At 39.2% G+C, this 257,238-nt stretch overlaps 1 protein-coding gene and 2 long non-coding RNA genes across 7 annotated transcripts; 2 read left to right on the top strand and 1 right to left on the bottom strand.

Annotated features, from left to right (window-relative positions):
* Positions 1 to 30,663: 30,663 nt before the first annotated feature.
* CALCR (calcitonin receptor) lies at positions 30,664 to 203,864 on the bottom strand. Of its 5 annotated transcripts, none has more exons than XR_011807009.1 (14): positions 203,522 to 203,864; positions 110,983 to 111,070; positions 100,975 to 101,128; positions 97,187 to 97,297; positions 89,369 to 89,481; positions 85,299 to 85,390; positions 76,796 to 76,922; positions 62,220 to 62,373; positions 57,005 to 57,065; positions 56,838 to 56,904; positions 54,460 to 54,678; positions 48,185 to 48,226; positions 38,911 to 40,064; positions 30,664 to 31,600 (listed from the first exon to the last, which is right to left on the bottom strand). XR_011807009.1 is itself a non-coding variant. In XM_072033631.1 (14 exons), the coding sequence occupies exons 3-14, from the start codon at positions 111,028 to 111,030 to the stop codon at positions 39,843 to 39,845; spliced, it is 1,410 nt and encodes a 469-aa protein (XP_071889732.1). In that variant the 5' UTR covers positions 111,031 to 111,070; positions 120,390 to 120,517; positions 203,522 to 203,864; the 3' UTR covers positions 34,909 to 39,842. The 5 variants fall into 5 exon arrangements, 4 of the variants coding, with proteins under 4 accessions (XP_071889732.1, XP_027306590.2, XP_027306591.2 ...); XM_072033631.1 differs by lacking the exon at positions 30,664 to 31,600 and adding an exon at positions 120,390 to 120,517 and having other exon boundaries at positions 34,909 to 40,064; XM_027450789.3 differs by lacking the exon at positions 30,664 to 31,600 and having other exon boundaries at positions 34,909 to 40,064.
* LOC110354697 (uncharacterized) lies at positions 58,410 to 60,647 on the top strand. Its single transcript, XR_002406919.4, has 2 exons — positions 58,410 to 59,300; positions 59,468 to 60,647. It is a non-coding gene; the product is annotated as an uncharacterized lncRNA (long non-coding RNA).
* Positions 101,654 to 104,635, top strand: LOC113842654 (uncharacterized). Its single transcript, XR_003495211.3, has 2 exons — positions 101,654 to 101,786; positions 103,431 to 104,635. It is a non-coding gene; the product is annotated as an uncharacterized lncRNA (long non-coding RNA).
* Positions 203,865 to 257,238: the final 53,374 nt, after the last annotated feature.

Raw genomic sequence — 257,238 nt, 5'->3', positions numbered from 1 at the left:
GCAGTGTAGGGAAATGTCGTTGATGTAAATGAGTTTGACCAGGAGCAGCTTCCTGGCCCTGAACTGCCAACATCTGTCTCCTCGGGAGCTGATAGAATATTTAAGCAGCCAAATGATCCGACCAGCTGAGCGTTCAGGGCTGTTGTATAATGCACTACATTTCAACTAGACAAAATTGGTGCCGTGAATAGTAATGCCTCATAGCTATGGTGCCATTAGCCCTTTTTTCCCCCCTTGCTCCACAATCTGAAGTTTTGCTGGTGTGTTTGTGCTGTTCGACAGGGTGCTTGCTTCAGAGAGGCTGCAGAGCCTTCGTCCTGGAAATGAGAGACCTGCTTGGGTTTAGTGAGATGTTCACTGCTGCTTTCTATCCCTCAAAATCTCTGCAGCAGGACGCAGGGCTCTGGGTCTTTTTGCCTGTTTGCACTAAGGGAACTTGTGCTGTTCAGGGCAGCCCTGGCCCAGCAGGAAGAGGTCCCACTGCGTTGCACAGTGGGTAACTTTTAGGGATGCTGCGTGCCCCAATGGCCAGGTCATGGAGCCACCCAGGCTGTGAGTTACATTCTGCTCCGTCTTGATGCCTGGAATAGGAAAGTTTGTTTTGTCCTCCTGGACCTTATTCCTCTAGCTACAAACCAAATGCTGTTATCTACCACTTTTTATGAAGTGCTATAAGGCCGGGGTTATGTATGTGAGAGCTGTTCGCTCCAACAGGGATCAGTGACTTAACCCCAGAGAAGCTGAACCATGACGTCTCCGTGGAGAAGAAAACACACAAGGAAACTGCCTTCCCTCTGCCTCAGGCTTTGTAGGTACTGCTTCCCTTACAGCTCCTGCACGTTCCTTCTTCTGAGTTGGCTTCTGGGTAGTGAGGGGCCCTGCTATGAACTGGAAAACATTGATGGAGCTACGGACAGGGCTCTTCTAAGACATACTTGTTCAATGCAGTAATCTGCTCCTGCCAGAGGTAACAACCAGGTGGCCAGGGGAGATTAGATCAGCAAGACTGAGAGACTGTGGATAAAGTGAGACAATACAGATGAGAATTAAGGAATTAAGCCTTTTTTTTTTTTCCCTACAGGAAAACTTTTTTTTCTGGTATTTTATTTTCTTTGCAAATAGTTTTGTTTCATTGCATTTTGAAACACAAATCTGAGACTGATCCTAATAAAATACTCAGCGACCAGGGAAGATTTCTGCCCAATGCCTACCCATACCTTTTTAAACCTACAATAGCTAATGCTGTTGATCTCCTGGGTAAGTGTGCAGGAACTGTCCTATAGCTCAACCCAGCGATAAACCCAGTCTAATCTTATTGGAAGCAGTGCCAACTGTATTGGAAAAAAATCAGGAAATGTCATTGGGAAATTATTGGATAATATCAGTAGCTAAGTGTGATTTTTTTTTTTTTCTAGGCATTGAATTATTTGATTAGCTTTAGCTGCCTGGGGTGGGTGATGAGACTCCAGGCTGGCAGGCTCTGTTTAGCATTCTGGGCAATTAATTGCCATGAACTTGCGTGCTCTTATTTCATGTCTTTAGGTTGAGCCTAATTTCTGTATTAAATTTTTGATTTCTGCATTTTAAAGGAGTGAATTGTATGAATAATTAAACCACATTTTTCAGCCTCTAATGAATGGCCAGCGAGGCTGGGAATTAGACTGAGTGACATGCATGCAGAAAGTTACAAAGCCTTGCAGGAATTAGAAAAATTCTTGAATTCGATGAAGTGAATTTTTCTGGAGGTCAGTATGAGCCTGGATCACAACTTGAAAAGTACAAGTGCAATCTTCCTAGGTTTAGCTGGAACTTCGTGATGAGTCTGCTCATCTCATCTCATTCGTGATCTGCTCTCACTATTCCATGAGGTCAGCAAAGAATTTTCAGGTTGAGTTCTTTTTTACATTGTACCTTCACATGGTTTCCTGAAAGTGGACTCGTGTTCATACTTGTTATACTTACAAACCTTGATTTCTTAGAAAAAGCAAATTTTAAAAATTGCAGAAGGCAGTGGGTTTCTCTAAATATTTTATTAGTGTGTTCAAATTGCTTTACTTTTACAGTGGGGAGTAGAAGGAGCAGAATAGATTTTAATGCATTAGTGGCTTTTACATACAGCTGGCAGTTTATTTTTATTTGTCTTTCTTTTTTTTTTTTTTTTTTTTTTTTTTTTCCTGTATTGTATTCTACAGCACGCTGTGTAAGCAGAAATAACAACTTAACCATCAATGCCAGTTTATGCGGAGAATCCCATCCATTGGCATTGCATCTAATTTGTATATATTGCAACAACATTTGGGTACTCCAGCCATGGACCACAACATCACCTTGCAGGGCTCTTGGTGAAAAATATGGAATAAGTGGTTTAAGTTGTCTCAGTAGGGCTTGAATATAAGAGTAGCATAGGCAGAAGCCAGACAGTGCTTGGCTAATCTCCTTTGGCTTGTACATATTCACAGCAGGGAGTGAGCAAGGCTTCACTCCTCCCTCCCATCCACCTTTCCAGGGCAACTCAGGAGCCTGGCTTGGGTATGTGGAGCTGCCTCATTTACTCTTTGTTTACTGCACGAGTCTGAAGAGACAAACATCTGAGCTGCTATTGCATGGCGTGATGTCCTTCTGCCAAAATGTCAGCTCCAGCACTGGTAAGGATGAAAGCATCAGCCCCTGGAGCAGGGAGCAGGATCCAGACCAGGGGCCGGCAGGCTGATGAGCCTTGCCTCCATGGTATCATTGTGACCCTCTGCATTGGGCCAACTGCTCTAAAATTAAATGGAAATACTTTGCAGAATTTTAGGATTTATGAGAACTGCCTGCCAATGGAAGGCATTTCCCGGTTTGTTTTACTTCCTGCCCCACGCTGTTGAAGCCAGGGAGTATCCTGAGGGCACTGTCAGCCGTCCTGCCCCTTGCTCTCGGTCATATACTCTTTGCCACAGTGTCTTGGGGGATATCCCTCCTAACAAGACCACCAGCTGGTCTCTGCTGCTTGATTTTTGCATTAGTGGAGTTTAAATGAGGCTCTGAAATGCCAGCCTCTCCTTGTTAGTGACAGATGAGGGGATGCAAGTGTAATCAAAGGAGCAAATTAATCCAGTGTGGTTCATCTAAACTTGGCACAAATGAAATGCTACCAGGAGGCATCAGGGACTTGTTCTTTAGCATGCGCTAGAACTTGGGCTGTGGCTGCAAAAATATTCATGACAGCTTTGGAGCAAGGCTGATGGAAGGCTGGGCTCTAGGACACAATATAAGGAGAGCAGGAGGCCTGTTGGGAAAAGTGGCTTTTTGCTCATGTGCAAAATGAGAGGGAGTGATAATGCTGATTCCTCTCTTTCACTCTGGTAAATCAGCCTAATTCCTCGTTTGAGGTATTCATCTCAAATCATTATTCCTTGTTCAAATCTATATAAATGGAAATGAAGAGTACTTTGAGTAGTTTCTTCTGGAAGGTAGAGAAAACATTATGTTTATATAAGCCATAATTCTCCACTGTACGTATATACCCACCCATCTGGTGATCAGTTGAAAATCATTTGCGGAATAGGTCTTTGTGTATTTTCTGTTGTTTATAATGCCTATTTTCGAGGAAACTATAGTTGTCCAAATAATTAGGTCTAATGGAGAGGAAGTATATCAATACCACAAAGTGGAAAAGGCTGAATTTGCTCTGCAAGAAGACTTGGGGTTTCATTAGTCCAATTGCAGTCTCTAAGAGCAAGATAACCTGAAAAAGAAAGGAACTACTTTGACAAATCACCTTTATTTTGTTTCCTACAATAACTCACAGACAAAAGATGGGTTCATTTTTTGATGCATTGTGTCAGATAATTCCCTCCTTTGACTCAGCCACCATCCCTCAGCAACTGACACAGCAATCTGATTGTACACCTATACAACCACTGGTCTCTGCAAATACTTACCAGCTCTGTGCCTCAAGGTTCATTACAGCACCATCACCTATATTTTCCCTGTGAAAAATCAAGGTCCCAAATGGTTTTGAGTATACAGAAGAAGAGGTAGGATCAGGCAGGTGTCACTGCCCTTGCAAACAGCAGCAATCAGGCCACTGCAAATATTCCCTCATGGTTTGATCTTGTGACTTTAACTGAAAGTCACAAGACTTTAACTTAGGAGGAACCTGGATAAGGTCTAACAGGTCCTTGGGATGTTCTGTACACTGGGGCGTTTAATCTAATACAGAAGTGCACAGTACTGGCTGGGAGCTGAAATCAGTCAGTCATCTTAGAAGAGAACTCCCATTGTAGGCGTCAGGATGGCCAACACATGGAGAAGAGACCAGAGGTGGTGGTGAGGGTCTCTTTCCTGAAACCTTGCAAACAAAGTCATCGGTTCAGTTTCCTTAAAGAGTCTTGCAGCTTTAACCAGCTCTTAAAGAACTCAGCAGAGTCTTGTATGGATGCAATGGTGGGGCCAGTATTATGCAGGATGCCAGACTAAATGATAGCAATAACTGTGAAATACAATGTGGGAGGGTTTTTTTGTTTGTTTGTTCTGTTTTGTTTTTTAACACTGGTATTTTTGGCAATATGTGGAAAGTTTAAAAATATCTATGGCAAATGAGATGAGAAGGAAATTTGAAGATAACATCAAATAATAGGAAATAGAGTAATACAATGAAGGACTAAAAATAACTGCTGCTGTGATAAAGCTTCAATGTCATCACTGTGTTGTTTTGGGCCAGAAAGGAACATGACTGAAACTTTCACAGTTTCTCAAAGTTAACTTTGAAGGTATGAAGAAATAAATCCCAAAGTACATAGTAGAGAGTCATGACTGAGGTAAAGAAGACTAAAGAGGTGAAGGTCCAGAGCTGCTTTTCAAAACCACTGACAGACCAGAGGCTGAGTGGAAAGGTGACAGAGCCCAGCTTCAACCAGCACAAAGTAAGTGAGGAAAAAAAAAAAAAAAAAAAAAAAAAAAGCTTTGAAAGGAAGGATTTGGAGGAAAAAAATGAGCAAGATATTGGCTTCCAGCCTTCCCTCAAAATAAGCCTTGAAATAATAGATCTAGCAAATAAATTCCAATTACACACAAGAGACTCTGAAACAAGTCCTTAAGATGAAAACTACAGGAAGGAAGGAAGGAAGGAAGGAAGGAAGGAAGGAAGGAAGGAAGGAAGGAAGGAGGGAAGGAAGGAAGGAAGGAGGGAAGGAAGGAGGGAAGGAGGGAAGGAAGGAGGGAAGGAAGGAAGGAAGGAGGGAAGGAAGGAAGGAAGGAAGGAAGGAAGGAAGGAAGGAAGGAAGGAAGGAAGGAAGGAAGGAAGGAAGGAGGGAAGGAAGGAAGGAGGGAAGGAAGGAAGGAGGGAAGGAAGGAAGGAAGGAGGGAAGGAGGGAAGGAGGGAAGGAAGGAGGGAAGGAAGGAGGGAAGGAAGGAAGGAAGGAAGGAGGGAAGGAAGGAAGGAAGGAAGGAAGGAGGGAAGGAAGGAAGGAGGGAAGGAAGGAAGGAAGGAGGGAAGGAAGGAAGGAAGGAGGGAAGGAAGGAAGGAAGGAGGGAAGGAAGGAAGGAAGGAAGGAGGGAAGGAAGGAAGGAAGGAAGGAAGGAAGGAAGGAAGGAAGGAGGGAAGGAAGGAAGGAAGGAAGGAAGGAAGGAAGGAAGGAAGGAAGGAAGGAAGGAAGGAAGGAAGGAGGGAAGGAGGGAAGGAGGGAAGGAAGGAAGGAAGGAAGGAAGGAAGGAAGGAAGGAAGGAAGGAAGGAAGGAAGGAAGGAAGGAAGGAAGGAAGGAGGGAAGGAAGGAAGGAAGGAAGGAGGGAAGGAAGGAAGGAAGGAGGGAAGGAGGGAAGGAAGGAAGGAAGGAAGGAAGGAAGGAAGGAAGGAAGGAAGGAAGGAAGGAAAGAAGGAAGGAAGGAAGGAAGGAAGGAAGGAAGGAAGGAAGGAAGGAAGGAAGGAAGGAGTTTTCCTCCATAGAAAGTCAAATGTAGTATTCACTCCATAGAGACCTGCCTGTACTCAGGGTCAGTGCTGTATGTGAACTCTGTCTGAAAGATATTGTTTCTCAGTTCCTAATCCATTCCAAAAATTGAGTCAGTAAAGTACTGGACAATTAACCTCAGGTCATTAATTTTGAATACACTCTCAAGTCTCTTTACTTTTTCTTTGATTTTTTCTTTCCTTCAATTTGTGTGATGGACTGTGGGGATGATTAAAAAGTTGCTTGGATCCTTCGCCTTCAAAAAATCTTTCCTTAATGCACCAATATCAGGGCTCAGACTACCACTGTGCTTTGAGCTGCTGAAGACATTTCTGCGCCTTTACTTTTAGTCCCTATCTACACTTACCCAGCTGAGATGTTCAGTTGTGTACATGAGTTGCACTGTGAGGAACTTCACACTGTGCAGTCCCTGAGGAAGGTCAAGCGTAGACTCCACTGACATGAGAGCTGCCCTGGAGAGATGCAGTAGGGAGTAGGGACAGGCGCTGAGGGCAGACACAGGTCTTCTGCAGGGCTGAGTTGTAGGTGATGCCACCGGCAATACCACAAACTTTTGATGGCAACAGGAGGTCACTTCTGTCATCAGTTTCAATGAGCCAGGAAAGCTTGTTGGAAAGACTTGGAAAACTTTTTGCTGTAGAGGGAAAATTACTCATCCTTAGAGAGCAATGGCTGCAGAGGGCAGGAATTCAGGCTTGGAGCATCATGCTGCAAAGCCATTGAGGTGTGTAGTTACACTCCCTCAGTTTAAGTTGAAATGAAGCTAGGGCGTTGTGGGGAGGAACTTGAGGAGGGGGTGAAGAGCTGAAAGAAGCAGTGAGGTGGATTTACGCAGTGGTAAAAGTGTCTACAACAATACTCACACATCCGCCTGAAGGTGAAGAAAAGCTTTCTGCATTGCTGAGGCCAAATCTTGGTGTCTTTTGAAAGGGGAAAATTCATTATTACCATGTGGAGGAACAAAAATGAAACACAAATGTTTGAAAAGAAAATAGGTCTCCTGTGGCTGGAGTCTCCTCCAGCTCCTTTTACGTGACAAAAGGGACTCATGAATCTCATATGCTCCATGTCAACACCTGCAATCATTTATTTAATAAAGTAATTAATGTAAATGTAGTCTAAATGCAATGTAAATGGTTGATCATAGCCAAAGAAAATATTTCTGCTCTGTGATTCAGGCCTTTCCAACAGCTGAAGTGATAATATGTGCTTTACGCTCTGTAGTGATGATGATGGTGATGATCATAGTTCTTACATACCACAGTGATCTGCCCTGGAGTTCTGCTTTAGAGAAGTTGTATTTGAGATAGCAAAGACCCCTGTACACCATCAGATTAGAACAGGGCTGGGCTGACTGTGCTGCAGCAGGTCCTTGCCCCAGATGTACCTCTGTACCCTTAGGCACACCCCATCACACACAGGTTTAGTCTCTGTGACACCCCAATCTATCCAGGTCCTGCTGTTGTCTGTGTTACTGCCAGGAATATTGCCACTCAGTGAATTGCAATACCAGCCTCACCGTGGTTCCTGGCTTCTAAGCCCCCTGCTTTGGGATCCCAGTGCAGACCACAAGATGCAAGCAGGCACCTGGCTGGAGCGTGCCTCTGCAATGCGCTGAGGTTTCCTATAGTGCCAACGCACAGCAGGAGGTAGGGTGTAAGCAGAGGTTAGTTACTGTGCTAGCAAGCTGCCAGTCTTGCTTCTGCTTATAAAGGGATGATTGCAAGCACGAGTCGGAGGGGCTTCTTGAAGGTGTTGGACTTAGCATGCACAAGCTTTCTAAACCATGCATGTGTCTGCACAGGATCACCTGCAATCCTGCATAAATCAAAGTGACAAATTAAGCTTCAGTTACTCTGCCATGAACATGGAAGATGTCTGGCTCAGACCTGTCATCCATGCACATGCATTTTCTGAAACAACCAGTGAAACTTCCGGATAGCCAAGAGTGCAGAGTTGTTCCCAAATGGATTTATATTAATGCTAAACAATGTCCAAAATGGATCTGACATTTGATTTAGGAGCTTGAAATGCCGTTTCTCAGAAACACATCTTTCTTAGATCCTGTAATGTCTTACTGTCCGGGAGTGGAAGGATTTCTACTTGTGATATTTCATGGAATTGCAGCGTGTGTAATTCCATACTTACAGCAGGAGCCATAGCATGTTATCTCTGTTAAAAATCTGTTCGATCAGTTCCAAGTAAAATTAGTCTGTCAACTTTTGATTTTTTTTTTTAAATAACTTCTGTACTTTTGAAAACAACAACAACAACAACAAAAGCCAAACTTCTATGCATTTTTCTGTACTTCCTGTTTATAATTCAAAAACTTAACTTTTATGGTAGACCTTTTGCATTTTTATTAATATTAATTCATATTATTTAGTTTTCAGTTGCTTGGTAACTATTGACAGGCTTATGCTTGTCATATCCGTAAAGACTGTAGGAGAATATATAACACAAGCATGAGTCAGTTTTACTGCTGTCTACTCAAAATGTGTTATCCAAAGCTATTCTTCAAGCTGTTCTAGAGCTTACTTTTCTATTTTGCTTTATTCTATGCCCTTTTCTGGAATCTACTTGCATGCTTCTGCTCCTCTCCCCTTTCTTCCTTGCTCTCCATAGCTTTCTTCAGGAAAAAACCTGAAATTTCCAAGCAGTTCTATTACACTCCAGTCCTATGTATGTAATGACTAATTCTTAACTCTGCCTTTTATTCCAGTGTGTCAAAAGCTCCACTTGCCCTGTGACTGGCAACAAACACCTTTGGCTTTTCATGAGGCATTTGCTACGCAAGGCAATGAATCATTCTCTGCAATGCATTGGCATTTGAGAGCCTGAGACAAGACAAAATTGATTCAAGCTAATGACAGAGCAACTATTCATAAAGGATATGATAGAATTGATCTGGAAGGAAGATCAGCCGGGCAGGCAGCTGGGTGGCCAGGAGGGGAGCACTCAGGAGGACATTGCTTTGCACCCAAAATCTTTTCATGGGTGAAAAGGAGAACACACCTTATACGTGAAAACAAGCATCAGTTTTGGATTAGCGAAACGTTTTTAGAGGGGATTATTAATACAAATTATTAGTCTCGTTACAATACTATGTAGTCATAATCCCATGGAGGGGTTTATGCAGCTCCCTGAAGTGATCACTGTGACCTCAGGTTCACTGGCCTTGAGGCAGGCCACAGTAAATAGGCTGACTAGTTTTTACAGCTTTTTTAATCGTACATGTCACAATGAAGAATGATTAGCAGCCAGCTAGATGAGCACTACATGCACTGGAGTCTCTGTGCAAACATCTCCGCACTCATTTGTCTGCCATGGTAAGCAGTCCCTTGTAGCGAAGAAATGCAATCAGTTGCAGGCAAATGAATCAAAGAAACTTGTGATTTTCCTTTTACCTTCTAAATTATCATAAAAATGGTGTTGTGTTTTTGCTAACCTTTATCAGCAGGTAGATAGACGAATGATATCCTCTACTCATGTTCACTATCCGTAGTGTCTTCTGAGTGAAATAGCAATTATTTAGTATTTAGGCTATTCTTTTCACATCAACATCAAGTTTTAACAAAGAACTGGCTTTGAATGTAGAACTGATTAGGACTGGGTGAAGAAAGAGTATCAAGTATCTCAGTTTTTACATCTTTTGCTGATTTCACAGCAAGGGGATGGTATGGGCCATCTTTTTTTATGGACAAATCTTTCACAAATGAGCTTTTATGTGTGTAAGATGAATATTAACTATTTCACAGAATAACAGAATGGTTTGGGTTGGAAGGGACCTAAAAGATTATCTAGTTCCAGCCCTAGGTTGGAACAACAGGTTTAATCCCTTAAGTATGCAATATAAATACAATTTCTGTCTCTTGAGTTGTAAACAATCATTTGCTGAATGCTTGGTCCAAAATGGGCTGAGTCAACAGAGAGATCCACAACAAATCTTAAATCCTTAAATCTCACAGTCTTTATCTTTGACTCTAGGAGTCAGGTTCTACCCACTGCTTCACTAATGGGAGTAATATGGATTATTAAAACAGCAACAGCCCCAGATCAAGCTCTTGTGAATACTGCAGTCTTGCAAGTGGTTCTTATTTCCCTCTCTACAATCCAAATTGATGCTGTAAAGCAGTTTGATTCATTTTCTACACAAAAAGGGATGCTTATCTTTCCCTTACCCTGACATGTTGTTTGGGTGTTTCATGTATGTTCACCAAGAGTAAAGAAGTTGGGAGCAGGTGGTCCATAATAAGTTTTATGTTTCTGCTAGCGATGCAGCTCTTGCTGGGGTTCAGATTGGAACTTTCCATGGAGTCCCAGAGAGAAACCAACCCTGGGAGCCCAAGCATGGCAAAGACATCTAACAGAAAAAAACAAAGCAGCAGATTTGCGGGGATATAAATCCCCCAGAAACCTTCCTTATACTAAGGTCTAATATAGCTTCATATATCTGCTTATTTCTCAATTAAAAATATAGTCCCTTGTGAGACAAACATCCAAAAGTATAAATTATTTCCAAACTTTTTTGACACTGTGTATGAAAGTGCTCCCAAGATATACATTTGAAAAAAAAAAAAAAAAAAAAAAAAAGAATATTTAATATTATGCTAATTCTCTCATTATAAGATATCACTACAGGTTTATATTTTCCCTCCATTTCCATTTAACTTATAAAAAAATCTCCAGTGTGAAAAGAAGTAGCTCCAATGTCCACCAGCATAGAAGGAGCACTTGCGAAACTCATTTGCACTTAACCACAAAGAGCTGAAGTGTATGCTTCAAATCTTTTGACTGTGCAGAAAGAAATGGAACTGTTCAAGCAATTAACTTCAGATGTTTATTTAGGTACTTTGCTGAATCAGGGTGTAGCTGAAGTGAGAAAATGCTATCTAATGATTGATCTTCAAAACCCTTCACTGCAAAATGTGTTGGCAGTATAAGACACTACTGCATTAGCACAGGTAAATCAGTGAAGTAGCATGAGCCAGGAGGTAAAACTGAGCAAAAACAGAGACAGTGGTCCAGGTTGGACTCGATGATCTTGAGGTCTCTTCCAACCTAGAAATTCTGTGATTCTGTGATCTCAGGCACTGCTGGGCAGAGCAGCTTCCCTGGTTGCGTATTATAGGTTTTATCCATGTAGTGTCCCATAGTGCTTACAGGAACACTCAAAGCCCCACAGGTCTAGAACAGTCAGGAGTGAAATGTCCCATCAAAGATGTTAAACCCTGGGGCCACTTGTTCTGCCTTCTGCTTCTTATTGTTGTGGACCTCTCCTGGAGTGACATACAGAATCCCAGTTTTCCCATTCATGATGAAAAAGTGCAATGTTGCATGTATTAGAGTATTTGGAAATAAATATGCATTGTATAGAGAAGCATACAGTTATTTATCAGAGACCAACCCTTACAGAACAGACAGAAGCTCCTTGGGCAGGTGAGAACATGTCCCCATTCAACCTTCTTCAAACCAAGGATTCAAATGTGCATGTTCTGCTACTGATGCCTTGCTCTCAGGCCATTAGACATCCTAAAAAAAACTAGAGAAGAAAGGCCAAGTGATGTGGAAATAAGGGTTAGGTACTGTGAGACACACACACACAACCCCACAAGCTGAAGCTTATCAACTGCAAGATAGTGCCCATGACCTATGTAAGACACTAACAAGGGTCTATGGGGTTAGGAAACACATAAGAGGTGGTCTGAAGAACTTTGGTGGTGACAAATGGCAGCCTTATTTTATGCATCCTTCTGGGAGTCTGGACCTGTGCAAAGATCTATGTTTCAATGAAAATGGGCTGTGCTAGGGAAGAGCAATTTTACAGAAATATGTGCAAGTCTAATACTAAAGGAGGTAGGCTGTTACTGTTTTATGATATGGATAAAAATGGCAAGAGAGTTCCTAATACAGTAGGAAGACGTAGACAGGTGGCAAAGACCTGATCGAAGTCATTGCAAATAAAAATCAGGTGGAGATCCTTATAAAGCCAAAATGAAAGCAAGCAGCATCAGAGTCAGGCCCTCTGACTCTGACAGTCTTTCCACTGTCCTCTAATAGTAGCTTTCATTAAATTGCTTATGATGGGAAATGGACCCACACACTGCATTTTGAAAACAATTTTTCTAAGGTCACTTCCCAGATGTAGAAATGTAACCTTCTTCGATTTAGCCTGAAGTCAGAGAGCTAATTTCTGCAAAACAGGGCAATTTCTCATCTCATACTGCATAACAAATGCATCTTTCCCCTTTGCTTTATGCTGGTCATTGTCATTTACAGCTTGCCAGTCACAGACACAGTTAAAAGCTTTTCATTTCACATCTGAAGCTGATGTAGTCTTAAAACTTTCCTCATTTATTTATTTATTTATTTTCCAGGCAACAAGTAAAATGAGACCCTGGTGTCTCAGGGTGCAATTATGTGTGAGATTAGCCCAGCAAATGAAACACCTGCCTGTCCCGGTCTGTAAACAAGCACTGCTGGTGTATGGCAACTTGGATCAGAATTTCTGTGATTTTTTTTTTTTATTATTATTTTGCATCAGTTATTATATTAGCAGTCAATTTATTGCTTTACTCTGAAAACCTGTATTTGCCAGAAGTTTCCTCACTTTCTTTGCACTTGTAGTCATTTTACTGTGGTTCTTTCTTTGCTCTTTACCTTATCCTCCTTCATTGTGAATTGAACAAATATCCACAGCCTTTATTTCCAGTAAAAGGTGAGCAAAAAAGGTCCAGAACATTTTTTTCTGTCCCTTTTTTCAGGAGGTTACACAGGGATAAGCTTGGTTTTGTAGAACTGTGGCTGTTGTTGATTTGAGAAGTGCAAGGCAACACCATCACAATGGGGAACGTGAATGCAAATGCAACTTGTGTGTAATGGAGATGTGTCCCACTGCTGACAGAGGAGGACAGGAAAGCAAAAAGGTGTCTGATGGCCTTTTTAAAGATAGGTCTGCACCTGGGTGGAAAAGATGCATAAAAGAGAAGGATAATCAGGAGATGTAATTTCGATAATGGACCTACTGTTGTCTATCTAACTGGAGTTTGTTTTGTTTTGTGGTGCATTGCAAGTCCTTATTTCCAAAGAGATTTTGGAATGCTGATTTATAGGTGTCTCTAGTATCAGGTTGAATGTTTTTCACTCAGTTTTGCTCAAATAACAGCAGTCAGATTACAGACCAAACAAAGAGACATTAAATACATTTAACATAAAGCCAATGCTAAATGACATCATTCTGAACTATCTAAATATAGAAAAATCCATCTACTTCTGCAGTATGAATTACAGGCTCAGCACAAAAGTAAAGCCAACTTGCTTAAAAGAGTCAGACAGAGTTAGCCCATAATCCATGTTCTGGAATGGCTGAAGGTGCATGAATAAGGACGAGGTCCAAAGTGTGAATAAATCAACAGGAGTTTTTCCTCTGGCTTTGATGGGCTTCAAATCTGGTGTTCTTGGTTTTCTTCTGTACCTGCTAAAATCAGCATCTGAAATGGTTGATGTCAGTGACACAACAGCTAGTGGCAGAGGTCCTATTTCAAAGTTAGACACAAAAATTGTGTCATTTCAATTGGAATAACATATCCAGAGCTAGATGGACAACAGGGATGTAAGATCATGACCACAGCCTTTAACTTTTAGAGGTCTTTTTGCCCTGTATGATTCATAGCTCCAAGGCATGCAGAAAGTTTGGTGTTCTAGCTACTGGGTTACTGTGCACATAAATACTGGAGGAAATTTAAGCTCTTAAGTCATTTACTGACAAAAATACAGCACCTAGTCATGATGTATCTCCAGGTTTACATGTTCTGTACTTTGAACTTAGATACTTAAAGTGGAGATCAAAGAATATTTGCATGTTTTATAATCAATGTTTGTTTTTACTACTCACACTAATAATGTTGTTATATTTCTTACTTATTTCATATTTTATTATGCCTGAAGAAATTCTAATGTATTGTCATTTAAAGAAAAAACAAGATGTATTTAACTACAACAGTACATTGCTCACAGTTTAGCAGATACTGTTGTAAATAGAAATGCTTCTGTCAGTGTATCAACTATTACATTTTAAATACTGTAATAAAAATAATAGACAATTTTTATGAGTCATAACATTCATAGTTTCTATAAATGTTAATGAAAAACTGGAGTGAAGAAACTGCATGAGTGATAATAGTCACAACTAACATCAAACTTAATTTATGTATTCATTATAAACTCGAACTTTTACAAATCCACAGATTTTGTCTGCTCTGTTTCAACATGTTTGTTTTTTTTTTTTGCAAATGTTAGCAATACTGAAGCACATAAAAAAATCCTACTCCAAGCACTAAGATAGCCATTGTAGGGCCATTCTTTGTTGGCATAAATGATTTTGGCCCTGTTCTGAAGATGTTAACGAAATTAGAAACAGAGCTTGTTCTACTGGGGCTGAGGCTTTCCTTAGGGTGAACACTGCATAAAGATTTCTGTATCTTTGAAGCCTGTCTAGTGCCATGATTATGCAATATTAACCAGTGAGGAATGGAAGATGAAGCATCTTGACAATGCAGTCAAATTTTGAGTCACACCAGTGTCAAGACCTCCTTGAGAGCACTGGTGGGCATTGATCTTTCTCAATGTGGAGCTGAGAAGAACAGAGAAAACAAATGGTACTTTTTTCCGGTACTTTTCAATATTTTTATAAACCGGTACTTTTCAATATTTTTATAAACGATCTGGATGTAGGAATAGAAGGTATTTTGAGCAAGTTTGCTGATGACACCAAACTTGGAGGAGTTGTGGACTCGAATGAGGGTGGAAAGGCCTTGCAGAGGGATCTGGATAGGTTGGAGAGCTGGGCGATCACCAACCGCATGAAGTTCAATAAGAGCAAGTGCCGGGTCCTGCACCTGGGACGGGGAAACCCTGGCTGCACGTACAGACTGGGCGATGAGACGCTGGAGAGCAGCCTAGAAGAGAGGGATCTGGGGGTCGTGGTAGACAGCAAGTTGAATATGAGCCAGCAGTGTGCCCTGGCAGCCAGGAGGGCCAACCGTGTCCTGGGGTGCATCAAGCACGGCATCGCTAGTAGGTCGAGGGAGGTGATTGTCCCGCTCTACTCTGCGCTGGTGCGGCCTCACCTCGAGTACTGTGTGCAGTTCTGTGCACCACAGTATAAAAAGGACATGAAACTGTTGGAGAGTGTCCAGAGGAGGGCTACGAAGATGGTGAAAGGCCTGGAGGGGAAGACGTACGAGGAACGGCTGAGGGCACTGGGCCTGTTCAGCCTGGAGAAGAGGAGGATGAGGGGAGACCTCATCGCAGTCTACAACTTCCTCGTAAGGGGGTGTCGAGAGGCAGGAGACCTTTTCTCCATTAACACCAGCGACAGGACCCACGGGAACGGGGTTAAGCTGAGGCAGGGGAAGTTTAGGCTTGACGTCAGGAGGGGGTTCTTCACAGAGAGGGTGGTTGCACACTGGAACAGGCTCCCCAGGGAAGTGGTCACTGCACCGAGCCTGTCTGAATTTAAGAACAGATTGGACTGTGCACTTAGTCACATGGTCTGAACTTTTGGGTAGACCTGTGCGGTGTCAAGAGTTGGACTTGATGATCCTTAAGGGTCCCTTCCAACTCAGGATATTCTATGATTCTATGATTCTATGAAATGAAATTTCTTGGTGAGCTGGCCTAAGATGTGTCTGTTTTTTTTTTTTTTTTTTTTTTTTTTTTCTGGAACACTTCCACAGTAACTCTGTAGTTGTTTTCCATGCCCAGGAGCTGTTAAAAGAAAAAAATCAAAAAAAAAAAAAAAAAAAAAAAAAAGGCACACCACCTGAAGTAAAAATCAAATATAGTCATTGTTTTCTTGATGCAGAATGAAGGTATTCATACATACTTCTACAGTACAATTGACACTGACTCTATTTCTGAGAAGAATGAGTACCACTAGCTCTGCAGGAAGACAGGTTTCCCTATGTGAATGTGAGAATGTGAGATAATGTTAATGGATTTAATATTTCTTTGAAAGTAACTTAACAACAGCTACCAAAACCCTGATAAACTATTATCTCTATAAATCCACAACTCTTTCTTTGCTTTTTATTTTTTTTTCTCATTATAGCAAGAAGTCCCAACATTTTCATTAAATAAGTGTGAGAAGTATGCTCTTATACAAGTTTGAACATGCTGCCTTTTGATTTCTTGGCTCTTAATCTTCAGACAAGAATGGAAGGCCTGATTAACTTTTTCTGCTGCTCAACATTTTCAATATTTTTATCAGGTATCTTCCCAGTGATCCCCTTTCCAACACAAGCATTTCCAGCCTGTCTTTCTGCGAAGGGGGACTTAATTCTCGTTCTCTCAGTTCCAGTGAGAAAGCTCAGGTCTTTAGGGTTCTTCTTGCGAAAGGCAAAGCGAGGCCCAACTTCAGGACAGCCACCCTGTTTATGTCAGGTCTACGTTCAGACTAGATCCCAAATGGGGAGCACCACATAGAATCACAGAATCATTAAGGCTGGAAAACTTTTCCCAGATCATCTGGTCCAGCCATCCCCCTAGCACCAGTGTCACCCACTAAACCATGTTCCTAAGCACCACGTCCAACCTCTCCTTGGACACCTCCAAGGATGGTGACTCCACCACCTCCCTGGGCAACCCATCCCAGTGCCTGACTGCTCTTTCTGAGAAGAAATGTCTCCTCATTTCCAACCTAAACCTCCACTGGTTCACCTTGAGGCCATTCCCTTTAGTCCTATCACAGGCTAAAGTGCCTGTGATTTCTCAGTCAGGACTGTGCCCACTGCTGCCTGATGCCCAAATTTATTTTCCTGTATGCTCTTTTAGAGACTCCTCCCTCTCTCTGTTGGTGTTATTGGCACTCTGAATGACTTTGTAAGCACTTTGTGCCTCCTTTTAACTCTGGCAATTCCTAACTTTAGTGGCTAATGTGGGCATTTTAATTCTCTCTCTTTAATACTTTGGCTCCTTAAGAATTCTTGGTGCTGTACTGATTTCTCTGAGGAATGTACGGAAGAGGAGTAGACCAAATAGGAATATCTATATGTTAGAAAATAATTTATCTTCTCAGCAATATTCCATGAAATGTCTCCACAGATTCCTCCATCGTTATGTATCCAGCAGAGATGCATCACTCCTTCAGTGTTCATACTTGCTATTGTTTGCTCAGCAAAATCATTTCTAGCTATTCTCATTTCCTTTTAACATATTTCTTGTTAGAATTTATTTATTTATTTAGTAGAATTTGTAACACCTTCCCCCCATCTAAATCTGCTCTCCCAGAGGCACAAAAAACATCACTCCCTGGCTCAGCTCTGTCCAGCAGTGGGTCCCTTTGGAGCCAGCTGAAACCAGCTTTTATCTAACATGGGACAGCTTCTGGACTGTTCTCACAGAAGCCACCCCTTCAGCCTCCCACTACCAAAACCTTGCTGTATAAACCCAATACACAAGTCCCTAAAGCAATCTGTTCAATCATCTTCCTGAGCCCCTATTTAAACCTTAATGAAGCGAAGTTTCAGGTGTTGGCTTCCCTTTTTACAGCTGTTGCTAGACAAGAAGCATGTAATGGTTCCATCGTATGCCCTGGAAATAATTTGCCCCATCCAGCAACTTTAGTTAAGTGATTTAAAAGATTAAGCTACAACAATATAGTAATATATTGTTTAAAACTAAAAAATAAAATATATAAAAAAAATCTCAACAAAATGGAAGAAAGAGAGAAATTTTAAAAGTGACAGTGAGCATATGTTGAATTTTAACTGAGCATATGGTACATCTATAGGCTGCTATGTTTGGTATCATATGCGTTTAGTTCAGTTAAAATCACAACACCCTAAAACTGCATTTTAATGTTGGCATATGAAAACTGCAATTGTCAAAGATGACAATAATTTACAGATACTGATGGATTAAGAAACCTCATTGCCAAAGCAATTTCACAGAAAGCACTGTATTTCCTGTAAAACTTCCTGTTTGCCTAAAGCCCCAAACTGATGTCTAGAAAAAGAGAGCAGGTCTATTGCTCATTGCAGAAGACATATCTAATGCTAAGTTTGATGCTCTGGTACACCCTTGCCACCTGTTGCCCCTCCAGAAAGGCATGGATTTTCTGTAGATCCTGTGTCCCCTCCGCCAGCCCCACTGGCAGAGGGGACATATATAACATATATGTTATGTATTGCATGCATGATGATAAAAGAACAGCCTTGCCAGATCACCCCTCTACCTAACCTCACCCTTATGGAAGGTAGCAAACTGCATTTAATTTAATATACTGAGCCAACAGCTTAAGATTCAGCTGATAAGAAGACTTGCCTCTGAAAGCAAAGCATAATAACTGTGGGATTCAAATTTTAGGAGTGTCTACTTACAAAAATGCTTGCATGAGGTGCTAAAGTGTGAGATCTACAGACAGAAATTAAGTCTGTAGCAAAGGGACTGTGCACAAAGAGTGAACTAAGTCAACAAGTCTCCATTGTGGGTTCATAGGAATGATTTGCAGTGCTGACAGTATGTCCATGTGTATTTCAGATTCAAAACCTGTGACTGGTAAGGCCAACAAATAGGCTTCCTTTTCCAATTCACTGTGGTGAACCAAGGAAACAGAGTTTATACTTCAGCAACAGTGATCAACATGGTGTAACTCAGGGATAGCCATCATTAAGTGGTTTAAGCCACCTTAATGAGTCCTGCCTTTCTTCTCCTTCCCACCCCCTTTTCTCCAGTTGTTAACATAAGAGTATGTTTTAAAAGCAAAGTTGATATCCTATAGCTTTAGCCATGTGAAGTCAGAGGTCATAAGAAACCTCTAGAAACATCTTTTCACTTTCTCTCATCACTAACTGTGAATGAAATTTAGGTGATTATCTTAGGCTAGATACAAAACAAATTGAACAGGGAGTTGAAGTGAGGTGAAGATGAATCTCACCTCTGTCTTTCACATATCTTGAAGGATGATGTAAATCGATAAGATCCTCCGAGTGGAGAGGTTTTATTCACTGCAGCAAGGGCTGATGGATTCTTGTTCTGCATAAAGAATGATCTCTTTGAATGGCTTTTTTTTTTTTTTTTCCGACTTTCACTGCTGCATTTGAGATGTAAATATATATAAAGAAATCCATCAGACTAGACACTGACTGCTCTGCATTGCCACACTTTGTCTGGTTTCTGAGAGGAAAGAATGAGTGAAAAATGAGCAGTGACAGTAAATCAGCAGGCTGTCTTCACCGTTTGTGAAAACATGCTTAGGAAAATGAATTTTAAAGAGTTGGTGGCCATCAGACTGTATATACTGTAAAATGACAAGGACAAAATTAGGCAATGACTTGTTGCTGTCTATTTGCTGTTTGCACTGTTTTGACAGCTGTGGTAAGAGCTACAAAAAAAGTGAGTGTTGTGCTTGCCTAGGATTTGTGGGGTACAGAGTGAGTTGGATGATGATGATTTATGAGCCATGACTGGCACTTTTGCTGCCATTAAAGACTTGCCTGAATTGCATATTAGTGAAAGCAGGTCTGGCTTTGGGGGATTTACAAGCCAACATTTTTATTTGACTGTACATTAAAATACTGATAAAATACCCAATCATGTTGTTGCTGCTGAGAGGAGCATGGGTCTTATTGTGAAAAAGGGCACAAAATTTAATTTTATAGCCAAGGCTGTTGTGTGGGTAGGGCATCTTGTATCAGCACTGACAGGTAGGGAATAATGTAGACAGCTTCTTACGTGCGAACACATGAATGAGCTTGCTGTGTTAGAGAAGTCCAGCCTAGAGGGTGTCCTGTCAAACTGCTGCATTCAGGAGGAAGTTATAAGCAAATAATTATCATCTTTGTGATGTTCCCAGTTTAACTGATAGAACTGAAGAGAGGAAGGCAGAACTAATGAAAAATAGAAAATGCATTAATTGGCTCAGAGATGGAGGGGACAGTGAAAAATTTCTTCCAACAAAGTAGAGCCACATGAAATTCCTTTTCCCCTATATTTTTAAATGATTTATTCCTTCTAAGCATTTGAAAATATGGTGAGAAAATGAAATTTGTAAATATTGCCTTCTACACCAATTTTCAACCTTTCAACCTATTTTTATAAGAAAAATATAAATGCTAGAGTAAGCAGTTCTGGAAGACTATTGCATGTGTTATTTTTCCTTATTGCTATACAGAATTTCTGCTCTGCAAACGTCAGGTAGGTAAAGTAAAGTTGTCTCATTTCACAGAGTAGATTGTGACAACAGGATGATGAAAAAATGTACTTCACAACATTATGATCACTATCAAAAACTCTAAATAAGCTGTATTTTTAGACGAGTCTCTCAAGATTTCTCAGAGGAATCTTTGGACAATCCCAGAGGTTCTTTGTCTGCTCATTTCAAATCTAGTGAATGTTTATCTGAACAAATCAATTTTATTTTAATACCTTTTAAATGAATACCTTCGTTTTTATAACCAGATCAGATTTCAAACCTGAAACTTCAGGCATACTGAATGAAGAACTGAGTGGGGTGGGTATTGAAAGGAAAAAATCATGTTGTTGGAGTCTTTTTCATTAGTTACTTTTTCTTTAGGCATATAAAATAAAAACAGCCAGCAAACAGATTTGTTTCTTCCCTTATGCTCTTTCACATCTCAGCCTCAGATCTCCTTTAGCAGCAAGGTCCCGCTTCTGAATTCACTGCATATGGTACACAGAGGGATACCACTGCACTGGGGCATCCTAGATTACCTCTATGTCTCTGAACATTGGATTGTATACTGGCTTCCTCTTTAGAGCCTTGCATGGTTTCTGAGCAACCCTCCAGAGATGCCAAGCCTCCACTGATTTACAAAGCCCCAAAGCAGAGGGACTTAAGCTGATTTGGAGGACGGAAACACAAGTGCCTGGAGTGTCTGTGAAGGTGAAATCCTACACCTCCCCATTGCAAAGTATAATGAGAATGTCCATGAACATTATTTGTGGGCTTGTATGCAATTAGGTGTTGAATGCAGGTAACAACCTGTAGGACCTGTAGGGTGCAATCTGAGTGTTACACAATGTACCCAATTTATGTCAGTTGTTCACTGTCTTCTGCTATAATTCCTTACATGTTATTTAAATATCATATTTGTCACCTTTTGCCTTACAGTGAGTCTCGCTGCACCAAGGGATCTGCCATTACAGGGGAAGCTGGAAAGTGCCCAGGGGTGCTGTTGGTTTCTTAAGCCATTCGTCCTGGTCACAGCTGGCAAATATGCCAGGTCTTTGTACCACAGTCTGCAATAATATCCTTCACTGACTGAGTAACATCATAGCCATTTGGGAAAATTTCTCAGAGGCAAAATCGACAGCTTTTTCCCTCACCCCATTAATTAAAATTGCCTGTCAATACATTCTTTGAAGGCAGTGGAAAAATGGAAAGCTGATTGCCTAAGGACATATTAGATCCAAAAGCATCTGCAGAGTTATTTCAGTTCTAAGGTTCTGTCCACGTGGCTGACTGCAGAGTCAGAAAGCTGAAACTGTTTTCCGCCACCTTGTCATCGAGTTTATCTATAAATGATCCAAAGACAGTAAACTTTCCCTAGCCTCAGTAACTTTGGTGAAGTGTATCAAATTTGAAATGCCTTAAGAAAACTTTAACCGTCCTTAAAACGCCCTTCAGTTTTTGTTTATCCTGTTGGTTACAGAATGGTTATTAAGGTTTTTATCCTGGTGTGATATGCTCCTTGCATAAGCACTGCAAGATACGTTATCCTATCCTGTAAGCTATAAAAGAATAGGAAAGAAATGGGCCATTGAATAGGAAGCTGAAGAAAAAAAGGAACTTTATGGGAGTCCTCTGAATAAATACAAATGTAAATTAATTAGCAAAACAAAAATTCTGTATCCCCAAACCCAGACTGAGTGAGACTGTGAGAAACTGCCTGCAGTCAACTCCATTTCAATGCCATCTGCTTTATGTTCTAATTCTCCTACTAATGTTACGATCTCTGCAGAATTGCCCCATGCTCTTCATGAACCTGCAAAGCTGCCTAAAGATTCCTTGGAAAAAAACAAGAGTGTGAAAGTACTGGCATGAGCAGGGGACACAGCAGTTGAAATGGGGTCTCACTGGTGGTGAGCCCTGTGGTGATGGATGTTGCAGTTACAGTCACTGGTATCGGGAAAGAGGGGCAGGAATGGCAAAGCATCATTCTTAAGCCCTCTCGGTGCCTGGCCAAATGAAACCTTCAACAGTGTATGTTTCTCTTTGCCTAGTCATCTATTTTCATCACATCCATCACAAAGGATTCCTTGTTCATCTTTCTTAGAGACGGGGATAAAATAGGCAAGGGTTTCTTAAGAATAATTGATCTCTCAAAGTAATGTTAAAGTAACCTCAGGAAAAAAAACAACAACAACAACAAAAAACAAACATACTGGTGCAGTGGTGCTGCCTCTCTTTGACAAAAAGAAAATTAGATGGTTATAAAAGCAGATGTAAACCTGTTCTGCTGAAGACAGGGTAGTTTATCCTCTACAGCAGCATCCAAATGTGGGTGTTCTTGTCATGACTGAAACAGAAAAACCTGTGCTGACAGTTTGATCACCTTATTCATCTGGTTTTCTACTCACACTTTTATATCTAATGTACTCTGTGTCACTGGCTCCAAGAATGCTGCAAAGCTTCTGAGGAGGTATTCGTCCCAGGTGGACCCAAGAGATCCCTGGAGATTTCAGCAAACACCTCTAGGATTCTGTGGGATCTTGTACCTCACAGATTTCTCATATCTGCTGTCAGATGACAGATGTTACATATTTATTTTAATAAAAAAGCTGCAAGAGCAGAATGAGATTTTATGTATTAAGCACTGCTTAGTTAATCCAGAGAACTCATTGCCTTTATGACCTAATTCTTCAAGCTTTAGCTTTAAGCACTCTTGCCCATCTTCTAAACCCCCCCAGCTTTCCAGCAGGAAGCTTTGGATGGCTTCACACCACACGGAGAAGGGGGATAAGCTCTTTCCTCTGTTTCTCCCAGTGCAGCAGCCCTGGAGCAGGAGGCCTGGTCGCCCATGCAGGTTGTATCAGGGCCAGGCAGATGCTGCCAGGCTCACTGTTGTCCCCACAGGGCTCAGCTTACCCACCAGCAGCTGCCAAATGGCCAAGGGCTGCAGTGAGCTGAAGGCTACTGCAGGTTACTTCACGGGCCTGTGTATTGTGGTGTGGCTCAGCTGCAGGAGGCACAGCTCTGGATCTGAGCAAAGACCTCCTGCCTTGCTTTTCCCTTCCCTTCTCATTTGTCGCACTGAGTTTTAGAGATTCCCACTTTTACCCCCCTAGGACGACTTTCTGCTAGCTGTCTGCCGTACCCTGTGTGAGGCTGTGCAAACCAGTCTGGCCATCATCCAGCTAGTGCTTCTCCCTGCTCTAACACGTTTGAATGAAGTCTGAGATTCCCCCTAAAGAAGGAAATCTTCCCTTTGAAGAAGGGAATCTGCTTGCTCTGTTTTACTGAAGCTTTGAGCTCCCATGAGACATGACTTTCACCTCAAGAGCAGTGCTGCTGTCGGAGCCATTTTTTTTCCTTTCTCTCTCTTATTTTTTTTTTTTCCTAACTGTACTCAGCAGACTGCAGTGCAGATGTAGAGCTTGGACCCTAATCTAACCATCTCCAGCATGCAGAATATTCCCTTACCACGTCCTTGCTTGGTTCATTAGGAAATTCATCTCCAAAGGCCCAGGTAGGTATGAGCAAAGGGAAGAAGGCTTGGAAGCAAGCTCCTGTTCATGTGTTTGAAGTGGATTTCTTTGCTATGAGCAATTTATCCCAGATTGTTTTAGAACACGTCTGCTTCCTGCTCTGCTGACTTGCCGCTTTGAGGCTGTGCCCATGAAATAAAAGACGTTAATTTTTATGTGTGTTTTTATTTCCTTGCAAGAGCTGCAGTATGGATTTTTCTCCCACGAGCTCAGTTGTATTACTGGTGCTTTTCCCTGAGGGCGGCCAAAAGTGTTGCATAAGGTGGCAAAGCCCTCCAGGGTTCAGCAACCAGACCACAGGGCTCTTGCCTCTTCCAGCCTGCTCAGGAACAAGGCAGGAACACATGCCCCAGATGTAGCAAAGCAAGGTTTCAAGCTGCTGCCACTATTGTCATCTGTTTTTTGTGGGCTTAATGGGAAGCGAGGCTTGTAGGAATGAGGCTCAGCCCTGTTTTTCCTGGTTTAGGAGTTCCTGAGCTTCTGATGCAGATTTTGGTGGTTGAACAGTCCCAGACATGGTTCCTCTCCCAGGGTAGTGCAACCGGTGAGCACTGCCATTCTCTTATTTAACTTACCCTAGCTCCCTCTTTGTATATCCTTCTCCAAATTCTTCCTGGAATCTGGTGAGGGCTGTTTCCACTCCATTTGCAAGATACTTGGCCAAAATTATTAAAAAGAGACAGGCAGTCCTGGTGGCTTCCTTGAGACAGCCATCAGAGCAGACATACTCCACCCAGATTTTCTGCAGGATTTGACCAAGGAAAATCATAACTCTTTTAAGGTAAATCCAGATCTGGCCATCCTAATTGCAGTTATCCAAAGTCACTAATAACTTCTGGGAAAAAAAAAAAATAATAAAATCCTGTTCTTCATACAACCTACACAAATAATTCTTCTGTATTCCCTCAAGGCAATCATACAAGCATTTTTATTTGTTGTTTATTTTCATATTAAGCACATTTTCATGGTGGATATGGTATGACTTAGAACTAGACATAAAACAATATTTATTGGCTTCCATTGCAATATTTCTGAATAAAAGTAGATGATAGTATATATATATATATATATATATATTATTATTATTTTTTCTTCATGGAATTATTAGAGTTTTTCCCATTGCAATAACTTTGGAGAGCTTTGGAACATATACCCAAAATATTTTTATTAGCTTTTTTGTGTTGGATTAAGAGTTTTTGAATTTGGTAAATTGATTGACAATATGTCAACATAACATCATTTTCTGTTACCATTTTAAGATGTCATCATATAGCAAAGTAGGGTGATTTTTGCTTCTAATTTTACTTATTTCATTCTATGTTATTTGTACATATGGCGAAATGACTCAATGAAACATACTAGTATACATAGTTTCAGTTTCTTTTTACCTCATTTGACAGAATATTCATGAAGTACTCATTTATTCCCAGTATCATTTAAAACACTGATAATTGTCTGGGTGGCTGAAGGATGTTGTCACCCATGAGAAACAGTAGAATTGCTTGCAGCTTAGCCTGTGACCTGAAATTGATATTGGTTTGATTTAATTCTGACAAAATCAATTGATCAATCAATCAATCAAAAAATATATATACATATATTGCTGTACTGGCTGTGGGGGCAGTAACATCTGGCAGAAGGAGGGGTATGTAACACAGATCTAATAATAATAATTAGAGGTCTTCCAGCAATATCCTTGATTTCAGTGCTTGGGGGCTGACCTAATTTTGGCCTTATCTGTCTGTTTGACTCTTCAGTGAATTTATAAGACACCTGTTACAGTGCAACATGTTTCACTTAATGTCAGAGAGTGTTTTAAACCCACCTAGAATTTAATATTGAAGTGCCTGAAAATGGAAACAGTAGCAAACGTTATATAGCCAATTAATGGAATAGATAACTAAGAGGGTCAATCTATCAGATAGAGCCTCAACCTCTCAGTCCTGATAAATCCTGATTATTTCAATGACCAGCTGCAAATGATGTGGAAGTCCCTCCTGTGCCTCAGTGTTGTAGAAGCTATATAGTTATGTTTATTCATTTATGAGTCCTATTTTTCAGATTGGCAGCTGTAATTGCTTTGAACCATAGGTCTAAAGACCTAAACAAAACATCTGCCATTAGTACAACTGATGAAGTTTCCATATCATAATGAAATTCTGGAGATCACCTTTTGCAGTGAATGGTGGAAGACAAGTTATGCATGAACCTAGACAGTTCCCATAATTCATGTTAATGGAAAATGAAGAATGAGTGGTTTGTTGGGGCCTTCAACTGGGGGAAAAAAATAAAAATAAATAAATCAATAAATAGAAAAGAGGCTTTGAGAAAAGAAAGGAAATTCACAATTTATTTTTGTGGAGAAAAAACATGTTTCCAAGTCCCTGATGCTACATTTCTATCCATAGCTTCCAGGTGGTCATATATCACATATTATTTTTGCTATATGGCATTTTAACGCTGAGAGCGTGTGAAACCCTCCCTTTACAGAGCAACACATATGCTTAGATTGTAAAATATCTTCAAAAGCTGAGGTTGAGGATTAGACTACTAAGCACCCAGAGAGGACCTCAACAGAAGGAGAGGTGTCAGTTCACCCTGCACTTTTCCCGACTCTCAACTTCTGCCAGTCCATCTCACTTCCATGGGTGATAATTAGTCCTTCTCTTGCTGCCAAGCAAAAGAAGTATGAAGTGCATATTTCTCTTCCAACACATTAACTGAGGAGGGATATTCACGAGTTTGTCCTTCAGGATGAAGAAAAGTCAACTGAAGAAGTGGATCCATATTTCATTTTTTTCGGTAAGAAAAGCAAAAGCCAGTTCCTTTCCTTTTTCTCTCCTTTCACACGCTGCAGTTCACCATTTCCTTACTGCACTGATATAATTGTTCACAGGGTTGTGCCCAACATAGTCAGGTAGCTGAGACAGAGGAAGGGAAAAACAAACAACAAACAACAAACACACTTTTGGGCCTATTTGTAGCTATTTTTTATTTATAGAGAAGGACCAAGATGCTACAATTCAGACAGATCACATGGAAATGGCTATTGAACTGTGAGAGCAAGGAGAGGAAAACTTAAGGTATGTGTATAAATTATCATTAGTCAGGTTGGTGGCAATTGCTGTCCTTCTTGGATAAGCAGTCTGGCCTAAGAGGGGGGTGGCATATATTAACATACATCAGAAAGAAATAGTCTATATACCTGTAGCTCTAAGATGAAAATATGATGTGTTTTAATTTATTAAACATTATACTTCCCTGGCTGAGGCACTGAAAAAAAAAAGTCAGAGGAATTAATTAGGAAGTGACAGATCTTAGAAAATAAAAAATGTTTCTTTAAAGAAGAAGTGAAATTTGTTAATGAAGTGTTAACCTCTGCTGGCACTTTCATAAAACAAGGCACATCAGGCAGAAAAACACCAAGCTGCAGGGTGGGGTGGAGAGCAGCTGCAAGCAAAGCTGCAGAGGCTGAGAGCCTCTTGAAACTAAGGTGGGAGCCAATTAAGAACAGACCAAATGAAACTAAACTAAAAAAACAAAAAGAAAAAACACCCCAACTAGCAGTGGCTAGACCATTATTTTTAATGGAAAAAAGCTTCATTACATCAAACTATAATTTTAGTCAACCCAAACCTTCTGTTCATTCAGAGTGGACTTGGCTGCATAGAGGCCTAAGTTGTCTCCAGTTCACTTTGCCTGAAAATTGAATCTCTGTGTGCAGGATGTGAGGTCTTGAGGGAGCAGGATCTCCTGTTGTTTTTGCCTTTTTGTACCTGGGTAACAGTACTCCTAGTTATTGTGTAGGATCTCTTGACAATGGAAATATCTAAATAAAAAATAATCATAATAGAGACTATGATTGCCTCAGTCAGAGGTTTCCTAGCAAGGTGGTTGATGCACCAGGCCTGTCAGTGTGCAAGAGACATTTGGACAATGCCCTCAATAACACGCTTTGACTTTTGGTTAGGCTTCTTTGTAATCCCACTTGTTTCTTAGTACCAATCATAACAAAGTATTTCTCTTATTGTAGTTTCCATCCTGGAAATCAGGGTTTAATATTTCAGCTGCTTTTAATTTGACCACACTGAAACTTGGCTTTACTATTTACTAAGACAAATACATTTCCCAAGGAATCAAGTGAGTTGTGCTTTTTGAAGTACAATAAAAATAGCAAACCTCCGTTGATTTCAGTTATGTTTTCCAAGGTGCTACATCCAACACAGCTTGGTTTTGAGAAAATAGAAATGTACAGGAAAAATGTGCAGGTCCTTGCCTATTCTGGATAACTACCAGCTAACACACCAATGGTGTAGATGGCCTCCAAACCCAAAGAAAGATGATGGAGATTAGCAAGGACTTTTACTGCCATATGTCTTGCCAGTGAAGGAAAAACAGCACTTTTAATGTCAAGCAGAATGTCCCTGGTTAAATCAGCCTGAGAAAGGCAAAAGGATGGAGGCTCTCCAGTTTGAAGCAGTGGGAATTTTTGAAGACTTTCATGACAGGAAAGAGTTTGGGCTTTGAAGAGAATTGAAGCAGATATTTGGGGACAGGAGGAAAAAGATGTAGTCACAAAAGAGTCTGTGGATTTGTTATGAATCCATCTTGCTATAATGGATTATTTGGTGGGTTACTTTAAAATTAGCCTGAAAAAATATTTAGTGCTTTGTTGAGGATCATGGTCTTGCTTTGGAGATAATTGCTTTACAGTAATATTGACGGCCTCTTTCTTGGTGTGTCACATGTCATTAGGAAAATAAGGTAGTGTTCAGGAGCGATAAGAGTACTGACATTTGACCTAATAAGGTCAGTGGGACTATTTTCTAAGCTACACCCAGTCCTCAATTGAAATTTGGAAATTCATAGTACCAAAACACTTTGGAAGAGCTAGGCTTTCTCTGTTGTTGCATGATGCAAAAGATTTCATGCAAATTTTACATGTGTCTGCCAAACAGACTGAACACAAACCATTCCTCACATATTACCTTCAAATCCAAATGTGTAATAATTTTTGGTGGTTTATGCTCAAGTGCCATTTTTGAAAGTCACTAACGTCTCACGGGATAGAAGAATCTCAGAAAGATACCTGAAAACAATAAAAAAAATCATAATTCTGTGTGGAGCAGAGTGCATTTAAGTTTGAAAATGGAGCAATCGTCTTTGCCTGTTGTTTCCAAATTGTGTCCACACAAGCAATTATTCTGTATTTATAATCAGAGCTACCAGTAGTATTATGAAAAATATGAACGCTTTGCTACTGGGAGAAACACAAAAGAACACTCCAAATGTTGAATAGATGTTTGAGGCTTGGAAGGGAATTCCCTCATTAAAAATGGGATATTAGTAGCTAGTAATTATTTATTATCACAGTACTACTAAAGACAACAGTTAGGTCCATCTCTATCAGTTCAGATTTTGCTTGCCTAACCTGCCCATAACATAACTCTCCAAGATATGCAGCAACCTCTAGGGCCCCTCTGTTCCCCAGATGACAAAAGACTTCCCAGTTCCAAGACTGAAAATGCGTAACTCTTAATTGAAGCCTGTTAATCTTTTCATTGTTCCAGAGGATATGAAAAAAGGATTTTCTCTTATTTCTTTGCATATATTCTCTAGATGTAGAAGACTTCATTAAATAAGTGAAATATGTATCTGATGCCAAAAAAAGCATTTATCTTTGAGGCACATTTGCCAGCCCAGGGAACCTGACGGGTAGCAATACTCCAGCCTCCCCCAAGCAGCTTCATAATTCCCTGAGCAGAATATCAAATGCAGCTGTATTCAGGAGGTGCCACCTGACTAGCTGAAAATAATCTTAGGATACATTTGACCACCACTATGTCACATGTGTGTGTAGTTGCCTAATGTTATTTGTGTATATTACTCACTGGTGATAGTTCATCTAATGTGAAACATTTCTTAATAACAGAAATTGTTCTGGGCCAGGACATATTTTTCTCTTCCAATGTCTTCCTACGCTAGCTGACTTCTGCAGCTCAGCTGGATTGCTTCAGAAACAGATCTCTTTTGGAGGACTGACAAACACTTTTGCCAAAATTAATTCTGCAGAATTGGTATCTTTAAATGTTGGAAAACCAGTCTGGGAAAGGGCTTTTGAGTTTTGCCTCTCTGAGGACTGCTGACATTCACACATTATGTAGGGATATGTTGCCTATGTCTATTTTGTTCTGCCAATAGAGGTGTGTTCATTGAGTTATTGGGACACTAAGGAGATTTTAACATTCTTGGTGACTCTGTCACTGATAGTACCCACAGTGATTTTCAGTGTTGCCTTGGTGCCCCAAAAGAGGCAGTTAGCCTTGAGTTGCATTAGCTCACGGCTGATAAGGACAATTGCAAGGAAGTAGATCTTGGTATAAAATTCCCATCGGATAGCAGAAGGTCCAGTCAGCCACTCTGGATAATGAGTAGGTATCATATGAAGTACTGCAAACATATGAGGTATTGGGTCAAAGGGACAGTTTTACCTGCTGGCTTTTGTGGGAATTTTGGCTTAAGCCACCCATTACATACTTGGCACATTTGTTCACCCAGGAAGATTTGAACAATATATTTTTTCCAGTGTAACTTAGAGGCAGCTTTAGATGTGTCTACAGTAAAATGATTTGACAAGTTAGAGTTTTTACCAATGAAAACATGCTTAGGGGAAAAGTCTAAATTTTGAGTGTAGGAACCTAAATCTTTCAGTGGTAGTTTCAGTGGATTCAGTGAGGCTAGCATTTGTTTACAATAATTTTCTCAGGGCCACACAGTAAGACTGTGGCAGGGACATGGGCCAAATGTAGGTCTGCTGAGCCCATGGAGTCCAGTGTCTTAACCACAGATTTTTGCTTGATTTTTAATAGATATTTCTGTGACCGTTAGTGCTATTGTGATACTAGCTTATTTATTTGTTTATTTATATCTGATTACCTTGCCCTTGCTGGAGCCTTAAGAGAAGAAGAGATTCCATGGGTTTTAAAATGAGTCTGACTTTTCTTTTATTGAAAAAATATAAGCCTCTCACAAAGCCAAAATATTGCGAATGCTCAGTTCTACATCAAAGAAATTGCAAGTAAAACACTCTCATGCAACACTTGAAATAAATGAAGAGATAGATGGCAGTGGACTGGTGCCCAGCTCAGGACAGAACCCACTGATCCTGGGACTAGAGAACAGGCATTGCAGGGCACCCAAAACCCCTCCAGGGCTCTGTTCTCATGTATCTGCTGTGATGGGAGATGTTGTTACAGCAAGGCTGAACTTCTGTGATGTTTCCTGCAATGCTGCTCTCTGAGCAGGAAAAAAATGCCAGCAGCCCCCATGCATGTGAAGTGGGAGGCAGCATCAAACTCTTCTCTGATCTGTCTGTAGCCATTATCATTTATCAATCATTTATCATTTTTTATCAAACATGAGCTGGAGAGAGTGAAATTCTGGTTTCCATAGAACAAAATAAGCTGTTGCTGTTGATTTCAGTAAGTTCGAGATTTTGTTCACATCTTCAGTCAGTATTTCTTTGTAAGAAGGTTTTCAACATATGGAGAAATATTTACAGCCAGGTTCAGCTTATGTACAGCACATGACGCAGCAGAACATTTGGTTTATAATCAGAAATACACATTTTGTGGTGTAGAAAATCATCAGTGTATTCGTAAGACATAAAACACATTATGCAGTAAATGTTAAAGTAGACATAAAATTCTTGGTGCGTATAAAAACAAAAGGATAATTCAATTAGAGCTGAGTTTTCATTTATATCAGACATAAGTAGACCATTCCTCAGATTTGCCAACACAGAAAGTCTTGCTACATTTTCAAGCCTCTTCAGTTTCATGAACCATGCATTTCAAGCATAATCCAATAAATCTTGATTGCAGAAAACTTTCCTGTCACACAGTGATATTTTATCTAGCTAAAAAAAATAAAAAAAAAGTATAATCCAGAAAGCTTTTCATATACACAGGGAATCATTTAAAATATATCCAGATTTTATTTTATATGTTTTGACTTCTGAAGGTCTATTACTGATATACAAAGATTGTGTGTGCCAAGAATAAAATATATGTATAATGTTCCTTTGTCCTGAGTGCCTTCATTTCTTCTGCTGAAGTGCTTTGTTAGTAACTGATGCACCTTCCTGCACTGAAGAATTTTAGTACTTGTGTAATATAGTACCAATGGACTTTATGGATGAGAAACAGAGACCTTGGTTTACAATATTCTTATAGAAAGAGCAATTGTTACCACGTAACTCCTGTAGCTAGGAGGGGAAAATGCTCTGATTCTTTTATGGCATCTTCCCAAACCTGACAAGTCATGACAAACAGTTCATCGTGTGTGTGGTAGTGGCTGTGTATGTGATGGCACATCTGGAGGGACCTGCTATCCTTCCACATCCTTACTAACTCTGATTTCCAAGGGATCTTTTGTCAGGGAAAAAATGTACATCAGAGGAATAAAATGAAAAATCCTTGCACTCCTTCCCTTTGAAAGTGAAGGCCGCACTTTGGATCATTCCTACTTGTGTGTGTGTGTGCTGGACATACTCGTACTATAATTCTTGTGAATGCTCTGAATTGCTGCCCGTTCAAAGCTAGTCTGCCAGAGGCACCTCCCTCCTTGTTGGAGAGCCAATTGTGAGCATGGTGGCAAAGTCCTTGGGAGTTAAATACTTGCTATACATCCAAAGACAATGACAGAGCTTGTAAAATAAAATAATAATAAAAAACCTTGTAGTACAATATAATTCAAAAAGCAAAATATTTTCTTCAGCTATTTTCTCTTTGTTTATTGTGGGCCTGAACTCAATAGATCTGCCCACACAATCCAAAAGAAGCAGAATGTGGGTTCTGACCATAAAGCAAAATTCATTATAGGAAGATAGCCTATAGCTATTGTAAACAACAATTTGTTATTTGTAAACAACATATTTTCCCCGTGGAAGCCTACGCTGGCAATGCAACTTCTAAACCCAGAGATATGGCCACTTTCTTCACAGGTCGTATTTCACAGATTGGACAAACTGCACAGAACTTGCTCAGGTCCTTCTCAGAAGGGACGTTAATCATGGTGGTATTCATAAAGGGCTTACATATTAAAATCACACACATGCTGGGAGAAGTTCATCCCCTTGCAGTGGGATTGTGGGAAGAGCTGTACACCTCCCTCCACACCAGCCACATGTCAGGACCTCCTATCAGTGCTACATCCTGGTGATCAGCCCAGTGCCTCTCACAGGGTTTTCCATGGGGTCAGCATGGACACGGGAAGGCCTTTTTTGTTCTTTTTATTTTGATTGTCCATAAGCCGTTGTTTGCTAAACCTTTAATGTAAAACAACTGGTTGTCTCTTTATAAATACAACACTGAAAAATATATATTAATAGTCTTGTAACTTATGAATTCTTGTGTAGGATATAAACATGGCATAGAGATCAAGTATTTCACTACTGAAAACCACAGAAATGTAAAATTAGTGTCTTGTTACATTAAGAAGTCTGTATGTAGCACAATAGTGATGATTAAGATCTTTCATGTTAAATATGAAGGTGACAGTGTATTTCTCTGTGTTTTCAATGTCTGCTAAATATTTGACCTCTAAAACCAAAACCGATGAAAGCCTGTCCTGAGATACACTGCTGACGTCGGTGAGAATTTCTTCTGTGTTACACAGGGTACAGTGAAATAAGAGGTTTTCTGTGTCAGGTAAGTGTCTGATCTTAGGTTAGTCTTCTCCACGACAGAAGGGTCATATGCTGGTGACATTAATGAGGTTACCTGTTGGACAGCAGACATACGGCTGGGAAAGAGATCATTTCTGCTTGTCTCCTGACTAGCCCCTGTCATGAGCTCAGTGTTGTTTTAACAAGCGTGGCCAGCATTTCTTGGCCCAGTCATCCCCATCATCAACCAGCCTGGTGCTGGAGCGGGCAGATGGCTCACCCCAGTTGCCTGTGCTCAGTACATGGTCCCTGGAAAGCATGAAGGTACTTGGTGGCAATGTACCTTCTGGGCCCCACAGTGTCTGCCATTCATCACGTATGGTTCTTGCATTCTGGGGCCACTAAGGGGTCATATTCTACATGAACAGAGGTTCTTATATACATCCATATATTCATATATCACATATACCCATATATATAATATATATGTATGTATGCTGCCTATAATTTCCAGATGTTTGCTTTTTTATTGCGCCTTTTTTTCTAATGTTCAGCATCTCAAGAGCTGTTATATGTTGCTTTTTCAGGTTATGTGATTACATTCTGTTAAAAAGATAAAGTTGATTTTATTGTGGTTCTAAAGATACTTGATCTATGTGTTCAGAATTTTAGCCCTAATTTAGTTTTAAATCTGCACTTTCAATTTCTATAATTTCACTTTTTTTTTTTTTTTTTCACAAGCACCTGAAAGCTATGACTTGGTTTGGATTACAATGCACACTTTCCAGTCTGTCAGTCTGGATCAACAGCAAGTCAACATAAAGTGCAAACATTACAGGCAAAATGTTCCTCCTGAAAATTTGTAGGATGCACAGATTGGAGAGTTAACACTTCTTGTACTGATGGAGAGAAATGCAGATGAGGGAACACATTTATGCAAACTAAGATCAGCACTTGGAAAAGGAGGGGTTGCATCTAGTCACACTGCTGCCCATCACACAAAGTAACCTCCAGCAGTCACTTCTCAAAGTTGCTTTTACTTGCAATGACAGGAAAGAAATAGGATTCTTAAAGTCAGTGTAGAGATCTGATACCCTTTAGACTCAATATTGTTTTTTTTTCTTTTAAAGATAGGTTTGTGAGATCTTAAAACTGGATTGGGAAGAAAATCTCAGCATAAAAGGAGAGTTAAGCACCTTCCTGCCCCAACAAGAGCACAGTGCCCACCTCTGCTGTAATGAAATCATGGAAAATACATCTTGACAGGATATTGGCAGGTCATCCCTCTGCCAAAGCAGGATGATCGAGGCCTAAATCATCCCTAACACTATCTGTGCCTATCTATGCTTCACGACAGTCATATCCAATACCCCAGTTAGTCATCTTGCTGTGATGCTTTCTTTTTCTGCATCGGTGTGACATGCTCAGTAATGACAACCTCCTCACCACTTAATTTTACTGGATAAAAGAGCTGTCCAGAGAGGAATGGAACTAAGAGGAACATAGTGGTCTATGTTGGAGACTCTGAGAAATACTTTTTTTTTTTTTCCTCAGTGATTCTCTGAGTGCTCAATAAAGGGGTGCTTAAATATAGATTTGTGAATCATCTGGAAGTATCTGCAAAATACTGCACAGAACGATACACAGCTCACAAAAACAATAATTTAAACCTTACAAGTGCCATAATTGCCACAGATGCCAAAGAATGGGAGTTGTCAAAGCAGCATAACTCTGGCACCTTCCTATGTCACAGAGTGGGCCAGGCACTTAGATTTCACTCGTTGACTAAGGAATTAATCATGCGCTTCCTCCCAAGGCTGTGCTGTGAGCTGGAGGTCTGACATTCCCTCACTGCTGCCCAACAACATTTGCAGTGGAGGATTCATGCCTGCCTTTTGCCAAGTCCTTCTGAAGGCCATTCCTCAGTCCCTCTGAAGCGGGTGCTCCTGGAACACACAAAATGGCAGAAACCCAGCTGCCCCAGGAACATAAAATTCCCAGTTTGCCATTACCGTGAGTTGCAAAAATCTCTCCCCCCCCCCCCCTTTTTTTTTTCTTCATTTGGCTTAGACTGAGTCCAAAGAGCATGTGGCTTCCATGCATGTCTCCTTGCTGCCAGAGGGCAGAGTGGGTATGCTCACACCCTGAGTAGAGTCTTGTTGGCATGGGATCAACTGCTGTTTCAATGCAAATGAGTTTTAGGTTACAAATGCTTATATTTTTGAGCAGTAATCAAATAGCTATACATATGTAGCTTCAAAAAGATGCATCTGACTTTTAAATTCAAAGCCCTGGAAATGCAGATCCCTCCACATAGTGTTTAGAATTCGCATCTTGAAAAATATCTCAGATTTTGTTTATTAAGGTTGGCAAAGGATGGAGCTGGATTCATAAAAACAGGATAGAAATTCACCCCATTTGTGTGGTTGGTTTCATCCCAAAACAACGCTATGTTGCTGTGTTATAAACACATGAGCACTTTGTCATGGAAATACTGGCAGACTTTTAATTAAGGTTGCATTATTACTAAGAATTTTAATATAGAGAAAGTTGTCTTTTCTACCTTTGTTGCTCTATTATTTCAGCTAAAACTTATTTATTAAGTAAATCAAATAATAAAAAAAGGTTTTCTTTCAGCATCCCATGCCAAATTAAGTCTTTCCTTTGTGCTGTTTCTGTACCTAATAAAGGATACCATCCAGAATCCCTCATAGATTCAGTTGTTCAAACACAGCAACTGCATGAAGCTTTCTGCCAGAGCAACTGTTCACTAAACTGAGTTTTCATGCACTGGGTCTGGTGTTTGAGAGGAAATACTGCAGTGTTACTTAACATAAGGCTGGTTTCCTATGAAAATATACCTTGAATCCACTGATCCAAGCATTGGATCCTTTCCTTCTTTTTGATACACTGATACATTAACTATGCATTTATGCCATTCCTGTGAAATGTGTTAAAGATAGAGCTCCTTACTGCCATGACAATGTAATTATTAAGGTCAAACCAGCATTCCCAATATTATTGTCACTGGTGTATGATGCTATTTATAAAGCACAGAAGTGAAATTCACCTTATATGCACAATGACAACATTTCAAGCCATTCTTAGATGAAGAAAGGTAGCATTTCCCATTGGAAAAAGATGTTGGATTAGAAATTATTGAGTAAGTATCTTTAAAACAAAGCCTTTCCTGCAGACTCTGGGGCGATGGCAACACTAAACTCAGTATGCATTTTACACCAAATTTTCAGTGGCTGCGAGTCATTGCCACACCACTGAAACCAAAGCTGCCAAAAAGACTGACACAACTATGTAGCATTTCCAACACCTGAAGCTAAAAACGAGATCCCCAAACCAATATCCCAAAACCAAGATTCCAAATTTGGCATTTCAGAGCACTGTACTGAACAGAATGAGGAAAAAAAAAAGACTAGTGAATGAAGAAAACAATCAGTATAATGGTAAAGCATTTCAATTTTGTACATCCACATGAACATAACAGGCTGTAAAACAACTTGTACTTAAGTGTGCATGATCATCATTAAACTCTCTGTTATGCACACTTCTTTTACAATCAGCTCATCTGTGTCTTTAGAAACAAAGAGTACTTTCTGGAGCTCTCCTGGGAAGCACAGTGTGCCTCAAAATTATTTAGAAATACAGAATTCATACAGAGACACCTCGCCTTTTTAATCCCCTACTTCCCATTGTTCACTGGTAAATGCAGAAATATCAATATGCAGAATACTGTTAAAAAAATAACTTCCTTTGCATTCCTTGAACTCTGAAGAAAAACTGAATGAATACACGGGTTTGCATTTTCCTGTAGATATTCCATGAGATAAACAAAGCAATGAATTGCAGTGTTGGTGGACAGTTACTTCTTGTTCCCCTATTCCTCTCTTGTTCTGTGGTGGCAACATCAGCAGCTCCTCACTGCTCACTGGGGAGGAAGCTTTGGTGGTGTGCAATGGCTGCGTGTGTGCCTGTTGCACAAATGGAGCACACCCCTCTCCTGCAAGGCATTGCCTCATGCCTGTGTGATGAGGATTTGGTCCTGTCTCGTAGCACTGGAATTGCACATACCCCTCATTTACTCATTCCTGGTAGGGACTGTTCCAGCGAGATGGTGTCTCATGTAGGTAGACATGTTCAGCATATCTCCACTTGAAATTTTCAATGAATAGTAAAGTTTATTGTCATAGTCTAGCTGTGTCAGTGAAAGGAAAACAGCCCAGCTGAATACTATTTAAAAATGGTTCCAAATCACTAGAAATGAATTTCTCTGTTTGTTGATGTCTATGCCAAACTGTATTATGTAAGTCATATCTAAATGATAAATAGAGTTGTTCACCACTCATCTAAATCAGCAGGGATTTTCCTGTTAATCTCAATAGAATCTGAATTAGATTATGAAGGTTCATGTCAGGATTTACCTCTGACCTCTTCCCATGGGACTCTCTAGAATGCACTTTGTGGCATGCAGACTGTCCTGCAGCCCTTCCTTGGCACAGCATGACCTGAAGGTTTAGGGACTTTGTGACCTCTAAAATTACAAATGAATTGACATTTAGTTCAAGCACTTTATTGCAGTTTTTTCTTTTCTCCTTTACTATCTGACAAGACCTGGATTAAAAACTATTCTAACCCATAATATTTTAAGTACCTTATGCAGTACTAAGGAGAAAAAATCATTATGGATGGAATTACAGAAAGCAAGTGAAGGAAAGAAAGAAATTTTACACCAGTGAAAGAAGTCCCACATGAATACAGCTGCAGTTTAAAAGATGCTATCCCAGCTTTTCCTATTCATCTGCCACTTACGGCAGCATTTTTACAGCTCCCATGTCAGGGATGGCATTTAGACATTTGAGCAAGTACCACCACTGGCGCTTTTAGCAGCCTCCTCCTCTGACCATGTCTTCCTGAGCAGGCTGGGTTTGAAGCATCATATGCAAGTGTATTAGCAGGGAAAACAAAGGAGGACTGATAACTTCACAACTTCATTGAAGCTAAAGACTCTGATTAGTACCCTGAAGATGTTAGCATTTGAAATATCCCATGCACATCTAAACAAAAGGCAAAGGTGTGGGGAGAAAGATATCTGCAGGACAGTATTTCAAAGATGCAGGAAGGAATGGCATTATATTCATGAAACATTTTATGCACAAAATTTCAGAGCATTCATATACTTGCAAAACTTCCTTGGCACTGTTTTTGCTGCTTGCAGATTATTTTTGTTTCACTTTATGTGGGAAATTCACCTATTTTATTTCTTCTGTGGGTTACAGAACTTTTGCAGTGACAGTACTGTATCTTCCAATTGCAAATCAGCTTCTCCCTGACCTGATTTCTGTCTCAGTAATCACATAGAGACTCTAATGATGCTTTGAATGTGTGATAGAAGGTGCTTATTACTCACAAAACTATATGTTCATCTTGTTTTCCTGGTGACAGACTCACACATGAAATTGTCACCTTCAACAGTGAAGGACTCAGAACAGCAAACATTCTAAAAATAGATGTTTCCTGTGCTATGACATTAGTTTCTCATTTCTTACCTGGTGCCCCTTACTGCCATGATCATAATTTTATCAGAGAAGTAAGCATTCATTTAGCATTCATCTCAGAGTGGCTATTAAAGAAAATCATTATTTCCAAACAAATTTCACAGTTTATTCAAAATGAAAGAATTGTGCCTTAATGATGAGTTTCTGGGTAGAGTAATAGGGTGACAATTTTTTCCTATAAATAAATACTCTTGAATTACCAGTATTGTTGAACAGCAATTATTTTCAGATGCCTTCAGGAGGAGTGTGAGACAGCCTAAAGACCTGGTTGGTTCCTCTGAGGTTGTCTGAGATCTTGTTATACAACTACTGTTTTACCTTCCCTTGTTTTATGCACCTGCTAATGGGATGGATATATTTTGGGGTATCCATTGAAGATCATCAATGTTTGAATACTTTCTAATTACTCTTTTTCTGTTCATCTTTTTGATTTGTCTCGCAATGTGCAAAATCTTTTAAGAAGTCACCAAGTTCCTTAAAAGGGGAAAAGTAAAGGACTCCAAGCCAGTCACATCATGTGAAAGTTGATATTTAAGATCTTGTGTTAAAGAAAAGTATTGAAAGCAAAAAGTGCTGAAAGTTTCCCATTGCTACATGCTGGTTCTTTCCTATTTGCAGTGGGCTCCCTGGCACCATTGCTTCTGCCAAATTGTCACTTCATATGGCCAGTGTCAGGAGGTGTGGGAATTATGTAGCCTGGTGGGCAAGTCCATGCTCAATAGGAATAAATGCCATTCCCACCTCTGCGTCAGACTCTCTCTAGGCCATCGCTGCCAGAGGCCAATGTGGTTTGGATATGACGTGTCCATTCACCTGGTCTTGCGTTCTCCCCCAGTGGCTTGGGCTCCTGCGCTCCCACCCTTTCCCTCTCTTTGTTCACAAGCAGGACGTGAAATGGTGTGTTTGCAGTGGCTGCTGCTGAGCTAGGCAGACGTCTCTCCGGATTTCAATGCAACAAGTTCAGAGTCATCTATGTATCTTCCATTTAGCTGTTCATTGTTGGAGTCATGATGGTACAGGTACACGGGGACCTCTGTGATTGACGTTGCAGTGTAAGAGGTAGATCGGGTGGAACAGTGTTCTCGGCGCCTTTGGCCCCACTGGGTTTTGTACTGCGTCCATTGCCTTTTCAAAGCTCCTTGAACCTGTTAAAGACATGTGTAGTTAGGGTGAGGCATGACCTAGACTCCTAAAATTGTAACAATTTTAAAATTTGCTGCAGGAAATAGGGACAAAAAAAAAAAAAAGGAAACAGCACCAGGTCTAATTCTATCAGGTTGTCTGCCTCTCTCCTTCCCTCTCCTCACAGCTCCAGGAGCAGAAGCAGTTGCTCGAGTCCTGGCCTTAGGTCCCTTCCTGCATACCCTTGGCAACAATTACAGTTTCTGCAATGGTCATTGCTTGTGATGAGAAGATAGGTGCTAGCTCTTCCCATAAGAGGTCAATGTGCAGACTGCTGCATGGGAGCACAGTAGGATGCTGTGGTAGAAGAGGGAAGAAGAGGAAGAGATGAATATTACAGCCCATCTGATGCTGCACCCAGATCCATGCCGTTGGAATGGCAAATGCCAAATGATCATCTTGCTTGAAGGAATTTAACCTGGAGTAAAACTGGCCATGAATGGCATAATATAAGGACACTTCAAGAGCTTACCAGGGCTAATTTTTTACAGAAAGAGCTGGCAGATTAGTACAGGTTAACTGAGATCTTGTTATGGTAACTAAAGAACACTTGCTGCACTGGCAAAAAAAAAATAGCACTGGCCATAGCCCTCTGCATACCAGAGAATTTCAGCTTTTAGACATTCATCTTCTAGGAGAAAAACATTTGATTCAACATTTACGTTCAGAGTGATGTTATACACTGCATTAGGATATGACTTAAACTGTTGAGTTCTGCCAGGGAATAAGAAGCCCTTCTCCGGTTGCACATTCGGGTGTGCTGGCACTGGCTTCCCAAAGGAAGTGCTGAGACATGAGCAGAGGGTGGGCAAACCCTGGCTCTGTTCATTCAGTTCAGCTATTCCAGCCAGCCAAATGTGAGAACAGGAGCAGTTTGCCAGAACGATGTGCTGTCAGTTACCACCCCTCTGGAGGCAGGAGGATGCAGGTGATGTGCTGAGACTTGGAAGAGTCCTGGAGCTCCTGTGCACCTGTTGTGGTGGGCACTGTGTGTCATTCCTGCTCAGGGAGTTGTCTGAGGTCCCTCCCTAGGCTCTGTGCAAAACAGCACCTTTGATTCATGTAAATGAGTCTGAACAACTTTAATATTTCCTATGTCTTCACAATCCTAATCACTCCATTAATATGTATATAGTAAAATGCTATCTACTCCCCGCCCACAGCTGCCTGCCAGAAAGCTGCTTCATGTCACATAAGGACAAGGCTTCATAAGGAATTGCTGTGAATCCGAGATGCTTACTGAGTGTACAGCGGGACTATGTAGCATGCCAAGAATGGATATTTCAATTGCTTCGGCTTTTTATTTTTAAGCCAAGGCACAAACCAAGGCACGAGAATTGATGTTATAAATCTTTACACATGTAAATAGTTGCACTGAATTTGGAATACTACTTTCATGAGTAAACAAACATTGCTGGACCAGTTCTTTAAAAATAACAGAAAATTATATCAAAGACAATTTTCCAATACTAGATCTTTTTTTTTGCTATCACTTAACCCATGGCAAAGTAGTTTAGAGTTTTTATCATCTAAAGAAATACATTCCTGTTTACCTTCATCTAACACATAAAGAAAACAAATGGTCAATGCAGATTAATTAGATATTAAGCATAGAAAAGGCATATAGTTACAAAGAACTTTAGATACCAGGGCTGTGAACAGAGCTTATTCAGGCCTTGAAATAGGTTGCCCAGGGAGGTGGTGGAGTCCCCGTCCCTGGTTCAAGGAAAGGTTGGACATGGTTTAGTGGGTGATGGTGGTAGTGGGACGGTTGGACCAGATGATCCTGGAAGTCTTTTCCAACCTTTATGATTCTATGATTATTTTATCTAATATCAAAATTTAAGAAATTGGATGCATGCATGTATGTTTTATATCACACCCTTGCTAAAATGTATCAGTGAGAAAGAATTAACTGCATGAAAGAGTAATGCAGTTGTAGCACATGATAAGGAGGTTAAACCTGTACAGATTTTGTATGCTTCAAAATTGTCTTCTTAACATTGCAGTGCTCCATATGAATATTGTGGATTGGTCATTCTAGAAGCTGTGGGGAGGGACTGGCAGAAGAAATAAGAAGGATTAAGTCAATGGATTTTCCTGGTATCATAAAGGAGCTGGTTGCAGGTGGCAAACCTGTGCACTTACAGCCCTCCTGTTCTTCCCCCAGTTCCCCTTCCCCTGCACCCTGCACAGACCCCAGGATCAATGGAAAGGCTTTCATTGCTTTTGCATAGGGAGAAGAGAAACTGTGGGAGTGATGAGCTCCTGCTGAGCTCTCAAACTGCTTGAATTAAAAAGGCTCCATGGAGCAGTGAGAGCACCAGGTCAAAGCAGCTGTGTTTTTATTCTCCACTGCAGTTCTGGCCCATACCAGAGCCTGGCTGAAAATGGCTAGCAGGCTGTATGAGCTGCTGCACTTGAATAAAACAATGTGTTAATCTAGATTTCAGCCCCAGTTCCAAAGATCTCAGATGATCAGAGTCCAGCGCCAACTAAAACTGTTCATGCATGGATTTAAAATATGTAAGCAGTATTACTGAAAATCACATGCACAGCCATAATGTGTTAATGACCACAGAGTCTCCTGCCATGCTTTCCTCTGTAATTGCAGATGAAGGGAAGAGAAGCCTAGAGAAATGAGAAGTCTGATTTTCTTTTTCTCTGCTCTTCAATACTTTAAAAGTTTTCCTGTTCTCTATTACCCATTCATGCCTCTTTGGCACATGGCTGTTTTTTTTCCAAACAGACTTTCCATTTTGTTGGCCAGCCGTGCAGTCTAGAAGTAGTCTCAGGCCTGGAAATATGGTCTGGTGAACAGACTGTTGAAGAGACCTTGTATCATCTGCACAAAACTGTTGTTATTGGACTGAGAAACTACCTTGCTGCTGGACACTGAGATTTTATATGAAAATGCATGAGAAGATCTATCATTTAAGTCCTGGGGAAGTCCACTGTTTATGTGTTCTTCCACATGCATGCAGGCATTGGTTCAATTTCTCATTAGTATTTTTACATTTCTTTCTATAGATAGGCTTATGGTAATAAAGTGAGACTGGTGATGTAGCAAGCAACAAATGCAATATAAAACACTGTCAGGTGGTACTGAGTTTAGCACTGTTTGTCCTGGCAAATTTTGTATATTTCAGCCTTGAAGTTAAATATTCCACTAAAAAAAAGGCAAATCACTGAGTATCCAGTCTCCTGTGGTATTAAAATTAATCACAGTATCACAGAATAGCTGAGGTTGTAAGAGATCTCCAGAGATCATCTGGTCCAGCCCCCTGGTCAAGCAGGGTCCCCTACAGCATATTACCCAGGATTGTGTCCAGACGGCTTTTGAATATCTCAAGGGAAGGAGATTCCACAGCCTGTTCCAGTGCTCTCTATATCTGCACCTCATCTGTCTGCAGGAATAAATGGACTTGGAAGAAAGGGGTCATAATCTTTTCATTCCCTTTTCTGGCACAGCCCAACACAGCTACTCTAGTATATGATTGCTTGATATTTATTGATAATGTGGTGATGCAAGTAGCACCAAACTGTCTGAAGCTATATGAGAGAGGTGTCAGCGTTGGCTCTCTGCCCACCTTAATGGGAAATTCTAAAAAAGCTTCCCCTGAATGGTGAATAACATTTCCTATAAGAAAGTAATGCGAGGCTTTCCCAACATCTCTGTCGATGGCCATGTTAGACAGCCTGCATGTCTGCAGCAGATGCAACAACTTTGAAAATTGGAGTAGCGGTGAAAAAAACTCAGACACCACCACAGTCAGTATGTCTGGGAAACCTAAACCGCCTGGGCTGTTTGTTCTTACTGCCTGACCCTGATGAACATTTCTGATCAGCCACTCCATCGAGGAGTCATTAATCCTCCACACAGTCTGAAGCCATTTCTTTTTTCTTCCCATTTTGGGCTCTGTCCTTTCCAGATGTGTCCCCTCAGTGATGCCTCACTGACGATCAGAAGTGGATGTTCAGATCATGGCCTTTCACAGGGAAGAGTTTTGTTGTTTGTGTGTGAGTGTATGGACCACTGTATGTGTCAAAATGGCTTTTGGAGGTGATTAGGGTTTTGGTGAATATTCACCAAAATTTGGTGTTATTCAGGATTTACATTCAGACTGTGTTATACAGACTGTGCATCATCGGTCTGTATAAGGACCACAGGCTGTTATTGCAGCTTACTAACAGGAGCTCAATTAAAGCAGAAGTCCGTAGAGTGCAGTGTTTCTGAGGTTGGATAACTGAATATCATATATGAATACGGTGTATTTACATAATCCAAATATATGTATTATGAATTCTAAATTAAATGTAATATACTACTTAATAAACAAAGGAGACCCATGCATGTATTTTACACTGCTTCATTACTGGAATGTGGCATTTAGTTTTCTGCTTAATACTCTATAGGTTAGTTCACATGATAGGCAAACTCCTTTGTACCCTGAAATCAGATTTTGAATTAATTGATATGCATGTCTACCATGATGTTGGCAAGCAGATGCTCCAGTTATATTTATTATTGGGTAACTTGAAGATTGTATTACTGAAGTTATAAAGGTGGATATGTTTTTCTATCATTGTGGCTTTGCTAACAGTACTTTGCAATTAGATATGTGATTAAAAATATCTAAGAAACAAACAGTCTTTAAGATATGTTATGTTTTCTGTTCATTTTCTTGTTGCTTTTCTTCATTTTAGCACTGCTACAGCTTTCTAGGCACAAATCCATATGTTTTCATTAGAGTCGGAGAATTACAGAGTAATTGACCTTTCACCCTAAAGCTATAAAATATAAAGCAAGTATTTTTTGCAAAATCTGATCTGAAAAAGTTGAAGGTGACCCTGGAGGGAATGAAGGAGAAAGAAAGCAACGCTGAAGACCAGGATGTTGGGGTAACACATTGTTTGGAGGCAAGTGAGGACATACTGGAACACCGCCTGTATGTAGCTCTGCAGCCATTCCTACAGGGAGATGATGTTTCAGAAATTGCCTGGCTGTTCCTTTGCTTCTTCATGCCAGTTCCTCCCTACTAGAGGGAACCAAAAGTCTTTCTGTATTTGCAGGGCACAGAGACTGGACTTTGACAGAAAGTGATGACAGTGAGGGAGGAGGAGAAAGGTGGTGGCAGCCTGCAGATTCTGGGGACAGATATTTGGTATGGAAAAAGAGTTGAACATCTCCAACTTTGCTTAATTGGACCCATCTCTGAAATGAAAGTGCACCTTTCTGTAACACGATCTTTAAAGCTATCAATTCATTTTGGGTTTTGGTGTCGTTAACTACTCATGTTTTACTAATTCCTTATTATTCCTTATTATGTTGCCTGAGAAGCCATGGTACAGAATTTCAGCAGGACGTTTCTACTGTTTCATTTTTCTGTACGTTTATGCAGCAAGTCAGCCAGAAGCAATGCATAGTGATGTCAACACGAGATGGCAGAATTTAATATTCACTGCCATCCCAAAAGTTAGCAAACCAGCTGGTAGCACCTTATCAATAAGATAACTTGCTTCAAGTCACCATCAAAACATCACTGTGGTCACATCATTTCTGGAAATTTGCTACTTGCTAATAACACACAGGGATAAACAAAAGCATAAGTATCTCTTTAGGGTGACATACTGAGTGTCAGCACCACAGATCTTGCTTTGTGTCTAATTTATCTACTCTGGATTCAAAATTAACTTTTTAAAGGACTTTAAAGCTTTTCTAAGCTAATGTGGGAGCTTATTTCAATATAGCTAAATGATCCTGGTGTAGTGAAAAAACATTTTTATTTTCAATATGTTTTGGAAATGGCTTACTGCAGGAATTTAAATCATAGAATCATAGAGTGCTTTCGACTGGAAGGGACTTTAAAGGCCATCTAATTGTCATGGGCAGGGACACATCCCACTACACCAGGTTGCTCAAAGTCTCATTCAACCTGGCCTTGAACACCTCTAGGGATGGGGCATCCACAGCTTCTCTGGGCAACCTGTGCCACTGTCTCACCACCTTCAGAGTGAAGAATTTCTTCCCTATATCTAATTGAGATCTACCCTCTTTTAGTTCAAAGCCATTCTCCCTTGTGCTATCCCTACACCCCCTGACACAGAGCACCTCCCCAGCTTTCCTGTAAGCTCCCTTTAGGCACTGGAAGGCTGCTGTAAGGTCTCCTAGTAGACTTCCCCAGGCTAAACAACTCCAACTCCCTCAGCCTGTCTTCACAGCAGAGGTGCTCCAGCCCTCTGGTCAGCTTTGTGTCCCTCCTCTGGACTCATTCTGATACTTCCATGTCTTTTTGTGCTGGGGGCCCCAGAGATTAACGCAGTGCACCAGGTGGGGTCTCACAAGAACAGATGAGGAGAATCACTTCCTTTGTCCTGCTGGCCACATTTCTTTTAATGCAGCCCAGGATACAGTTGGCTTTCTGGGCTGCAAGCGTATATTGCTGGCTCATGTTGAGCTTCTCAACAAACAAGACCCCCAGGTCCTTCTCCTCAGGGCTGCTCCCAATCCATCCTCCAGCCAGTCTGTATTTGTGCTTGGGATTGTCCCAGCCCAGGTACAGGACCTTGCACTTGGCCTTCTTCAACTTCATGAGGTTCTCACAGGCCCACCTCTCAGGCCTCTCCAGGTCCCTCTGGATGGCATGCCTTCCCTCCAGCATGTTGACCTCACCATACAGTCTGGTGTCATCAGCAAACTTGCTGAGGGTGCATTTGATCCCACTGTCCATGTCATCAACAAAGATGTTAAACAGCGCCAGCCCCAATACTGACCCCTGAAGAACACCACTCATCACTGATCTCCACCTGGGCACTGAGCCATTGATCACAACTCTTTGAGTGCCACCTTCCAGCCAATTCCTTACCCACCGAGTGGTTCAAATCCATATCTCTCCAATTTAGAGACAAGAATGTCATGTGGGGCAGTGCAAAATGTTTTGTGCAAGTCCAGGCAGATGATGTCAGTTGCTCTTCCTCTACCCACTAGTCCTGTAACCCAGCACTGTAAGGCCACCAGGTTTGTCAGGCACGATCTGCCCTGAGTGAAGCCATGTTGGCTGTCACCAATCACCTCCTTATCTTCCACGTGCCTTACCAGAGTTTCCAGGAGGATCTGCTCCATGGTCTTGCTGGGCATAGAGGTAAGACTGACTGGCCTGTAGTTCCCTGGGTCTTCCTTTTTCCCTTTACAAAAATGGGGGTTATATTTCCCTTCTTCCAGTCAGTGGGAACTTCACCAGACTGCTATAACTTTGCAATTATGATGGACAATGGCTTGGCAACTACATCAGCCAGTTCCCTCAGGACCTGTGGATATATCTTGTCACCTCCCATGGACTTGAGCAGCTTTAGGTTTCTTAGATGGTCTCAAACCTGATCTTCTCTTACAGTGGGCAACTGGCTATTGACATGTTTTAAACAAATATTTTTACATAAAACAACAACAACAAAATCAACAACTCCATAACATAGTGAAGTGAACCTAAAACCACTTGTAAGTATACAAAACATTGATTCAGCTGGAGGAGAAGGGGAGACATTTTTGACTCAACGCCTTTTTATTTCTTAATCACAACTTGAGAAACACTGACCTTAAAAAGGTCAGTGCTAATCCTCAGAGGAGGGAAGGGAGTTGGCAGCCCTGCAGGCTCCTCTGCTCTGCAGTGCTATCGGAGACAGTACCTTTGTAATATTAAATATAGAATAGGAGAGGAAGTGCAGTGTTTTAATCTTTCTCATTGACCTCTACCTTGTGTGATATTGCAGATAGTTGGGGGAAAGTCCCATATCTGTGCTGCATTTGGTGCCATTGGCTTTGTAATGGTAACTCTGCTGACTCAGAGACATTCAGGTCACACTCCACACAGAGCTTTGAAAAATGCAGTGCTTCTTGTATACAAGACTGAAAAATGACTTTCTGTGCTTTCAAAGTTTGTACCTCTACACACTTCATTTTGGTACCAATAAACATCAAAGTGACTATTTTTCAAGTTTTTTTTTTCACTCTGTTCAATTTCACATATTTCTCTGTGAAATATGTGTGAAATTTCTGTGGGAAATACACTCTCCATACTTCACTTACCTCACCATTGAAGAAGCAGAATATAGTCGCCACAAGTAAGCCCTAAAAGAAAAGAATTTAGAGATCAGAACATACATATATATACTTCTGCTTTGTTAGGAAGTTTGGACTTGAGGGATGAAAGAAAAAACCTTTAGTTTACTTCCTCTGCATTGTGGACATTTCACCTAACCTGCTCCTTAGTTATGTTATTACATTGATTTTTGTCTTTTCTTATCAACACATTTCACCATTTTCTTCCATATTACTGACATTTCTAGATGATCTATTCCAGCTATAAAGTTATTTTTGTATGAGAGGTCTGGAGAAGGAAGACGTCTTGCTTACAATGGAGTAATCCCCTGATTCTGGCTTTGCTGAAGAGAAGGCAGAGGAGTTGTCCTACATGCTGACACTCATTTGTGAGAGTGCAGTTACCCAGTTAAAAGACAAGGGAAACCCCACTGTGCTGCGAAGGCTTTAAATTGAAGCGTATGTTAGGATAAGTGGACTTCTATACTTGCAGCATCGGTATGGATGGTGAGGATGTGAAAAGAGGTATTAGTGGTCAGAAAAGGGAAAAAACAAAACAAAACAAAACCAAAATCAAACAAACAAAACCAAAAACAAACAAAAAAGAAAAACAAACCAAAGCCAAAATAGCAATAATAAGAAAAAAACAACCAACCAACACAAAACCAGGTGAATTAGAAGGTAAGGGGGAGGGGAAAAAAAGGAAAAGGGAGATTGCAGATCCTAGCTTGGACCTAAACTGCTTTAAATTAATTTAATTATTGCCATGGTCATTCAGGTATTTCATTACCTCTATAAGATTAAACAAGGCTAAGCCAAGAACATGAGATGAAGAAGTATAAAATAGGTAAGAGAGAAAATTATTGTGCATAGGGCCTGCCATTCAAAATCACACAATTACACTTAGTTTTCTAAGCAGCACTAGCTTTTATTAAAATAGCAATACATAGCAACACTGGGAGCCAAATGTCTTTGTATTAGATTACTTAAAGCAGTTATTATAAACTAAACTTACAGCAGTTTGTGAAATTGAGGGAAAAAACTATCCAGTACAATAGCTTGTTTTCCCAGAGGTTGCTTTTAAGAGCTTTACAGCTGTACCTTTTTTTATAAATCCTCTTTTAACTGATTATCAGTTAAATTGTAGCTAACATTTTGTAAAATGTCTTGGACTCTCAAGTGAATATTATGGATCGTGAACTTAGGGCAAAATAAATGTTGTAACAAAATGCTTATATATCTGGAACACACAGAGGCTGGTTCAAAGAGGTGCTGATCACCTGAATTTCTGCAAAAATTTCTGCGCTTACTCTAATAAATTTTCTTCAGTATGTAATGTCTAATTTGGCATGACTTCAAATGTAAAGACAGAGGAAGAGGAAGGATAGTTGGAGTGATGAAAAGAAAGAGTCTCTTCATGTTTTGGAAAAATTGTATATTCAGAAAACTCAAATCCCAGAACACAGTTTTTCCCTAACCTCTGGTTTGAGAAACACCACAAAGTCAGCCAAACCTTATGCCTCTGCAGCAGAACTTTGGCAGACCACAGATAGCAAAATCTGAAATTTATGCAAGGGGAGCAAACCTTGGACTTTCCTGTAGTGATTATGCTCCTGCACTGTGTGTGCTACATTAATTTGCACTGTATTGCAAAATATCTGCTGTTCAACTGCATGGTATATGGTCACATCAGGGGTTTCACCATTCTGCTAGAATGCGTCTATATGAACAGCAGCCAGCCACAATGGGAAATGAGATGGATTTTGATGTACTCTGGGATTAGAGAAGCTTGATGGATATCTCATATCCACACAGGGCACAGCAGACATGAAAGACATCAGAATGAGAGAAAGAAGCAAAGTAACTTTTCTACTTTTGTTCTTCAACCAAATTGTTGCCCTTTTATTCAAAGAATTCTCTGTCAAAACCCAAAACCCAAATAAATATTGTGAGGAACAGAAATGGACTGATCACTATGCAGGGCTGGTAAGATAACCTTTCTTGAAGTTGGATAAGGTTTCATGGCAGATGGGAGTCTAATGATTCTGAAGGAGAATAATGGATAACCTATATGGCATCTGCGCATTTACAGATAGAAAACTATGGGATCTGTCAGCCTTCTGTGCAAACACAGAAGCAATGTTCACACAACTGGTGAAAACTATTAACATGAGACCAAAAGAAAACATGCAGCAAAGATCTGGAAGATTAAAAGTGCAAGTAAACTGCTTGTTGCTTTTAATTAGAGTAAATACTAAAATGGTCCTGTGCCTTTCCAGAATTTTAAGCAGTATCTCAAGACAGTAGGATGCTTAGCCTCACTAAGAGTTGCCACCTTGCTGTGTTTTATGAAATACATATATCACAGCTACAACGTGAAGCTCTGGCACTAATAGATTCTTCAAGCCTACTCATTTCTATCGTGCCTTTATTCTAACATCCAACAACACTAGAGTCCAAAAATGCTGTTACATGAACAATTATTTCTATTTATTTGCATTTGTATTTGTATTTCTATTTGTATTTCTATTTCTTCTGATTTCTATATATTTTTCTCATAGTTCAGAGTACTGTGCTTTGATTACACTTAATGTAATAGAAAAAAATCTTTTATTTGCCAATAACAAGGCCATTATACTGAATAGCATTGTCATTTCTCATTAGAGACAGAATTGCCTGTTTATGGCCATAGTCAGCAAGGTGTTGAGAACATAAGTAACCTGATCTCATCCCTGGAAGTGTTCAAGGCCAGGCTGGATGGGGCTTTGAACAGCCTTTTCTGGTGGAAGATGTCCCTGCCCATGGCAGTGGGTTGGAACTGGGTGGTCTTTAAGGTCCCTCCCAAAACATTCTGTGTTTCTATGGTTAAGCACTTGCACGTTGCTGCTATTTGTGGGCTTTTTCTCTATCACATCAAGAAGAACTCCATTTCTAGGTCTTCTTTGGCCTAGTGACAGTGCCATGTTAGTCTCTACAAACCCAACTACAAGGCTCTGGAGAGAGGGTTTAGTAAGAGGGGACAGTTGGTGGAATGAGCCTGCAGCCATGAGTGTGTCAAATCATGGGCTCGTTGGAGAGCATTTGGCAAGAGGGGGCCATGCATGGGACTAACTGATATATCATCTTCCTACTGCTCCTTCTTTCTTGTGAGGCCTCTGTTATGGACCAACATTGGGAAAGAGAGATAACGGGATGTGCTCACTGATAGCAGGCCTACTTGCAGGAGCTGAGCATCCCTGCCTCTGTGTACCTGGGACTCTCAAACCTGGTGGGCCTGCCTGGTGGTTCTTGGGGCTGGGGGAGAAACTTGTGTGCAGTTACACACAGGGAACAGGGCTGCTGCTTCATCCCTCCACAGCAGGCACCTTGCTTGCCCAGGTGCACTATTTCATCTTTGCGGGGCAGCATGATGGGATTTTTCTGGCTTTTGAGCAATTAATGTGTTTTCACATCAGAGGTGTGCAAGAAGCCAGAGCACCTCATACCGTAATGTTTTATACTCCAAGGAAGATTGCGTCTTTCATATGCCTTCTGCATCATCTAACAGGCTTTTGAAAACCAGGTCCTCTAGGGAAAGTCTGCAACTCACTGTTCTGGAGTGCAAATGTTTGCTTGGTGGTGCCTACTTTAGGGGCCCTGTTTAATTAGCTGCTGTGTGCACCTACAGCTTGCCTGTCAGTGCATAATTTATTCCACTTAATGGCTGAAATATCTTTCTTTTGCCTGGTATGATCTTCATTTCACCACAGTCTGGAGGCTGAAGAGCCTATACTGGTGATAGTGAGGAGAGTTAATAATTGCTACTTTTATAGCATCCACAAGGGGCTGGCTGGATGTGCTGCAAAAGTACACACATTTATATTTGCAGCACAACAGCCAGGTTTTGATTTTTATCACTTGTTATGCATCTACTCTACAGATCTGCTAAGAGGATTCTGGTCTGTGTAGTGAAAGATACACACTGAGCAAGGTAGGGTAGATATATAGCATCTGTGAATTGCTCATAGAGCCATATTTGAAAAAAATACTTTGGCTGAAAATGGCATTAATGATAATCCTGCAAAAAGTGAAGGACAATTCAAAACCAGACAGGCTCCTGTTATTCAAAAATTACTTTAGCAGAGGAAACCTAGTGTGTAACACCTATTGTTATTGTATTGTTTTTCAGCTGGGAAACATGTTTGCTGAAAGAAACCCTATTACATAGTTTCTTGTGTGAATAAATTCTCTCTCATTCATCATCTTCAATCATCTGAATTGTAAAACAGACTGCAGTGCTAGCTTGCACCATTTCTGTGTTCATGAAGATGTATTTTAGAGGCCAAACTACTGTGGTCACTTACGGCAGTGATGCACTGTTGAAAATCTGTCTCTCTGTTCTAGAAAAAGATAAAATATCATCCTTTAGCCAGTGTAAAGATGGAGAGTGTATTATATTTTCCAACAAACAAACAAACAAACAAAAAAAAACCATGATGCCTGCTTGTGTATGACTGACATACCACTGGATGCAGACAATAATGGCTACCGCTAGTTTATGGAGAGACAAGCAGTAGTTTATGAGAGTGCAATAGCTAACAGGGAAATATAGCCACTACACAAGCTAATACAACACCTGCTAATTACATAATCAGTCCTATAAGAAAATGAGCACCGGAGGAGCTCATATATAGCTGGCTGTCTTAAATATGCATCCAAGAAATGCCTGGGAAAGGATTAAGGAGGTTTATTTCAGAACACAATTAAAAATCCACTCTAGGTAGAAAAGGGAGCACCACTGTTAGCTGCAGTTGTCAGCCCAACCTCACACCTCTCCTGAAATGCCAAATTTTACCTGCTTCTGGATGCACACTGGTATTACCCTATGGAGTTTCAAGAGCTCTTCTGCAGGGTCAGGCACTATGTCTACACCAGCATGCCCCAGCCAAGGCTCTGCATCGTTGCCTTGGCTGTTCATGATATTTTGCTTTTGTTGCTGGGTGCCTTTTAACCAAAGTTTGGTGACTTTGTATTGCAAAATGATCATCATTAGGACAATTAACATTTATTTTGTAGTTTTCTGACAATCTTGCAGGAGTTGGAAGATATTTTAAGAGTGAATTTATTATTGTTACACTCTCTCTTATCTTAATGTGCTAAAAGCGTTAGCAACTTGTCACCAGAAAACTTTTTTGGAGATATTCTGTTGTAGCTGTTGAGATCCCTGAAATGACAATGCATAGTACAGGTAACAAAACAAGAAAGAGATTCTCATTGCTGTTAATCAGAACTGTAAAATAAGATGGCATATGGTGCAAAAACAGACAGACCTATCACTTCAACGATTCTATGCATGCAGCATCACGCACACCCACAGTTTTGGAGGGATAAAGGTGATATGCAGAAAATAGACTCAGATGACAGGATGCATAGATTTTGGTAGCATCTTTTATCACCTCTTTTAAGGAAAAAACACCACGGAATTTTTAGAGTTGTTTACTTACTACAACAGTAAAATAACTTCTGCATTTAGCTTCTGCATGAAAGGAAACAAGAAACGGGTAAGTGTGATCACCCATGTTGTCCACTACTCACAAATGCATTACAAATCTGTCTTTGCCGGTCAATATAGGACTGCATGTTACAGAGGGTAAACCAGATGACCAAGCGTTTGAAGTCCTTTAGTTTTTTTTTTTTTTTTTTTTTTTTTTTTGTGGTTTTGTTGTTGTATTTTGTTTAATAAAAACAAGAACAAGCCAGCCCTATTGAATGATGATGTATTTTCAAAGCATTTATGAATTCAAAATGTCAGTGTTACATTTTAATTTAAACTATTTAATAATGTAATTTTAACTCCTGAATGAAGCTTCATTGTCTCCACCTTTTATTCCGTGTATTGGCATTCCTTCTGCACGATGATTTGCATACACAGCTTATTTTAATATTAACCTCACAACACCAGTTTCAATCAGTTTCAGCACTTCAGCAGAAACAGTTCTTTGAACATAAAAGCCCTCTGTGATCTCAGTTCTCTCTACTTTGTTCAGAAATAGTGCCATTTGATCCTTTTTGTTTCATTGTTCATTGTTTCCTCTTTCTCCTGATTCTTCCCTATACTTGTGCTGAGGCAGATAATCCAGCAATGTGAAAGTGGTTGGAAAAGAAATGCAAAACCACAGTCACTCTTAGTTTCACTGCAAAACAACTGGCATCAGCAGCTTTGGCTAAATTAGCTTAACAGCAAGCACCTCACCAACAGCTGAAGTTGCTATTATATAACGTACCTGGTAATGCATTAATATATGCATGATGTAATCATATATTTCTCCAGCAAGCCGGTTTTCTGGTCTCCAGGGAATAATAACAAATTGAATTCCTAGTAAGGGCACCAGGATTAGTGTGGCTCTGACAGCTTTCATATACATGTTGGACTCAGCACGGTGGGTATCTCTTAGCTTTGTCACCAAAACTCGGACAATGTTAAGCAAAAAGAAAAAATTGACCTGTAAAGCAAAGCCATTATAGGTGAAAGCATTCAATTAAACAGGCATTCAACCTGAAAATACAGGACACATAAATGGCTTTAAAATTCAACTTTCTAGCTTCATCATTGCTCATAATAGGTACCCTCTTAGGAGTCAGGCCTTGCAAAGTACCTGAATATCTTCAGAAAATAGATGTTAAGCTGCTCTATGTGCTTTCCTGGGGACCTGCCTGAATGGATGCTTAGGGCAGGCAGGTTGTTTTAACGTTGATGTGGTCAAATTCAGGATTTCTAAGAAACAAAACATCTCGTATATACGTCTCAAGGTTTAGTAGGGTGGATGAATTGCCCCCAGAGTAACCAATTCTCTCTTCTTACTGGGGAGGTCCTCAAGGTATCTTGCTTTGGCCTGCTCTGAAGATGTCTACAGGCAGGTGAGACAAAAATCTCCAGGGCATCCCTGGAGATATGGAGCCTGCAAGCTCAGGTATATTCTCTGAGGAACATGCTCTGGCTTACCACGGAATTGTAGGGATCCCACAGTACAATACCCACAGGTAAAACTTAAAATGAGCTGGATCACAGAAGAAATACCAAATAACTGAGAGAGTTTTGCCTGTGACCATTTTGGTCAGCTGTTCTGAGTAGCTCAATATTTCATTTCCTGAGTTACTCCAGCTGTGGGTGCTAAGCACACGTACATATGCTCTTGGCCCTAGCTTCACAGCTCCTTGTGGGATGTGCTGGGAGCCTGTGAAGTAAGAGAGATGGAGATGTGGGCCAGTAATGAGCCACAGTAAATACCACAGGTATCGCAGACTTTTTCTCCAGTATAACCAGTTCACTTTGTCCCACTCTGTTACAATATTATCAGGCACCTGTCCTTCTGAATATTAATAGAGTTTTCTCCAAATGATTTTTTTTTTTAAATAAGTATCTTCTTACTGCATAACTAACAGTTATTTTAATAGCCCCAAATCCATAAATAAATGAGAAATCTCACTTAGATCTTTCAGAACAATAAACCATGAATCAGTAAGTCTCAGTAAAGCATTTCATAACTTCTTAGCTACTGAGAGACCTTTCAACTATTTTACATTTGTGCTCTGCTGGAAAAAGGGAATAATGAATGACTTCTGAGGTCCCATTCAGCATTAAATCTAAACCTTATTCTCCATCTTCCTCTGACTTCACTCACTCTGCTTAACCCTCAGTTTTACAATTTCTTGAAGTAACTGTGAAAGGTGGAAAAAAGACTCGGCAAAGGTGAAATTCCTCAGCTCTTCTGAGTCAGGCTGTCACTATGAGATCCTTGTGCCCAATCAAGCAGGACATTCTGTGAACACTGACATCTTTTACAGAAAAATAAAACTGGAAATGGCAGAATAACAAGCCAGCAATTATAATGCCTTATTATTAAAACAGTTAAAGATTATTCTTTTTCCATAAAAGCAGCCCCTCCTCTCTTCTTTGTAGCTAAGATGTACATATTTGCAACTTGGTGACCACAGAATCATTGAATCATTAGGGTTGGAAAAGACCTCCAAGATCATCTGGGTGACACATTGAGATGAGTTTGGGACTTCGGTTGAAAAAACCCTTTCTGCACCTTTCAGAAATGTCATTGTTACAATGCCAACCATCACCACTGGCACAGAACGTGCTATATGTGTACATGTTGCTGAGTTGCACCTTGAATCTCATCCTGTGTTGCTTCTGCTCAGACAGCCCACTTCAGTCCCTTTCCTGGCCCTACCACTGGACCATACCTGTGCAGAAACCAGTAAAACTAGCACTGAATGACCAGCTTGCGCTCTACTCAGCCCAGCAAAGGCATTGATGTCTCATTGATGTCACCTAAATGCAGTACATTTGTCACAAAAGAATTACAATGCATTCGAGTGACCACCCGGAATTTCTAAAGCAAGCAATGGTTCAGTTTGCTTTAAAATCTGATTATTTTGGGGAGGTCTTTTTACAGGTCTGATTTATGAGAATTATTAAGAACCTGTCCTGAATAGAGAAAATCACTAACTACTTTGACATTTTGACCAGAATACTTAAAGCTCAGAAATTTATACTCTCTGTAGAATTAGCAGAATTAGCATATATTCTCTGCAGCATTAGCATCATTTCTAAAATAATTATTAAACTGTTGACAGCAAATAATATTCTTACCAGTAAAGCTGCCATTACAGGTCCATGAACAATATAAAGCAAGTAAGTGTCAACACTCATCCAGCAGCTGGAAGGGAAATACACCATTAGAGCATTATTTACTCAAATAAAGTGGGTTACAGAACGAAATAATGGTAAATTCCTTCAAAATCAGACATGCGACTCACTTGTCATTGAAGTATTTGGCTCTTGCAACTGCATGAATAGATGCTGGCACTAAAGGGAACCCTGAAACAATTAAAGGTATAGGTCAGACTTGGTGCTTTTGGTTTCAATTTCATATGTCACTTCCACTAACAGCATCTCTTGCCCATAAAACATATATGTGAAATCCCAGTTTTCACAACTGTAATCCTATTACACTCAGAACCCTAGCATGGCGTGATGCTTCAGGCAGGCCAACAGAAGAAGCCAAGTCCACAGGATATGCTCTCCTGGGGCTTCACAAAGCTCCTGCCAGGCTCCCCTGTGCTATGGTGGCTCGTGCAAGAGGGAGTGTGAGCAAGCAGTGTGAGATGGAGGCAGAGACAATTTGGTTCTCAGTGTAGCATTCCCTTGGGAAATCAGGGATTCTTGTTATAATCATGTAAATCGGGATTGAGAAAGAGAGAGGCGCATTAACTCACATGCCAGATTATGGAGCAATAAACAACACATGAGGAGCTGCTTTTTGGAGGCCCATGGCCAGAGAAAATGTGTGGAGCCAGGACATTCATAGGAGTGGGGATTTGGGATAGCTTCTGCAGATTCCCATCCCCTGTGCCATCAAGCACATCCCATGCAGGTTTATCTCAGCAAGGAGGGGAGCTGGGGATAACTCCACAACTCCTGCTTTATCTGTGAAGCCCAGCTGATGCCTCAGGGGAAGTCACTGTGTTGACAGGGAGCTGAAGAGGGCAAATTTGCATGAGGCCAAAGGCTTGGGAACATGCCGTGCTGTACTGAACATCTCAAGTAATAGAATCCCAGAATTATAGAACCATAGAATCACAGAAGGGACCCACAAGGGTCATAGACTCCAACTCCTGGCTACACACAGGACCACCCAAAAAACAAACCATACATCTGAGAGCATTGTCCCAATGCTTCTTGAACTCCAACAGGCTCAGTGCCATTACCACTGCCCTGGGCAGCCTGTCCCAGTGCCCAACCACCCTCTCAGTGAAGAACCTTTTCCTAACACCCAGCCTGACCCTCTCCTGTCACAGCTTCATGCCATAAAATGCCTGTTTCCACCCCGACATTATAAGAGTGGCAATGTGGTCCACTCTTCTTGATCTTCCTTCAGCTTGCTTGTATGCAGTCTCCCTTTCCAATAGGCTAGAAACCTGTAATAGGGGAACCCATGCTAAAATACTGACCCCACCTTGTATAATCCTACATACGCAGACAGCTGGAGTCATCATCTACTGCATTGTCTGTCCTTTGCAAAGGGCTTTGTGGACATCTTTGGTATTACTGCTGCCTGCTCCCTATAAATCATGCATGTTTGTTCTGACGAGTGGATATTCTGTAGTTATAAGAAACACATGTGAAAATGTCCTGCTGATACAGTGATTAGTCACAGAGGGAGGAACATGGCTCCTTGTTTCTTCAGGTGTTAGTGATTTCATAAACACTTTTAGATGAGGCAGAGAATCCTTAGCCAAATTCTCCAGTATTCTTACTGCAGAGCACAGGCCAGACAATGCTGGAGAGAGACTGAGGTCAAAAAAATATATAAATAGGACATTCTGTGGTATCCAGGTATCTCTAAGCAACAACTTGTTGCTCTACTGCCAAAATAAGTTCTTACTGCAGTTGTACTTGAGAGGACAATGCAGCTGTGGGAGAACAAAGCGGATTGCCTTCTCTTTTGTATATTGTTAGAAAATGATTACTGAGCTGCTGGCTGCAGAATGACTTTTTAGAGTGATGATGCATCGTAGAAAAGCATAAAGCTCAGAACAAAAAGAAAGGATTTTCCAACCTCAGGGTGACCTTATGGGATTGACTGCTTAAGAAAATCCTTTTGCTTTGGAAATGAATCAAGTCTGAGCCAGTTTTGTTGATGGACAACATAGACTGAAATGCATTTTTAAGGGACCAGTCTGTAATGTAATAGCAAATAGTCTTCATCTGAAAGCTCTGGCCTGGAGTATTGTGAGTAGAGTGCATGACATGATGCCACGGGACCTTCTTCTTCTGTTAAATGCATTAGCCTAGAATATTTGGCTCAACAAATTCGCATGCAAATCTGAGGAACGCGACGGAAAGTTTTCATTTATCAGTTGCAGGGTAAGAAACTCTTGACCATCTATGGCTCAAATGAGCAGTAAGCAATGTGCAGTAAGAAGGGGAGCGCCAAGAAGGCCTGTTGGGTCTTGGTGGCCCAACGTGTACCATATCACTCCAGGGGTCCCAGCTATAACATGAACAGTGAGCAATGTAGAAAAGGTTCCACCCCAGCCACCACAAGAAAAGGTATGATATACCCCTTGAGGTCATGCAAAGTTCTCTATATAGAATAAATAAATAAATAAATAAATAAAATCTGGCAATTATGCTTAATTGTATTTATGGTTGAACTGACAATCTGCATCAGCTCTGTCCGAATAAATTATTCTCTTTTCACTTTTATGTGGATGAAGCTGCCTGAAGCACCCAGAGTAGACTGTAGCTGGATGCACCCATCTTGCTCTGCATAAGGGTGACTTCCTGACCTGCTGAAACAATAACAAACGAAAAGGACATTCCCAGCAACAGCAGTTGCCAGAGAGGACATCACCTGAAGACATAATTCTTGAAATACATCTGTCCATGTCAGATTCCATTCAATCATCTAATCATCTGCAACCTTTTATGGAAGTGTTTTATATTTTCTCTTTTTTTTTAAATTTTTTTTTTATAAAGCCATTTTACAAATGTCATTAGTGATTTTTCCAAATAATACAGATCTTCTTGCATAGGGATTAGTTATAACAATGAATAATCAGTATATTCATCTCATGTTGTACATTTACCTTGATCTTTTGAATTATAATTCAGAGCACAACCTGCTCTGGTTACTCTGCATTGCCCTTTGGAGAAATGTATTTCTCTCCATTGATTAACTAGCTAGATGCTTAAAGTTAGACCTAATGTGAGTACTGTTTCTGGAAAGAGTGGAATTACACTGATTTATGCAAATTTAAGGGGTGGCCAGATAGCCCTAATTAGATCTTATTGCTAATAATGACTTCTACTTTAGTTACAAGGTGTACTTTTGTGTGGCAGTATCCATTTAGTTTCATTAATAAGGCTACAGGCTTCATAGTCAGAGTTGTGTCCTTTTTTATTAACCTTTTCTCTCTCAAGATATGCTATTCCCACAGCCACCACCCTGTTTACTTTTAGGGCAGCGCTGCAGATACTGACAAGCATCTTATCAGTTATCAGTTATCAGTTAATCTGAGTTACCCACCATGATGCTCTCAACAATATTTCAGCTAGCTCATAAACTTTAACGGCAGGCCATCTGGCCCAGTTGCATTAAATTGCACTGTCTAAAGTGAATGTCACTTAAAAAAATACATTTATGTCCATTTTTCTCCTGCATAATTCGATATAGAATGATTCCAGAAGGCTTACGCTGCAAGAGATGAAAATAGAAAAAGTTTAATCTGGAAGGAAGTGTTTAAAATTACTCTTCAGGTAGGGCTTCCATTTCAGAAGTAGAGCACTACCAGACTTTGTATATTCAGATTTTCTGAACTATGAAAACTTTCCGATAGCACAGTTGCTTGCTCCATAAGGGCTCAGTTATTTGGATTGACAGAAAAAGTCTAGAAACTTTAACTCAATTTATGGTTCTTGAGGAAGGTTTTAACAGCTGGTGATGTTCCATAGAATTTTTCATTCCAAGAGCATGACAGCTCCCTCTCTTCTCAGAAAAGATGCCATTCTCAAAAAAATACAATAAATTCTTACATGCTTGGATACTGTTCTCTGGCACTATACTCCATATAAACTAGAAAATTGTGCTTAATTTTCTAGGTATTTAATGCAGGTATCCAGGGAGTACTAAGTCTTGTGCTAGAAGAGGAAAATAAGTTACCAGGCTTTTAAATGAAAAATTCAAATAAGCGGGGAACAACTTTCTATTTTGCTGTTACCACCTATATAAGACCTGGTATTGGACGCCCAACTAGCAGCTGATGTCAGGGTTTTAAAGTTCTTCAGAACATTCAGCACCAGGTCATTTTCCTCTGTCTAAGCAGAAGGACTGTTTTTTATTTTCCTGCTGGAAATGAAATAATGTTGAACAGGCAAAACATTTACAAAGAGGATGGAAAATATAGAGTAAATTCTACATGCTTCAGTCTGGAATTGCAAGAGATAAATGCCAGTGAACGTCCCTAAATTCTGTGGGACAATGAACAAAGATCCATCACTGCTGCTTGGCTGTACCAGTGGGTTTTGAGATATGGGGCCTGGCTCACCAGAAATTGGAACGAGGCCAGAAATTCAGTTCCCAAACTGGGAAAAACCTATTAGTAATGATTTTCTGTCAACACTGATGTGTCTGGATTTACAATAGTGATTTAAATGCAAAAGAGATTGCACTGCACTCTAATATACTGGTTGTATTTATGTGGCCTTTTACTGGGCCAGGCAGACCAAAGGATAGATACCTATTGCTTCTAACAGGTAGCAAGGCAAAACATGGTTTGCTTTTGTTGAAAGACAAAACATGATTTCTTGGGCAGAATGCATGCAACTACATATAGTTTGAATAGTGTGTGGATTTTTAACCTCTCATAGAATGTCATTGACACTTGCTTAAATTATGACTGCATGGTTCTCTGAAATGCTTTAGACATCACTGTTTTTAGACGAAATAAAAGTAGAGACATTATCTACTCCTGTGTGGGTAAATTTCATCTGTCAAAGCATATCCGATATTGGATTCAGTTCCAGAGAAGTTCTGGTTCCTCCTTTACATACCTTGTGTATTACTTCGTGAGACACAGATACTGATTTTCCTTTTTTCATTCCAGTACACTTTTATAAAAGTTGCAGTTTAATATTTTTGCATGTAAAGCAATAAAACTAGACAAGTTTTGTTCAGAGAAAAGATGTGCTTGAATAAAAATCTATTTCTTTCCCAAAGTTTTGCTTAACAAAACTTAAGCATTTCCTTCAGCGAATTCCAAGAGGCAGAAAATAACAGATACTAACTCCTGATGATTTTCATGAGTGTCTGGCCCTATCTAAATAAATACACTCAAATTTAGGACTGAAAAATTCAACCCTAGGCGATGATCTACTAGTGTAAATAAAACAATTCAGGTGTGTAAGTGCTGGAAGAATTCAAACATCTGAAAGAATTCACTAGTTTGCTATGCATCATGCCATACATACCCCAGCCCAAGAGGTAATACCAGTGCAAACGCTGCTCCTCAGCAAACACTGCCACCACAATTAACGTGTGAAGGTAAATCCCTTCGCAGAGCATCCAGAAGTAGTTACAGCCTAGCATGTACTGGTGGAAGAATTGCAGCACTTTGCAGCTTACCTGTGAGACGAATGAGAAAATGTGAACACTTGACCAGCATTTTGCATCTAAGCAGGCAACGTTAATTCTAACATTTGAAACTTAAGAATGCTAACATAAGAAAACAAAGAGAAACAAAAATGCCCAGTTCTTGGGTTTCTTCAGCATCTCAGTGACAAGGATTTTAAACTTTTGAAAATGAGATGAATGGAACAAACAACCTTCACAGAATTGTAAAAAATGTATCAGCACTCCAAAAACTACTATGAAAAAACAAACAAACAACAACAACAAAAACAACAACAACAAAAAACACTTTCAAAAGCTGTCTGTCTGGCGATTTCAAGAAGTGAAACAGGCAACTTGATCTAGGACAAGAAAAAACAGTAACTTGGAGCTCCAGTTTGGATTACTTATTTTGCTTTTAATCAAACTTTTCTAAGGCTTGCTCAGCTCTCCCAATTGCTCACTCTTTAAGTGACACCCAGCTTTGAACTCACTCTTTTGGGAAGGATAAGTGCCGTGAGCAACAGAGGTATTTTTGGTAGGGTATGCAGGTTACTGGCCTGGCCTCTTTGTGATAATATAGGTTTACTTTATTTTGTCCAAATAATGAAAATATACATACATGTAGAGCTAAATGGAGCCAGTGAAGCTGGCAAGTGATTCCCACTTGCAGTTCAGATAAGCTTGCAGACATACAGTGAGAGATTGTGGCTTTGAGTTGCTGGTGGAGAGAAACATTCTGTGTCCATTTGCCAGCTGGTGTGGGACAACACCATTCCTGTTCTGAAAGGATCTGATGTCCATCTACTTCCACTGTGTCCCCAGCAACCAGGTGGCCCAGGAGGAGCAGGAGGGTGATGCTGTGCCCGCAGAGAGCTCCTCAGGGACCAGCAGCAGCTACGCAGAAATCTGAGGTCATTGCAGTGATGGCAAAGTGTCAGTTGTTATCTGTGGCCACAGGAAAATATTCCTTCCCCTTCGCTTCAGCAGATTTTCCCAAGCTAATTACCTGGACTGTAAGAAAAGTTTTTAGGACTGACTTGCCTCTCTGAAGTTGACATTTCATCCATTCAGCAAGGAGAGGACTGTGCACTCTGTGTCTGTCTGAGGAACTCAGGGTGCTCCTCTGGACCAGAAAAGTGTGTTTGAGAGCCATACGATGCACCATCTTCTATTGCTGAAAAACATTCCCAAGCCAACTGCCAGAACGTGGGCCTTTAGTCCTGTAGTTCTGTTTCAATTTTACAGTTCAGTTTGGTGCTCATGAAAATACAGAAATATTGATAGGATAGGTTAAAGGATTCTGACAGGAATAACTTGAAGGACAGTTTGTATTGTTTTGTTTTTGCCATTTCATTTTTTTCTGCTCATCACACAGGGCAAAGCAGCCATATTTTTTTTTCCACGCTGTGTCAGAACAGTTTCTACAGAACATGCTGAAAAAAGGTTGTACAGTGGTCTAAGAAGGTTAAAAAAAAAAAAGGATTAAGAAGGATTTGCTCTTTTCTGATGGCAGATGTGTTCATTAAGGTTCTTTAATCATGTTTGGACTGTTTTTCACACAGCTGGGTCAATGTTTCTTACCTGGCTCCCTTGCATAGGCATGATGCAACCCCTCAGCTGGCCTCTGGCCTCCCTCCATTTCCCACATCAATCACCAGTTTTTGCAAGGACTGCCCTGCCTGGCAGAAGCTTCCCAAAGCCTGGCCATGCTCAGGTGGCCCTCTCCCTGACAAAAGTCAGCTCTTTCAGTCTGCAAAAAATCAGTGAACTTTATGAGCAATGACAGCTGTTCCCCAGACAGTTCTGATAAGATTGGCTATGCCTCGGGATGGACGTCCACGTGGTTCCCTGTGGTTGCCTGTGGGCTTCTCCTTGGAGGAGCTGCTCTGAGCACTTCTTTCTTTCCTGTGCCCTCCACATGAACTATCACTTGTGGCTTTAAAAATAAAATGAAGTACCTATTTTTTAGAGTAATGGCTATGCAGACAGCTCATGACTCTTTTAGTAATGTAATCACTTGCTATGCAGTAAGTTACAGACTACCGTTGGCAAGACATGAAGGATGTGCATGATTAGTACTTGGATCCACATCACATTAATTTTAGAATGAATCTGAAAAAGTTAACACAAATAGTTTAAGCACAGCAATGCACTGACATGAATTATGTTAAATTTCTATTAATCAAACTACAGTGAAAATTAATCTTCACTTTGGATGAGCTAAGAAACGCAGCAGGCCTCAGCTGTGGCTAAGTTCAGCAGTAGAAATATTTTCCTACAATGAAAAGAGAGTGTTTTTCTTAGATCAGAGCATGTAAATGAAAAGAACCTGTTACTGATGAGAACTGGATTCATACATGGTGTGAACAAAACATGACAGATGTAATTGCACATCTCAGCATACATCAGCCTTAGCCAGGAAAATTGCAGAACTAGTAGGTTTTATGAAATGTTTATTCTTACAGAAACGAGTAAAATGAAACTGGAAGATGACACAGGAGCAAATCTTCCATCACCTCCATGCTCAATAACTTTGATTTATTTTTTATTTTTTTTTAAAGATCTAGGTATTTTGTCTTCTGTTGAAATCAAACATGTTTTGTTGGTAAGCTCTTTGAGGCAGAGGGTCTGCACTTATGTCTCATACAATGTGCAGCATGTTCAGATCCAGGACTCAAAGAATTATCACAACACCAATACTACTAGTTCTACTGCTACTGCTACTACGAGCACTCATGATGGAGAGAGTAAGATGTCATCATCTCTTGGTGTGTGGGTGTGCAAATGACTTAAGCTACTGGTGTTTAATTCACAAGCAGGGCAGGCTGAAAGGAAATAGCTGGTCCTTTCTCATGCAGCTCTGTAAATTTGCTGCTTTGGCTGGTGTGCCTGTACCCTCAGCAAAGGAACAGAGAAATGCTTCTCCCGTAAAGAGCGTGGAGACAGACAGCATTATGCTGCACAAGATGGTGGTTGTGCAGCAAAGGAAAGTGGGATACAATTATCAGGAAATCCCCCAAACCAGGTAACCAGCTCAGAAAGCAGCTCCTATGTTTCTGGGAGGACAGGCAAAAATAAGACACTATTTTTGGCAGAATGCTGCCTGGCAAGAGACAGGTTATGTGAACAGGGAGGCGGCCTACTGCTATTTGTTCTCATGGCACTGATGAACACAAATGTTCAAGAAAGTTCTTCATAGATCTGCAGGACAGCACCCAAGATGTCCTTTATTGTTTATTTTCTGTCCCCATGAAAACAATCTGCAGTGGCCCTAAATAGGCTTGAATTGGCCATCTGGGCTGGCAGTCCCAAGCACAAATAGAGGCTGGGGGTGTTGGTTGAAGAGAAGCTCAACGTGAGCCAGCAACGTGCTCTTGCAGCCCAGAAAGCCAACCATATCCTGAGCTGCATCAAAAGCAGCGTGGCCAGCAGAGCAAGGGAGGTGATTCTCCCCCTCTACTCTTGTGAGACCCCACCTGGAGCACTGAGTTCAGCTCTGGGGCTCCCAGCACATGAAGGGCATGGAAGTCTTAGAAGTTAACATGGAAGTTAAGAGGAGGGCCACAAAACTGATAAGAGGGCTGGAGCACCTCTCCTGTGAAGACTGGCTGAGGGGGGTTGTTCAGACTGGAGAAGAGAAGGCTCCAGGGAGACCTTACAGCGGCCTTCCAGTACTTAAAGGGGGCCTACAGGAAAGCTGGAGAGGGACTTTGTCAGGGAGTGTGCTGACAGGACAAGGAATAACAGCTTTAAACTAAAAGAGGGTAGGTTTTAAATTAGATTTTAGGAAGAAATTCTTTACTCAGAGGGTGGTGAGACACTGGCACAGGTTGCCCAGGGAAGCTGTGGATGCCTCATCACTGGCAGTGCTCAAGACCAGGCTGGATGAGGCTTTGGGCAACCTGGTCTGGTGGGAGGTGTCTCTGCCCATGGCAGGGGGTTGGAGCTAGGTGTTCTTTAAGGTCCCTTCCAACCCAAACCATTCTGTGATTCTGTGGTTGATGAATTCTGGCTAACTGCTCAGTGGGAAAGGGGGCCAATAAGAATATGGTCAGGCATATTTTCCTGTCTTGCAAATATTCCTAAGATTTCTATAACTCTTATGAACACCTCAGCTGCAGAATGAGCTAAGGAAAGAACTTCAAAAAGATGCTGAAACAATTTAATGGGGAAGAAAGAAAAAACAAAAACAAAAATATTCCTCTTTTACAATAAGGAGATAGAACTGATTTTTTTCAGGTTTTATTAGTGTATTATAAATTCTGTTAATATTGCAAACCTGTCAGGGGAATCCCAAAGTTCCGTCTGCCGATGCAGGACCCTGCAATGGCACTGCAGTGTAATTGGCATGACATGCTCCTTGGTTAAGTTAACAGCCCGTTATCACAATGCACATGTACGTACATGTCATTTCTCTGTTAGGGCTCTCCCTGGTTATTGGTTGACAGTTTATGGACAGAAAGCATCAGCATTAATCACCATCGTTACCCATTAGGGCAAATCAAACCAAAACACTCAGACCACATAAAGGACAGAATACCGCTTTCAACAGTAATAACAAAATGTAACATAAAATTAACTGCTAATTGTTTTTGAGTAGGTCTGCCTAGTAATTCAGTCTGAATAAAAATGCTAAGATTTAACATAAGAAAGGAAACTTGTACAGAGTCCTGTGCGTCCATGCTCCTGCAATGGGTGAGGGGACTGAGGCTGGCATGCTGGGAGGTCTGTGTTTCACACCAGTCCTTGCCAACTCTGCAGAGCCTGGCCTATGAAAAATGAGGGCAAGATAGCCTGATAGTGTGCATAATGAAGCCTCTCTTCTCAGTTGGTCTCCATCTATTGAAATGCCCCAGGCTGACATTTGAAAGAAATAAATTGGTAAGAATAGGCCAAATAAGGTTATTAATTTTCAACCAAGCCAGCTACATGGGCCATCACTAGAGCTGTGCATTTCTTTGTTTAAAGGGAAATAAGCATATTCACCCTTTCTGAAAATCAGTTAGTGAGGTTCCTCTTCACTTTTGCAAAACACCCCAGCGCACAGCAGCTCTTCTCTGTTCATGCTGCTCGCCACAGAGGCCAGACATGATTTATTCCAATTCAGTCTGAAGGCAATAAAATGCATTCGCAGACATTCTTAACTTAGCATATTGAAGGAGTAATACGAAGTTTGGTTATTGACCTGCCTTACACATTATTTTTGTGGTTATTAGAACACAATTCTATGAAAATGTTCTTTAATTCCCAGTATCCATATGTTACACAAATAAGCAATAAAAGGACTTTCCAAAGCAAGATGCTAACTATTGTAGCTGTAAATCACCAACTATCAGAACGTCATACCATTATACAATATATCTACTATGAGTCATCTGTTAAATTGTGTTCCAGTCAGAAACCTGGCACACAGGGGCTCAGGCTAAGATTAATGTTTTAATATACTTTTAAACCATTTACAGAACAAAATGTACACAATTGCTCAGAGGGATCCTAGATTGTGTTACAAGAAAACAAAATATGGAATTAAGCAACGAGGGATATTTTTAACAGCATCCCTGTCCATGCCTACACTCCAGAAAGGCAGCCAGCCCAGAATTAGGCATCCTGCACAGTGATTAATCCAGCCTTATCCATGCATCCTGCCATAGTGATTGCTCTCCTGGGGCTGTAGCTTTGAATCCTGCAGGACAGGCTGGGCTCCTGTGGGGTCCATGTGGTGCTCCCAGCAGTGCTGGTGTGCAAGGGCCACTGGCACCGCAGGAAGCAGGGTGTGAGGCAGGACAAAGGGCAGCCTCTTCGTGCTCAATTGGTTTTATTAGCTTGGTCTCTGAGCGGGCACTGGGGTTGTCAGAGGCAGGCAGCTTTTCAGGAAGGAATCTTGAATAGGAAGTGGACTGACCGAGGCAGTCAGGGTAGCCTAACAAATAGTAGAGGAAACACTTGACCCACTCTTCATTTGGACTGGAAAGGAGTCAAAGCACTCACAAGATCCGCTGCCATCTTCTCACAACGATGGGAGGTTATCCTTAATAAGGTGTAAGAGCTTGCATTATTCCAGGCACCTCTCCTCCACTGTCACACCTGAGCACAAGTCACTGGACAAAGGAGGCTGGGACATGGAAGAAGCTACTATCCAAAAGTGCTGATGCAGTACCTTGGGTTGGTTTTACAGCCATATCAAAATTCTGTCTGCTCTGGACATGCTGTTGTCATGTGTTGTAAGCCTGAGCCAGTCCAGTTTAATGCTGCATGGAGTACCTCTAGCAACCTATATAATTATACTTATGCTTAGGTTTGAGGTGTAAGATGTAGGTCTACATTTCCTGGGGACTAGATCATAGAATCATAGAATCATAGAATATCCCGAGTTGGAAGGGACCCACAAGGATCATCGATATGCATATAGCCTTGATGACATGGCTATAACCACTCCATGATCCCATTAAATGCTCCAGGGATTTTCTAATGCTACAGCTAGGATCTGTGAGATGAAGTACAGATACCTAAGTGATCTCTCCTGTAGTCAAAAGATGCCGGCTTAGTACAGCTGATGGAGATTAGAACAAAAATTATCTCATCCTAAATGAGATATCTAAAATAAGTGAGGTAGATTGTTCCTTGAGTGTGCTTATGTCTACCTTTGGCTAAAAGGAGCATGGGGTGAGTAGCTCAGCTGTACACAACTACACTACAGGTGTCCAACTGTGAGTAAGCCATACCTGAACTTAAACACTTACGGATGTTTAACTCTCTGGATACATTCAGACTCTGCTCCAGTGTCTTTTCTGGGGTGACCTGCTGCCAGGGGTTGATGTTGGAAATCAGTCAAGCACAACTCCACACCATGAAGTACCAACAGTCTTCCAGGGACTACCACTGTTCACTTCTCAGGGTAAAATACACACATCTTTCTTGTACAGATGTTCTGAGTGAACGTCATGAATTTGAGCACAAATCTATAGAAGATCCACTCATCCTGCACATACAGCCAGAAAGTATTTTGCTATGACAAGCTCACATGAAAACTCTGGTGGCTGCTCATGGCCACTGTGGCCAGACAGGAGAACTGCTGGGTCAGCTGGGAACAGCAAGGAGAGGTGGCTTTCTTTTCTGCATACTAGACAGAGCTGCTAAACATGCAGCATGTTAGGAAGGAAATCTAACAAAAGGTGTTACACAGCAAGGCTGGGCATGCAGAGACTTTGCTGATGTTGGCGACATTTTTTTTGAGGGGTGCCCACTTCTCACTGCCACAGTGGCAGCACCTTCAGGGTCCACAGACAGTGCAGGTGTATAAAGACTTGGCAGACCGACAGGTTAAATCAGACTTTACACAGGGACATTTAAATCTGCAGTGTGGTCTCCATCCACACTGAGCACGAGGGTCTTCCTTACCTAAGCAGAAAAGATGCAACCCAAAGACCTGGGAACAAACCCCAGCATCTGATGCCTTCAGCTTCAGGACCGTGATGGATTTTTGCAGTACAAGAGCCCTTCTGGAATCACATTTCTGGAGGAAATATCAGTCAGCCTTCTAAATGAGTGGTCACATGTAGAGAAAACACTGCAGAAATACCATCCAAAGGGCCTGATGGAATCTGGGTTATTTTGATATGAAATACCTTGGGGCTGGTCTACATGAAAGCTACCATCCCTTCTTCCATGATGCTATAACAGTTTTGATACCTGAGCCTACTGCTTTAAAAGAAGGGAAAACAACTGCAGTGTAGACAGAATAATTATTGAGGAAAGCAAGATGAGGAAATCTGTCCCAAAATAAATACTTATTCTTAGTCTCTTAAACCTTTTTTTTTTCCCTTCCTGATGCCAGCTGTTAATTTGATGGTGCTTTCCCATTGAGAAAGCAACCATAATAACTTTGTTGAGAAAGCTCAGATCCTTCTCAGAGATTGTGGCTGGCTGACTTCTTTTCAGCCCAGATATAGTTGTTCCATACAAACCACAAGTGTTCTTCACAGAATTGTAGTTTCTGAGTGCTGTGAATGTCCTTTAATCATCCATACTTCATATTCTGGGCATGACATGGCACATCCCATCCGTGAATCTGACACCACCAGGATTACATGGTACTTTGTTTCCTCCATTACTCTGGGAGTTTTGAGCAAATAAACAAGAATATAAAGACCTTGGGAAAAAATGATGGGAATTACTGCTCTGTTTCATGCCATTTACACCCTGACAGCTCTGTCTTAAAATGAATGCAGATATTATTCCAGCCTGAAAATTTGTCAGAGTTCTTTTGAATATTGGCTGCTTCTGAATTCACACACCCCTTATTCTGCATTAATCTAATTGAACTTCATAGAGGTGAGAAGACTTCATCTTCCTGAGGATGGAAGAAGAAATTTGGATTTACATTTGAATTACCGCAGCATTATGCTAGTATTACTCATCCTCTTGAAGGTGAATATACATTTTTGAACCAAAGCCACAGCCATTCCCTGCCTCTGAGGAGGGTTACTCTCCCTTGGAGGAAACCTGCCTTTGCTCACAGGCACAGGACAGCAGCAGCAGATCTCCATCAGGAGCTGGAGAGCAGGAGATCCTGTCCCTGCATATCCTGCATGGTACCGCTCCATTTTCTTCACCTCTGTGTCTTAGGGCTGGGCAGGATTGGTGAGGGAGAGACAGTGAATGCTGTGAATTATACCCTGAGAAATGCAGTTCTGCTGATGCTAGAGAAATGCAGTGGTAGCAGGATGGTTGCCTCCTGAAGGACAGTGATAGTGAATGATGTTCCTCTTATCTAGACACATGCACATCAGGGACTGTGCCTGTCTGCACCTCTCATGAGCTCAGCCACTGCACTGATGAACCTCAGAAATGTGACAGTGCTTTGTGGTACAATTTGGAAATGGTCCTTAGCTCCTGATCACCCTCTCTTTCTAATGATTTCCCATGTAATTACCTGTGACACTTTTTTTTTTTCTTAAAAAAATATGTGTGTATATATATACATGTATATATATATACACACATTATTTATATATTTATATATATATTATATATATATATATATATATATATATATATATATTATTTATATTATTTATATATATATATAAAGATGCTAGGGACTACACTGGTTCCTGTTTCAAAAGATAGTTTGTGACTCTTCTATCTATGGAATAGCATTTACTGTGTCAGAAAAGACCTTGTACCAGCCAAATACCTGCATTTCTCTACTTTCCTGGCAAAAGACAATTACAAGACAAGCAGCTGTCACTGGGGAAATGGGAGGGATGGGATACCTGAATTCTGAATGCACCAGCTTGAATGCTGGTGTTCATGTACCAGCCCAGGGAAAGGAAAATGGATGGGATTTGGGTACTTATTTGAAATGTCAAAAAATATTATTTTGGGGCACCTGCAGAGTCCTAAGCACAGCCTCAGTCCTTTGCTTGTAATTGATGGATTAAAGCATTTGGTTCACTTGCCCACACAGGCACTTGTGCTCACTTGGGAGCAGAACAAAAGGTACCAGAATTTCATCATTGAACACAGCTTGGTGAGACACACAACTGGAGGAAACCCTTTGAGTTCAACAGAGGTTACAACAGGTATAACTGGAGGCCAACTGTGTCCCTCTTTGACTTACACAAAAGCAAGTAATACATTTTATTCTCCCCAGGCCAACCTTGCTGAGCCAATTTGTACTAGTGAAGTTAATACACAAATATAATTTTCAAATGCACAACATCTATACAAATTTGTACATATTCACATGTATATTCATATATAGCCTTCATTAGGTGAAAGGCTCCTAGGGAAGATAACTACAGCTTTCACAAGAACACTGACCCTCTCCTAGTGCAGAAGATATACTGGAAGACTCAGGCGACATGACCACTAGGCACTAGCCAGTAATCCTCTGCTTCCAGTTTGGTCTTTGTTCTCTTTTGCATGTATACAATACTCTAGAATAGATTTCTGTCATCTCTTTGGGGCTACACTGGCTGCAGAGGCCCCTGTATGCAATCTACCTAGAAAAAGGATGGAGAAAAAAGATGTACTAAGATGAAAGCCTCTGGAGATGCTTTGAGAGTGACTGGAAAGCTCTCGAAATAGTTACTGTAATAAAGAATCAATTTAATTTAACGAGAATGGAGCCTCCTGAAGCTTTACCCCAAGCATAGCACGTGAAACAGCTCAGAGGATCAAAGTGCCCTTCTCCTTTGTGGAGCTCTACCCTAATGTTTCCCTTAGGGACTGCTGGGACTACTGAGGCAAACACAGTCACACAGACCAGCATTTTTCCATTTGTCTTCCTTGATATCAGCCATGGACTTCTCATTTAAGAAACACACATTTTAAAAGCCCCAAGGCTCTGCCAGTCTACATCAGAAAAATTGAAAACAAGATACAAAATGAGTCTGTAATACTGAGGAAGATAACACTTATATGGTACAAAGACCTAAAATTAACACTGTTCCTGAAATGCTGTGAATCTCCTTTGTCTTCTTGGCTCTCACTCCCTGCTTATTCCTTTGAGAATAGGGAAAGTCAACAGTGTTGAAACCCCACAAATCACAGTAACTACATTTTATACACTCCATCTTTCCACACAACTCAGCTTTTTTATTTCCACTGTTTTACCCTGATAGGGAGGAAAGCCTAATATGATTGGGCAGTCATAATTTTCAGTTTAATTAGTAACTGGTGAGATTATTTACAGTGCTTTAGTGTCCATAAGAATACTAATTTTTTAAAAATTACTACTACTGTGGCTTTGCTTTATAGATGGAAATGCTAATGGGAAATGCTTGGAAAGGGGAAGGGACTGCATGCTGCTGGTCCTGTTAGAGGGAGGAAGAACACACTGCTTCATCAGGTAGAGTGGTAAACTTGCTCAGGATATTTACAGTGTATATATACATGGAGGCAAGAACAGGCATCAGCATTTCATACTCCATGTCCAGGGCATTTTCCACCTCAGCAAGAGCTGAGCCCACACAGGGCTCCCAGGAGCTCCCAGGGGAGCACTGCTCCTTGATATTGACTCTGTAAAACTGCAGTTGAATTTGAAACTTTCACACCACACAATGCCAGAAGCAAGGGGAAAACTAATACACAAAAGATGAAGCACCTACAGAACTGCCTTGAGAAAGAAGAGAACAGGTATTCTTTCCATTAGAACAACAGAGGGATAAAAATACAATAAGATCTCTTAAAGCTCTTTCTTAAGCATTTCTAAATACTGACTTGTGGTGCCTGTGCAACTGATCAATTATTCAGATTCTTATTAGCTGAGCTATCTCTCCAGTCATTAGCTGCATCTTCCTTTATCTCCATCAGTATTCAGTATTAAAATTACTAGTCTGCGGAATAAGAAAAATGACAAATACAGATCTGATATACGAGGCTGTATTAAAAGATTAGGCAGCAAGATTTTTATTTATATTTCCAGACTTTTTAATAGAGAACATAATGTGTTGTTCACAGATCACCCTTCTTCAGTATGTCATTCCCAAAAAAGAAGACACACCTCCCTATAAAATCTGTTCCAGTAACAGTACAATTAATGCAATTGCTAATTCAGATACAAGATGCACAAAATCAGCTCACACAATGGTTTTCAATATATTGATACAAGTGTTCATGTATGTGTTCCTGTTTCTTTTTGTTCAAGTGCCCCTGAACCTTTTTCTTTGCTTCTTGTACAGCCATTTGGGCTCACATCTTCAATCTCTTCCATAATTTCAGATCCAGAAAAATCTGAGGGAGAGAGAATTACTTAACCAGAAAGCAGGAAAAATGAGGAAAAAATAAAATTAGGATGTATTGAGAAAGTTGTTTGACTTACCAATTTATATGAGAAGAATAATTGTAACAATCTTTGCAGCAAGTATGTAAGGATGCAATATGACCTCTCCTCATGTAAATGATTCTTTGGATTGCGTCACATCTTTTGTATCTAGATCCAGGGAGAATGTGAGTGTCTTGGTGATGCAGATGGTTTTCCTCTTTTCCTGTCTTTTCTCTTGGTTATTTAACAGAACCTTCTTTCTTCTTTGCAAAGGATATGGATATGTTGATATCCTTGTAAGTACATATTCACTGTAATTTTTTCCCCATGACATTGCATATTTAAAATCCATTGTGAAACTTTAGGCAGGAAAAAGAAGCAGGAAATATTGGGGTGGAAACACATTTATTATTTTGCTGACTAAATACCATCAACTTCATCTTTGTAGATGGCCATAAATAAGTGGTATCTGTGACTCTTTGAAATTCCTTCTACAGACTTCAGTATTTCTGTATATATTTGAGGTAGGAGCCACACACACAGAGGTCTGTCAAGCTCAGAAGACACACAGGAGGAAAGTGGATAAATTCAGCAAACTACAGAAAGTCACAGGTAATTGTCTTAAAATGGACTTAATAAAGCAGAGGATGTAGCAGTCACGGAGAAATACAAACTATAAAGCCTTCATTTGCTCTGTTAATCAGCTTTAAAATAAAAATGCTATGGTAATCTATCTGATGGAATCATTTTTTTTTTTTCAACATAAATTTAAGTCTTCAAATACTCATATTGAGACTATATGTGTTTTCACCACATATTAAAGTCACCCCCGACAGTTCATTTTCTTTTCCCAGTCATGTATTTACAAGTCCACTAAAATAGCAGAATACTGCTAGTCCTGCTGGTGGACACGTTGGGCTGGTTTGAGCACATGTTGGTTTGAACACATTAGCAAGTGAGGTAAGACCAAGCAGTGAGTGTACTCTCATCCCATACCTGACTGCAGAACCAAAAGAGTAGACACCAAGCCCTCTTTCCCCCAGTTTTGTATCTCACCTCTAGACAGCAATTCTCTGCTGGGCCAAACACATGAAAATTGTGTTTGGAAGAAGAAAGTGCAAAATAAAGCCTTTTTGTTCATCAAAGCAATTAAGCATGTGCCTAGCTGAACAGCCAAGTCCAGGTTTGCTAACCCAACATCAGTGAAAGGCACTCACTTGATTGATTTCCATCTGTTGATTTCTTTGGGATCTGAGCAGCCTGGGCCCTCTCTGTAGTCTGGGCCATGACCTGAAAGCTGACTGCATGCATCAACCTCTGCACTGCTCTGGGGTTGCTCTGGCTCCAAAGACAATCACTTCTGTAATCCTATAGTGCCCACTGCCATAGCAATGGAAGTGGGGGTTTTTCATCGGGTGATGTTCAGCGCCCCATCATCTGTCCTGTGCCTACGTGGCTTTAACAAAGCCTCTGAGAGCTTTTTGTCATTGACTTCACTGGGCACCAGAATTCACTCTAAAGAAGGCTGTAGCCCCAAGGTACTGGATACAGATTTTTAATGAAATCTTACAGGACAGGAGTCCTTGCTGCGACCTCAGCTTTTAATTGAACCACTTCAGATTATTTACTTCTACTGTCAGGAAGTATCATTCTTAACCCTGAGGTAAAGATCTTCAATTTAGGTGCCCGATACTATGTGCCAGCCTTGTATCTTCAAATATCAACTGTGTTTTCACTTCATCATTTGCAGAGGACATGCACAGATGATGCTATGCATTAAGGGGAAACAAAATGTGTGATATCTTAATTATTCTTTTGCTGTTTTATTTTTTAATCTCCATATGGTCCCTGGAACTGGTGATCTTTTCTTTAGTCTATATATTTCCTGCTTTAATTAGCTTACTTAACTGGTAGCACACGTCTGAGAGACATACACGTGATCAGATAATATCAGGTGCCAATCTTTAATTGCTTTCATAAAATTAGAAGCAGATAAATGGTTGAGCCATAATTGAATGATCTTATTAGAAGACGAGCTGATCAGTGTTGTGACATAACTTGAGAGATTCCCAGGCTCGCATTAATTTCTCATCAGCCAGGGCTGTGAGCACCAAGCAGTGGCTCTGTTAGAGAGCAAGATCAGAGCTGGGTGACTGAGATCGTCCATGAATATTTATCAGCTGAGGGTTGGCTCTGTTTGTACTGCTATCTAAGAGGAAGGAACAGAGCTACTGCTCTGATTTAAGAAAAAAATGCAGTGAACAGCCTTTGAGGGGGGGTTGAAGAAAGCCATATCCCTCTCCAACCCTGCCATGTGTGCCTGTGAGAAAGGTCAGTCGGCCAGCCCAAGCATCTATCCTTGGGGGGGCTTTGCTGGGAAATGTCAGGTGGCTGCTGATGAGAGCAGTGGGGATCTGACACAAAATTATATGAACAAGCAGGCTGGAGCAAGTCTGAGGCTTTTTCCTGTTGTACCAAATTCAAAATTTTTATTACTGGGTGAAAGACCTGAGGAAGGTTGAGTGAGATTCTCAGAATCTGGACCTTCTGTGCCTCTTTTACCAGATGGCTATCATTAACTGGTGAATGAGTATGCTTGGTTTTGTGGCCATAGTAATTTTATTTGGGGGTTAAAAGGTTAAGAAGGAGTCATGCAGTACTTACTGGATCCCTCTTTACAAGGCCTGGGTTAGGAACAACAGCGATGAGGTGGGCAATTGTAAACACGGAGTTCAGCACGTAAGAAAAAAACAAATTCTTATGCAGCGTTATCCTTTGACAGCTGAGGCTCCTGAAAAAATATGTAGCACACATTGTAAATTAGTATTTTTCCTCTGAAGTCACTTTAACAAGCTCTTTCTGGCACCAGTTTCTCAAGAATGCCTTTTGGCAAGTCGTAATTGGAAAATACATGCCTTGCATTGCAGCCATAACCTCTGACAAAATTCTTTTGTTTTTGTTTTTACACCTGTTTAGTACCACATGCTTTTTAGACCATGGTGTAAAGAGTCATCCGGCTACTTTCTCAGCCCTTGATGCCCTTCTTTATTTCATGGTAATCAAGATATTAAGTGGTGAAGCAGAACCCTGAGAATTATTAGATGCACATGATGCAAGCAATGATCATCAGGAATACTGCTTGATACGTAACTGTTCCCTGGAGACTTGATTTCTCAAATATTCAGATGAAAATTATTTGCTACTTTAGGAATTAGTGGCGAGGCAGGATGGGGAAACTTGTGCTTGAATCCCCTTAAATTTCAGGGGGATTTGGGATAGTATACTGCATGTTTCAGATGCCAGCTGAGATTCAAAGCCAAAAGAGGTTGTTTTCCAGCTCAGAGAGAGCAGCAATCGGGGGTGGAGGGATTCCTGCTATTGTGGGTAGCAGAATTTCACAAGTTCACAAAATTGTTGTGCAACCAAATCATGACTGCAGTTTCAGACTTGAACCCTCTTGCCTTTCTAATTCCTACCCAAATCCTCACACCAGCTCCTCGGCTACCCCTGAGCAGAGAACAACGCCTCTGCAGCACTTCACGCCTGGGAGCTCAGCCCAGGTCTGGCAGGAGGTGATTGCAGAAAGAAAGTCATGGAGTTTTTAGATAATGCTGTGATGTCTGCCTTCAGTGATCACTGAGACTAAGCAGGCAAAGCCCGTAGGTAAAAGAACAGCTAAGAAGAGCAAATATCGCTTCTCAGTGAGGCAAGCCTCACCCTTGGTGCTAGCAGCAGTCAGCCTTTTACGATCTGGATCTGTACACTGGTTGTGACTTTCAGCTGCTCTGTGTGTGGAGGCTAATGCAGAATGCACTTTTTCTAAAATCAGAGAGCTCGTCTAACAAACTGAACTCCTTTTTTACTTGTCTTTTTTTTAATTTTTACTTTTTATTTATTTATTTTTATTTTCCTTTTTCTTCTTCTCCTCAGTCAGCTGCCATTTATCCTCACTTTTCTTTGTCTTTGGAATCACGGGATGGAATTCTTCCTTTAGCCTGAGATTGTCTTGCTGGCTATGGTCATCATCATCCTGCAGTGCTCATCAATTTTATTGTTTTCCTTATTCACCAAGAACCTCTTGGATTCAGGATGTCCAGGAGATGGAGGCTTCTGGGGCTGAGAAGAAGAGTAACTCTTTACGTTTGCCTTGATTTTATATTCCTTCAGCATCATCTAGTGTGAGCTAAGATATGGGGCTAAGTGCACCTTTAGTTTGACCAACTGTAGGACAGGATGTTGGGTAAAACAGACAGTTCTTTGGACTGACCTTTCCTACAGTGTGTTATTGTGCTTGTTCCACCTGTATTTGCCCCCATTGCAAATCTAGCCTAATTTTCCTTTTCTGCTTCTTGGCTCTGCTAGCATTTGTCTAGTCCTAGTTCTTCCTTTCTTCCCATTCCCCATCACCATGTTTTATCACCATTCTCCATCACTGGTGCCACTTGTCTTGAGACACTACCATGTACACTTTACCCTCTCTCTTTCTCTTGCAGTCCTGGTAACCCCCAACCTGTCCCCAGTAAAATAAAATTTCCCTATTATTTAGAGCAGCCTCTTCAGCTACTGGCCACAAAGATGCAGACCCTTGTCTGTCCAGCTGCCTCTCTGTGTGGCCATTGATACAGAGGGAAAGTCTTTTGTGGTAATTTCTGCCATGTACGTAGGCCTTCATTCCCATTCCGGTCATTTCTCACTGCTCCTCTTGGCTTTTCCCAGTCTTATCCTCTATGAAAATTGGACTGTCCTTCCATATACATTGCCTTCATCTGTTGTCCAAGCTCCTTTCCCTGCCTGCTTTCCTCTCCTAGTTTTACTCCTGCAGTGTCCTTATCCTTTCCTCACAGTCTCCCCACTTTTCTTCCTTGATTCCAGCTTGCATGTTAATGATACATCTGGATCATTAAGCTTGTATTTCCCTAAGCTCATTTTTTTATTGACTCTTAGGTTCTCCATCAACATGGCAACAGCACCCTCCTGACATGGTCTACACTGAGAGGAGAACTCCCTTTGCTCTGTCCTGCCTGCTGCAGGGTTTTCTCCCTCCAGCTGGCTAGTTTCCTCCTGAATCATACTTGTCACTCATTTGCCCTTCCCGGTTCATCAGTTGCTCTCAGTCTCATCTTCCTGAGATATTTCGTTGCTGATTTTCTGCCTGCTTTATTTTGATCTTGTCTTTTTCCTCACTTCAATGTCCATCCTGCCAGCTCCCATGCCACTATGCCCCAATACTTCTGCTTCTGCTCTGCCTGTGCAATTTTCTCATGGAATGTCTGCTGTGAGCCTGAATTTGGCCTAAAAAACCATTCTCTTTCCCCTCATTTTCACCATCCCCGAGGTAAATGCTTCTTTAACCTCTTTATCTTCTGCCCAAATGATCTGTTCATCTAGTTTTATTTCTCAGTCCCTCTTTTTCCTCTACCTTTCTATCTCTGCACAGGATTGCACTCTCCCTACCCCAGAAACTGGAAACTGGTTGCAAATATGGGATACCCTCTATCCACTCTCATTTTCTATACTTCCCATTTACTTCTATAAGCCCATCTCATCCAGTGCCCTTCAAAACATTAATATTCTCTATAACATCTCTTTCTCTTTTCTCAGCTTCTCCCCTTACAAAGGAAAGTTTGTCTTTTCTAATTTTCAGTTGCACCTGTGGTCTAACTTGTCTTACCAATTGTAGTGAGTAACTACCGTCTATAATTTAATCTCCTTTCTCCTATTTATCTCTTATCTCATTGAAACAAACAAACAAACAAACAAACAAACAAAAACACACACATGCACACAAATACCAGCAATTCCTGTCTGGAAATCATCTTTTTCAGTTCCAGCCTTTCACATCTACCCGTCTTGTCTTGCCCATGAAACTGTTCTCAGCAAAGTTTGTAATATTCGTAATACTATCTTCCTAGTAAAACCAAGCTCATCCTCTCTGCTGGTTTTGACAATCATATGTAATATTCTACTTCTCTGACCTCTCTTAGCTCAGACTTTCAGTGTCTCCTTCAGTTTTACATGTTTCTCCTGTGTTTCCTTATTTTGAGTTTCTGTCTCCACTTCTCTATTGCATTTATGATATTGACCTCCAAGGGCTTTTGACATTATTTTCTTTATAGATCTGCTCTGTGAATCTGTCATCAGTTCTCATTCATTAATATTGAGAACACTAATTTTCACCCCCAGCCAGTTATTTCCATCTTCTAGACACATGTTTAGTTTTCAAACAATTATTTTCATGCTTTCTACTATGTTGTCCCTGGGGGTAAACTCCCAGCAAACTACTACAAATTATTCTTACATACATTATTTTTCTTCAACTTCCTTTAAAAGCCACAGCAATAATTAAAACTGCAAGTGCATTCACAACACATCATCTATTGTTCTGGCAAATCTAAACTTACTGTACTCCCAAGCTATCTCTACAAAAAATGTATTTGTTTTAGTAATTCAATTGGAAGTGATTTGGAGCCAGGAGTCCCTTTTTGCTTTTGCATTTTATTGTGTAAGACAACGGGGTGTCAGTCTGCAACTATAAAAATATTGCAACACTGTTATGATGCATGTGACTGTTAGGCAATCCACTTCATGAATACTCTGTCCCCTGTTATAAGTGAGTACTGCTTAGCAATGCTTATCACTACTGATTCAGTATTCCCTTCCAAAAGTACTGCAATGTGTATGATGCCAGATCATTTTGATTCTAGATATCCCAAACTGAAATGAAAATAAATTTCTGCCAGGAAAGACTTATATGTGGGAAGAATTTTCTCTCACATTTTGAAACAGCAACCTCTGCACGCTATTCATTGCTGCCTCTGCAGTCAAAGGCTACTGTACAGTTCTGAAACCATCTCTTGGTATTTGATCAACCATCTGATTGGCAGCTTGCCTTCTACTGAAGGTCAAATAATCTATCGATGCCATATCCAGATGAGAAAAAATAGGTGAAGGTAATGAGAAGCCTGCTCCCGTGCAGCTTTACTCTCACTTTCTTATGATCTTAGTTTGGTTTCCTCTTTGTCCTCCCATTTTGCAGTGCTTTGTTTTAATTCCCTTTTCTACTTCTTCCTGTAATCTTTGTGTCATAGATTAGTCATTAAAAGCAAAGGATAAGTAGGAGGAGGAGGAGAGAGGAGGTGTGCTGCTGTCAGGAAGGTGGTTGCAAGATGAGTCTTTGAGCATGGCTTGGGAATGGTCAGGATTGAGTCCATGACTCAGAGCTCAGACTGAGTCAGCCTGACCTTGCTTTGCTCACTGCAAGGTCTCTGAAGAATGGAATCACCTTTCTGGACCGTTCTGGACCGTTTAAACCAGATCCTGTCCTTACTGCCCCAAACAACTCTGGATCCAGGGTAAAAGACTTCCAATCAGATTAAATTTCATTATTTATTTATTTATTTAATCTCAGTTTTCTCAAAGTATTACTGAGCCTGTGGTTTTGTGCTCCATTGGGAAAGGAATTCATCCATTCATTAGGCAGTGTCTAGCTATCTTTATATCCCATTAAAACACATTATCACAGACACTCATCAAAGTACTCCTCTAGAAATTAGCAGAATTCATGACCTGTGTTTTTGATTCACCTCTTTGAGCTTGTAGTCTTACAGACTCTTCTTATAGCCTATGCAGAGTCAAGCTATTGCATTTTCCTATTTTTCACAGGCCTCTCGATTTACTAAGCATACTATTTTCCAGCATGTAGGGACACCCTCATCTATGGTGTACCTTTTCAGGGACAAGAAGCAGGTGAACTAATCAGGTCGAGGCTTATACTACTAAGACAATGACTGTTAGAAAGCACATAACCTGAACGTATCCATATATCCAACCAAGATATAAAAAACTATCCTACCACACTTCTGCAGTGACCCAGTCAGTAAACTTATTTGGAGTTTGATTGAATTTGTTCAGAATATCCAGGTCCCCTTGACCCCCGATTTGTGGCTTTTCGCTGAGTAATAGGGCATCTCAACCTCTCTTCTGAAAATATCCTCCTTCAGTATTGGTTGGTTTTATACCTTTTCTCATTAATTTTTTTTCTCTTCTGTCTCAAGCCATTGTTTTCTGTTTCACTTATTCCCTCTTTGCTCTTTGCATTTTCATGTGTATGTACCATTTCTTTACTATCTCAAAGAGGAAATAAATCCTCTGCAAAAAGATGTAAAAGATCCAGATATATTTGGCACCATTAAGCTCTAACAATTGGCCTGTTTAGAGATACATTTCCCAGATTTGCACTTGGATCTATCATAATAGAAATGCAATGGAAATTTCAAAAGACAGCCATGGTAAATATAGATCAAAGTAGGTACCAGAAATAGGATAAGGTCCTTCATGTAAGATTTAGATTATAATACAGGAACTATCTTGCTACAATTGAAAACAATTACAATTAAATTACAATTTAAGCACTGTAACAGGTATCTTGTGGAGCACCTTTCGTTGTAGATTTTTAAAGCCAGACAACCATCCCTTGTGCTCTCGATATAGGGGTTCTGCAAGGGGACTTTTTATCCACAAATTTTTGCTATTGCTATGCACATGTAAGCTGGAATTTTGTGTTTGCTCTGTGATAAAGATTCCACAAATCTTCATATATGTATTTCTGGCCTAAAAAACATTTCAGAAGTTCAGCTAATGAAATTGATGGTATCTCACAATCTAGCATGTAAAGTTTGTCATATTGTATGCAGCAACACATTAAATCTACCAATTCCAAGACATTTAACGTATCGAGACATATAAAAACTTTTCACTACAAGAGTGATAGGAAATGTTTTTAACTAAATGGTCACAAAAGAATATATACTACATGTACTTCATAATGATTACTTGGCTTTACTGGTGTCAAGAAGTTGAATGATTACTGAAATACCCTTTGTTTTCAGTTAAAGCTACATGATAAAATTATAAAAAAAAATAAAAATAAAATGCCAATTCTTCCCTTTACAGACTTGGAAATTTCAATATGTGAAAAACTGCTTTGGAAAATAAAGATCCTATGGAGAATGTATCCTCTTTTTGAAAACAAGGCATATATAGATTCATGATTTGGCACGAGTGGGAAGGTGTTAATTTAGAACCTGTTCATAATTCACAGTTACTATTTTCATCACTAAGATCTGAAAAAAATGTATTTGATTTATTTATTGTATTTGAGTTCCAAGTTGACAGATTGGAGACTTTTTTTTGTTTTGTTTTTTAATTTTTCTAGAAACATCAACCAAATAAAAACAAATAATGAATTATGGCCTGTATATAAAACTCATGCTCTTTATATATCTGCTGGGAAATAAAGTATCTTTAGAAGTATTCTACACTTTTAGATTGCAAATATGTCTCTGAGTTTTTGAAATAGATTGATGGGTACAAAACCAATATCATTTATCTTTCTGTGAGAATGATGACAAATAAAAAACTGGATTTTGAATGCTCATCAAGGACTCAGCTCTGTTGACACTTGTGTAAAAAAAGCTTAATGCTACTCTCACACAGGCCAGCATAATCAACAAGCTTAGGTTTAAATAATTTCTTGCAGCCTAAATTGCAATCTCTAAACAATACATTCTTATAATGACAACAGTGATGGACTTTAATTACTGTGGGCTGCCATTATTGTGCAACTATTTGTTTTTAATCCCTATAAAGAAGATTGTGGAATAAAAAAATAAGTGTTCCTTTTGCCTTGTATTGGGATTTTTCTATATTCTTGAATGATATAATCTTGTTGGCAATAAAGTTCCATCAGTTTACAAGCCTGTTTATTTATTCAGAAGCAGTTGCATTTGTTTCTTACATTACTCTTGCCTTGTTTCCCAACATGCAATATCCTATCAACTTGGAAAACTTTACCTGGCCATTTAGACTACATTGCAGTTATCTCCAGATATATTGTGCACCTGGTGGGTGCTTACCTATCTCTGGTCATGAAGTAATGATCTCTCTCTCTTACTGTAAGTAACAGATGCACCTTGGCTGAAATCAGTAAAATCATACAATCCCACCTGGGCCATTTTATTGAATATGTCATTCTATTGCACCAAAGTATTTATGAATGAACATCACAATCCCATTTTCTGGAAGTCTGGAGTTTACAGTAATGTTACAGTAAGGTAATGACATATCTTAAATAATTTGCTTAAAAGCTAGGGAAGAATATACCTTACTCACGTCATTGTAGCCCTGAATGCACGGTAGTTCATGGCTTGTCCAGTGTTTATTCTCTAGTATTTTCCCCACAGTAATCCCCCAGTGCCATCTAACATACACGTTTGCAGTGACTGGCACTGAGAAATCCTCTTTAGCTAGTGTGGTTTAGCTATGTCTAGATACTTCAACATTTCATGTGATTTGAAAACAAAGAAACAATTGGAGACTTTAATCTGCTACAAATGTGGTGCCTTTGGTGTCTTCCACTGTGCTTACCATCTCAGAAAACAGATAGCCCCTCATTACTGATAGTGACTGAAGCTGTGACTATATGTCTGAGGGCAAATCTGAGCTCCCTCCGCTCCTTCGCTGCTATAATAAATAGTGTGCAGACAGGTTCACTAAATGACATGACTGAAATGCTTGAGTTCCCATACAGTAGTTGCAATACTTTCAGCAAATATCAGTTTAGTCTCCTTTAAAGTTCTTGATTTAGCAAATTACTATGTGTCCTTTGAATGACAATGAGAGGCTACACGTTAGTACCAGATTCATTCTTAGTGATGAGTCCTTGTAATTGCTTTCCCAAGTCAACAGATCAGTTCCTGAGCAACAGATGAGGGTATTCCTGTCCTTTGGGAGCTGGGGGCTTAAAGCTACTGCTCTGTGAAGTCACTGTAACTTCCAGGGGCTGGGCTGGACATGCCCTCCAAGGAGCAATAGGGAAATATTAAATGAGGGGCCTTCCCACGTCCACAGTTATGCCATTTCCCCATGGGTTGCACTTCTACACGATTCTTGATAAATCTAACATCATGATTTTGGCTACGTATCACTGGGAGATGTCACAGTGGTGAGAGAACACTGTGCTGAGTTTGTTTATTTATTTATTTAATTATAGTAAGGATTATATAAAAAGGCACTCAAAAGAGCTGGCCATGTCCCCTTCCAAGCTTTTCTTTGGTTACCACATGAGATCCCTCAAGAAAAGAAGAGAGTGTTTGTAAGAAACACTTACTTGAAATAGAAGAAAATTGCCAGGGAAATCAACAGGGATGTTATAGACAAAGCATGGCCAACGATCGCCATATAATAAAGTATGAACGCCATCTGCAATTTAAAAAAAGAAATGTAAAACATGAGCAACTTGCAGGCACTCATTTTTTTCTTGTTAAGGAGGAATCTACAAAATCAACATCCTATTTTGTATTTCTTTTATGTAAAAAGTTCTTTTGCAATATTCTTTTAATAGCAGCAATACATTAAATGGTATGACTCAAGGTCTAAAGAAGAGATAAGTGTTTCTTACATAATTTGATGTGTTTCTGCTGCACTGAAATCACTGGCAAGATCCTTGCTCACATTATGCGTCACTAACTTTCCTGAGCTCTAGGGGAGCACAGCAGACATAATACACTTGGGTTTTCAAACGCCCATGACAAGTTTCCACACCAAAAAAATATTAAGGAAAATACAGGTTGCCACAGTATTGGAAGAAAGGTTTTATCATCTGAAAGCTGCTTAAACAGCAGGGAGTAAAAGTTTAATGGCCACTTTTGGATGGAGATGAGTCAGTTAGGTGACTTCAGGACTGGTATCGGGGCTGGCTTTTTGTTCAATGGATTCATTGATGACCTGGGGATGGGAGGATGTAGAAAAATCTTTAAGTTCCCAAATGATACTTAGCTCTTCTAGATAATAGTAATGGACTCCAGAAGGGCCTCAGATAACTAAGCAAGGAGACAAGAAGATACCATTTGAACTTCAACATAGATAAAATTAGGGATAAGCAATCTAAACCCTGCTTAAACAATGCTAAACTCGGAACTGGCAACTAAAGTCAGGAACAAGATCTTGAAGTCATCCGGCCAGTTCTCTGAATCATTGTCTCAATCTGTAGTGACAGCCAAAGAGCAAACAAAATGTCAGCTATGATCAGGAAAGGCACTGAGGATAGAACATCATTTTGTCTCTTTTTAAAACTTATATCCCACATCTCAAACCTGTGACTCTGGCCTCCTCACTCTAAGAAGGACACGTCACAGCTGGAAAACATGCAAAAAACTCTACTAAAATAACTGAGGAGGTAGAGTAGTTGTGTTATGACAAGTGGGTGCAAATGCCAGATTCTCCCTAATGGAGAGTACAATTCCAGTGACTCCTGGAGCTTATGACTAAGGTCTGTGAAGTCATGAAAGCAGTAGATGAACTGAAAACAATTTAGCAGCTCCAACACGACATTAGAACATGACATCCAGTGACAATTCTGGTTTTGACACTAATGTGAACCTCGCCATTGGGCAACTCACTAGTCTTGTATTGCTGGAAAAAAAACACACAAGCAACAAGTAATCAAGCTTTCACTTTGACTAATATCACTGAAATCTAAGATAGGCCTATGCATATTTTGTATGCCAACAGTGAAGCAAAATCACAGGACAGCGCCTTGGCTGCAGAATGCTGTGGTATTTAAATGTCATACTTTGGTCTCAGCCAAGCTCTTAAGCATCATCCAGCTGTCAGAATACTGCAGGAGGCTAATGGCATGCCAAGATCCACCAGTCCCTTTTTTTTTTTCTGAAAGCACTAGTATACTATCAGCCTGTCCTGAAAAAAAAGACTAGATAGAAGGTTCCTCTCTTGGATTTATCTTCTATTTCATTAATTTTTCTTTTGTTATGCAAGAGTGATTTTCCTTTTTCAATGATTAGATGATTTTTTTAAGATCACCCTCCTCCATGAAAAGTTTGCAAGTACTAGTGCAGCATTTTGCACATTGTTTCTTTATTACTCCCTCTCTGCATCTTTTGTGTGTTTTTGGCAAAAGGAGAAGAACAAAGCGATAAGGAATGTTTCATACAACTCTTTTATTTCAGGCATACTCAGTTAATATCTGGCAAGCTTCTAATTGATTTCTGTAGTCCTAAGTTTTGCTGATGGCTTTTTTTTTTTCCAAGTCAGCTTAAAGTTGCAGTTGAAAACAGATACGAATAAAATTCAGAAAACAAAGCTATTCTACTTAGCATAAGTGCACATTTTATCTAGCTTATTCTTCAGCCATTGCACAACTGGAATAAGCTCCTGCTTTCATTAACCTAAGTGATATGGTGGCCTAGTTCTTATTTACAACAAAGTATCACTCACCAAGATTTATGGGAATCCATGCATATTAACTGAAAAAGCTCTAAGTCTCCTACTTTCCCTCCACAATGACTAACCACAACATTGCTAGTGACCACAAAACCCCAGAGAAGGCAGATTGGAGAGCAGAGATGAGACAGATTTCTGAATACAGAGTAGTGGGAGAGGTTTTTACCTGTGTGCATGTGACGTTTCTTCCACTGCATACTAAGTGGTCACTATACGATATTAGATTGATACAATTTTAAAGCCTGAATTCAATTTACAGAACTGTTCATAAAAGTTTTGTTTTATTTCTGCCTCTGTAATCCATCTCAAAAGCATAGCATGTTGGTATTTTCAGTTAACTTCAAACAAGCAACTATTTGATTAACCTCTACACTCCTCGAAATGGCAACCTTTGATGTTCTTTCTGATATATAGGACTTACACTGATTCACCAAATTTTTAGTTTATGCACCTTCATCCCAGGCTTAGAATACTTGAAATTGAAACACGTAATTGATTTTCCCCCTGTCTCTCTAGAGTTCTTGTATTGAGGAAAGAGAATTCTCTGATAGAAATACCTCATACTCAGTTAATTAAACTGTCTATAAGTTCATGAAAATACTTTAGAAATGAAGCATACTCCTGGTTTTTGAAGACTTGGACTAAAGGTCATAATCCAACTTGGCATTTCTGTAAAGATAGATTCTTTCTGCATTTTCCATTATTTTATTTTACTTTATTTTTTTTTTGTTTGTTTCAGAAGAATCTCAAGGTACATATAATTTTCCTTTGTGCTCTATCTGCACTTCACTTGAATGATATTCAAAATTCTTCTTCTGGAAGGCATGGATAATAGGCAACAGAACTACATTTTTTTGCCTCCTTACATGGGCCAACATCTGGAAAAATGATATTTTTTATGGTGCTTCCATTTAATGCTTCTGTGAGCTGAGATTTTTACTAATACTCTGTCTGACACATAGGTGAGCCCCATTTTACCAAGATGATTCCTCATGCTGTAAAATCTTTTAGAATTCACCTCCTGCCTAGTCCAGTAGACTTTTCCAAGGCCCTTTATGCTGGATCATTACTAAATATAACCACATACTGATTTTTGGCTGCATAAAAAAAGATTCTCCAAGACAAACCCCAAATCAAATCACTTTCTGACTCTTTTCCTTCCACAATTCCAAATAGTCACAAATTATTCTGTCACAAATCTGTAATCAGATTTTCCTGGAGCTCCACTCACATTTGAGAAATATGTTTATTTTCATGAGTTTCTCTAACTTATTTTTTTTAAAGCTTTTCTCAGATTTCTCTCTCTCTGTTTCTTTTGGTGCTTTTAGATTTTGTTCTCCCTTTTCAGCTTAGCAACTCAATTTTGGAAATATTGATGTAAATGCTTAGTTTATTAGTGTAAATAGTCACATTGACTTCAGTCAAACTATGAATGTGTAAAATGTGTTCAGACTTGTAGGATTTTCTGGCATGATGGTACCTTCATAAATATTTCTTTTCAAAGGGAGTGAATACAGAGTGATGCTATTTGGTTATGAAAAATAATTTTAACATATCAGGATTTCCAGCCTTGCAAAGATGATATCTACAGCTTGGAAGATACTTTTTACAGAAAGCAAAACTGAAATTTTAAAGGATCATTTTACAGCTGTTGGGAAATCAGGAAAAAAATCACAGGAATTAAAAAATGCATTTGAAAAATACAGCAAAACTGATCACGTGAATTGCTACTAAATTATCCAGCCTGTAGCAAACCTATACTGAGAATTCATCAGATAATTTTAATAGGTTAAAATCAGGAGGACATTGCTATTCAATTCTTGTGCAACAAATAAAGCTAAACAATTAAGACAATCCTGACCTATTCATATGTGCCTTGCTGCTAGCCCAGCCTAAATCCATTCCCAGACAATCACTGTGTTTTTAACTGTAGCATACCTTCAATTTCTCAGAGGTGAAAGAGTTGCACAGGGTGTAGTTGGACCAAGTGCGGTTGCTCTCAGGATGGCGGAACCAGTTTCCAGTTTCATCACAATATTTTGAAGCTCTTTCTGATAATAAAGCACAATTATAGTTATTTTAGCATGTTATACATTTTAAAAAACATTAAAAAGAATTAATGTTTAGAAATAAAGTGCCTGTGTAATGAAATCCAAAGGGTTTTCAAGTTATGGAATTAATATACTTTTTTTTGTTTAATTTTTTTCTCTTGGAGATTTATCTGACACAAAATTTGTCATTTATCTGTCTCCTGTTGTCTTGAATGAATGCTCTAGACTATATATATCCAACCTTAATTCGGATGCAATTATTTCTGTGTTAATAATTCATTTAAAGAAGCTGTTGAAAACTGTTCAAACCTGACACTCTCAATGAGATGCTGGTATCCTTACACAGACACTAACAGACTGAGTCCTGCAGCAGGGTTTCACGTATTAAGGGGAATAATTGAATAATTAGTTAAAGAAAATGTGTAGTACAGATGGTGATAGCCCTGACACCAGCGGTGCGTTTGCACAGACGGGTGGAAGTGTGCTACCGAAGCTCCATGCCAGTGGTGAGCAGGAACCTTGCTTATTTCCCTTTGAGGCTGCAGAGAGAGAAGCAGGCTCTCTGTTTAAATAATCTGATGTGCATTTGGCTCCTCTACATGTGTCTCTGCCCCATAGGTGGCTCTGACATCCTCGCCAACGTTCAACAGCTTCATGCTTCTTTGCACGCATCCTTTTTTTTGTGATCGCAGAACCATCAGGATAGCTCAGAGGGATGTCTGGAACCACAGATGTGTGCCGTGCAGGCATCCTCCTGTCCACATTTGCATTTCTGTCTGGGAAATCCTGGATGCAGAGCCACAAACAGTCACTTCTAATCACCTGTCAAGTCTTGGACTAATTCCTCTGGCCTTCCCTCAAGCACTGGCCATGGGGGAGTCAGTGGAAAACTTGTCTGAGTAACAAAAGTGGGAAATGGATAAGATCATAAATGTAAATTATTTGATGTTCTTGTAGATAGTGACACAACTGTTTATTTATGAAAAGCACAGTGTTTCAAGTCTGACTTTTTGACATTCTAAAAATTCTATCTTGACAAACATTTGTCTACTGTAGTTTTATAGATATTGGCCCTATATATAGGTTCTCAGCATTTCCAGTCGATTTACTTTTAAAGAGCCTACTACCATCTGAACTTACTCATTTTCACTGTTTGTGTCCAACATCTGCATTTATTTTTCTTAATCAGTTCTGATAATTAATGGTCCTAGTAGTTTGGAAGATTCATATTCCCTCTTTACATGCTAAGAAAAGCATTTGATCATACTAGCAAGGCAAGGATCATACAGAACAAGCTATCTTCCTCTGACTAGAAATACACTTTGCATAGTACCATTGCAAAAAGAAGACAATCCTCCAGAACACAGCATACTTCTGAAATTACTGTGAGTTTCAAATCATTGTTTTGGGGGACCTGCTGAAAATCAATACGTGCATCAACAATACAAAGAAGAACAGTACATGCTATCTCAGCCTTCCATCACTGCAGCTTGGAGATAATCTCAGACTGCCTGCGTAGCAATGTTCCCGTTGTACTCTTTGCCAGATATTATCTAAAGCTGGAAAAAGTTTTCAGTCATAGATAAAAGATTAATCGTTACTCTGCCATGGAACACGGTGTACAAACATCATGCCTACTATCCCATACACTGTGCAGAATACGTGGCTTTTGTTAATATGCTATAGAGCGTAATGGTAATACCATCTATCATCTCTGTACTTTAATGCCTAGGTAGGCACTGTGCCTAAGTATAATGTGACCTTTGTAAGCCAGAGGCAAATCTGTTGCCTCATGCTTTTCCTTGAAGCCAGACAAACACAATTGATCTTAGTCTGGAAGTTGCTATGGCCCACTGATTTCTTGCTGTGATGTCAGAAAAGGGGACTGGGGGATCAGAATTTCTGATCCTAGAATATGGGGTTCTGTTGTCAGGATATGCAACTGTGATACACATAAATATGGCATGTCTTTTTAAAATATTTAATTATAAGATGCTAGTTAGATTGGAAAAATGGTGTGGGCTAAAGTTTAGGATACAAGGGACAATTTTTTATTTTACTGTTCTCTGTTCTTGGTAGATCATAAATAAAGAGATCTGTTTATGTACCTGGGTGTCCATCACCTGTGGTGCCCCTGAAGTGCAATGGGTTGTCAACAGACTGGCTTTTGAAGAAGTTTCATGTGTTTCTCTTGTGATAAAATAGACACTTGGCCTTGTGCACTGTAAGCCTCTGTACTGTCCAATCCAGTGACTCACACTGGTAGAACATTTCTTCTAAATCTAGGGCTTTATAGAGAAACGAAGCAGTATATAACTCAACCACTGTTCTACTGCAAGTCCTTCTACGGTGGCAGGTTTGTGATTAGGAACCTTGGCACATGTTTTTTATGCTAACCAGAACCATCTGTAAGAAGCTCTGAAGAAATACCCAAGAGTGTAAGGATAGGTAAGATAATACTAGTAAGGCAAAAATGAAGTATGTGCTTTAAAATTACTGAAATACTCTTTAAATAAAAACTTTTGGGCTCTGTCTGTATCCTGTCAGCCTGGATAGCGTACTACCAGGATATCAATTGTTCCGAGTGGAAGAATGGTGGCATTGTGCAGGACTAATTTAACCTAACTTTAGCTACCTTAACGTTATACTCAAAGGTAGTTTTACAGACTCACTGTAGTTAACTGAGAAAGACAGACACTTCAGGAGTCATCTGGGAAAACTGGATGAGAGAAACCTTACCCACAATAGAAGTTTCACTGGAGTAGTGAGGTGTCTAAAAAGGTTAACCCCTAGTAATGGTTTTGTATATGCTATTGCTTGTGTTACCAACGATGCTTTTATGAATCTTATTTTTTTCTCATAAAAACAAATCAGTCTTTTATATGTAACATATATCTTAACCCTGTAACTTTGGAACAAACATGAGTACTCGCTATCATTCTTTTGTTTGTTTGTTTACAATTAGCCAAAGTCTATGGCTAGTAGATGTTAAAAGGGTCAGTACCATTTATTTATTTATTTATTTATTGCTGAGTTATATGCTGGAAGTAAAAAGTTTTCCTCTGTTGCAGTGCATGCTCAGCACATACCAGACATTGGATTCTTTGCCATTGTTTGGATTGACCTGTACAGTACTTAGTTTTGCAGATGAGAAAATAGCTGATACTTCTGTAACACAGCTGATTTACTTCCTCAGTGAAATATTTTAGAAGATTTTTTTTTCAGAAATGAAAAAATCATCTGATATAATACAACAGAGACCCTAGAAACATTCAGTTCCAGCGTCCTAGTAAGTGAAGAATCAAAATGCCTTATTCTGCAAAACCGGAGAATAAAGTCTAGTTGTGCACTGAGGGGATAAGAAATGATATTTAAAATGTAGCTGTTGAGATTTCTATGGAGCATGACAGAAATACACAGAAGAGTAGGGAGCAAAAGAAGCAGACACAGAATTCAGATTTGTTTTATCTATCTCTGTCTATATCACTTCAAGACAAAAAACAGGGCCAGCAGAAATCCAGAGCTGCCTTTTTAGGCGGAGTCAACAAAATGAGATTTAGTGGCAGCAGGAGAAGGTCTCTCCCCTCCCTATGCCTCTCAGGGTGCTTGGACAGCTCCTGGGGACTCCTGCTGCTGCTCCTTGCTCCCAGGGACATCACCACACTGAGGCATGCCACCTGGTGGTGACGGGCACATGATGGGTTGCGCACTAAGAAGGGGAGACTGGGGTTGGGAAGCTGCTTGAATTATGGGCTGCCCGAAGAAGTGGCCTCCCTGCCTGCTTGGAGATGCAGCAGCTGTTGAAATCCAGAATGTCTCTTTCTCTCTCTGCTTTATGGAAGGCCATGGTTTCTCATCTGTAATGAGAATCTGCAGTCTCATCAGGAGCCGACTGCTCCCGTCGGCTTGGCGGCCTACTCAGCTGAATGCTTTGTGCATTTTGCCTGCTGTGAGCACAATGTGCCTGTGCCCATAAGTCCAGTCCCCTGTGGTCATAGGGTAAGGCTGTCACAATACAACTTGTACGTTTGGCTGCATTGCTGTGCGTGGCTGTGCCAAATTCACCCTGACCAAGTGCAGGACGGTGGCAAGCCCCACAGGCTGTACTCAGCACAGGGCAATGGTCTGCCCCTCACAGCAGCCCAGTCCACCTGCCATGACGGAAGGCCATTTCCCTTCTATTTTACTAGCAAGAGTATTACCAGCATGAATTACATACTGTATATTTCTATCAAATTCAATTCCTATCAATTTCAGCATGACCTGGAACCATTTCAAAAGCATTATACAAGAGATTCACTTGAATAAAACATGAATATAAATACAATTCAAGGGAAACTGTGCACGTTGCCTGAATATGGGAGTACAGAACTCAGCCTTTCTCAGAGCCTCAGTCAGGAGCAGATGAGACAATGAATTTCCTGCTGTCACTGGAGTTAAACCAGTAGATCTCAGTATGCTTTCTCCCCCAAATTGATTTGTTTTTATGCATTTCCACATTGCACACAATGCTCGTTGTGAGACAGAGATTGCTGCAAGATGCAAGTTGTTTATTGAAAAGGACACAGTTGTCACAGCTTGTAGAGAGAGATTTCCGTTTGTTAGCTTTAATATACTCTAACAAGATAGAGCTTCATTGGGTGGGAAAATAAATGTAGGAAGCCCCAGCTAATGGAACAGTCTAGGTTATCATGGTGGTCTTTCTCACCTCAACACACTGATTTCTACCTATTATGAATGGATGTAAATTCAATGAAATAAGTAGAATTACATTTGATTGACTTAGTTAAGCACTGAGCATGTTGGTTCTCTCTTTCCCCGTCATCGTGCTTCTGAGTCATTTTCTCCAGAATATGATTTCCCCTGATTTATTTTCTAGCAGACTTTAATACACAGTCTTGGCCTGGATGCTGACTGTTGAGGGTTCACATGCAATGAGTTGTTATACAGCACCCACAGGTGCAGATGGGAGGAAGATGTGATCCTATGTTGCCAGTTATTTTTTTTTTTTTTCCAGTATGAATGATCCAAGATTCAAAGTGCAAAAAGAAAGCTGAGTGATATTTTATTCCAGGACTCGAAGCTCTACCTGGACCCAAACAGAAGTAGACATCAGGGAGCTGATAGGCAGTGGAGTGGTTCTGCAGGTCTCAGTGCAGCCCAAAGCAGTGTGGTGTAAAGTACTTGTTTTGAAAGTCCATGGCTTTACTTGCATACCTAAAATACATGCTGAGGTGGTTTGATATTATAGGGCCTTAATGAGAAGGAAGCCTGATAGGCACTGAGGTTTTTGACTTGTAAAATCATTGTTTCTTAGGGTGAATTTTCTGTTTCTCAGCAGAAAATCTAGCTGTATTATGTTTAACACACAGAGGTTACTGAACGAAATAATGACTTGTGACACAAACTTGGTATACTTTTCTCAGGACAGTTGAACCTGCACTTTAGGACACTTCCAAGTGGCAGCCACTTCCATTAGCAGCTGAAAGATTTCTCATCACCCCCATAGTTTCTCGTGTCCCTCTTGCTTTATTAAGCCCTGGTGTGACAATCAGCCACCTGTATAGCAAAGGCAGGTTCCATGCTGGTTTATGCTGCAGCTGTTTCCTGGGGTACTCAAAAGATATTCCAGGAAAGCAGCTCTGGCTGAACAAGGAGCTGTGTCTGAGACACAGAAACACCAACCAAGAGACAGACAGAGGTGCCACAGAGGAGCAGAGGAAAGTGTGTGTGTGTGGGAAACATTGAGTGTGGGAGACCACAGGTATTGCTCCTACGCAGGACAGCAGTGAGAACAGGAGGAAATTGCTGGACGAGGCTTTTTATCCCCTGTGGCTTCATACAGATAACAGGAACACTTAAAAAATAAAATAAAGAAAAAATCTGCAAACTTTAAAGCACAGCAGAAGGAAAAAACACAGTATGTACCTGTTGTCATGGGCAAGACTGCATCACACATTTATACACTGAGGAGCCATTTGCAATCAGGCCAACAAGTCACAGATTTCAACATAAATAAACATTAATGACTGAGAGAGGTGCTTCTCCATGGATGGCTTAAGTGTTACTTTGAAGAGTGCTGTGGGAATGGAGTGATTAGTTTGGAACAAGTCGCTGGAGACAAGTGGGCAACCGGAAAAGCCGTGAATAAGTGGTTTGGGCACCAGCTGGTGAGTGGCTCCATAATCACTCCCTCTTATGGTGGGATGAGGACCTGGGAGTGGTGAGGAGACTTCTGTGATTACAGAGCTGTCCACCACCTGCTTTTGCAGGAACATATGGAGCGTACATAAACCAGTGCTGTTGTTTTTTTTTTTTTTTTTTTTTTTTTTCCTAAGGAAAACATGGAAGGAGGGAAAGCAGAAAACTTGTAGTAAATTGTTGTTTATCAAAGCTAGTAGCCACTTGTGGAGGGTATCATAAACAAAAAGGGGGCTGAAACAGAAAGTACATCTGAGAGGCACCCCTGCCCTGAATGTAGGAAAAAGCATGTGTAACCTCAGAATCCAGAGCCTTGAGCTCTCTGAATGTTGTCACTTATTTTTGAGAACTGAACCAAGTTTGGTCAGTTCCTTTACAATGCTCTTCTGGTACCTTTAATACAAATTGCCTAATTGTTGAAGCAGTTGTCCACTGGAAAGAGGGAGGTTCCTTCATCCAAATTAGGATGCAGGTTTGAATCCTCTCAATCTGGGGCTGATATTGGAAGTTTCCCACTTGCAGGGTGAATTTTCTAACTGTGGATAGCTTAATTTAGAAAGACCAGGAATATCAATAAGTCTGTTTGTTATTGCAAATAGGATTTAGTGAGATACATGTACATACTGATCCTACCTGGAAACTCCTCTGTTTCTAAATAGGTAATCTCAACAAAAATAGTTTTAGCTAATGGTACTTGGTAATTTACAGCTATGCAACAGTATGTTCTTTACTTTCCAATTCAGCACATAAATTTTGTTTCAACCTTGTTGAAAATGTTTAGTTTCATATTTTTAACTGCAGTTGGTGTGCTGTGTTTACAGATGATTGAGGACATTGTGGCATCAACCACTGCCTATAAGCAATATATCCTGAGAATGGAACACACAACTGTGTTTTTCTTCAAGCAATAACCTCCCTGGAGTTTTACTTCCATCTTAAATTTCCTCATATCTGTTCAGCAATATTTGTCTTTTTTTTTTTTTTTCCTTTCATTTGTCTTTTTAAAGATTCTTGATTTACTTCTTTTTTTAGTCTACATGGCTGCTAGTATTTGTATGAAGAATTCAATGAACAACTGAAACTTTGAGAGTGAAAGAACATCACTTCTGCTTATCTTCTTTTATAAAATGATATTTTACAATAAAAAAAGATTCTGATAGATGTTTCATGCCTATAAGTATGTACTTTCAGCATCTTCTATTTATTAGAAAAAATCAGAGGTGTTAAAAATGTTTTGAGATCATAAATAAGTAGTTAATACTTTCATATTTTAACAAAATGGGTTCCATGTGTACAGCAGTCAAAATTACATACATAGAAATGCATATAAAATATTGTAAAATAAAACTATATAAATTAGGCAACCCAAAGATCTAATGTATTTTCATTTCAGTCAAACACCTTGGAATTTCACAATGATGCAAAAATGCCACTGGAAACATGCTTCCACTCAATGGCATGAATGTTCCTCTGAAAGATAAGATAATAAAAAGAAATACTGTACCAGTTGGGTCAAAGTCTGGAAAGTAATCTGGACAGTTCTGAGCAGTGATTCTGCCAGCAGGTGTGTCGTCCCAGCACAGCCAACCATCCCAGGTTCGGTTGCAGAACAGACCTGGACATTTAAAGGAATTCAGTAGTCAATTAAACAGATTTGTTCCTTATCCCATTCTGTTCTAGCCTCCCAAGGAATATTGCCATCTGCAGACAATAGAGAGTTTTTGCAGAAAAAACCCTTGCTATTGCTATGCTTTGAATGGCATTTAGGTGCTAAAGTGTTCTTGTTTTTGCTAAAGCCAGTTGAACAGAACTTTGAGCATAGGATCTCAACTACATATTCCTGTTACTGATTCTCAACATTTGCAACAGACAGATACCTGTAAATTCCCTTCTGTAAAAGTAGTGTTGTTGGGGCTGTGTCCCCTAGAAGAATTGACCCAGAAAAGGCAAAGTGGGTGAGAAAAAAAGTCTTTCCTGCCAAATTAGGGAGGCAGAACACTGCTCACTCTTGATTCCCATTATGTAAATGTTACGTGGTCCACAGAAATTGCCCTATGAGACTGCTTGCAGTAATATGATTTCCTCACTTGTTGTGGATTTATTCAAGTAACGTGTTAAAACAAACAAACAAAACCACCACCACCAACAACAAAAAGTGGTTATTTTATATTTAAAATCAGTTTGTGTTGCAGAAAAGGTATGGAAATACAGTGAGAAGACACTGACAGTGAGGTAATTACTGTTTTCAGTCAAAATAGCTGTGGATTAAAAATGGAAAACATAAATCATTCCAAATTAATTCTTTCCAGATTAGATGCATGGCAAAAAGCATATTTTTATGAGAACTTCTACATTAGCTAAGATTTTATGCACAGATATTTTGCCATTGTCAAGTTAGATGTGCTAAACACTACTTGTTCACCTCATTAATAAACCATTGTATCAACAATTTGTTATCTTTCAGGCACTCCCACGTTCTTCTCTGTCTTTGAGATAAACTTGAAAGACTTTTAGGACTCATTTTATAACATCAAAGAAAAAGAAGGGTAGAAAATGTTTGAAACTTGAGCTTGTTTCTGAAAGACAGTGCAGGAGGGGGTTGGTAGGGATTTCAAGCTTTACTTTTCAATCCTTTGGCTTGCCTTATAAGACAAAAAATCACTGACGTTGATCTATACAGTGTGGAATCTCTCTTTCAAGGTCAGAAACAGGATATACATGTATATGAAATATATATATATATATATATGCATGCATCCATCCATAAGTAGGCACACACAAATATATGGATTAAAAACACATAACATATATGTGCTTTTGAACTTGTGCAGGAAATTAAATGGTCTAAGTCATAAACCAGGAAAGGTAGAGTTGAACATCATGTTGTTGAGTCACTGGCTGAAACTATTGTGTTTTTGGATGAACAGTGAGCATGGGAATGCTGTGCTGACCCAGAGGGATGGTTAGGCAATTCTGTGTGCCTGAGCTGCACATTTCATTACTTCATTGTTGTTTAAGGTAATCAATTCTACTTTGAATTGGGCAAGATAAATGTGTGCACATGATTCGTGACGTTGGCTTTGCTGACACAAGGCCACAGCAATGCTGCCACAGCTCACCTGTAGTACACCATCTCCCGGGCTTCTGGGGATGGGATACTATGCAGCTCCTGGCAGTTCATTGCCACCAACTTTGAACCCCAGGATTAAGAAGCATTTAAACTACATTTGTGTAGGTCTACAGATTAGCTACATTGGGGACTGCAGATGTGACAGAAAAGTTAGCCATGTCTGGGCTGTCTTTCTAAAGTTGTGCCAGATCCTGGGCTTTCCTGGACATTTCAGTATGAGACTCCACAACTGCTTGTGATGAAAACGCATACCCAGTGTATGCTTTCAACTCATATATTGGGCTTTTCTTCTCAGGAGACACCCCTACAGTTGCCCTTTGCATTAAGGGAATTACCCATCTCATACTGTGCTCCCTTTCAAATTTACAGCCTTATTCACCTCCAACCCTTTATGAGATATAGATGTTGGAGGGCTGAGGGCCCTGTAACTCAGTCATGACTCATAGAGGCAAGTCAACAGTGAAAACACAACTTCAGTAGTGTTGACATCATTCCCTATTCACCTATTATCTTCACTCTGAGTTATATATGAATTAAGTGCATGTTCCTATAATCACAACAGTCCCCAGTGGCATCACTTAAATCCAGCTCACAGTCAAAGGAGTGCAGGAGCTGCTGGGCTGTCTCAGATAGGTGCTGCTCTGCTATTGCTGACCTCCTACTCTGTGCCAGAGAAAAACACATAGAAGTCATATATAGCAAGATTTTCTTCATGTTGGACAGATGCTCCAGTCCTTTGCAACTGATCGTGTGAGTGAGGGGCAAAATAAAATTAAAAAAATCAACAACAACAAAAACAAAATAAAGCAAAAAGCAAACAAACAAAACAGGAGTAGAGTGGAATTACCGATACAAAATTTTATATTTTGCGTACAAAAACAAAATACTTATATAAATATATAAATTATATATAAACATATACATTTATGACATTATATAGAAATATATAAACTATTATATAAATTATATATTTATATATTTTTATATAATATATGAATTATATATGATAATTATGTATTTATAGACCTGGAGAGTAAAAGAGTAATCTGTGCAGACAGCAGGTACGCCCACCTCAAGCCCACCAGGAAAAGGCTTGCTTATATCTGAAACATGACAGTTTCTATCTCATAACCCTGTTTAAATACTGGCAGGGTTGTTTTCTTTTTTCATGTTTGCTTGTTGTTTCTTTTATCAGCCCAAATAAAAACCCATTTGAAGCAACAGAAATTTCTATTTTCATTCCAAAGCATTTCTGCATCAAGAGCTGAGTATCTTAATAGCTAATCATTCTTTGAGTCTTACAGAGATCAATAAAATCTTTGCAGTAAAGGGTTGTAGAAGTGTCTTTGGTCTTGCATTAAAAAAAACCATACATTATCCTATTTATTATGTGATTATTTTTTTTTCTTATAATATCTTCTTTTTAAACAGTGCCCTCAGCTTCTCTGTTCTTTACTTGCCTCCATTGCCACAATGCCTCCAGTATTTTTTCTCTGTCCTCCTCATATCTTTATTTCTATGATACTAGGTGATCAGAAGAGAACCCTCAGTCCTAGCCTGAAATGCTTCTTTTTTCATGGCATGCCATCATATCACCACTATTTGTCACTTTCCTTTTTCTTGACCTTAATATGTGCATCGTGTTACTGTTGAATATGGAAGACTTGGAACATCTGTGCTAGTACAGAACATGGCAGCTATCAGTCAGTACACAACTGACGGAAAAGTGAAACAGTGAACGAAGCAAACAAACTGAAATTTATATCATTATTATTTAAGAGATTGTTGTTCACAGCCAGGCCTTCACGTTAAGTGTGCTAGAAGGTACTGCACTGACCGTTCTGGAGAGTGGTACTCCCTGAGCAGGAACACAGAAATTCAATCAGCAAAACACTGAGACAGAGATGCACTTCACCTACACAATGGAGGTATCGTCTGCATGGGAAGGAAGGAAAAGGTGTTCATTCCCTGGGCTCATTCTAACCTTTTTTCTTTCTTAGCATCTAAGAGGATGGAAAGTTAGCGTGGAGTTGACAGCTGAGTGCTGGAAGGCAACTGAACCCCGATGAAAACTATGGGTTAATATACAGAGCAAAGGGCTCCTTTATATTGATAAAAGCAAACATGGCAATATACAAACAGAAATTTAAAATCTTTTTTACCTTTTTTCCTATATGGAGGCGCTCTGTTCATCCTCTCATAGCATTTGAACTGTGAATCTATTATCTTCTGTCGTATGACTGAATTTTCAGTTACTACAGGCTCTAATGTAGGATCAGTATAATTTACAGTAGCAGTAAGACTTGGAACCATTCTCTGTACAGAAAGGAAAAACAGTTAGTACAGTGAATAAACCAGTAGAATACAATAAAAAAAAATAGGATCAGAAATCTCTATTATGCATTCTTCAAAGACATATTTACACATGTGTTTAGTATTATGTTAGACCTTCTAATGCTTGCAAAGTAAATGTTGAATTTTAACTAAGTTCACCTCATTGTAAACTCAGGATTTTAACCAAGCCCTTTTTCCTGGCAAAAGGGAGGACCACTAAATTCTTGATAAAGTCTTTAAAATCTTTTCATTTAGCTTAGTGATCTGCAAAAAATCTTTGCGTGAATCTGCCCAAAGTTACACCCATGTATTTCCTCTCACTGGTGCTGATTTCTCTCTAGACTACTCAGACAAAAATACCTCAGTGCCACAGTCTAGAAACTAGCTGATTTTTTTTTTTTTTTCTTTTCATATTTTCTGTCATTTGCTTTGAGCTCCTTCAGCTGTTAAGGTCAGGGCAGAGTTTAACCCTCACAGCCTGAGCTCAGTTCTTAATTAAGCACCTAATCAAAGTGTTCCTAAATTTGAGAGCCTGAATGACAGTTCTCTTTGTTCAAGCGGCCTCTTCTGGATGTTTCCACTCTGAGCTGCCTGGAGGGCATAGAGAAGGACCTCTAAGGCAAAGATCTCAGGTAGAGAGGTCAGTTATCTTTTCTCCATCTGTCCCTCTGTTGCACAGACCAGGTCTGTGAGCCAGGTTGGAAATGAGAGCGTGGAGCTCTCGTTAATGCTCTTCTGCCTTAATCCTGTATAAGGACACTTCTCTGCATGAAGGTGATAGGAAAGGATTAGTTCCTCTGCTTTCCCAAGCAAGATCAATGCTTCTGTGGCACTTCCCCTGTATGACCCTTTACTTTTTTACTGCAAAGCTATACTTAAGTCACTGCAAACAGATACAGAGTCGTTTACAGCCTGCCTCAAAGCTTAAAACTCCTGTAAGCATGCAGGCTTGGAGATCTTGGGAATATTTCTTATTCAAATCCTGCAATTCCCTACACAAGCCATGCAAGTAATGTAACTAAATGTTTTTAATGATATTTTCTCCATATGAACAGGTGTGTTGAGGACTTTAGGAGCATGCTTCAGACTATATCGATCACCCTCCATATACATTTGAGTCTGTGAGATTCATATTAACGCCAAATGCTGTTACAGAGATCTTTAAGTAGGCATTTACAGTTCAAACAAAAAAAAAAAAACAACAGGTTTTTAAAGTTCAATCATCACCCTACTTCTTAAATTGTTGCTTCCCTTCTTTTATTTCACATACAAAGCAATTGTATCTCATTAATACATTAATTTATTTTCCATTAACACAGCTAAAACACCTTTGTAAAATACATAGCAAAACACAGTATGTTTGATTTTAGGTGAAAAAAAAAAGAAAGTCATTACTTTATACAGATATTTTTGTGCCAAACCATCTCAGTTTAATATTTTTAGGCTCTTTTATCTAACCAATTGCTTTTTTCTTAGTTTAATCCAATCTCTTTTGATAATGTTATTTTAATTTTGACCTGTATACAGCTACTATGTGAAGACTGGAAGACACTGATGGTAGCTTATCTCATTGTTCTCAAATAGGAACTTGAAATAAAAGTGGGGGAAAAGGAAGGAAGATATTTCCTGGTAGATACAATTTTATAGCAATTTAATGTGTACTTATGTGTGTGTATATATGCATGTACAGATAAATTTAAACAGTGAAGCCACTTGAAGCATTTCATCTGGCCATTCAAGTGAAAATATGAAGAATCTAGAAAGCCAGAACAGAAAATAGAGAAGCAAAGCCAAACATATCTGGTAACCCTCATTTATGGAAAGATTAAAGAGGCTAGCAGGTGTCCATGAGTTTTATTTGAAAAAACAACCAGGCAATGTCCCAGATCCAGCAAGCAGTGCAGGAAAGAACAGATGACATTCTTCCTCAGGTCTGCCTTTGTGACCACGTATCACCACAGGCTTCAGTGCTTCCCTGAAGTGATTCATAGATACTCCATGCTTATTTATTTATTATTATTTTTTGCATTCTTATTTTGAATATTGCCTCAGTTCCAAACAGTTTGTACTTGAGTAACGCTGTAACGAATAATGCTATAGTCAAAGAAAGCTAGAGGGACTCTCATGTCACTGTCTTTGTTCTTGATGATTCCTCTGCTATTGGGGTTTAGTCTGGGAAGGCACCCCTGTTTTGAAAGCATAACCATACGATTATGCTTGGAAAACACTGCCAATTTTCTTTCCCCTGAAGCAATATTTTTATTTGATTTTTGTTTCCTTCTAGGAAGGAAATGATCTGTTCTTCAGGTCTGCTGGACCAAACAAGATCAATTCACACTGACAAAGTGACCAGAAAGACTGGGGTTGCTGATCATAAATACTGTTGCAGTTTCTCTTGTTTTATCTGTACAGAATAAAGAACAACACAACTATGAAATAACTGGCAAACTTCAGCCACAGATAGAAATTATAAGTACTTTCAAAGTGCTTTGGAACACCTTTCCCTCCTTTTAACTTGTTTTGGATCTTTTTTTACCCACCATTTTCAGAAGGACAGACTTTTCCCAGAAGATTGCACAGTACAGAAGCATATCAATTTGAATCAAACGTAAAATGTCATCAGAAAAGGAATGTTATATTTGTATCTTTTAACTGGTGAAGGTGACATAGTTCGCAATGAGGGGTGATAATTTGGTGGGGTGAAACACAATACAGAATGAAGACACCTTACTCTTCAAAGTCAGTTTCATAACTTGCTGTATGTAAGGGACTAATTCAATTCCTGAAGAAGTCTGGGTATAGATTAATGAGAATACTTTAATATTTGGAGGCAGAGAGTTCCTGTGGTGGTGGATAGGATAAAACTTTTGGAGAATGCCAAAATTATTTAAAATGCTCAACCATGTAACCATCCTTCTACCTCTGAGCAAAGCAGTCGTGGCCCATGTTAAATTGCCAGCAAAACTCCTATTGCTTACATTTGGGTCAGGAAATCACTCAGACAGATTAAAAAGATAGATGAGAATATGCCACTAAAACTCAATGGAAATTACTTCATCGGGGGAATCACTTAATGGCCTGCAGTAAATCTAAAGCAACTTAGGTAAAGAATGAAATATTACTGTTAGATTAGAGCTGTCTTTTAAATTATCTCATTTTTTTTCCTTATTATCATACACAAAGAATACGATTTTCAAAGTTAGTTGTGCACATATTTCCAGAAAACTTTGATGTAATTGTATAACTTGTGTGTGGTGTGTGAAATCAAAGTACAGGGTTATATGTATTTTACTTGTATTGTTCATCTGTGATATGCCCTCCAAATGTACTCTTCCACTTGATTGTTATCACTCATTTCTGTTTGCCTGGACTTGAAAAGCTGGCTGTGGAAGTTTGAACAATATTTAATTCTACCTTAAAACAATATGACCATTTCAGTTGACTAACACAAAATAAATCTGCTGGCTTGCTGGAGGGTGAGCAATCACACTTCTGTTTGCAATATTAGTGTTTTCTACCATGCACAAGAGAATTGTGTGTCTACCACCACTCTGGTGCTTGGGGCCTAATGCCTGACCTCCCTGAAGCCAGGGGCAGTCTTCTCACTTGGCTCAGTGGGCTGATGATCCAGCCAGGATCCTTCCTGGGGCTCAGTCAGACAAAGATGTTAGTACAGTCCTGATTTGTTTTATTCTTCTGGCACTCCTTACCTTAAGGGTGAGTAAAGGGCAAGTGGGGCAGAAAAAAATATCTGGGTCAATATTCTCTTATCAGAGATAGAAGAAGCCTGGGCATGGCTACATATGGGGAAAACTTCATGTGTAGCATGCTAATGGGAGAGACTGGAAATGTCCCATGAGACTCAGTGTATATATATCATATCTGACATTACTTTTTTTGATTATATATAGTTACATTGGGAATTAAGTTTTAAAACATGTATTTTTACCATTAAAATCCAAGATCAAATCATTTCCACCTGTTTAGTACCTATAGTATAGACAAATTTTGAATATTCAGCCTTCATTACTGCAAGTTAAAAACCTTTCCCATCCATCCACTGGTTACTTCAGATGGAAGTGTAAATTGTGTTGATACAATAAAAGAATGCCTCACTCATTTATAAATATTCTTTATTAAAGAGAAATAAGTAACTCACAACTTAATAATCAGGATGTGGTGTTCAGAGCCTGAAAATGATTGGTGTGATTTCTTCAGATGAAAACTGTTTAAGTGATGTCCCATGCAGCAGTTTAGCAGCCGTACATATGATGTCACTCCTAGAAGTCCAAGTAAATGACGTCATACATACGACCACCAAGCCACCACCTGACAAGTGACTGTTATAAGAAAGTGAATTATCATGACAAAGAGAAACAACAGGCTGCTAGCAATGCTGAAGGTCTCTTTATACGTAGAATTGGTAGAAAAAAGCAATTTGGAATCATTTTAAACTATGCAGAAAATACCAAATAGTGCCCCATTTCTATAAGACAGACACCTGCTATTAACATATGCTAGATTATGTCCATTTCTGCAAAAGAAAATCCAGATAAAGCAAGCATAAAATTAACTTTTTTTTTTTTTCAATCCACAAATATTTTTCTTCCACCATCAAGGAGCTTGAACTGTTGACTATATATGACATGACAGAAAAGAAGGTATTTGCAGCTTTCCCTTCTCTCCCCCCCCCCCCTTCCATTAAATGCAGCAATTTTGCAATATTTACTGTTGAGCTCAGTCAAAATATATTTCAGATTCTGGATACTACAACTGTTTGTTATTGATTTTGATAGCTCAAAAATATACTTAGCACATTTTTCTTAAAACTGCTATGTTTAGTCACCACTTTGTGGTCACCACTAAACCCCTGTCCTTCAATATATCACATCTCTAAGTGAGAGCTCAGTGTGACTCAGCCTACTTGCAGAGCCCCCGTTGTACCTTGATTGTGTTTGAAACACTTTTCACAGCTACGAGTGTCAGGACAGAGAAGAAAACCACTGTGATACCTTAGGAAGGTCATTAGCAGAAGGTACTGAGTAAACATAGCAATGATTTCTTATTCATTATAAATGTGCCTAGAAACAGCAGACAATTTCTTTGAGGAAATACCTCGACATGACGTGTTTTGCTTAACCTCTGAATTTTACATTTTTTTCCTCCTCAGTTGCTGTTGAAGCAAGATGGAAACATATAGTTAGATCCCATACAATTTATATTGCTGATTTTGGCAGCCATGTAAACAAGCAAGAGATTATCATCCACAGTAGATGAAGACAAGGCACTTTTAATGAAAAGCAGCTCCCTGACTCTCTGACAGTTTTTTTCCATTGCTGCAGTCAGTACTGCTCACACAAGGAAGCTTTACTCTCAAGACAGCCTGATGCAAACTGTGGGCTTAAAGGCAGGCTGCAGAATGCTTCACAGATTTTGTCTTCAGCTCTAATTGTTTTCTTTCAAGAGACCTCTTTAGGGCAACCAGCTGCATTCTTATTTTATTAAAAAACAAAGAGAGAGACAAAAAGGTCCAGCTCACCCCAGAACCTCAGGTGAACAGAACAGAGCAGGGCAGTCCTCTCCCTCCTGGAAAATTGTGTGCAGCCTGTGTCTGAAATTCTCAAAATAATTCTCATCAACTTTATATCATCAGCAAAGTACTTTCCCAAATCGTCCTTGCATGAGAAGAGCTCTGGAATTTGCAAGTCCACTTTCTTACAGCTTGAAAGCAAGCCATAGCAACATAGGAAAATATGCACTTCTTCAGCACCTCTCCTGCCCTCTGAAGGGTAGCACCTGTTCTGGACCAGATGCTGGAAGAGTGTTTAAGCAGGAAGAGTCTTATGTGTACAGTATCTGCACAGACACGGCTTTTAGAGACCTGTGGTGAAACCTGGACAGCAGCAGGAGCTCAGGGAAGGACATGGACATGCCACCTCATTGCTGAATATATCGCACTGGTAGCTGTGAGGGGTCAGACACATGCACCATGAGCTCACTCACTGTGGCAAATGTTTTACTAATTGGCTTCTGGAGACTCCAACCTACTAAAGCCGTGCTCCGAAATAAGCCAGTTTTTGCAGTTACCTAAAATTACATTTAGGCTTTCATGTAATTAATGTTATGTGTTTTACGAATTGAAATTATTCACAAGCCTTTTAGGATCTGACACAATGCACTAGCCTGTGTATAGTTTAGTGACTGAGGCTTGGTAACAATTTAACAGGTTTGGACTTCATGAAGCTGTACAATTTGTTTTTTACTCAAAATGATTTTATTTTAAAATACAATCTTGATCAAATTGATTTAATTGAATAATGGAGTGGTCTTAAGCTACAGCATTCATTTGGTCCTTACTGACCACTTTGTGGTTGGCTCAGGACAACAAAATTGCAATATGTAAGAAAAACTACTGCATCCATCCTCATTTACAGGGCAAGACCAAACTACCATCTGTAGAGATGGAATTCTCACTAGATGAGAATTCTTACTTGACAAAATGAGGTAGAAAATGTAATTCCCTTTTCTCAATGTCCTGCAAAATTGATCAGTCACACAGGAAAAAGACCCAGGCTTGTTTTCTCCTCTTTCTCATTCTCTGCAGTTTGATGCCCCTGGATACACCGTGCCGATGTTCTGTCTTTCTCTTGGAGAGGAATGTGCACCTAGGAGATGAACTAATTCCTCCAGCATAGAGGGGTTTGATGAAACATATCTCAGTCACATTTTTTGTCTCTCAATAATTACTGAAAAAATAGTATCAGGGATAAAGTGAGCTAAGTAATATTCCCTGAGAAGAACAGTTAAAATTTCCAATAGAATTTACTTTGAATTACAGAGAACTATCTGGTGATGGTGGAAGCATTGTCATTACTGTACATCCAAAAGCAAGAGAAGCCATCAGAGAAAATAAAAAAATCTTCATTTTTAACAAGTGAGTTTTGGAGCAACCAATGTTTTAATTTTTTTTTTTTTTTTGTTGTTGTTTGGCAAAGGACAATTATTATCGACCTCTTCATAGAAGAATAAAGTTCTACCCATTCTGTGTAAAAATTACATATGTAAGAGAGACGGTTTCTATCAAAAGGTACCAAAACCACCTGAGGACTGGTCTAAACGCTGGAGACTATGGGAAGGGGAACCTATGGACACCTTGTAACTAGGGTCTAGGACAAAACATGCAAGGAGAGATACAGGACTGGAACTTACACCAGAACAAACAGCATAATCAGAGAGTTTGCAGCCCAGAGGAAAAGCTAGGACGACATTAGGCTGTGTTACGTTGGAAGAATTTGCATTCATCAGTGCACTGGGAGTGCAGGACACAGACAATAGGACAACAGTAAACCATCAGTGCCAACAAAATAGAAAGATCTGGAGAATGGTTTGTGGGGTGGGTAGAGGAAGGGGTGATCACCCATGTCACAAATCACTTTGATTGCTACATCTTCCTCAACCTCAGGCAGTGGCTAACATGGAACTCCCATGGCTCATGGTTCTGGGAACCAAAATGTGATTAGAAGATCCACAAGATCAGGAGCAGTCTTTTTGGGAGAGAAAAAGAGACACCTTTTTCTTATTACAGACCACAAAAAAAAAAAAAAAAAAAGTAAAAATTGAATGCCTTCTACAAGCTACAGATGAAGAAACTTTTTGGAAAGATGGCTGCTGCCAAATATTTTTCATATTTGATTTAACAGCACTGTTCTGACAAGTGCTATCAAGAAAACAGTTTGCTCATGGTCTCCTTCTACGACTGTAGTTTATCCCTTACCAGAAGATAAATTGATCTAAGAGGTGTCTAACTAGATCACAGTATGGCCACTGCAGTGGGAAAGGATGGAATATTGAGATGGGAACAGTGAAAATGTAAATAAATTTGTGCTTAAGTTATTCAGACTGGCCCTCTGGAGCAAAAATGTCTAAAAGGAAGGGGATGCAGATCTCACCGCAGAGTTTCTTAAAGAAGCCCTAGCCTCAGAACACTGCATTAAGGAGCACAGAACCAATACTACATGTGTGATACCATGGGTAAGAGATTTAAAAGTTTGTGGATAACAGGGGAAGAATCAGCCCAATCCTTCAGGGCTGACCTATAAATCCATGCTGTAGGTCAGAACACCTCGCTCAGTAAGATCTGTTGACAATTCTTTTTATCAGAATATTTACAGTCCTGTCACTTGTCTGAGGAAGAAAAATAACCTGGAATTGTTCCTTCAGTTGGCTTCACTTTGTTATAGGAAGAATTGCAGTTCTTTGCCAAGGCTCCTGTTATGCTATGCAGACCAGCCAGGACTATTCACATACAGAAGGAAGCTGATGTCTGTTGGGCTCTCTGGCTTAGAGAGATCTCTGAACATGCATGATGTCCCAGCCAGAGCATTGCTACGTGCATCCCTTGCAGGGCTATGTGTAACAGCCACAAAATGCCACAAAAAACAGACTACTCTGATACACATCAAGGGAGAAGATTTTTGCCAATCACAAGGATGATTCTTCAGATCATAACTAATTTTGTGTTAGTTACTTTTGAGACCAAGTTAACAGAAATACGTTAACTCTCATCTGTCCTTCCTCCTGCTCTCTAGTTCTTCTTTGGTTGAAGGTCCTAATCCTGAACTATGAATTTAGTATTTTACTAATGTGAGGTGTTATTTGCTGTTGTCCTGGTTTCTCCATGATCTCATTTATCTGTTTTATTCCATTGTTCTCTTACTGTTCTCTGTTTCCCTAACCTACATTTTTTTCACATAAATACAAGTCGTGAACAGCACTGTGGGGAAGTTATACTAGTCTGAAAGAGAAGGAGGGACACAATCCAATAAATAAATTAGGTAGAGCAGTCCCTACTGCTCCCCAGTGTGTCTTATAGCCCCATTTCTACAATTTATGCCCAGAAAGCGTGTGAGCTGATGGGGAGACACACAAAAATGTTTCACATTCAGCTGCTGGAAGAGTAGTTGAAAAGCAGAGGGGCATTAGGAGCTTGCCAACAAAACACAATCAAGAAGAATAAGACTCAAAGCTTTCTTCAGGAACACAGAAACAAACAACAGGGGAAAAAAGTGACATCAGGCATCCAAGTAACTCAAACAACACTCAGGCAGAGAGATGCTTATTCCCAGTAACATCATTCAGACATGTATCAACTGCTCTCTAGCTCAGGATCTGAGTAGTGTCCTCATTTCTGACTACCTGAAATGTCTTTGATTTTATAATAATTGTGAACCATTTGAGGTTTCACAAGCAGAAGTTGGAGAAACCATTCCACTTACACGAGAGGTATTTAGTCAAGTAAAATCAAATTTGCTACATATTTAGAATAATAATTACCTGACCATATTGTATATATTGGAGTAACAGAAATATTGAGATTAAACAGTTGAAAGTAGTGTTTGAACCAAATAACTAAACTTTACACTGTAATTTGCCATTTCTATTGCTTTCCTAAGAGCAGAGTAACCATAAACAGTAAAAGTTCACAATTAAGTCAGTAAAATTCTCACACAACAATGTTAAGGAAGTTTTCAAACACTTAAGTTTCCAAGTCACTGATATGTTGTAGTCTGTAAAATAAGAAAATGAAAAATCACATGCATTACCTTCTTCAGACTTGCAGTTCTGATTCACCAAGGAACAGTAGTTTCAATTTCAAGCTTTTATGAGGTATCTTGGTTAGAAACTTTATAAACCTTACTTCAAAATTTATCAGCAAAGGAACACATTCCTTCTCCTGTATTCTAACAAATATAATCCAGTACTCCTTATTTTTCTGAACATTGCCACAGGTTTAAATTTGGCAGGTGTCAAAAGCAGTTCATTTTTCTCGTACTTACAATAAGAAGGATAATCAGTAAGAAGCAACCGTGGGTTGTTTTTTTCATTGTGGAGTCTTCCTGGAGAGACACGTTGTAGCTGACCCTTCTGGGAATTAAAGAGCAAAAACAAAACCAGCATTAGTCTTTATTTGTTATAATAAATACCTGTAGGCAAATAGTGGGTTTTCACACTACCCAGTGCAGTTAGCTCAGCTGGACTGTGGGCAGATACATGGCAGAGTAACCCTCCAACATCAAAAATGACTGCTTCAGCCACACGAAGTACTGGAGAAATAGAGCATGGCCAGGACTCCGCAGGCTTGGAGGGAACGTGTTCAGCAACCTTCTGCTATTCTTTTTCTTTAATATATCAGCATCCATCTCTCCTTTCTAGGAAAACTATCCATGGGTCACCTTATCATACTGCATAGCAGTTGTGTGAATTCAGGTGAGTAGAACTCTTTGCATTAACGCTTCCTTTGCACTTTTATAAAAAACAGAACTTCCGCATTAGAGAAACATGGCTTTTGTGAAGACACTGTGCCTACTAATGTTGTAGGGACTGCTTGGAGTGTGTGGACCACAGGTGAGAAACATGTCTATAGGTGACTTTCTGTCACAGTAAGAAAGGGCTCTGTCTACCATACCCTTACTCTTGAGGCATCTCAGAAATTAAGAGTTAGGTGCTTTCTACCCAAGCAAACAATGTAGAGAGTAACCTACATGTCCAAATGGGAAAAAGGCACACCAACATGGATGCTTAGTCTACTTTACACGTAGTGAGCAACACAATCACTTGTATAACATTTGTTTCTGCCACAGAACTGTAACAGCTTTTTTCATCTTGAAATGGTCTGGAATGTCACCCATTTCCAGAGAGAATTAAAATATGAGACAACCATCCTCATTTAAAGAAATACACAATCTCAAAATGTAATAAAGGCGTGTCACTTCCCCTGCAATCCAATACAGCTGGATGTAATCTCCTACCAGTGGGAGTGCTGCAGTCATGTGTCACTGAGATTACATAAACACAAAATGATGGAAAAGAGGGTTCAGAGGATTTGCCTCTGAACAGAAGTAGTCTTGTTACTGTCTGAGCCTTGCCAGAACCATTCTGGTGTGCCAGAGGTAATGGGACAGGCAAATAACACAGAAATAATACATAATTATGCTGTCAGACATATATTCGTATTTGATCTTCAATGACAGACAACTCAACTGAAACAAAAATTGGACAGCTAGATCTGTGGAAAACACCTGGAATTGTCTCCATCTTCTGTATACTATTTCCTGCATTGTATATTGGTTAAAAACTGCCAAAAAATTCATGGGCATATAAACAGTGGGCCTTGGTCAGCTGCCCAATGAGCAGACACATATGCATAAATATGTGTATCCATACAATTACACACTATAGTTTAAAGCATTCTGTAATGTGGTGTAAAGCCAGTCTTGCAGGTGCCCCTATTCTTCTTGCTAGCCTTGATACTTCTGCTGCACCTACAGGGATGTACTAAAGAGTACAAAGGTAAAGGGAGGACTTTGCCCTACAACCAGTTGACGTTTTTAAAACACAGACCACTCGCTATAAATGGCACAGAGATGAACACAATATTGTGATTTAGAAAGCATAAGCCAAATCAATATCAGCTGAAATTAACCTGTGATACATCTACTTTTCCTGCTCTTAATGCTGGAAGTGCTTGCAGCACTATATTGGATTACAGCTGTAGCTGCAGGTAAATTTTAGCCTGGTGAGATTTTGTGAACATTTGTAACAATATACTGAAGAAGCTATTTAAAATACTTCTTGCTCCCATACCATCTAATTAAAAATAAAAAAATAAAAAATCTGTAAAATATTTAACGCATTATTTTTCCCCCCTGTCAACTGTGATGACTATGCCATTATGATACTACATGCAAGTAAATGAGTAAGAATTATTTCCCACACAAAATCTTATATAGTCTTGGTATTTCTAGTCTTCTTTGAGCCAGCTCTAACCACAGGAATGGCCAACATGCTACTTAAAATCCAGTACCTCTTTTTTCTTCCTTTTTCAGAGGAGTCTTTTCCAGTGACAACAATTTCAACAGGCTAGATTTTAACAATGCTAGTATAAAGTTCCTGACTCAGAAGTAGCTTTTCTCTACTCTGACGATACGAATGGGCCATAGCACTACTCACGCTTGGGTTAGCATCAATATTGGATGAAGGATAATGAGCACATTGAAATGAAAAGGCAGCTACAGGGGAAAAAGTGCTGACATATAGGCAGGGCAAAAACAGTGTGGCGGCAGAAAGATTCACAGAAATGGGAGCCCCAAGAGATGGATTCTGTCAGACTCTGGACAGAAGGGTGGACCACCTTTGCCACAGCTCTGCCCCATCACCAGAGATCCAGGCTCAGGGGTGACATGACAGGTAAACTCAGGTGTGCAAAACGGCACACTCAAGTGCCTTGAGTTTGAGACTCCTGTGCAAAAAGTATGGCGCACTTACACCTATTCCTGCTTCTGCTGCCATGGGCAGCCTCCTTGCAGCTGAAGGAGGCTGGGAAGCCCAAAGCAGCCTTAAGCAGGGCATAGCTGCACTGGATCTGTGCTACCATGAACACAAAAGAAGAAATCAGAAACCAGCCTGGTTCTTAGCACATACTCATGTCACAACTCTACCACATTCTGGCTTTGGTATCTGTCTTTCCTTTGTCTTCTTCTGGCTGCTTATTGCCACCTAACTTGTGCTACCCCCACAGCCACTTCATAGGACCATGCAGTGAAGTAGGTCAGGAAATTATTTTTAAAGTACACTTTAAAAAGTGTAAGTTTTAAACGTGTTTGTTTGTTTCTTTGTTATTTGTATAGAGAGGGAGGAAAAATAAATTCTAAAATTTTAAGCTGTTTTATGCATAGGTATTTTAGATGATTCTTCACTGTAGATGTTTCAAGGTATTCCTGAGGATTTCCTGAGATGATTCTTACTGCAACAAACATCTTGATTTTTAGAAAATATAGTGATAGCTATTGGGATCACTGGAGCTAACATGAGAATGGTTATTACGTGGATCAAACACACCAAATTTTGTTTCATTTGCTGAAGTTTTCAAGCAGGTTTTAGGTGCTGCCCCAATTCATGTTTCTCTACAGTTTATCTTTTTTTCTCATGTCAAGCAATATCCTTGCTTGAAGTTAAGATAATATAATGTGCTTCATACATTTAAGGTTCAGAACCTCCATATTTAGTGATTAATCATAGGGACACTGTTAAAGCCCAGTACATTTCCATGATTATATTAATTCTTCATCCTTTGTTGCTTATAATAGCTATGTATGAAATCCCAGTCTATTTTTAAAACTAGAATATTGTTCTCTATTTCTTTGTTAATGTAGCATAGCTCATCATGTGTTAAAATATTCCTCCTGCTTCAGCTATTATAGTAATACCATGGACATCTTGGGATTAGACCTGAAGCTCATCTAAGGACCAGCACAATATCCCATTTGGTAATGGCACTTCTTTTGGCCTTGTCCTGATTTTCTCAGCTGTAATATTAAACTGAAAAGGGCTTTAATTACAATTATAATCTGTTTACCTAAAAGGGTAACAACACTACCACCTCAGTCATTTGCACAAGTGGCCTGAGATGGCCAACAAGGAGGGTCAAATTTAGTCAGAAATGGTGTAAGGGGGAAGATTCAAGAGGGGGCAGCAGATCAACATTTATTTGCTGAGGTCTGAAGAGAAAGTAAGAACGAAAGGCTTTTTGAAGGATGAACTGGAAAAAAAACTCATTTAATTATTCTGCTCTGATAATTCTGCAAAGCCATATTTCACAACACCTTTGGAAGAAGAAAAGATTTTAATAGCGCAAAACAGGACTTGGAGGATTTGTGACAAAGTACAGAAGAGTGACATGACAATATCGCTTTTTCTGTGATTGTGTTACCCTTGAAGATTCTGTAAATTCACTTTCTACCTCCTTACTTGGCCTGCATGTTTTTTGATGGCTTCCATACCACTGCTGAGAAGTTTTCTCATGCTGAATAGCTGTGTAGCCACCTCCCACTCCAAGGTCTCTAGGATTTCATAACTAGCACAGAGGCTTGTAGATCCTCTTGGGGAGAATCTTGCCACCCAGTGCAGGAGGACACCAGCCTGCTCTGCCTGCATCAGTGCTGGAGTAGGAAAAAAAAGGGAGAAGCTACTCAAGAAGACACAGGCAAGATAGCAGCCCCTGTTGATGAACATTTAGGGAATTTGGATCCTAGGAGGAGGTTGCTGGTCCATTTCTTAGAATTATAGAATTGGCTTGGAAGGGATCTTTAAATTCACCTAGTTACAAATTTTAGTTTCATGGGTAGGGACACCTCTCACTGGACCAAGTTGCTCAGAGCCCCATCCAGCCTGGCCTTGAACACCTCCATGGATGAGGCATCCACAGCTTCTCTGGGCAACCTGTGCCAGTGCCTCGCCACCCTCATCATGATGAATTTTTTCCCTATAACTAAGCTTTGGACCAAGAGTCAGCTGTGCAATCACACTTCTATAACCCCAGGTCGTATGCAGACCAGCACCGCAGCACAGTAGTTACAGCCCCTTCAGGAAGAGGAAATACCATGAGTGAGATCCCAGCTGTGAGAAAGAGAGAAAATTCCCTCCTATTTTTCCAACCACATTCTCCAACCATTAGCCTGCAATGATCTACCAGTAGTTTAACTGGCACCATGATCTTCTGACAGGCCATATTTCTGAAAATGGTAAGCTTTGCTCGGTTCTTCCTAACATGCCAGAAAGCTGGTGACCATTGGTCCCAGGTTGAGAAATGAGGCTCCTTACAATGTTTAGTCAAGCGTCTATGAAACCGAGGCAAGGCTGAAGGTGTATTGGCTATCTTTACACAGCTCTTTGATCAGTATTTTTATCTAATCCTCCTGAAGTTTTCATATGAAAGCCTTAGAAATATAGGTTCCATATTCCCAATTTTTGGTGTTGGACACCTAAAGGTATTGCTACATGAAAACTGAAGACATCTAGGTCACTTGCTGGATCTTATCTCATTTCTTTGGTAGGCTTGAAGATAATTTCATTATCAGGGAGCCAAATGACGATTGGTTTGATGATTATCCAGTTGTTACTCAGGCCATTAATTTCCATTATCTTGCTTGTTGGGGAGGGTGAACTGCATCTGTAGAGCTGAGTGGGTGCTATGTTAACAAGTGGAAACTATTAGCTATGGCAAATAGGCAATTTCAGAGCTGCACAGATCAAGTGACCAAATAAATCTACTTTATTGATTCATTTGGATTACATGGGAGTTGCAATGTTTGAGGCTTCATTTTCCTACTGAAACATAGTGAACAGGAAGGGTCTGTTTTACCTTAGGCTTCTCTTTAACCAAATCCTTGACAATAAATTGAACAAACAGAGGAAGAAAGAGAAAGTAGCTGCAAACTTGGCTGTACTTACTTTTGGGGTAATCACAAGTTTTGAAAAGCCCACACACTACATATCTGGGCGGTCAAGGTGATCATACACACTACACAAAATGAGGAAGATGGCTCTTATTAGACTAGATGACAGACAACTGTATTTTGAAAGAACAAAAAATACAAGAAATGTGCTTTGAATGAGAATTATATACTGTGCTTTTGTATCCTCTAATGGCTGATGCAAAGGGACAGGATTCGTATCACAAAATAGTAACCAAGAAAACTACTACTTTTTTAGTACTTAGGAAGCTATCCCTCATCCCCCTCCTGGCTGTTGGTCAAGAGATTTTATGAGGCTTAAAAGAAAGTGGAAGGAATGAAAATTTCACAAAGTACTTTGGCGGATTTCTTGGTACACAAGGTTTGCAGTACTTACAAAGACTGAATTCTGACATTTCTTTCAAGTGTACTCTGGGAATGTGTAAAACATGACATATTTTATCCCAGGACATATTTTAGCCCCCCATTAACAGGAGTATTTGAAGCACTTCTTGAGATTAGCCTCCACAGGACTCCCTGTCCCTTGTTGTACTTTCAGTTCTCTGAAGTTGGTAAAATCATTCTGTTTTACATATGAATGGGTGTAGGAACAATGTATAAAATCCTATTTTGTAATCATAGTAATGGATCTCTGGTTTTGGCTGGACATGAAGCTATAGCTATCCCAGGGAAGAGCCATCCTTGTTTTTTAAGACAGAAACAAAAAGAAGGAAAAAAAAAAAAAAAAGAATGGAATAGAATAGAACAGGACAGGACAGGATAGGATAGGATGGGATATTGTAGAATTGATCTTTAAATATAAATGATAGACATTTACAGCTGCAATAAATATCAGAACCTATTGCTTTGGGGGTTACTGTGCCTCAGCCACATGTCCCTAGCTCTTCTTTGTGCTGGTGTTGTGAACACACGTCCCACACAGCTACTCCAGTAGAACTCTGGAGTGCTCTGGAGTGAGTGATGTTTTCTGCCTCTGCAGCACTCTGGACTTCCCACAGGCTCCAGTGATCCAAGCACTGGTAAAAGGAAGGATGCAGAAAGACATTGTTGGCAGGAGAGGGAGAGGAACAGGAGCACGGATGCCCTGCTACAGGTCAGTGTGAAATAGAAATAGAAATTAAAAGAAAAAAAGCTCTGGTACTTTTGCAGTGTAAGGACCAACAACATGTGCAATTACACTTGCATACACAAGCCATAATGGAATACAGGCAGTGGATCACACTGTCTCTGGAAAATGAGCTCATCCTCTTCAGTCTGTACTCAAAGGGTACACTCCTAAAATAATCTCACTGTAACAAAGCCGTGATAGTTCATGCAAGAATTAATTCAGATTCTCAGCAACTTTGTTCATAGTTGCTGAGATGCCGAGGCCCCTGTTTGTTTTTACAATCAGATTTCTATTGCTAATGTTAAATAAAATCCTTAAATATCTCAAGTATGACATCATTTTAGTAGCTCTTTTTCCAGTAGTGGATAATAAGATAAAAATATTTTAAAGAAACTTTTAAAAAAAAAAATATTAAAAAAAAAAAAAACAAACTACTATGTGCCAGTAAATGTTGTCATGTTAAAGTCAAATATTTTCCAACTATAGAACAAAGAAGCAGAAAGATGTGAAACAAAGCATATGAATAAGGTCTATAGAGTAGCTTTTCTGCTATTCTGTGAGTGCATAAATACTGGGATTAAATGAAGTAGCTTTGGCTAGTGGTCTGCCACATGATGGATGAAAGCAACAGCACTGCACAAATGTCAAGTTCATCACTAAACATTCCTCAAGGCAGAATATCTCCTTGCAATTTTGTTATGCTGTGAAGCCATCGATGGTTTGTCATCTCACACAGTAGCATAGAACAATCTTTGTCTTTTAGGCACAGTAAGAAGAGGTGTTTTTGAAAGTGCTTGCAGTTTTTTGGAGATATCTACAGCAGTGTTTGCACAAAGAGCAGGTATGCTATAATATAATCTTGGTGACACTGCAGCTTGCACGCCTCCGGTAGCTTGGGATGAATATTACCCTGCAGCAGAGCAGTGACTTCAGTGGAGTTGCATACATTTAAGTCAGATTATAATCTTTTGCATATCCTGAAAAATTAAATCATATCGTTGGAACGAATCCCTATCTATCATTCTCTTAGAGTTTTTAAAGTACTTACCATCTGCAAAATAGTATTTGGGGCTAACATTAATAATATTAGTATAATTTACAATGATAATTTTGAGGGTAGAGCTAAATAAGCATTGTTAAATAAACTGAAGTATATTACAACAGGTTAAGTCAAAACTCTGTGAGTGAGTTAAGGCAAAAACCACCTACTTGGTTGTCCCGTGATTCTCCCAGACCTGCATCATGACTGTACTGTACATGAGAACTAAGCTGTATGTACAGCACAGTCCATGCCAGTCAATGCATTTAGAAATATCTTAACAAGTTCAGTGGAATAAGAATATCATGACAAGGCAGTCCTAGATGCACTTCGGAAGTACATGTGAAGAATTTAAGAGAAGCAAGAAAAACTGCACGATAAGGGTTGAACTTTTTCCAGTTCCCAGATTCTTTCTGTGTCACATTAGCAGAATCTTTTATGTGGATGAATACAACTAAACATGTGACATTCTTCCTTCTAGGATCAATATTTTTTTGGATCAATACATTTTTTTTCCATCTATTGAAAATTTGTTAAAAGTTTTCTTTCAGCTTTAGCATATACTTGAAAGAAAAACAGCTATTTAATATTCAGTTGTGGCCAATTCTTTTTCAATTTTCCATTCAGTCCTTCCCCAGGCAAACTCCCACTGGTCCTTTTTTTCATAACCATACATTCCTATAGATTATTTGAAGTAAGTGAATATTTTATGGGGTGGGCAAAATAGCAAGAAAAATATTATACTTTCTTATTATGTCACTGTTTTTATATAAATCATATGAAGTGTGAAAAATCATGTGAGTGGATTGTTATAAATCAAATGCACATGACACACATTTAGAGCATTTTGTTCCCATTTTGGCATAGCCTGTAACAGCTGGATGTAGGTTTCCTTTCTATCCTGACAAAAAATGAGCCTGTGTTGAAACACTAACACTTTTTTCTCAAGTCTGGTTCTAATTTTACAGCAGCTCTACTAATAATGATTAGAAATCCTGAATATGATCTAAGTCAGAATGTGTTACCATTGATCTGGAAGGGCTGTTTCTAACAAGGTGTTTTAGAAGACCTAACAGAGACAAAGAAATTCAGGGCATGCAAGTCTTGTGACAGTATCTGAAAAAAGCTTTGCATGTTTGAGGCTTTGGACAACATTTACAGACACACCAATTGACCTGCTTGGAGAGATATTACCTCTGATGGTAAAACTTACCTTACCTATGCTCTTAAACTATTGCATCTACTGCAGCACTGACATTTCTGTTACCATACCTAAACTACAATAAATAGATGTCACCTAAAGCTGTTATTACATTTACACTATTTTTACAAACAGTGTAATGACAGATGAAGATATAATAATGTACACAATGATTCACATAGAAGAAAACATGGTCATGACTTTTACAAGTCAGTAAAAACAAAATTATCTCCATCAATTACTAGGGAATCATTAAATACCACAGCTGTGGTGCTTGACTACTGTGCTGTCCCTTCCAGGAACTGCAGCACTGCTACTGTAAAGCTTTAGATTGAATATTAGCAGTCTAAATTCCTAGTTTTGATTAGGAAAAAACCTGCATATTTTTCACTATGGCATTATGCATTCATTACAAAAGCTTAACAGAGCAATTTACATATGATAAATTAGTATGAACTGCTATTTTACCAAGAGGTAGCTATTAGCCATTTAAATTAAAATTCTGTGAAGAATTCCAGACTAACACACACAAAAAGTCTTTCTTTCCATGATAAATATGCAGGCAAGTTTCATAGTGTACACACCTGCTTGGGTTAGAATAAGGGGAGGAATGGGTCTTTTCATAGAGTTGCAGTAAGATCAGTGTTTTCTTTACAGCTTGTTTTTTCTTCTGTAAAGTAGCAAGGAAAAGAGACAAGGGAATGGGAATTACCTGCAGAGTGAGAGATGCCATTATTTGTGTAAGTCACTTACATATTCCTGGAAAATTTTATAAGACTTGATTCTCTGTCCCAAACATCCTTCCAGGCCTGTACCCAAGGCATGCATACATCAGCTCTGGCAACCTCTTATAAAAAACTCTTAAACTTCTTCTGCTCTTAAATATTTATAAGCAGGAAAATCAACTATCCACCTGTGGGGTTCAGAGTCTCAGCAAAGACCTTGCAAAGATCTGCACACACTGGGCTATCAGTGGCCAACCACCTCTCAGAGAAGCTTTACTGGTCCCCAGATATTCAGGTCTTTGGAAGTTACTTTATTTTTCTGGTATGCCAGAAAATACAGGTGGATGTAATATTCCTAAAAAAATAAATACATCACTAAGTAGGAGCTACCCAACTCAGCAGAGAAATAAGCCCTTTCACAACTAGACAGATGGGGATAATGCTGGACCCTGTGATGGGCAGACTGCAGGTATTAGAATTGTAGATGTTTGACTGCACCTTTCTACTAGGATGAGCCACCACAAATGAGTTGTTGAGTGAAGGTTTGCTTACATTAAACTGTTCTTAAGAACTTCTATCCTACAATCTGAGGACAACAGGAGCTCAGAGTTACAATGAGAATTTGGGCAGCTTCTCAGACTGCAGATAGACATTTTGCTTTTGCTGCCCACTATGTTGGGGGCTGTCTCAGTGCTGGATCCTCTAGAATATGAAGGTTTTCACCATCTTCAAGAAAACCTGCAACATAGATGCAAGCCAGCAGGACTGCTTTTCTGTGAGTCCGGGGTTTTCCTTCTTCCATTATACTTGTTAAATGGTGCACTGGGACAGCTATGGGAAGCTAACCTACTCAGTTTTAAAAGGAAAATGGCATGGCAGAACTTGGAAATGATTTGCTGTTGTCAATATTGGCAAAAGTGGCGCCTCAAAACCCGTTACATGTAATGCAGATCATTTTATTGGCCTCTTGGCACTGTCACTGTCCCACTTACTGTGGCTATTCAAATTCATTTTCTGATTTTCCTTTCATGCAGTGGTTATGTACATGAGATTCTAATTAGACAGAAAATGTATAGCCTAATCTTGTTTTAGGGCATGGGTAGGGAGCAAGGCCTGCTCTGAAGCATCTAGTGAGCCACAGCCAATGAGACATACGGTGGTGGGTAAAGAAGCATCTCGTCAGGCTTGTACCTGCTCCACTGCTAGGACTGGAAGCCTGCAGGGCCATTGCAATTCTCAAGCAAATCAGACAAAGCCCATTTATGATCACTTCCAACATAATGTATTTTTTAAGGCTGCCAAAACTAACTCTGAATGCTTCCCGGTGCCAAGGTTTGCTTTTGGTAAAATCTTGATACACATTGGCTAATGCCTGCGTTTAGCAGGGATTTATTTTGCTGGGGCTGTTAAAATGAATTTCTGGCTCCATTAGGCAAGGAACTCAGAAGCAAATCCAAAATGTCAGCTGAAGTCACTAATGAGGATTAGCTTCCAAGTTTTGAGTCAGCTGAAAATACAGAGGCAATTTTGCTTTTCTGAGCACAGCCTGGACACATGCAGGTGCCATGGGGCTGTTCTTCAGTTTAGCCTATAGAGCACTTACACACTTTTGGACAGCTAGGATTAGGGTTGCCCCAAATATTCCTATCAAATCCAGCTGCTGAGATAAAGGATAATCTGGACTACAAATGATAGATTCAAATAGGAAAAGAAATGCCTCCAATATAGCAGCCAATTTGTAAAGCTTTTCAAAATAAAAACCTGGAAGTAGTCTGTAATTCTCAGCAAGATTTTTCCTGTTAAACCATGGGTTGCCAATGTTAGCATTTATTTCACTGGCAACGAGTAAAAAGACCTGAAACTTTAGCCTCTCAGTGCTGTTAATAACTTCAAATATCCATCCATGATCAAAAGCTTCATGTGGAAAAATAATAGATGGTCTCTTCCATAAATTACATTGCCAGATAAAGTGCCTTCATATGGAAAGTACTTTATATAGCAGACAGAGGACAAAAGGGAAGCTTATTTGGATGAGCACTAAGATCCAGAAAAGATTTCTGATGGCTTTGGAAAGAAGTCAGCACAGTCTATTCAACAGCAGCTAGGGCTGACCTTGCTTGACACCCCGACTGTCTCGTTGAATCCATGTGTGTGTGTATGCTTCTGCAGAGCTGTATAAAAACTCAAGATACAGGGAATTTAAAACAGCTTAGCTTTTATGGGGTCTGCAGAGTTTGTGTCCTGGGGCTTTTTACCCTCTTTCCAGTGTTGATTTGGCCTACTGGTGATGCAGAGTTCAGGTTTTATTTGCTTATAAGCAGCTTGTAGCTTTTGCCTAAAGCTTGCTGTGCATTCATCCTGATGAGGCACTTCACCTTCCTATGCAGTGTCTTTCAGACAACACCAGTTTGAAAAGCACCTAAAACGTTATTTTTGATGAGCCATCCTCACCAAGGTAGTGAGAGGCTCAGCTCTCTTTGGGTTCTTGGAGTAAGATGAGTTAAGATCTAGTCCTACGTATGGTTGCTCAAACATTGCACATGCACAAGCAAAAAGCAATGTAAAATCCACATATTACTATATGTGGATTGCAAACAGCATCTGGATGTTTTTTTTCTTTTATTCCTTTACTGAGATAAATTTTTTCCACACATTTTTTTGTTTGTTTGTTTGTTTTGCTTAACTCACTTGATTTCAGCATGAGCAGAGTAATACCACTTTTGTAGCCTCATATGTTAATCCTATTTGAGCAGGTATTTCACAGAGGTACAAGACAAAGATGTCACTAAAACGACAAATGAACTCAGGAGTGGAGTTAGCACTCAAATAAGAGGTTCTATGTTTGAATAGCTCTGCTGCCTGGATCTGACAGGGAATGGGTGGTCTTGTTTGGGAAGCAAGGCATGAAAGGGTCTACAAAAGCAATCTCTTTGTAGAATGAGTTTCACATGAGAAGCTGATATTTCAGCTGTGGAAAAACATCTCAACTATTCATATTTAAGAGCACAGCTCACAGCAAAGAAGCAAGCAGCAGAACTTTTTTTTCATTGTTTTATGTCCTAAAATCTCTTCTTTCAGCCCTCGTAGTCATAGTACCCTTCCTTAAATTTTGCACTTTCCCTGTACCCTTTATTTTCTTTTCCAGCTATTCTTTCCAGGAGATGCTATTCACACCTCTTTTAAATATATTCATACTGCAAGCCCATACTAACACCACAGAGGTCCATAACATATGAGGCTGGAAAATCTTGTGCAACATTATAACGATTTATTTTGTTGTCAGTGAATATTGTGCTAATTGCTTTCCATATCTATTTAGTAAAACACCTGTCTGAAATTTATCTCAGAAGTTTAACAGCATATATAAATGGCTGTATTGTGTGTCTGCAAATTCCTCAGCCTTTTGCTACAAAATTAGGCTAGGCTTATTGAGCTCTGGTTATAGATTTCTACTCCAGGAATCACATCATGCTTAAATCATTTGACTTCTGCCCTTAATGAATGGAGTCAATAAGCCAGATTGAGTTGCAGTCACTGAGGAATCCCACATTTTTTTTGAAAACAAAACAAAACGATACTAATAGCAGAGCATCTGAACAATCCTGCTGTTCCTATGATGTGACAAATGAGGGTTGCTTCTTGAAATTTTAAGTAGAACTGGTGCCCAACCATTTGTCTATATTGAGCAATTATAGTAGGGTAGATTCCTTATTCGACATTTGAGTTGAAACAATGGTCCTAAATAAAATAATCTACTCATTTGAAACCATAACATGGTTTCATACCATACCTTTCTTGAATAACATAGTCTACGTTCAGTAAAACTATCTTTTGGTATGGCATTGCCAATGTCAGTCTAGCTAATGAAAACATCTGTAATCCTGCTCTTTTTAGTTCATTAGTGTTAGACTGTGCAACAGAAAACAGATGTTGGCTCAAAAGTAGTGATAACTGTGACTGTCTCATCAACTTGTTTTTTTGATAATGAACAACACAAACAAGAATTTATTTTCGTGAAAGAATTTATGACCTGAATTCTGCAAGGAAAAGCCAAAAATGCTTGGGCAAAAGCCTATACAGGAAATGAACCACAGACATCAACTTTGTCTTTAAAGTAAGCATAGGACACATTAAGATAATATACTTCTGACATTAATATGGTTTATTATAATAATACAGATTTTTTCTGGGGTTGATATCTGGTAAAAAATACAATGAATAGGGCAGATTGTTCACCGTGACCTACTTTCAAACCTAGCCAATGACAATTATAAACTCACATGCCTACAACATATTTAGGTCCGACTATTAGCTTCCATTCAGGGAAAACAATATAGTACAATTGCAAGAGAGAAGGCTAATGCAGTGAAAAGATTTGTCAGAGCAATTTTATTTATGTCATGTCACTGAAAAAAAGTCTTACTGTGTACTAGAAAAGCTCCACAGGAGGTATTTGGGATTGCTCTTTACCAATATAGTTTTATCACAGGCAAAGAAAATGCACATTGTTCTTACTAGTGCTGTATTCAGTTTTGTTTGCAGGAAACAGTGTTCCTTTGTGTGACTGGATTTCACCTGAGCAGAGGTACTTTCTCTTCAAGCTACTTTTTCTCTTCAACTACAGAACAGAGCAGAAATACTACTGAAAATGTCTGCAGAACGTTTCTGCAATACCACAAGAGAGAGTGTACACACATATTCTGTGCTTAGAATGCAATTCAACGGAGGCCAAAAACTGTGGGCAACTGCCTACAAGACTTCAGACAGATAGCAATGCCTACAGTCTAACATTAATTAGTACAAATGCTCATTGTTTTCCAATAGTAACTACAGGGTTTTATCGTGCTTTCAAATCAATGGGTATGTACAGAACATGGCACCATCAAAGAAGTATCATTGAAATTTATAATTGCACTTATAAATATGAAGTAAATATGATACAAAAAACTACTGTAGTGGACCAAGCTGTTAACCTGTCTTCTGGCAATATTTCTACAGAGATCACTGAACCACGTCTGCTCCCTTTTCTGCCATAAATCTGGAGGCTTATTTAAATGTAAAAAGCTCTATTAAATGCAACAACACTCTTTCATGATTCCTTTGGTACCAGTAATGGGTGAAATTTGAGTGCTCTGGAAAACTGGAGAGCATATCCTAATTGGACTTTTAATTGAATGAGATAAATAGCATATGTCACTTCATATACAGCAAGTTCTGTAAGCTCAAAATAAATCAAAATACACACAAGTTGAAGTAAAAGATGTCATTATTTTTTATTTATTTATTGCTATTGACCCATATGTGAAAATTCTGAACTTTGACCTTGAGATATAGGTGCACTATTAAGCCAAATGTGTCTGACTTTTCATTGCAATGTTCACATGTTCACCATGAAACACTAGTCAATGGAGTTAAATTGCTTTTTTTTTTTTTTTTTTTTCCTCTACATCTGTCACCTTTGTATTGTACACTCACAAGTAGTGGACTCTGGCTGACAAACTACAAAAGTCAGGAGAGGCTTTTCTTGCATAAATGAGAATCCATAGCAAGAGCTGCTTTTGCATAATGAGGAAGATTAGGCTGAAACCAAATAGCGTCACACCAGACTTCCACAGGGAAATTCAGGTGCATAAGTCATGGAAGATAACGATAGAAAGACAGATGCTTGGAGCTCTCACAATAGGTCCCAGACACTACCAGGGCATCTAGTAACAGATACTGAACTACCTCCTTAGGCTGATGGCCTAAAGGATGCATTATAGGTTGGTATCCTGATACTGCCAATGTTCCTGTATTTAAGAGGAATGTACAGCATTAACGTACATCACACCAGTTTGCTATGGTCATATTTCAGGAGATGTAAGCATATGCACCTGGCTGTTGTATTGTACGTTAGTGAAGTGAATGGGCCCTAGTCCACCAAGCACCACATTGTAAGTGCTATCCCTTTCTGCTTAGGCAGCCATAGACCTTACATGGACAGCAGAAGAGCATCTGAAAAGCACCCACACCCTGGTTTCTTCACATGAAGGTGTTGTGGTTTCTGATGACATCTGAAGTCTCCTGCCCAAGGTCAAAAGAATACTGCCTGATTGTGGGTAAGTTGCATGATGTTTACTACTACTATTGGGAGGACTTCCGTACTGAAACTCTTTCCTCACTAAGGGATCAGAGCTGGGTGGACAGTGGTCACCTGCCTGTATACCAGGATGGTAGAACTTTGGTACAGCAGGATGTTTAATCTAAGGTGCTCCATTGCATATTAAATAAATCATCTGTGTTTTGTCTTGATGTAGAAAGCAAAGTGGTACAATTAGTGGTACTGCTTTTTCAAAAGAGCTCTTGCTGATACCCCAAGTACATTAGAACAGTATGTGTCAAAGCTCTGAATATGAACCCTATGCAATTGCATTTTCCGACCCTGATTTGTCAGAGGAGTATTAGTCTTTAATGAGATTCATTACATAATTAATGATGTATCTATATTTCCATTTTATTTATTTTAATCTATTTATTTAAGCTACCACTTAAGTTGTAAATACCATATATACCAAGTAAATTTTGAATAACACCACCTATCTAAAAGAGTAGAAAATTTCTCTTTTTATGTGATCAAGTGTTGTTGATTAAAACAAAAGACATAAAGGAAAGCTTGTATGAAAGCAGAGATTCAGCTTGGAAGATTAGGATGGTTTCAATCTCTTTTGAAAAAGAGTAATGATGTTTTTTTTGTTTTTTTTTTTTTGTTTTTTTTTTCTGTGAAATATAGAGCAAGACAAATACTTGGTTCAGCTGAGATTTTTATACTCTGAACTTACAGGCATTGCAATTCCTAGGCTTTTGGCCCTAGGATTTGATAAAAATGACTGTGTGTAATTTTTCAGATATATGCCTATCATGAAAATACCCAATTCTTACAAATGTAAACAAATGCTAAACACAAAAATGTGAAACAGAATTTAGAGACCATTAAAGACTAGCTTTAATTTTTTTCTTGTTCCTGTACTGAAGCTTGTGCATTATTCAGTAACTTTTAAGTAATACACATCTGAATCTTTTTATTTTTCAGATAGACATAGCTGAATTCCTTCACTTTGAAACTAGAGGAATATGTTTCCCTTTGATTTCAGTAAGCACAAGTCTCAGACTTTACAGAATAGCATTCCTGCACAACCAAGGCCTTATATTATTATTATTATTATTATTATTATTATTATTATTATTATTATTATTATTATTATTATTATTATTATTATTATTTTAGCACATGGATAGGATTGAATATAATATCAGGCTACATGTGATCAAACAGTCCTTCATTATACCTGTGAGTAGAAACAATGTGAGAAAGACATTTCAGGAACAGACTCATTTAAGTGTTTATGTTCATCAACTCAAACCAAATACTTACTGAATTAGTATTAGTAAATTAGTAAAATTAGTAAATCAGATTTACTCTGGGATAGTTAAGGATTTACCGGCAGATAGACAAAAGTGAGTTAATAAGTCCTTTTGCATGTTAAGGGGTCTTGATTTTCTTCTGTAAAACTTCTGTTTAGGTTTTTAATAATCCGTGATGTATACTTACTGCTGTGATTTTAACTGCCATTAAATTGCACTTCCAGTTTTATTTTCAAAGGAAAGATAATGACTAACAGTCCCTCACACATGATGGTGCTATTTTGGAGCTGCTCTGTGTGCTGGATACTCAGAAATACAGAGCTCCTTCTTAGCAGAACTCCTGAGTGTTTTATCTTTATAAAGAGTCTCTTTTATCTTTATACTGAGTCCCTTTTACAATAGGTGCAGTGACAGCTCTTTGGAAAAACTGCTTAACTGGTAGGACTCATTTCTGGGGGAGCAGGACTGTTTTTTTTTTTTTTTCAGGCAACAAGTCTGCATCTTTCTGTTTGAACAGGAGTTATTAACCATTGCAAGATAAGTGATATTGGCAGCGTAATGTACATTGGGGTCTTACTGGGAGTTTTTGTGCCTGGATAGGGAGCAGTGGTTCAAGCAGACATTTATCATAAATATTTCATATGACATTTAAATTATAGAAATAACATCTTTGGATGAAATTATTCGACAACTTCATTTTTAATATTAAATTCTTCAAGCTGATCTCAGTTTGGGAATGGAAATTGTACAGCAGCATTAATAATGGTTGGACACTACCTCTGTCTGCTGAACTTCTGAATTTGTGAAGGTGGAACAATGATTGAAAGACATGCAAAATATCTGAAATATGGCCAATTTTCTGGGATAAGCTTATGCTCTATTTATTTCCATATCAATGAATATGTGCACTTAATTGAACTGATCTTTAAGTGAAAAATATTTTGAAGCAGATTCATTTCTGAATTCTGTTTCAGGACTTAATTCCAGGTCTTAGTCCTTAATTATATTACATACTACTAATTAAACAGTAATAAAATTTTGGCCCATAAAATGTAAATGAAATGAAACAACTTTTTAATTGATATCAATTTTAAATTTGTAAAAAGTATTTTTTTTTCTGATTTAACTTCAGCCTTACTTTTGGCCAATGGTGCCATTCAAACGAAGTCAACATTTGGTATTGATTTCAGTGAAAAGTAGTTTGGAGCAGACAGCAAAAAAGAAGAATGCTGCAAAGAAAGGCCGGTCTCCTGCAGTGAGCAAAGCTGACAAAAAGACAAACACTTTTACTCTTTCTGAAAACGTTTCCCTTATAATTGCATTTCTAAGCTGGGGCACACAACACTGCCCACACAACTATGCTTTGCTTGAACCACAGTTAATAATGAGGGCTTGGAAGAAAGCTAACTATCCTGTTTAATTGAGGTCTTACAAACTTTAACAAGATCTCCATACTGACTTCCTACAAGAAGCTGGTCTGCAAGAACTTTGTTTTCTCCCTCCAAATTCTTTCCACACATTGTATGAGCTAAAGCCAAAACAGAGGTTAGTTCCTGCAGTGTGCTAATAGCATGGGATAAGTTATTTCTGGGGATACAAGTTTCTTATACAGATAGATGAGTCTGTGTGAATCCCAGTTTTCTTTTAGAAATTGGCTTTCAGAAGCCAAACTTGTGTATTGGCAGCTTGCCAAAGTTTGATGTCAGCCATGGAAATAATCTTTCTTATTCTGAGAGATAGGATGAGAAAGCTTGTAGATTATTACAGTGTAGTATCAAAAAGAACAGTTATGATTTCTAATCCCACCACTGATGATAAGCTGTTTCTTTTTGCCTGGCTACAAATAAAGGATTTTTTCCAGTTTACTATCTATGACTTGAACAGGATGTTGCACCTGACTTCAAGATAAGTCAGTAAAAAATAATGGAAAACCTCCCCAGTGAGCTCAGAGACGGAAAACAAAGTCTAAAATGGGGATGAGGTAGCACTGTGAAATTTATGCAAGTCTCTACTGATATGGTTACATCAGATAGTAATGTTAAACACTCTATCAATACTGGTAGTTACATTCTTCTGAATTTATATAACTGCTTTCTAAATTCATATGTGCAGACTGTCATTCCTGCCTTGACATTTGTTTTTTAATAAAGTCATGTTAAATATAAATATAAATATAAATAAATAATTGTTTTCAGCACTCAGGAAAGACCTATATGGGATAACTGTATGCCTCTTCAAGGACAGCAAATGTCTTTGACCGGCACCACAGCAGAATTACCAGTCCAACATTAGGTTTCCATTTATTTTATGTATGAAGGAAAATGGTTCAGGGAAATGGAAAATTCCTTTTTAGTGTATAGGGAACTGAAGCAAGTTTTATCTTGCTCCATAAGGTAAAACTTGCTTCAGTTCCCTATACACTAAAATTCGTTTCTCTATGCCCTCCCCCTGTATAAAAGACCAGAGCCACAGCTTTCTGTGCTATGTAGAGAGGTGTGTTCACTCATTTTTCTTACAAAAACAAGAGTATCTCCTTCATTACTCAAAGCCTTGAGGAAAGAAGAGAGCAATTTGAAGGGTTGGCACTGAGGATGTAAAATACTGCTCGTAAAAGTTGCAGAAAAACCACCAGACTAAAGGAAACAGAGCTGAGCTAGAGCAACAAATTCTGAATTACGAATCTTGACTAAAAACTGTTTTGTCTCCAATAGGTGGAATATACGAGAAAGACTTAATTTCTAAGATGTAGTCAGTCCTACTGCTGGCAAAATAGAAGTCCAGGTCAACTATTTTTTTATATATAGAGGGAAAGAGATGTGTATCATGAGGAGCCTCAGTGACAAGATGATCCAGTTCTTCTCCTCATCTAGAAAATTTACCTCCTGCTCTGGTTTCTTCCTGAACCACATAGTAGAGAAGACTAGGACCATCATCTAAAGAATGCATATCTATGTATGTATAGGTTCATGCCTATATGGAGGCAACTGATCAGTCCTCTATCCCATATCAAGCAGTCCCAGGAAAGAGATGCATAAGGGGAGTGAAGGAGCACAACCCATGCCGTGGAGGTGAATGCCAACAGTGAGGCCACCCTGCATTGCCCACCATTTGGCACAGCACCACCATACTGCAGCAGGATGGAGAGCCTCCCACTAGCAGGGGACCCGAAGCAGGAGAGGATTTCCTTCTGGCAACAGATCAAAGAGAGCTGAAGAGTCCCTCAAGGCATTTATTTCGTATTAGATTGTTAAATAAATTTACTTTCGTTTTCATTAACATTTCTTTCTAATTCATCTGTTTGAGGTCTCAAGATCAGATTGTTTATAAACGTAGCTATACAGTTATAAAGTGGGTAACTATTTTTTCTTGTATATCCAGGCTAAAGTGAACCGCCAGTACAGAAATCTTGCTTCAGTGGGTTTATGAAATGGGCTGACACACTTTATTCAATTTCCTGCCAGTATATCTGTCCAACCAAATTGCACTGTTCAGAAGTGATCACAGTTCAATGCCAAATCCTGTAAAGAAATAAAAAAGAAATCAATGCTACAAGCTTTAAAAAAAAAAGTACCAGTCTTGCAGTCCCACACGGAACCTTTGCCTTGGAGACATACGTGTAGGTATGAACAATCTGAAAAGTAATGGGACAGACACTCATCCATTATCTCAGATAAATGGGAGTTAATCCCATCCACGACAGTACTACCACTGCATGCATAGATACAATTTTTAATCTGAAGAGAAAAACAGCTAGGCTAAAGCACGCAACCTTGAGTGCTTGATCCCTTAATTAAACCCTAGCTATATCTAAGAATATGCGTGTCCAGATCAGTGAAAGCATGACGAACAGTTCTCATGATGAACCTTCCTTGGAGATTAAGTGTGAAAGGCCCTGTACATGGGGACTGCTGTTCCACAGCCTAATTTCTTCCCCACTGAAATGTTAAGCATGTTTTAATCCATTCATTATACAGTGGAGGATTTTCCCAGCCAAGAGAATGAAATGTCTTAAATATATCTGCATTTTTCCCAGAATAAAATATAAAGTGTGCCAGACAACCATCTTGGTTACATAGCCACAATATGTATCTTATCCTAAACCCTTTTAATTCAAAATCCCTTGGAATTCACCTAATTATGACACGTGTGACTTTATGTTATTGCTTATTACTATGTCGCACAGGAGACAGATATACTTGGCAGAGGAAGTCAGTGCATTGGTTTCAAAACAAGCAAAATCTTGCCAAACAGAATAGCCTAGAAATGTATAATACCAATGACATGCAAATTAGTGTCAAAAGTTGGCAATCACAGCAGGCATCATTATCTCAGTGGTAGGAAAACCTCTGTGACAGTAATTGATTTTGGCAGAAATGTGACGGCCTAATGTTACAAAGATTTGATATCCCTTCCTCTTTTAACTATAGTTTCTTTTGCTCACATTTTTAATGATACCTGTGAAGTCCTACATCTTTGACTTTAGTAACGCTTGTAATGCTGGTACATCCTTCTTAGACACAAGCAGAAAAAAATAAAATCAAAACCCTTCCTTCTTTAAGGAGATGAATATGGAAGTTGGAGACTTGGCTTCAGCACTTCAGTGGACCAGCAGCACTGTCCTGACCAAGATGAGGAAAAAAAACCACAGAACTTGCAAGAAGTATCTTCTCAAGAAAAAAAAAAAAAAAAAAAAAAAAGGCTGACAGGAACAGATAATCCAAATCACCATTGCATCCCAAAGCTTCTCCTCTCTATTGTGAGACATCTGTGACAGTGTCTTTATCCAGAGATAAGTGTGCAGGCTTAATCTAATGCTTAATGAAGATGATTAATCAACATAATAGAACTTATCTGCAGTCTGAACTGTGACACAGTGACTCATGCTAAATAGCCTTTTACTTCCCAAGCAGACACATCGATTTCAATGTCAACTTTCAAGGCATAAAGATCATCTCAGCATGAGCAAAGGTTAGTGGGATCTGGCCAGCATTTCTTTTGTGGTGGTACTGCAGACCTATCCAGAATAATCAGATATTAGAAGAAGCAAAATCACCTTCAAAAACACTTCTTCCCAGAACCAGACTGACATCACTAGTTATACAAATAACAGTAGTAACAAATAGATAAAGCTGTATTATATTGCTTTATGCTTTACCAAAACTGCAGGTGGGAAAATGTCTCTTTCTCTATGAGGAAAAGTAGAGCATCATACAAAAAAGAAATGCTACTTCTCCTGTAGCTGTTATTTTCTAGCATGTAACATTTCTGAGCAATTTAAAATTTAGAGAAAAAAGTGAATATGAATATGCATTATGCCTGATCTTTTAGGAATATCTTACTTATAAAAGCATATTTTACCCCCCTTCCCTAGCATGTCCTATTCTGTTCTCTCTGAAGGCAGTCTCAAAGGGTGCCTGAAGTTAAGAGATGGACCCAGGAATATAAAATTGTCTTCTCTGAAAGATGCTTGTAAAATCTTAAAACTTGGTGCTTGGTATTATTACTTTTGTTTTATTTTATTTTTTTATTTTATTTTATTTTATTTTATTTTATTTTATTTTATTTTATTTTATTTTATTTTATTTTATTTTATTTTATTTATTATTTTTAAGGGGAATTTTAAAAGCACTACAACTTCGCAGGGAGATGGCTGTATCTAAGCTATGCACCTATCAATCAGTTCACAATCAGTTGAGACAAACAGGTATTTGCAGAACATGATTCATTCACGTTCTATTTTCAATGTTTATTTTAGGTGATACAAATTGTTACCTTTAAATGTCTATATCTACCTCATCTACAAATTTCCACATCGATCACATGAACACTAGCCCATAGCTCTGATGAAACTGTGAAAGAGCATCTTCTCAGGAACATCAGGAACATCTATGCAAGTATTGCCCTTGCTTGGTGCCGGGAAGAAATTCTTCATGATGAGGGTGGTAAGGCACTGATGCGGGCTGCCCAGAGAAGCTGTGGATGCCCCATCCCTGGAGGTGTTCAAGGCCAGGCTGGATGGGGCTTTGAGCAACCTGGTCTGGTGGGAGGTGTCCCTGCCCATGGCAGGGGGTTGGAACTGGGTGATCCTTAAGGTCCCTTCCAACCCAACCATTTTACAATGCTATGATTCTATGGGAATTATCACAGAAGTGTTAAGATCAGTTGATGGAGAATGGGAATATCTGGGGTTGGAAGCATTGGAAGGAACAATTGACAGAAAAAAGGCTATGGGAATGGATTGTGCTGATGGCACATATATTAACAGGTCACCAAGATGCCAGCACATCTACATGTGTCTTCTCAGGGCAACCAGCACCAAGGCAACAAAGGACAGACTGAAAGAACATCCTAACACAAAGGCAGCCTACATGCAGAGTAAAGCAAAGACTCGGAGATGACAGTGAACAGAGTGGGAGCCATAAGACACCAATATAAGGTGATGAAAGTTGGTGTACAAACCTGGATTATTCACAGAGGTGGGACAAGTCAGTGATGAAAAGTCAAAATTGCTGTTCACTCCTAAAGGGTACAAACAGGCAGACCTATTACTGGAAAGGGTTTCTAGACTAAGAAGCACCCTGGTGAAGTGAGGAGGATTCAACAGCTGCCATTCCTTGTCCTTCAAGCAATTGCAAGAAAGCCTGGAGAGACCACCTGCCTACCACGTAGTGTTTGCATGCTGAACAGACAAGTTGGGCACACACATACTATTGCTTGTGAATATGTGGTATTAGAGTGTGACTGAGTTAAAAATAATTTTATGTGAAAATAAAACCAAGTTCCCCTCACTTGAGGTCTCCCATTGGACTTTGCTATGCTGAAATGCCACAATATTACATCCTATATTCATGAAAATCAGTCTCTCTCAATTGGTTCAATTAATAATTCATTGTTCATACAAATAGTGAGAGTTTCAGCAAAGAGGATTAGCTAAAACCTATGTGTTTAGCATATATGCATCAGATGTAGGTGATATATTTCCTACATCTTGTCCTATCTGACTCAAGAGTACACGCTTACAATCTCACACGTCCTAGTCTAAGCAAAGATATGAAGTCTTTTCTATTTCCTTGTAAATGGTCCATTCTGAACCTGATAGACTTTTCCATATAAGAAAACTATAGAAATATTTATGTTCCTGAAGGTTTTTTATTTCAACAAATGGGCAATGGCCACCAAAATAACGAAGCAGAACAAAACATTTTGATAAAAATACCCAAGCAACTTTAGAAATAACAGAGTGACCCATTATCAGTTATGTCTGATTCAGACTAGAAATATATTTACATTCCCATATATGCAGTTATTTAGGCGACGACAAATAGATTACAGCAATTTACTGTAATGCAGTTTTATAAGATGAAATCCCTCAAATAAGCTACCTGTAGATCACACATGAAGAAATGATTGCACTGCATCACCAAACTCTATTGTCAAAGGGTCCATCAGTAATTTGTTTGTTGGCTACAGTAAAAAGCCCATTTCATTTTAAAAAAAGATTGTGCATGATAGAAGCCAGATTTCTATCAAAGATTTTCAATACCCTTTTGAGCTATTTGAACACAGTTTCTATTCATTCATTTTACCTGTTCTATTATGTTCCTATTGGAAACAATTTCTATAATAATTACATTTTTATGAGTGTTGCCAGAAGGAAGCTCTAATAAGCAGCCCAGATTTCTCAGTATTAATTCTCAAGGTGTATTATTCCATGATATTACAGATAATTTAAATAAATACAGAGATATGCATGACTTGGCAACATTCTTATTTATGCTTTGATACTTAATGGTGATGAAGTCACTGTACTGCAATTATACGTTACATGATTTTTGACGTATTCACCCTTGTGTTTCATGAATTTATCTATTTTCAGCTACAATGCATTAGTGCCCACAGTGGGATTTGCAACACTGAAAACTAGGGCATAGTGGCAATGATGGCATTACATTTTTCAGAGGTCAAAATGTACAAAGAGGTGAAGACAGGATCAAAGATAACTTCAAAGGCATCTTTTCATTCCTCTGGGATAAATACAGTTGGATATTGCACTGGTACAGAAAAGAGCTTGCAGATTTCCATTTATAAGACTCTTCAGGGACACTTGGGGGTTTCACCACACTTTCTTATAGTTGAAATTACAATACTAGTTTTCCAGCGCATGTAGAAGCTGCTACATTCTCATATGCCTAAAGTGTGTACTGCACTCCCAGTGAGAAAATTTAGTCCTACTTGTCTAGGCACAGTTCACATTTTAGTTCATTACACTCATTAAATACTATGGAAAATGCTGCAAAACTTCTTACATTATTTTTTTAGGTGTGGAAGTGAAGTCCAACAGAAGAGCAGCATTATTTACTAAGCTGGTGTCACACCCAACTGTTGGCAGGACTGACTTCAGGACTGGCATTTGATTCTCATACGTTCAAGCTCTTCTCTTTGTATCTGTTATTTGGGCAGATAGAGTTTGTAAAAGTTTGCTAGCAATTTCTGAGGGGACAGTTTATTACAGAGAGGTCTACTTATGGGCTTCAGAAGTGATTCTGTTTCTAGAATATTGAATTGGAATATTAGAAACATGGCAGTGTCTGGATTTTCAAGGACTGAAAAGTAGAGTTTGACTGTCAGCATTCTTTAAAAAAAAAAAAAAAGAAAAAAAAAGAAAAGAAAAATATCTCCTTTCTTATGTTATTTTCTTGTGGCTGTTCCTTTCTTGAACAAGCGGTCCTGTCTTAGAATAGATCCAGTGAAGAGGATAACTATAACACTGAACTTAAATGGTCTGAAAACATTTGCCCAAATACATTAGTTTTGCCTCAAGTTGGTTTTAAACTTCACTTCAGTCAGTCAACCGAGATTTCACTTGGTGAAATATATAAAAAAAGCAAGCTTTTTCTCTCTGTTTAGATCTCATGAAATTTTGAAAACAAAACCTCAAAGAAAAAGATGGTAAGACATAAATCACCATTTAGTACTGCTATTTTTACTCGAGATTCAAGTGGTCCCTTTCTGTGCTCCACAATAAGTTGCGGACAAGAAGCTCATGCTGCAGCCAGCCTGCATGAGTAGGCAGCCTTTTCTGGATGCTTTGCTTTTATGAAAATAACATTTTCAAGCTCTATTTGCTTCAGATGAAGAAGACATAAGAAAGCAGAACAACATATCACAGTGACTGGGCAAATAGTTGTACATAAAGATATTGGCAGCTTTCAGGTTTGCTTTCATCTCATGGTTGACAGGTGCAAGTGCATGGTGTTGAGTATAGCATGTTCTTTCAAGTACACTTGTGAGACATATCTGTGAATATCTGAATGGTTTGTGAACAGCTCTTTTCGCTCTGTCAGATCAGATCAAGAGCAGAGGTAAAGACTGTGCTGCTAACTTGTGGTAAAATAATACCGGAATAAACTTGTAGTATCTATGTGTTGTTTCCTACATTTTTGTATTATTTTGTGACACACTGCTTTTCTATACTTATGTACCTACAAAATCTGAGTCACAACTCTATTGATACATAAATGTTCAGATAAGCAGTGTGCCACGAACTACCACAAATTCATAGGAAACCTCTTATTCTGGGTTTCTACATTTGTAACTGAAATTTGTCTTCACTGCCAAATATGCTTGAAGAGTGGCAGAAGTTCAGGTTGCAAGGATACCATCTTTACCTGGATATTACTCATAATCCCAGGGAGAGTGACCTGTCACCTGCAAGCCATGCAAGGCTTGGAAGAGCAGGATTTTGCAAGACAGAGCTGATGTGAGCTTCTACTAGAAAGGAAGTGTTCTAAGACCAATTCCAGGTCCTCTGTTACCACAGATTTGCTACCTTGTTACTACAGCTCCAGTACTTGGAATTTTCCTTAGACACACAACTCACTTCAGTATTCTTCAGTGAAGACTGGTTCTGCATTCTCAGCCCTCCCCCCAGATGCATGGGGAGCCATACATGAGACATTAAGTGCTTTAGGAGATCCTAGATGTAAATCTCTCAAGAGACGTCTCAAGAAAGACTGCCCCAAACCTGGTTTCCAGTTAATGCCTTCCTTGTTAATTTGAATTTGTGTCATCTGTAGAATATTTGTTCTGTACAGGGTGTTGGCTTAACCTCAAAGAATTGTCTAACTCCTTCTCTCAGAATTTGTGCTTGCCCTTCACTGAGCTTGGGACCAGGGTTCAGATCCTTTGCCTTTAACAGGGACTATGGTGAGGTATGGCAAGAAAGATGAGACAATTGTTTGATCACAGGCATAGGAAAAGCTTCTTGATTATCCAGGTAGGAGACAGCTTTATCAGAACTTCTACCCAGTTACTTCAATCTTTGTCTTGAAGTCAGTGGTGCATAGTATACAAGAATATTAGAAATATGCACCCTCCCTTATCTCCAGGGAGCAGCGCTTTTCTTTTATCCTGCTAGAATTTAATTAGGTGAAACATTAGATTAGAATTCTATAGCATATAAACTCAGCAACACAGTTTCGTCTGTAATTGGCTCCATCTCAGGAGAATTACAGGAGCCAAATATGATAAACCAATTCTTTTCCTGCTTGCTAATAAGCATGTATTAAGCTGAAGCACCATACCAAGAATTAGTAAACCCTTCCTAACCTTCTTTCTTATTTTTGAGTCTTTATTTTTCTCTTCAAAGCCAACCTCTGCCTTTCAGAAATGTACTTTATGTCAAGAAGTTGCAACAAGTGAAAGGCAAATGCTGCTAAGTGACAGCTCTACTCCAGAGAAAAGCAACATCCGTTCTGGAGTCAGCCATTGCATTTCATGAATCAGTCAAGTGTTCTCCTAGGAGCCACCAGTTCAGTCAAGCTCTGGGTATATTTATTTCAAGTAAACAAGGGAACATATGTTGTTATATTAAATAGCAGCAGTGGCTGGTTGAACAGACTGCAATAGAAAACTCGTACTTTAAGTGCACTTGCCAACAGGGCTGAACAGTGGTGTGAATACTGCCGTCTCTGCCTTGAACTCACATTAGTACAGACCAAGAACAAGTGGCCTTGGGTCTTGGTTCTATAACTAGAGAAAATTAAAAATCAGACACAAAAGTCAGTTCATTTTATTTATGGTTTGGCTGAACAATAATAAGTCCTAAGAAACATAAAAATAGTGCAAAATTAATTTCTTGTTAGTAATACCGTCATGAGTTTCATTCATTCTCACTGTCTCTATTCTCAGTCCTCAAAACTTAACCTGTGCCAGAACTGTGAGCATGGAACTTCCATTCGTATCAGCTCTGTGGGAATATGCTCAGCTTCTTCTTTTAAGAGAACAAATGCTATAATGAAGACCTATTTTAGCTTTTCATATTCTGATTACTTGCCTGTAGTTTTTTAATGCCATTTTATATTCTGACAAAGAAGACTTCATGACAAGGAGCAAATCCTAATGTCTTTACTCAGTACTGAAGCAAATCTCAGCAGGAGTTCAGAGAAATCTGTAAAGCCTGAAGAGAATTTAGCCAAGAGCATTTTAAGGCCTCAAATCTGAAAGCACTTTTCTATCTGTTTAATATTATGAACATGAGCAGATGTCAAGATTGCAAAAGTTAGTTTTTGTTATTGTTGTTTTCATTGTTGTGTTGTTGTTTTTTTTTTGTTGTTATTTTTTCCTTGCTTATAAATGTAACCTGCTTATTTTAGCTGAAAAAAAAAAAAAAAAAAAAAAAAGAATGAGCAGCTAAGAAGAGGGAAAAATAGAAAGCTGCAGAGTATAATTATATCAATTCAGAACAAATCAGAAGCAGCACACAGGGTTGTTTTTTTTTGGATAACTTTTCAAACACAATATGCAGACTATGTTCCCTTTTTACAGAAAGTTTTCAAAAAGGTGACTTTTTCTTGATTATGAAAGAACTGGAATATTTTCAAAAGTCTAAAGTTCTGCATCGTAGAAAAAATATTCTGCATATTATCCCTAAAGCACAGCACAGATCCTACACATATTTATTAAAGTATATCTGAGTGGTTAAACAAGGACTATATTCAGAAATTAATTTTATTCTTACTAATGTTACAGCATTTGAACGGTGATTTCTGATTCATCTGAACAATTCGTCACGTAGTTCCCAGACAAAAATCAATTTAGCAAAACTAATTCATATTTCCCTGAAAGAGACAAGACAAGTGATTACAGGAACTCTGAAATAGAATAGTCCTCCTGCAGCAGGTGCAGAAATCACAACTTGGATTTTCTTTTTTAAACTTTGTGAAAGAACTGGTTGGCTTTAATTTGACCAAAAGACATGGCAAGTGGTCTTTCTTTTTGATTAACTACACTTAATGAATGCACATATCAACTACCTTTGAACTATGGTTAATAACATTGTCTAGTTTAAGTCTTTGTCAGTATCACGTGGCCATTTTTAATAGCTACTTATTAACCTAATTTAAAATAATTATGTTTTCATTTCTGCTTCCACAGTATTTTCAATACAGTAGTGTTTTCATTGTCTGTGTACCATCAGGAAAACTTTCTGTTGGTGCAAATTCCCCTACTCTCTCACTAATCTATGCCAGCTGGGAACTTGAAACCATAAATTGACTCAAATTATAATTTCACCAAATTACATTTTTGTAAGAACAGATACAACACAGATTGCTGCACTACCGTACTGATTACTGACCTTCTAGATTTTTTTTTTAACTATTGTAAGTATAATGAAATACTATAAAAGTTTACCTGATATTATAACCCATCATACTTTGCTATTTAAATATGGCATTTGCAATATAGTATCTAATTAAATCCTTAGTGATAAAGGACCCTCTCCAATTGGCTGGAAGCACTCAAGAAAATTAATTCAAAAATTAGTAAATGGATCTTCATTGTCTGAAGCTATTCAAATATGCTAATTCTAAGCTAATCTGCTGAAAGTGTTTTGGTTCCAGTTTCAATGATCAAATCCATAAGCAAATTATAAAAATGGAAAAAAAGAAATAAGGGGTCCCAAAAAGTAAAAGATTTTGCAAATTGATGTCAAGATTACCGTATGAATACCAATTTAATATTTTTGTCTTCTTTTGGTGCAGAATTATTGATCCATTGTTGTTGTCCATGATGAGGCTGATGAGCACTAGCGTTCCCACAAAAAGTTGAAAAGAAAGGAACAACCTAAGCATTTCCAGAAAACCTGATGTTATATTGTTGTGCATGATCACACACACTTGGGTGTTCCATGATACTATATTGCAATTTGTTGGCTACTAATCACCAAATTCTCTAAATTCTGGACTTGTGCATGATGTCAAGTCCTTGTCTACATCCATCTTTGAAAAATCAAGGAGTTGTTTACTTCCTACAAGTACAGCCCTGAGGGACAAAACCAGCCAGTGAAATATTTGTAACTGATAATGTGGGCAGATCATTTAGTTTGAACTTGTCTCCAGTCAAACAGCTCTTTGCCTTGCTCTTTCTCTTTAAGACCATTAACAGCAGGACTGCCTACCCCACTCAGCCTTGCCCAGGGTGTTTTCTGGGGCATGGTTCCTCCCTGGGGAAGAGCTGGGTAGTGGGATAAGGCAGATCAGTGAAAGGAAGGATGTGTTCAAACATTCAGCTACGCTACCTCTAAGGCTTACTTTGCTTCCCCCGTGGTCTTATTTTACACTCAGATGAATACACAATAATGAGCCAATAATCCTTAGAGAACTTCTGAATATTTGAAAATAAAGCAAAATGAAATGAAAAGTCTGACATCCCCAAAGAAAGGCTCCACACTTCAGTATCACTTTCTGATTGCACCAGCTTAGTGTACTCATAGATCTGAAAAACAATTCTGGAGCATAAATTAAATGAACTGGTTTGTTTCTGGAAATAACTTTTCATTCTATTAATTTTCCAATTTGCTATCTGTCCAAATGATAAAGACATTTAGCTCATGACTGCTTCTGCTTCAGGGAGGAAAGTGATGTGAGCAGGATCAGGATATGAGTGCTACTGGGCTATTAATTTCCATTAAAGTAATGACATAGGTCTCAAAATCTGGACCATAGCCCTACCATGATTATGGTGAGACAAACCGGTACAAAACTCTGTTTTAAGAGAGTGCTGAATCACACACAGAACAGACTGTAGGAAGACACAACTGGAAAAAAAAAAAATAAAGGAAAAGAGTACAATAAAACAAACAAAGCTCATAGCTCATCAGATGCTTGCAACTACACAACTTATTTAACTGTGACATTCAGTTCTGGTTGTTCAAGTTGTTTAGTATTACACACAGTGGACTCATTTCATAGTTGCTTGAAACAGTGTTATCCACGATGCCTTTATATTTACTGTGCTGCCTCAGGAGGCCTGAAGGATGCAGAGGCTACACTGAATTAAATCAAATACATAGTCACAACTTCTAGCTGTCATGTTGTACATAGAGTTGCTTCAAGCTACAAAACTGACAAAGTTGCTTACAATATTTTGCTGAACTTCCCCTAATTTGTAATCAACGTGTACACAGAAAAGGGCAAGTCTTTGGAAAAGAAACCATAGACCTACAAAGGATTTCATAGCAAGAAATGCTCCCAAAATAAATTTTGTCATATACAATTCCCCTGCATCCAACACAGAAAGAGTTCATCCCTGTGCAGGTGTGTCGCCTTGCCAGACAAAGCTTTCTCAACTTAATGAATTCAGGTTACTTCATAAATTAGAATTCATGTCTTGCCCCAGAACCAGAGCCAATGTAAGGTGTGAGTCATATGCTTTGGAAAGCAATCACCAACAGCATTACAAACATTTCCTTGTGCCAGACCTGCAATCCTCTCCTATGAGGTTCGTTTCCAAATAAAGTCCAGGATAATTTCCCTTAGCCTACTCTTAGAAGAGCACTGGAGCAGACAGGGGAATGAGGTGAAAGGACTAAAATTAGATTTGCCCATGATACTACCCTCCTTTTGACACTTTTGTGAACTTTGTGAGAACCTGTGGAGAGGGATAATATTAGCAAAGTATGTCCGTAAGCTAAGTTTTGAACAGCTATTGATCTGTGCATTGGTGTTCAGCACACAGGTTTCTGTGTTGCAAACATCCTTCTTCTTAAAGCCTTTCTCCCTGCACCTAAGAACCCCTGCAAAAGGAAAAGAATATGTCTCAGCAGGTTAAGATGAGTTTTCAGGCGAAAAGGGAAGGCTGAGAGCCCTCTGAATAGGTGAAACAAGAGCAACAAATCTGGCTGCTCATTCTTAAAATGCCTAAATCCTTTTTCCAGAACACATTCTAATAACTTAGCCCACTGAAGTCAATGGTATTTTACAATGATTTGTCTCACTTTGTACTTGTAATCTGTAGCACAGCAAGGAAATGTCTTTATAGGTTCAACCAACTCCTCAGCTACAAGACTCACTCTCACCACACACTCATGAAAACTCTGTCCTTCCCCTGGGACCATCACAATCTGAATTCAGACCTACATTTTAAGAATAGAATCATTGGAGTATATTTCAGCACAGAATACTTAGATCAGTATCTTGTAAGTCTGGTACCCTGTTATTTTTGAATGTTGTAAAAATACATCACTCTATCATTTAGTATGTAATTTTAGTACTAAATATGACAGCAGTAATTCTAGGAATGAAAGAGGTATTTACTATAAACAAATCCAAAGAATAATAAGATATATCATGCCCCAGAACACCTTTTTTCCATCAGTTATGCACGCATTAATGACATAGTGTAACAAGAAGCTATGAAGTGTGCACCATTTAGAGAGATGGAAGTGACAGAAGTGACACCTCTGGCAAGTCAGAGACCTAGATCAGGACACCAATACTCAAAGCTGGTGCGCACACACACACACACACACACCAAGCTACGGGGAGAACCTACCAGCTGGTGGGCTGGTGGCCTCAGCAGATGGAGGCATGCTCTGCCTGAGTTGCTGAGCTGCTAGAGGAAGGACATGAGGCTGGTGAGCAGACTGACTAGCACCAGCGAGGATGCACAGATTAACAGGTTCTGGAAGAACCAGAGATGCAGTCCCATATTACACAGGAGGAGGTATGGCACAAGGCTGAGAATGGAGATTTCTAGTATGATTGGAGATGAAAGCTTGTGAATTTTGGCAGCTAGGATGTCCTTCTCCACCTGTAGATGTTCACTGTGAGGACTGTCAACTTATGTATCATCATCACACAGGAAGCCAAGGAGAAGAGGTAGGCATCTGCTACAGACTACCTGATCAAGAAGATGAAGTGGATAGGCTTTCCGTAAGTAGCTGGAAGAAGCCTTCAGGGAGGAATTTAACCTTGATAGCTGCTGCAAAAGCAACATGGTACAAAATATTTGTGAGATTATGGAGAGGACTCAGGACATTTTTTTTAAGAATGGGTGCTGGATGGGCCAGATAGGGAAGGAACTTAATTAAAGACTGAATTTAAGAAGAGATTGGACTGTGCGCTTAGTCACATGGTCTGAACTTTTGGGTAGACCTGTGCGGTGTCAAGAGTTGGACTTGATGATCCTTAAGGGTCCCTTCCAACTCAGGATATTCTATGATTCTATGATTCTATGAAAGAAGAAGGCACAATAACTGAAGGTCTGCAGCAAACAACAGAAGTCCCAAAGCCACTGTCTGGCCTCTGCTGACCTGTAAGTTTATGTAAAGGTTTGGCATGGGCCCACAAAGTCACCACCAAATATTGTTGAGGTCCCCCTCAGCACTGGGCCAAGCTCCTGTGATAACTCTTCAGCTGCTGCCCCAACACCAAAGCCAAAGGGGCATCCACAGGTAGTTGCCTCTGCTGCCTCTGAAGATCCTGCTGCTCCTGAGGCTCTGCCAGTCTGGACTGAGTTAGGCTGAGGACTGCCACCAGCTGTGTTTGGGTACCTTTCATGTACAGTTTCCATGTCCTCCCACTCTTTTCTCTTCCCTCTGTAGTGCATCCTCAGCTGTGAGACTCCAGCACGGCCTCCTGGTGCATGCCCTCTTGACTACCTGCAGCAGCATGGAGATAATGTGCTGAAATAAGGAAAAGTGCAGCTCCTACAATCCTTCTCTTCATCTGAGGAACCTGCAAAGGAGAGAAAACAAGTCTGTCCATCCTTGTGTGACACTTGCAGCACCTCCCCCCAGGTTTTCAAGGACCCATTTTGGGCAGGGTGGTATCAGTTGTTTCTGCCCTGAACAGCTCATGTGAGGGGCAAATGGATTTGGGCTCTAATTGACATGACCCATGATGTTACCACAGCTGGGTGCTACTTCTAGCCCTCCATCCGCTCAGCACTGCAAACTCAGACTTCTCTCACAGCTTGCATTCCTAGAGGAATTTTATGGTTCTCAGTGTGTATTTCTATGCAGTGACAAAGCACAGCAGCCCTGTTATGCAGCCTTCTTTGCCACAGCTCTGAGCCCACGCCTAACACCATTTGAAGCCTTGTGCACTGTCTATGTTTTAAACCCAGATGTGCATAAAACAGTAATTCACTTACCTGGTTTGGGATCTAGAGTCCTGCTTCATCACATCGTTGCCAGTGGCTGTGGTGGGTGCAAGCCAAACATCCCTAAATGTACTCTGTAGATACTGGGCAATGAGATGGTATGCTGGAGTGACACCAGAGGGCATGCTCTCCTCCTTGCTGTTTTGCATGGTGGTTCTGGCACCCAGGCTGTAGGAGTGCAGACCAGCAGGAGGCGTTGTGCAATGTTCCCATCCAAAAGTATCTTCAATCTATCCGTAACAGGCATGTCTGCTGTTTCAGCCCAAAGGTACAATGCAAAGTTCCATCTTCAGGAATGCAGCCTTCATTTCCTTGGCTGTAATGTGGCACTGCTCACCAGTCCTCTTTTATCTCCCATTGCTCACGAGGAGCAGCCTCCTGAAATTGCCACAAAGGTATACAGCTTCTAGAGAAGCTTCTGGCTCTCTCACTGCACAAATTTCTCAGAGGTACCATTTCCCTGAGGACCCAGGTAACATTTTATTATTTTTCTGAGACACTATAGGGGCCATACATGTCACTAGTGCAGGAAAGGGGAATAGGAAAAGGGGAACAATTTTAAAAGGCAGTAAAAGGAGAAAAGGGATCAGTATGTGGCTCAGCATAGAAGGAATACTTCTGACCAAAAGGATGGGTGGAGGATGCTGGAGCAGTAGTCTCAAAGGATTGATAGCTTGATGCCAAGGGCTAACAGGAAGGCATACATGGCTTTATCCTGTTATGGAGGACAAAAAGTGTGTCATTATGTCTTAGCAGATGCTGATGGTTAATGAGCATTTTGTGAAAACATGGATATTAGATATGACCTTGGGGACCTTGCAGGTGTACATCCTTATGTAGGATGCTTTGTTCATGCACACCAAAACTACAACAGAGAATGAAACCAGGGGGTACTATGGGGCAGAAGGATTAGCTTCAAAAATTCCTGACTTTTCAAACAAAATCACTAGCATAGGTACAGACCCGCTCATCTGTCTTCTGAGTAGAGTAGAAGAAATCACACATCAGTCCACCTACCACACATCAGAACAAGAAAACATGAAGGCAGTAAAAAGCCAGGCTGCCCTAAAGTCCTAGAATGTAGCCTTTTAGCATATGTGGTCATTTTCCAGTATCCAGTGAAGTCACTGTCAGCAGACCCTACGTTTCACAGTCAGTGAGAATATTTCTTTTGAGGCTAGCATCTACCCATCATCACTGATCAAACTGCCTGTGCCACAGACAAAAATGAGTCTGGGGAAATGGACTTGTCTTCACAGTGTGACAATGGCCATGAGTACAGATATAAACCCATGTTGACAACACTGATCAATGTAAAAGCAAATCTGGAAAGTCATTTCATTCATGTTCCAGCAGCCAAACCACCCTCACAGACAAAAGAGTTCAACTCTTCTCTTCATCCTGAAGATTCACAGTTCACTGGCCAGAGACAAAAACCCCACACGCAAACATCCCTTGCTGTAGGATTAAGTCTTTTTAAAGTCAGTGTAATTTGTAAAGGATAGAGCGGGATTTTGGGCACTGGTACTATGAAGCCAGTTTCTGAATGTTCTAACTAACAGCCCCATTCAGGAGAACATTATTCATAAGAAAATATAAATGCATATTTAAATGTAAACATGCACTGAAGCCTCATTGCAATCAAGAAAGCCAGAAATTATTTAAGGGACACAGATATAGGACTGCATTTTAATGCTTTCCTAAATTGAAACCAATGGGAGCCAAATTTAATAGCTCTGTATTGACCATGAATCAGGCTATTACTCTATATTTTTGAACTCACCGTTGTTTACTGTGTACTTCATGTCCTTCTCTCATATTTATTCTGGAGATCTTCCTTTGAACATTCAGCATGAGGGCTTGTAAGCACCAATTAATAGATAAGTAGAGGAAATGACAGATGGCTTAATTTAGAAATAGGAAATATTTAACATTCACATACAGCAGCACTCAGCTCTGTTCAGTTATCTCTCCTCACAATCACTGCTTTCTGCATGCATGGTAAGTCTCATAGTTAAATATACCTGCCTGTCTTAACTAGGAGACGTGCATATTATTCATATTTGTTTAATTTAAGCCCACCTTTAAACCACCGGCAACACAAGATGATAATCGTAAATAAAGTTACCACACTCTCATACAGTCCTGAATCTCTGTCAGAGCTCTGCAATTCAAGACACGATTTCCCCGTGTTAGATCAACTCAAGATCAACTAGGATTGAGAAGTAGCAGCAAGCAAGTTTCAAAATACTGTTTTTATATTGAATTCTTAATCTCTTCCCTAGAATAATACTGGCAACCATTTTGCTCCCACAATTTCATGTCACTGGGAATCTTTATTTGCTAGATAGAAATACTCTGTGCACCAAAGCTATGGTTAGCCTGTGAAGATGCTCAGTGAAGCTTTGGGAATTCAGATGTGCTTGGACAGAGCATAGCTCTTCTCAGCATGCCTCCCCCTAGTCATTAGGAAGAGTTTACAATGTGTATGAAAGCATTTGTGGAAAATAGCTTTAAAAGCCCAGATTTTAAATAAATAAACAAATAAATAATGTCCAAAATGTAGCATCTGAGCATTAATAAAAGATCAGAATTTGGTGCTCAAAATTTGAAGGTTCCTGCTGAAACTAAAACCAACATATATTGCACTTAGGGTCTAATTTGCTTCCTGGCATCTGATGGGCATTTTACTTTTCTCTTCCATGTGTTAAGTCTCTAAAGATTTGCATTTCCAAATTGTGATAAAATAAAATAAAAAATAAAAAAGCTTTAAGAACAGGATTTAAGGATAGGTTCTTCATATGCCCCTATTGTGTAGAGGTAAGATCTAGGTTTCAGTTTGTACTGGATTTCATTTCAATTGTAGTATCTAGTACTCTTTCCAAGAAAATAGACCTCTTGTTCTCACATCTATTCCTTTCATCAGCCTGCTAAATCCAGCGTTTTGGTCTTCTACACACTATTTACACACCTTTGATGCTTACTCAGGATTTGATGGAGAGTTGGTTACTGAGACGGACAGTGGGCTAAGAACAGTGTTCAGTGAATGCCACATACTACAGGACATTTTTTTTTTATTATTTATTTTTTTTTTTCTACCACCAAGCGAAGTGGTGCACAGAGGCCTGACTGAGGGACTGGAATTTGCAGATATATATATTTACAGCCAAATGAATATATTATATAAAAGCAATAAACACAGTTTCAGGTTCACTTTAGCTTGGGTAAGGCTAGAAAGGAGTATTTCCATTTATCAGTGCTAAAGCTGATGAAATCTTCCTCTTAACTACATTCCTGACACCAGTTTTCTTAAAAGTTTGATAAACTCGGTGCCCACAGGGCTGTAAAAAATGATAAATTTAGAATTGGCTAAAACATTTCAAGCGGGTTGTTGACAAAGCAGTTGCACAGATTTGCATGATTCTGTCATAGCTGAGAGCATTTGAACTGCAAGGAGAGCTACCAAGTCTATTAAAAAATGTAAACTGACTTCATCTGAAGCAAATATTGATCCTATATGACACTAGTGAGAGTGCACTTGGGAGAAGGAACAAAAGTGAAGGAAATGGATTTGATATCTTCTACTTATTGTCACCATGCACATCTGAGGGGGATTAAATTCTTAAGGAAAAAGTGTCAATTTTCATCACGTTGATCCAGAAGGAGCACAGATAAGCAATCCCAGTGTCCACTCCTAGCTCACTTCAGCCAAATGATGTCCTCATGAACATGCTATGCTTGTAGGACTTGTACCTCCACAGGGGCCAGGAGTTCACCCAGAGCCCTGTGGTGGGAAGGGAGAAATGTCCTCGTGGGACTGGGCCAGCAACAGCACACTTGCGAAGCTTGTATCAGTTCAGCTTCCTAACTGTGTGACAGCTCTGGCAATGGGCAGCTGTGATTGCTCAGGAGAACAGCAAACTCCTCCCATGTGCTTGCTTTTTTATGTATTTTGTGATACCTTCTTTTAAAAGCTGCATAATTCCTGTACATTTTACTGCTTCCTAGAAAAAAAACACCATTTTAGGATTATTCTGAGAGAATACTGAAGACACTGAGACCTTGCCATTGTTTTCCAGGCAATCCAAAACACTTCCAGAACATTTTTTCTTTATGTTTTCAATAGCAGAGCATGAAACAAAGTAGAGAATTTCAAGCTTTTCATTTTAGCCTTGTAAGCAGAGCCCAGAATGGTGCTCAACAGTGGGATGTTTGTGAAAACAGAAGAATTCTGCTGAATGGAATGGTCAAAGAAACCACTGAAAGAAAATACCACGAACCTTTTACCTTTCTGAAACTAAGCATTGATTTAGAAATTCTTCTTTAATACTGAGCAGAAAGTACAGTCATCAACTTATCTTGGGATGAATATTGAGTTTTGTTAACCAAAGGACATAAGCAAAGAAAAGAAAGTCAACTGTATCTGAAAATAAGTTTATCAAAACTGTATGAAATTCATAGACAAATCACTAATTCACCAGGAATATGATTTTTAGTTTGGTGAAAGTGACTTCACCTAGTTGTATAGTCTTGGCTGAAAAAAATGGGTAAGTGTAGGATTTTGAACTTTTGTTTTTAAAATGGTATTTTTTCTTCACTAGTTGCTTAAAGGTGCTTACCAAGTCTCCCCTATCTCCCATTCCCTCCCCTACCACACACATAAAAGGAGGAAGTATGGCTGCACACATCACTATTTTTAGTCCAGTGATAAAAGAAATAAATGTAAAAATGTCTGACCTCTATTTCAGGGCTAGGGGAAGGATACTAGGTATTGCTGTCTAGTTGAAATGTCCTGCAAACTGGAATCCAGGTCCTATCCCTTTGCAACAGGGAATAAATGCAAAAAGTCTGGAAGAAGATCTACCTCTGAACCCTGTGGCTAGTGCCCTTTTTCAGCTGGCTTGAGGATGTTACTCTCATTCCCTAACAGTTTCCTCATTGCTGGCAGTGTGTCTCAGAAGAAAGACTGAAAGGTTCACAAAGGGAGACTCAGGCATGACTAGCTTCCCTTACAACTGTCTGGCAGTGGCAAGCTGGTTTATCACTGCCTGGACGAGATGCATTGGCAGGGTTTGCAGTGAGGAGGGGTACAGGGGAAATGGCACATAAATAGGTAGGGAAGCATATTTCAGTGTGCTGCTATGGAAAGAGCTCATCTATATAGCCAACCTGATAAAAAAGAAATGCTTTCCACATTTACAGTCTTCACTGCTATCAAAAGTCCCATCTTTCAGGAGTGTGGTGTGTGCTTCAGCATATACCATGCAATTTTCTGAAGTCCTGTATTTCAACATCTCTTTTGGAGAGACAACATAAACGAAGACTCAGACTACACTAACATTTCACCAGGAAACTTGCAGCCAGCCAGATGAACCAAGAGACTGGAACCAAGAGATGGCACAATAGGGATGCAAAAATACCCTAAACTATTAATCTTCACTGCTGTTGCTGGTAGTCACAGGGGTGAGTAACACTTCAGCCATTCTTGTGCCTTACATGGAGTCCTGACCAGGAATTGGAAGTGCCACCCACTGGCAGGCACCCCTGGGGAAGCAGTAGTGAAAATCCCCAAGTCTTTCCTTGCAAAGAATTAAAACTTAAATCAGGGCTTCTCAAAAGTGACTTCTGATTTGGAGTGACTCAGTCTTCGGACAACAAGCGTGGGCAGCTGACTAATGTTAGTTACGTATGTAAAACACATATTTGATTGAAAATGGAACTCTGGATTAAAGTACTGCCCTAAAACCAGTAAAAAACTCCTCAAGTAATTTTGAGAAATTCCCTCCACTACTGAGTCACAGATACTTTTTTCTCTCTCTCTTTAATTTGTCAGGGAAATTGAAAGAAGCCTTCATAGTACTGCCATGACAGTGCATTTAAATTTGTTGTCAATGATGACACTTCCATTCTGAAATAAATTTGCATGCTATTTGTAGTTGTCCTACACATAGCAATTTTAAAACTCTAATCTGTGTTTTTCTATTCCCAGGGAAAAAGAAAAAAAATATTTCTCAGATAAAAAACAAAACAAGAAAACAAAAAACTTCAGGAATATATTTGATTTTGAAATGTAAGTCTGTGGGATGGGTAGTAAATTCAAGTGTTTAAGGATATTTTCAGCTGAGTATTTTTTAATTACACAAATAATATTCTTCACAATTTCCATACAGAGAGAGGTTATATTTCACAAAGGAAAATACAGAAACTTGTGGTGGATAAGCCAATCTAAATTAGCCATTGTCCACACACCCACACAAATTTACAGAAGGAGAGTGACTGACACCTTGGGCACACTTGGCAATTCCCAAGTAAGTCCATCAAAAATGCATTTCCATGAAATATTTTGATGTTAATGCAGTAAATTTTTTCTAACAGAAAACTACTTCATCAAAAATGTTTAAAACAGTCCTACAAAGATATTTCATCCAACTGTTTCATTGCATTACAGAATAACAATCTTTTCTTAAACCAAACCAAAATAGTTTTTATTATAGGATATTTAATCTCTAAAAGAACTTATTAGGGAATTATAAAAGAGGAATTTCAACAGCTTTATTTTTTCAACAGAAAATGAGGTTTAAAAAACAGCACAAGGGATGCTGAAGAAAGAGAAAACACTATCACAGCAGAATAGAAATTGTTAGGCTACCATTATAGATTTGCTGTGCTTTTAACTCAGAATAAATTAATTTAGAGTAATCTGCAATTGTAAACAACTTAATTGAAACATTATTCTATAGCTGGCTGAGTATTAGAGGAGATACAGCTGTGTTGGAAACATGTCTTATCAACACGGTATTCTGATGTTTGCAACACTTTGGAAGATATGGAACTATCATTAACCTTCCCTTTTTCTGGGAAGGTGGATTTGTGCTTTTTTTAAAAAAAAGGGGAGAAAATCTATTTTACTTAGAATGGTGTACCACAGTGTTTTTGTGCCATCTATAAAATTTAGCAAAGGATGGAAAAGTTTGTGTTTCTAGCAGTGAGAACTGCCATAAAAACATATAAAAAAATCCCTACAGTGATAGATTTCAGAAGGAGTGTTTACTTTAAATATTATCACAATAATTCTTGAAAGTAAAAGCGCAGATAGGGAATGAGATTAAATAGAAATGCTATGAGAGGGTCCAACTCTAAGAAAACATATTTTCCCAGGAACATCGAGGCACTAGCATATTTCAGTGAAATACTTTAACACTGTCAGGAGCTGATTTTATTTTAAATTCTATAAATGCTTTGAAATGTCACTTTAGAACTGATTTAACTGTTTTGTAGAGCTAAAGTCATATGCTAGAAGGACAGTTGAATTTATCCAGATCAGCTAAGTATTACTGTGATCTATGAGAATTCTGAAAGAAGTCAGAGTATTTTTTTTTCAAGAAAGATATATATATTATGGTCAGCAGCATACTTTAAACCCATACTGAAATAATTAAAAAACAACTTTTGTTTTGAATTCACAGTTGGTATTTTTCTGTTTCTTTTACTATGAAGCTTTGAGAGCTAATATACTAAGGAAGTTACAATCATATATTTCTTTAAACTTGTGGACTGATTCCTTGATTCCTACTCTGTTATTAATTTATTATTTTTATTATAGTAATATCTAGGAGACTTAATCATATACTACTAACCCCTTGCGTTCAGCAAAGTAAAAACATACATAGGAACATCTGAACTATGCAGCCAAACAAGTATGTCACAACAGAAACAGTTCAACAGAGATGGACCATGGAGAACAAGGAAGAAGGTCTCTGCACCCTAATCTATGTCAACCTCAATAAAAATCACAGGAGAGGAGGATTTACAGATCAGCAAAGTGGGTATTCATCAGGGGCAGTATGAAGGGTTTCACCCTACCAGTGATAAGCACATTGTTCAATGACACCAGGATTATTTAGAAGTAGGAGAGGCTGACTAACTGATAATGCCTGAGAAATTAGACTATCATGAGACTGTTAGCATAGTGCAGGCTAGAAGAGCCCCAGAAGGGAAGTAAAAGAAACTGTGAGCCTGAGGAGGCTAAACTCCCAAAGGTATACAGGAGCAGGGCTGATGTCCCTGAAGTGGATAGGAGTAGACTTGTTCATAAAAAGAGGAAATAACATGACATTGCAGAAATTATACAAGTCAGCCTAACTTTGATATCCACAATGATACTGGAGTGTGACGCTATAAAAACAATTTATAAGTACCTAACAAATAAATACACTGATAAGCAGTCAGTGCAAATATGCCAAGAAGAAATCATATCAAGCCAGTCTAATTTCTTAACTGGTTATCTAGCATTAAAGACAGCAGCTGGTGTCAAATAAGTTGATTTGAATACCACTTTTCTAATAGTCCCCCACAACATGCTCATAGGCCAAGCTGAGAAACATGGTCTAGATTATAGCCCTGTAAAATGGATGCAGACCTACACAAAAAGTAAGATTCAAGGAGCTGGTACAAAGGGTTTCCTGTCAACATAGCAAGACATATCACTGTGTCAGGAGTCTCTCCAGCGCCTATTATTATCTCATTTTTTTTCATTATAAACTCCTTCCTCATCAGTGTGTGAGGTTTTGCACTGAGTACCATGCCTCCTTTTGAGCACAGATATTTTTTAAAGAAAGATGGAGACGAATGTTCAGAGGACAGCAACATAAAAACTAAGTTTAAAAATGTTCTCTCATGAGATGTAGTGAAAGAGTAAGCTGTGTAGATTTAGGAAAGGAAAGACTCAGCAGAATTTTAAAATAAACAAAAGAGGTTAGTTTTCTGTTATCCAGCAACAATAGGCTGAGGGACGATCTGCTTAGCATTCCACAGCAGCAATCTGGAGGCAAATCAGGAAGAGCACTCCAGGTGTATATTTAGAAAGTACTCAAATAGGTACCCTGGTGCCTTTATGGAAAATCATGTACTATTCTGCAGCAAAAGTTAAGAGGGGTTCATTTGCATTTGACAGAAGACACAATAGCTTGGTATCCAAGAAGTCAGTTGGTGGCAGACTACAGCAGAGGTATTGCTTTGTGGCTGCACAGGAAAGGTCATCACTCGCAGATGCCATGAAGGAAGAATCTTCATGTGTTAGGCAAAAACCTAGAAGTGAGTTCAGGCTGGAAGCAGACATTAGACCACAAGAAATAGCCTATGGGGTCACACTGATGATCCATCTAGCATCTGCAGTCTGTTCTTCATTTCTTTTTCCCTCTCCTTCCCTCCCTCCCTCCCAGTATCCACAGTTGTTTAAGAAAGGAACTTTACAGTAGATCACCTCCTACCCATGTCTCCATTCCCCGTACTATCTATCAACCTGCTGTCCACATCCGATCTCTTTTTGAATCTCCCAGCATTGTCTGCTCTTCACAGCCTCCTGTAGCAATTGTGAATTTCCACAAGTTCACTGATTGCTTTTATCTGTTTTAAACTACTGCTCCTTACTTCTAGTCTTGTGGGACATAGAACTTGAAATAGAATAGTTCAGTTGGAAAGGATGCACAAAAAACATCTAGTCCCACTGCCCTACCACTTCAGGGCTGACCAAAAGTTGAAACATGTTATTGAGGGCATTGTCCAAATACCTCTTGAACACTGACAGGCATGGGCTGCCATCGCTCACCAGGGAGCAGAGGCCGGCACCTTCCTCTTCACCTTCCCTCCTCAGGAGGCTGCCCAGAGCCATGAGGCTGCCTCTCAGCCTCCTCTTCTCCATACCAGACAGCCCAGGTGTCCCCAGCCTTTCCTCACAGCACAGCCCTTTCAGCCTTCTTAGAGCCTCAGTGCCCCCCACTGGGTGCTGTCATGGCCCTGAACAACCTTTTTTTGTGGTGGAGCCCAGACCCACACACAGCAGTTGAGGAGGCGCTGCACCATGCTCCGTGCAGCAGGAGGGAGGATCACCTCTTCTGGCCGGCTGGCTGTGCTGTGCTCAGGGAACCCCAAAATGGGGTTTGCCCTCCTGGCTGCCAGGGCACGCTGCTGGCTCTTGCTGTGCCTGCTGCCACTGGCACCCCCAGGTCCCTTTCTGCTGAGCTGTTCCCCGACCACTTGTCACCCAGCCTGGGCCTGGGCTTGATGGCTCCACCATCAAGCCAGTTCATCACCCCATGTAGTATGTACCTCTTCATGTCACAGTCGGACAATCTGTCCAGAAGGATACTGTGAGGGATAGTACCAAAGGGCTTACAAGGATTCAGAAATATTACATATGCCATTTCCCCCTCATCCACTATGTGGGTAACCTTGTCACAGAAGGAGATCAAATTACTAAGACAGGGCTTTTCCTTCATGAACCCATGTTGACTATATCTGATAAGAACTTTGTTCATTAAATGCCTTTAATGCCTTTAACCCCCAGGATAATCTTCTCCATACCTCTTACAGGTACTGAGGTTAGACTAACAGGTCTGTAGTTTGCTGGGTCTTTTCTAAAGCCCTTCTTGAAGATGGGTATAACGTTGGTTAGTTCCCAGTCAGCAGAGACCTTCCCAGACTCCTGGGATCTTTGGTAAATTCTTTAGAAGGTCCAGCTTAATGTCTGCTAATTCATTGACTACTCTGGGGTGAATCCCGTCAGGCCCTATGGACTTGTGAACATTGAGCTGGGTCCCTTATAATTCTGATGACCACAAATGGAAAGTCACTGCTTCCCTAGTCAAGGTCCTCCAACTCAGAGAAGCAGGCAGCCCAAGATCTATAATTAATATTAAAAACAAGCCGAGATTAAATTTCTCCACTCTTTCCTCATCCCTTCTTTTTAGGTGACCATCTTCACCACTGTTCTTCTTAGACTTCCTCTTGCTGTTGACATACTTTAAGAAGCCTTTTTCTTGTCTGACACCACATTCACCAGTGTCAATTCAAGTTGAGCTTTGCCTTTTCTTGATTTCTCTCAGCAAATATGAACTGCAGCTTTTTAATCTCCCTGTGAAGACTGACCTTGCTTCCAGAGATCATATATTTCTTTTCCTGCCCTAGTTCCAGGAGTTCTCTTCAACCAAGACAGTCCTCCGCCTTGCTTACTTGGTGAGTAGGAGTCTGGCATTCATCTTATTAACTGCCTTCATGATTTTGTAAACCATGAACATCTACCCAATGCTTTCATCTCTGCAAACAGACTTTCCAAACATTTAGGCTTTTCTACAAAAGGTGGCTATTTCACCTGATTTAGGTATTACGCTACCTTCTGCTGGGTAATAGATTTGAATGACAGGAAAGACAGGAACACAACCTACCATTTTTGAAGTTATGGGAAGGATTACATGCTATGTTGTAGATACACTAAACTAAATGACGGTTCAGCTTCCAGATTTGCCATATCATTCTGTATTTCAGGTAAAACTTAACTAGCAGAAATGCTGTCAAAGCCACAGTCATAATACCAATGAATGCTAATCTGCCCATTGGTTCTGTTTATCTTTGCCACTGTCTAGCAATCTCATGTCAGAGGAACACTTCATATAATCCATTTCAATACTGTCACCATTGTGGCTGAGCACTTACAGTTATTTACTATTGGCCTTATGTTTACTATACCAGTTGAAGCATATTCTTAAATAACACATAGTAATTTGTGTTGCTTTGCTAAGGTCACTTAACACAAGGTCATTGCAGTATTATAACCAGGTGCAGAACTACACCTTGATAATGGGAGTGAAGCTAAGTGGACAAAAGCCCTCCTCCATCAGTATGTTCAGTTCAGCCAGGCAACTTGTCCTCTGCATTCTCAGAGCATTTCATCTGATTCTGCTCACATCTGTTTTCATTGTAGTTTTACATTCAATTTCACTGCATATTTTCAGTACTTTGGTAAGCACTTCTGGTATTATTCTGTGATTATACGAAAGGTGCCTTTATGTGATAAATGACTGGCTCGGTACACAGAGGGATGAGACACCGGCATATATTTATTTTAAAACTTGTGAGAGACTTCTTCTTTAATGAAAAGCAGATCCCAAAATCTGATATGAGACAAAAACACTAGGAAAAGAATATGCAACTGCCATTAGAAAACATCACACAAAATTACTGAAATATTCACTGTGCTTTACAAAGGGTCTGGCAGTGAAATAGATACCCTTACAATGATGTATTTCGATAACACTGACCACCCTTGTGTAGAAACAAACCCATAATTTAAAGTATCAGTTCTAAAAGCGTTCTAAGAAAAAGGTAAAGAGCAAGAGATTCATACCACTATGGATGGAACATAAAGCACGGGTCTTTGTGGACAGCTGGCCTAGAGGATTGATGGGGCTCTGGATTTCCTGATTAGCATCATAATCAGCTCTGCATCACACACTATGGGAGAAGACTGCATGCTATGCAAGTCCCCATCAGCAGCAGGTGTTTAGCCTCCAAGTGGTGGTGGTGTACTTTTTCTTTCTATTCCATATTGTGATGACAACTGTAGCAGAGAAGCTTTGTGATGGCTGAATGCACAGCCATGACACCATATTTTGTTTATCTTTACTGTCCCTTGATGAACGATGGATGAATACAACAGAATGTGAGAGTGTCCCTTGGCAGCAGTAGCAGCTTATGAATGACATTAAAAGTCTACCAAAATATCAAGTTTGCATCTCTCAAAATTATTAACTTGCAATGCAATTAACTAACTCAATTGTACTTAGGATCATGAAGTGTATACATGTCACAGGTTTAATTCTACTTTTTTTAGTATCTACTTTGCAGATAGGACTGCATCTTAAAAGTATCTGAAATAAGAACTTTAAAAACTCCCAGTGACACAAGTGTCTCACAATGCTCAGTGATTTTGTGCCAGCTCCTAACGGTTGAAAGAATTTGAATCCCAACCTCATGGTGAAACACCTTCAACCCTAAGGAAGAGTGAACAAGAAAAGGGCTCAAATGTCTGACAAGGATTGAACCATCACGACTTAAACAATTCTAAAATAAATGGGAAATAATTTTCTGTAATTGTATTGATGCTTTAAAGGTCTGCAGGTTATACGCAAACATCTAGCTAAAATAAACCAAGTGAATAATTCAGTGTTTGCAAGACTAGTATATAAAAGCAGATTTTATTACACGTTAAAAAAAAATCCACTGCAAGAATATAAAGGGAATCAATACAATGTTTTTCATTCTACTATTAATCTAAAGAAAGAAAAATATCATTCTTCCTGGCATGAGATACTTAACTGCGGATTTTTTAAAAGGTATGAGGCAGGCAGGTGGAAGGAAACACAATTATAATGCTGCACAGCAGCTGCAAAGTTTTAAACAGTATCACACAGCCACAGCCCTAAGCTTAAAAATCATTAATTGTAGCAACCTTAAATTACCAGTTGTGTCCTTAAAAACAGAAGCTGTGACAAATTTACTAGCAATTATTTCATCCAACAACATTTTGAAAGGATGAAATACACAAAAACAACCTGCTGTCCTAACATTCTGTGTATATTATTTTTACTGACAATGTTCTATGGAATTTCATAATGACAAAATGTTTGGCTTTGCAATCACACAAAACAAGTTTTGTGTTAGCTTGAGACTCAGCACTTTACATCTTTAATCAGTCTTCAAATTTTAGCCACTATTCATATCCTTTGCCCCTTGAGTTATGTGTGTCCATAACCTACAACACTGATGGAAAGACACACTGTTGTAAAACTAAATATGATAATAATAATAATAATAAATAAATAAAAATGTGATGCGTTTTCAAAGATAGGTGAGCATTTGTTGGATTTCATGGTTTCCAGAGTCCTGCCTGGCAGAGGCTTCAGTTTTGGGGGAGTTGGTCTGAATCCTTATCTACTCATCTCTTTCCCAGTCAGGGTTGTTGTATACATAGGATCTTGTCATCTTCTGTGCTATGAGAGAAGACTGGAAATTTAGAAATACATCTGTCATTTGCTGAGACCTGTAAATGCATTTCCATGCTCAAGTTCATAGAGATGCACTAACAGGAAAAAACATTGAAAGAGTAGGGAAAGAAAACTATGAGCTGATGTCAGACACTGGTGTCCTCACCTAGAGCTGAAAAAATTTCTCTGACTCCGGTGTTGTTTACAAGCATACACTCTTTCTCCATTGCTACTTACATTGGGGAAAAAAGAACCAGACAATAAGGCAAGAGTCAGAAAAGGATTTAGATACTTAGGAGCCAATTATAATGAAGGTATTTTGTTTTTGTTTTCCTCATAACTGCAGACCCCCCAAAAATGCATTTTCTAGAAGCACCTAAACTTCACACTCTTAAATGCTTTATCAGTTTCCACAATACCTAGAACTGCTGGCCTGTGCCTGCCCTGACTATACATGTATAATTCTTGACATGCTTGAACTACTTGGTGTCTGTCTTAGGTCAAAGCTCAATCAACATTCAAAAATTATCAAATCCCCTGTCAGAGTCCACTGTGGTTATATCTGTATTTACAATGAAAATAGGGCTGGGGTATGTGTGCAAGCACTGCCTTGCAATATTCTTTCTTTTGTCTGCTGGAAGGTATCCTGGTATGAATTTGACCCTCATCAGCTAACACTGTCTTTGAGATTTTTTCGGTGCAGATCAGAGGGAATATTGAATACAGCCCAAAGTCATTTTTGGTAGGCAGTTTAGGAATAGCTATGTGGCTCAATGGGGAAAAGAAATAGGAAAAACATATTCAATTTCCTCCTTTTATCCTGAGGACTTTGAAACCTAAATATGTACTTTCTGAGTTTGTAGACTTTCTAGACTGGAATATTATGTATTCTCCCTATGGGAGTATGCTGCTGTGAGGCATACATAGTGAGGCCACCTACACAGAAGAGATGGTGAGCCACTTCCATAATCCTAGGTAATTCCTACAGCTTATATTGATTGCTCAAAACAGTAAACCAGAAAATGCTTACAAACAAGATCCAAGACTCAGTTCTAGTGCTCCCACATATACTAGTATCAGATTCATGAAGGCTGGATCATTTGCAATGCATTAGTTATACAAATAGAGGAATTCTCAAAATTTATAGGGTGATCAATTTTTAGTTAGGAAGAAAAAAGAGGGGGAAAGAGTGAACAGACACCTATGTATAAATAAAAATGCATTTCAGCTGCAGATCCCAACCAGGAAGTGGTGCCTGCCTGTACATTCTTTGTGCAGTGACTGAACCTAGCCCAAATTTTGAGCATCATTTCGTTATCAAGGTTTTCCACACGGCCTCTAGTACCCAAGTTACAACCTTATGGACTGGATGAGAGGACAGTTAGATGTTTGGATGGTCTGGCTCAGAGTTTAGCAGTTAATGGGTTATGTACTACATGCATGCCTGTAACAAGTGGACTACCACATGGCTTTGTACTGGAAGCAATATTAGACTAGAGATCTCCTGAGGTCTCTAGCCTCAACTAACCTGTGATTCTGTGGGTCTATGACTCCTGATTGCATTAAAGCTAAAGTTCTACCACATAATTGTGGGGGTTTTACTGAAATTGTACAGCATTCTTCTGGTTGCCTTTGGGTCACAAAGTTTGAATAAGAACCACCTTATTTTTTCAAACCTTCTGAAAGTCTCATCTGAATTGTTCGTTTTCATGAAGAGGACTGGAAGTGCTAATTAAGTAGATGCATTATAAATCATCAATTTGGATACCTCAGCCATCACAGCCAAGTTAAAATAAATTATATGCATTATTAAAGGGTGAATATCATCACACCCATGTTATAACTAAGGAAGTCTCCAAAGAGAAGACTTAATTTTCTCATTTTCCTAAAGAAAATTAGATATATTCCCATACCACCAAACATGAATTTTAAAACACTAATCCAATTTATCAAACTTAAATACTTAAAGGGTGGTTAGAAAGAGCCTAAGAAAGTGTTCTTAGGAATTTTCACAGATCCTTAAGGTAGTAAAACCCACTAATATTAGCAGAAGTAGTACAATTTATGTCATCTGAAAATCAGCATCTAGGGCATAAACAGGCAACTCTTTTACCAATGAAAAGCTGACAGACGTTTAGGCAATAAAAATAGTTTAAGCTTTTTTGCCTTTTTTTTTTTTTAAATTAATTCCAGAGTGGCCAATAATGTTCAAGAGTAGGAACACCTGCTATTGGCCACAGGAACAGAACTGTCCAAGGTTATCACTTTCTTAACTGTACAGTTACTTATATTACTTGTCTATGAGAAAAGAAGCAGGTCCAGCAATATAGAAGGGCTACTCCACAACAGCCACGAGGCAGCTCATTCAACCAATATGACAAGTACACAAGTATTCGGTAACCAATAAAAATATCAGATGCAAAGTGTCAATGGGAGAGTCTGCACTGTACTTGTTTGTGGTGAAAAAAGATGTTTTTTCACCCTAATGTTTTTTTCTTCAGCTGCAAACTGCAGGGTACATGCTCTGGATATAGTCTTCAGGGTGCTCTGAGGGTTGTGTGCTGCAAGAAGAATCAAGGCCTTACAGGTAAAGGATTAAAACAATTGTGTTGTTTGAACACAGAAAGCAAGTAGTTAATTGTCAGGTCTAAATGAAGGAACTGGGATGCCCTACGCAAAACATTTAAACCAGTAACACACATTGAACATAGGAACCCCGTGAAGAGAGGGCAGTAAAGAAGTGTGTTTCACATTTGTTCTTTTCTTTATGAAATACAGGCAGTGAAGAAAAGATAATGTCAGCTAAGGCAGCAGTAGATGAGACCAAATAATTGCAGATGACTGAATGCAGAAGCTGCAGGATGTACTTTAACATCAAGTGGGTACTTGAGAGGAGCTATTTATATATGAAGTGTTCCCTGAGAGAACCCACAGGAAAAAAAAAAAAAGTGCCTGAGCACTACAGAAACAGCTGGAAATCACGATGGAATTCAGGCATGGTCTGAGGGCAGGATGAAGAGAGGAAAATGTCTCTGCAAAGACAAGTACCTAAAGAGTATGGCTGAACGTTATCATGGGGATGAAGAGACAAGGATTGAGAAAGGCATGAAAAATAATAAAACTTCTAGAATGGCTTTGTTGCTCTAGAAGACAAAGATAAGAAAAAGGAACAAACAGAAGATGGATGAAAAGGGGGAGGAAGAGCTAGTGCACAGAGAAGAGAGGACAAGAACTGCAGAGAGGAGTATAAAAGTAGTTAGGAAAAGGATAATACACTGAAGGCTGTGAAGGGGAACTTTTATTTTTATATATAAAAAAAAAAGAACTTTAGGGTCTCACTGGCCACATCTGCATTAGTATTTCAACTTAGAGGTAAAACAGTTTTGAAACAAATCCACTGAATATACATGTACACTTAGTGCATGTCAGTTTGGTGGTCAGAGCTGCTTGGGTTTCTTCTATAGGAGAAAACTAAACCAGAAATTGTGCTCTAGGTGTAAAAGAAATGCAAGCCTGGCCCCGAGGAGGATCTAACTAATGCCCCCAGTCCAAACATTGGGCTCTCACAAACTCCTGTCACAAACTCCTACAGCACATGCTGAACCTGTACCATTAATATGTTTTTACACCAACAAGAGTTTCTGCCGCACTCTGGGCTCATTCAGGTGCTACAAAATGAACCACGTGCTGTGTATCTACTGTCATATTTGTCATCAACTACCAGCCTCTGACTATTTGAATCTCTAGTTCTACTTCTTCCTCCAGCTTCTACAGTCCTAGCTTGAAATCCTTTTTTAAATTCCCTACATCTACAGTTACTGTCGATATAGATGGTGATCTATACCTATAACCTTACTGTCGCTGTTCATCCACCCTTTCTGACCCCTTTGATGACAAAATCACATCTTTATTTGTCTTTTTCTGTTGGTCTTCATCTCTTCTGCAGTGGTGAGATGCAAAATTCCAGAAGATTCAGCAAGCTGAAAATTACCCTGTGCCGTGAGAAGACTTAACATGTCTCCAGCAGCAGGCTAAGCACTGGCAGTCTCAGAAGGCTGCATCATGACGATGCAGGGAGAGGATAGATGAGCATTCAAAGGGATGAAAATTGTTCTTGGAGAGCATGGGCAACAACAACTCTTTGGGGGCAGCATGGCAAGAGCGTTTCTGTTCTGGGAAGCTTGAATAGGTCTTCTGGTAAGAAACATCATCAGTGCTGTTGCCCATTTAGAGTTCTGTGTTCTAGGATATCTGACATCAGAAGCTCCCCATGTAGTCCCAGCCTGTACAAGTGCCTGGTTCTGTCCCATTGTCTGCTCATTTGTGCAGGCAGCATGCCATAATATAACTCTGTGTTCTTCTTGCAAGGTTTGGCAGAATAAAGTTTGGAAAATGGTCGCTGTGATTCCAGTCATCACTTTTCCCACAGCAGAGCTGCCTTCCCCAAACTGGTAAGCCATTGGCAAGTGCGAGCAGGACACTGTCATGCTCCAAACAGCTCTCTTTAAAAGAGAAACAGGCTCCAGAATTTGGGTGTGATGATAGCAAAGCCATGATCTGAGCTCACAACGAGGGCCTTCATAGAGCCCTCCAAAGTCTGGAAGCCACTTCTGGTTGTCGAGTATCTCATGGAGGACACTCTCTATAAGAGTTTAAACCCCTCCAAGGCCCAACACCTCCAATCAGTGAAAAGCAAAGAAGTCTCAGAGATCAAGTCTCACTGGCGTGTCACGCCAAAGAAGATCCTGCAGGCTAGGAGTCAATTCACTCAGGGTATAGGTGCTACATCAGCAGGTTTACATCATCATCTCCCCTGAATTTTGCTCCAAACAGGAATAGGGAAGGGACATCATAATGCTATTTGGAAAGGGAATGGGCAGAAACAGAAAAAAGGTGTGTTTCAACGTGTGAAGTCTCTGTGGGCAAAAGTGGTGTCTGGATTATTCATCTCCCATTGTCAATCACCTGCCTGTACAAAGAGAGATGAAAAGAGAGAGTGTAAAATCACAGAGATGTGCCTGCACTCAAGCAAGCAAAGGTCTGTGAAAAACTTTGAACCCTGTTTGCTAACAAGTTTTGGTCAGAGGACTATAATAACCCTAGGCCATAGTAAAATCCCCAAGCATGCATAAACATGAAGAATCCCAAAACATGAAAATGTGACAAACATAAACACCGACTGCTTTGATCTGCTCACTTGCTCCTGTTGTGTCAAATTAGTTGCTAAGACAAACATATCAGCACGAGAACTGGCAGGTTTCTCACTGAAGCAGATGCAGGAAATGGAGGGATAGGTTTGTTGTGTGTCAGAAGCAATGGTAAAAAATGGGGGCTTTTTGGAGTAATGAATAATTCCTACAGCTGCAAACTGTAGCTGGTAGGAAAAAACAGCTGTAACTGCTTTTCTTCACTAGGCATTAAAGCAGACTATACTTATCTGTTTGTTTATACAGAAGGAAAACACAGATCTACACCTGTATCTTCTGCAAACATCAGCCAGAATGAAAGTCAACAGAGTTACATGGACATACACCAGTCGTCTCATTTCAGCAGTCCTGTCAGGACCAGATACGTATTATGAAAGATTTTCTTTTTCACAGACCTGCTGGGAAGTGATCAAATCAATTTGCATGCCAGTATCAGGAAGAAATGTGTATGTGGAAATGAGTATGTGGATGAAGGAAAATGACGGCTGGCAGAGAGCACTGAAATGCCAGCTGTAATTATAAAAAGAAAAACAATTTTCACATGCATTTCAGAATTTAGTCATAGAGCTGTGTGCATCTTCATTTTATGAGCTTTCCTATTATCAGGCTGTGCAAAACAGTGCCATGAAATTAACAGTCTAATACGGGCCCTAATCCTGGCATAAATAACATTCCCACAGACAGTACTGGGAGACTTGTCAGAAAAGTGCACCCAGAACTTGACCTCTAATAATGAATACAGTGTTGGTGGGTCTCTAATTATAATATCTCATTTAGCTACCACAATAAGGGAACTGAAGCAGCAAGAAGCAAAGGGAAGTCAGGCAATGCCAGATGGCTTAGACTTTACAGCCATTACTCACAGAAATAATATTTGCTCATACAAGAAGCCCCACAGCATTTGCTGGAGTGCAACACAAGTATTAGAGGAATTTAAGTTTCATGATAAATCTTTCTAAAAGCGCGTTGTGGCAGGGAATCAATCTATTTTTCCAAACATACATTTTTGGGGAGGGAGAAGGAGGGGGTCACTACTTTTCACTTACTTCATCAAGGACAAATTACTTGTTTCAGTGACTTTACAGGTTCATGGTTAATATATAAAAACTTTATATAGAAAATACACTAAAAAACTATATATAGAAAACTTTATATAGAAAATATAAAAAAATATTTATATAGAAAAATTTTAACTACCATTTTAAACTAAATAGCTAGCTTGAAGTCTGTGTTTGCTGTAGTATTAGAATGTATCCTTTCAACTCATAAACAATAAAAGTTCACTAAAACATGGGTGTTCAGTCAAATAATATTTTAACCATTGTTAAATGAGTTTCTATACTTTGTAAGCAGTTTCCTGGCCTAAACATTTGGGAGTACTCAAACCTTATTTGATGCCCACTGCTGTCATCAGGAATCTTTTCTCTGACTTAGTAGCTTTTAGAATACTCCTACAAGGGATCTGGACCAGCCAGTATTTCTACAGGAATAATGGGACCAGCCAACACCAAAAGCAACAAGAAAACTCTTGATTTCATTGACTGTGGGATTAAGCCCATAGCTCTGGACAGTGATAAAATTCTGCTAATAAAAGCCAGCACAGCTGGCGGAAAGAGACTTTAGTGGACTGGCATTTCCCAGGTATGGCTGGACTTCCAAATCCCTGTTTATTGGCTCAAGTCTTTGATTAGAGATGTATGCACCATTCAGTCAGTTACATACTTTAAAACTGTAGAGTTTTATAATTTCAAAACTTTTTTTTTTTTTTTTTTTCTTAAAGCATCATAAGAAAGAGGGAAAGTTACAATGTCATAAACATACGTTTAGAAAATGAAAAGGGAAGCACAAAGGAATTGAAGTTCTTGGTCTCCTCAGCAGTGGGAGAAGACAGATCCGGATTCTTCTTGTTCCACAGAAACTGGCAAAACAACAACTCCCAAGAAATAGAACAAAACCTGTCTACTTGGCTTCTCTGTTGCCAAACAAAACAAATAGGAGAAGGAGTGTATCCTGTTCCCCTGTGATACAGAGGTCCAGACATTCAGTAATGCATTTTACTTTCCAGTTGAGTAGACAGCAGGAGGTCCTCTATTATTTCCAAAAGAAGACTGGGAGAGAAGAGAGACCTTTCAGTCCAGTTTCTGATTCTCTCTCCAATTTGTTCTGAGCTATGTCAAGTAGTACAGGCAGCTTTTGCAGAACAAAAAAGTCAAACTGGAGTCCAACTAATACTGTCCAGGAGTAGGATAAAGATCCAGCGGTTTGTGGGTCCACTGTCACCCCAGGCGGGAAAGAGCAGACAATAACTTTGATTCTAGGTAGTGTACCTCCTGCATAATATACATGTAAAAATTTCTCAGTTGAAAAAAGTTTTACAAACCAGATGAGATTCCTGGGAAGGTTATCTCTGAATATAAAAGTGCCATAAATATACAGCTTATTTTCCGGGAACAGAATATTGGGATGAAAAGCTCTACTGAAAATGTCTGTCTCATGTTCCTGCTACTTGCACGTACAGACAGCAGCTGTCGATGTGTCCTTTGGCCAGTGTTGCATCAGGTTCATCAGAGTTAAGCTATTTCTGATAGCAAACAAAGCAACTCATTGCCATGAACATCTGAATTTTGACCTCCTTGGTAAAATGTAAGGAACAACTAATAATGCAGATATTATGCAGCGTATGCATTGAGCATACTTCAAAAAAATCTGCGTGAGGGGCTCATTTCATTCTCTAAGCATGGTCAGAAATACTGAAGAATGGGACTCTTCTTGAAATATTTTTCATTACTGTTTGCTATACACTAAAACAACAACAACAACAAAATAACAGATCAGAGACTTCTGATAAGGAACAGGGCATAGAGAAACCCACCGCACTTCTATTGCATGGACACTTTCTGAGGTTCTGTTGTTACTGACAGCAGAGAAATTAAAGCCAGCTAGTCAGAACCAATTGTAATTAATTAAGAAAGCATACACTCATAGGAAGACTTATATTATCTTGTTTGTCCTATGAAATCAATTATGTGTATTCAGCGGAACTGTAACCACAATGCTGTCATCCCACAACTGGTAAAAGAAAACAGTAACTAACAAGTGCAGCATTTTTAGTAAATACAAATTCTATGCATGTTTCTTTCTTAATCCATTTGAATAAACTTACTGTTCAGTAAGCTTAAGTTTTAGGCACAATGTCACATTCTTATTTCTCTTTTTCAGAAAACTAATAGATAGAGCAGGAGCAACAAAGGAGAGAACAAATCCCATTCTCTTCAGTGAGACATGAACATCAAGATATAATTGAAATATTACCTGATGACTTCATTCAAAAGAAATGTCATTCATTAGACACAAGAAACTCTCTGTAGAATGGCTCTACACTTAAAATAAGACTAGATGAGAAATGCAGAAGTTACCATTCCGAACCTTGTTCAGCTCCACAGCACACTAGTTATTTTATTTGCTTGTTTACAGTCAAACTTACAGCTTAGCATTAGTTAGGCTGTAAATTCACTCCCCAGAAAACAGAGTCTGCTATAGTACAACCAGAATTTAGCAGCGCTGTATTTTGTCCCAATGCCTATACAATTGCCAGAGGAAGGTATTTTATTTACACAGCTGTGGTGTATTTTTATAAACAGTCTGATACTGACTTTCTGACAATTCATGGGAAACTATTGTAAAGAAAAAAAAAAGCAGCAGATACAAATTTTGATATATTTGATTTCTTGTTGTGTTTACAGTTAGAAACTCAAACTACTGCTTTTGTCTAGTTGCTCTAGAAAGTGGACAAAGGTTTTTAAGGACAAGCAGCCCAACAGGTTCCTATCTGAGCAAGGCTGCACCAACCACTGCTTTATAGTCTTAAAGCATTATGACCAGTCCCAAAGCAATATGACCAGTACTGGATAATATGGCTCCTGTGTTAAACATCACCTTGTACTTCTTTTAAAAAATAAGCAAAGCTCATTTGCAAAACAGAGTCAGCTTCTCCATCACTTTTATAGTGGCATCAGTATGACAGATAACTGCTGTCATCACTTCTGCTGTCAACGTAGCTCCCAAGTGGAAATGCTGGATTTTAATCTTAAACAGCATTTGTTTTCCTCAGATAACTACATTCTTTATCAGAAATGCTTTCTCCTTGTCATGTCTTATCGATAATGTCACATTAGACTTACCTCACGACAGCTTATGCACAACAGACGATCTGATCTAGCAAAATCCCACGTCATATTTGTTTGGCATATTGAATGAATGGAAAGTTTTAACTTGATCTGTTAGCTGAGGGTCTTATGGACTGCTGAGTCACACATGATTAATTCTAACAATATTTTAATTTCCTTCATGATTAGGTAACCCATGATTTGAAATGAGATTGGATGTTCTAAACTGAATCAGAATTAGTGGTAGTTTTTTTTTTTTTTTATTTGATGAATTAATTGTAATTGATTTATGAAGTGGCTCTCTCTAGGGGCCTGACTTTGTAGTGCTTACTGATGAGGCTAAATTCCCATTGAAACCACTGAGCAATTTTCCTCAATAAGCACTGAAGGATCTGTCCTTAATACTTAGAAGGTATAACTAGCTCTGGCTTTTGAGCGGCTCTTAGGACTACAATTATAAACACTTCAGAGCTATAATCCCAAAAATGTATTTTCCTAAGAAATACAGCAGAATTTCTGAGTAATGTGTACATGAAGTTATCCCAAGAGTTTTATGTCTTTCCATTAATATTTTACCAGCAAAATAAATGCAAAAAACTCGAGTTGGAAGTGGGCAGCATACTCTTCTCCACAAAAACAACTATGAATATTCTAGGTGGAGTCAATTCAGATATCTCCATAAAGACCAAAGATATTGCTGCTAAATACCTGTTCCTCTTAGTCTTCTTCTTGTGACTTCTAGATGAGCTCTCACAATCAAGGTTAAGAAGCTGACTGTCTTTGAACGGATAGGAAGGAAACCAAAGTCACACCGATGCAGTGCTTTGTTTTTTTCTTAATTGCTTGCTTCCTCTTATTAAATAGAATTATTTGTATTTTCTAGAGAAAATGGATAAATGCTAATGTTTCCAATAATATCATTGCATAATATTCAGTTCTGTGTTTACAATGAAGTAAATTGCAATGTTTTTCTGAATTCTTAATCAAGGTGCTGACCTTTCAGTATCTTCTTTATAGTTATTTATCAAGAAGCAAGTCTATAGAAATGAAAATGTTTTAGAACCATTTCGCTGAGATAATTCCACATTGTTTTTTAAAGTAAATTTCCATGTATTTTTGACAAAAAAAAAAAAAGTCCCTTAACTAAAGTTTTAACTCTCCAATATGAAAACAACTCTAAAAGGCAGTTTATCAGATATTAGCACATTTCTAGTTTGAACCAGCTGTTGTATTAAGTCTGCACAAGAGTTATAGCACCTGTCATCTTCTGATGTCATTAGGCTGCTATGTAAGGATTTGAATGGACTTTTCTCGGTTGACATCAGCGGGTGTTGAATCACCCATGAAGGCTGAGTCCTGTGAGAGCTGAGGTTCAGCAGACTAAGAATGACCCCTAAAGACTGCACACAACTTTGGTTTCAGTTTCAAAGCTTTAAGAGATTTCAGCTTTTATACGATTTTTTTAAATTATTATTTTTATTTTTTTTCTGCAGCGGGAGTACCAGTGTTTGCACTGACATTTCATAACAGTATCTCAAAGATTTTTAGGAAAAGATGGAGTATCTACTAATTCTCTGTAAGAAGAATTTTTTGGAGCAGCATAACTTCAACCCGCTTTCTGAAGATATGCAAGAACCCTTTATTGTTTATCATCTGGATGGTCCTGACTATCACCTTACAGCAAGTAATATATGCACAGAAAAATTTCTTCTCTGTCTCTTTACCTCTGGAAGGAAAACATTTCTTTTTATGCTGATGAGAGACTACCCCCAAATAAAAAAAGATTATCAAGAAGCAAAAGCTGGCTAAAGTAACCACTCCAAGACAGATTTGAACAGTTTTCCATACTAAATTACCAGTATCATCTTCTGTCTGAAGCCAGTGGCACTTGCACACAGGGCTGCTGGTCAGCAAGTAGTCAGGGGTCTAGGAAAACAACAAGTAAGTTCTGCAAGGCCAACACAAGTGCTCACAGTAACCAGAGGTCCCCAGCCTCCAACCACGTCACCAGGGAGCATAGGCAGAGGATCAACCACAGCGCTGAGGACACCAGAGTTCACCTCCTCCATGGATGCCAAGAACTCCCAACACTTCTGAATGAACGAATGAGAACTTAGAGAGGTGAGTTTGGTACCTTGCAGTAAGCTTAACTTCCTCTACCATGCTGATCCTGACGGTGCCAGGATTTTGCTGGCTGATTACTTTGTGCTAACACGAAGTTGTGGCACCTGCTGCTTGCCTAAAACTGCTTGTCTTGCAGGAGTGATGATAGTCTCCCAGCTGAGAAAGGAGGACTGACCTGAAACCTCAGGAGCGAGGTGCATACTACAGTCCCCCATCTACTACAGGGGACTGTGACAATTCACACTCCCTGTAAACTACATTACAAATTCAGCAGATGGTGACACAAATCCTCTGGTCAAAAAAAACACTGTCATAAGCATCTGTGGCACACAGATGAATACCAGACAAGGTCCTATTGATGGGAATAGTTGTTTTCTTGGCCAATACTTCAGGCATTGAACCATGGATGGCTAAATCCAAGAATATAAATGTTGCAGTTTAAGTCTGAAGATGAATCCTGAGTAGTAAGTAATGGAAAAAATAATCTGCTCTCCTAGCTGGCGCAGAGGGAGCTCTACAAACACACCTGCCAGAAAGGCGCTTAAGAAGCTCTGAAGATGGTCCTACTCAGATGCCAAACGTATTGAAGAAGCTTCTTCCACATCCACAGTTTCTGCCTAAAAAAACATTATTGAGCTTCCTGTCACAAGATGAAAGCAACCCTCCATCATCTGGATGTTTCCTGTGCTTGGGTTTCGTGTGATTTAGATATTATTCTTAGAACTGACATTTAACATCCACAGTATGAGGTGTGTTTTAGTATTCTAAACGTTCAGGGAATAGGTATCAAGCTCCCTAATCCAAATGTTAATTTGGTTTTCTAAAGAGCATCAGGACTAATTCTGATCAGCATTTCTGCATTTCTTTCCAAGCTGAGTTTTAATACCTGACGCGAAGATGAAAGAGCTGATCTAATGTAGAAATTATCAGCTGATTTAGAAGGTCAGCATTACAATGGATAAGTTGTCTGAAATCAGATTTCCATTTTCAACCTTTCATTGGCCTGCAGAATTGGATATCAGTTCAAAAATGAGTAATGCATGTTCTCCCAGAAGACTCCAATCTGTGGAGTGAAGCTGGCTGTACAGTGGGATTTCTGACTTGTGAAAAAGTTCAGGGGGGTATTTAGTTTTCATCTGAATCAGACCAAAAATATATATATATTTTTTTTAATTTTCCATGAACTGGGAACTCAGAGTGTATTCTCTTTTGACACCCCCGGCACATGGTACTTCCTACAGGAAACAATCCGGCTGCACCCAGCAGCTGCCGGCTGAAATCAACGCTCATTTCACACTGGCTCATCCTCCTCCATGTCACCAGCAGCTGCAGGGGCTGCTCAGGTTGCCCCCTGGGCCAGCTGGACCTTCCCTCCCCAGGGCTTTGCCCACCAGCAGCTACACCCCAGTGCCCAATTTCACAGCAGTTATCCCATAGCCCTGATTCTCACAGGTACACACATGGCTTTCAGGCCCCAGACTATGCCTAGTCAAACTTCTTGACAGTAGAAGAGAAAGATAGGGCCCTTCTGCTCCTGGGAGGCTTGAAAAAGCACTGCTGTGTCAGGCTATCCAGTGCAGCTGAGTGGAAGGTCATTTAACATAAATGCTTGCAGAGATGCATTTTTGATGCAGGAAAAAAAATAAAATTAAACAAACAAACAAACAAACAAACAGACAAACAAAAAAACCAGTTCCTGGGTCTCTGGCATGCAGAGATCATTCCTACTGAGAATACAAGGGAAAAGAAGCAAGAAGAGAAGTCACAGTGGCAGGCAGACCTCTTGCACAATCTCTCTACCTTTTACCCTTTCTGTCTCCCCATGATCCCTTTTTCCCTGAAGGCAGATATCCATATGGATATGGCATAGAGATATGGATCCTTCTAACTATTTTAGCCTGAGTGGTGGAATACACTTCCACTAAAGGCAACACATTTTCTGTGCAGGATTCCAGGGTAAGATTTATTCCAGCTTGAAATAACCCGCCCATTCATTCTGCCTTTCATAGGTTACAATAAAACTCCTGCCAGAGTAGTCCTTGATTTAGAATGCTACATTTCATGGGGTGCTTTTAAGACTTTGAGTTCTGATTAATATTTGCGAGATGCACTTAAAAAGATGGATTTAAACATGCACATTGTAGAACAATGCTAAAGTTGTTCTCTTCAGAAGTGCAGCCTACAGAAACAGAAATTTATTAACGAAACTTGTGAATGAGCACAAAGAAAAATGTAGCACATTCAAAACACTGTGACTATGTTTATACCTGCAATTTAAAAATGCCCAAAACAGCTCCCTGGTACTAAGGTGTGCAACACCCAGCATACATACTATTAAATTGTCTTCTCTTTAAAAACAAGTTGCCCACTTCCCAGTTGCCTACTGTGAAATGTCCTTGCACCACGCTAGTTCCCAAATTGCACCCTGTGATCCCTAGGATAGATCTATGTTGGCCAGAAGTGTGTTAGCTGCTTTGATGTGCAACACTGCTGCAGTGCCCAGGATCATCATCTGAGATGTATCCACATTTAAAAAGTCTTAAAAGTTCTGAGTTACTTAATTGTCAGAACTGTGTAAGTACTAAACAAGCATGCAATTTTTTATCTTATCAGGAAGTAACTGGAGTGTGGGATACATAACCTGGGTGGTTTACTAATGACAATGAGTCAAATCAAAGCTGTGTTTAACCATGGCATACTGAGTAGGCACCTTGATTCCAGTCTTTCAAGTTTTTTCAGCCCTGTGGGGGCAATTACCCAAAAAATACTAGATGCTCTTCAAATTGAGAAAGGGTCATGAACACGTCTTCAAATTTTCCAAGGGAAAATTATCATTTCACCAAGTGTTTTGATTTTCCATTGGGAGATAGCATGACTCCATTAGGGAAATCTAAATACTTCTGGGGGGGTGCACAGGGGAAAAAGGAAGTATCATATATTTCTGCTGTTAAATGACACATTTCTTGCCTGATTCCTTTGACAATTTTCTACAGCTGCCTAAGATGCTGTAGTCTCATGTCAGCTGAGCTCAGCTTCCCCATGCCTGCATTTTCCTCTGTGAGCTGATTCCATTCACCAAGCCATTGAAAAAATTTGTTTTGGAATATCAAAATGTTTTTCATCTGCCTACTTCTGACATTTCTCATTCATGATCATGAGATCATGAATGAGAAACTTTTCAGAACTTTTTGTTCCCTATAAACTTCTGTTTATATTCAGAATTAACAACATTTTCCACCATAATAATTTCAACTGTCCGGCAACTTTCTGACCTCATTTCTCTTATGTCTGATGAAACCACAAAAGGAAATTGACTTCTCAAAAATGATTCTATTATATTTTTGGACAGTGGTTAAAATCCTATTTTCTGTTACACCTATGACACTTGAAAACTCAATGATGTCTACCTTCAGCACAAGTGATTTTTCTCTTATGACAAAATCAATTCCAATATTAAATTATGTCACCTATAATTAGTACAGAAGCTCCTGCAAAATTCTCCCTTATAAGGCACAGATCATTAGATGGACAGACAAGAAGGCAGTAGAATGGACAAATGAGATCAAATTTTACAATCTATTTGCAATTTCAATAATCTATTGACTTTCATTTCAGTTCAAGAAGTAACTGACAGGCTTAATATAATTAAATGACTCATGTAAAGTGGTAAAGCAGGTCAAGAAGACAACAAAAATTGCATTATTCTTAATCCCACTCAGATATGCTGGCATCTAGTATATTCACTTATGTTCATGTAAGCACACAGGGGTCATACACAAATTATCCAGCTCTGCACATTCAGCTAGTCATTGTTAACAACTTTTAGGCTTTTATTGGACCCTATGGCATAAGTTAGCAAAATCACTTTTCTTCTGTATACATGTAGTTATACAACCACACAAGCATGAACCCAAACAGAAGCTTTCCTGTCTATGCTGTCCATGATCTGTATATAAAAATGTAGGTAGAAAAACCTCTCACCATGATAAATTCAGCAAGCAGCATTGTGTATAATTCGGGTATACTCATTTCCTTGGTATCACATACAACTCCTGCAGACTCCTTTCATATTCTTGTCAGATCAACATATATAATTGCATAGTAAAAGCCACGACTATGATGAGTGACAGAAACTTTACACTAGGAATGCTCGTTAGAGACGTATGAGCCCCAGGGTCTCTTTTTATTCCATTAATACTATACTCTACAAAATGTCAAAGATTTTATAACCTATTCCTTAGAGAACGTTCTCAAAGTTAGGCTACCTGTATTAAACATTCTACATCTATGAATTTTGACTTCCTGCTTTTTATCTTATCATTATGAATTTTTCTTTTGATCCTCCTTGCAGTGAGATTTTAGGAAACTATTGCCACATTTTTTTTATATATGTATTTGTGCCATTTCAAATAAATTAGTCTATATTATATGACCCAGTCCAACCTGAACATAAATACTACTACAGAGAAATCTCTACTATAAAGAAATTTAATCTACAGAGTTTGTAGAGAGGGAAAAATGTTGCTTATATTATCAAACGGAAAACAAAGAATTTAGTCTAACTAACAGCAACTTTAACGATAACTCTTAATATGATGATTGCTGTATGTACTATATATACATATATATATGATGACAGTTTTATGCAGAACTGTTTAGCCTACACCATCATTTCTCTGTAAATTACCGACACTAAGAAAAAAAAAAAAAAAGCATGTTTTCTATATAGCCATTACACTAGTAGCCAATAAAATATGACATTATGCAAGTTTATATAGTCCTCATCTGAAATCCTACACTATTTTTCTCTTAATTGTCCTGCCACATAATATTTCTCTGTTAAAAACTTAATAAATTGGTATAAGACTGAGTTTTGACACACAATCAAAAGGAAGTTATGGATAACATTTTTTTTCATTGTAACTTTACTAATCCTAAAGTGGGATATGGTCAAGTTTCCATTTCCCAGATAGCATTAATAACAAAGTTAAATTTAAGGCTGCTGATGGCACATGGGATACAGAAATGTGATTAATAAAGTAACTTTATAGTAACATTTCCAGAAAAAAAAAAAATAATAAAATTCAATCGAAATCCAGATATCTTAACAGTCACAATAAAAACATTATTAACTTATTTATTTATTTATTATGGGGGAGGGGGTGTAAGAATTATCATTAAAGTTATGTCCCTGCAAGTGTGAAGCAAGAGGTTACAAATAGCATGCTTCTGCAGCTGCTGAAGTGTTCTGCAGAAGTTTTAAGGATATTTTTGTTATTTTGATTAAAACTTATCCTAAGAGGTCTACATGAATCTGCTGTGTAATTAGATGGCTGGAACCAAAAAATATTGTGGGTTTACCCATGTTTTATACTACAAGAGTATAATGCAGTACTGATGCAATATAATGCTTTACAGTGGAGCTAACAAATAAGAGAATAAAGGGAAAAGAGAATAGAAGAGAGACTGGAGTCAAGAAAATATAAGCCACGTGGAAAGATTAGGAGTCTGTCAAATGAAGAGCAACAATTCATACAGAGATATGCATAAGCAGAGCATATAGGCAGACCTGACAGTGTGAAAAGTGTTGCTCAGACAGACACTCCAATTTATGGACACTTTGGTCACACGCTCTTAAGAAAGGCACCCTGTTTGCATACATCTCTTCAGCTCTGAATAGGAAAAAGGATTTTCTAAGTCAAAAGAATGTCAGTTCTATTAGGGCTGCACGAGTGTTCTTAGGCAAGACAATGTGATGCAAGACCTGAACAGGTAACAGTGAAACCTATCCTGGCTTAGTCTCTTGGCCAGCAAAGGAACACTACAGTTCAAGACTTCACAGCTACACCAGTCTGAGGTTGCCTTTACCATGAGAGACAGAGTGGTTTCCTCTAGCAGATAAGAAAATTTAGCCCCTTGCACCTAATCAGGGAGCTCCAAAATTATACCAACAGAGTACTTCAGAAAGGCTGACTTCAAGAGGCTAATTATAATTCCTACAAGTTTTACTAAAATGAAATTCAAAAAGTACTTTTGTACAGCTGTGCATCATTTCAACACAACTGCAGAGCGATATAGTAATGTTCATGTTGCTTCTAATTGAAGTTTTGATGTGAACAGTTTGTCATTAATTAAGACTCAATTACAACCAAACACCCAAAACAGATACCAGAAATACACCACAACTTCCCTTCTGATCATGAACCAGGCTGTCTCTTAGTGCTGTGGGGACTGAATGACCAAGAGCTATGTGCAGTAAAATGGTGGTAAAGCAGTAGATGTCTTAACATAACTCAAAACTGAGGCAGAGCAGGGGAACCATTTCTCCTGGACTGCAGTCCAGCCAAAACAGCAACTGCTCAGGGTTGAACAAGGCCTTTCTTTCAGCATGTAAACTACATAGGCGCTTTTGATTTCACGCAATTAAGTCCCAAGGATTGTTTTTCCCAGAACGAATCTGAACAAAAAGAGAATGTGCACAGATCTTTCCACGTGTAATCTGAAATATGAAATTCCTTCCTATTCAGGACCTCATAGACCTCACCTTTCTTTATCCCTGAAACCAGCGAGCCCCATTCCTGCCCCAGTTGCAGTCTCTAAAATCGGTTCTGCTCCTCCTCAGAATCCTGTTTTACCCCACATCAGTTGCTCTCATGGAAAGAACTAATACCAGGAAACTAAAGTATTTTTAGCTGACTTCAATGTGACTTAGCAGCTGGAAACAAGAACAGCTTGTTCCACAAGAACACCACACTGTACTCCATATGGACACTGGGTAGGAAAGTATTGGTGCAACCTTAAATAACTTTCTTCAGCCAAATGCGCTTTCCAGGAACTTTTGCCACCTCCAGAGCTCCAACCAGGCTCCACATGCCATGTAATTTTGGTTATAACAGCTTCCTCACACACAGCTGTCAGCAAGAAAGAGATCCCACATCAGATGTGGAGCCATCCTATACAGAAGCAGTGGAAGGTACTGCAGATGGTATGGACCACACCATACATGTACACATAGACGCAAGGAGATGCAGAAAATATGAAAATGTAACAGGAATCACACTTAATTAGATTCTAGAGAGAATAAAAAGACTGTTCACAATTTTAAAGTGAAAATGTGCAGAATCAGAGACTTGCATACCCGTTTTTAAAACTTAGACAGGATACCTTGTGCTTCTTTGTAACTGCCATAAGGCAGCAGTAAATGCATCAGTAAGGCTCTCTGGATGTAAGAATTAAAAGTAATTTCATCTACTTTTTGAATGTCACAGGAGTTCCCTGGCCAACCATCAGAGAAAACCTGAAAACTAAATAAAAAACTGCATGCTTTACATTTATTCTGAAAGCATTAAAAAATAAAAAAATAAAAAAATAAATCCCTGTCCAAAACTCATCACTTTATTTGCAACCCGTGTTTCCTATCTTTTTTTTTTTTTTTTGGATTCATAGATCCTCCATTCTAAAATAGACTTATTTTTTTTTAAGAGTTTTGCCTTACATTATAGAAAACTGAAATGAGCCTTTAGTTTCACTAAGATTTTGCATCTGATTGCCTCATCAACAGCAGTTAAGACTCACCTCACATTATGACCATGAGACAGGGCTTGTTTGTATAACAGGATTCTGAAGAGGAATAGACCTGACTGTTGAGCCTGGAACCAGGGTAGGGAACATGGCTCTCTGATTTAAGAAACCAAGAATGATGTTTGTGAAATCCTGAACAAGAACAAGATCATACATGGAAAGGGAAGATCTGCGCTGATTTATTTACATTAAAAACTTGTTCTGGGGAAAAAAAAAAAAAAAAAAAAAAAAAAAGATTATTAGGGCTTAATTGAAAGTAGTGTGAATTAATTCAGTAGTGTGAATTGAAATAGCCTGAAATCAGTTGAATACAGGCATAAGAATCATCGTCATCACTAAATCAGTCAACTTGGTTGCCATTGACTTTCTTGTTGTAAGAAATGCTTTCATACAGTCTGTAAGTGTAACTTTTCCCACAGTTCAGATATATTAATTAGTTTTTTTTTAACTGGCTGTTAACTAATGTAATATGCTGGTAATAATTTCGAATACTGTGCTTTTCTCAGAATGAGCAATGAATAATATAACTCTTTCCATTTCAACTAAACTGAAAAAATAGAAGAAAACGGTATTAAAATTGTATGGACTATATTTTGACTTGAAGCAAGCAGACTGTATTGGTTAAGTAACCACAGAAGCACAATGTTTTACAGTATCTAAAACTGTATTGACAAGTGCTTTTGAAAAAATTAAGCTGCTGTGGGATAGCAAGAACACTCCACAGTGCAGTTCGCCTTCAAGTAATACGAACATTGGCTCATCAAATCTTGAATTTACACATTAAAAAACATGCTATTTTGTAAATTCAGATAAATTTTAAGTGGATATATAGGCATACACATACGTGCATGTGTATGTATACATATACATATATGAACACAAATTTATATAGCTATTGAACAATTCGTAAGACATCAGAAGAGTAAAACCATTATTTTCCAGCCTTATCTAATCTTTGATTGTAAGATTTCATATAAATTGTAAATATGGTGATGTAGAGATATGCATTTAGGATACACTTTTGTCACTGCTTTCTGTTGTTATGCCTAGTCTGTATGTGTAATGTCATTGACCTCTGGCTACCACTTGTATAGTGCTCTGCCTTACCTTTGTGCTAGCTAAAATAAAAAAACGCGTGCCTAGTATTTTCAGTTTTCATAATAACTTTTAAAGTCTCCAATCTCAAGGCTGCTTTCCACTTATCCTGAGAAAAGATGAAAATTCATTTATTCTTTGCTGGTGTTGTAAGTTTTATGGCAGCATTTGTCAACCTACATCAAAAAAAGGACCACCTTACTTTTTTGAAAAAATACCTGTAAGTCATCTTGAAAAAAATACTTTTAAATTTTCCTGTAAAAACACTCAATTTTTTCATTTTCATACATTTTCCCCAGTAGTTTTCTTTTGCATGGGTGGGACTCACAGTCCCATGGCAGCCTACAGCTTCCTCATGAGGGGAGTGGAGGAGCAGGCCTGAGCTGTGCTCTCTGCGGACAGTGACAGGACCCAAGGGAACAGCATGAATCTGGGACAGGGGAGGGTCAGGCTGGGTGTTAGGGAAAGGTTCTGCACCTAGTGGTCAGGCACTGGGACAGGCTCCCTGGGGAAGTGGTCACAGCTGTTGAAATACAGGAAGCATTTGGACAGTGATCTCAGGTATTTGGTTTGGGTTTTGGGTGGTTCTATGGTTCTATGACACTGGTATGTCTTTCTTTTGTTTTTGAAAAAAAATGCCACTTCCACACATCACCTTCTCACTGTCTCACACAGTGGCCTATAAGCCCCGACTTATTTAACAAACACAAAAACAGCCAGAAGTCCACACAATTATTTTTAGAATGTCCTATAACAGTATCAGCATACAAATAACTCCTAATGAGTCAAGTTAGCTAAACTGTTCAAGAGATGTATTTTTAGATGAATCCTGATGCCAAGTTGAGACGTACAAAAAACCTAAATATCATCAAACAACAGGGAAGGACAGATCACTTCTGTTTCTTCTGTACTTCTGTTTTTCAGAGAACTTTTCACATAGTTTGGAAGTGGCAAGTTCTTCAGTTCCAAACCTTAAAAATATTGACATTAACTCTCCATGTTTTTCCACAGCTCATTTTTATTAATAGTCTAAGTGTAAAACTACTTGCTGGCTGCTACAAATGAACACAATAGAGAAGTTATTCTGGTTGATTACCATCTTGAAATGATTCATGTTCTTTCTAAGACAGGTCAGTCAAGTGGCAGCCAACACTCCCTTTCCATACCCTGGAGAAAAATCTACTTTAGGCCCAAAATATACCTTCATGTGGGATTTGTCTTTCCATCATATAAGCAGTCTCCATTCCCTCAGCTGGCTGGGGCACACTGAGAGTGCAAAGCATTCTGTACTGCTGAGCAGGAGCCAGCAACTTGTAAGGGCATGGTGTCTTGAAGATCTCTGAACAGTACACCAGATTAAAATAAAACGTGCTGCCTCCTTATACGTGCTTATTTTTATACTAGCAGTAAAGTTAATTGGTGAATTTTGTATGCATTAACTAAATGACGATAGAATCATTTAGGTTGGAAAAGAGCCCTAAGATTGTCTTGTCTGAATGTTAACCTAGCGCTGCCAAGTTCACCTTTAAACCACGTCACCAAGCTCTACATTCACATGTTTTCCGAAGACCTCCGGGGATAGTGGCTCAATGAAACTGAATGAACTGCTTCTGCCCCGACAGACATGAATAGCCTAAACCTGTGACAATATAACCCAGAGAAGTTTCAAGAGGCAACCTAAAGACAATACGAATCTAAATATGCAGAGCTAACTATCTAAACCCATTTCAGCAGAATATGCAGTCATATTTCAAGCTCATATTATTGCACAGTAAAGTTAAAGAGCACATTAACTTCTCTCTAGTGATCCCAATTTTATTTTCAACTGAAATTTGCAATTCAATGCAATCAATTTCACTTTGGCTAAACACTTTAATGTGCTCTGATAAAAACAGGCAATTGATATTCTAATTCTGTTGTATTGAAACTAGCTCTGTATTATGAACACACATGACAAAATATAGCAAGCATTATGGCTGCTACTTGGACGAATTTTTTTCCCAGCTGTTTGTATAAGTTTGTATTGAACTTTTAATTTCAAAGAGTTATAATATACATCATAAATTACACCTTTTATTAAAAAAATCACCTTAATTTCTATCCAATGTTTTTGAGATACATCAGTTTGGTCTTCTAACACTTCACAACAATGTCGCACTATAATTTACAAACCACAGTTGCCAATATTTTTTGCACATGCTTCAATTACAAGCCTTCAAATACATGAAATGTTTCATGTTCTAGGGCAGGATCTAGGGCAGCAGAGAAAAAAGACTGCAATTTACATTTTATTGAAACTGCATGGACAAAGAACATCCAAAGGAGCAATGTAATTACAGGAGATGGATTCTATATTCTTTCATAAAATCTTTTCTGATAAAGTTTCAAAAATTTCCTGCCTTCTGTTAACTGTATCAGAGAATGGCACTGGAGGACTGAAACTTTTTGCAAGTTCCAATGCTGGAAACAGGAGATCTACCAATCTCCTAAGTAAAGATATGTAGTGTCCTAATTACCATCGACAAATGATCAGAATCTCATTTTTAACTGCTCTTTGCGTTTACCCATCAACAGTCTCTGCACTACTGGTTCAGTATTGACTCTGGATAAAAACTACTATTTAATGAACCAAATAATACACTTTTGTAGTCTTTGCTGATTTTCCAGAGTGATTTCAACTACTTTGAACCCAATAAACCTACAAACACTGACAAAATCATTGTCTGACACATCAGGTGACAAATCAGCTCAGTATTTTACTTTCTCAGACTTTGAGACATAGCTTTCATTAATGACAGAGGCAATTCTGCTTATAAGAGGAAAGGTTGAAGAAATACTTGGAACTACATTGCCCAAAGGAAAACCAAAATAGTGTATATAGTGTATACACAAGCCCCTTCATCTGTGTGTTTCATGACACTTTCTGAGTGTCTAGAGCTTCACTCCCTGTCTCGTTTTCCAAACCAATTTTCCACTGCATATCTTTACCATCAGAACCAAAGAAAGATCACACCAAATTCAAATAGGAATATATTTAGAGCTGGATTTGCTGTTTTGTTTTGTTTTGTTTGTTTGTTTGTTTGGTTTTGTTTTGTTTTGGGGGGGGGTTGTTTGTTTCAGGCAGATTGTCCTATTCAAGGCAAAGGTATTTTGCATTAGATTATCAATTATGCATTCTGTCAAAAGTGAGTGGGATCACATTCAGGAAGATTAACAGATTCACATTGATGAAGTACTGCAATATGTAAGACATAACTATTGGTCTTATAGTTGATAACTCTTTCTTACACATTCCACCCACTAAAACTGATTTCACCACTTTTTCTTCTCAATTGAGGTTGGATCAATTATCATGCAGAATGACAACTTTATTTGTGAATCAATTACCTCCCATGTGTTTTTATGCTGTCATTTTTTTAATCTTTTTTCATAAATGAGAAGCTATTAAATTTGTACAAATATTTTCATAAATGTGTTGGTAGGCAGGCAACAATGATAATATTGGAAAGATTTCCATAGAAATGAGCTCATTACCTCTGTTTATTTGGGGTGAAATAGTTTTAAATGGATTTTTCATATTTGTTGCCAACCTGGTAGTCAAAGATAGTTGCAGAAAATGTGACTAATAGATAAACATGGTGTAAATTATGGGAGGCTGCATTCTGAACTGTTCAGTTCTTTAGTTAACCCACACCTTGTGAAATTCCTGATCAATAAATCAATAATGAGATCAATCACTTCTATTTAGAATTACACTCTCTGGAGCTAAGGAGTTATTAAAGACTTGCCTGATCTACTCTAACTGTGTTGGTCTTAGTGCTGATTTCAGCTGGAAGACCATTAGATACTCAAGGAGTGACCAAGTATTGAGTCAGACCTGTAAGCACGAACCAGATAGACAATTTCTAAAATGAAGATAACTAATTTAGTCTAGCCAGTATTAATTGTTAAATACCCAGAGTGCTTCGTATTACAAAAACAAACATGTGCTAGCTCAAGTAAATATTTATATCTCTAAACCACGTGTTGCTTTGCAACTGTGCCATGAATAGCTGCTGTATTTGTGAGTCAAGACCACACCATTTTCTGTAACAAGAAAAAGCAATTGAAAGGTGCTTTACGTCATCAGGTGCAAAAGCAGAATACAGGATCAAACGTTGGTTGTGAAGTGATACCACTACACTCATGAAGTATCCATTATTTTATTAAAAAAAAAAAAAAAAAAAAAAAAAAACATATTTCAAAGGATATAAAGCATGAGGAAAATTGGGGAGGAGTATGGGGGAGAGGGACACATTTACAGAAAAAGCAAATTAGAAACAAACCCAGTAATCTACCATGTAATCAAACATCGGTTCAACAATCCAATGATCACAAATCTACTTAGGGTGTCACTAAATACAGATATGTTTTTAAAGACATATTGTAGTAGACTGGAAAGGATAGAAGGAAAAAAAAAAAAAAAAAGGAGAAAATAAACACTGGATTACAGCCATAAAGTCACTACTGCCTGCACAGTTCCCTCATTTTCTGTCAGTTCATCCAGCACAGCTATTTATTGAAACCCCTCTCAAGGCTCATTCTCCATAGTTCAGCAGTCTGCAGAGTTGTTTTTTTTTATGTGACACATCTTAAAGCCCAATACCCTTTCTACTCTATCCTTCCTTAACTTCACCGACTCATAATTCATTTTTGGATCCTTTTCAAAACTACTATTCTCACTTCAAAACTTTCCATGTACTAGCTCCAATCTATCTTCTGGATCTCTTCCATATTTTCTCTTTTAATATTAGGATTTCTTTAGCACTCATGCTGGCTAGTATCTAGTACTAGTTTTCTGCCATGTCTTCTCCATTCAGACTGGCCTACTTTGTATCAAAAGCCTACTTAGTTCATCCCACTGTCTCCCCTCCTCTCTTGTCTCTTGGCTTTGCTCACAGTTCTGTTTCCAAAGATGTTCTATAAAAACCTTTTCCCTCCTGATTACAGCTCCTAATTTCACTCAGTGCCTGCTATAATTTCTTAATTAACTCCGTAACTATATAATTAAACTTTGTCACATTTTCTGAAACATCTGGCAGGAAAGAAGTACTCCAAATAAACTTGCAGGATTACTGAATAGGTTGCTATTAACTACTGCCTATCACGCTAACTAGCTCTGTTTCAATCAACGTTGACTACATCTTTCTCCTGGCTTAGATGGTAGATCTTCTGGGAGAGAAACACCATTTTGGTTTGGTCTTTGAAAAACACTGAAAAACAGTAACAGTCTCATTTTGTAATAATGGACATGAATAAAGGTTTCCTTTATTTGGCATAAGTAATAACGCACTGAGGTGCTTCAAAAACTGTTCCTTTCTTCAAAACAGACTTTAGTTTGCCTCAGTATGTGGGGTGTTGGCCCTACGCACCCTTTATTAGCACAGCAATAAGGGATACCTTGTACTGGAAAGAAGCTTCCCTACATGGCCCCGCTTCAGTACTTGCTTGACAGTGTTTTGTTCCACACCTCTCTCAGCTACATCCCAGAGCAAACTCCACTGCAGGAAGACTGGAGACTGCAGTTCCCCAGGGAACTACAATGTCCCTGCGCCATGCTCACACACCAACCTGTGACAGACACGCCAACCAGACCGCCGACTTGTTAAACGATTGCAGCAGAACCTGGGTTATGACTGCAGGCAGCCCTTGTTACCAGACACCTACTGCTTTAATATCAACAGAGAAGATGAGTCATTAAAGCAACCCTGAGCATCAGTCAGCAAGTACCGAGACAGACACCTCTCACTGCGGTGACAGCACATGCTGTGACAGCTATGGGAGCACTGCCCCGGCTGTCCTCTGCATCCCCAACATGCATCTCAGACGCTGAAATCCCACCCCTGCTGCAGGCTGACATGGAGAAGGAATTTTGCCCTTTCATTCTCCTCCAGCATCTTGCTTATTTTAGGAGCCTTCATCAGTGCATCCAAGTCTGACTTTGTTTATTGGGTTCTTTCCTCTGACCCTAGTCATAAAGCTCCCCTGAGATTTTTCCAAACAGTTGCACAAGTTTTTTAAGTCAGCACGGTTCATACATTGCCACTCATACTCTGAAAGGCAGGTATGAAGCTATCATAAGTTTCAGTCTGGTACAACCTGGGAAAGTTATAGTTGGTAGCAGATAACCTGAGATGGTCTGTTTGTAGGCTTAGGATGACAGTGACTGTAGCTCACACCTGGTTAGAAAATTATCCTTGCAATCCTCAGACACATTCACTTACTGTGGTACTGCTTTTCAGCACTCTCATCTGAAAACCTTTCCCCATATTCTTGCTGTAAAATAGATTTTCCTAGCCCTGGAAATATTCTTTCAGTCTATATATTCACCAGCAATAATCCACCATCAATTTTTACTTTTGCCTTTTTGGGAGTTTTGCCTCTGTACAGACAGCTTGTCTCAGGCTGAATAGACAAAGGTGGAAGAAATTACAGAGATGGATTTTTTTAGATGATTTATATGTAAGAAGCACAGTATTGAGCAAACACATGTAAAGAGTATTAAAAGAGTTGTATGCCCTTTAAAACAACAAACTCAACACAATTTGGGATGATATATACATTCAGAATAATTTTTCACTGAAATAACAGAAGGAATGAAAACAGACCAGTACCTCAGCCTCACTTTTTAAAACTGTGGCTTGACTTGCTGCAGATAAGCACAGACAGGATGCTACCTTAACCCCTATGGCAAATCCCAAACTTCAGAGCAGTTAAAATGCTTCGAAAACCACAGTCTATGCTTCATTGGATACAGATCTGTCAATCCTTTTCTGTGCAAAGAGGGAGTTAGACCTAGTGAGACCCACTCAGCTATCAAGTCTGTTTATTTCAGGCCTTGTATTATTAGAAGCTGGCTGTGACTTTTTGGGGGTTGTTTCTAGTCACATTGAACCGGAGCAGGGTTCTGACACTTTCCTTTTCTAGGCAAGGTGAACCTGGAGGCAAACCAGAAGACTGTTTGACTTGAAGAACAGATGTCCATAAACGCTTTCTCAAGCAGAGCAGAGACATCCCTGGCTACGCAGTGTTCTGATTCACTACACATTCCCAAACGCTTTGAGCAAATTTGTTTTCCACTTGCAGTCAGTCTGTGAATTATCTGTGTGGTTTCAGTCAGGGTACTGGCTAATTGAATGGACAGCTGGTACCTGACACTGATGTCAGTGCCAAATGCTAGCAGCTTGAAGCACGTGCCCATTCAAACTGTATCCATTGACATAATTTCTATGTAGAAATTTATGCAGACACATATGCAGAGGTGGTTCTGTAACATCATCTACTTCCCCAGCTAGTATTGTCAAGATTATTTCTTAGTAAGAAAAAAAAAAGAACAAATTTCAAAAATGAACAAGATGTAACAGAGGTAAATTAAATGCAAACAGTAAGATGTCACAATCTCTATCATCTATTGCTCAAATGTAAACATGATTTCCTAATCACTACATTCCAAAAAATAGTCCTTACATTAGACCAGAATCCTCAAATTAGAAACCACAGAAGTGGTTCCAGTAGGTGCTGTGAAGCTGCAGCTTGTTATAAACTCCCTCAGAAAATTGCTCTGAAACAATGAGAGAAAATTTTCTCTCTCATTCAGATCCCCAAACACAGTGGTTTGTTTCTTTTTTTTTTTTTTTTTTCAGTTTAGGGTTCCAAATCAGAGAGTTTTGACTTATAGTCATCATACCAACATAACTTCTGCATGGGAGGATTCTGTGATAATCAATTTAAGTTCTGCAGAAAAATGCTTTTAAAATGAAAATTATTATGAGAGATTAGCACTGTGTTAAAAGGATGCCACCTACTGGACATCTCATCCACCTCCAGTAAAAGACTGGAAAGGTAAGTCAGTAGGTCTGAGGACACTGAAAAAGTCTGCTTAGTAAAAAGCTCCCTAAAACTGCAAATAAATAAATAATAGTAGCTCTCTGTTCTCCTTAAGCTCAGGGTTTCCCCAAAGCCTGTGGTTTTCTTTTTCTGACAGCGTATTCTTTATTTTTTTTCTCCTCTTGTAGAAGTAGAAGCAGCAATAGCCATGTTTCATGAGCATTTATCCTTCATATTCTTCCCTTAACTCTTCCCCTTCTGGTGCCTGTACTCCTACTGACAAGGTTGTTTCTTAAAAATATGCTCACCATTTTTTTTCCATTTTCCTCTCTGCTTTGGGCTAACAGGCACTGTCCAGGCTTCCCACTGAAAGTAATTAAAAGATGCAATACATGTGCAGACATGCAGAGATGCACAAGCAAACGTGATGGAATTAATATCATGCTTTAGGGAAAAACCATACTGTGCTTTAGGCTGTCTTTCATATTTTGTGATCAAAAAGGAAAGTTAAAATGGTTTCAGCTTTGAGTTTAAATTTCCTTTGGGTATTGTTTTGCTTTGTTTTGTTTTGTTTTGTTTTGATGCGATAATTTGAGCCCTCTTACTTAGTGGTTCTGTCGCTACGTTGTTCTTCTATTGATGGTTTTGCTTTTTATTTCTAATTGGAATGGAATGGAATGGAATGGAATGGAACAGAACAGTTGGAAGGGTACCACAGAGACCATCGAGTCAGCCTTCAGGGCTGACCACAAGCTGAAGCATGTCACCGAGGGCATTGTCCAACCGTCCCTTGAGCACTGACAGGCATGGGGCACTACGCACTTCTCCAGGAAGCCCATCCTGGTGTGTGATCACTCTCATGGCACTGACATTTATCCTCACACCCATCCCAGCCCTCCCCTAGTGCAGCTCTGAGCCCTTCTGCACCCTGCCATCATGGGAAACACAAAATGGGGTTTGCCCTCCTGGCTGCCAGGGAACACTGCTGGCTCTCGCTGTGCCTGCTGTCACCAGCACCCTCAGGTCCCTTTCTGCTAAGCTGCTCCCCAGCCATTTGTTGCCCAGCCTGGGCCTGGGCCTGGCATTGCTTCCTCCCTGTTCTTTGGAAGGAAACTGTCAAGTACTTAGGGGACTACTCTTGCTCTACCTAATGCCCCTTGCAACTGTGTAAGTGCAAAATATCAAAACTGCCATAAGTTTATAAAGTCTCCATGATTATATGTAAGTACAAAGAGGACTTTACATGAATTGACTGTTTCCATGTAAGAATTAAGGCCTTAATATAACAACAGCATGATGTACAGTGAGTGACAGAGTTGGTTTATGTAATTTAAAATCCATAATAGGCACAGTGATACTTGTTGTAATCAGAAAAATTAATTGGTGCAAAAACCGATGCAGTAACAGCATATATCCATCACTATACAGTTTCTTCCTCTCACCCGCATTGTGATGAGCCTATTGATATTGTTCTAAGTGTCCACTCCATGGGAACTCTGTTATTTTTACCATGTGATTTCCACTACTCCAGCACAATGGTAGCAACAGAAGAGCACAGCAATACAGCAAAGGGACGAGCAGTCACATTTGTGCTGAACTTGAGAGCAGGCAAACACGTGCGTTTGCCTGCTCAGCACAGCACCCAGCCTTCAATAGCAAAAGGAGAGGCAGGGTGCAGTCTTTTGTGTTCAGTGCTGGCCTGGCCTGGGAACATGGCTTCTGGCCCAATCGGCACCAAAGCAACCTGGTTCAGAGTTGGTGGGCTTGGAGCAGCTTAGCTGGCAGAGGCACATGCCCATCTCACATGTCTGCCCGGCCAAAAAATGCAGAAAGGGTTGCTGGCATCAGGCTCCCCTTGATTACAGCTTCTGAGGTCACCACACACAGCCTCAGTGCTGGCAGCACCTCAGATCAGCCCAGTCTCCTCATTAGACACTGAGGAGATTAATTTTGTGTCATGCATTTTTATTGTATTTTACCATTCTACTTCCAGGCAGAAAAGGACAGATGGTCTGACTCCAGTCGATATAATCATTGATTTGAATGTATGAATGTATGACTAATTTATGGAAATGCCCATTACACAATCATTGTTTCCCAGTCACTGAAAAAGAGAGTTCTGCCCAAGGGTGGCAGAAATTATGGGAAGAAAAATGCAAAACATATACTTTTCAATTACTAGCCAAGTAGATTGGCTCTAAGCAGGGTGGCAAAATAAGATGTGTAAGTGGATGAGACAAGAAACTTCTTTCAGAGAGAAGAGAATGTATAACATGCATGCAGGTCATGATTTAAAGAGTATCTCCTAGCTGCAGAAAACCCAAATTTGATCTACCTCCACTAGTGCAGGAAAGAGACTCTTGGCACAAGTTAGCTTGTACAATACTTTTAGAAGTACTGCATTTCTTCTACCTGTGTGCCAGTGCTTCTTGTTATGTTTGCATGAAGAGTTATGCTCGCTTAGCATGAAGATACTGTGGAAAATAGTTTGGAAAATGCCACTTTAATAAAATGATAAGATGCAGTTAAGCTACCATCTTTTAAGAACATTTACCACCACATTCACACCCTTCTTGCCCTCATGCTTTGACCCTACCAAGGGACTTCAGATGGTGCCTTGTTGAAACATCAAAACTGAAGAGACTCCTGCTCAGGAATAAGTGTGCAAGTTAAGCAAGGAGGAGAAATAGGAAAGGCAGTTTTCCATGAGATTTATCTCTCAAATGAATGTGTGGAAGTTTTCCTGAAATGTTTTCCCTCTCTTTCTAAAATACTATCCCTCTCTTTCTAATTTTACTATCCCCTGTGCAAACATTAACTGGGGGTTATCATGTAACTGCACAAAAACAAACCATTGTCTGGGATTGAGCAGAATTTGAGGAAGTCACTGCACCAAACAGGATTTCACCTGCATGATCCTCCTCTCTTCGTTCTGCATATATTACAGCAAATATGACAAACTGTAAGTAATGCTAGAGGTGTCTTAAGTGTGTTAAACGTCTTTTTCATTTTACAATATCCCACATCCTAACTACTCAAATAATAGGTCACACCTGGCATTATTTCCGGACACAGCAAGACTAGCTGGTGGCACACCGGGCACACTGACAGGATGGCTGGAAGCTAACTCATGCCCTAGCCCTACTTCATTTCTGCTGCAGTCTGTGCAATCGAGTCTTTAAAAAAAAGGCCTTAAAAAAGGGCACTGATGATGAACAACTGAGGTGTACCTCAGGTATCAGGCTAATGCTAATGTTCTACAGAGAAAATGAGAGTTCTTCATGGACTAGCATTAAATGTGAAAGCTTATAGACTGGCCGTCATATTGCCAGCTTTTTTTAAGATTGACAAGCTTTAGCTGTTCAGCATTATAAAGATCACTTTAAAATTTGCTCTCAGGAGTATCTTATGTAAATCAGCTTTTATCTGCAAAATTATTATTTGCTTAAATGAAGCCTAAGGCTTTCACATTTCTGCATTGTTTTTACTTTCCCCCTCTGAATAGATGAACGTTTTAGCAAAAACTCTGTGTTCAATGATGTTAATAGATCTTTTAAACAAAAACAAATGGTACTTTCCTGCCTTTGTAAATCGCCAATACCCTTATTTCATACAGAGTCTCTTGGAATCACGCTAATAAATGCTCGTGATAAAGTCAGACAATTAAAGATTCTTCAAATTATATAAGTAACTGAAGTTAGAAACTATGGGGAACCTTAATTTAGCCTTCTTAGGGACAGTTACTATCATTTTTAATTACTTGTCCTGACACTTCCTTTTCCATTGGAATCCTTCTTCACTGGGTTCCTCCTTTAAGTTCTTACCAAGGTCCCATCATTTCTATTCAGCAGATAGTTTTGTAACCCCTGCCCTGAGTTCCAGTTCTTTTGGGGTGACTAAGTGCTTTCAGCCCTTTTCCCTTTCACTTTTTTTTTTTTTTTTGGATATGATTGGATGCCTCCTTTGCAGACCAAATAATTCCCTGAACCATAGAAAAAACTAGTCTGGAATGGACCTCTGGAGGTAACGTAGCAGGTCTCCTCAAAGCAGGTCTAACTTTCAAGTTATTCAGGGACATATCCAGGCTAGTTTCAAAACTCTCAAGGATGGAAATTCCACAGTTTCTCTGGGCAATCTGTTCCAGTGCTTAACTATTCTCATCCATCTGCTTACTAATGATTTGGATCTGACTGTGATTTAGAAATGTCCCCAGCATCATGTGATTAACACCATCAGTTTTAGTGCCATTTGCTCTGGTACAAGAGTAAGATATTCTGCTATTTCGAGGCCTCTCTTCTTCAATGTATCTTGTGCAGATGATATGTCAGCAGGCGTTTTTGAAATACTGCCTTCTGGATGGTGTGTTGGAAGGCATTAATTAGCTGCCCTCCTTGTCCTATCTGACCTTCCACTACCAAATCGTGCATCTAACATAATGAACATGCTTGTTAGAGAAGGCTTGGAAGTGATGTCATCTAGCATGAGTGGGTTGTTTTGTTCCTGTATCATTGCGTGATTGTTCTTGTGTTGATTTGTTCCTGATTCACTGCCTTAAAGATCTTTAATAAGTATGCATACATGGAATACCCTATTATTTTTCTTCTCTATTGTCATCATCAAGTACACCCTTTCCCACATCTTCCTCATTTGTCTAATTAATGTCTTTATTTCCAAGAGGCTCAAAGTAGAGATAACAGTTATCAGGTTGCAGCATGCACTTCTGGTACTGCCTTGTAGGTAGATTTTGCAGCAGGCAGTTGACCTCCTCTGTCTTCAATCACATGGATACTTAGTATTAGGCAGGCCTGCCAGGGAACATTTTTTCCAGTTCACTTCCCTTAAAGTTCTGGATGGGTTTTTGTTTGTTTGTTTTTGTTTGTTTGTTTGTTTTTTAAATCAGATTTAACAAATAGCTAAGCTTCATATCAAAAAATTAATTCTGCAGGAGCATCTACTTTAGAGATACCTAGGTCCTTATTTTTATACTTTTATCTACATAGAATATTCTTGTATCCTGATAGTTTTGTTTTGTGTCATGGGTTCAACTTTTTCCTGTTGTCAGTCCCCAAAACTGTACTCCAATATTGATGGCAATTTAGTGATGGTGATTTTATTTAAAAGTTTGCATGTCTCACCACTATTAGCCTTTAAAAATAAATAAATAAATAAATAGAGGAACATTGCCGATGACTGCTTTCCCCAGAGATATTTTTCAGCTGCATGCATTGAAGGCTTTGCTCTCCTCAGTTTTCTTTGCATACATCTTCCCAAACACCCGGTTTTCATTTTTCCTTGCACGATACTCCCATGTTCTCTGGCAATCTGCTGGGTTTGTGCCCCTATAGTATGTTTCTCTTCAAATGTGTTTGATGTTTCTCTGAGACTGCATATGAGTGATTGCATGTAGATGATAAAATGTGGGAGGTCAGCAACCACCATTACTGAGGTGCCCTGTCATCTGCTCTCGATCTCCTATGCTCTAGCCATTCTAGTGATATTATAGGACATTTGAGTGTCCTCCATTAACACACATATTTTCTTTTTTGCCTCATCCTATTAGAAGTTTCCAGCATCTCATTTTCCTCTGCAGAAACAGTCTTTTTAACAATCTGTTCCAGCTGGCTGATTCACTTACATCAAAGGACTCAGTAGATCCTCAACTTTCCTACAATTTCTTCTCTGAATGCAGAGCTCCTCTCTCTGAAACAGGATATTTCAAATCATTCCAACTGTCCATCCACACTTCTTCGATTTGCTTCAGTAAATTTGCCCTTATAGACACTTACAAATGTTCTCAGCTGTCTGTACAAAAGAATAAGAGAAACAAAGAACCTTTATCCTCTTTTGACTGAAGTTCAGAAAAAGAAAAAAAATCCATCAGCTAAGCCCATGCATTGAAAGAAGCATTCTGGACATTCAGAAGATGTACACTTCTTGTCTTTCTTTGTAAAAGGAACATAAAATTTTCTCCAGATTCAGAGATTCAGTCCATGAATTTGGTTTAAATTATTCCCAGAAAGACAGTGGGACTAAACCAGCGAGTCTTGCTCACACGCTCAATGTGATAAACTAGAGCTGCTTAAATTAGATAGGCTTTCAGATGGCTCCTGCATCTGCACCCTACCCTCTAAATCTGGGCATAAGAAACAAACACAGAATAAATATAATCATCTTAAGACCAGTACATCAGTGTTTTAATTATGCATGGTGAAAACATTTCATGAAAGGTACTAAAAACTCTAAAGCCCATCGCAAAGGTCTATATCAGCAGGGCTGGTTGAATTGCAGCAGTGACAGGTTGACATCCTGTACATGTTGAAGTCCAGAAGGAAAATAAAACATCACCAGAAATCTTCACAGATATCTCCTGATAGCAGAAGGCTGGTGAGACTCAGTAAGGTTGTGCACGACATTGTGATGGTTATTGCCTCCCTCACCTTGATCTGTCCCATTATGAACTTTCTTTTCTTCTGCTCCTGTCTTCTCCCAGACATTAGATGTTCCTCCCCATTATTTCCACTCTCCATCTTTTTAGTACCATTTCCAAGCAGACCTTGTTCCTTACAAGGTTTCTGACACTCCATGTGGCACACTATATGGAAGGACTCTTTCTTTCCCTAGCCTTCAGTTTGTCCCATTTTAAATTATCTCACTTTCCTGGCTTCGTGACTCTAGTATATTTTGTGGGGAGCGGAGGAAAAGAGAGGAGCAAGAAAGGGAGGGCAAAAGAGAATTCTGTCTCTTCCAGTACATCTTCTTCCTATTGTCGTAGTGTTCTGCCAGCACCTGTCCTTACTAGCCCCTAAATGCCACCTCCTGGGAATGTCAGTGTTTTTGACGTTCAGTTTGTCCCTCACCATCTAAATTCTTGTCAAAGAAGCTTGTATTTCTCAAATGTTTCCTGTCCCAAACCACACTGGCTCTCAGTACTAACACCCAATCCCTGTTTCAGCATCCTTCTACCACCTCTGAAACCATTCCCATTTTCCCCACACTTCTCAAACTTTCCTACGCTCCACTTTCTGCTCATCTTTTGGGCTTTGATCTTGTTCTATCTGCCCTCAATTAGGCAGCATAGACTGCCTTAACGCTGCCTCAAAAACCTGATTGAAGACCAAAGCTCTGTGAAGATCTGGGCTGCACAAGCGTGGGTGTTCTTAGACAAATGGTACAAGGATTGATCCTGACTTGGAAACCTTCTACTGGCAAGTCCATTTCCCACCACATGGCAGCACAAGAACTTCTCAAAGAAACATAGCATCCAGAATTTGCAGACAAAAGCAAAACAACACATCCTGCACTAGATGAGGTTTTCAAAGCATATGGAAATTATCTGGCTAAAATTCTCCAAATAAATCCAACAGATTGGTGAAATTTCTTAGCCCAGAAGATGAAAGCTCAGCAAAACACTAAGTAGATGAAACCAGAGGCTTCTGACAAAAAGTGTGAAACTGTACAAATTATTTTATACACTGCATATGGAAAACTGTGTCTGCATATGTGTATATTTACATATATAGATATGCATGACCACATGCATATGGACTGCCCAGGGAATACAGTGCTGCCCAGCGTCAGCCTTTCTATAGTCACACAGTGCAAGGGGTACACACTAGGTCAGAGATATCTCCAAAGACAGCTGACTTCTCTTTTTTTGTAAGTACACCCTGCAAATAGAGCTGTTTGCTCTCCCAGCATCTCCTTCAATCTGTTGCATCTTTTTCCATCTAAACTATGCCCATGCCAGAGTGCAAGTTGCATATTATATTGTGGTGCATTTTCCTTCAATTTAAAATAGTATTTTGCTATAAATACATATAGAGAGAGATCATTGAAATTCCCCTCACCTGCAAAAATATTTTACAGTGAGAAGCAAAAATTTAGATTTCATAAAATTCATTAGTTTCCTTTTCATTGAAAAAAAAATCATTTTTAACAACAACAACAACAAAGTTCTGAATATATTTAATAAAATGCCACACTACAGTAATTGGCATAACTAACTGCCTTTAATGATTACACCCATCTGATTTCTCAATGTGGAATTACATATGAGAGTGATACCACAATTCATCACTTTAGGAAGTCTCTTATCAGTGATATTCTCTGATGTTGCATGTGGAGTGGCTGTAACATACATGTATTTGATGACCTGCCATATAATAAATAAGATAATGACCGCACGTTGCCACTTATTTATTTAAGTAGAGAAATGACAGGCTTTCATTTCAATAAAAGACAGTCCCAATATTTTGTGAGAGTATGAAGCTATCTTTAACAGCTGGGGTTCTACAGGATCCTTTCTGTGCATAGTACATACATATCTCCTGCTGGCTTAATCATACTAATTTCTCACATTTCACAGGCCATTACACCCCACTTCTTTTTATTCTGGTAAAAATCATCAGTTTCTCAAGCCATCAATTCTTGCACTTTTACCTTCCTGATTCTCTCCCCCATCGCACTTGGGGAGAGCGAGCAAGTGGCCATGTGGTGCTGAGCTGCCTGCCTGGATAAGCCACAGCACTGGCCTAAAATACAAAGATTTGTGTCAGTTCTATTGCTGTGCAGACAACTCAAACAGCTACAGCAATGACAAGCTGGCACATCTTGGGTTTTTAGTTTGTATATAGATCTCATAGTGAGTTATCATGGATGCTAGGTGAAAGAGAATACAGTTATGTGAGGCACAGCTAGGTGAAAGACAGTTATGCAGTGAAAACCTACAGGTTTTTTAGTGATGACTTCTGATTACATTAGGTGTTTCACTGGGTGAACACATTCCGATCAAAACACTGCAGATCTGACTGCCAAAAAAGTTAGCAAGAATTTAAATACTTATAAACCCAAATATACATGTTTTCCTTTCAGTACCACGATGACTCCAGTCTTTAGAAAGCATATACCATCAAATACCATCAGATGATAGAAACAACAAATAAACAACAGAGTAGAAAACACAAGGGCTGCATTATCTGTGCGAGCATATGGTAACAATGATTATTATTTATTACTTGATGCTGCTTCAACCCAAAATGTACTTGGCAGCATTCAAACAGAGGAAAATATTGTATTGTAACACAAACAACTCAAGGGCTCAAACGAGTCAAGCCATCAAGCAGCCTGTAGTAAGGGAAGTGGCCCTCAGAACACCAAAGGAAGTCTACTTGAACCCATTTGCTCCCCATCACTGAATCTTTCTCGAGACCAGGGCTTAAAGGATTTTCTAAACTGCAAGCATCACAACTCAGCACAGCCAGGAGCGCGTGATCAGCTCTCTATGGGTTACTCTCAACAAATGTTCTTAAACAGCCTGATGCAAAGCACAGGACTTGCTAGAGAGGCTCTCAACTGGTGAGACTAAACTACCCTTTGAGTCAGCCTCACACTAATCCTGTTTCCCATTTTCCTTTGTTAGAAATACGCTTCCTGGAAGAGTTGCCATATAAAATCTTAAGATTCAATAACTTACTCTGACACTTGTATAAGTAACTAAACCAGTATCAATGATCTGTCATTATCAATACATTTCATACGTAAAATTAAGTACTGGAGCACAAATTTAATTTCCCCTGCTACTATGTAAGTAAACAGAAGACGATGTTTTCTGTTAGTTTAGTAGATATTTTGTAATTTAACTTTCCAGATCATCTCTCCCTCTAAATGCACAGGTGCATATACCATTCAAAGCACCACTTTCTTCCCTTTTCTGCAGAACACTTCCCGCTCTATATTTTCTGTGATCTAATTATATTTTTCACTATTTCACCACTCTGGTTTTTTTTTGTTTGTTTTGTTTTGTTTTTCCTGTCTAATCTACATCACTTGCTTGTTTCTGCATCCCATACCATTCAGTGTTCAGTGTTTAAACCCCAGCAGCATGGCTGAGGATAACAGCAGAGAACTTTCCCTTTCACTTATAACTTCATGTTGTTTGGAGAGTCCAGATTTGAAGACAAAAGAAAATGAGGATTTCATTAGGTGCCAGGCTGGTTGGTAACAACAGGCATTATTACCCAGAGAGATCCAGCTTTAAGGTGCATGAAGAAGGTCAGAAGTCACAGACACCTTTCTCACTACCAAACCCAAGAAAAAAAAAAAGCTTCTCTAAGCAATTGGGCAAAGTAATGCAGGTCTAAGCATCCTCTCCCCTGCCATTGAATATTTATGGCTGGAGGAGATTGCATACAGCTTGTTTAACAGTCAGAAATGTGCACACTCGCAGGGTGTTTCAGGCCTTGTATATAGTTTGAAGAAGGACTCTCATGACAACCTGAAGAGCATCGAGCATCTTTTGTTCACCGTGTTCCAATGGATGAGAGATGACAGCCCTTAATACATAAAGAGCTGTAACTTTATGGGACATCATTTGTTCCTCCTCTGTGAGGAACTGCATTCAGTTGTCCAAAGACGCCTACCATCTGCTTGCTAGCTGATATACAGCAAATTACCCCATCATGTTTCAATGATGAAAAGGGAGAGCGATGTATGAGAAGAGCCCAGGGATGAAGCAGTTACTCAGCCACACATAACTAAGCCAACAGACACATGAATGAAGAAAAAGATCAAGAAAGCAAGCTGGTACAAGTCACACGGTGATAGCTCTGCACAAAAGAATATAGCTTATGTAGAACTTCACCTATTTACTACTGCTTCATAAGAGAGGTAAAGTTAAATGGGAATACCACTTTTAGGGGTCACATTACTTCTTCACAGATCACTTAAATCGAGACAGCTCACTTTGCTCCATGAAACTGCTGCAGTACACACATCCTGCAGGGAGGATCCTGATACAAACAATAGGAACAGAATACAACTGCAGAGTTACCTGTGATTTGTCTAAGCAGTTAACACCCGTTACCAGTACCAGCTGGAGAGAAATCAAAACTACCAGAAATGGAGCCACCCATCTGCACACACCAGAGCTGAAATGCTACAGTCACAGGAGCTGTCTCATTCTGGAGCATGCCTCGGAGAAACAGAGGTGGCTAATTCACCCTATGAATTTATTCAGTCTTTGGTTACCTTTCTCATTCCTCCATCAAGCCTTAAGCAGTGCCATGGATTACAACAATTTTTGTTATGTGAGCACTGAAAACTAAGTAAATATTTCTCCATAAAAACACACGGACAGAAAAATCAGTTGACCTTTGAAGAATATTGTGCCAAATGGGGAGCCTCAATCCAGTCACTAATAAAAAAAAGTAGAAAAGAAGTTCAGTTTCTTTTTCTTTTACAAGTAGATCTCAGCACAATCTTAACTGGGGAGCACTGACACCTTTCTAATAGCAATGCTGCACTTTCAGAAGCACTTCAGATTATTTAAAAGAGAAGGCTTTTTTATTGTCAACTTAGTTGTGAGATGACACTCCTGAAGACAAGACACAATTCATCTTGTCTCGAGCAACCTCCAAATATGTCTGTGAACTCACTTGGCATTGCCTGCAGAAGTGTCCAATTTCTAGGACAAAACAACAGAATAAAAATCTGCTTTTCCAATTGTGGATGGGTAGTTCAGCACTTAGTAGCAATCCAGGAAGAAAAAGGCATTTCAAACACACATTTTTAAATATCAGCAATTTTCTAACCTGTGTTTCTGTCCAAGCTAATAAAGACATCACAAACTAAAGTTAGCATGTCAAAGCCACCAACAAGCATATATCATATCTTTCTATTCATTTAAAGTATATGCTGCTAGAGCTACCATAAATAAAATATAGTTAAACAATGGATTCAAAAATACTACAAAAATTATCAAATGTATTATTCATCTAACTTTTAGTAACAGTAAGTAACATTCATCAAAAGCCTTGGACAGAGTGATACAGTTTCTTTATAAGTTGTTGGATATGACCAAGCAGAAAATTGTTTGCTAAACAGTGTTACATGAAACTGTGACACTGAAATGTGACACATGAAGCTGAAATGTATGTATATTTCCAAAAAGACTACCAGAAGCGTGGTATAAGGAGCCAATTCTGCCACATCTGTGCCAAGTCTTTTATCCAGTATAACTGAAATAAATGATGGAAAAGCCAAGGTCCAGAAGCTTATTTTAAAGCCATTCACTACCAGCTTTACTGAAAAACCTTTTACAAACAAACAAACAGGTACATTGCAATCATTTCAAGGTACAGTGGATAAGATGCATTTGCATGAATTTCATTTTTCAGTTTTGTTTTTTTTGGACTGCATGTAGAGGTAAGAACACCAGTACTGCACGATCACACCATCTCCCGGACCCAAGAGAGCTCCTCCCTGCATGTTCCCCAGGTCTGTGGTGCACAGCTTAAGCCGATTCTCCTCTCAGTAACCTGCCTTTCAGGACTACAGCACTTCAGTCTGAAATTTGCTAAAAGCCAGTGTTAGTTTGCCTCTCTACAACATGATCCTAAGCCAGAAGACATTTGGGGAACCTTTAAAAAATCCAAGGCTGCCTTGTTCTCATTTGTTTCATATCTACAGTGCTATTTCCTATCGCCTATATCAAATCACTCCTCTTTTGCCTCATGGCTGAATACCAGAACTTCTCGTTCTTCCTTGATTTAATGGTAAGTCTCTGTGTATACCCATGCAGGTCAGCACAGGCAGACCAATGGAGCTCTCTACCAGAGGGGAATCAGTAACCCCAAGTCCTCCCCACCCTGGGGACCCATATCCTTAACCAAGAATCACCTCCAATCCAGGGAGCCAACTGAATGGCTCATGGGCTCACTGGTGAGGCAGCAGCATGGCATCAGTTTGCTCAGCAGATCACCTGAAGTAAGACTCGTCCAACATCCATGGATATTGCTGTAATTGGAAAGGTGTCCAGCTGAAACATGCCCATAAATACAGCCTTTGGCATAAGGCATGGATTTCCTAGGTGTAACTGCTGGATGAACACCAAGCCCAGTGCTGCTGATAAACTGAGATATGGCCAATCTCACTGCTGTAGGCATATTGTATCAGCTAGTTCTACACACGAGCAATCCAACATGTCTTTCCAGCTGATAGGTAAATCCAGCTCAAATCTTATCCAACATGAAGGACAGTCGCAAACATTGTCTTGTACACAGGCTCTCCATTCTTTCCACCTGCCAAATCCCACCATCAAAAGGCATTCATGGAGTCATAACTGTTAAAAACATTAACAAAAAGCTTCAACACAAAATACGTGCTATTGACCTTCAAGATTATTATTATTATTATATATTATATATATATAATATATATATATATTATTATTATTATTAATAATAATAATAATAATTAACAGTGATATTTAGCCATGTGATCTTTCACAGCTACTTCACCTGCTTCAGAAGAATGAGAACTGCCCCTTAAGGAGATTTACATCGAGCCTTTCTCTGCACCAAAACTACTCCTTACAGCACCCATATTAGAGCAAGCGTTTCCCATACAAAACTCCACATCTATAACGTGGCACCACGATGAGATCCCACCTGAAGCAGTGCAGTGACACAGCCATAGCAGCCACCTAGTGCTCTGCCACCAGTGCTTTGCTTCTCGGGACTGGGCTGTTGGTGCCTGTGATGGTGCTTGCATACAGAGGCTTCCAGCAGCCAGACCCACTCCTTCCTAAGTTGGGAAGTGACTAAAAGCAAAGTCAAATGGAAAGTGGGTGTATGACCAAAAAACAGCACAGAACAAACAATATGTAATTATGTGCTGTTCTTTGGCAGGCTATTGCTAGCAAACATTGAGGTTAATACTGAAATAAACAAGATCAGAAGGAAATAACATAGGACCTTAAGGCACTGGTCATCCACTTTTGGGTAGCTTTATGTAAGGATCAATTAACACTAAATCCTGTTAAATAGAGCTCAGTGTACCCTTGTTAAGTACCGACTACTCATGTTCAGACATAGGTCATCTGCTGGCCTACTGCATGGCCTTCGGCAATATGCCTCGGTCTCTACTGTTTACCGTGAATATTTTTTAAAGGAGTGAATTTTATTCTGTGCTTGTAGTTCTGGGCAGTGACCTGCCTGGATGCCACTCTGACACAAGCAATGAGAATTGAAAGTTCTCGGCACATAACAGGATCACCCCAGAAGGCCCAGGTGTGGCCTATGCTAGCACTAACACAAGTTTCAACATTGACTTCTGTGGCAACAGCTAGGACCTGAACACCAATTATCAGAAATAAGACAAAAATGAGCTTACCAGCTTACTAACTTACAGAACTGGTGGGCATTTGCAGAACTGAAACCCATGGTACTTGCTATAACAACTTTCAGGAAAGCATAGCTCAATTAGTTACTAATTTTTCCAAAAACTGTATCTGTATGCATCATTTAAAAAAACAAACAAACAAATAACAACAAAACAAACAAACAAACAAAAAAAAAAAACCCACTATAGAACAGTCCTTCTTCTGTATAGACTTTTCAGGAACTCTAAGGTATTATATGCTTTTTCTTCTTCCATTTTTGCTTATACAAGATTAATGGAAATTATTGGCAGCTATTTTGTTCACTCCAGTGTTATATGACAGGACTTGCATATAAGCAAGTGCCTGTTTAGCTTCTTACAGGGTTGTGCAGTAATATTTCAACAAGGTTTTTAGAAAAGATGCTTCTATTTCTTCATCTTCCCTTCAAGCTTATGAGCTCCAGAGAACAAAACCCTGATATATAGCTATTGTTTGATGATCTGTAGTAAGTCAAATATTTAGTAGTTTATTTGTGAATGTCTTTGCCATAAGCAACATATACTGCCTGAATACCTCTGCTGAAATACGGTATATACGCAAACTGCAATCTAACTTGCTTATGATCCTTTCTGGAAGTGCTCATGAGGAACTGCTCATGAAAATTTGACTATAAGACAAGTGTGAAGTGCCTGTTCCTCTTGAAAACACAAAATGGTTTATTATACATAGTCATTTTTAAAAGTATTAAGACCTGTGTGGCTACCACTCAGGATTTTAAAGCACTGCTACAGAGAGCTAGAAGTACTATCACCATCCAAATTTAAACACTGCCACTTGAATTTCTAACCAAAGTTGGTTGGCACTCACTCTAAATGATAATCAAGACCTACGGTGAAACCCACTCTTTTTAATTGGGATTTTGCCATTGGTCTTAACAGGGCCATGGTTTACTCAAGATTTACAAAGTTAGCACACTTTAACACTTTCAGGTAGGTACTGACACACCGTGTTTTAGCACTTCCAGAATAATTTTGTGTCACTGTATGACAACTGCAGTAAGCACCACAGAGGTAACTTAGCAAAGGTTACCGACTTGTAAAGTCTGCCAAATGTCTGATTTTTTTCAAAGGAAATACTAGCATTAATTTGCCTAGTTCACAGTTATGCTTAGGATTCTGAGCGACTTCAATTCCCCCTTTGGCGTGACACCACCTGCAGTTTGGGCTGCTGGTAACAGGGGATGTCACCCTGGGCAGCCCTGGGGCGGCCAGACAGGAGGGTTCTGTGCCTGAACACCGTCCTACCCGCACCCAGGGGGAGAGAAGCAGGAGGAAGAGCTTTACTTGATTCAGTGCCTACGGAACGACAACATGCGTATTAATGCAAAGACTTCCTCAATTCATTCTAAAGTCCTTCAGCCAGGCTACGTAACTCTGTTAGAGCAGGGAAGCACACCGTCCTGCGAGGAATACGGTATTACCCCTAAGTTCAGTGGCAGCCAATGTACATAGAAGCGTAGCAGGAAGGCATCTGTTAGATATTGACAACGCTGCCTTTAAGAGATCTGAGGATACACATGTATTTGCTCTTTTTATGAATGATTTTTTCTTCCGTTCATCAGTTCGGTTCCAAATAACACTCCGCAACTAGAATAAAACAGAAGTTTTTCGCTTTCCTTTACAAATCGTCGACTACCTTCACCTCGTCAAAAAGCCCGCAAGAATGAAATCAATACAGGCAATTTAAAGGCAAACCTGGCAGGCGTTTATATTGTCCTTGGACACCAACTAATAGCCTCATCCATCAATCCACCGCCACCAGCGGCAGCGCTCAGCCCGACGAACGCCGCTGCTACACCCGCGGCGCCCGGTGACAGCGACAGCCCCGGCGGCAGACCGGGGGCAGACCACGACCCCCGGCGGCCGCTCCGCTGCCCCCAGCCCCAGCAGCGCCGCTCCCTGCCGGCAGCCACGGCTCCGACCTCCTCCAACACCCCGTCTTCTTTATCGTTATTTTTTTTTCCTTTTATTTTTCCCTTCTCCCAGCCGCACGCCGCCCGGGCTCAGCTCCCCATCCCCTCTCCCGCCCCGCTGCCGGTCTTCCCGGCGACGAAGTTGCCGGGACTTACGGTGGCAGCGCTCTCGTCACCTCGGTCCTTCTCCTCCGGTCACCTCGGTCCCTTCTCCGGTCACCTCGGTCCCTCACTCCTCGGAGGGGCGCATGGCGCTTCAGCCGCCTCCCCGACACCCCGCAGCGTTTCAGCCGCCGCCCGGGAGGCGCTGCCCAGGGCCGAGCCCCTCCGGAGGGGCCGTCCCTCGGCAAGCATCTGCCTCCTCTCGCCCGCGCCGTGCCCACACCCCCTCGCACCGCTCCCACCCCTTCCCCGGGGCTCGGCGGCGGAGCGGAGCGGGGCGGCCGGAGAGCGCCCGGCGGCGGCGGCGGCAGCGCCTCCCCCGCGCCGCCTCCCCCCGGCGGGGGCGCTGAGGCGAGACCGGGGCAGAGGCGGAGGGGGGCGTGAGAGGGCGGCCGGGCGAGGCCGGGCCCCGCGGGGGAGGTGGGGGCGTCTGTGATCCCTGCCGTCCCCCCCCCTCAGCGTTGTGTGTCCTCCTTGAGGGAGCCCCGCGCCCCTCAGGCTGAGGGCTGGGGTCTGAGGGGGGTGGTGGTGAGAGGGGGGTGTCTGCCTCTCGTTCCCTGAGCCGGGGGGGACGCGGCATTCACACGGCCGGCAAAGTCATCTAAATGCCCGTTTCGGCTCCAAAAGTTATGTAAGCCTTTTAAACCAAACGAGAGGCCGGGGGAAAGACCCCTTCCCGGCCGCCCGCAGCCTCCCCACGCTGCTCCAGAGGAAAGTGAGCCAAAAATAAAATTAAAAAAAACACAACACCAAACCCACCCCTGTCCACTTGACATCGTGTGAGGGCAGGGCAGGGCAGAAGTCCCCCGCTGTACCTGCCCCGAGCCCCCCGGTGCTTAAACATCCCGGAGGGGCGGTGATGGAGGGCGAGTATGGCCGTGGGGTCACCGCCGAGCCCCGGCAGCAGGTAGCGGGGCGTCCTCCCGGCAGGTGGAGTCAGGAGGCAAAGCCAACCGGCTGGGAAGGTGCCACCGCCCGGCTGGAAGGCTTTCTTCTTCCAACACCGAAGGAAAAGGACTTTGATACCGGTCCTTAAGTCGTCGCCTGGCTTTCTGCTGCATGGAAAGTTAGCCCCGATTGAAGTGCTCTCAGCAGCTCTTTTAAAGGGTTGCTCTGGATGCTACCATCAAAGAAATCTGTCCTCCTCGGGGTATGTTCCCGGGTGAGGGGTGGGAAAACTAATAAAAGATGCGATGCTCAAAGTAATGCTGATCTAAATCGTCATCCCTTTCGGGTTTAAACTTTCACCAGGGGTTTTACCCTTTCTCTTGTGAAGACAACAAAGAGAGTCAGTGAGAGCTGCTTTTATGAGCTCTCATAATGCCATGAACACTTTGCTGTTCACAGCTTTCTCTGGCAGTAACAGTGAAGCTAGGGGAGATTTTCACTAGCTCCATCAGGTCTAGAGCCCCCAAACAGCACTGCTGCAGGCCAGCAGCAGCCACGTCCCTCTCACACCCCAGGTGCCCTTAGGTGAGCTCAGATGGGTTGGTTCCAGTGCAGGAGGTGGAAGAAGAGCTGAGAAGCAAAACCATCAGCCAGAGGAGGAGAATCCTTCTTCCTTTCACTAACAACAAATTCAATGAGGAAAAGTAGCTTTTATTTATGCATATATGATAGCTTGGAATATTTTATCTTCCTGAGTTTTTAGAGGAGGCTGAGAGGGTGGGTCACCAATTAGGTGCAGATTGCTTTAAAAGCAGCTGAACATGAAGGCAGGTGATGGGCTCCTTTCCAGCGGTTTCTGCCATAGTCCCTCTGTTTCAGTTTTTTATGTGTTGTCTGGCTAATAGCGTTTGTTCTATGATTGGAAACGTCACATTCTCAGTGACTGTTTTTATACTTATTTCAAAACAGATTTTATGTTGCTCTGTTTTCTTACTGAGCAGCGTTCATCTGCTGAAGTATAAATCTGTCATCCCATAATCTGGAAATAGCTTCTCTAAGGTGTTGTTTTTTTTTTTGTTTTGTTTTAGGGTTGGGTTTTTTTTTAGATAAACTCCCATTTTGTTAACCATTACCTTGCACATAGAAGCAACACTCTTGTTCTGCTCTAAGCAATTCCATTGTGCCCATGGGACTGCAGGCATGAATAGTTACTATTTGGCATGCATGTGCAGTGCTGATCAGGCCCATAAATAACCACTGGAAAATTACTATTAATGGTGCCTTGATGGTTTTATTTCTGTTTGTGCTCAGGAGTCATTACAACACTGACTTTGGTACAAAAGAGGTGGCTGAGCTACTGTTTGATGTCGTGAGATGATGGTGCTTTTTCATACAGGAGAGGTTAAGAAAGTCAAAACTTGGTTCTGAGATGTCAGTAGTATCATTCCATTATCAAAAAAATATATATTTTTCCATGTAGTCTGGGAAGTTGCACATTTCTGTATTTCAGCTAAAAGGAGGTGTATATCGTTACATCTGTTTACAGCGCCTTTTTTTTTTTTTTAATATATTTTGTCTACAGTTAATTGTACTACAAGTAAGAATGCCACTTGTGAAACATACACTGTCCTAATTTTGTTTCTCAGGTGCAGAATTTGAAATGAAAATCCAAGTTCCCAGCTGGACCTATAAGCTTTTCACAAGTTGTACAAACACATTCCCACAAGCTTTTGTGGTTGCCTTCATTGCAAACTATTTGGAGATGAACATTTTCCCCTCACAGTTTGTGTATCTTTCCTAAGTGGGCACACCCCATAGGGACTGCCTGGAGCACAGTGTCTTCACACCTGGTTTGTTTGAAGCATAGGAAAAGTGAGCACTGATCTGTCTCTAGATGACCATGTAGGCATGTACCCTTTGATAAGTAGATGATAAGCAATGCATTTCAGTAAGCACTACACACTAAATTTGGATGACAAAATGGAAGGAGTGAAAGACTACATTTAAACAAAAGTGGTAGTAAATTTGGCCTAATCCAGTTTGTGAAGAAGAGAATGGGAATTTGCCATTAGCTTCAGCACAAGTTAGATCAGCCCATTAAGCCTTCTTGAGACTATTAAGTCTTCTCCATGTAATTATGACTCTGCACTCCTAGAAAGGGCTTGATTGAAAACTCTGAGAATAGTTACAGCATTATCAGCAGCAGTGCAGACTTCTAACCCTGCCTGCCTATAAATGTCAGCTCTGCGAGCATGAAATTCATGGAGTCAGTATAGCTGCCATTCAGGCTGTGCAACCCCGACCAGATACTTCCTAATTTTCAGAAGAAAAAAAAAAAAAAAAAGTAAATCTGGAATTAGGGATTTGAAGAATGACAAATAAACAGCTTTCTGGGGCTACTGGCAGCAGTTGCAGTTGAAGAGGTCTGCTCCAAACATGAAAGGTGATACTAACAGATGTATAGAAATGCTCAAGTGGCTGGAAGGCATAGGAATGACTTAAACTAGGGTTATTAGGGGAACATTATTGGGGGTGCTGTGCCATAAAAGGCAAACGTAAGTTAGGAAGGTTGTTACAGGAAGGTACGTATGTACAGTTGGTGAAAGTGGGTGTGTAAAACCAGAGAAGCAGAACAGAGATGTTCCAGCTGAAGCACAAGTTGCACGTTATTCAGGAATCAGGCTCGGATGTACAGCACCACTTTGCGTCTCAGTTCTACAGGGTGAGCATGGCAAGAAACGTGCTGCCACATAATGCAAGACATCTTAAAAATACATTTCCCCCTATTTTCCTTCTCTCAGCAAATATAGACAATACGAATCATCACTTACCTGCATTTGAAATTCTGTAGTAGGTGAAGCAACTTCCCACAGGACAAAGTACTTATAATATAGTGCCTGACACTGTCATTTTGACCCAGGTGCATTCTCATGAAACATAAGAACCACTGTGCTTGTGTAAGCATTAATTCTGATTATGCTACAGTATAAACACTTATTTCTAGTCTCTTTGAAACCTCCTCCAATGTGAAGCTCTAATTCTCCCAAAGTAATAATTATAGAGAAAGAAGACTTCAGGAATGCAGGAAAGGCTTTATTTATTTGTTTATTGGAAATGTGATAGAGTTAATTCATGTTAAAAGGACCAGGAGAGATGTGTGAAATGAACAAGAACACATCTGGATGATTCCTCCAATGGTTTGGACAAAAAAATGATTTTTAGAAATATTCTGAGAAGAAATGGTATGATTGGGAAACAACTTGGTGAAGTGTCAGGAGGACACCTTATCCGGGTCACAAACAAATCAGTGATGGGAATTTTCTGTGAGTTGTATTGCTAATTCCAGAAGCCATCAAGTCACCCAGGAAGTATTATTGTTTTGTTTGTTTTTTTGAAGACAGCCCTTTTTAAATTAGAGGATTAAGATTAATTTTTTAGCTTTCTTTTTAAAAATCTGAAAAGCAAGATGTACATGTTTATTCAACATCAAACATCTCAAATTTTCTTTTATCACAATAGGTTTATTTCAGTTAGTTTCTTAACATACAATAGAACATAGGTAATTGCACCCACATTGCTTACATTTATAGTTTTAATAATTGTTACTTAATTTATCCAAGTATTGATTATTCAGTTCATATCTCAGGACATTCTTAGAGGATCTCCAAAAACATTTTTGAATAAGGAAAAAAAGAGCCATGAGCCTCTAACAGAGAAATATATATATATATATAATCTCTTTGATCAATAATTAGGAAACAGAATTTACAAAAAAAGGGGGGGGAAGGGGAATGAAAAATGCAGGAACATTAGTTGTATTCACATTTCAACATGGAAAAAAATGAGTAGACTTCCTAATGTAGAAATTTCAGTTACTATTATTTCTACTGTATTCAGTTTTCTATATAGAGGATACTTTTAATTTAAGAGATAGAAGTATGTGCTTTCATTAGCAGAGTACTTAGTAATTAATAATGTTGTCGCCGCAGCACAGTGTGCTTTGCTTGCTCTGTACAGGGGAAGGAAAGGGAAAGCAAACAGGATGATGAAAATCTAGGCAATGGGAAGGTTTCCAAAGCCTTAGTATCCAATTCTCTCGGACTCAGCAGGTGTTCTCCAGCTTCGCTCAGAAGCTGCTGCTCTGGGCCTCCCTAAACCACTGACTAGGTGTACATGATCCTGGAGAGAATCTCAGCCAGGCATCAAAAAGAAAAGCTTTTCAGGAGAATAAAGTGCACCAACAGCTGCTAGAAATGTCTTCCCTAGTGTATGTACAGTAAGTATATAAATCATTAAATATTAAAGATTATACAAACCTTCTCTGGAAACTATTTCAAGAGCCCTGCCATATTTCTGCAAAGCACTGGCAGGCATATTTCATAAATCAAGCATATTTGCAAGGTCCCATCAACATAACCTTTACATTAGTTGATTCACTAATGTGTTTTTATTATGAGAAACCTCATTATTTGGAATTACAGAGAATGTCAGAATCTATCTATTAATACTCAAGACTCATCTATGTACTTTTATACAGAAAAAAAATAATATATTTGTAGGAATATGTATCATTTAGGCTTTATTTACTTATGTTTTAAGTAAAAGGAAAGCAGTGCTTAAGCTCATATTGGTACTATGAATACAGATGAATTTTACCTCAAATCTTTATTTTGCTGTCTGCTGTTATTAATAGACAGAATTTTTTATTATGTCTGTTAAGTCTGACCAGCATGGTATTTTAAAAAATCACATCACCTGGAAAATATAACTGTAATGGGCACATACCTGACTAAACCCAAGCTCTTGACAGTAAGTGTAGTCTTAATCATTCGCATTATCGTCATTAGTTTGTCATTCAGTTTGACATGTCTAAAATGAAGTCCTGCCCCTCCAGACAACCGCATCTCCTCGAGTGCTGCAAGAAATTTCTCTTGTAGTGGTGGGAGGAGTAGCTGACATAAAGTTACTCATATACAGAGGCAAGTTGCAAGATGGAGGCATTAACCATAGTCCTTAGGGGAAACACTACTGTCTTTGATCAATAAAAATACCCACCAGAGTTTTAGGGCTGTATTTACCTGTATATACTTGAGTGATGTGAAGACAGATGCCTTACACGTGTTTTCTCCTAACATTGTATAGTATGGGAAGATGTTTCACCTACTTTTATCATTTATTATTCAATGTCAAAGACACATTACAAAAGACATTTTCTGGATTTTTTCTTAATTTCAGACAACAATTTTGACTGCTTTATGTTTCATTCACTTACAGATGCTATTGATCATATCACTGAAATACTCAGTTTTTTTGTTGTTGTGTTTTGTTTTGTTTCCGGAACTTTTAAATAAAGATGAAACTGGCAGAATTCACTTCAAATTGGTAACTTGTATCTCTGGCTGTGCATTTTAATATGAGAAGTAGGAACAAATTTACATCACTTACAGATGGCTTTACAATTCAGGGCTGCTTGAGCATAAGTGTAAATTACATAGGAGCTGACTGCACCATTTGTAGGTGGACAGTTTACATCTTCTGGGCTACTCAGTTTGTGAACCTACCCCAAATCAACAGACTGACCAGATGCAGTCATTTCTAAAGCATTAGTTCTAGATTTGGTTTGCACTTCTTTTTACAATGGAAATCCAAATAAATTCCATGCTTCTGCTCTTTATTTCTATTCCAAAAATATATTTATACAACACTGAGAGACAATGCAGTTGAGCTGAAGAGCCAAATGTTCAGACGGTCATGAGCAGATACCTCTGTATTGCCTCATAGGCTTTGCTTATTGACTCTTCCATCTGCAAGTAAACTGTGAAATAAGGATTAATTTTCTGCCTTTCATCCAATGTCAGAGTTATAACCAATGTTAATTTCAAGAGTTTGATTAGCATGAGAAGACCAGTAATTACATTTATATTTAACCTTGCCTTAAGGAATGTGGACCATAACTCTGAGTAGATCTGTAAATACAAAGTACATAAAGGTAAAATGAGGGTATTTTTATCTCAACTGACTTAAATTTAGGTTCTGATGACTAGGCAAATATGGGATTGCACATTTTGTGGACTAATGCTAGCCTGAAAAAAAAGGAAGTAACAGGAAAACACTAGAAACAAGGTGTGTGCTTTTCATTTTGGCTCACATAACTTTCACTTCCACCTTCTCATCTTCAGTGCTACTCTCTTCTCATCTCTCTTCATACATAGACACAAGCAGTAAGTACACACTTATTCCAGCTACATTATCAATGCACCATCTTTGGCACTGGCTTTCCAGTAGCAGTTCTCCACAGACAAACTGTTAACAGAAACTACACAGAGCCACTGAGGGCCAGATGCTCAGTGAGCCACAAATCACAAAACCCAAGATTTGAGGGAAATGGCTGAGCGTAAAATTCTTGCTCACCTTCATCTGAACCTGATTCACTTTGTATGGCAGTCCTAGCTGTCCCTCTGAGTTCCGCATTAATTTCATCTCCTTTTCTCTTTATACAAAAATGAAGTCACATACAGAGCTCCTATATCAGCCCTGTATTTCTGAAAAAGCACTGTAAGTTGGTCCTTCTTCAACCAATTAGACAGAGAGATGCAGCACACACACAGAGGTGTTTGGCTCTAGACATTAAAATGCAACAAGGTCTCCCAGAGGAAAACTTTTTTTTTTTTTCTAGCACTTCTATTCCCATTCTCGATATATTTTATGGCTTTAAACCACAGCCCTCTCCTTAGTTCCTCTTATCATCCTGAAGTCCTTGCAGTTAGTCATGTCTAAGGTAATCCTTTATATTATGATTTTAAACACATTGTTATTCCAAAAGGAAAAAAAAAAAAAATGTTGGAGAGGGCAGAGATACAAGAAGTTGGAAAGGGAGGAGATGCAGGAGTTGTCACCCTAGCAGGTCCAAAACAATCATCTTTGTTATTGCTGTATACCAAGAAGCAAGAGTATTGGAAGTTTTCATTCAGAGGTTTGCCAATGCATTTCAATCTTGGCCCACGATATCTTCTCTGTTTGAGTTCTGGACTTTGGCTCTAGAAGAAATTGGCAAAATGATTCTTTATTTTTATTTTTTTTTCTCAGAGACCAGTAAGTGAAAAAACTGAAAATTTTACATAAATAACAGATGTCTCAGCCAATAAATTGCAATTGGAAAATAAAACTTCTGCCATAACTTCCTGTGGGATGTGTTTTTAATGCACTTAAAAAACTGAAATCTGTTTTAAACTGTTACTTTTTTGCAGCCATGTACTAAAAATAAAAATATGGCCTTGTTTTCAGTACTGTTATGTTCTGAGTTCTGCTTCACCTCATCGGGGTCTAGCAAGGTTCATCTTTTCAAATTCATCATAGCTTGATTTCTATCACTTAACTTGCGGTTTTATAAAGGAGTGTGAAAATCATTCAAATTCAAATAGCAAGTGTACCAGGGGCTCTCACCTCTCTCTGCACCACTCAGGCACACACATATAGAGCACTGCATCTTTGTTCTTTGGAGTAATATCATTGATCTATTATTTGCTGTTTGTCGTTCAGTTGAATCTTACTAGCTGAACTGTGAACACAAAACAAATGTGATCAGTGATGGCTGCATATTCAAGGAAGGCTGCAAATCACGGGATAAAATGTGTGAGAGAGGTGACTAAAATTTCTGGTTCTAGTTTGAGGATAGAGTACAAATTCAACAGTTACAGTTTTCATACGCTCTTTCTAAAGAGGGTGAATTTGAAGAACAGCATTTGGGATGAGCTAGGACCTGTTTGAAAGTATATCAATCCAATAAAAAAAACTGATCCTTCATGCAGGTTAACATCATCTATCTGAACATAACCTCACTTAATTTGATTTGCTTGTATCTGACCACAAGCTCAGAGATTATTTTCCCAGTAATTTACTCCTCCAGATTTCAGCATTGGGTGATCATTAATGAATCTTGTTGAAGCAAGGAATTTGGTTAACTGCATGTCTCTGCAAGATCTGGTCTTCAGAAGCTGATTTGGAAACTGATACACAGGAACTTTTAATAGCCAAATAAAGTGTTTAACACTAATATTATTTCCATATTTATTAAACTATAATGAAAACTGAAGCATCTGTGATCTTCATTCTTTCCAACAGTGTTGCTATTTACAGAGTTCTGCAAGAGTATCAGATGGTGTGTGGTATGAAATGTGTTTCAGATGACCCAATTCTTGTTAAAGATCTAGCAAATGAATGCAAAGGTACCTCTAATCCTTTCCAGAGAAAGTCAGACAGAATATAATTCCCCACTTCCCAAAATAACTTTAGTCACACATCAGCAGTACCTTGTATATCATTTAGTAACAGTATGTGCATGACTTTCAGTGGGCTGAACTTGCTGCTTTAAGTTCTTTCTACTTTACAGTACTACCCCTAAATCATTCCTAATATATGCTTTCAGCTGCTCACTGATTAAAGGAAGCTTTTTCCTATAAGGTGATGGACTCTGCTCTTTTAGCTGTTTCTGCCTCAGGTTTTGATCTCCTTGGAGGGTGAGGTTTAGAATGAGGAAACGGTTAAGAGAGACAACTACAGGAGAGGGGGCTACACAATTCGTTCAATTTACCTTTTGTTTTTCAGTAGTTATTATGAAACTGTTAGAGATCTTTGTGTCCAGAGGAATGTCATTGTATCAAGATGAATTTTCTTACCACAAGAATGTGTTTAGTTCAAATGATAGAAGACACAAATGTTGGAGGTTTGTATAGTGCCACCACATCCATGTTCTGTTGGGAAGGATTTCGTTTTTTTTACTGTGTTCACAACATTCAGTGCAGGAGATTATCTTTTGATTCACCAGTCATTGTAAAGAGGGTGAAAGTGCCCCAGCAGGATACAGCCATCAGTCTAATGGAGCAAAATGAAAAATGTCCAGCTGGGATGACTTAGTGGAAGATGACAGTGAAATCTTTGTGGATCGGTGCTACATAACCTCTGAAAAACACAACATTTATTTAGTTGCCTAAAAGTACATTTGGGTGCCCTACTGAGAATAGGACAAGAGCATAACTTCTGCAGTCCCTTCACTTCTGTTTAGAGGAAAGAACTGAGAAATACAGAACTGCAGAGCAGAAATTTTCTATACTTTTGAGTACTGATTTTTCTGTCTCTAGAAACGAGGTGGCAAATGAAATTGGTTGAAGATTTTGATTTGAAACTGGGCATATCTTACCAACTTGTTGGTAAGTCTTCAAACTAATTGTGTACGTGTGCTTTATTAGGGATAGTGTTACGGAAAGAAGAATCCTAGCAAACCAACACTGATGTTGCCAAATTCACAGTTTGTGAATTTGATGCAGAACTGGACAAAATAATATGTTAAGAAGTAAGACTGGGGAGAAGAGAAATTGTGTTCCCTTCACCCTCTCCCAAACTCCAGGTTGATGGAATTTAGTCATTTTGTAGTTATTGTTCCTTAGTAGAAAACCCACTAGGACTTGTTTTCTTTCTGAGTTTTTGGAACATGTCAAATATTTTAGATTTAGCTGTTGGGGGGGAGGGAGTCTGGACCAACAATACAAATACTGTTCCCAGTGCCTCAGCCAGACACCTTTGACATTATTCAAACATTTCCATTACATTATTTCCATGACAATATTGCTTTAGAAATGTATCTTTCAAAATTAATGAGGATTTTTGAGACTTGATATAGAAGTAATGCAGGATGAAAATTTATTTTGTTGAAATAAATGATACTTCTTCTTGTCTTAAAATAATAGGACTGGGGTTTGTGTCAGCGACAGCGCTTGTAACTTACCACCAGAACTCAGAGTAAGGCCATACAGCCAGTCTTCTCTCACAATTCCCCTGAAGCCTGTGCCCAGTCTAATACTGACTTCACTGGGAACAAAACCAATTCATCAGTCAATGTTTTGTTGCTTCATAAGTTTGAGGTGGAATCAAAACACTTTTTCTCATTATTTCCAAGAGACGTGATGATGTGTGATGATGCCGGGAACAAAGCTGTTTGGGCTTGTCATGCAGGGAAGTTCATCTGAAGTAGCTGTTGTGCTGAATATTCAGTTCTCACTGTAGACACAACGATTTCCTCCAAGACTCATTTAGACCATGTAAAAATCAAGATTGTTCTCTCCGTTTCCAAAGACCCACAAGTAACCTGGCACAAAGGCATTTTCTGCACACACTGAAACTGTCACTAAGACACCAGCTTGGAGGAGTGACAGCATGGTAAATTTTTGCCTTAGCCTCCTTTCTGCTAGTGTCTTTTTGTAGGTGTTGGCTTCAGTGACAGGGCACTTCATATCTATTCAGTGCTTGTGTGCAAATTGCTACCATCTACGCTGGTATAAAAGCTGTGTAAGTCAGACCTGCTTTGGAATTAAGAATCTGTTTGGTGTTGGCTTTTGTTTGTTTGTTTGTTTTTTTGTGCAGTTTCCTTTTTCCTTTCTTTTTTTCTTCCCCCCCCCCCCCCCCCCCCTTTTTTTTCTTTTTCTTTTCATGGTAGAAAATTCTCTAGTTATGTATTGTTATTCTTTGCTTCTTTCTAGCATTTTTCCTTTTCTGTTCAGTCTCACTTTCTTCCTCCCTTTCTCTGCTTTGACGGCAGATGTTATAATTCTAAATTCCCTCCTGAACAGAAAGGTAAAATTCTGAACAATACTCCTCATTTTTAGCATGTTCTTCCTGCAGGCCAAGCTACCTGATTGATTTTTAAAAGCCAGTTTGTCCAGTTGCTTATTGTAGTAGTTTTGTTACAAGTAAGAGTGCAGTTTTGTTTTTCATATTAATGGCATCTAAAAGGTTTTTATACATAGAGCTAATAACTCACTCTGTTTTCAGGCCATGTTTTCAGAACCCAACTCCTTTGCTATTCCTTAATTATTTGTGTTAAAACTTTCCTTGCTAGATGAATAACTATTCGGCTGTGCCTTAGATTGATTTTTTTTGGGGATTTGTGGAAGAGTTTTAGTTGAAACTTTGAAGCTGGGAAGATCATTTTGACTTGGTAGTGTTCAGCTATCATGACTGTCTCACTCTTTGATGTCTTTCAGATTTGGAGACAGGAGTTGAAAGTTAGTAAGTACTCTGCACAGATGTCAGAGAGACAATTGTCCTTCTGAAAAAAAAAAAAAAAAAAAAAAAAAGAATCAAATAAACTGTAAACCTCCATGGAGGGTTGGAAGGAATCTCCCTTCTCCTGCTTCAGTGAGAAATTCAAAAAGTTAGCAATAAATTCATTAAAGATATAATCTCAAGCAAGTTTATTCTACCTTTTTTTTTTCACTGCCTAAATGCTAACCAAACTGAACATACATGTAACCTTTCTCTGCTCTCCCTTTTCGTACATCTTCCTCACCCTTTGTCTTCTAATACTGAAGTCCAGAATGATGCTGAAATTGAGATCAGAGAGTCTGCCTCCCATCTTACCCAGCAGTTCTGTAAAGCGCCAGCTAATGTTGTTTCTGACTTAATGTATTGATTAAAAAAAAAAAAAAAAAAAAAAAAAAAAAAAAAAAGGATGTCTTTCACCTATATCTGAGACTCGCCATGTTTTCTAGGTCACAAGACTTGAGCAGAATAAGTAGGAAAAAATTCCTCTTCAAGTAGTGCAAATATTGATGTGCTGGGTGAGGCAGATTAAACAGGACATAAGATGTTGAGCATGTTGAGTATTATTTATGCAAAATGGAGTCAAATTATTGCATATGTTCATGTCTTTCAGAGTTTAGAAATGTCTATAATTCTCCACAGAACTTGAACTTTAGACTACTGGATGTGCTTTTTACAAATAAATTCACTTCTTGCAACTATTTATTTATTTATTTCCCTTTCCCTAAAAATAAATTTACCTCACTTATTTCCAGTTTTGGGAGAACTATTTTCTGTTTATAAAACCAATTTCTTCCACTCCACACCACCAAACTTCTGCAGCACTTAAAGTGCTACTAAAGATGTCTTTCCTGCCTCTGGAGAATGATATATTCTCCTTGTTGCTCTCAGGGAATTTCTGGATAATGCTTAGCAATCTACTTAAACAGCATTTAACAGCATTTTGCATGTTGGCTACTAATGGTCTGTTCCATGTTTTCATGAAACATCTGAGATCTGAAAAGAAGAAAGTCTGAGCATTAATTGCAGTGCTGTCTGCAATTACAGCAGGCTGTAGCTGGTTGTTGAATGCATCAAGTGCTTTAAAAACCAAATTGCTTGAAAAATCCAGTTCTTTCTAGGTTCTGTTTCCTGTATTCATTATTGCTTGGAAATTAGAGAAATAACTGCTATATTTAAAAGCACCACTTATTCCTTGCAGCACTGACGACAATATGTATTTTCTCATCCACTGCCTGGTGCTCTAGGAATTAGGTTGCTTCCTGATTTAATCATTTTTGAGTGGAGAATAAAAGTGATGCCAAATATGCATTTTAACATCAGGAAGATGGACAAACCTAATCTAGAAACCTGACTTCATGGAGCTGCTTCTTCCTCCAAAAAGTTTCATGCTCTTGGAAGTAAAGGTGGCACCTCTCCTTTCAGCAGAAGTCTTGGGACTGTGGAAGCTGACTACATGGGTGCATTTCCCCGTAACTCTTAAGGAGATTCTTGACAGACAGTGATTTAAAAATCATCTTTGTCTTCTCTGTTTCCTCACCAGACAGTTAAAGGCAGCTTCATACTGAAGAGGCAGAATATAGCAGCTCCTTGTTTATCTTCTCGCCTGCTTTAGCTCACCACTCTGAAGTTCCTAGTCTGGACATGCAATAGGGGATCCTGGAGCAGTCCAGGAACCTAAAAGACTTTTACTGCTTCTATTTACTGCATCTATTTTTCAGATTTTTGTAAGCTTTTAAAATACATTTTTTTTTTTTTAATTTTTTCTAATTTGGCATTCACAGACTGAAAATACATCACCTTTCATTTTTATACATGACGTCCCCAGAAAATCTTTGTCATTCTACTTGAAATCTTTTGTCTGTAGTTGTCTTTATGCACTTTTCTCCCCTTAGCATCCTCTGGAGCTGTTTGAGATCAGAAAGAAACACTGTGCCTTCAGTGTAGAAGTTCTTGAGAAAGTTAGGAATTCAGAGAGAGAATCTTATTTGTTCATGGCCTTTTTTTTTTTTTTTCCTACCCCAAGGTGACTTGTGATTTCTGACTCAACTACCCAACAACTCTGTGTCCTGCTGTGGGCAAAGTTAGCTTGAAAACCACGAGGGACAGCATAAATCGAGAACCCAAGAGATGCTTCAATCAGCCTGGCAGGTATCTGCCTCTAGAGGTCTCCCAACTCTTCTCGCATTTGAAAATCCAGATGTAGCACTTGGTATCTCTGTCTTCAGCATATGCTCTCTCCCTTTCTTGTCCTCCCCTGATGCCCAAGCCCTCAAAATTAGCTCTGTAGCGTTTCTGTTTTATGGTTCACAAATAGAATTCTTTCTTCTCTCCATTTAACATTATCAGAACCTGTCAGCTTACCTTAATCTAGCTCTTAGTGGAAATTTGATGTTATAGGAGCTACTTTGGGGGAAAATAGTGGGCACTGCAACCAGTTCGTGTCATAATGGATAAATCTGGGGATTAGGAACAAACATTTAACTGAGGTAAGCCATAAGCATACTTCCAAGCAAACCATGTAAAAACTGAGTGGATTTGAACTGTCTTTTTTATGGCATTTTTCTGCAGAAAAAAAAAAAAAAAAAAAAAAAAAAAAAAAAAAAAAAAAAAGAACTGCCAACAAACATTTGTGTAGTGGTCTTGCTCTGCTCCTTGTGGCATCTCAGAAGTATCAGCTGAAAAAGCATCTCTGCCAAGCTTCTCTCTTCCTCAGTGCTGGTAGGTGCCAGGCTCTGTGAACAGGATTGAGGAGGTTTTTCACTGGGGTTAGTCAGCTTGCTTCATGCTATTGTTCTGTAAGAGGTGTCGTGACTTCACAGGAGTTTTGTCTAATTTGCATCAGTATAGTGAGAAGGCAGACTCACTCGCTGAATCCGTGCAGTTTGACACTTTCCCGTTACCCTGATCCACAGGCAGACTGAAGCAGAAGGGGGTGACATGCTACACCCCTCTCCATTTGCATTTAGACCCATTTTCCCTCTCAGAGGGGAGAAAGCGGCTGCATTCAGGATGCCAGCAGGAGCTCAGCGGGAGCTGCTGCATCTCAGACATGAGATAGAGGCAATCAGGTGCTTCCTGCAGGTGCTGTGGAGCTGCTGCCTGGTTTGGATTGCTTCCTCCGGCACCAGCGGGATGCTGTCAGTCGTGCCCCCAGGAGAGGCAGCGGGTCCTGGCCAGCAGCCAGCAGCCTGGCAGCAGCCAGCATCCCTCAGCACCTTACCCCTGGGAAGAGAGGGGAATCACTCCACGATCTTAAATGCCCTGTATAAAAGCTTAAAATAACCACCCTTATTTACAAACAGCTGACCCCAGAGGCCTCAGGGCAGTATGAAAAATGTGGAAGTATTAATTTAAAGGGCAGTTAGCGACAGAAGCAACCTTAACAGCAAAAGCTTTTTGTGAAAAATGAGGAAAACAGGGAACATACAGTATCTCAAATGTACAACTATGCTCTTTTAAGCCGGCTGATGTCTGATGGACCTCAGTCCTGAAAAGAGAATGGCTAAGGAATAATTATGCAGGAGAATGGAAAAATGTTGTTGTTAAATATATTTTCTGATTCAATGGAAAATGACCAGAAATTTAGGGGCAATAGTTTTTCATTTTTTGTTTTTTTGTTTTTTTTTTTTTTTTATAGGGTGTGATGTGGTTAGAAGAAAACTAATTCCCAAGCCATTAGCAAAGATATATAATTCATACAATAAATCTTTAAAATACTATAATATCCTAGAAGTTTTAGAGAATTCAAGTTTTAAAGAATGAAATTTGAAATATGTTTGAGAGCCAATTATGTAGGAATGACATGGATTTTTCTTTAATTTCCATTAAAATATTCAGAGGCGTATGGTGATTTTTAATTTTAATGACAATAAATCAAAGGATTTTATATCTTAGGTGACTGGATTTGGGTTTGGGTATTGACCAAAAGGAGACCACTAAATTTGCATTATTTTCTGTTTTAATTCAAGCAAGTTTCATTAAGAGAAAAAAAAAAAAAAAAAAAAAAAAGATTCAAACCTTTCTGCAAACAATGAGAAGAGCCAGCTTAGTCCTCTTCATTAACTGTAGTGAAGAATTATCTTCCTTCCACAGTCATTTAGCTTTCAAACTAAACAGAAAGCAAGGAGGGCCATGGCTGTGGCTTTAATGAGACAGCTGCTTCTTTTTGAAGAACTCTATGCAACTATCAAACAGCAGTCAGATCCAAACAGACCAGCAAAGAGCCACAAGGGAAATTTGTTTAGCTTAAAAAACACTGAGAGAAGACCTAAGAAAAGGAAAGCAGATTATGAAAGCTTGCTTACTTGCTTCAGGAAAGAAGTAAGATATCATGATTTTAAATTTAAGTAGCCAAGATTTAGGGATGGAAATGATTTCTGATGGTAAGCAGGTGAAGCAGAGGAATAGATTGCCCATGTTGGTGTCACATCTGTCTCATTGGAAGGTCTGAAGAATTGGTTATATAGGCTAAAATGGCCTGCACTGCAGGACACGCTGAGCTCCTAGGTCTGGGTGTGAGCCTTTTCTGTGCCCATCTCTATCTCAGAGCAAAATAATCACCATCTCCCTCCTTCTCCAGTCCCGTTTTCAAAGCAAAGTAAAACAAAGCATGTAAAATGAATTCCAGCAGACCCTTGTTCTGGATGATCCGGGGGGCGGGAGTCAGCATGCTCATCATGGGCTGTCTGTCAGCCACGGTCATGGATTAGGCAGCAAGATGAGCAGGGTGACTCCTTCAGAGTCCTTTCAGTTTTATTTTGGGAGGACCTACTGTGAAAAATAATCAGAGACAGTTTTTAAGTTGGTATCCAAGCTGGTTAGTCACCTGGTCAGTCTTTCATACAGACTTGGACAGGAAAACCCCAACATACTAGGACGTTTGTGCCCCATAATTTGTGCCCCTCACTGTTCAGAGGCAAAAGCTTATTGTCAGTTGTAGGATTAGAGACACAGTACCAAGGGGACAGCCTATCACTCTGACATTCCAGTCCAGGAAAAAAATATTGTGGGGCTGTGGGGATGCCATGACAGGAACAGAAGGCATTTAACTCTGTGAATTATCGCAGGTGCTTGCCTATCTGAAGAGGCTCTTGGTAAAAGTGTTTAACATTCTCCTGTTACAGTTCTGCCTCTCAAGTGTGAAATGAACTCATTTTGACTGTTCCAGTGGAGATGGGAAGAGATGCATTAAGTTTCTTAACCCTTTCTTTCTCTGCTCTTTCTTTTCCCCTTGTTAAACTCAGCTTACCAAGCTCCCCATCTGATTATAGAGAGGATCTTGTGAGATATTCAGATACTTCAGCAGTGGCCTCAGTCCTGTAGGATCTTTGGAAATGTCTTTAAGACTTTGTCTTTTATTGTCCTGGTTACTTCAAGCAAGAGTTCTCTCCAGACCTAGCTTACTCTTGGGAGACTACATTAAAAATCTGTACCGCTGCAGTGAAATGCTCTCTTCAGAACTGGTACCTGGGGTATCCATATCTGATGGTGACATCTCCAAAACTACTCCACAGGCTAGAAATGAGACATAGAAAAACACTCAGAAGACTCAGACTGGTATTATCCCATAGCTATCTTTTTAAACTCCCAGATTATTGCGCACTGTATATTAGACAAAGGAAAAAATAGTCCTATCTGCCAGCACAGTTTAGAAAAGCTGATTAGTTTAAAGACCTTCAACAGAGAGAGAGCTGCCACTGATAAAAACTTGCCGTGACTCAGCTATGCCTTGCGTGAGAGCAAGTCATTTTGTTGCTTACCATTGATTACTGAACATGAAACACTCTGAGGTCTTCCAAAGGTCTAAGAACTTGTAAGAAGTGAATGGTAAGAAGGGGGTCTGTTACAGGAAAAAGTGGTTTTAAAGGAAAATTTGATAAAGATCAAAATACAATTAAAGAGGCTTAGAATCATGTACATAGTAAATAGGCTATTTTTTAACTTATTTTTCTGTAAAGCAAAGCAGCACTCAAATCAAGGGATGGAAACAGAGGAAAAGAATTTATTCACTCGAGGATGTAAAAGCTCTACCCATTTCTGTGTATAAAGCAGGAGAATTTATCTGCTTTTATGTTACTCCTAAGAGTAAAGCAAGAATGGAAACTGAACAAAGCAATAAAAAGCTACCACCACCACCACCAAAAAAAAAAAAAAAAAAAAAAAAAAAAGTCATAATAAGCCAAAATAATAAGTCAAAATAAGTCAAAATATATAGATATACTTAATGAATATACATACAAAAATATCTCATGCTGGGCAGAATAATGCAGCTGGGTGCAACCTAGACAGAGAGCAGTCAGGCCTGAGCAGCTTGGTGGACAGCAAGTATAACTCCTTGCAGCAATGAAAGCACGTCCTGAGCTGCATGGGCAAAAACATAACCAGCATGCGAAAGAAAGGGCTGAGTGCTAGGAGGCACTTTGGAGGCCACTTCGGGAGTGCCATGCCATGCACAGACCGGCCTCCTGTTGGTGGACTAGAGGGGGAGTCCACCAAGAGAGGAACTGACAAAGTGGGGAACAGAGGACTGCTGACATGGTCCAGGGGCTGGAGAACATGATTTGCTAGGGCAAGCTGAGGGAGCCGGCTTTACTCCTCCTAAAAAAAAAAAAAAAAAAAAAAAAAAGAGAGAGAGAGAGAGAGAGAGAGAGAGAGAGAGAAAGAAGAAAAGGGAAAAAGAAAAAGGGATATAGAGGGACCTAATATCTGTCTTCAACTAATTCTAACTAACCTAAAAGTGAGTTACTGAGCAGACAAACACAGAGTTTTCTCAGACTGACACAGCAGGAGGCAACAGTCACAAGCTAAAAAAAAAAAAAAAATTCTCACTGTCTGTAAGGAATAATTTTTCACAGTGAAAGTGGTTAAACCCTGGAATAGATGGTTCAAAGAGGCTGCAAGTTCTCTGACCTTGGAAATCTTCAGAATTCAACCAGTACAGACCCTGAACAATCAGGTCTAAAGTGGAAGTTACCCCTCCTGTGAAGAAGGACTTGAGCTAGATGATGTCCCTTCCAAATTAAATTATTCCATGATTCTATGGGTCCGTGGGATTTGTCTAGTCAAAAATGCTTTTACACATTTCTGATGATGGAGACTCTTCCATCTCCCCAAAGGATCTATAGCAGTGCTTCCCAAAGAGATTGAAAAAAAAAATAATAATATTTCAAAGCAGCTGTATGTTTTGACTGGATTAAATCAGCTTCTTGAAGTATTTGGAACCTTTACATTGCAATGCTGTGATAAAGCCTGGCAGCCAGAGCGTGAGCCTGAATACACTATATTTCTTGTAGCTGAGTTGAAAGAAATGGAAATAGTTAAGCATTTCAAATCATACAATCTAAAGCAGTGGTTAGCAGCCCATTTCTTGCTAGAAAATGGGTATGTCTTTCAAACACCTTTGGCAGCCCCTGTATTAAAGTTTTCCAATATTAATATTAATAATGATATGTCTGTAGAAAATATGAAATGATTTCATGGTCATAGTTCTCTATTTTTGTACAAGAAGTAAGAATATGTATTAAATATTACAGAATACCAGATATTATAGGAACTTAATTACCACAGATCCATTGTTGTATTGCATGAAAATTGTTAGATCATTTTGTTACACATTTGTTAGACAAAATGTTAGATCAACTGTTAGACATTTAGGATAAGCCCAGAAAGTACACACTTCTGAGAGGAAAGAAAAAAAAAAGAATCTGAACCTTAAATATTACAACTTTGTCCTCATTTTATCCTCATTTTTGTTCTCCATTTTTGCCACTACATCAGATGTCGTATCTAATTTTGTTATGCTCCCAGGAGTACTAACCCATCTTTCATAAATTCTTTCTGACTTTTGGCTAATTTTGAATGTATTGCCCACCTTCTTGTTCACTTCATTTTTCTATTTATTTTAAAACTAAGGTTGATCAACCTCTTTCGCTGTTAGAAGTAATCTTTTATTTATATTTTTTTGTTTGAAACCTGTAATTTTTTCCTCCATCCTCAGTAGCAGGAACACACTTACTGTCAGCTCGATGCTCTTCAGAGTCTAATATGCACTACTCGTATTGAAATGCCTTTTCTAACCAATACAGCAATGCAGTTGAACACAAAAAAACCACTGTGCAGAATTGACGAGTTGGTATTAATGAATGAAGTATGCATCTTTTTTAAACATCAGGGCCTACATTCATCAGATAAAAGTATGGCACCTCTTCTTCTCTTCCAAGTCTCATTTCCACTGTTGGTGACTGTGGCTGACAGACTGTTATTTGTCTTTTCTCACTGGAACTACACTAGATTTGGACAAGATCTAGCCTCATATTTTCAGGGCCCAAATGACATGCTTAAATTTAAATAAATAAATAAATAAATAAATAATGCATGCATGCACAAAGAATGGCAAAATCAGCTGGTCAGTTCCCAAAAGAAATCAAATTGTTCATTTTGTTTGTTTGTTCTAACAAACACAGCTCTAACACTTCCAGCATTTTGTATATTATTCCAGTCTATGGCTTGATCCACTGTAACATCCTGGTGCCATGAAAAATTTTGAGGATAAACTCACTCTTCACAGAAGTATTTTTCGTGGTGCATGTGGGGGTAATCTGCACATTGCTGTCACAGCACTGGTAATATAAGGAATTGGTAAGTCTAAATCCATATCTTACCTTTGCCTATGGTTTAAATACTGTTTTTTGTTTGTTTGTTTGTTTCCCTAAGGCTCTTACATTTTTAGATTTTAAGTTTCTTGGAATTGTTTTCATGAACAGGAACAAATTTAACCTAACTTTTAAATGTATACCAAGACTGAAGGCAAAAAAACCTTACTCTTTTTGAAGTGTCAGAAACACAGGTGCATCCTACAAGCAGCAAAATGTATCCTTTTCAGGTTGTTGTTCTATAGTTTGGAGAGCAACTAAATAAACAGACATTGGCTTATGGACAAAATCCTCTCCCTTTAGCTTCTAGGCAGGACACGGAGTGACCAGAAAACCAATTGGTGTTTGCCTCAGAGACTTTCAAGCAATTTCATAGCAACCTACCACACTCCAGGGGGCTTAATGAGAACAAGACTATGTTACACACATTCCCTCTTATCTCCAAAGTACTGTTTGGTGTATTTCTGTGAATGTGCCTCTGCAGAGGATTTCCTGAGAGCTGGTTCCCCTTTGGAGCAACATCCCACTGTAGGTCTGCTGTGAGGAATGCTTGCACCTGCATGGAGAGGCCGAGCACAGCATACAGAAGGCATTGTGTAAACCTAATGCTTCTGCAGGTATTATAATTCAGCCCTGAACACAACTAAACTGAGGATAGAGCAGGGGATTACATTGATTATTTTGGATATTACTCAAGTTAATTCAGAGTGACTGGATCTCGTTTCTCATGAGGGTTGCATGAGTCAGACTTGTCAGATTGAACTACGTGTAAGCATGTAGGCATTTTTCCAAACAAATGCTGTTGACAGTGATTGTCCAAGTCAAAACATCACAGATAGGACACCTCTCTCCTGATTTTAAAAGTTTGTTCCAAACAAACATTCTAGCCAATTAGTTCAGTTTCTCTTACAACTTATGAAGTGAAACACATATATCAAAGCTGTGATCTGACCTCTTTTAGGCCTACTTTCCTATGAAATAAGTTGCACTCCAGAGCCCTCTGACAAGCTCTTGCATGCCAATAAATGGGGCCCACTCCAATGAACCGAGACATCGAGACATGGGTAGTCCGTGCTCTTTGCATAAATTCTGCTGAACTGCAGAGCTCCTTTGACATCAGGCTTATTTTGGTTTATGGTCTCTCTTTTTTTTTTTTTTTTTTTTTTTTCCAAAGCTGGTTTAAGACACTGAACAGTTGTTCAGTGTTCCTCACTTTATTGTATGTGTTCTCTCATTTTTGGCTTCATGCGTTGATTCAACTCTTAGCATCTCCAGCCTGAGCAGCAGGCTCAAAGGCTTAACTAAGAGATTTTGATTGATTTCAGCTTCACTAAGGAAGTAGCAGCATTTGAGCTGTTGCCCAATCTTGCAAGCATCTGTGGAATTGTGCAACACAGTTGCTTTTACAGGACCTGGCTTTTTGTTAAAACACCTAGATGTATGGGTAGGAATGTAACTGCTGTGGTAGCAAAAGTCTCCTTCTCCCAGTGCAAAGAATTCTCTTTAACGCAGAATAGGAATTTGTAGGAAGTTAAGCAGTAAAATACACATCTGGTGGCGGTGTGCGGGATAAAAATCCCATTACTCCCTGCTGCCAGCAGTACAAGGCGCAGAGCCTGACTCCTTGACCCTTGTGTACTGAGGGAAACATTCAGACTGCATAGCTTTGTATTCAGAGCTCTATCTAGGTGCTCTCTGTCACCTTCTGTTCATTCCTTATCATTTCATTTCACACACTTTCACATCCTTTTTCCACAAGTACTTCTGAGATTTTCTCCAAGCTATTGTCCTCTAATGAGCCCTCCGCCATTATGGTTTCCATTCTGTCCTTCAAAATGCTGTCATCAAACCCCATTTATCACTTATTTTTCAGTTCAGGACACACTGCTATCTCAGGGTAATAGAAAAAATAACATAATCAGGAAAATATTAAGAAAAGAAAAAAAAAAAACTATACAAATCTCTAAATGTCACTGTATTTTCTTTTGCTTTGGAAATTTTGCCTCCAGCTGGTGCTCTCTCTTCATTTCCTCTATTACAGAGTGTCTTGAGAGGCCAGGACCCATCTTTGCTGTGTCAGTAAAATGTCTTGTACATCTGAACCTTGATCCCAAAAGGTGCTTAAGACTTTGGCTCTCAACCAGCTTTGGGATTTATCACGTGTCTTAAACATTCGGTCAGGAATAAAGTGCTTTGCTAGATCATCAATGTATAAACAACAACTAATGCTATCCAGATCTCAGCCTCTGTCCTTGCCTTAGCAATTAAAAATTAGTTTGAAAGTGAAATGTTTGATATGGGTTAAAGATATGGAAACTTTTGATGTCAGTCAATCAGGTAGATAGCAAAGTCAGTCAGGTAGATAGCAAAGGAGGATTCTATCTTGTTGGGCTTATTATATTATTACTAAATATGTAATATTAAATATATATTAATAAATGTATTTATTAATAAATATAATAATATTTTAAAATGAAAATATTAGATAGGAATCCCTTTTTCTTTTTCTCCAAATTAAGGCTGTTTTTACAGACTTCAGATAAGTGAGGTCATATAATCTTGTTCAATGGTTTTATTCTCTTAGGTTATGATAACTATTGTCATTATATATTTTTATGGAACATGCACTACTAGAATTATGCAGATGTGACTTTATCTGGATGATGTACATTTTAGGAGCTCAGCTCTGTATGGATATTATATATGTTATTACATCCTGTGGTCCCACACAGCTTACTATATAGAAGCTACAAATTAAGTCTGCCATTCTTTTTTTTTTTTTTTTTTCCTTATCTACTTCACAAACGTTAGTTATCCTTGTCTCTCAAACTGTCTACTGTCATTAACATCATTTCTTGTACTCAGAACAATCTGTACTTTGCTTGAAATGTGTTGTTTCTGTTTCAGACTTGAAGGAGGCACGTGGTTCTCTTTGAACATAGGAAAACATTCCTCCTTTTTCCACCTGTATTATCTGATCTACTACAAAATACAGTCTAACAAATGTTGCCTTACAAGGATGGTTTACTCAAGCATTTAAATAACAATTATCAACTTCAAAACTGCTTCAAAACTATTTTTTTCCTGAAAGTCTTTTGCACTACTTGTTTATAAACTTTAAAGTGACTGGACATTTAGTAATGCTTTGTTTGGCCCTCATCCTTTTTTAAGTGAGACATTTTGTAAACAAAATAGTAAGAGAAACAGACCGTTAGAGACTACTCCCCTCACTCCCATTTTCTCTCTAGTCATAAATGCCGAGAATCTAATTTATTCTCCATACTGATAAGACACAGCAGTTTTCACATATTCAATGGGATTCAATTATAATGTGCCTTTCCAAGTATGCAGACTAGTCTGCAACCTCTTGTGCAGATTTCCTCTCAGTATAGGCCAGGAAGCAGCTGACCACTTTGAGAAGGAACACCAGAATAATTGCACTAACAACTTTCTATGATTCTCTTTTTAAATTTAATATAACTCTGCTATTTCTGACAACACTGCCTAGACAGTTGTAAAATCTCACAATCTCACATTTCAGTTGTACTTGAATATTTATGTCATCCTTAAAAAAACAAACAAACAAATAAAAAAAACCTTTCTGACTGCATTTAGAAGAGGCACAAAATATTTAACTTTATGGATGGTTTAGCTTCAGTATATTTTACTTATCTTTTTTTTTTTTTTTTTTTTTTTTTTTTTTCAGAAAGCTAACTGAACCACCAAGTTCGAAATCCCACTTTGTTGTGAAATCTAATGCTGTGATGGCATCATACTGCTAACGTTATTGTGTTTGATGTGGGGAAAAAAGATGGTGAGCTGACAAAAAGGGATGCCTTTTTAAAGCCTTATTTCTTACATTACATTAATTTTAACAATCAAACATTTTTCAGCTTCCATTTGCTGTATTTACTTACACTGTGCCACTTCTTTCATGTCTCTCTTGTGTAAGCATCCTTCTGCCAGCTGATTCTATAAACTAGGTGCAGATTTGATGGTATTGACTGAAGGACCACTTATAGATTCTGTTTCTGCAGATCAGGTCATATTTTATCATATTTTTTTTTTTTAGTTAGAAATGGCTGAAACTGTACTGCAAGGCATTTTACTTTACTTACAAAATTTACTTACTTTCTTTTGCTTCTCAGTATTCAGCTATTTCCTTTTGGCTTTCAGGATCAGATCATCAAATAACTGTAAATCTGAACAGCCTCATCAACTGCAAAGAAAAACAAGATTGATTTCTCATGTTCCTGTTTAAATCAGAAAGAACAGCGCAACTTTTCAGAGCTTCTGCCCTCTGCTTATTCACTTGACATATTTGAATCAATAAAGGGACAAATCTTTCTCCCTAATGCAAACAGTAACATAAAGGAACTAATCTCAGATTATATAAATTGGAAAGGGTATCAGCCTTGAACTGCTGCAAACAATGATTTACTTCTTTTTACCTAACAGCTTTTGTTGCTATCAGGTCTTCAAATAGCTATTACAGTGTTGGATAACAATACTGTCTGACTGACTCGTCTTCTCCTCAGGTATAGATGTACCTACACCATATTTTTCTTCCTACCTGTTCTTGTTGCAGTTTTCTAAGCTACTTCTTTAATGGTATGCAAACACCTGAATGTTTATTGCAGAGGAAGGAAGTAATTAATTTCAGGGGTCAGAGGATTTTATTATTTTGTTTTGTTGATTCATGTGTTTATATATGCATTAACTGAGAGCCAATTATTTATTACCTGGTTGTTCCTCACATGTTGATTTATTCATTTGCAATTCATTTATATATCAGGGGTGTTTGCTTTGTTTTAATAACAAAGATACAGTGAAGAAATTTTCTCATCAAGTTGCTCTGCTCTATCTTTGGAGAAATCAATAAGATGAAGTGAAAATAAAAGGCTGTGACTCACTGACAGATATACATGGAAGAACGCCACTCTGCAATGCATTCTTTTTAAACTGACTTCTTTAAGATGCCATGTGGCTTGATCTCCCCACAGCTTTTGTTTGGTGACCACAGGCAAATTCCACACAAACCAGAAGACCACAGTACTGTTACACCAGGATGCCACATTACTGTTTGCTCAGGTTTTGGTTGCATTTCCACAGGGGTCTTCTGACAGCCTGACTACAATACCCAAGAAGCACAAGCCTCTCTAAACCCTGGAAGCTCCGAGTCTCTCCCAGCTTGTTGTATGCTGAAGGGCTGCAGGCTGGGCTGGGGGCAATAGGCTTTACTGGTGCTGTCTGCCTGCTGAGCTTGTAATGCTACAGGAGCACTGCTTGCCCATTTTAAAAGCCCCAGAGATACCTGAGGTATCCTGGTGTGCCTTTAGTATGGATGAATTTGCTACTTGCATCTCCATGGGGTACTGAGTAATTTAATTTGCTGTTTCTTTTTCTTTAGCTGTTAACACAAAATGCATTTTTTATGGTAAAGCTGTGTAATATTTCCAAATTGGTGTTTTTCACCATAGATCATCTAGAATCACATTGCTCCTAATAAAACATTGATGCTTTGCTTGCCACAGTGTTGGCAGTCTTTGAAAAGGCAGACTAATTGTTTCTTGGCCTCTCTTTAGCACACCACAACTCGCCCTTTGATTGATTTTCTGTATATCGTTATTACTTCGTGTGATTATTGCTGCTCAGAATTGAGACTGACCAGTTATAGACCAGCTGTGTTAAGGACCATATATTGTACAATAATGTATGGATTCTGCCTCCAGAGGTTCTGCAGAAATTAGACATTTTAACCAGTATTTTTGCTTTACCTTTCAAAGGACTTTAGGTTCCAATCTTAATAATGAACCACGGATGTTTTAACTCCTGCTTTGATGTCTCACAAATATTTCCCTTCTTGTTCCTTGATCTCATTTCTGTCTTCAGGGAGATTACTTCACTCCTCACATTTTCTGTTGAGGGTGAATTACTCCTCTGTGTATCTTATTTGTCCCACAGGTTCTTCCACTCATCAGGTATTCAGTGATTTTGCATCTCTTCTTGATCCAACAACTGGTCTTCCTATAATTTCTTGAATTTTACTTTAATAAAGGTGATTACCAATCAAGAATGCCAGGAGTATAGGATGTGATTAGGCACATGGAGATTAGACACACAGAAATACATGTATGTGTGCATAGCCTACACTAGTGTGATCAAGATACTCTGAAAAACTTCAAGTAGGTCTTAGAGCAGCAGTGCCAATTTCAGTGAGAAACCTTATACACACTGTTAAAAATGCTACAAAGAAGGGTCTGATATAACAGCAGCTGGTTCATTCATGCTGCAATTTTAAAAGAGATTGTGACAGTAAGGAAACAGAGCAAGAAGTAGAATATATAGTATAGCAAGACACCAGCTAAGGCTCTCTGTTATTCAATTAGATTCAGCACCATTGATTCTGGATGTATTTGTACCTGCCTTTAAGAGTTTCAGGCATATTTCTTTAGTATCTGCAAGAGTCGTTTTTTACTCAGAAACCATGTGGGATAGATTTTGTTCACATTTTCCTCTAGACTTTCAAAAGCATTCCAAATCATTGTCTGAATTCCACAGCAGAAGAGCATTTTCTTCTGGAACTGCAGACAGTTTTCAAAAGGGACAGACATGCAATTGCATGGCATGCATGTGCCATGCAGATGCACAATTGTATAGATTTATTACATGCATGTATATCCTGTAATTGCAAAGCAACTTGAGTGTTTGAGTACCTAACTGCCATTTAGATACTTCGGGCTATATGAAAATTTGTATTCATTTATTTATTATACGATAGGTGTTAAGTGGAGAGATCAAAGATATTCTCTGATGTTAGCAATGCAACATCTTCCATAAACAACTATTGATTTTAAAAAGTCTACTTGGAAAAAAAAAAAAAAGCAGAATATATAGTATCAGTACTGTTATGTCTCAGTACTATGATTATTGTCAGGACTATTATGATTTCCAGAGATATAGAAATTGAGAAATATGGAAAATAAATGGAAAGTCACTGAAATTATTGCGAAAAGACACCTTACAAAAGGATTTGCTGTGCAGCTCCTCCAGACTTCAAGGCTGGCTGTGGCTCTGTCAGAGTCAGAAGTGCATCCCTTGGCAATGTGAACTTACAAACAAGTCCTGTAGGAGGAAATGGATACACAGGAATGCAGTCTCTAGTTCTGACTAATGAGGGAATAAATTAATTCAAATTGCCACAGGGAAAGAAGTTGTTAAAATGTGAAAGGTCTGAATTTCTTTGGTTATGTGAAGGCAAGATAATGTATTTTATACCCATAATTGCCACAGCAGTATCCTGATGGTAACTATCTAAGTATGAAGAAAAGGCACTGAACATAAGAAAAAATGGGGGAGCGGAGGGTTATCCTTTCCTTGTTGACTGAATTTGTTATGGCAGACAGTTGTCTCTGTTCAAAGAAATAATCTAGATATTCATGGAGAGCCAGACAAGAAGGTAATGAAAATACTGAGAAATTCTGGAAATATACAGTCTTTGAACATCATATTTCTGAATGGTCTTTACTTCCTCATCTCTCAAGCTTGTATTCTACAGTAACTCTGTATCCCAATTAAGAAAGGGAGTAATTTTTATGTAGCTTTGAAGCACATTGGGTGTACGTGCAATGCGGAACTGTGATTTATGTTGGTGCTCTCTGCTGGAGCTCTAATTTTAGCATAATGCAGCCTTGCTTCTACTTTGCATGTTTTGTGATAGACTCAGCTTGAAGGAGTGTTTTAAGGTATTTAGTCTTTCATTTAATGAGGGAGTAGAGCATGCGTGGTCTTCTGTTGCAAGTTGAGGATTTTGATATCTCAGCAAGTGTTCCAGTCTCCTACTTTTACAGCAGAGGAAAAAAAACACAAGTGAACTGCAGGTTCCTATTGTAATTGGTGTATATCTGGCAAAGTTACAATTTGTGCCCAAGGCAATCCTCACGATTTACGTGTGAGAAATATTCAAATGCTGAATATCATTTGTTGTGTTCCAGTTTGTCATGCTGTCGTGTGTTCTGTGCCGCTTGCTGATTACACTGTTGTTAAGTTGTGAGGTCTGAGCCTTCCTTTCAGTGAGTTATGGAGATGTGCACACGCATTATAGCAAATATAGAAATTCAATAAAAAAGAGATCACCGATAAGCAAGTCTGCCCTGCTTCTGTTTGCAAGTTATAAATAGCTGATCAGAAACTTCTTCCTCTGGATGAGCATAATGAGTCAGACATTTTGCTTACAGTTAATGAGATTATACAATAATTTTTTATTAGGTTAACCTCCCCAAATGGAGTGAGAGAATTGGTCCATTTTGATAAAGCCTCCTGCCCCTACCATTTCCAGACATACTACCAAAAACTCTATTGCAAGGACTAAATTTAGTGCTAGCAGTTTATCTAAGTTAAAGAAATTCCTGAGAATGACCATCATCTGAACACAGTGTTATCAGCAAGGGCAAACTTTTAAGACTTTTGGTCTTTTTGTTTCTTCAGCCTCTGAAAACATTATGCTTTCTTCTGAACTGTAAGCTCTTTTCCAAGTGTCACTCATGTCCATCTCCCTGTTGGGTCTGATGGCAGGGAATTCAGTTTAGGTTTTCCAACCCAAATATTTTAATGCATGATACTATATAATCTTACCTATTAATTGCTGTAATGTACATGTATAAAGGCATTAGTAGATATCTAGGAACATATAAGTGTGTTTTGAGTTCAGATGATTAAAAAAAAAATCTTATCACTACTAACAGAATACCACTATTATTCTCATTGTTTTTTAGAGATCCTTAACCTTCAAATACCACATTTTTCCTTGCCCTTATGTTCATTGCTTGCTTCATTTAGAGTCAGGAACTTCTTATTCAATGTCCCGATAGTGACTGAACACCTATAAGCTTTTTGACTTTAGACTAAGAAGTGAAACTCAGTCTAGTATTAATTGGTTGACCTTTTGCTGTACCCACTTATAAGGCATTAAGTTATATTCCTGAGTAGAGATTTGATTAGCAATGATCAAATTGGAACTGAGCTCACTGGAAGTGCATAAAACATTTTTAATCTGGACACGTTTTGTCTTCATCTCAAATGTTTATAGCTGGTTGCCTACAGCTAAAAGAAATATTTTTCCTTTTGAGTTTTTATTAGGTTTGGCAGCAAAAGAGACTTTACAGATTTACCATAAAAAGTTCTCCTATTATCAAATAAGCCAACAATAATCTCTTATTGTTTCTGATTAGGGTCCTAAGAATCAATGACTGTGTTATAGCCAGATTCTAGGAAAATAATGGGTAAGGTGGAATAATTCCTTCTTAGAGGAAGTTGTGGACTAGTGCATGAAAAATCTCTGCTCATTTAAATGTATGCAAATAAAATGGATGCCTTTTCTTTTTTCTTTATCAGGTCATTACATGAGTTACTAGCTGTAAAATTGGCAGACAATTAAACAGAATACTTTGACAAGTACTGCAGTTTAAAGACTCCAGTAGATTTCCTATAGTGTTCACTATGGGAGCTGATTCAAATCACTACACACTTTGGACACTAAGTTTGGAACTTAAAAAACACTGAAGCTTGCTGGCAACAGTCTGTTATAGCTGGCCATTAATGCTGATACCAACAGAAAGATTCCTTCGTTAGCTGTAACAAGTACTGCATTTCAGCAGCATGTAAATACATAAAATCCATTTCCTAGCATGGAGAGGATATGGGATCTGTTTGCAAATATTCATGCCTACATTCTGCACAAACAAGTCAATGTGCAAACTAGCTACACTTCTGTGCTTTTGACGTAGATTATTTCAAGTGAACAATATGTATTGTAAATACAAACCCAGTAAGTGCTTCTGCAATGATCCACTAACATTAGATCAAAGGTATCTTGTGGTTCTCCCATTTGTGAAGGTACAGCTAGGCTAGACCACGACAGCATTAAATGGATAGTTTCATTAACCAGCATGTGATTTTCTTCAAATCAAGTCTATGGTGTTTTCTTGATATCATTATTATCATACCTTCTGAGGGCTAATCTGCTTTCTCTTGTTAGACAGAAGTCACCCTCCTTGATCAGCTTTAGCTGACAGGTTTTGACAATGCCATAGTCTCCATCAGATGCAGTTATCTGTGTCTTCCTGATCTCTGCTCAGGCCTGGAGCACACAGAACACCCTCTGCAGGGTTTAGCCCATAAGGATTACTGAAGATTAAATTTGCAAAACAGATAAAGCTCATCAGCCCTGCTGTCTAAACTCAAGCCTGAGATGTGCTGGGTAGTCCCACTTCATTTGAGGGGTAATACTGTAATTCACAGCAAAGTCACTTGGAGATTTCAGGTTGGAAACTCCATTTTACTCCATTTCTGCATACCATTGTCTACAAACATGGTCAAGTTCTGGCAGAAGGTTCCTCCACATGAAGTCCCTTCACAGGATAAAAATAGATCATTAGCTTACCAAGTATGACACTCTGTGTTTAGAAGAGCTTTTCCAAATCATCATCATCACCAAATAATGGCTCTTAAATCTCTAGAGGGCACCAAACAAATGTCTTTTACTTACGCCAGCTTTCCCCTTCTGGTTTTTAAGAATAAATTGTACATAAATCCTTCACCCTACATTGCAAGCTGTTGGCAGAGCCCACTTCTCTCTTCTGTCATTCTTTGGATATTTAAAACTATTACTTCCTGTTCTTGAGATTTATAGCCCCTTGTCAATCATTTTAACCATATCTGAACATATTTATTCATTTTAACTAAGCAAAAGTAGATATAATTATACCTCAACAGATTTGCTGTTTCATTTTGCAGACAGGTAATCTGATTTGAAGAAAAATTTTAGACAGCCATGCACTCTCTGTTTAAGAAAGACTCTTAAATAGAAAAAGGAACAGAGAGAAAAACAGACCTGATCAGAAAATGTGAACAGAAACCTGAGAGAGGGCATGATGGAGGATAAATAGGATAGAAAAGAAAAACATAATGCTGTGGGAAAGGGCCTCAAAAGAAAAGATCTAAGTGACACTGGTTTCCCAGATAAGTTATCCATACATATGTTTGGATATGGGTTTGTAAGAATCCAGTTTCTGATAGACAAGGGCTGTGTGTTCACTTATGGGTTGCCTTAGATTCTTATTTCTTGTCATACTGAGTTTGGAACTTCTTTGAGTGAAACTGTGTAATCACTACACTCAAAGTTCCCTTTATCCACATCCTCATCCATTCTTTTCAATAAATGAAAACCTGTTTCTTGGTGTTTTAATCCTCACAACCCCATTTACGTTTTCTTTCCTTGCTACTGTAGGAAAAGTATGACTTTTGTGGTTATGGCTGTTTAGACCATGATAAAGGTGCAACATCATCTATGCAAAGCTGCCCACAGTCTCTAAACACCAACAGAGCAGTTCCAAAACCAGATTAATTCTTTAATTAGTTCAACTGCCTGCAGGCTGATATAATATAATAGGATAAAAAAATACAGCAATACAAAGACCTTCTACAGAGCTCTGAGTAGTAGGTGTGTGTACTCACATCAGTCAGAAATCATGGGATGAGAATAAAGTTCTGTGGAACTGCTTTGTTGAACATGCTAGTGCTTTGCCTTTCCTGAAAACCATAGAAAATCTAAAATAAGTCATCAATAAAAGGAGATACAAATTGGGACTTAGACAGCAGTGTGTTATATGCATTCTTCTTGTTCCTTTCATGGTTGGAGCCAGGAGAGCATATTGTATTTTAAAATAATAATTTCCCTAATATAATAGTAAAAGGATAGAAAAGAAATGGATTTTCCTATACAGAAAGAAAACTGAAACTGAGATCTACTTGCAGTTATTAGATGGCAAAAAGGTAATAATAAATAAGCACTGTTCAGAATTCTTTATAAAATGTCATTAATTTATAAATCCAGCTTGAAATACAGTGAAGCTTAGAACCTTTGGGACAGTTTTATTGCTCCTATTTAAGTGAGGACAAGACAAGTAAACTGCTATATGCATGTTATATATATGTATAGATAGTCTATTGTATAACATAATTTTTTCATAGCAGCTTATTCTGCAACAGGATCTGTGAAAACACTCACAGATTTATGAGTACAGATTTGAGAATTTGCTTGAAAAGAAACAAAAATAAAGTCTCTTTTTGATGTTAATCTTTCTAGGCATATTTGGACATGTTTTGAAGAGGAAAAATCCTGATAGATTCTCTTTTTCTTACTTCTTGCTTAAAAAATAAAAATAAATAAAAGAGTATAATATTAACCCATTCATTAATATTAAAGTTGTTTTTAGCCATTCAATAACACTTTTGTTAATAAAATAGTTGAGGAAGTTTGGTCATTCCTAGTTCTCAGACACTACCATGCTATGTCTAGACTCAGCAGGGATGTTAGCATCAGTTTATACAGAACTTGGGGCAGGATGGAGTCTAGGGAGGAGAGAAGAGCTGTGACACAAGTGCATGTAATTCAGCTCTGCAACCAAAGTGGTGATAGCAACATGATCACTGCTTCCAATGCTAAAAGTGGTGCTTTGAAGGAAAACATCTGATTCCAGGTCTATTTAACAGATGGGCTTCTTCCCTGAGACTGAACTTCTAGTGGTTAGAACAGTGAACTAACTGCTTTAAGAACATCATCTAACTACCAGGCTAACCTTGAGTTCAAAGGCTCCAAGTGTGCTAGAAGCATTCACTCAGACAAGGAGATGAGATCAACCAGAGTGAAAGGGATATTGTTTTTGTTATCTTTACAGTGTCACCTCATCACATGGAGAAGTTTCCCAAAACCAAGAGAGATCATGGTCAATATAGCTGCTGCCCAGGATTCCCGTATGAGGTAGGTTGATTGACTGTGCATTTTTTTCTGATGAAGTGATTGTGAAATTAAATCTTGGATCTTGAAAAGATTTATTAATTTTGACACCAACATTGGCACTGAGGAGAAACGTTGTTCCTCAGCTAGTCTGGGAGATTGCTGTATTCTGGATTGATGTCAAACAGATTGGAGAGCAAGGTGCAGCTGCTGTCATCAAAAAGCCCAGCTAACTTGTCCTTCTCGTTCCTGAAAATTGACTGAAGATCACTTTGTCTTCAGGCATCTTTTGTTCATGTAGTGCAATTTTCCTAACAGGATGACCTTTAAAGTAATGATATTTATCCACCATTTCAATCAGCGTACTTCGGGTCTGTGATTGTACTTTTAGGCAAACATCAACAAGCATAGGACAGATACATTGGAGGATTTAGATAAAATACAGAGTCCTGGAAGAAGCAGTGTGGCTCCCTATAAAATACACAGGGAAACACTGTTGTCTTAGGGTAGAAGCAAAGCATCCAGCCCCCTATGAAAGAGCCACACACAAATATTGACGATGTGTCTCGCAACACTTCTGCTTCTGCTTTACAATAGCTAGCAACTGTATGGATGATGGGAGTTCAATTTAATTATCTGAGGCAGTTCAGAGATAGCTTTTTATCCTGCAGATTAATCAGCAGGCTGTCCATGCAGGGCACTCTTTCCCTTCCCAGTGGATTGCACCTGCAGTACAGAAGGTGTAAGGTTCATTTGGCCAATGTGAGAACACACAAGAGGGAACCTGGCACTGGAGATTACTGATTAGGAAGAGAATCAGGAGCCTTACATTGAAAAGAAAATATATGAGATGGGTTCTTGTATAAGATAAACTGTTTGAGATGAGGGATCTCCATTTTCACATGATTGAAAGTCGTGGAGTTCACATTCCTTTAGTCAGGGAGGTATCCAGGGAGCTCTTGTCTTAACCAAGGGGTATCTGTTTGAGATGACAATTTAGATTTTAGGTGCCTTAAATTCCCTCAATATCCCATTACAGGCAGTGGTATGGAATCTAAATGTAAGGATTATATGTCTTAATGTTACAGCATCACATTCAGTAAGTTGAGACTAACAAGCATCTGCCACTACTACCATCCAGAGGCTTTAGCTTAAAATTTCTGATTGCATCCCTAACTGTGTAGTCATGAGACATAGCAGGGGATTCAGATGTGCTCTTCAGTAGCCAGAGACACACTCGAGTGAATTACTAATCTCCCCGGACACCTGGCATGCAGATAATGACTTTTGCATGTGCAGCCTGATCATCCACCTGGGTAAATCGTGTCCTTCCTCCCTTTTCTGTGGCAGGGGGACTTTAAAGCTCCTATTTGAAGCTCCTCTGTCAGTATTGGCATGGCTAGATCCTCCAGAGTACTCACAGCTGGGCTGCCTTTTAACAGTCTTTCCTTCTAAAAGGCAGAAATGATGAGTTCAGCAACATTAGTCTAAGCTGATAAAATTCACGGGCAAAAATGGCAGTCCAAAATGATCCTTCAGAGCAGCAGCTGAGCTATAATTTAGGATATAAAGCCTGGTGGCTTGGCTGCATGAGATTTCTGACTGTTGTGGCTTTGGCCTGCTCTTCCAGCCACAAGCCAGCACTGCTGCTTAAGCTGGAACACTGAGCTTTAAGGAAGAGGAGCACTTCAGCATCAGCAGCATACACATGGGGTAAGAGAGATCGTGTTCTAGGGCCAGCAGGATCCTGCTCTCCCCTCTCCTTGGTGGTCTGCCTCTGTCTTTGCTGGGAGCTCCTCCTGCCTCCAGTAGCAGCCTAGTGCTTCACTGGTATGCACTCACCTCACCAACAGTACACCGCACTGGTGAAATTGCAGCTTATTGCTCCTCAAACAGCAGTGCTGAGTCCTACAGGTATTGTACAGCTGTACACAGCTGTTGACAAGGCCTTGTTTAACCTACTCTGCATTCAAGTGGGCAATGGCTGCTCTATGCAGACAGCAGACAGAAGGATGTACACACGTAAAAGAAGAAAAGGATTCCCCCAGAGACATTCTAAAATCTGACCTAGAAGCCACTGGTGTGTCAGTCCAACCCTTCACTTCTAAATATACATTTGGGGCTCTTGCTCCATCTGAGTAACTGTGATGAATCCACGAGTGAATGAGGTCCTTCTATCTCCTATCAGTAGTAAAGAAGCTTCCAACAGGAAGAATGAGAACTTCCCTGTGTCTCTTCAGAAAATAGAAAGGCGAGGACCGGTCACAGTTCCTATAGTTCCCCTTGTAGCTCCACTTACCTATCTATGAAATATGGTAAAATACCGTACTTGGTCCCAACATTTACACTTTGCCATTCAGACAATCTTGACATCCTGTAACACTATCGTTGCATCAGAAATGAAGGACCATGTAGCCAAGGTAGCGGATAGACTGTTTTGCTTTAAAGAGATAAAATAGTTTTACATTTCTTGTGTAAGCTTCGTATTTCTTGTTGCTCGTGCGTGTTTGACTGGATAGGACTTTACGAGGTTATCTATGAGTACGCAGGGGAGAGGAAATCAGTAGACTACCTTGTAGATAGTCATTAAAACAGTTTACAGAAGAGTCCATTAGTCTTCCCTTAAAACACCCAGTTCTCCTCTGCTTTACACTTAGCGCTGGCACTGTCCTTGAGCTTCAAAAGGGTTTTTGCTCCAATTTGTCCAAGGAGTAACTGTGGTCCGTTCCAGCACTGCCTTTTCTTTTTCTGAGGTTCTTATATTTGTCAGGTATAGGTGAATAACTGACAGAGGTGGAAAGTCCATCAGTCTTCCACTCCATATAAATAATTTGAAACCATGGAGTGTTTTCTTTGGCTTCATGGTTGTTTTTGTTGTTTCATTTTGTTTTGTTTTGTTTTTAAGATCTTATGCTAGCTTTTCTTTTCATGTGCATTTTGAAGAGGAGGCCATCTTCAGGGAATCTTGCATTAGCTTATTTTATGTTTGTTTATCAGATGTTTTCTGTAAGAAACTGCTAATTAATTGCTAATTGATAAAAATGAAATAGGCTGCCAGAATTCCCCGAAGCAGCATGCAGCAGCTGAAGCCAGCACTTTGGAGAAGAAGCTTTTCCAAGGGCTCTTGGTCTAATGAATCCATTGACCCAATAGGTCAATTGCCTCTTCTCATTCATGATTTTGTACCTCTTTATACCTTACACATCTACACATATTACTAACCCCTAATGCAGCTGTTGTAAACAATGAAGAAATGAAACCACATGTGTGCTTCTAAGGAACTCAGAATTTTGGCTGAAAGGTAAGATTTTGACGGGTTCTGTTTTGTTGGTACTGTTTTGATTACTTGACCTCATTGACCAAATTGAATATGTAGATGTCAAATATTTGATTTCTACCCTGTGTCTAAAGATAAAGCACAAAGACATTCTAAAGGTACAAAACTCATCTATTAATAAAAGTGTGTTTCAATTGTATTGTTTTCCCTCTCTAGCAGAATTAAATGACATGAAGCCACTCCTATAAGTCAGGCTCCAGAGAGACAGAAGCCCTTCCAAGAACAGCTGTGCCTTCATTGCAGAAACATCTATCAAATAACATCACGGACTCAGCCTTTTTTCTTTTTGATTTAATAGGAATGAACTCACTGCAATACTAGACTGTCACAGGTTCATCAGCTATCCTGGACCCTGACTAAGTGTTCATTTCTCTGTCTGATGAAGTGTTTCTGTCTGATGAAAAATAACAACAGGAGGCCACCGTTTTGAGACAATGTTTTGTTGCACTTAATCTGTCTCATCAACATTCAGATTCAAACGCCAAGAAGACTTAGTCATCTGATGAAACTGTGTAGGTACTTTGTGAATAAAAGAGTATCTATATGTGTTTAAATATTTATTGCATCTGGGCCAAAGAGTAGATCTATTTGGTTCAATTTTATTTTAAATGAAAGAGGAGAATTGAGGGAGTGATCGGGCATGACACTTATGTAGAATTGTGTGGATGATTTTTTTCTGATTTGGTAATCAGGAAAAGAACAATTCCTGAAGATCCAGCCTGCAAATAAACTTCTAATTTTTCACTCCGAAAAAGGAAAGGTAAACTTTCTCCCGAGCATTTTTGTTTCATTTTTTAACCTTTCAAAATTAGGTAAATTTATTGTTAAAATGTCACTTCAAGAGAGACAAATAGTAATACGAATTTACAAATCATTTTTCATAACCCATATCAGCTTTGTTAATGAAAAAAAAAAAGAGTTGCATGCAGTTTTTATTTCCAGATCCAGCTTTATTTTAAATCTTCTGAATGTTTCTCACTATTATTTCTCAGTTATATAACATTTCTAGAATTTAAATACTTTAACTGAAATTCTATTTTTGAGCATCAATCATAGATTGAATATTTTAATTGCTGACAAGATACTCTAGCCATTTTTTAATATGCACATCAGTGGAAAATGTATTCTCTCAGTTACCTAAGAAAGGTTGAGACTGTGTTTTGGGTTTGTTTTCTGTTTGCTTTGCTAGTTTTAGAGCAAAGAATTGAAGCATGAGAAAGAAGACCCTGGGATATAACTCTTGTTATCACTGCTCATATTTCATATAGACTAGGTATTTACTAGATTTGCTACATAAATATCCCTGAAGAAAAAAATAAAATAAATACATAAATAAAGGTAAGAAAGACTTTCGCTGCTGGAGTACACCACCAGCTGTACTTCATTCAGATGCAGAAATAAGAACAGGAGCCTTTCAACTCTTGTTGATTTGTCAGTCTCAGCACCCAAGGCTCACCCAGTGCAGAAGAACTGCCTAATAAAGAGGGGCAAGAGCCAGACCTGGGAAGGGGTCAGTAGAGGGAAGAGATATAGCTCTGTAGTGCCAGTAAGTTTGCCTTTCCATGGGAGAAAATCCAGTTTCCCATATTCATATTTTTTCCTTTTGGCACTCATGTATGTAACTCATTCACAGAATATCTTTCTGTAGGGCTGGTCCTCAGGGAGGATGATAATGTGTTTCTGAGGATTCATTAGCTCAAGCAGCAGTGAATCAGAAAGCTCCTGATGAGACCAATATTCATCAATATGAGGAAATTTGGGAATTTTCTACATTTTTCTCTGACAAACAAGCAAAAGTTTGCATGCCCACATCCTGCAACTCCTTTAACAGCTATTGACGTTTAGAGAGAGAGAGAGAGAGAGAGAGAAATAATTTTAAAAAGCATAGAAAGATGCACAAAAAAATTTGAAATTGCATGATTATTGTAGTTTTGAACTTCAGGTCTCCTGCCTCATGTGATGCCTCTTATAGAGCTGTTTTGGGAGTGAATCAAGGTCTGTTCAAATGAATCTTGCTTAATTTGTTCAAGAAAATGGATATTGAGCAGAAGATCAAGCTACTATTAAAGGAAAAGGTGTCCCTGTATGACAGAAGATTTTGCCCCAGAGAACTGGAGCCTATTTCTTATTTTTCCACTGAGGTCTTGTGTGGCCCTGAAAAAATCAGTAGACCAAAGTTTTCTCAGGCAATCTCTACGTTATAATTTTCCAGCTGTCTGACATGGGAGCTATGACTTATATGAGAACAGAGATATCACAGCTGCAGCTGGAGATTGCAATTTTTAATTTGAACATATACATTTCTAAATAGAACAAAGCTCAATGCAAATTCAGAATGCAGTGCTTCAAACAGGAGATTCAATTTGATAAATATTTATCTTTAGTCTCTCTGTGCCTAAATTCTCCCTTCTTATGTTGGGAATAATAGCATCTGTCCCTATCCTCCCTGCCAACGCACACACACAGAGGAAACGAACTATCCTGTTGTGAGAATAGGGGTCAAATTCCATCTGTTAGATGTGAAACATCTGTTTCACATGTAAGAAGCTCCTGGCTCTCCCTGTCCAAAAAGATAAGATTGCAACTGTTGCCCAGGACAGCAATTTGGAGAAGTTAAAGGAGAGAAGCTCAGTTCTTCAGGGCTGAAAGGTGATTTTCCTAGCAGGAAAATTACTTGACCACTTAAGTCTGTTAAAATCAGTGCAAACCTATTGACTTAAGCAGGCTGGGGCACAGAGAAGGAAAGTTTCTTCCTCAGGCTCCAGATTCTGAATTTTTGTTTACTGACACGGTTTAATAAATTCGTGTTGGATGCATCCTTTTAATCAAATGTTTGATTTTGAAGCATCTAGTGGGAGCTGGATGCAACGGTGCAGGGAAAAGGCTTAAGCTACCTCTTGAGAAGTTGTGATCTAGTCTGTTGTCTCCTTACGTTCTGTTATGAACCCACATTCTGCTGTAAAGTTCACAAAACAGACCAGAAAAGGAGTCATCCTCCTGTCCATACCAAAGTTGCGTGGCACTTCACTCTGAGGACCTAATTATTTTCAGAACAAAAAAAAAGGTACCAAATAAGGCTCTAGAGAACTGGTCTGTTTTAGATGGAGAATGATTGCATGACCATTTTGTTTAATGAGCATTCTTTACAAAGATAGGTTTAAAACATTATGTTGACTATGCTGGAGGCCCAGATCACTGGTTAATCAACAGAACAGACATTTGGGTAACAGCCACATGAGTGAGCAGCATGTGTCTCCAGAAAGCTGAAGCTAGTGAAGAGGATTAAGGATTTACTGAAGTTGCCTGCTTCATTTCGTGATAGTCCTGCTTTGGACTACGTGCAGGTCAGAGACTATATGATTCATCTTCATTCTTTCCATACTTCTACTCCATAATATTGCTACTGATACACTCTATGAAGTTCAGTTAATACCTAATGGCTTGTCTTACACTCCACTAATACACAACAGTGCTCAAGCAGTGTTGAGGGCAAGGAAGGAAGGCACCATGCCACTTCAGTCAGCACAGAGGGGAAAAAGAGAGTCTTTTATTGCCAACCACCATAAGAAGAGAAGAAAGAAATTACGGATATAGCTGAAAGCAGAAGGGAGAAAAAGATGTGCTCTGTTTCATTAAAGGCATCAGGAATGTAAAAGCAAAATTTCTCTTCCTCTGAGGCAGAATGGTTGACGCTGCATATTAGGTTTATCCTCACAAAAACTTTGCAAAGCTCTAGAGACTTTTTGCAAAACCCAAATAATGAAGGTACAAACCTAGGATCATTTTAGCTGCATTATTAAAGCTTGGATAATTTTGTCTGGCCAAAAGCCTGGATTTTTATCTTAACTCTGTAATAAACAAAAGTCCAGTTTTGTAAGATCAGGTTTACTTGATAACTGAGTTCTATTTTTACCTGAACTACACAATCCAGAAAGGATTTAACTCACCTGTGGTGTGCTACCCTTCTAATATTTATCTGCTTTGTGGAAAGGATGTCATGATGCTGTAGTACCAGTGAGTGGTGTTTGACAAATTAGAGACATGCAGGTGTATCTGTATGCTGATATTTATATGCCTCTCATTTTGTGCTTGGTTCTTAATCCCCAGCTGCCCATGTTGTCTATGTGATTGTGTTCACTTTATATCTGTTTCACTTTATATCTGTTTTTACATGAGTTAAGAACTTCCTTTGCTAAGGGCTCTTGAGTAGAAAAAAAAAAAAAAAAAGGCACACCAAAGTCTCATCCTTGCAATATGGATGGAGTTGCTTGCTCCTTTGCTCCTTGTTCTCCAGGTACCCCATGGGGTCCTGGTGTCCTACTCCCTCACTGGTGTCGTGGCCTCTCTTGCCCAGAGCTCAAGCAGTTGTACTAGAGCATCTTCTCAAGGAGTTGTGTGTGCTGCAGCGAGAACCCATGCTGATGTAGCCTAATGGTATGAATAACTGCAGACCTGAAGGAGGGGTGGGAGAAGAGAGGGTGAGTGGGCTGCTGCCATGTGTCTTCCAGGTGCTGATTTGTACCAAGATCATTTCTGGTGCAAATAGATGCAAAGTAGAAGACTTCAGCTGTAGTAGGTTGCTCTCCTATGGCATCTTGCTTTCCCAAGGTTGTTGATCCAGGTAGTTATATGGATGCATTTAAAGTGTCAAGCAATTACAGAATGGGCAGATCTGCAAAATCTGCTGGGGTTTCACAGAATGCAGAAATTTCACTCAGCTTTGTTCATGTTACTCATTGTAAATAAGTACAGTGCTGATGTTAAATTTTGGACCAGATATCATGTTTGGATCCACTTTTCTGGACTGGGAACATCTGTGGATTCTGTTAGTAAAACAGCTGCTTTATGCTGTGTTTATTTTAAAAGTCTTTACCACTATGATGTGGGTCCTTGTTTCATGGACAAACTACCTTTGTTATATTTAATAGGCTATAAATTGTATCCTGAAAGTTGATGTTTTGTTTACAATCAATTTATGGCTAGAAAGGCATTTAATGAAAGCATATTGAGATTTTCTGCTGTTATAATCTGTGACACTCTGTTTCCCATATGCTCAAGATGTACAGCATCTGTTCTGTTTCCAATGTGAGTGGCAGTTTTACAGTGCACAGAGCTGCTAATAAAAGGTTACTGTTGACAGTTCAGTCACAATATAAAGCTCTTACAGCTTTTGAACATGTAAAGATATTTAATTTGTTTTTAATTATCATTTTGGTGCTTAACTTGTAATAGGATTTTTAAAAAATAATTATTGTCTTGTAAAGCAAACTGGAATAACGAACCTTAATTTCGGATGCTTCCCTGGAAGATTCATCAGTACTGCTGTACAGCTACTGGGTTAGTCTTTAATGAGTACTGCTAAGGAAGTTGTGTAGGGGAAAAAAAAAAAGGCATAAAATAAGTCATTAGCAATAAAGTATCTGATAAATAAAAACATAAACATAAACATAATAATAATAATAATACAGCAGTACAAGGAGCAGTGGACATAGCTGTGTCTAAAACTGAGATTGGCAGGACAGTGTGGGCCACGTGCCCTTAACTACACTCAGCCGGTCAAACGCGACACCAGGATTTTGTCCAGTTGTCAATCTATTTCAGCTACTAAAGAGAAAATAAAAAAGACCAGAGATCTTGATTTCACCTTCTGTAGATCTCCTAATGATGTCTATGCTTTTAAACCACTGAGGGCTGACATCAAAGTCCAGGCTTTGTGCAGTCCTCCATCTGCAGAGCACAGAGAGCACACTCAAGAGCAACACCGGCCTGACCTTACACTGAATTTATGGGGTTGTCCCCTTGGCCAGGGCAGCCAGCTGGGGCTAGTTGCAACCTGGTGTTTGTCCTATATTTGTTGTTTACCCTTCAAGTAGTAAAGCCTTGTTTTCTGGGTATCTCCATACCTTTCTGTTTTAAGCTGCATGTGTAAGCCATCTGAAAAGCTATTTCTGGTTATTCATTTTCTGGCCATATGGTTGTAAAGTGAAAGTTGTGATGGAGTTATGCATCCCCCTCCGGGCCCATTATCTTCCTAGGAAAAGGTTTATCTTTGTCATAAGTTACCATACCAATATTCCCTATCTAACCCAGAGATCATAGAATCATAGAATTGTTTGGGTGGGAAAAGGCCTCTAAGATCATCTAGTCCAACCTTTAACCTAGTACTAAATTCTGCCATTGTACTATGCTACTAAGTTCAAAACCTAGACATTTCTTGAAGACCTCCAGGGATGGTGACTCAGCCACCTCCCTGGGCAGCTTATTCCAATGGCTCACAAACTTTTCAATAAGGAAACTTCTCCTAATATCCAAACTAAACCTCTCCTGGTGCAACTTGAGACCATTTCCACTCATCACTTGGAGCTTGGGAGAAGAGCCCTGTCCCCACCTCTCTATAGCTTCTCTATAGCCTCCTTTAAGGTAATTGTACAGTGCAATGAGGTCTCCCCTGAGTCTCCTTTCCTCTAGGCCTCAGCCACTCCTCATGTCTTATTTTCTAGTCCCTTCACCAGCTTCATAGCCCATCTCTTGACGGACTCCAGCACCTCCATGTCCCTCTTGTGGTGAGGGGCCCAAAGCTGAGCACAGGACTTGAGGTGTGGCCTCACAAGTGCCAAGTACAGAGAGACAATCACTTCCCTGGTCATGCTGGCCACACTATTTCTGTGTGGCCACACAGAATCACTACTGATTCAAGCCAGAATGCCGTTGGCCTTCCTGGCGACCTGAGCACACTGCTGGCCCACACCCATGCACCAAAACCCCAGGCCACCCCCACCAGGCAGCCCCCTCTCTTTGCCCAGCCTGGAGTGTTTCATGGGGTTGTTGTGGACCAAGTGCAGGATCAATCACCAAGCCCTGCTGAACCTTGTAAAGTTGGCCTCAACCCATTGGTCCAGCCTATCCAGATCCCTCTGTAGAGATAGATAAATAATCATCATAAATGACATATTAGATAAGTTTGTGGCATATTAAGATAAGTATATCTTTGAAAAGAGACAGATGCTTTGAGAAGCAGATAAGGGGCATGCTTAGAGGAGTTCAGTACTTAAAAGTGGAGATGTTGGTATCAATGAGTCAAATAGCAAAACTGAAAGGAGCAAGCTAGATGCAAACCAGACAGTGGCTGTTTCATCAGAGAGAGGAAATACCTTCATACCTGCCTTCCATAGGTATATTTTTGTCATCTAATCCTGACAGCATGACATGGGGCAATTTCTTTGTGCAGTTTAGCAATGTGAAAAAAAAAAAAATCATTTAGAAATGAAAATCAGAATTATTTTCCAAAAAGATATCTAAACAGAATTCAAAAGTTTTAAAATTTGTTAATTTTTAACTAAAAAAAATATTTAATATTTAACTGTTTTCTCCTTGGATTCCTGAATATTTTTTGTTGAAGTTAGAACAATCATCTTTTTAAAATTTTATTATTTCTAAAATAAACACATTATCAGTAGGCCTAAGTATGTGAAAATTCTTAAAGGATTTACACATCAACTGCAGAATGTTTCATAATGCCACAAAATTAGAAAAAGCTAAAAATTACTGGAAGAGGACAAAAGTAATCCAAAGTACTCTTATGTCAACAGTGGACTTGGCAGTAAGACCATCAGTAACACAAGGACTGCAGAATGAGTTCAGAAGTGAAGAGGGGGGCACAAGGTGGATAGAAGAACTAGCTTTTAATGCCTGTTTCTTCCTTCATGCGAATATTATAACAACATTTATTGGCACTACATCTTCTGTAGGAAAAGGTCGTTTTGGGGATCATATCAGGATCAGTATCCCAAAGACAGTTTTTTATTTCCATTAAGATTTTCAGTAAAAAATAATTAAATTTCATATTAGTCTTATCAGGTAAAAAAAGCTCCGTACCACTTTGGAAAATAAATTCAAAAATGAGTTTAATTGTTTCTAATCAATTTCCACTTGTATTTTTAATGCTATTTGGACCTCCTTTGGTTGCAGTTATTCACAGAGATATATATTTACACTCTGCTACCATGGCTAGGAGCACAGATGCAGGCCTAAAATGTAGAGGTGAAATATATTGCTGTCAGTGTTCTTTTAAAACACTCTTATTTTTATTCACCATCTGTCATATTGGTTCATAGCCAATATCCAGCAGCGAGTTTTATAACTTCTTTGGGATTAATGGAGTATTGAAGACACAATGAACAGTTTCACAGTTGTTTAACTTGTTGCTTTATTTCTCCTTTTGCATTAGTATTTTCATCACATCCATTGTTAATAATAACAGTAATAAATGTGTCAGATGCAGCACACATTACCATTAATAATAATAATAATAACAGTACATCTCAGATTTATGAAAGAAAGAAGGAGACAAAGCTAGTCTGGCTAAAACTTCACACAGGTTCAGCAGTCTTGATGCTCACACAGAACAGTCTGTGGCTGCTGGTGAGCCAAAGAAAACCAGAATTGACTCTCACACATACACTTCAACCCCAGGTCCATTCCCTGCCTGTCTCCAGCCACAGCCAACAGCAACACAGCTCTTGTTGCCTGATAGATTATTTAAAAAACTGAGCATCTTTATCAAGGGAAGCTCCTCTGATCAGCAGAAATGTGCTGCTTAAACATAGCATTCCAAATTTATTGATTAATAATATGGAAATACAAAATTCTGGTAGATGACCCACACAGAAGCAAATAATGATGCAGTACAACATCCCTAAGTATGAAAAACCACACTGTATTTCTAAGGGGCAACTTTCAAATGAGACATTTATCTCATCCCATCTACTTTATCCAGCAGCTGGTTCAGATAGATCAGTACTGCTCATGGTAGTTTCAAAGACACCAGCAAACCTTTGGAGTTGCCATCAACTTTGGGGGATTTGTAGAGAAACATTTCAAAATATTTTCAAAGTATATTCAGACTGTGTGAGATTCATAGTAGCAACCCAAAGGTTTAATAACCATCTGAGATAAAGAATTATTTTGCTGAAAGATGGCCTGTGCACACTATAACACACATCATGTTCTGCACCTAAAACCAGAGTTAGCTGCTTCACATTTTTTTAACCCTAGAAAGCCCCTATTCTATTTTTTATATCAGTAAGTGTCTAGATTCCAAAATACCTTCAAAATTGGCTAGTCTTCTGTCTTTCACAGATACAATGTAGTATTATAAACCCAAGGCATACAGAGCACTTTTTTGCCTGCAATTAGTGAAAAATTTACAACCCTGTATTATGTTTAGGAATTGTCTGAATGCTATGAAACTGCCAAGACTTGGATTTCTCTCTGCTGACTTTAGAATCATAGAATGGCTTGGATTGGAAGGGATTTTTAAGCACCTTTTACTTCCAACCCTCTGCCATGGGCAGGGACACCTCCCACCAGACCAGGTTGCTCCAAACCCCATCCAGCCTGGCCTTGAACACCTCCAGGGATGGGGCATCCACAGTTTCTCTGGGCAGACTGTGCCAGTGCCTCACCACCCTCTGAGTCAAGAATTTTCTCCAAATATCTAATCTAAATCTCCCCGCTTTTACTTGAAAACCGTTACTTCTTGTCCTATCACCACACTCCCTGACTCCACCACCACCACCAGGTCCTTCTCCTGAGGGCTGCTCTCAATCCATTCTCCACTCAGCCTGTATTTGTTCTTGGGATTGCCATGGCCCAGGTGCAGGACCTTGTGCTTGGCCTTGTTGAATTTCATGAGGTTCGCACAGGCCAACCTCTAAAGCCTGCTTCTCTTAAAGAGAAAAATTAAACAACAGGCTTTTCTTTGTTTCTTTTGTTATTGTTGTCATTATACTTTTCTGCAGGTCACATGAGGCAAAAACAATTCAAGAAGACTGATACACAGAGAAGAATGTCCTCACATACTGCCCATGAGACAAATGTTTGAATGCACAAACATTTTTTGTGTCCAAAGTCTAGCCACTAAAGGATGACCTGTTAAAGGGGTTGATGTTATTGCTGATTGCAATCTTCTCTTAAATTATGATTTAGTATTGGAAGTCTGCTCTGCAGAAATTTATATAGAATAGAAATCCCAGTGTTCCAAAAATTCCACTAGGCTTGTAAGACCTCAGCCCCCAAATTGTGCTTAGCACAGTCATGTGCTTGCCTACGTCTGTATTCTCGTTCAGTCACCTGCTCTGGGACACAATATGAGAGAGGATATTGAGCTGTACAGACCTTAAGTCTGATCTGCTGTAACCTTTCATTCTTGTCAACCTTCTATTAATTCCAACTTGTCATGAAAAGGCCAGTGTTGCAAAACGTCCAGTATGGTAAAGTATGATATGATAAAAGCTAAAGTAAAAAATATTAATTATATAAATCTCTCTATACTATATAGAGATTATCTTTTATAGGTAATTAACATCTATATGGGTAAATATTTAAAAAAAAAATGCTGTAGGAACACAGAAGCATTTTATTTTGTTAATTTTGAAGTTTCAATTAATTTGATTAGACATGTTCAAATGTAAAATATATTAGATTGTATGCCTATAACACTACGTATCAATTTCAAATCAGCATTTAATATACTGTTAATGTAAAAAATAAAAATAAAAGAAACATTAAAGTTTCAACTTTTTTCAAATCTTTTTCTTACGTCTTACTTGACAACACATTGCAGTTTTGATAAAAGTGCACATTTAATCAGAATTATTTAGTGTTGATGTGCTTTGGATCAGACATTATTAGGATCTATTGTTAATGAAACTGTTTCTGGAGGTGTTCAGTCTGCCCAAGCTTGTTGCCTAACATTTGTGTCTAGCTTGGAAGTGCTCTTTCTTTACTGAGAGACAGGGAAGGGGCTTTTTCAGGTTATGATTCAGTGTAGGAACCTAATTTAAGTGCTCTGAATTGACTCCTGGATCCTCTCCACTATCCAGTGGCTATAAAGTGAGATTAGTCTCTTCAACCTTGGCACATGGATTAAACGCTTCATGTGAATATCCCTTTATGCCATTTTCTTAAGTTGCTCCACACCATGCCTGTATGTTCCACAGGCTGAATTGCCACAGGCTCTGCTAGTGTAACTCTGTAAATGATTACAATCAGGATTACTGCCACAAGGGTCCATAAATCCTCCACAGCAAGACTCTCCAGCTGTGCTTGTACAACTCCCATTGCAATCAAGCCTAATTCTTGACTCAGATTTTTAGGCACTGTAACAACACAGGAAATAATAGCCTCTGGCCGCTGCCTGCTGATGCCTGCTGATGCTAAACTCAGGAGACAAGGCTCTGCAGACAGGAAGTACCAAAGTGCCCCATTCTCCTAGGATAGCAGTGACAGACCTAAGCTCATATGTATCCAGCCCACAAAGACACAGAGAAACTCTGTGCAAACATGGGAACAGCAGTCGGAAATCTATGTGTCTGAAAGACTTGAGTCAGCTTATGTCATCCACTAAGCCGTAAAAATTACATTACATTGGCAGTGAACACTGTTCTCTACCAATGCTGGTGGGATCTGGGTATTGGCAACAGTTCTCTGGCTTTCTTCACCAGGTATAAAACAACTGTTAACAATATGTACAATGACACTTTCAAACCAGGAAATCTATCAGTGGCCTTGCTATTCTTTCTAGATCAGCAGAGAAAGATCACCAGCTGCACAAATGAACCATAAATGAGCTCTGAAAAATGTGTGTTAAGAGGACACTAAAAACAATAAATATGACAGAAACGGGCTTAAATTTTCCTTCAGGTTGTAGCCTACTAGCACCTGTTCAAGCAATTTCCTTCTCTTGCAGAAAGGAAAGATTTTTCTTACATTTATGGCCCCAAGCAGAGCTCTGCTCCTTAGCAGCTGCAGGCTGAAAGTAGCTTTACAGGCATCCATAGACAGTCAGAAAACTTGCAAAATCAGCCAGCTCTGGAGCACACAATACAGCTCTGAGAGTGAACCAAAAATTACACATCTGAATCACAGCAACAACCATGGAAGGTGAATTGCAAATCAACTTCTAGCATCTTGGATTTGCTGTCACATTTATGAAAAAAGCATTCATCTCCAGCTCATACCAGTTAAAGAAAACAGCATAGCTCACTTTCTAGAGGCTTAGGCGAACTTACTTTTTCATTTTTCACATTTCATTTCCATTATCTGAGAGTGGGCCTATGCCCCCAGATAAAACCACATTAAAACCTCTCTATAGACCTCGGACAAAACTATTGAGTTTTCTTAGTTTGAGAGAGAGACTGGGAGGTCCCTCTTTACATAATTATTTGTTCAGCATGGAGGAGGATGACAACAATGCTTGCTAGAAATTGAAATGTGTGGATCATTACAATTTAGAGTAAGTTCTTGCAGAATTGAATACTATTGCATGCCCTTTCAGCAAGGGTAATCGATTTGGCATGCTGCTGTTGACATGATGGCTGTAGACAAGGAGGGAGGTGTGTGTTGCCTTGCTGTGAGTAGATTCCTCTTAGGCATTCATCTGTTGACAAGGTTTCCCACAGCCCTCATTTTCCTTTTCATCTCTATGTGTGTTACATGGCAGTTCAGCTTTGTGCCTCTGAAAATAGTAGTTATTGGCTGTGTTAGCAGAAAGGTCAAGCTCTGCATTGACTTACTTTGTCCTGAATAACATGAGTTTGTAAGAACAGTTCATATTTTACCCTTTTTACCTAGGTTGTTTGTTTCATGTAGTAAGACAAGACAGGAACACCATGTCTATGGAGCACTAAATCATGCAAGTATTTTCTCTGGGAGCCTCTAACCCACCATGCAGAGAGGAGTAGCAGCAGTGTTGGCTACTGCATGCAAGTGGGAAGACATTGGCCTAGCACAATGTTGAAAATTCCTCATAACTGAACTGTTTGAAGGCCAACGGCATCCTGGCTTGTATCAGAAACACTGTGACCAGCAGGGCTAGGGAGGTGATCGTCCCCCTGTACTTGGCTCTGGTGAGGCTGCACCTCGAGTACTGTGTTCAGTTTTGGGCCCCTCACTACAAGAAGGACATCGAGGTGCTTGAGCGGGTCCAAAGAAGGGCGACGAAGCTGGTGAGGGGCCTGGAGAGCAAGTCCTATGAGGAGCGGCTGAAGGAGCTGGGCTTGTTCAGCCTAGAGAAGAGGAGGCTCAGGGGTGACCTTATTGCTCTGTATAAGTACATTAAAGGAGGCTGTAGAGAGGTGGGGGTTGGCCTGTTCTCCCATGTGCCTGGTGACAGGACGAGGGGGAATGGGCTAAAGTTATGCCAGGGGAGTTTTAGGTTAGATGTTAGGAAGAATTTCTTTACTGAAAGGGTTGTTAGGCACTGGAACGGGCTGCCCAGGGAGGTGGTGGAGTCACCATCCCTGGAAGTCTTCAAAAGACGTTTAGATGTAGAGCTTAGGGATATGGTTTAGTGGGGACTGTTAGTGTTAGGTTAGAGGTTGGACTCGATGATCTTGAGGTCTCTTCCAACCTAGAAATTCTGTGTGATTCTGTGTGTGTTTAATGGTCACATCAATGCTATATTGATGATGTTAGTGATACATTAATGTTCTATATCCCCCCCCAGCTGCCAGAAAAACTGAGCCTCATTCTAATGAAACTTCAGTTAAGACATACTTTTTTCTTTCAAGAGAAACTTGATTTCATCCTCTGAAAGAAGTCTTGGAGAACAAACATGAAGTTGAATCAATCAAGATATTTACAAGTACTGTTGTACCAAATTATAAAAGGTTAATGTAAAAGATACTCAGAATTTCCCCCCTTTGGGGTCAAATAACAGTTTGAAAAGGATGATGCAGAATTAAATAATCGAGACTGAAGCACACTATTTCAAAATGTTCTGTGCTTCCTCATCTTTTCTTTTTGTATAAACTTGTGTTGAAAACATGTTACTGGAAATATGTCTGTTTGATTTTCACTAGATTAATGTAAGCTGTAGGAAAAATGTTCCACTGAAAAAATTCCATCTACTTTGTTTCTCGTTCCCACTTGATTGGGACCATCCCTAAAGCACCCACCCGGCTATTCACTCACTAAATAAAACCATCCTAAGATATGTTAGTTTTATACATGTACAATTTCTAGGTGTTGTATTTCAGCTATCAGATAGAGAAAGCAAAGTGATGAGCTTGATTCATGGCATAATCTGTTGTTGATTTAATTATAGTGAATAATGGTTTATAGCTACAGCTAAGCCAAGTAGTGGTAAATTGAGAGGGCATTCTCCCATAGTGCTGACAGTCTTCTCCCATTGATTAGATTGTTTTAACTGAAGTATGTCCATTATGAAACATCTCATTGCATAGAGAAGATTATTTCAGATTAGTTTTTCATTTAATAAATGTTCTGTCTTAAGGTTTGTCAAACAGATTTCCTTCAAATGTATAGAAGTAATTTGTCAAACAAAACGTGATTTTTTTTCCTTTTTTTCTTTTTTTTTTCTTTTTTCTTTTTGTTCCCATATTAAAAGTAATGAAAGAATCTTTGATCTTTCAAGACTTCAGAAGGCATATGACTGATTGGAGTGCTTCAGCTGTAGAAACAAGCTAAAATCACAACTGCTTCATTTTTTTGTGTTATGTTTTGATAACTTTGTTATTTGAGGTTGTCCACTGTCTGTAGATGTCACTACCTTTGTCAGGTATTAATGCAGGTGGAAAGTCCAGCCACACATTTTCTTGATATGTGTATTTAAGGGTGTGAACTTGTTTTCAAAATAGGTCAAGAGCAAATCAGTAGTAGATGATATAACTGCAGATCCTGATTTGCACTTTCATGTTCAAACCACTAGATATTTCTCTTCCTGTAAAGACAGAAGCATGTTCCCAAATGGGGACTTCCATGGAGTGATAAAAAAATATATTTGAGTTTAAAAATGTACATAAAATTCATACAGAATTATCTTTGCAACCAAACACCACTGGAATAGAAGAGTTTTGTTCCTTACAAATAGATCATTGTAGAACCTACACACAAGTAAACATAACAAAACATATCTTCAAACCCCACATTTTTTTTCCAAGTAAAATTCTTCTGTTTTCTTTCTTTTTAAGTGCTTCTCATCTGTTATAGACAAAAAGAGATGGAAGAATTTCTGCTTTGAAGTTATATCCATTTTGCTTGCATGAGCCCAAGAACATTTGGAGCTCATCAAGGCTACATCAAAGAGTTTTATCATGTTCGTGCATCAAACAGGTAGTGACAGAGCAGCACTTTTAAGAGCAAAGCCTGTAGCGTCATCTCTGTCTTTATATTTGAACAGAGCTTTCAGAAGGAGGAAAAATAAGAAGTCTTCTCCTGCAAAAGGAGAGGACTTGTCTTCAAAATAAGTTTTCAATTCAACCAAAAATTAAATGCATCTATGTAAAATAACCCAATTAGAAAAAGGAAAGAAGAATTCAGTTTTCTAGGATTAATATAACCATTGAAGAATGATGAAATAATGTTCTTTTTCTTGAAATATGAAAGAATGTTTCGTCTTCCTGTTTAAACTAACAGGTTATAATAGTCTCCTAGTGCAATCCATAGCCTAAATGTCTATGTGGGTGAAATCCTATGGTACCCTGCAGTACCCAAGAAAGCAAAATTATCCCTATATGACAGCTTGCTGCCTTCTAAATAAACGATCCTTTTTTTCAGATTGTAACTCTTGAGAAATCAACAGTCACCGAGCTCCAAAGCCTCTTCTTCCCTTACAGAAAGACCTGGGATAAAATTGAAACGAACGTCTCAGAATATTCTTTTATTTATTTTCTTTTTCTGCCATTATGGCATTTTAAAGTCATGTCATTATAACTGACCCAAAGTTTAGTGCTGGGTTAGTTGGTTGGTTCAGGCAATTACTTTCTGTTTTAATATCTATTATGTTCATAAGAAAGCATTTTGCAACTCCTCTCAGTTGTCATCTGAGTGCTGAGTATGGGGGGGATCAGGGGACCTGATTGACATTTATCTCTACTCCTTAATGTTGATTAATAGATCATGACCTAGATAGCAAGTTGATTGTGAATAAATTCTGGCAAGCTCTTCAAAGTCAAAGGAAAGACAGCCATAGGAAGTTTGCATATATGCTGAAAAAGCTTCTCCTTTTCTGCCAGTTTTCATAAGACTCGCTTGCAATTAAAACTGTTCCTGTTAAAAATTTAGAATTATTTGTTGGTTTGGGTTGCTGAGTTTCTTGCTCCTGTTCACATCCTTTTCTATAGTATTTTAACCAAAGATAAATTTAGAGGCTTTCTGCAGTATTCATTTTGTCTCTTTCTTTTAATTTTGGTTTTGCAGTAAAAGATAAAATAGATTGAATTTCTTTAATTTGGAAAAGAGAATGCAATGAAAGTTACAGTAATGAACTATAAGATCATGAATAGTAAAGCGAAGGTTATTAAGAAACACCCATCCATTTTGTCTTGCATTATGAGAGTTAGGTATCCGGTGAAATTAACAGGAGGCTTAAAACCAACAGGAGGAATTACTTTCCTGTAAAATGTACAATTGAATTATGGGGCTCATTTTTCCAGGATATTTCAGTGACCAAGAGTATTAAAATATATAGCTCCTTTGATAGTTACTAAACCCAGTATATCCCATTCAACTTCTAGTTTAGAAACTTCTAATCGGCTGGTTGAACATACTTCTCTACAAAATGTCCGTAAACTTCCACAACTGCTCACTGGTGGAGACCTGAAGGTTGAGTATGATGATCTTTTGCATAATGTTGATGGAGAATTTCTTATATTCTTCTATTTATGGCTCTTAATGTTATGGTGTCAATTTATATCACATATTGCTTTTCCTTCTGTGTGAGGAGCAGAAATACTGTTACCCTCAGATCTACTTAAACATCTTTTCACAAGGGATTCACTTATGAAGATTAATTTAACACACATTATTAAAAATATATTTAAAAAATCTAATTTGAATAACTCTGTAAAATTTGAAAATCTAATGCCTACCTGAGTTTAAACTGTCCAGAAAACTGAAACCACCACGTTATGATTAATGC

Source organism: Anas platyrhynchos, chromosome 2 (genome assembly GCF_047663525.1).
Source record: "Anas platyrhynchos isolate ZD024472 breed Pekin duck chromosome 2, IASCAAS_PekinDuck_T2T, whole genome shotgun sequence".
NCBI lineage: Eukaryota > Metazoa > Chordata > Aves > Anseriformes > Anatidae > Anas > Anas platyrhynchos.
This window is presented reverse-complemented; position numbering and strand designations above follow the sequence as displayed.

Excerpts from the sequence above, each read along its gene's own strand:
- CALCR (XM_072033631.1), bottom strand. The coding sequence starts at position 111,030 with ATGAAAAAAACAACCCACGGTTGCTTCTTACTGATTATCCTTCTTATT. Across the intron at positions 85,391-89,368 it reads TCACCTCTGAGAAATTGAAG|ATGGCGTTCATACTTTATTA; the intron begins GTATGCTACAGT and ends TTTAAATTGCAG. Across the intron at positions 48,227-54,459 it reads ATATATTAATGCATTACCAG|GGCTTACTTGTGGCGACTAT; the intron begins GTACGTTATATA and ends CTTTTCTTTTAG.